General features: G+C 37.7%; 4 protein-coding genes across 4 annotated transcripts; all 4 read left to right on the forward strand.

The window, feature by feature from the left end:
* Positions 1 to 297: 297 nt before the first annotated feature.
* On the forward strand, positions 298 to 145,364 carry LOC121326731 (TRAF2 and NCK-interacting protein kinase-like). Its single transcript, XM_041270163.1, has 33 exons — positions 298 to 436; positions 20,003 to 20,068; positions 63,214 to 63,270; positions 72,546 to 72,671; positions 83,301 to 83,411; positions 84,275 to 84,365; positions 88,573 to 88,703; positions 96,473 to 96,527; positions 97,928 to 98,006; positions 98,261 to 98,436; positions 98,995 to 99,061; positions 99,672 to 99,870; positions 107,952 to 108,065; positions 110,639 to 110,725; positions 112,130 to 112,315; positions 120,600 to 120,764; positions 121,412 to 121,712; positions 122,849 to 122,957; positions 123,274 to 123,413; positions 125,676 to 125,773; positions 127,369 to 127,392; positions 130,683 to 130,867; positions 131,370 to 131,487; positions 134,247 to 134,408; positions 135,251 to 135,353; positions 135,685 to 135,855; positions 136,840 to 136,983; positions 137,214 to 137,348; positions 137,843 to 137,943; positions 138,412 to 138,561; positions 139,045 to 139,204; positions 141,463 to 141,602; positions 142,545 to 145,364. Exons 1-33 carry the CDS (start codon positions 380 to 382, stop codon positions 142,626 to 142,628), a joined length of 4,092 nt encoding a protein of 1,363 aa, XP_041126097.1. The 5' UTR covers positions 298 to 379; the 3' UTR covers positions 142,629 to 145,364.
* A 6,919-nt stretch (positions 145,365 to 152,283) lies between these two features.
* slc2a2 (solute carrier family 2 member 2) lies at positions 152,284 to 162,750 on the forward strand. The gene is made up of 10 exons (XM_041269649.1): positions 152,284 to 152,405; positions 155,547 to 155,734; positions 156,294 to 156,418; positions 157,246 to 157,361; positions 158,127 to 158,289; positions 158,369 to 158,556; positions 159,228 to 159,332; positions 160,439 to 160,540; positions 161,540 to 161,743; positions 162,186 to 162,750. Exons 1-10 carry the CDS (start codon positions 152,328 to 152,330, stop codon positions 162,387 to 162,389), a joined length of 1,473 nt encoding a protein of 490 aa, XP_041125583.1. The 5' UTR covers positions 152,284 to 152,327; the 3' UTR covers positions 162,390 to 162,750.
* Positions 162,751 to 185,132: 22,382 nt separating this feature from the next.
* Positions 185,133 to 189,907, forward strand: LOC121326684 (eukaryotic translation initiation factor 5A-1-like). The gene is made up of 4 exons (XM_041270047.1): positions 185,133 to 185,321; positions 185,838 to 185,942; positions 186,920 to 187,051; positions 188,899 to 189,907. Exons 1-4 carry the CDS (start codon positions 185,154 to 185,156, stop codon positions 188,959 to 188,961), a joined length of 468 nt encoding a protein of 155 aa, XP_041125981.1. The 5' UTR covers positions 185,133 to 185,153; the 3' UTR covers positions 188,962 to 189,907.
* Positions 189,908 to 201,741: 11,834 nt separating this feature from the next.
* On the forward strand, positions 201,742 to 203,612 carry LOC121326445 (60S ribosomal protein L22-like 1). The gene is made up of 4 exons (XM_041269710.1): positions 201,742 to 201,848; positions 202,399 to 202,503; positions 202,876 to 202,997; positions 203,365 to 203,612. Exons 1-4 carry the CDS (start codon positions 201,840 to 201,842, stop codon positions 203,507 to 203,509), a joined length of 381 nt encoding a protein of 126 aa, XP_041125644.1. The 5' UTR covers positions 201,742 to 201,839; the 3' UTR covers positions 203,510 to 203,612.
* The last annotated feature ends 83,867 nt before the right edge of the window (positions 203,613 to 287,479 follow it).

The raw sequence follows: 287,479 nt of genomic DNA on the forward strand, positions 1-287,479 counted from the left end.
AAACTGATTGACACTACTTTGCTGAGCTGCTGTATATGTGTGCATTTTGCTCAGTATTGTTATTGCAGTTGATGCGGGAGCTATGCATGTGGTGCTAAAGATGCTATTAAATAGATCCAGTGATGATCATCTCTAGCAACACACTCCCTGTACATATTATTGGTATATAGCAGATATCTAAAGGGATTTTGTGCAGTTCTCTTACTTTTTTTTTTTTTTTTTTTACCGTCGGTCGGGAGTGTTAAATCAAAGAAACGCTAATCAAACCAGAGAGAGAGAGAGAGAGAGAGAGAGAGAGAGAGAGAGAGAGAGAGAGAGAGAGACCGTAAAGGATTTTCTTTTTTCTTCTTTTTTCTTCGTTTTCACCAGTGAAATAAACATGGCGAGCGATTCTCCGGCTCGCAGTCTGGATGAAATAGACCTCTCTGCTCTGAGGGTAAGTTTGGATAAGTGACCGATTTATTTTAACATATGTGTGATTCTTCCTCCCCCCCCAAATTCATCAACAACAATGAAGAAAATGGGGCTGGTAATACAGTGAAATCCTGTGCACCTGACTTCACCGTTCTGAAGAACACACTCGCAGCACATTACACCGACTACAAAAGATGAATGCTGTGGATTTTGCTTTTCCATATTAATGGAATTACTGTTTTATATTTCGTTTGTCGCTGTTAAGTGCACTGTCATTGAGAAATGCTCCGACAAAGCTTGTGCTGTTAGAGTGAATTTGCATGCCTTTTAGACTTGCCTCACTTTATATATATATATATATATATATATATATATATATATATATATATATATATAATAACATTACTGCAATGCAAGATGTGTTTTTAAAACAAATTATACAGCAACAATAACCTTAATAAATGGCATTTTCCGACCTAACTAGAACGTTAAGGCAACGGTACCACTAATTTACCAAGTGCCGATCTTATTTATTTGCACCTCCTTTCAACTTCACGAATTATCATATTGATTAAATGATTGGTGTCAAGCAAATGATAGATAAAGCGCATGGCGAAGTAATGTGGTACTCGGTTATATTGTTACAGGTCTTTTATATACTGTGGTGGTTGTCCAATTGATTAGAAACGCATAGTTTGCATGCGATTTAGGAAAATAAGACTTTCCCAGTAACATAACTAAATGGATTTGTTCGTAGATACCCTTTAATTTGAAGAGATAATGTTTAGTTATAATGAAATGATGTAGTCTCATAGTGCGGTCTGGTTGGTGTCCTCAAATTTAGAATTATTGATGCGTTTTAACATATAACATATAAAGAGAGTTAGTATATATACTATATATATAATATATATATATATATATATATATATATATATATATATATATATATATAGTATAATAAATATTCATTATGATATTCGGCTATATATTATAATTTGTTTCTGTTACATAAATAGTTCATTCATGACATTCGGCTATTTTTTTTTAATCGCAGTAAATAAGTAACACAGTCCTCGCCAGCTGATACTGAATTGCTTGGTGTATGGTTCTCCATATTTGTGCTCAGTTCTATTGTCTCACCATTGTGCAAGTTTGCCCTCCCTAGTGCTTTAACAGTTTTGATGCCGCTATTGTATGTGTCGCTTGAGAAAGCTGTCTGTCTGCAAGCGAAGGAGACTGCCTCTTATTATCCAAATCCTCTGGAGATCCCATTGCTGTGAAACGGTTCAGAAGCTACCGTGCATTCAATATGTATTCAATATGATATTATTTATATTTTAGTTACATGATTGTGTTATATGCATGAAGCTAGTTTTTGTTGAGACAGATAAACTGCATATTCTTGAGCTTACTGTACGTTGCGTGTACATCATCTTATCAGGAGACAGAGTACTTGCAGGCCTAGACTTTATCTCATTAATATTAATCTCCAATTATGGATGGTAGTTTTAATTGTAATTTATGTAAATGTTTTTGGGGCTGTTATATGCCAATCTTAATTTACTGTATAGGGTATGTCGCCATACATAATATGACCAATTTATAAAAACTTTTTTTTTTTTTTTTTTTTAAATGCTATAGTGATGTTTTGTTTTTTTTTTTTTTTTTTTTTTTTTTTTTTTTTTTTTTGTGGTTTTTTTTAACCACTGAAGTGGTCGCTTTGTGACTTTGTAGACATTTCAGAAGGTTAGAATTCATTAGCAGAGTGTTATTCTGCCCCTGTTCATACACCACCTTGTTTTATTTTAACATCTCCAAACAAGAATAAAGTTAAAATAAACAGCAAGTGGGATACACGCTTTATTCTTGAGCTATTCCTGGAAATAAATTATGGACACACTGAATAAACACAACTTTCCTAACATTCTTCCATATTAAACAGAGTGTAAACATGTACATTTTAGGGAGAACTGTTACAGCAACACAGTATATTTACACAATATTGGAACGTTTTGAGTATTCTTTGTGAATTTGGCACAAACAGCAAAAAGTGTAAACAGTACAATTTAAAAACATCAATAAATCTGAAACCCTTTCACCCGTTTTTTAGTTATTTTTTGCTTGCACATTTATGTATCCGTCAGCAAGCTCAATATAGATGTACTGTACACACTAACACCCTTTGGCATATGTGGAAAAATACATGTCATATTTAAATGGTATCACTCAGACATTATTTTCTTTTCGAGCTGACACACACATGCTTCAAGCAGCCACAGCTTTTCAGTATCTTTGGTGGCTGGGTAATTAACTTTTCAGAATATATTGGGCAATGTGATTATAGATACAGATGCGTTTCCCTGTCCAAACCTGATAAATAGATAGCCGTTTTTTTTTCAGTTTCAGTTTTAAAGTTTACACCTGATGATTATAATTAGGGCTTCTGTTTTTTGGGTTTTATTAATTGTATTTTTCAGTGCTTATTTTTAGCTAGTTTTGAGCTTTATGTAAATTTTTTTTTTTTTGGGGGGGGGGGGGGGGGGGGGGGGGGGGGGGGGGGGGGGGGGCGTTTTTTTGTGTTCTGACATACTGTATGGAATTTGTGTTTTCGGTTATTTTCCAAAATGCTTGAGGTTTTTTTTGTTTTTTTGTTTTTTTGTGTCAAAATATGTGTAGTAACTCAACAGTACTTGCACACTTAAGTTGTATCTTCTTTCCTTTGTTGTCTTTCACAACGAAATCCCTATGGTCATGAGCACATTCTGGGGTTTTTGTGTGGAAGCATTTTTGTACGTTTCGCCACAATTCTGTTTGAAATCCTCCGTATTTTAACTGTAGTACAGCTTTAAATCCTGCTAACAAGTCTCCATCCTGATTTATAATCTTGTTTTAAATCTTGCAAGCAGAGTCTCCAATATAAATGTAGGAATTTGCTGCCACTCAGTAGTTGGGGTGGGTTTAAAGTATTCAGAACAAATCAATGATAGATACAGGAAGTCAGGAGGGTGGGACATTGCCCAGCAGCACAAGGACATTCATTCATTATTATTTCTGTAGTAGGTCTTTTTTTTTTTTTTTAAAGTGAAAAGGGTAAAGTCAATGTGAATAGATTAGCCATTTCCACAGTTTTTGCTGTGTTTATTGGCTATGCACCGATTTAAATTTATTTTTTGTATCAGGGGTGTTTTATCGTGTTTATTGGTTAAAACTGAAAATCAGAAGCTCTAATTATACCTTGATGGGTAAGCTATTTAAAAATGTACCACTCTACACAATGCAGTATTATATTCTGAGGCATGCTCAAATTGTAATGCTTTATGGTATGTAGTGTAAGGATTTGAGTTTTTGTTTTGCAATTTGAAAGGAATGTACATGAGTTGCTGTTTTTCCAGGACACCATCGAAATGAGGTCCTTGATCTCAATGGTGTTTTTTCCTCTGGTTAAATAAGTAGGCTACAGTGTATAAAAGTAGAACCAAGCAACTAAGTACAGTGTCCATGTAATTTTTACAATTCAATAATTCACAAATTGGTACTTTATTAAACTGTGCTGAGACCCTTCATTACCCACTGACCCTTACTTTTTTCAGAAGTCAGAAAGCGAGTTAATGAAGGATTTCTGTAATGTAGTTTAAGGTCTCCTTGCACTCTAGTTGTTGACTGTAAGACTGATAATACTCCCTGATGTGTCATCCATAATTTTGCATTTGGTTAAAAAAAAAAAAAAAAAATCTGGATTTAATGTAGCCACTTAATTATTAAAAAAAAAAAAAAAAAAAAAAACAATTCCGTGGCATCTTTCTCACATTCGTCCATAGTTTAGCCAATGAAATGATGCCTTGTTTTAATTCTCAAAAATAAGCGCGAGCTGCTTCGGACCTTGAGAAACCTGCTTGCCTCTGGTCATTCAAGGCAGTGCAGTACGAAGAAACTAATCGAGCTCTGTTACAGGAGGAAGCAAAACAGTGTCAAGAGAAATACTAATTGCTTCTGTAATTAGGCCATTTTCACACGGATCATGAGGCCAACCGCCTCAAATTTTCACACCCTGCCAAAGTTTAAAATACCCGAACCACCACCCCCCCCCCACCCACCCCCCCCCCCCCCCCCCCCCCCCCCCCCCCCCCCCCCCCCCCCCCCCCCCCCCCCCCCCCCCCCCCCCCCCCCCCCACCCCCCCACCACCAACCACAAACCCCCACCCCCCCCCCCCCCATGCTGATTGTAGTTTCCCCCCCCCCACCACCCCCCCCCCCCCCCCCCCCCCCCCCCCCCCACCAAGCCTCGTGTGACACATCATTGTTCTCTGTGTGTGTGTGTGCGTGTGTGTGCGTGTGTGTGGTGGGGTGCACTTACCTTAGTTTAATGGTACTGTGGAGAAGCTTTTTCCAAATAATCTATTAATGATGATACTAAAATGGAGCTGTGTCACTATGCCAGCACATCTGGCTGCGGCTTGGGCCTGTTATATTCTACTGTTTGCACTGGGATGGCTCTTGCAGCAGGCTAGTTCACTAGTGCCTCATACCTTTCAGACTCAGGCCCCTAGTTGACTTTTGTCTGACACGCCAAAGACAATTACACAATTTACTTGAGAAGCACAGGGCTGAATAGCGGAAAGGGGTTCAGGTCATTGAGCTGTGAAGGAAAGCTTCAGAGCCTGACTGTAGAACAATTTCCCCTCACTTTTCACTATTATACAACAGGGTTCATTGCCACCGTTTTTAAATGTAGGCTCCCAGGCATGTTTAGAGGTTGTTTTTCACAAAGTCAGCTTCTTTTATTATTTGCAATGATGGCACTATTTAGGTATGCTGCTTTTTGGCCCGTTTAAACAGATCCCGGCATCTTCTATTTATGAAGAACAAATACATATGCTATTTTTCTGCGCTGTATCATGTTCTTTACCTGCCAGTGCATGTATTTATTTAGTCAACTAACTACAAGCCTTTGAGTAAGCCTTGTCTATCAGTGTGCACTTCCACTTTTCTGTGAGATTTTTGGGGACTTTTGCACTTGTTACTGTCTAATTGTCTTTTGTCTTTATTACTTTTTTTTTTTTCTGGTTCTGGAAATCGCTGAATTAAGACTGCAACTATAGTTTATGTGCTCCTGGGAAAGGGAGAATAAGATTTGTTAGCACACCCATTGCACAAAGGCTTGTTGTCTGCTGTACTGAATCCACCAAGTCAAAACTGAACAGTCAGTTTATTGCCTTTATCCTTGGCCTGTATTTGTCTCATTTAATAGTGGTTCACATTAGACATAGCTAGGAACTCTTACAGTATCCTGGCTTATTTTTTTTTTTTTTTCAGTAAATCTACTGCTTTCCTTGTAGGATGAAGAAACAATGGCTTAACCTTTTAACTTCTCCCAGGAAGCTGTTTTTCTTAAACCAACCAAATTAAAATGACACCTCACATTTGCAAACTAAAATCTTTAATTAGGAAAGTATTTTGTGAAAATAGCATGCACTGGTACTCTCAGGTCTGGCTGATACCAATGTCCTGTCTTAGTGTTATCTGCTGTTGAGATGTATAGACCACAGTTAATTTTGTTACGGCGTGAGACTGGGGTTTTGATTTTGAATAAGAGTTTACAGTAATTGACCTTGACCTCCAGGGGTTGCAAGCATTGTAGGTAATTTCTTTGTGTTGAAAAAAGATGGCCAGCTGACTGTATTCCCAGCATCCTTCACATCACCAGCCAATCTCAGAAACTAGGTCAACCAGCATCTGAAAGTTTGCACATGCTCAGATGCTCAATCGCCTCAGTATTCCCACTTTGTGTACTGTATTGCAGTTGGTCAGACCCTGACTCATCCCTGACTCATATTAAGCACTTCAGTATTTCTGTCACTGTTATATTAGATACAAAGTCCATTATTCCACACATGACATGTTAAAAATAAATGTGTAATATAAACTTGTAGTGTTCAGCTTTAAAAGAATTGCAACATTTAAAGTGATGTTATCAGAAAGCAGCTGTTCTCCCAGCCCCTATTTGTCATTTTGTGGTTCAAGTAAAGTTCCTGTTGTTAAAATAGTAATATTGCAGTATACATTACATCTCAAAGCTCTGTTGTAGGTCACTGAAGCAAAACAAAAATGTAAAAATGGGACTCGGTTGTAAAAACCTTTAAGTTTTATAGTAAGAAAACAATTAAAAAAAAAAAACAGCTTTGGATAGTGTTGTAACAGACAAGACATGACCAAAAAAAAAAAAAAAAACCCTGTGTGTGGTAACCTGCTTGGTGCCTGCGCACAGCTTGTTTCTGATGTGGTTCTTGGAGTAGATGAGCAGACCAGAGGTTATGTACTGCTAGCCCCCTGATGCAGATGTTCTGCACTGATAGATGGAAAATTGCCAAGAAAATGAATCCTGTGTTGAAGCGTTCCATTTTCCTACAGAAATGCTGCCACTGTGCCGTCTCTGAATCGTTTTAAGGAGTGTGTAAAATACCCTTTTACACAGCATGAAATTGCACAATCTATGTAGTTAACACCGTCATAACCCTTTCACACAGCCAAAGAGATCACGCGAGTACAACTACCGACCCTAAGAAGCACATATACAAAATCATAACACGTTTATTTGAAAGAGTATTGTACGTGCTTGTATTAGACGTTTACATTCACGTATTCTATATCATATACAAAGTAGTAGTGCATCCAGAGAAATTAATTAAAGGTAAGAGGACAGATTAAAAAAAAAAAAGCCTTTATACATATGTTGCTGTTGTTTTGGATTTAAATGGTTTAAAAAAACAAAACAAACAAAAAAAAAAAAAAAAACACGGACCCAACAACATTGGTTTCACCCACGGTCTGCACTATTATCAGTGATGTTTATGCAACAGAAGCCGCTGGTAGATTACAGAAATGATTAATTAAACTTAGGCTGGACTTGTATTGTGTACAGATAAAAGCTATCCGGCTTTTAAAAAAGGCTATGAAAAGTGACAAGAGAGCAGTGTCAGATCTTACTGTGGGGCTGTAAATAAATAGATACGTTTTGCACCTATTTGCTAGTCGGCAGCAGCAATAAACTGTATAACCAAATGCCATCTGTATCAACGCCTGAAATTGGTTTAGATCATTTCCTTCTAATAGCAAAATCTTTGCTGCTTTGTCAGCGTCAAATTGAAATTGATTGGTACTGAGTGTACATCATATGATAAGCAAAACACAATACTATAACGTATCATTTCTAAGCGGCTGTGCGTTTTACTGCAAAAGAGAAGCCAAAGTACAGTCGCTGCCGTTGGGAAAACAAATACTGCTGGTAAAATACAAAAAGCTGGCCATTTCAAATCTCTCAATTTAAATGTTAGTGCCACGTAGAACCCAAGGTGGCTGTCTAATGTAGGTACCATATTCACTGGGACACCTGGTTTTGAGATGTAATTATTACCTTTAGGGAGCTGAAGTGTTTTGATTTCATGTCACAAGGGTTTTATGTAACTTGTTAACATTGTAGTGTTTCTTTAAGTGTCCCACAATCATGTACAATTTTACACTACAGTATAATTCCTGAGTGAGTTTAATACAAGGCTAGGATGTGAAAATTCTAAAACATTGTGGATTAATATGTCATATAGACTCATAAGAAGATACATTGAAAGATCAGAAGTAACAGAGACAACAGTATGCGTATGTCATATAGAATGATGAGAATAAAATAAGTTAGAAATCAGAAGCAGCAAAGACACAACTGCTAATAACAGATTTCAGGCTTAAAGAGCATGGAAAGCAAGAGAGAATAGTGGGTCTTGAGAGCGACGGTGGGAGCATCACGCAGCAAAGCCGGAGAGAGTTCCAGAGAGGTGGAGCCATGAAATTAAACGAGCATTCTCCAAGTGTGGTGCACTTTTGCTTTTGGGGGGGGGGGGCAGAGTTGAAAGACCGCAGCCTGCAGGTAAGGACATTGAGGGTCAGCAGGTTGAAGAGGTACTCAGGACTTATGTGATGAAGGGAATTGTAGGTAGGCAGGAGAATTTTGAAAATATTCCTGAACTTTACATGCAGCCAGTGCTACCTGGGCAAGGGGGGGTCACGTTTTTACATCTGGTAAGGATCCTGGTGGTGGCATTATGAACTAGATGCAGTCGGGTGATGGTGCATGCCGGAAGACCACCATAGAGAGAGTTGCAGCAGTCGAGAGGAGACGAATGCAAGACTTGCTGTAAAACCTGGGATGGATTAAACTACGTACCTATGTGTTGCATTTTTTCTTTCTTTTTTTTCTTTCTCTTCCATTTTGCAATAGAGGTGGCATTTCTACAAAACCTATTGCTGGTAGTTGTCTGCCGAACATGCTTCAGTGCTCCCCTTTATAACGGTACTGGAGAAATATTTACAGTACTGTGCGGTTTGCTTTCAGTGCTAGTGGAATGGCATTATGGCACTTGGCGCCTCAACCATTCTACCCTATAATTGAATTCCACGGTATAAAAGGCTGTCTATAAAAGGGAAACACTGTTTATTTCACAGAGTTGCAATATAGTGTTCCCCTAACCAAGGCCACAGTTTCATGAGCTGAAATAAAAGATCTCAGAAATTTTCCATACGCACAGAAAGCTTATTTCTCTCAAATTTTGTGCACATATTTGTTTACATCCCTGTTAGTGAGCATTTCTCCTTTGCCAAGATAATCCAACGATCTGACAGGTGTGGCATATCAAGAAGCTGATTAAACAGCATGATCATTACACAGGTGCACCTTGTGCTGGGGATAATAAAAGGCCACTCTTAAATGTGCAGTTTTGTCACACAACACAATGCCACAGATGTCTCAAGTTTTGAGGGAGTGTGCAATTGGCATGCTGACTGCAGGAATGTCCACCAGAGCTGTTGCCAGAGAATTAAATGTTCATTTCTCTACCATAAGCCGCCTCCAACGTCGTTTTAGAGAATTTGGCAGTATGTCCAACCGGTCTCACAACCACAGACCACGTGTAACCATGCTAGCCCAGGACCTCCACATTCGGCTTCTTCACCTGTGGGAGTGTCTGAGACTAGCCACCCGGACAGCTAATGAAACTGTGGGTTTTCACATCCGAAGCATTTCTGCGCAAACTGTCAGAAACAGTCTCAGGAAGCTCATCTGCGTGCTTGTTGTTCTCACCAGGGTCTTGCCCTGACTGCAGTTCGACGTTGTAGCCAACTTCAGTGGGCAAATGCTCACCTTCGATGGCCACTGGCACGCTGGAGAAGTGTGCTGTTTACGCATGAATCCTGGTTTCAACTGTACCGGGCAGATGGCAGACAGCGTGTATGACGTTGTGTGGGCAAGCAGTTTGCTGATGTCAACGTTGTGAACAGAGTGCCTCATGGTGGCGGTGGGGTTATGGTATGGGCAAGCGTAAGCTGTGGACAACGAACACAATTGCATTTTATCGATGGCAATTTGAATGCACAGAGATGCCTTGATGAGATCCTGAGGCCCATTGTTGTGCCATTCATCATTTTGCATGTTTTGAAAACGGTGACATTTATAAAGTAAGTCACCCGCACACAATGTATTAACTTGGAGACTGGTTTGTTTACATCATCCAGATGTAGCTGTGGGGGGAGGGGGGCTTGTCCTTCTGAGAGTCAAATGATCATTCTCATTACCACTTGTCACAGAGACGGCCGGAGTGGGTGACGACAGACCAGAAACAGGAACTGACTCTGAACACAGGCTTTGAAATGGTGAAGGCACTGCTGCGCAGTTTAATAATGAAACGGGCAGAAAATAAAAGGTTTGTAAAAATACAACAGGACACGGCACATGAGGCCAAAATAAATAGACAAACAAAACGAATACACTGACAAAACACAGAATGGACAAACGCTACACAAACAATTGAGATTGCTAATTACGCTTCTCTCTCTCTCTCTCTCTCTCTCTCTCTCTCTCTCTCTCTCTCTCTCTCTCTCTCTCTCTCTCTCTCCCTCTCCCGTTCTCCACTCCCGAACACACGGGCACTTTGTCACACCACTACATAAGTAGGAGTTTGTAAAAGGCGTTTTCAATCATATCTCAGGAAGCATAATGGAAACTAAAAAAATGTGGATAGCTTTCTTTTTTTCCAGGTGGTGTTATATTGATAAGCTTTTATAGGAAACCCAAAGGGGAACTGATGTTTGCTATGTCTTCCTAAATACGTAAAGATTGAGAACGTGTTATGGTTGCATTTAGTGGCAGCCATGCCAAGTTGCTCACAGTGATATTGCAGGTAGAATAATCTTGTTTGTCCCACCACTAATTGCAGATTACAGTGTAAAATATAAACCTATAAAACTGGCTACAAGGACTAGCTCCTGATAAACTACCCAGAAGGTTAAATGATGGAATTAAATTAAACATAATAAAGATTCCAATACTATATTTTTTGTGCTCAAATTGAAAATGATTATGGGACACTGCAAGTTTTTTAACGTTTCCGAAGTTTGTGTGTGTCTAGGAATGACATGACACTGTGAGCTGGCACTGTATTGTCTCTGTCCCTTACTCCACCGCAACATGTGGTGAGCAGAGCAGGGGTCACTCGCCACAGACTGAGGCCTGCAGCTGTAAAGACGACTGACAGCTGTGACACTGTCAACTTGGGTTATTTTATGCAGGATGTGGAGATGTCACAGTGTATTAACAGACAAGCAAAAAGTCCAAGATTTGCGAGGAAATCCTTTGTGGCTAGAATCCAATAATATGTTAATTTTAGGAAGTTTTTTTTTTTTGACGCAAGCTTTCGTGGTTCCTGTTTGCTGTGCTTGTAAACGAACGTTTTCTGTCTGCAGTAGATTTCATAACACTTACTAAACAACAGAGTGAAATTTCAATCTCTGGGGCAAACTACAATCTTACGTAATCCAATCCCTGAGAAGATATACAAGTGGCACTATGTGAATTCAGTTCAGTGGTTATTTCTTTACTGCAGATAAACCCAATATTCTACATCTAGGGTGGCCCTTTTGTTAGGGGTAATGATAGAAACCTCTATACAGCAGCTCATGTACATTATCACTGTAGTCAGGGAATGTATGTTTCTAACAGATTCCTACAGATATTTTGGCACTTGCTCTGGATCTAAACTTTCCCAGGCGGCTCTATACTGTGGTTCTTGGTATTCACACTAATTTGTACTCTGTAATTTGCAGCTTGACACAACTGTATCATCCTAGTATTCCCAAAAGCACTAGGTATGAGGAAATGAGGTAAACATGTTCAGATTGCTAGATTTGGGTCTATGGTAATGGTTGTGTTTTATGTAATTTTATTTTATTCCCATTCATTTCTATTTTTTTCTCTTTTAAAAACTAAGCATGCATCTTTAAGATTCAATTTGTTTTTGGAAAATGTAACTAGGTACTATAATTGCTGTTGTAGCAAAAACCTGTATTTTCTGCATGGGGAACATATTTTAAAAGGCTTTGCTGTGGAAACGCTCAAAGTGTTATGTAAAAATATATCGCCCAAGGGACTGTATATTCGTGTCTGCTTGTGTAAGGTGCCTCTCATTACTGGCTGGCTTGTTTATTATACTTCCTGTATAATGGTTTTTATTAAACAAACAAGCAAAACTGTTTGCATGAAATGCACACTAACTTCTGGAATTTAACCTAAAACTATAAACTATAAAACTATAAACACAGCCTACAATAAGAGTTACATATTAAGTTTGAGAATACCAAAAGTAAATTTTATTTGCCTTTTGACATTTACCTGTTTTACAGTGTATATTTAAAGGCTTAAACCAGCATTAGAAATTCGTTTATTCAGGCTGATATTTAATCATTCCAGCAATTATTGCGCTTTTTAAGTTTTATTTATTTATTTTTTTTTGTTAAACATCAATCTTGTTTTTAAGACCATTCACTTACTGACTACTGATTCATCTTGCTCTGCTGAATGGCAGCTTGCAGGGACCACCTACTGTGGAAGAGATTTGCGGACAGTCATGCATCACTCAGCATTAACATTTCCACGATGCCGCAGTATCTCATTCCTTCGACTCTTTAAATTGGTTGGAAATCTTGTTTGATTGGTCAAGCCAAGAAACAAACACACACACAAACACAAACGCGTAGTCCATAATTTACCAACACAGAGTATTTATTTTGGTTATGCAGGTGATGCGGTACACTAGACAATCATGTGTGGTTTTCTGTTAAATGGCTGTCCAACACCAATTCAATTGTGCTACCAAACCAAGTAAAATGTTTCCTTTGCTTTTAGCAGGTTTAAAACCACTACTTTTAGAGGGACTTGACGTTTATATGTCCTGCAGTTTGCCTCCAACTTACAAAGCGCATTCAGATGCTTACTTTCCATTGGTGCAAAATTGGCCCACTTTTATTTAGGCAGTGTTTTCGAAGGTAATATAAACGGCTAAGTTTCACACACCAAACAGTTCACCATGTCTGCTTGTATTCTAAAGTGTCAATGAGGGGGCACTGGTCTGCCTACGAAAGGATTTGGGAGGTAGAGGAGAATGTGGTGAGTCGACCTGCTGAATTAGAGAGGACACATTGTTTTGGACATGGGGCTGGTTTTCTCAGAATGGCACGGTCAAATTTTGAAGGGGTCATTTCTTCAAAGCAAAATCCCCTGTTTGTTAGTCTCAGAAATTAAGGGGCATTAGGGGCATGTGATATTTAGTGACGACAAGTGAAATGTGCTGAATGCCATGCATTGTTAAAATAACTTGGCAGCTGAGGTCGAAGAGAAAAAACATCCTGGTTTTTAAATTGAAGTTGCAAATCATGCCTGCTGGAACTTCTTTGTATGGCTGATGTAGCTGTAGAGCAACAACTATAATTTTACATTTAGGTGGTTATGCTAGCGGAGTGTATCGCTGTTTTTTTTAATTTTCCATTTGTGCACCATGGTTTGTGCAGATGTGGTTTAGGGTTCTCCGTAAGCTTCGCTGAAGATTGAAGCCAGGGATCTTCTGCGTCAGGTCTTTCACGAGGTGTTTGTTTGTGACTTCTTGTGAACTCCATTTGACATCCAAGCATCATCAGGATTGAAGTGGCATTGTCGAAGGTTAAGCATGTGGGTCCAAAAGGGCTTGAGTGACTTCAAGCAGTGGTGAGAGATGTTGTTGATGCTGGTGGATTTCCTGGGCTTTCCAGAGGGTTGTGGCATTGCGGCGAATGGATGGAGGAGCGATGTGTGACCAACACAGACAGCCAGTGTGTTGGAGTCGACTTGAGGGTTCCAGTGAAGCACCATATTGCACTGTTCAGTTGGACATTAGCAAGTTGAGTGTGGCTACTTCGGGTTCATACCGGTGTGCAGTACGTACACAAGGACCATCGCTGATGTCCATAGCACTGATGCTGATGCTCCCCAGCTTGTGCTTGTCAGTTTCTGGACCAGGTTGACCTTAGTCTTTGTCTTGGTGGCTACCTTCTTCAGGTGGTTGTGGTAGGTTAGCAGGCAGTCCAGCTTCACTCAGAGACAGGTCGGAATGTGGTCATGCGTTGCCAGGGCAAGGTCAAGGAAATGGTGCAAGCTGACTTTGTCGCCCAGGTGGACACGTAGGAGTTTATTGCTCAGCATCATTCATAGCAGGCGTAGTGTTTTGAGGCCGGGAATAATCTTTCCAAGCTTCATCATCAAGCCTTTAATCCAGACCGTGTCATAGACTGATGACAGATCTACAAAGGCTGTGTTGGTCTTGGATTTCTGCTGGAACTGATAACATGGAACTGCATTCAGCACAAGTTGTATCTGTATTCCTCCCTGTTAAGACATTAGCTATAAGTAGTCATTTTTACGAAGCAATTTCACCTCAAGGGAATATTTTATATTTCTGAATAGAGCTCTACCCAGTCAGTACCGGTTACTTTCCCATTTGATATGATTTCCTGCCAAGAATGTAATCCGTCAAATTGGCAGCTGTGAGAACACTTTTTGTAGTTGCACTTAGCTTCAACCAGAAGAACCAATGTTATTACCAATGTAAAAAGTGTTTTGAGCTACAGTGCCGGTGTCTTACCTACTGTAATACATATTTATATTGAAATGTCTTAGCATACATTTGTGAGGGCATATTGGGAATCTCTTGCACAATGATGGCATTTTGCATTTTCTTACACTATAATCTGCCTTTTCACAGTACTGATGTACACCGCCCCATATCTCTTTTGTAAATATAGAGTAAAGGTCTGATTACACTGGGCAGGAAAGGGGAAAGCGGTAAACAGTGCAGGAAAAAAAAAATAGAATCTATTGTTTTTGAGTGTGGAACAGAAAAGTGGCACGTGGCAAAAAAACACGTGGGATAGAAACCAAAGCAATTTTATGATAATAATGCATGACAAATTTCCATCTAGACCAATCAACTGAAGTTTTTGTGACGTTATCTGCACTATGTACAGTGAGAGATGGTGAACGAAAGACTGGTTTTCAGGGTGCAAAAATGCTCTCAACTGTATGATACGCCTAGGATATGCTAATGAAGCAAGACACCTGGGACACTAAAGCGGACAAACTAGGTATGTCAAGTAAAAAGATTTGTATTTGAAGAGCAACAGAAAACATACACTATATATTGTACTGTATGCCATAGACCTCCAAGCAAAACACTTCAAAGTTGACGAAAAGGTCTCAGTAATGACAAGCTTCTTGTAATGTTTCATGGAGGGTTTGTGTACAGGTTTTTAAATTATGTTGTCATAAAACGCCATGCCAGGTAAACAATCCAGTCATGCAGTGCACACTGTCTTATATGGTGCGGAATACATTGTTTGTTTCAGACAGGAAAAAGAAAAAAAAGCATATTAAAAAAAAAAAAACTATATTTGTATTTATATATAAATAGCATTTATTAATATAAATATAATGTTCACTAGAGAATGCTACACAGGTGAAATGCTGTCTATTTTTTTTTTAAATAGACACATACACAAATCTATTAAACCTTTTATTTCTTGACATCCTTCATAAAAAAAAATAAATAAAATTCTCAACATTAACATGTGATAATACATTTATATATAGGCTACCACGAGGTTTCCCGCCACCAGAGGTAATCAGACCCTTAAGAGTCTTTACAAGAAGCTGTTTTTGCTCATGAAAGCGTGTACTAGATAGCTCAAAGCTGGCTGGCCTGGTTGTAATTGACCACTTACGCTCTCACTGCTGTTAGGATCTCTATGCATTGTTGAGCAGCTTCTTTCCTTTCTTGTTCACTGCCTTACCAAATGAACAGTGCTTACTGTAGTTAATTTCAGATTACACAGTTGTTGTGTGAGGCTGGTTTACAGTTAACATACCCCCAAGTTGTGATGTCAAGAATGTTGACTTTAGGGCCTTGATAGCTCGAGCCTACAGAAAGTGTTTTGTAGTGCTTCAGCAGATTTGCTTCAATTTCTTTCACTTTCCATTGTATGGGGTGCTATTTATTTATTTATTTATTTTATTATTTATTTAAGTATCCTCCCCACCAGTGATGAAATCCCCAGTGAAGGGGATATAGTGGAGGCGGTCATAGTACTGTACACGCATGTCACACTGCATGTCACACTGGAGAACCTATTGTCCATTTGTCAGGAAACTAGATATTAACACTATTTAGGTAAGTGTCTGTATGTCTGTTCATCCATCCATCTGCATATCACATTTACTTGGCATTAACTTTTTCATCGTACTGATTCTGTCGCTCTAATTTAGAATTTAGGGTGGGGGGGTGTATGCTACTGGCATATTTGTTTATTTATTTACTTATGAGTCATTCCATACCAACTCAACCAGAGCTGTTGCCCGACCGACTCAGATTTTGCTACAAAAATTCACCTGGGGGTTTTCGGGCCCCACTGAGTTCAGAAATGCAAATCATTTTTTTATTTTTTTTTCTCCTTTGAGCTTTGACCTGGCAAAGGTCAACCTAAAGTGAAAAAGTGACCCCGACCAGAAAAATCACCCTGGGCTCAACTTAGATGCTCCCATCATGTGCAGCACCTCGTTCAACTCGTAATGAATAAGGCTTTCGAGAAAATGCCAGGAGCACCTAACTCACTTTTGGCAAGTTGCTATGTCGTCGACGATGTCTTTGGTGTGTAGTTGTTTCAAAGTCATTAGGTAGTTTAATTTTAATAACGTCAAGGGAAAGAGTGGTGCCTAAGATTCTTACAGCAATACTAACATTTTAGGACCTGCACCCCCTACAGGGTAAAGGGTAGGGCTGAATTTCGAATAACTCATCACTTACGCCTTGTCTGGCCACTTGCCAGAAGTGAGTTAGATGCTCCTGGTATCTGTTTTTCGAAAGCCCTATTCATTACGAGTCAAACAAGGTGCTGCATGTGATGGGAGTGTCTAAGTTGAGCCCAGGGTGATTTTTTCTGGTCAGGGTCATATCGGAGGGAAAGAGAAATAAGAGTCCAATCTAGCTAATAGCCTCTTAGAGTAAGCTGGGTTATGAAAAATATAGTGTTACACATCCCCACGTGTTGCTACAACTGTTTAAATAACATACCAGTATTATTTGTTTTCATTGATAGTTTCAAAACTGTTTTCAAAATGGCTGCTCTAGTGATAGTGAGTGATTTTTAAGAAATAAATAAATAAATAAATAAATAAATAAATGTGCTCTGGCTTTTGTGTTCTATGCCACATCATGCTGTGTTACCTGTAGGACAATGTGGGCAATAATCCTTACACTCTCGGTGCACTAGAGCAGTGATTTTGAAAACCGCTTTGAAACAGACTAAAGTGTAAAAAGTTGTCAGAATGCTAACAATGAAAAGAAAAATTACAGGTTCATTGTTTAAACAGTTGTAGGAACACATGGGGACGTGTAACGCTATATTTTTCAGAACCCCGCTACTGATGAGCAGTCAGGTGTGATTTAGGTTTTCCACGTTCATGAAGCCTTCAATTATAATTACAGATGGCTGAAAACTATTTGAAATATTATTTTTTTTAAAGGGAAGTTCAAATATCTGTATTTGGTGAGGCCTGCTCATTTACAATAGCACTTGTGAAAGGTGGCATGCAATGGTACTGGCTATGGTGAGGCACCATGGGGGTTTCCCCCTTATACAGAACATATATATATATATATATAATATATATATATATATATATATATATATATATATATATATATATATATATATAATATATATATATAATAATATAATCGATCTACGGTATCCCATATAATATTCGAGCTAGGTGCCCTATGTATATTATAGCAGTCAAAAGTTTACGTACCCCAATGTAAACAAGAAATAGATTTTTTTGCAAAACTCCAAAAATGGTAATTCATTCCCTTTTAATGTTATATGATACTGCAGAACCTAATTCTAGAAAAGTCTAGTCTATTGGATTGTAGGTGAACATTCTTTTAGAGTATAAAAGGGTTAGGCATAGGATGATTGCTGTCATTACCAATAAGTCAATATGGAACAAAGTAAAGAGCTATCTGAAGACCTTAGACAGAATTTTTTATTGCCATTAAAGCTGGAGAAGGATACAAGCATTTGAGTATCCCAATTTCAACTATTGTTTCGGTTATCAAGAAGTACAAGACTCATGCCGCTGTCACAACACTCCCTCGGTCTGGAAGAAAGAAGGTTCTTTCACCAAGAACAAGTAGAAGAATTGTGAGGAAGGTTAATAACAATCCAAGATTGACTGCCAGAGATATTCAAAGTGAATTGTCTGCAACTGGGACTGGGGTTTCCATTTCAACCACAGGTCGAGTATTGCATCGTGAAGGTCTCAATGGTCGCAGGCCAAAGGAAAAGCCACTTTTAGGAAAATATCACAAGGATAATCGCTTAAAGTTTGCAAAACAGCATTTGAATGATGGATATGAGTTCTGGTCAAAGGTTCTGTGGAGTTATCATACCATACCAAAAGATACTGGCCAATCATCTGAAACCCTCCGCCACAAAACTTGGTTTAAAGCGCAACTAGACGTTCCAACACAACAATGATCCAAAGCACACATACAAAATGTACTTCAGAATGGTTAAAGAAGAATAAAATCAAGGGTCTGGAATGGCCCAGTCAAAGTCCCGATCTAAATCTGATTGAGAGCCTTTGGTATGAGTTGAAGAAGGCTGTGCACATGAGAAGTCCCAGGAATTTGAATGAACTGGAAGAATGGTCAAAAATCACTAAAGAATCATGCCAAAAGCTCTTTGACAGATATCCTAATTCCCAGAAATTATACATTTCCATTAAGGCATGTAAACTTTTGACTGCAACTGTGTGTGTGTGTGTGTGTATATGTATATGTGTGTGTGTATAATATATATATATATATATATATATATATATATAATATATAATATATATATATATATATATATATATATATATATATATATATATATATATATATATTATATACACACAAACACATACACATATAATATATATATATATATACACACACACATACATATATAATATATATATAAATTGTTTTACACATGTCTGACCTGGCTTCCCTTGTGTTCCAAGTACTGTTGATAGCACAGGAATCTTTCTTGCATCGATGGGTTGTGACATGCACTTTTTTTTCCTACCTCAATAACATGCTCCTGGTTGCCAGGGGCTACTGTATGTGAATGTTTACAATTGCTCACATAGAGCAAGTTTATTTTGGGGCATTCAAGTTGGTACAGTCCATATCATCTTTTGAAGTATGCAGTTTGAACTGACACACCAGTTCACTTCCATTGTGCACTACGGGTGATCTTTGCTCATCTCTGTATTCTAATTATTAAAAAACACTTCCCCAAAGGAAACTCATTCATACAGGGACGTTTCCCTGGGGAGGTGGGAAAACGACCTCAGTTTTTACACGGAAATAGAACACCCTGGTGTGCATTTACCTCGCTTCGGTAAAGTTTGTCTTCATGTCTGTTTCCATTTCCCAGTGGTGTTCAGCTGTTGGGACCAGTGTGTGAGCTTCTTCTACTAATGTACTTGCAGCTATGTCAGTGCCAGCTGAGTAAAGCTATGTTTATGCTGGAGGACTGTGCTCGCTGTAGGGGGAGGAGGGAAGGCTAGAAAAAAGGAAACGTGAACAATTTTGAGATGCTGTTCTCCTAGTTTTGACAAACCACCAGTACTGTTTAATTAAGCAGGAAATAAAAAGCAACAAAGCTTTGTCATGCCTTGCTATTTTCAAAGTAAACATATGCAATTATACATCTTATTTAGTTTTATATGCTTGGAGACATGTTTAATTGCAAGTATTTTATTATCATTATTATTTATTTTTTTGCTGTTGTATGTTGCTAGGTAACTGACAGCCTGTACTTTTTTTTTTTTATATATATATAAAAAAGCTGTGATTTCATTTATTCGGAGTGCCAGGCATTTTTATAAGCTAATAAAACTTGCTTGTTTTCCAACTGAGAGTTATGTTCTTTGGTGTAATAATAATCTTGTTTTACCTTTTCACCAAATGTATTGCACAGTGTATTTATTTATTTTATATATATTTTGCCTAATTGTTTTTTAGAATAAAGCTTGGAAATGCTTTTTAATTTGGCGTTCTTGTGTTATGTTGCATTTTATTGCCCTCCCTGCACCTCTAACACTGTCTGTTTTATTTTATTGTGTTCTCAGGACCCTGCTGGTATCTTTGAATTGGTAGAGCTTGTTGGAAATGGCACATATGGACAAGTGTATAAGGTAAGAGAATAATGTTTGCCTAGTCCTGCATGGGTCTGGGAAGGGTTCTAATGAAAGAAAGAGGCTTCATAAAAACTGTTTTGGGCCTATGGTTGGTGTTCATGTTAATTCTGTTATAAAAACGTAATTTTTTACCAAACATTGGCCATATGGCTTTGGTACCTTTTTGTTATATTTCTGTAGGCCTGTCTCGCTTCTCAAACCAGTCTGGTGTAGATAATATCTAACCGGGTTTATTACCCACTGATATTACCACTCAGCAGATTCAGAGGTGTATGTTCTAGTAATTTGATACACTCCTTGTCAACTCCATTAAACCACATGCTCCTGAAAATACTATTTTACGTCTGGCTGTATTTAATGTTAGATCTCTGTCAAATAAAGTGCCTCTGATCAGTGAATTTATCACGGATTATAACCTTGATATTTTATCTTTAATTGAAACTTGGCACGGAGTTGATGACAGTGTTTCTTTGATCAAGGCTTCTCCCCTAAATTACTCTTTGTCAGAGTTCTCGTCTTACTAGCTGTAGGTGGACTTGCCACTTTCTTCCGCACTGAACTTAGTCAAACAAGAAATCTTGAAGGGATATTCATCCTTTTGAATTACTAATGCTAATTACTGACTACAAATTAACTGTTCTTATTGTAATTGTATATCGTCCACCCAAGTCTAATTTACTTTTTTGACTGTATTTGGTGATATATTTTTTTTGTCTATACTGTCTGTTAAGTATGATAGGGTTCTTTTATTGGATGACTTCTGATTCTAATGGTTCAAATTTTTTGAAGCTATTGGATTCTCTAAATTATGTAAAGCATGTTAGCGGTCCTACTCATAATTGTTTAGTCTAGTGATTTCTCATGGTTTGGATGTTCAAAATATAGTAACTTCTGACCTTTCTGTTTCTGATCATCTTGCAATTCATTTTGAGATTAAACTACCCTTAACTGTAAAGAGCCAGGCTTGTATAATTAAAACTCGGGTAGTTAGCTCATTAACAGCTGCACAGTTTTGAGAGGCTTTTAATTTATTACCAGCTGCTCAGGCTGTATCATTAAATGAGTTAGTTGACAGCTGTAACACCTCCATGACTAACATTTTTGATACTATAGTTCTAGTTAAAACATGGAGGGTGTTTTCCAAAAGAAGCACTCCATAGTTTAATGATTCTACTCAGAAACTGAAATGTGATGGTCATAAATTGGAATGCAGATGGAAGAATTCCAAACTGCATGTTCATTATCTTGCATGGAAAAGCTACCAAGTTAAATATAAGAAGGCTTTGTAACAGGCTAGATCTTTTATACTATTCTAACATGATTTGAGTAAAATGAAAATAATCCCAGATTTACTTCTACCTCCTAATATTGGTTCAATTTTTAGTGGCACTGAGTTTTTATAATTCTTTCAAAATAAAATTCTTGACATTAGAAACTCCTTACAGACTCCTTCTATTATGGACCTTTCTGCCTACTTTGAATTAACTAGACCTGATAAAGTTATTATGGAGGCTTTTTCGTTGGTTACTTTGCAAGAGCTGTCCGCGTTAGTTAGGCATATGAGACCAACCACTTGTGCCCTTGATCCTATTTCTAATAAACTATTAAAAGATGTATTTAGTGTTGCTAATACAAGCATTTTAACAATTAAATTAATTGCTTTCATCTGGTATAGTTCCCTCTGCACTTAAGGTTGCAGTAGTTAATATACAGTTTGGATCCTACAGTTATTAACAACTATATGCCAATTTCCAATCTTCCATTTTTAGTTTTGGAGAAAGTTGTTCCCAATCAGTTACTCAAATTTTTAGCTTGTAATGCTTTGAGACATTAGTCTGGATTTTGATCTGCACATAGCACTGAGACAGCTCTTGTTAGGGTAGTAAATGATCTTTTGACAATCTGTGACTCTGGCTTTCCCTCAGTTATAATTCTTGATCTTAGCGTTGCCTTTGATACCGTGGACCATTCCATTCTCTTAAATCGGTTTGGGAGTTTAGTGAGTTTGGCAGGCAGTGTCCATTCTTTGTTTAGATCTTATCATTCCGATAGGATTCAGACTTCATCTCCCCGAGAGAAACGTACTGATTTGTCAGAAGTTGTCTGTGGTGTTCCTCAGGGTTCTATTTTAGGTCCCCTGTTTTCATTATATATGTTGCCATGAGGTGATATTATCTGCAGGCATGGACTGAATTTCCATTATTATGCTGATGATACTCAGCTGTACTTGCCTTTTCAATCCAGACAACTCCTCTACTGGGGCGCTATTAGCTGCTTGCTTTGCAGACAAAGTGTTGGATGTCACAGAATTTTCTGATGTTGAATTCTGATAAAACAGAGGTCATGCCTGTGGGTTCACAGCACCAATTAAATGTTGATTTTATTTAAAATAGATCTTAGCAGCCTTTCCTCAGAACTAAAACTTGAAGCAAGAATTTGGGAATCATTTTTTATCCTGTTCTGTCATTTGAATCCCATATTAGGAAAATTACTAATGCATCTTTTTATCATTTCAGAAATAGAGCTAAACTCTATTATTTCTGTATCTGATGCTGAGAGGCTAATGCATGCCTTTGTTTCATTGAGAATTGACTATTCTAGTGCACTTTTTTTCTGGGATTCCAAAGTATATGGTGTCTTGCTTGTAGCTTATTCAGAATGCTGCTGCAAGAATTCGGATTAAAACCAGAAAAGGTGAACATATTACTCCTGTCTTGGCCTCCTTACACTGGCTTCCTGTGCAGTTTCGAATTAATTTTATTTTTAACTTATAAAGCCCTTAACAGTCCATTTATTCCCCACTTGTCGGGGCCAATTTATTTTCACACAGGCTGTTTATTTTACACACGCTGTTTATTTTATTTTTTCACAGCAAAACAGGTTTAAAAAGCATTGAATAGCAAAAGGACTCAGTACTGTATCTCCAGCCAAGCCCCACCCCTTGTTTGCTGTATTTTTCACATCTCTTTATAGACGTACATACTGATAAATCCTCTCCTGATCACTTGTTTTATAACACTATGTAACACAATTTTTGTTCATGGGTAGTAAGTGTTATTTCCTAATTGCTTATGCCTCAAAAGTATAGAAAATGGCTATTATTCCCCACAGACTTTTGCTTTTGTGGCCAGGACAGTGATATTTCAAAATATCACTCTTTCCAATGGGAAAACGGGCAAATGTGTGCCCTTTTGTTCACATAAAGTCAGAAAAAAACAACATATGAATCCAAATTAACATATATTTATACTAAAGTAATACAAAAATGACTACAAAAGATTTAGAAGTGAGTAGTTTTTCGAGATTTACGATTATACTGTAAATACAAATTTGTTACACGGTGTAACCAAACTCCTCAATAGTGCGTTCCAAGTCATTATTATATTAGTATAACATCTCAAAAAGCTCTGCAAATGTCTTATTCTTTGAGCGCTGGACGCGGAAGCCGCTATCTCCTTTGTTTATGTCTGTGTTATCTCTGTGATGCATGGGGCTATCCAATACGCCCCCTTTTTTTTCGGCTTCATTCGGTCTCACTCAGCCATTGAAAGGTTTTCTCTGTTTCTTCTGGAGAAAAAACGACTAGAGACCTGTGCTTTACATCTTTTTGATGATGTTGGACTGGGTCCAACATCAGACTGGAAAGGGAAAATTGTAATGTCGGACCTGGTCTGACATAGGACCGCAAAGGGTTAATGGATTAGCATCCAGTTATTTACAAGAGCTGTTGGATTATACATCCAGTTATTTACAGGATGAGCTGTTGATCCAAGGGTAAATACATTCCTAAGCTCCTACATTATGGAATCTTAGATCTCAGGATGCAGGGCTCTTGGCTATTCCAAGGGTAAATATATAACAGACCTTTTTATGGGAGGAAGGGCCTTTTTTTTTTTTTAACATACAAGATTGGAAATGTATTTACTTTCATTTAAAATAGTCTTTTATTATCTTTTTTATGCTGTTTTAATGTTTTATTATGCTGTGTGTATTATGTTTTCTGTAAAGCACTTTGGGGTCTATGAAGTCTATGTAAAGATTGAAGACTTATCATGACACACTATCTCATGCTCTGGCCCAACTTAGCGGTTCCCTGTGCGGTTTCAAAGACCATGATGAGGGTGCAACTCTTTTCAAAGAGGAAGGGTCTCTTTTTTGACATCAAAAGACTGCTGAATATGCTTGAACATAACCAGGGTCAGGTTTTCGTAGAACCATACACACTGTTCCCAAATGCTGGAATGGTGAGCAAAGTACACTGTTGCAACTTGTCATAAATAAACCGCGAGAAAGGAGCTAGCTTTTTATGGATGTACTTTGATGTGATGTAATATTCATAGACATTACATTGTTCTGCACCTAAGATGTTTTACCTTCCAAGTAGGCCTAATCTGGAACTGTCAAAATTAAGTTCTAAGACTTGGGATGTACAGTAAGTAAACAGTAGGGGTAACCATTTCTTTTAATATACTAAATATACAAAGTGGCCAGATTGCCATGCAGTAGTGTATGGCACGCTAAATTAAAAACTAAATAAGAATCATTAAAACACTGCAAAATATATTCCAAGGTTCCTTTTTCAGTAGGCAACAAAACTCTATTTTCATTGTGGTGATGGATCTTCACTTGACCTTGAGCATTGCATGGCAATGTGTGTGTTGGCATGGAAACAATATGTGCTGTGATGGATGTGTATTATGCCCAGTCCTTAATGTCATACCTAAACCAGAATGTTCTGCTCATTACATGATAGTCTGTTTTGGGTTAGTATATTGAAACCCATAAATATATATGACTAATACAAGTTGATGCAACATCAATGGGTATGATTAGATGAGACATAGAACACACTTTGGCTTGAAGTATTTATGCTGTCTTTTGGGCAGTACTGTTGCAAATCTAAACTTCTTTTACAGCTGTTTGTTCATATGTCTTGGGTCATTGAGTCCAATTGCAGCATGCTTCTTTATGCATCAGCGTTAAAAGTGAGAATCTTTACCATCGCAGTCGAGGAATGTTCACAAAAAACACTAAGCTTCTTCAGGGAGAAGGATCTCGAAGGAATAATAAAACATGCATTTCAGCAACATGAATCGCTTTTCCCATGATTTTATTTTCCTGGCATTCATGTACAAACCCTAGCCTAATTCCCAATCCATTGTGTTCTGTCTTTAATGGATTTATTTTTAATGCCTCAGAGGACAAACACAATTAAAATAGATGGTCTAGCCGGAACACGTGGATGCTGTAGAAGACGGCGGGGTATTAAACGTTACTTCGCTTGCTTTCACAGAATATTAATAATTTAGTTTGGTGAATTTTACAGCAGCTTTCTACCAGAGAGACTCATTTATAGCTTCCCCTTTTAGGGAGTCTGAGCTTTGAAAAGTTGCTTTTGTTACAGTCCTGTAGGATTTATGGGCGTCACTTGTATTTTGAGTTGTCAAAGAAAAGGGGGATAAAAGGCTCCTCCCAATCACTGTCGTCAGGGGCAGAAAATTAGAACTCTTAAGCAGGGTCAGTATTAAAAATGTATGGCTGTTCAGGCATTCCTGTGCATTGTGGGTATCCACACTGAAATGTAACACTGGTAATAACTGGATATGTTAAAGCTCATTATTTATAAGCACATTGTATACCTAGCCACAAGTCAAGGGATCAACAAAATGTACCAGATTTATAGTGGAATGGCGTTAGTTGTGAAGAGCCATGCAATTTCTTGTAACAAGTTAATACAATTTATTTAATTATTTTAAAACCCTTATTTGATTAGATCATTTATTCAGCTGGTTGCCACTTTATTTAACAGCCATTTTTCTTGATGCTATTTTTGTAAGTTTTTTTTTATTCTCAGTTTTCAGTTTTAGTTTTTTATTGGTTGGTAGTTATTAGAGGTAACAGAAATTGGTGGCAATAATATTTGCTACAGCGTGGCCTTAATGTTATTTACAGTGAATTTAGGTCTGAAAAAAAGTTTCCTTAATTGAGAGGTGTGAAGGGTGGTTGCTGTCCAACAACTTTATCTAATAAAAGCCTTCTTGTTTAGAGTTGAGTTCTGTAGGCCAGATAGGGTGTCTCACTGTAATAACCTGACTTGTGGTGAATCTGCCTCAAGAGAACTTGAATAAGCCACTGCCAGCTAATTATCAGTTTGTTGTTTTTTTTCTTGAATAGCTTACTTTTACATAACAGAATACTGTATTGTCATCTTTTTTTTTTGTATCCGATACAGATTTGTCAATTTATAAGCTCCTCAGTAACCTTAACATTGACCAACTTTTGAAGTATAAACAGCCTTGTACAGCTGCGTCCCACATCCCTTTTCTATTCCTTTGTTACCCACAGATTTTTGCTTGAGTTGTTTACAACTACTTTAATCGGGTAACAGCAGAAGCAATCTGCACTTCTCGTTTCTTCAACCACTTAGCTTGCTGCTAAGCAACACGACCTCCATGTGCACTGTAACAATACAATTCCACAGTATTCTTTCCAATGGTCAAACCTTAGTTTAACTGACAGCCCATCTTCCTCATGGTATAAACTGAGCTTAATGCATACGGTATGAAGCAAGGGATTAACATACTGACCCACAGGCCCGTCAGGCTGGCAGAAGTTCTTCAGAACACAAACTCTGCTAACTCAAGGGTTGCCATCTGGCTGGATTTATAAATGGATACTGATCTGGATCCCTTTTGTTATCTCCTTCAGGGAAATATCCTGGCGACAGGGATATAGTGCACGTTTTTATATCTACCCATTTGTATCGCTTACAACTGTACCTGCATCTTGTTAACTGCTTTTAATGATACTTTAATATTCTTCACGTGATATAGTGAACCACTACATCTCCTACTTAATGTATCATATCATTAAGTGATGCATTTACTGTACTAGCATTCCTATGCTTAGGCAATCTATTATGGGTGAATGAGAGATGGAACATGACCAAGACTAGTGTAGAGGTGGGAACACTCACTCTGTAATGAAAGTACTACTTACAGTATCTAAGGAAACAGTATTAAGAACAAAGGTAGGACCTTTATCCATGGTGAGTCAGTCAATTCAATGCAGTATGTTTACACACTAAGTGCTTTTGAATCAAATAAATAGGAAAGGATTGTGTTTAGCTGGTGAACAGGTTGATTGCTGAAACCTGGAAGCAAACCGTTCCAGCAGCCCTTAAACCTAGGGGAAAGTTCTCCACAAAGGGATGTGTTGCTGAATGGTGTGTGTCGTTTTGCTTTTTCTCATTCCTAAACGGCCTACATTTATAAAGCTCCTCTTGGATCCGCTCAAATCACATCTGAGGCTGCCTGCAAACTGTACGTGTGTTCGTTACATAATCAACATCTGAAATATCATCACGTAAAATATGTTTTGACCCCAAACCCTTTCGATATGGGTAAACAAGCTAAATGCTGGCTTATTATTTTTTCTGTAAATCTATTTTGTTTTGTCACCCTTTACATGTGAAGTGTGTTCAAAGCAAGTGATTGAACAGCACTGGTTTAAGGGAAGAGGAGTTATTCGATATGTTTGAAGGGTGCTTGTGTCTGTTATCATAACTGTGAGAGGGTTTATCCTATTCTGATGCTTCTAAAATGTGTGTGTTTTTTTTTCTTTCTTTTTTTTGTTGGAATAAAACTTTGAAACTCGCTCTGGTGAGATTGAGACGTGGGTGTACACTTCTTTTGCCTCTTCTAGTGTATTTTGGCAGATTTATAAATCCTGTATTCTCGTAAACCTGCACAGAAGTGCTTCAGTTGCACAGAGGTAGAGTGGGAGAGCATATGTTCGTGGGTTGCTCTTGGCAAGCTGCAAATTGTGTTGCACAGGAAAATAATTCCCAATTTAAACAAGCCCGCGCAAAGCCGAATGAAATAAACCAGGCTTAAACAGGAAGTAGCGGGATTCTGAAAAATATAGTTTTTACAACTGTTTAAGTAGTGTACCTATAATTTTTCTTTTCATTGTTACCATTCTGTTTTACACTTATAACTTTACAGACTGTTTCAAAGCTCTTTTCAAAATGGCCGCCCTAGTGCACTGGGGTTTTAGAGCTGTCTTCTAAATCACTTTCGGAAGAGCAAGGGTTCTGGCTTTTCTTTTCCATACCACATCACAAATCATTGTTGCTGTCTTACCTGTTTGACGATGTGGGCAATAATGCTTGCACTATAGCATACATTTTGAAATTAGCTTTTAAAGTTGTTGGTGTAAAAAGTTGTCATGATGTTAACAATGAAAATAAAAATTACAGGTGTGTTATTTAAACAGTTGTAGCAACACGTGGGGACGTGTAATGCTTTTTTTTTTTTTTTTGGAACCCTGCTACTTCCTCTTTTTAAAAAAATTAAGAAACTAAACATAAATGTATGTTACAGTCTGCAGCAAGCATTCTCATCAGTGCAAAGCTGCTCATTTGAAAAATGAATATGCTTTTAAATGCATTTATTTTGTCATCTTTTCAGGAAAGGCCTGCCAAGAATTTGGTTAATTTTAATAGTGACAGCATTTTATGTAAAATACACCTTGTTGCTAGTCATGGAAAATTCATAAAACAAGCAGTTATTTTGAAGCCACTTACTGTCCACCTTTTAAGGGACAAAATAAGCATCCTCTTCTAGGGACTAAGGAAATGAAGTAATACATTTGATAAACACATTGCATGTAAACTATTGCAAAATGCAATATCAGGAAATAGACATAGTACAGTAGTGCCTGAGCACAGTTCAGATTCTGAAATGGCAACCCTGCTCCACTTCGTGTTCTTTTTAGCACAGCCACAGTAACTGGATGAAGACGCCCAGTCTCTTTTGAGGCATTAGTTTGCATGGTAGCCCCGCAGGTGTCTGTAACAAAAGCAAATGTCTCTCTCTTTAGCAAAATCAGCTATGCAGGGAGAGATTTGCTCAGCAGGCACATTCTCATTTCAGGGAAGTTTGTTCCGGACATCCAGCTAATTTGCTCCCTAAAATAACTCCCATGCAAGGATGTGTAATTTTCTTTTCTCTCTTCTTTTGTGAATGAATACACTAGCTAGCAGCAGTGATGCCTCTCTTGATTTTACTGTATGTACAGAATCATAAAGAATGTGTGGACTAGTCCAGGCGGAGCACTTAACTTATTACGTGATTAGAGAAGTGAATTGTAACAATCCTTTTCTCCTATTATTGAAATAGAATTTTTTTATAAAATAAATAACTAACTTTTGTATCTCTTCAGGAGAAAAATGACTGTTATAAATAAAACCAGAAGTTATAATTGTGCTGTTGGAATTCATAAGAACATAAAGTTTACAAACGAGAGAAGGCCATTCAGCCCATCTTGCTTGTTTGGTTGTTGGTAGCTTCCCAGGATCTCATCAAGCAGCTTCTTGAAGGATCCCAAGGTGTCAACTTCAACAACATTACTGGAGAGTTGGTTCCAGACCCTCGTAATTTAACCACATTGTCACCGCACAGCCACACTTACTTCTCTGCCATTTGCCTTCGCAATAGTAGTTTGCTCCAATCTCTGAAATAAAATATGGTCAAGAAGTGTCAACTCTCCAACTCTCATCGTTCTTCATCTCAGTTGTCCTGCACCTGTGATTTAATCCAATGACTAATGTTGCTTAACTGCCCAGTAGTAATACCATTGTGTTGCTGCAGCTCTCTTAAATTGGACATATATAATACTCCTTAAAGAAAAAACAGCTGTTTGAAATCAGTTGGGTCGACAGTATTGGGTTGTTTTAGGTTGTAATATTATCACTGCCCCTTGTCGGTTTTAATTAGAAATATGCAGATATTTTAAAGGAAACACGATTGATGAAAAGTGTCCTGTATTCTGGTAACTACTGTAACCTTAACTAGTGTTGCAAATCGAACCCTGGCGTTGACGTCGATTATTGTGCAAATTCTAATGACGATTATCTATCGTTAAGTTAAAATACTTAAACAAACATGGTATAAGAAACTCATTCAAACAAATCCCTATGTTTTAAGACACTTTTGAGAAATACACTGGCTTTTAAATATATCACTCTCCATTTTTCATATTCCTGCCGTCACTAGCCTTTGCCTTGTTTTGTGTAAAATCTGACATTTCCAGTGTAAACATAATGGTAAATTAATAGAAAACAAAAATTAACCCCACTGTCCAAAGGAGAAATAAAAACAAGGTTTGAAAACTAAATTGAACCTTATGTCCTGTTCACATGGAAGTAATTCGACCTCTCATTTCATATTAATTTCCTGTTGGTTACAGTTTATGAATTACGTGGCCCAGCTTCTGCTAGCAAAAGCAGCAGTCTCTTCCAGTGTGCCGTGGCTGCAGAGATGCATTTCACTTTTTTGCCGTCATATTTTTATCAAAACTTTGCATAGCCACTTAGATTTACATTATCTTCAGTGAATACAAATATATCGTAGAGGTAACCTACCCTTTCCTGCAATGGAACTTTCGACAGCAACTCCGGTTGATAATTTTATTTTGTGTCTCCATACTTGAACATGTATAATATCTCTTCCATACATGTATGTGGATTTATTATTAATTAACTTACTGCCCCCTTCGCAACCAAGATATGTAGAATATCACTTTCATACATGTATAGGCCTAATCAATCTGGTATAGTATCCTAGGAGATCTCAACTGATATTATTAAGTGGGTGAACATTTTGCGAGGTGTCCAAAATGAATTAAAAAAAATCTACAAGAATTACTGCAGTGAATCGTGTACAGTAATTTTGCATTCTATAGTTGACATGCTATTTTGTACAACCTGAAATGTTTCACTGGATCACATATATCGAGCTGTGATCCAGTGGCATTTAGACTCAGACAGCAATCAAAAACTAAAAAGGTTGCAGACAATGTGTTACTTAAACAAAAAGGTAAATAAAAAAAAAATAAAAAAATGGCGGCACGTGACACTGTAGTACTGTTAAATATTATTAGTTTATCTCAAGACAGGCAGCTACAGTTGGGACTGATTTTAAAGTAATATGCGTAAAGTCCGGTATTTGTTCAGATGCATACTCAGTAACATTTAGAAGTAACGACGCATATTATGTTCTTGACAGTAAATTATGTGACAGAAATACAATGATTCTTGGTTGTAAATATCCCTCCCGACTATCATTTTTACCCTGGTATGCCATATTTAATATGCTTTAACATACCTCTCACTCAGTGCTTTACAGTGCTAACTGTACCTATGCTTTCAATATTTTAGTATGGATACACTTTTAAAAGTGAGGTAAAACTCACTCCAGAGGGCTCCCCAGTTGCACATCCAGTAAAAGCGCTCCATGTGGAGTGCAGGATGTGCCCTATAGTCTGGGGATCGCAGGTTCGAGTCCAGGCTATGTCACAGCCGACCGCGACCGGGAGTTCCTAGGGGGTGGCGCACAATTGGCCGAGCGCTGCCCGGGTAGGGAGGGCTTAGGTTGTCAGGGGAATCAACGGCTCACCACGCATCGGTGACCCCTGTCTCCTATGGGACGCCTGTGGTTCTGCAGTGGAGCCATCAGATCTGTGTTGTCCTCTGGCGCTATGGGTCTGGTCGCATGCTCCAGCCTCCATTCCCCGAGTCGGCGGTGGGGTTGCGAGCGGTGAGCCGAGGATACAGATAATAATTGGGCACACTAAATTGGGGAGAAAACTGGGGTAAAAAACTGGGGACAACTAAATTTTATTAAAAAATCTTTTAAAAAAAAAACTCACTCCAGTAATTCAGGTGCTGCTGTGAAGACTGTTGTCAATGTTAATACCTCTAGCAAGAGGATACACACACCCACATATATATGATGCCTCACTAGTATGTATTGAGCTATTGTACATTAAACAGCTGACCCAGGTGTCTGCCGTCTGCACTGTACAAATATCTACTTTATGAAGACTCACTGTTTGCAATGAATTGTTTTGTGTTTTCAAAAATGCCTCTTTTTACTGAACGATTCCTAAGCAATGTGCTTACAATAGACAGTGAGGCCAGATGAGCCGCATATTGGAGACAAGAAAGTAAGTGTTCTCTGTTGCTGAATAGCACTGCAGATTATTTTTGCTGGGCCTGAAAGTCTAACTTTTCTAGAAAATGGTTTAATTAGTGCAGTTTGTCTGTGTAAAACTGTTTGTCATAATGGTTTAACAAGAACTTAGATGCTTTTTGTGTTGTCTAGGGTAGGGACCTTTCTGTAGCAGCGTGCCAGGAATACCCAAGAGGTTTTTATATCTTATATTAGAAGCTACAGAATTACCACACGCTGTTACCGTGTCTGACAAATCCAGTGGAGAGACCATGGAGACTAGCTCTGTTCTAAGTAACCAGTTCAGTATTAATGGTTCACTCTCTAGTTTGCAATGGATGGGTTCTTTTTGGTGCGGGGATAGATTCATGCCATGTTTACCAGTATTCCCAATGCAGTTCCAGGTGAGCTTTGACCAGGTCCTTTATCTTTTAAAAGTATTATAAATTGTAGCTTGATAACCTTTACAAGGGCCTGCTGTTGCATTGTGTGATACTCCATCTTTAGTTTAGGCAGTCAGTTTTGTATAAAATATCCCTACTGTAACTAGGCCTGCCCCAGAAGTCCCTTTAAGCAATGGGAGGGCATACTGTAGTACATGTTGTTCCTTCTGATATGGGGTGATTTGGACCAGGTAATCGTTTTCTTTTAAATCAATGAGTATTATATACATTAGCACAGAAATTGATAGTGGGAGAGAAATGTGTGAATTGGCTTCCCCACTCCAACACAATTGCTTGGTTACCAATTTATTTTGGTTGATCTCTGCCAGTTCAGTTACATTTTAAAGTATAACCAGATTAGACTAGCAACTGAAATGTGCCTTTTACACTAACTTGTTACATTATAAAACCCTGGGCTCCACATTATAAAACTGTGGAGTTTAATGCTAATTCAGGTCCATATATGTACTGGGATGGGGTGTGTTCTTCAAATCCCAACAGTGCTGGGTTAAGGAATTAACTTCATTCACTTTACTAGAAGTGCAGTTCCTCCTTGTGTTTTGTATCAGGCTTCTTATCACAGGGACCTTGTGATACAACCTGCATCTTTTTGTTATTCCATCCAGGAAGAGAAAATGAAGCATTTGCCTTTTTTTTTTGCATAATATTGTTCTACATTGTTGACACCCTTTGAAATTGATTGATATAATGCTAAGGAGTAGTTGATTTCAAACACAATTCTACAGGGGACTGTATCAAATTACTATGGTTTGTGACAGGCATACAGTCAGCCATAGTTTTTTCCAGAAGCTGTAGGTTGAAAGCAACCATGAAGTACCCTCCTCTTAGACTTGTTTGAATCTTGTCTTGGCACAAGGTAAAGAGTTAATCCTCTTGGTGAAATGGTTTATTGGGACACACCCTCTTTTTACTCCCATTTCCAACTTAAATGGCAAAACCGTCCACTTCTCTCTGATCATCGTATTGTGTGTATCGAAATAGCCCCCAGTCAATTCGAGATGGTGGGTTTCATGGTGCAATATGGATTTAAGAGAATTCAGGACATCCAAGCTGTAATATTAGGTTCTTTCGTGATCTTTAAAAAGCTCATTGGCTGGAAACAGGATTTGAACTTTTAACTGGATGAAGTTAAACCATGCATGTAAGCCCTAGGCTACACAGATCAACAGTTATCTTATAAAATAAGTGGAACTAGTTTATTTTTGCAATTTGGCTTATATGATTTATGGTCCACTTTACTTTAAAATTAAATGTTTACATTTGGTTGCTGTGGAATGCTGTGAAATGTTAATCAAATAGTACAGTTTCCTTTCTTAAAAATGAATGTGTCTAACAATGATGCTCTATATAAAGGAGCTGTCTCTTAAATAGCCACTTGATGGATGTTTTTGTGTGTTTTGGCCTGCTGTTCTACAGCTAAAAATAACAGCTGAATATCAGGATGTGGTATGTCTAGAAACTAGGGCTGCTGCAATTAATTGGACCGATTTAATCAACTAAAGAGTTGATAACAGATTAATTTAAAAATGTAATTGTGCAGGCTTTCTATTTTTATTTATTTATTTATCTATTTTATTCCGTTGATTTTTTTTTTTTAGTATTGCTATGCAGACAGACTATATGATACTGTTACCTTTATTAAAAACGTGCACTGATTAATCCACCAATTTTTAATCAACTAATGCCACTGGCGCACAAATATGAATACTATGAAAACTTTTTTGGTTTCCAGTGCCAAGTATAACTTTGTGCTTTTAAATAAATACCTACCCAATGATTCTCATAAAAAAAAAAACTCTGAACTTACCTTTTATTTATTTCTAATGAAATAAAAGGCGACTTTTCTTCTCCCCCCTTGGTTCCCTCTGTTCTTCCTGCATCAACAAAATGTTCCATCTGTGTCCTGTCACTGAGGGATATCAGGATCTCTTGCTCTACAGAAGACAGGAGCAGAGCCTCCAAGTCTGTTTTGCCTCACGGTGTTGCACAACTTGGTCTTCACTAAAGACAGCTTAGAAAAACCTCGCTCTACAGAGGCAGTTGTTACAGGCAATGTCAGGGCTATTTTATTTCTGGATTTTCATCAATTCTGATGGAGACTACATCTTTGCTTTTCTTCATATTCTGCTGTTGGGGTTGGAGGACTGTAGCACCTTGTTCAGTTGGTCTGTATCTCCCATCTCTTCATTGAGCTCAACCAGGTACGTGATGAATTTGAATTTAGTTATGCACTCTGTGAGCCCAGCCACTGTGCCTCTGAGTATTCCACCATTTGTAGATTCCCCAGTTTCTTCTAGTGTACTTCCAGCAGCTTCCAGCATGACATGGTCTTCAAGAACATTTAAAGAATGTGCCCAGCGGCTCCACTTGCTATTTGAGAGGCCCTTAAGTGCTGTTGGGGGTCTGGTACTATGAAGCTCTTTTTGTTTTTTCAAGAGAAGTGCATGCCTCAATGCACTTCCCTCTATTGTGCAATATAGCTGCTCCACAATGCCAAAAAATGTCAGCAGCACTTGATTTTCTTTTTTGCCTGACACAGCATTCACACTCTTTTCAGGCAGTGGGCATAGCAGTGGGTATAGATGGCGATGGCATTTTTAGAAAGTATTCTTGCTTGAACACGCTGGACCCCCTTCATGTTACTGCCACCATCGTATCCTTGCCCAACAACATCTGACAGATTAAGCCCATGTTCTTCTAAAGTACTAATGAGAGGGTCATTCAGATGCTCTCCACTGACATTATCAGTGTCAACAAGGGACAGCAATCACTCTGTGGCTGGCCATTCCTCTTCCTCCTTATGCGACACGTGTATAACATATATGGCAACCTGCTCTTTTCATGAGACATCTGTAGTCTCATCCATGAGAACAGAAAAAAAATTGGGCTTCCTTAACGTTTTAAAATGTGTGCCTTGATTGCTTTTCCTATGGTACTTCTCATCTCATTTGGGATCTGAGGGCTCAGATTTGTGTCATTCTTTGCAGCTGTATCCAGGTGTCCTTTCAGAACAACATCACCACGTGGTGTTCGGAAAGGCATTCATTCTTTAAAAACTCCTTTTTCTATGGAGGCATCACCTTCTTTGTGTCACACCACGCAAAGTGAGACGGGAACAGTTGCCAACAGCTCCAGGAACAGGAAAAAGCCGACAGCAGAAGCAGAAAGCCTTCTCCTTCTTCAAACTGTACTCCAGCTAAGTAAATTGTTTATACCTAAAATGCAAATCATTTGGGTATTGATAATGTTCCAAGCATTTTTTTCTATTTTGAGCAAATGCTGTACACATGCACAACATATCTAGACATTATTCAGAGGCGGTTGAACTGCAACCATGGAATTTTCAAAAATCAACAAGTTTACTGTGTTTGCTTTTGCCAGAAACGTCCTGTAATAAATTATTTTTTTAATAATTTAAAAATGTATTGTGGATTAACTTTTATTTATATATTTTGTATTCTATCATATCAAGACTTTATTTGCACATGTGCTTTTAGATTATTACTAATTTTATTATGTTGTTTCAGCTGTAGCCTACATATGTTAGAAAAAAAAGGAATGTAACATTACTGCAAGCATAGTTGTGCCAAAATAGTCTGGTTTTACTTTTAGTATAAATAAGGTGCTTAGAATAGAAAATTCAGGTTGGAAGCTACCAGCTGTTTTATTCTGTGGAATAATATTGGAGTTTTATATAAAGAAAATTCAAAAGTACCTGAAAAAATGATCGTCAGTCCTCTGATATTTAAAAAAAAAAAAAAAAAAAATTAATTGAATTTATGTATTCATTTATTTAGTTATTCTCGCAAATCTGTTACCCCTTCACCCACTCATCACAATGAAATGACACATGGTTGAGGTGAAACCTTTAGTTTTGTAACTTATTTCTAATTTATCATTAACTCCTGAATAATACTACGTACTTTTTTTTTTCGTTTTGAGTGATTTTTTTTGTTTTGTTTGTTTGTTTTTGTTTTTACTCATGTTATTATAACATGACTCTCTCTACTCTAGTTAGTAAGAACAGAAAATGTGATGGTGAATTAGTGGACCAATAAATACTTTTCATTTTACCAGCTGCACCAAACGCAAAGCCACTGTGTTTATTGTGCAGTTAATGTGTGCCAGTAGTTAAGGAATACAATGTGAAAAGACATTTTGAAACCAAACAGGGAACATTTGGAAATACGCATTCAGAGGGCTGAGCAGTTAGAAGCACAAAAGTAGGTGTGCTGATCTCTTCAGTTATATTATTAATATGTTGCATACATTTTAAAATCTTTGTAATGATACTCTTGTTAAATGCTCACACTTGTATTATTAAAGTACTATTCATATGGTAAAATTTGTAAATCTTGTTCAATATGTGAACATTAAGTTATTGCTTAAAATGTGCAGAGTTAAATACACTGGCCTGCCTACTCGTAACTTTTTTCCAGTCTGGCCCCCTTCAATTTAAAAAACTAGTGGAAGAGCCCTGCTCTAACTAAGGCAACTCTGTCTGTCTAGGGTATACGACAAACACATGCAAGCAGTTTTACAGCAAGTACAGCATAAACCAGTCTGCGTTGTTGCAGATGAAACTACAGATGGGAGAGATGTGTCCTGAACATTGTATTTAATTTGTAATTTTATGAAAATTGTATATTTTTGTAATACTGCCCCTCGTTTGACTAGTCTGTGTATATTGTAATGCCAGCAATAAGCTGTTTTTTCAAAACACCTTTATTTGTTGACTGACCTACAGTACCTTGTTACTAGTGGACTGCTTTAAGAAAGATTTTATCTCAGGGACTTAAATTAAAAATAAATAAATAAATAAATAAATACTGTGAAAGTGTTAATGTTCAAGTTACGTGGTTAATTCTTAATAAATTGGTAAAAATGGGAAACAAAAACGGAATTTCCAGAATGGAAAATCAGGATCCCTACATTCGTTTACAGGGCAGGCCTTAACCCTGCCACACCATAATGAGTTTTTAATATTTTTTCTTTAAATTTGCCTTTTAGGAGACTCTTGAGCTTCCTCTCTGCTTTCCTCAGATTTCAAGCCCTAGGACTGTCCTCATTGTGTTGTAGTCACTTGACCAGTATGAACTTTCATCTCGGCTAGCAAAGTAGAACAGTCATATTATCATAGTTTGAACAGAATGAGGATGGTTCAGTCTGGGCACCTAGGATTCTCCAGCCACGCTCACAGCAATCTTAAAACCATTTAAGAGGCATATTTAAACACAGAGACACTACATGATTAAAAACACCTTGAAATAGTAAGGAAAATGTGAACTTCACTCTTGTAAAATGGGGTCTAAAACCCACTGATAAGACATGGCTAATGTAAACAATGACGGTGGGGAGACAAGGAGGCGGAGGGAGACCAATAAAAACATGTTCACGATTGCGGGGAAGTACATTAGAAGATATAATTGTGGAGATTAATTCTGTTTATCACACGTCCATTGCAGAAAGCAGTTTGGGAAGACAGTGCCATTTTTTCATCTTGACAACTCTGTAATGATTCCACAATGACCTGGAGTCTTTGTGACCAGGAGGCTGATCATAGCTTTGCTGTATGTGAGCTTGACTCGCTCCACTTAGCACAGGAAATTGAACACTGCAGTGGCCCTTGTCCTCAGTAAAATCTTATGCTTTCTTTTCGTGTCATTTAGAATTCAACCTATATCAATTATTCAAGCTGTTATAGCAGGACTCTGCTGATCCATTTGTCAATTGGTTGCAATTAACTGCTAGAGGTCATAAACTGCTCCCCATCCATTCAGATGGTGCGAAAGCAATCATTGCCTCTGTGGCTGTAAAAAATCGCTGGGAACTAAACTGCCCTTTTGGTGATGTAAACAGCTGAAAATGGCAGGCTATTCTGCTATTGGAGACCATTGCTTTTAGCGCTTTCCTGCCGTGATAGATGCCTTCAGCTTTAACTTTGTTTAAATTAGGAAATGGCTCAGGCTCACATTCTATTCAATTTATAATGCGTCATTAAAACTAGTTCCTATGCATTTCTAATGCATAATTGTATCTCTTATGCCATTCCTAAAGTACTTGAATATAGCAAATGTTCCTGGAATCTTTTATGACTGTTAAAAGTGCTGTTTTATTAAAACTACACATAACCAGTTAGAGTAGACTGTCATCTACTGCATTTATGTTAAATATTGCTTTTTATAGTGTAATCAATGTTTGTATCATGTGATTCCAGCAACTAGATCACAATTGGAGTGAGGACTTGTATAACACATTTGCTAGATCAGGACTTCACTGGCATCAAGCTTGCAATCTCTTAACCAGACGGTTGGTTTCCTCTTGTTGCCTAGCAACATGCTCAGTGTTTAAAGCTGCAGCTACTGTAGCCCAATCTTCCAAGTATAGCAATTAGAAAGACTAAGCCAAAGGGGTTCAAGTCAATGTGCATGGCTGTAGGAGGGATGCCTGAAACCTGACAGTAGGACGCCAGTTCTAATAAGGCGTTACATGACGCTAGGGTTAACATATGGATTGTCCATTTTGAGATTGAGAAAGCTGATCTGTATTTACCCAGATTCCAAGAAGCCTATTGATCACATTCCAGCTCAATGTTCAAAGTATCCCATCACCTCCTTATAATGGAACAGAATGCCCACATGCTATCACATTAATAAAGTGAAGTTGTTTTGTGACATCTTGAGCGATTTCACAGCCTTTGTGGTTATCTTCGGAATCCTGGGCTAGATCATACAGCCTGAGAATAAGCATTTGACGTAACACATTTTATCCAAGTAAATGCACTGTGTCACGGCTGATTTTTCTTTATTGTCAGAGCACCATCCAGATAAATTAATGCTTAGTTCCTGATCAGCAGTTTGGGGGGACAAGGCCATGTGAAATATTGATAGGGCTACGTGTATTTGTGACCACTTGTCATTGGAAGATATGTCCCCTGGTGATTTGATTATAGATGCTACAGAGCTGTCAACCTGATCTTCTGCCCCATTTGTCAAGGAGGGGGTGAGGGTATTAAATCTGTATAAGAACTGTCACCGATTTAACTCAGCCGTATGTTACAGCTTAGAATTTGATCATTTGCTAATTAACACATCATCAAAGAACATTGGCTAGCTACAGTAATGCACAAACTAACTAATCCCCTTAGCTGCTACACAAATTAGCTAGCGACGAAAGTCTGAAATCGGTAGACTGAAGGACACAATTGCGTTTTACATCATTTTGGATAATAGAAGAAGGATCCAGTAGTTTGCACATTTGAGATGATGTTTGTCAACTGCAAATTTATTCCCGATGGGACTAATAAATTAGTTTTTCATTCTAAAAAAACAGGCAGCCCCCCCGCCCTCCTTCCCTACAGTTACTGATTTCAATTGGAATTTAGAGATATATACAGTAGCTTAACATCTCTCAGCACATTTATATTTGTTAACAAATAATTAGCTCGTTGCTGGTCTGCAGTGTGAAACTAAGTACTAGGAGCAGGAGATTTAATCTTCTAATGAGAATCCAGCAAGTTCCACTATTTATTTTTGTCCCCTGTTCTGGTCATTCCTTGGCATAAACTCCCGAGATTATGTATCTAGGTCATAGTGGTTGTGAACTACTGAAGAATATGTCTGTAGAGCTGCTTGCTCAGTTTCAGGAACCACACTGAATTAGTTCTTGACAGGCACTTGATTGAGCTTTTGAAGGCTGTAGCTTGGGATGGTGTACAGATTAATTGTGCATCAGTGAATTGTTATACCACCTTTACATGATACATCATATTGTAATAGAGATATGTATCATGTTGTGATACAAGACCAGAATCACTGCATAACTAACTAAATGATTCTTCATTGAAGAATAATGGTGTTTTATAGTTTTGGTATACATACTCACGTTATTTTTTTGTCTGTTTATAGCAAAATAAAATACCATTTGATCTTTTCATGCATCTTAGAAGGTGTCCATCAGGCTGTAGGTTACGATATCCTCCTTTTTTTTGGTTTATTTTAATTGTTCTTGCATTTGAATAGTAGTGTTCTCGATGCAACAAGTTACAGTTTATTACCTGTCCGATATTCAATTAGGAAATTGTTTTCTGATTGCATTGCTAATACTTCAAGCTGTAATGTTCATGGGATCCATACATGGCTTTAAATAGCAATATTACAATCAAGCACTCCCCAGCAACACTATGGAAATGGGGAGTTTTTACAATATCATTTCTACCCTATCAAGTTGTTCTATACTTATTAAAACAAATGACTACCCAAATGTGTTATAAACATACATTTTTAAGATTTTGTACAATAATCCAGAATACGTGAAGTTTATTAAGACCCAGATTTAAAACCCCAGGGGGATATAATGGCTTACAGATGTGGCCAAAGATTTTCCATCAAACTATAGAGTTAATATCTAAATTCATAGTTAGCACTGTATTATGCCACATTCTCATATGCACCATCATTTCACTGACAGTATAATGTATTTTGTAGTCCTCATTTTGTCCTATATCTTTTGGGTTCTGCAATCAGAAACCTGTCTCTCATGTCTTTGTATTGGATGCTCATTAGATAACATCACCCATTGGTGCGTGTTGGAGTGCTTGAGTTTGGCCAGCATGCAGTCCTAACTGGGGCTATCAAAATCCCAATTTTAAATGTACTTGATCTCGATCTGCTGCTGATGGAAATTAACAAGTGTCATTTTTCAAATCATATGAACATAAGAACATAAAGTTTACAAACGAGAGGAGGCCATTTGGCCCATCTTGCTCGTTTGGTTATTAGTAGCTTATTGATCCCAGAATCTCATCAAGCAGCTTCTTGAAGGATCCCAGGGTGTCAGCTTCAACAACATTACTGGGGAGTTGATTCCAGACCCTCACGATTCTCTGTGTAAAAAAGTGCCTCCTATTTTCTGTTCTGAATGACCCTTTGTCTAATCTCCTTTTGTGACCCCTGGTCCTTGTTTCTTTTTTCAGGTTGAAAAAGTCCCTTGGGTCGACATTGTCAATACCTTTTAAAATTTCCAATTATTGAATCAGATCGCCATGTAGTCTTCTTTGTTCAAGACTGAACAGAGTCAATTCTTTTACCCTGTCTGCCTATGACATGCCTTTTAAGCCCAGAATATTTCTGATCGCTCTTCTTTGCAGTCTTTCTAGAGCAGCAATATCTTTTTTTATAGCGAGGTGACCAGAACTGAACACAATATTCAAGATGAGGTCTTACTAATGCATTGTACAGTTTTAACATTACTTCCCTTGATTTAAATTCAACACTTTTCACAATGTATCTGAGCATCTTGTTGGCCTTTTTTATAGCTTCCCTATTGTCTAGATGAAGATATTTCTGAGTCAACAGAAACTCCTCGGTCTTTTTCATAGATTCCTTCTCCAATTTCAGTATCTCCCATATGATATTTATAATGCACATTTTTATTTACTACGTGCAGTACCTTACACTTCTCTATTAAATGTCATTTGCCATGTCTACCCAGTTCTGAATCTTGTCCAGATCATTTTGAATGACCTTTGCTGCTGCAACAGTGTTTGCCACTCCTCCTATTTTTGTGTCGTCTGCAAATTTAACAAGTTTGCTTACTATACCAGAATCTAAATCATTAATCGCTTTCATGCCAGTCCCAGTGGCGGATGGAAACTTGCCACAAGTAAAATCTTTACGAGTTAAGTGTGGGTTAATGGGTATTTTTTAATAAAGACAACAAAAACTCATCATCCCTGCAATGGTACTGGCTTTTTGTCCATTCATTCTGTATGGAATTTTGTATACATGTTTGAGATTCTTTCCCTTAGATAAATATAATGGCAGCTTCTTTCCTCCGTCTCAACAAGCTTTGACATGTTGCAGTTATACCTCTTTAGCCAACCATAACAAAGACACCGCTGACAGTGAACTGCTCTTAGATGAGCTGTTTGTGTGTTTTGTTGTACAGTACATTGGAAGCTTGTCACCAGGTTTCTGAAGAACAGCAGTACCTGACCTTGTCGATTTTCAAGGAAATTCTCAGACTGCTTTTAAAGTAGCTCTAAAGCTTGGCTATGTTTCGACATGTTATATGTACAGTAGAGTGTGTTCACAGTCAATGTAATACTGAAACCTAAAAGCTATTGCGGTGAACAGGTACCCTGGCTGCTCGCACTCCCTGTTACAAAGAGTATTGAATTGTCTTGACTGAATATCTTGTGTACGTGCACCGCTGTCACAAAACAAATAGGCTATTTCTTAAGAGCCCTGCTAAAGTCCAAGCTTATCATGACAGTCTGTTATCTTTTTACAGTATTGCACTTCATGTCTGAGGAATGGAAGGAAAACAGTTCTGCCATCCATTATGAAGCAAAAATTTCCAGGCAGCAGGAGCTGCAACAAGAACAAAATAACAAGCGTGCTAGGCGTCCACCCCTGTTACAAGCACTAAAGTAGAGAATCGTTTGATGTAAAGTTGTATTATTGATTCCCTAGTATATTTTCTACGGTGGTGTTGGTAAACTTGTAGATGACAAAATAGGCAAAACCTGCTGTCCCTGCAGTGCAATGGAAACTGCTGGTAAATTAAGCTCTGACCCTCCAAGCTCCTAGGGAGCCTGTGGTTTCATTGAGCTTATCATCAGCCGTGTTTGGCTTGAATCTCATCTGATAGGGCAGCACTTTTCTGGCCTTATCAGCTCCTCTTATGAGTTGAGTTTATTATTGTCTGCGATTTTACTGTGCAAAGCATTTGAACTGAAATCAAGTTGTGATATGCAATGGTCATTTCCTCCTTCTGTCGTTGTGCTTTGACAGAAGGGCTTGTCTCTGTTTCTGATTTTTTTTTTTTTTTCTTCTCCTCAGCAAAGACAGGTGGCGGAGGTGTGGTAATGAAAATGGGCAGTGAGATATATGATCATTGAGACCTAACAGTTTGTGACTGCTACTGTGCATCTTCATGGGAGCAAAGCATCTGGTGGCTCTTCAGTCTCAAGTGGAGTTTTAGACCATTGAAAGCGTTAGTGTTTAGCTTTTAGAAGTCTCGTTGTTACACGTTTACAGTGATTTCACGAGAGTCATTTCAAATGTGTTAAATAAAAATAGAGCATTGTAGTGTCTTCCTACTGTATACTTTTAAAATAAGAGTTGCTTTATGACGAACGCAAAACAATGAATAGTTTTCTTAAAACATATACATTGAAAAAGCCTCTACCGGATAAACACATTTGCAGCAATAAATGCATATAATAGATATGTTGATAAAAGCAAACTTGAAATCGGAAAAACGGGAGTGTGGTTAAAACCGATCTCTCCTGCATGACAGATGCTACTGTATATTTGTTTCTGTTGCCACCAATATAACAGTTAAAACCTCTGTCAAATGAATACTCTGACCGTGCTTATTTCCAGACTTCTCCCACCTGGCTCTCTCTCATCCTCCCTGCCCCCAGGGCCTCTCCCCTGGGCAATACTGGCTGCTTTCCAGATCAGTGTTGTGCATGTCTTTGTGCATTTTCTTTATTGTGCAGCATCCAGCCTGTAGCCAGGTTTAAAAGACACAATGCTAGCTAGTTTTAGGTTTTACTGTACATTTTGTATTAGAAAAATATGCTTTTACCAAGCTCACAAATGTACGTTTTCAAATAGTCGAATTACAATAAAACTAAACTTCTTGTGCCTCAGTCTGGGTGATTTTATATTACAATGCCGTTGTGTCTACACACGTCTCAGCCAAGTCTTGTATTTGCTCTCTTTTACAGCCATTGTGATTGTTTGGTGGCATTTCACGGTCTCCACATCTGTAACCAACAGTGTGCTATAGCTACACCATTTCAAATTAAAAGTGCACTAAAGGCTAGTGCAGTCTTGCAAGACTGTCTAGGCTTTTAGTATTTGTTATGATTGGTAACCAAAGAATAACTGTCTTATAATTACACAGAAACTAGAGGCAATATGTTCCACAGAATACCATGTATGCAATTTAAGCTTCTGCACAGTGACCAAAGATTATAATAAATGCGAATAAATAAATGCAACAGACTGACATTTTTTAGGTTTGTTCACTGTTGTAGTGTACAAGATGCTTAAGGTACATTACCTGTTATTAATAGTGTTTTACCTGACAGATGTCTGGAGCCTTTAATTGTTTTGATGAATGTATAGTACTGTCATTAGATTTAGGGTTTTGAGGAAGGTGTCCCTGGAATTCATTATGCCTTCCCAGGACACTAAATGCCAGTACCATAAATTGAGCACAAGTTGGATAAATAAAGATACAATATTACTACAATAGATACACGATATTAATTGGTTGTCAGTGCTATAGTAGAAATATTATTACTGCTTCCTATTGGATGAATGTACAATGTCTAAAGAGTTTAAATTTAACAACCCCCTTCCTGTTCGGAGGTCCCATCATTTTGTACGTCTAAGGTGGCAGCCTTAACTAGACTGTTAGGGTTCAATGTGAGGGCCTGCTGCTCATGAATGATACAAATCATCACAGGAACACATTGGATAAGGAGTTGAGTGGATTAGAGAATTCAAAAGCCGTTTTGTCCACATTGTATTATAGTAGCTCCACCGACGAGATGTATATGGTTGAAAGCCATTTTTCTTTGAATGTAAGGTTCTGCCTTGAAGTACAGTTAGTTGAATCACCATTAAAGATGCTGTACAATGCAATAGCCTGGTCATGTAATCATGTGCTAAAGTATGTTGGTTTAGTTAGTGTAATTCTGCAATGGCTACAGTGTAGCACTGTTCTCCTACAAAACACTGGAGCCATTTAGACACAATTTAATTATTGGAGTCTGATAGATCATTCTGTAGAATATGAGTGTAGTATGGATTCCAAGCCAAAACCAACAACTGAAGAGAACAAAAAACAAAACACACATATTTTGTATTTGTAATTATTTGTTTGTCTACTAAAATCCTTCCAGAGGTGTTTTTCCTTATTTCCTTTATGAACTGATATTTTCAGTCACTTGGAATATATTTGAGTCTTTTAATGCAAGTCTGGTGACAGGAGGGTTAAACCAATGGGTTATTGATTTTACTCGCATGAATTTCAGACTGCAATTCATCAAGCTAAATAAAATGTGTACTAGGGCCAGCAGTAAACAGTATAGCAGTATGTCAAAGCCAGTGAGGTACAGTCCTAGACATGCAGAACTAACATAGCCACCAATTAAATGTTTCCCGGTTGTAGCCAGCATATTCCCATTTCAAATCAATTGCTGCTAAGCAATGTATTAAAGATTTTTTGGACTCCCAGAAACTAATATTTATCAGCGTAATCGAAATACGTGTGTGTGTTTTTCTAACTCGCATTAAGTAAAACTACACCAATTCCTGTGTCTGTGAAATTTGAACAAGTTGTTAGTGTTGTGATATCCTATTATTGGGGGTGGGGGGGGGGGGGGGGGTGCTGCAGGTTTAGAAACAGAGCTCTCTGAAGTACAGTACCATTTCCAAGAGTCCAATCAATTATTTGTCTTTCAAAGCATTCAAGATATTGCCTTACTTCTTACTATACACAGATACTCTTCTGGTCTAATAATGTTTCAACATATGACCCGTTGGTGACAATGGATGGTTATGCAATAGGGGTAGAAAAAAGTGCAGTGACATCATTAAAAATACCTTGGTGTTCTTGGGGGAACTCTTGTACCACTGTAGTTATCGTGGACGTCTGGTCAGAAATGGCATCCCTTCAGCACTCTAAAACTCAAAATGGATACCTACTTGTGCTTTTAATATGTCATTTAATCTGTTTTTGTTTTCTTAAGTATTGTGGGGGGAAAAAAAAGGGGATTGAATTGTGTCCTTCTGCCAAAATATGGTACACTTTATGCTTTAAAAATTACACTCTTTTTCTATACTCACTAATGGTATTTTGTTAGAATAAATACATTTAGCAAGGTTTACATGCATCTCGACAGCTAATTATTGATGGAACAGCAAAGTGTTTTCCTTGTAAAATATTGTCAGCTATACAGTAACCAATGGCACTGGAACATGTTTTTATTGTGGGGGTGCTGAAAGCCGTTGAACAAAACTGTAACCCCTGTATGTGATGGAAGCAGGTGCACAGCACTTCAATCCAGGGGGTGCTGCTGCACCGCTAGTTCCAGCAGCCCTGACAGTATTTACAGTATTGTATACTGTATTGTATACAGTTTGGCAACATTGTATTTGTGTCCATCTCCTTCAGGAGACTGGTCCCTATGACAATACTGAAAGGTCATTCTGGGACGGATGATTCATCCATTTTTGGTTTTTTTGAAATGTCATAAAAAACGAATGTGCCAGCAATGTGAGCAATCAGGACCCTACTAAATCTTACTGATCAGAAATCAATCTCACTTTTGAAAGAGATCTGGGCAATCTTAACCAGTTCATAGCAGGGGCCTGTGATGAAGAACAGCAATGGCACAGCATGGGCTTCCTTGATGCCCACAGTGCTGGCACATGATTATTTTATGATATTTAAAAAAACTAGAATGGCTAACTTAGTGCCCTAGAAAAACCTTTCAGTATTGCCTAGGGTCCAGAGATGGATACAAATATAACTTTGCCAAACTGTATACAATACTGTAGGCATTGTACATAATTTAGCTTATAATAACATACATAGAAACCACATTTTGTTTTGCTGTCTGTTCTATCAATTATATTCTACCTTTAGTCAGTGCTAAATTTAGTTAATTGCTATTTTAAGGAGTGTGCCATATTAAAGTAGGACATTTGCTAATTTTGTTCTAGAAAAAGAGGTTTGTGACTATTATTATTATTATTATTATTATTATTATTATTATTATTTATTATTATTATTATATTATTCATTATTTAGCAGACGCCTTTATCCAAGGCAACTTACAGTGACTAAGGTGTGTGAACTATGCATCCGCTGCAGAGACACTTAAAACAAAATCTCACCTAAAAAACAGAGCACAAGGAGGTTAAGTGACTTGTTCAGGGTCGCACAGTGAGTCAGTGAATGAACTGGGATTTGAACCTCCTGGTTTTAAGCCCTTGTCTTTAACCACTGGGCCACACAGCCTCCTATTTGAACCACAAGTGTATACTATGCCTTTTGAGTTCAGGGGTGTTGAAGGGATATAATTTCTTGCCTGGCAGTCACTTTGAGGGGCTCATAACTCAGTAACCATTTATCTGAGTGCTAATGTTTTGGAATTCTGCCTAAAACTAGGTACTTCCATATGTGAAAATCTGATAGTGAGCTGGACATGGAATGACCCAATCGCTGAAACTGACTACATTTAGCAAGGTTCCGGCAGCCACACCTCAAAACTGACCTGCCATACAGTCCTAGCCCCAAGACAATATTGCTGAAACGTATTGTGGTTTTGTGATGTGGATTAAATGTCCACTGGTTACCAAGGCCAAAATTTTAAATTTTACTCGTGACCTGAACTGGAACAAAACGTGAGTTACCAGAGATGGCAGGTTTGTTTCCTGTAGAAGCCAGATAACTAATCAATAGCATGCCTGGAACATCACTGCTACAGAAGACATATTATCCTACCATATGCAGGTTATCAGTTATCAATATTGACTTGAACAGGCATGAATTTATGTTGTTAAATAGTTGTCTTTCTGTCCTGCAGATGATTTGATTCATAAAGTTTTGTGACATAAGCAATCAGTCACACACCATGTCTGGTTTCCGGTAGCACAGTCAGTCTATTACTTTAGACGGAGGTCTTCTTTCTGTAAAAATAGGTAAAACGATGGCTGTATCTGTTTTGTTTCTATAGGTGAGGTCATGAGAGTTGTGGTGCAATGAGAACATCCTTTCTGCTGTTAGTCACTCCTGCTGGTTATGCCATCTGACATGGGGAAGTGACATTCTCTGTTGGACAAAAACAAGTGTAGGACCTGCCACTATGTGTACTTGCTCATTGAAATGGATGGAAATAATTAATAAGCATGAACTATCTGATAAGTAGATTCATACATAGAAATGCAAATGTACCCCCCCCCCCCCCCCCCCACACACACACATATACACACACACACACACGTTTTGTTTATTTGTCTTGAGAGAATCCTTTCCTTTTTTGCTTGAAAAGGTGCGAATGGTTTGTTGTTGGAACGCGTTGAAGTACAGTCCTGTAAATCGACAGTTACAGTAGCAGCCACACTTTGACAAAAAGTCAAGGGTTGTAAGGATTGAAACTGACAAATGGGTGTTGTTTCACAACCCCTTGGAAATCATGCTGAAGTAATTGCAGTTAAAAGCTCCAATCTGGATTTGACTGTTACAATACTTCACAGTGTGAAACATGTGCACGATTTAGAATAGCAGTGCACTGTGAACACTGTTATTCAAAAGCAAGAAGCAAAGACGTCACAAAAGCCTTCAAATACAACATTAATGTGCATCACCTGTTTTTATTTTTCTTTAGATTCTGTTATTTCTCATCACGAAACAAATACAAACCTAAGTCTGGCAACGCACAAGGAAAGCAGGTGTTTCGGGGGAACTAGCTATGTCATACACTCCACATAGAGCACATGGCACACGGAATGTTTAATTGAGGCAAAAAAAAAAAAAGCCATGTTGATCCATAATCGATATATCAATGAATTATTGCATGATGTGTTATATTGTTAATAATAATTCTTTACATTGTCTGTATTTTAAGTTTTCAGTCTCACCAAGAAATGAACTACTGGGTGCAGCTTACCCTTTAATTTAATCAGTGTTTAAAAAGGAAGTGTTTTTTTGTTGTCACCTCCTGTGGTGCCATTGACAGTTTAATTGCATCAGTTGGAATGTGATGTTCTCTCACCAGCACAAGGCTAAGTCTTAAATAGCTTTTTCTGTGCACTGTGATTGTCGGATGAGCTTAGATAACAGGAAGAGGTGATTTATGTGACAGCACACTCTTTCAGAACCTTGGGGGGAAAAAAACAGATACCACTGTGTGCAGTACAGCAATACATTCATATGTTAGCTGTGTGTACAATAAATCGGTACATATAAAAAAAAAAGCGTGCGTAGTACTATATATATATATATATATATATATATATATATATATATATATATATATATATATATATATATATATGTGTGTGTGTGTGTGTATATATATATATATATATATATATATATATACATAATGTGTTATATATATATATATATATATATATATATATATTATATATATACATATATCTATAGCATATATATATATATATTATCTATATATATATCATATATATATATATCATATCGATATATATATATATACATGTATTATATTATATAAATTTATATATATATCACTATATATAAATATTAAATAAAATCCAACGAAGTGTGTTCACCCACGAAGAAGTTATTTATTAATTTATTTTAGGTTGCTTCACACAACTGGGTGCTTCTTCAAAGGTGCCTTTGATATTGATTTGTAATGTATCGGGGGGGGGGGGGGGGGGGGGGGGGGACTTGTCTGTCTATGGATGAATCGTGATACTTTATATGATATATTGTAATAGAGGTATGTATCGTTTGTATTATGATACAAGACCAAAAGCACATCAGTACTCAACTGTAGCTCATCAAGTGGTTCTTGAATGAAGAATGTGTGTTTTCTAGCCGATATGAATACATACTCTCCCGATCCCATAAAATTTGTGTCTCTTAACATAATAGTCCATCATTAATTGATCTTATTGCAGTGTGCAGCATACAAGTAGCCTCAGGATCATCACATGTATCATGATACACATTGTATCACGACCTGCATATCGTGATATTATTGTGACAATAGTGTATTGTTACACCTATAGAACTGGAATATAGATTTCCTGGCCTGTTCAAATCTAGCAGGTCTATAACATCACAGCCAGAGTTTACAGCAAATAAAGTAATTAAAGAAAGTAGAGAATGACTCCAGAACTTTACAGTATGTTTTTTTTTTTTTTTTTTAAATAAAATAAATTTTTAATTTTTTCTCAACCGATGCTGGTCAATACCAGAATGTCCATTATTTTCAGTACAGATTTATTTTCTAAGCACAGACTACTGTAATTAACCTTTGCTGTTTATCGTGATCCTTTTAATATTCACAAATTAAAACAATAAACCCCGGAGAGCCTCAGTCCAGCTTGTATCTGCCCATTTCTCCATTCTGTATGTTTGGGCCAAATCTAGACAGCTTTTCAATGGTCTTTTTAAAGGTACTGTGGCAACAACCTTGTTTATTTTGACACCCTAGTCAGTCTAGGAAAGAGTAAATAAAGATTGAGCGAGATTAACATTCTTTTTAAGTGATATTTCAGGAATAAGAATTATTGGATGCTGTATCTTGGAGAAATGTTTTATGGAGCATGTTTTTTTTTTTTTTTTTTTTTTTTTGTTTGTTTGTTTTTTCTCCAAAGATCTCTACCTGATGTCTGAGGCAACCATATGAAAGAAAGCAAGTCTGGATTATGTCATGTGTACATATTTGAAAAATACAAGTAATTCATGGTGCACTGCTAGGACTTAAAAACTTCTCGTTTCATAGCATTTCAAGCTTAAAGACGATACCCGAAAAGATAACCAGGTTAGGTGTGTTAAGTTGATGCTTTCAGTAAGTGTTAATTTAAAAGACAAGGGTCTGTAAGATGGAAGTGTTGCTTACAAGTGAGAGCCAAAAATGGTATATTTACTATGTAAGTTATATTCTCTGCATTGTGTAAATACACAGAACTGGATGCCAAGGTGGTGTTGACTTTCTTAATCCTAGAAGTCTCACCAAAAATAGTGATTTTCAATCAGTGCAAATTATCTAACTTTAACATTTTTGCTCAAAGGTGTTCGTTAATTAATGTATTTCCTAAAGTTATGCTGAAAAACAATTCCTGACCAACATCCCAAATTTAAACATTTAAATCATGTTGGTCTCAAAGGGCTTTTAACAATACTTCAAAAATTGTAATTACTTTTAAAAGGTAACACAGGACACACACAATTCTCATTGACGTTTTTTGCTAATAAAGAACCATACAGTGAAAGATGATATGGTAATCGGAAGTTTAGAAATGTTAATAAGGTCACTGTAAGCTCTCCTGATGAAAACAAAATTGCTCTGCCCATTTCACAGCTGAATGACTGACTCATTTTTCCCAGAATTGAATTTGGTTGTCATTTCTTGCATAAAATCAATTGGAATAGAACTTGAAAGACAAAAAATGTATTTGTCATGTTCTGTGATGAATTGCAGCTACATGGTTCCGTGTTCCTGCTTTATCTTGATCACACTGACACGGACTTCAGGATCTGTGGATAATTCAATGTGACTCTCGAAAGAACATGGACATAGATTTGTTTTGTTTTTTTCCTCATAGGTAATTTCTGAAATTAAGTTTATGAATGTGGAAATAAACAACCATCTATCTATCTATCTATCTATCTATCTATCTATCTATCTATCTATCTATCTCTCTCTATCCATCTATCTGTAAACCTTGTTTTGTTTAATTTTAGACTTTTTAATTTATTTTGATGCCATATGGTATGTAAAAAGTCATTTTCTGGTTTGCTATCTATTTTATAATGCATATATGATTTTTTTCAACGTCTTGGCAGGGCAACTTCTCGAACTCCATAGAGTTCACACAACTTTATGAAATGTATACAAATTTAAATAAGAAACCAAGACCGACGGGGATTTAGCTATTTGAACCAGAAGTTTGAACCAGAGCATCATAAAGTATGTGTATCTGTTTATGTTATTCTCAGAATGATATCCTGTATGTGATTAGTTGATTTAATGTAGAGTACTGTATTGTAAACTAGATTCTTCTACTTCCATGGGGTGGTTCTATTTGTGTGTTTTCTTTCAAGCACAAATAGAACTGTGTGACCGGGAGCATTGTTTTCAGCTGAATAACTAATGGAGACATCGGCTGAGACTGTGTGCAGCAAGTGGGTCAGAAGGATGAACCCTGGATAGCTTAGGGTTATTGAGCTCCACAATGTTTTCAGTACAGCAAGCAGCACTACAGTTTATTAATAATAAAAATAATAATAGCTCTCTTTCAGACACATTTGTTTAATTCCTGTATCTATTGTGCTGTAACTGTAACTGGAGGTGGGTGGGGTGGGGGCCATTCTTTACAAAGAAGGAATGCTCTTGTTCCTTTAACCCCAAGTACAGTTCACACTCCTGTTGGAATATTTGAATGTGTGTGACTACATGTCTGTTTCAGGCAGAGTAAACGCATGGTCTGGGACATCATTGCAGCTAAACGGCATTTTAAACTGCAGCTATCAACTTTGTATTCTTATAAATGCTGATTGCTGGCTGATGTGGGGAGAAAAACAGCTCTAGTCAAAGGGTAATTGGGAATTGGTAGGTGTACGTATGTATTCCTCCAATTAATAAAGTTTCCAGTAACCAATTTTTTCAGCGCAGATATCCAAAGGAAAGATAATTTCCCCTAAAAAAATAATCTCTGGCAGAGCAAACAATTTCAAAATGTCATTTAAAAATAAATAAATTCTCTTACAGTTTTCTGATGAGAGAATTTCTCTAAATCAGCCGTTACTTGACCTTTTGACACTGAAGCAGTCGCTCTATCTAATAAATAATTAATTGGCATGAGGAAGGCTGTTTATTTCTGGCACTCAGGATTCTTCAGATAACCTTACAACAGCTCAAAGCCAGGTAAAGAAATGATAATGTCGTATTAGAGTAACACAACCCAGACCCACTCAGAATGATGGGGAAACCTCATACAGTAGTAAAGGGAATGGAAAACATCCATGTGAAAATGACCAGTGACACTACTTACTTATTAAATAATTAACAGTTCAGGCCTCTACAATTCAAGAAAAATATAGGAGGTGCCTAAGAGCAACTTCTTTACAAACTTTGCTGAGAAGCCTCACTCAAGCTTTGGCATCCTGCTTCTTAAAGGAGTTATAGCCAAGGTTTGAAAAAAAAAAATATTTTTTCTAATATAGTTCCTTAATAGTTATTCTGGAACAAACATCGAATCCATCTACAGAAAAAATGAATTTACTTTTGATAGAAATAAAATGAGGAACAGCTGGGTTCATAATAAAATAGAGGCAGTCTTTCACAATTCCTGAGAACACAATCAATTTATCTTGTGGTTACATGGTTTCATGCTTACATCGACCAGAGCAAAATAGCACTAATACACTCTTATGTCAGTCACGTACACTGACTGCCATATTCCAGCTCACTTGTTGGGTTTGGTCATTTATTAATGCTGATGCCCTGTTTATTCCTGCACCATTGTGTAATGTGCTCCTTGATTTAACCAGCTTCTTTTTAATGGGGTTGTGTATGTAGGCCAAATGTGGGGGTCCAGCTGACTTTCTATTACAGATTTCTTTAAAAAAGGTGCACTGAATAATCAAGAGTGAAACTGGCATTTCCCACTGGGTGCCACTGGTTGGATATGGTTTTGAATAAGCATATCTACCCGCATCCCTCTAGATATCTAGATGAAAGCTGTACTGTAGGAGAGGTACTGCGACTAATCCCCCCCCCCCCCAGTAGGACAGTAGCACACTTTTTTGAATTGCGTTTTACATTAAATGGAGGTTACTGTACAAGATTGTGACATTCTGTACAACTGGATATGTGTTTTACCTTTTTGATTAGCGGATTTAAAACGTGTTTGAAACTTTTAAAAATGATTTTTCTATATATGCTTAACGTGGCATAGAGAAGTACCATTTTCAGCCCAGTATAAGGCTGCAACTCCAGTGCCCTGTTTTTTCGTATTCTTGCCTGCTGGTGTCAGGGCTACAGTGTGAAGTAGATCTGGTCATACAACTGATTCCTTTAATCCTAAGAAAGAAAGTGGATACTGGGGTCTATTTAACTGATTGTAAGGATATTAATTCTGTAATTTTAAAAGTAAAATGACAAAATTTGTAATATTTGAATATTTAAATGCCAGGGGTGTTTAGATTAATTAAGTAGACCCTGCTGGCTGGCGTGTTTTTTGTTGGAATAACAATTATACCAGGATGATAAATGTAGTGCCACATGCAGTAGTAAACCAGTTTTTTTTTTTTTTTTTTTTTCAACAAAAAACACCCATAAAAATTTAATATTAGACAGCAGGTTCATTGAAATTTGCATGAAGGTTGGCTGTAGCCAAGGTCAGATTTACCTCGGCTTTGAAAATATTAATCTTCTCCTGACTCCAGTCTGAGAAGTCATTTGCCGAGTGCCATAAACCTTTTCTTGGATTTCGAAAATCTCCTGTAGTTTTTCAATATGTTGACACAACATTTGCTGATAAGGCTTATTTGTAATGGTTACAGAGAAAAATGCACATGTACAGTAAAAAAAATAATTAAATATATACGCCCACATATGTTTTTGCTGGTGATTTATCTCATGGGATCTCATACAGTAGGTTGTAATGCCAGGTATGCTGTGTATATACAGTATCTTACTAAATAGTTTTGTAGAAGGGTACTGCTTATTCAGTTGCGAAGAAAATTAGTTAGGACATTTATCTCAAGTGTCAAAACTTCAGTTTCTCAATTGTTGTTTTTTTCTGTTCCTTATTCAGTCTGTTTGTTTCTCTCTCTCTCTCTCTCTCTGTGCTCATACTGGACTTTACTCATGTAAGCAAATAGTTTTAATATTAGTTAACTGCTCTTAGTCAAACCTGCTTTGCATGTAATTATTTACTGTATTCTCTATCTTTTGCTACTTATTTTTATTGTACTTCACAACTGCTCTTATCTGTAATGTGATATTCTGAAATATACTTTAATGTGATATTTTGTAACAGTATAAATAGTAGAAGTTTTTTGTTGTTATATAAATACTTTTTTTTTTTCTTTAAATGGTTGATGTCATTTTTGTGGCGAATTGATTTCAATTCCAATTGAAAGTGTGATGCTGTGCCTCTAATCTTACAGGGCCTTTGTAAAACATAATGTTTTATTTAAAAAAAAAAAAAATGCTCTCTCCAGACAGATGGATGTTGGTAAAAAGAACCAGTCTGTCACTGTTTAACAAGTTCCATCAATCTTACTGTACTATTCTTTATTTTATTTTGTATTATTTTGAGATTTACAGATTACAGGGAGGTTAATGTTACAGGGTCCCCTTAATCGGTCATCTGATTTAACCTTTTCTGTGCAATTATCTCAAACTGGGGTTTTACAGGGATAAGGTGTGTAGCAATGCAAGACTGCCCTGCCACAGAGTTGCAGCCCATTTGGGGACCTAGTAGAACTATAGACCTCAACAGACAAACGCTTGCTTTAGGACCTTTGAGGTATCTCATTTTTTTTGTTTAACTAGGGGTCATTATAGGGACTTAAATGAAATACAAACTTTTGCTTGTTTTAGTTTGAGATGACCAGTATACACACACAACAGTGTCGGTGTAATGTATTGTACATTTAGTATTATCTAAACCCCCAAACTGTAAACTATGATATGTAGTGTGTGGTTTTTTTTTTTGTTCTGTATTATAGTGTAGTTTTATTCCTTGCGTCCACAAAAGCCCTGGTACCTGTTCCATTCAGCCTGTCAAGGGGACATGTGCAAATTTCAAGCACGGCTAGCCTGGGTAAGGGATTATCTATATGACAAATTTACAACAAAAAATAATGATTAAAGTAAAAATATGTTTGCTGCTGAGGGTCTTTTCATCTAATCAGAGTGCACGTTTAACTTTCTGTACCCCACGACACATCACGGGGGGGAAAAAAAACATGTTCATGACATCAGCCGTGCCTCTTTAAGGTTTTACCGTGCTGCATTCTCCAAATCAACATGGTTGACGTTAAAAAAAAAAAATCATACCTGAGCACCTCTCGGAATTCCATTTAACTATAAAGTCCATTTAAAACCGTGATGTCTTTCGGCCACTTAAGCGTTCTCTTCATCTGCCTTTACCCTCTTTGGGTGAAGTAGACAATAGAAAAGTTGGTATTGATTAGAAAACAAATATATGGTGTGTATTAATAATAAAGACATATATACCTAGAGTAATAGGATGGTGGGTTATATCGACACTTGTATCGTTTAAACGGGCGTCCACCATAAACAGATTTTCACCACCCTATAACCCTGAATATTTACAGCAATTGGACACTTACACACAAGTAATTACTATTGGAGGTATGTGTGATAATAACCAATAATTTGGTGTAATCCAATCTACGAAGACTAGAAAAGTCATCTTCGTGGTTTTCGTTGCATCTTTTGCAACATTTTGGAGATGTTTATTGTGGTTCTATATTAAGTCATGCCATAAATTAGTCACAATTCAGCCTCAGAATGGTGCAGTCTGAACCTTTTAATTGAAAAGTATGAGTAAATCGTGGTTTGTCCTTTTGAAACTATGACCTAGCCTGTCATTTGTCACATGCTTGCAAATGTTTTTTTTTTTCTTGTTTGTGTGAATTGTGTCATTGATGTCTTGAGTCTGTGAGTCAGGAGCACCTATTGTTGAAGGAATGCTGGGGTTTCTGGTTTTAAGGCTTTTAAATATTTCTGAGTGTGTTTATGTCCTAAATCGGTGATTACAGAAAGGCCTTGTGACTTTAATTAAGCAATAATGTACAAAAGATTGATCCTTTTAAAAGCCAGATAATGACTGGCTGGAGGATGTGTTTTTATATTATCAGAGGCAATGCCAAGGGCAATGTTTGTGCCAGCTGTCATTAATTTGCTTGAACAAAACTGATCCTCTGTTCAATAGCATTACTTCGAAGATCCATGAAGTATACTTGAAACTTGAGGGAAAATACCCTTTATGGTCTGAAGCTAATAACAATAGATCAAGTGATCCATGATGGTGGATTTGATAATTGCAACAACAAACAACAAATCTTTCAATTAGGAATACAGCACACAATGGTTTGATAGCCATCGTAAACTTCAATCTTCTGACCCTGTGCTCACATTGTGAACATTGTGCTCCAAAGGCAGGCACAGTTGCATTATGGTTAAATTGGTTTAACCATTATGTAGGCTATCGTGTGTCCAGTTGGGATTGTATTGGCGCTCACAAGTGTGTTGCCTTAAAGTATACCGTATGTGACCTGAACCGCCTCTTAATCGTTAAGCAGTTGGGATTCATAGTAGTATGGGCTGTGTTTTAAGCCAGATTTATTTTATTGTATTTATTTTATCTGAAAATTCAGGTGGATATTTGAATATTCTTTCAGTTTTATTTAGTTGAAAAACGATTGTCCACACATCAACCCCCTGGAGAGTACATATTATATTAGGTTTTTGATACAGACGAATCCAGGTGAAAAATGTAATTAAAGTGAATGTTGTTTGCATTAATCGAAAATGACTAAAGCAGACATTGTCATAACTTTTTAAATTGTAATTGCAGTTTTTTATTGTAAAGCCACGTTAAGCATTTGTAAGTGTATAGTACTTGTTAAAAGTGTACTTCTAGAGCTTATTTGAATCTGCCTTGGCCCTTTCATCAAGATGCCATCTTTGATCCCCTTGGACTCCCAGGAGACATGCTGTGCTGGATTATTATTTTTTTGGTCCAAGTGGAATTAATTGAAACTTTTACGGTCATAATATTTAAATAAATGAGCCATCAGCTGGGGAAATGATGTATGAAAGCAGGTTTTGAACAGCTAATATACTTTTTAATTATGCCCTTTTATAAATGTTGTCTATTTCAGGGCCCTGTGTAATTATACAAGGAAAGTAAATGCTAAAAGTTCAAGATATTTACAGTGCTTGCTTTTTGTGGTTCGTACATGTACCAGGGAGAAAAAGAATCCCTGCAGAGCAAGTGGCAACAACAGGAAAGAGGTATTGTAGGTACCTGGGGCCATGGGTGGGGCATGCTTATGATGTAAGGTACCATCCTCTTCATCTTGGTTAACTGTTGCTCCTACACCTGCCAAACATCTTGAACAAAGCATTGTTAATGAATCATCTTACTTGCTTTCCATGGTGCAGTATATCGTAATGTAATAGAATTGGCTATCATGATGCATGACCAAAAGCATTACATACTGTAGCTACTTGTAGGTATTTTAGGGGGTCCTAAAAAGGGGGGAGCGACTTATACACCGGTGTGACCTATAGGCTTTTTCCTGAAATTATTGTCTCAAAAAAAAGGAGGGGAGGGGGGGTGACTTGTACACCGTTTTTTATGGTACATGTCTCATTTGCGTTTTTGTCTTTTTACTCATTATACAAAGTAAACCATCATTAACATAGGTTATTTGCGTGTTGTGATATGTAAATGATCATAGTGTATTCTAACGCCCCGATTCTGTGAACCTGGTCAAGTACTATAACACTGTAAATCATGTTGAATCTTTTAAAATATGTCTGGCCTTCAGAAACACACTTAAATCTGATCAAAAGTAAACCTTTTGGATTTTCCTATTTGTGATTTTATAAAAAAAAAAAAAAAAAAAAAAAAAAGAAAAAAAGAAAGCCTTTTTGGTGGTGTTCTCATTCCTGGTGACCCCAATTTTGCCTGCCATCAACCACGTTTCACAGAACCCACTTATTACACTGTAGCTTATCAAAGGTTGCCATTCAACAGAACATCATTTTGGAAAAGCAATTTGGGTGCAGCCTGTGTTGTGTATGAAAATGTATTCTGGCCCTTTTACAGTAAAAAATGTTGCTCTGTGGTGTTACTGAGACATGTTCCTTCATGTAAGGTCTTTCACATCCAAACTCATTTAAAAAGAATCATAATAAGTCAAACATATGGTATGCCAGCCTTCAATAGTTTCTACAAACCCGTCATTTAAGGACATTTTGTTTTGTTTTGTTTGTGAGATGCAAACAACAAGATAAACACTGCACTTAGCTTCTAGGTACAGTAGGGTAGAATTTATAGCACTGCCGGGCCAAATAGTATGAAATAAAAAAAAAAATGTAATTTATGCAAAATATGATTTACCGTATTCTTTCTAATTTTAGACATGCTTTTTTTAACCATTTTTTTTGCTTCTCAGAAATAGCCTGCTTCTTCAGTTCAAGTACAGTATAGTGATGCATGTATTAAAATCACCAACAAAAGATGTGACTACCCGAGTACACAAACAGAAACGTGACTGACCTGCCAAGAGAAAAGTTTACAATTTCAACGTTTCTAACAAACAGTACCAGCTTGGACAGATCGGAAATGCTAATCAGACCCCCGTATGTTTCGACATGCCAATGTTCAATGCTGTTGTGGTTGCCAGGTTACATGTTGTGGACATCATGGAGTGTTGTGTCGTGCTTGCTGTTGTGTGTGATGCCGTAAGCGAGTGGTGGTATGTGTAAGACAGAGACGCCATCTTAAGTATTATACAGTGCGCAGCACAATAAACAAGCTCTGTGGTTAATAAAGAACAACACTGTTTGTCAGTTTTGTACAATACAACAGCGTAATTGAGGTAGTGTATTTGCAAATGCATATTTATTTGAAGTTTTTATTTTTTCCTCAAATTTAAGGTGGTAAATTTGGGCTGTTTCTTAAATTTGAGGGTACCTTAAATTCAAAGGAATACGGTAGTCAAGTTAAAAGTGGAATGTAACATCTCACAAAAGAAACAAAGAGAAAAAGCCAAGGCCTTTTTTAAATGATGGTTTTTAGAAAGATTCAAATCCAGTTGGGGTTTTCCATTCCAACTAATCTCCCCTCCCGTCTTGTTTTCATCAAAGCTTCTTTTATGTAGCAAGGGACTACCGTTGAGATGAATGTCTCTTATGAACAAGGACATATGAGTAATGTGTCATGCTGGTGGTGGAGGTCTGCATACAGTACTGCACGTGTTAAACATTACCAGTTGTGATGAAACTTACTCAAACATTATTTCTTTTATAATAGATAATAAATTATGGTACTGTATACTGTGGCATATATCTGTCTGTCACACATACACTTTTAACCTATACTGTATTTAGAGAACCGCTTGTCCAGTTATGGTTAAAAGAACATTCTTTTGCACAAGTATCAATCTATGGAGGCACCCTTTCTGTGTCAGTCTGTATATTACAATATGTTTTAGATATACAGTATTCTAGAGAAGCACTTATTCAGTTGTGATAAACCTTTGGGTGTGTTTTAGCACAAGCTATTGATGTCAGTCTGGGAGTACTGTATATGAATCCATCTTCATTTAGTCAAACATTTATGCTCTGATTTTACAGCAGTGGCAGGAAATGAATGTCACTGACATGACAAACAGATGCATACATTTGTGCGGATTGCTGCTCCCCACAGAGAAGAAGCAGTGCTTCATGGAGAGCAGCCATTGGCAAAATTCAAGCAGATGTTTCAATGGGAATGGTGAATTGTCCAATCAGCGCTACCAACCCTCACGTGGGTGTCTACACCTGCTTGAAGAGCTCAGTCCAAATGATTGGTTCATGTAGCTTAACAAACAGCAAAGGTATTGGGTACAATGTATTAAACACTACTGTAACACTGCCAGGGTTTCATAGTTGAGTCGCACTAATGGTATCTCCTGATTCCCACTGTTTTTTGATAACATGTGCTGCTTTTATACTAATGCAATAGCCCTGAACTAATGTCAGAACAATTACACACAATATGAGTTATGCAAGCTGTCCCTCAGTGAAAGATGGCTACTCAGGCCTCATGGATAATAGCCTCACATTCACTCAGCTAGCAATTTTTCACAACAGCACACTGTGTGTTTGACTAATCAAATTAGGTTTCTCAATGGAATTTGAGCTGGTATGAATTATTGTTTCATCACTTTCCACAAGGAATTGTTTGTTATGCTGTAACGTATGCTCCTTTCTCATGGTGAATGTAGGATACATGAGCACATAACTGTCATTCTTGTTTCATTTCATACAAATCGTTTGGACGCGTTCTCCGTCATTTGTCAACCTGTGAGATCAATTATGTTTACTCTTTAAAATATGGAGGGTCAGAATGTAGCACCTTTGTGCTGGGTGGACCCTCTGGGCAGGTAGAAGTTGGGCATTTTATTACATCTCCCCTTTGGAAGCATCATTTTATTGCAGCCTCAGGAATTGTGCCGTCATATAACCCCACTTCATTACCTATAGAAAACTGGTTGTCTAATAAAACTGAAGCCCAGTAGTTTAGAGATAACAAAGCTACTGGATGGGGATACCACACTGAAGAGTTTACTGTATGTATCATTTTAATACCGTCCTAACAACAAATTGGATGTAGAAGATCCATGGGTCATATTTGTGGTGATACAGTGCCTTGTATCTTCAGTAAGCATTGAGGTCTGAAACGCTTTAAAAAGGTTCTCTTAGTATACAGATCAGGATTAGTGGTATCAGCAGACTTTCCACTTGATAATCACACTATGAACTGGGGAGGGTTGTGACCTATTTTGAGATATGAGTTTAATACAGACTGATCAGCGTATGTATTTTTTTTTTTTCCCCCACTGCAAAGACTAAAGTGTGGCGTTGATTTAATGTATAATACTGAGCTGTGTGAAATTTAATGAAAATTATTCACTTACTGCATATTTGTTTCTCCAGTGTAAATGTTCAATATTGCTTCTGAAATGCCTGTTCCTTATAAATTGCAGCAATTCCAAGACCCGTTACTCTACTAGTGCTTTGATAGCTGTGTGACTCCAGAAAGTAATTCTTCCATGAGTGTCTGTTCTCCAGAACAAAGTGAACAATGGTGGTCATTTAAATAAAGCTCCATACATGGTCTCGTCGGCTCCCATTTACTTGTTTGTTGTGAATCTGCCGAGGAGGGGGAGAGGGGGGGGAGCAGGAAGCTTTGTCCATCAATTTCAAGAAACTCTTGGGTTTTGTGTTTTTTTTTCACCTGCACTTGCTTCAAGATACTTTTAATTATCCCCTGAAAGGCCTAACACAAGGTCATGTAATTGTACACTGAGATGGGAGTACTGCTGAACTACAGTGTTTTTTTTTTGTTTTTTTTTTCTCACATTTGTAAAAACAAGTTCTGAATTAAAGGTGAAAAATACCTTTTTTTTCTTTTGGTACGTTATATGTAAGCAGGCTGCTACCAGAATTGTGTTGCGGCTAGATACTTCAGAGATGTGTATATTAAACAGCAACCCATCGAGACACTCCTTTCTATTATCCATGACTGAAGTCAGACCTGTATTGGTGTCCATGGTTCTCACACACCTTATGGATACTGTATGTGGAGGCATTATTTCAATGTAGGATTTGGGGGTTTATTTTATAAAGCTTTGATGTACTGTACACATCTCTGAATATCCCTAAACTCTTTAAATTTATAAAGCTTTGATGTAGTTGTACAACATACAACATGTTAAACTCAATGTTACTACCCAAGACAACTATGATTAAATAACTGAATAATAATAATAATAATAATAATAATAATAATAATAATAATAATAATACTCCCTTCCGTTTTCACCTTTTAAAACCAATCAACAATCCTGTAATCAGATACAGAAGTTGCGTATGAAGAGTTACTTGACATCTTTGATTCAAAGTTGTCTTGATATTCTGATGAGCAGCAGGATAGCTTGAGCTGAAGCAGATTGCTTGGGGATATTCTCTACCTGATTTTTTTTTTTTTATAGCAAGAGATTTCCCATGCTAATGCAAATGAACACTAAGCTTCACGTTTTTGCTCATTTTGCAGCCTACTTTTAATAACTCCTCCTGTACCTCTCATTGTCCCAACAGGGTCGCCATGTCAAGACCGGCCAGCTTGCTGCTATTAAGGTCATGGACGTCACCGGGGTACTGTATTTCTCTTGCTTTTCTTTTTCTAAATCGTATCCACCTTTTCATTTCTATGGTGGTGTAAAGACTAAGGATGAATTCAGTAATCCACAATGTGTTTTGAAAGAGTTAGTCAGGTCTGCAGGGTCAAATTCAAGTTTGTTGAACCTACATGCATAGTAACTGTATCCTGGTTGAACTGACATGCTTTCTTGCCTTTTTTTATAATAAATGCAATCATTCTTATTTAGGTGTGTGTGTGTGTGCCTGTGATAGGGCGCAAGCCCTTGTATAAAATGTATTATTTATTGTTCCAGTTTGGCAGGGATGGGCTTAATATTATCCATGTCAAATATGCAATTTAGGGATTTAATTGATTAATTAACAATCAAGCCCAGCCACAGATGTATAAAAGGAGCAATCTCTCCTCTTTGTTGGACAAACCCAGGGCAAGGAGCAGAGCAGAGCAGAGCAAAGCAAAGCAAAGTAGCCAAACAAAGAGGAAGGAGAAATCTCCTTTTATAATTTCCTGGGCTGAAAACAGGTAACTACCTTCTGAAATACCCTGCTGAGACTATTACTTGCCAGCCCAGCATCCACAGCTGTGCATGTTAACAAGTATACCAATTGTTTATGAACTTGCTCAGCCTGGGCTCTATTGTAAATTTTGCATAAATAAGTATGCACAAGAGTGAGTAAACTGCCTCCTCCTGCATCTGCCTGCTATTTTTACAGCCGTTAAAGGCTGGACCAGCACGCTGCCCATTCACAGTGTCATTGTTTTGTTTGGTTTTTAAATTTTTTATTTTATTTTTTTATTGAAAAGCCCAGCTCCTTCTCATAGTGTCCATAACTTCCAATAAACCTGCAGTAGAAAATACAGAGGCTCCATTTTGGAACAACACAGCAGCATCAATGATGGGTCAAACTAAAGGGACGCGACTAGTAGACATGGAGAGATTTATCTGCGTCCCTAACCGAAATGAGCAATTTAGAAGTTCTGTCAACATAAAAAAAAAAAATACACAAGAGCAGTGACAAGTTAATTAGTGGTGGACCGCCAAAAGTTGTTTCTTGTTTTTATAACCCAATAAAACGAAAGCATTGGAAACAAACTTGTCCTACACGCAGTCCCTGGGTTTCAGAACTCAATTGAGTATATTTGTGAAGTAATGAGGGTTATGGCAGTTAGGCCCTGGTTTTAAATAAACTGTTCTTCCCTTGTGCCTGTATGTTCAGCTGCTTATATAAAGCCCACAGCCTCAGCTGAGACTTATTCACACTGTGATAAGCGCAGTCAGTTCAAAGCAGACTTAGCAGGGGCCGGATTGCTCAGATTTATTAAACCCCTTTCACACTGGAATGCCTACCGGTATGTGGGTTGACACGCTTTGACCCGTGTTGAGCGAGACAAAATGCTTGACGGCATTTCAGAGAATCTTGGATGGAAGCGTCAGTAACAAGCTGCTTCCGGGGCATTGAAACGCGCATTGTGCACTTGCGTCAGTCACCCAGATCAACCCTGCTTTATCAAAAGCAGTGTTAAATCACATACCTGACCCGGGTAGAGCATGCCAGTGTGAAAGGGGCTTTAGTCATTCACCTGGTCATTTCAATACCTAAACTAGGACTGATGTGAGTTTCTAAACCTGCAACAGTAATAAAAAGTAAGTATTGTTTTTTTAATCAGTCCTTTTTTAAGAGTTACTTTTTAAATGCAGATAATCAGTTGGTGTTGCACATAGATTTTAAATTAAATTAATTTAAATTAGTTATGCAGCTGGAATTGATTCTAATGACCAGTCTGTCTGGAAACCCAGGAGGTTCTATCTCTTGACAGTGTCTGGAGGCGTATAGTCCTTCCACGTGCGGCTATCATGCTGAGATCAGACACATCATTACCTGGCTACTGTATGGGAGAGTTGCCCAGTCCTTCATTTAGTTCAACAAATTCATCGACTGGGCTACATTGCTTTAAATTGCCTTCCACCTAATGCACAAATAAAACTCCTAGATGATTTATTATATTCCAAATAAAGGGCTTATCCAAGGAAGCATAGTGTGTAGTGCTTCAAAGTTGCCAAGGAAAATATTATTTCTGGCTTTGAATGTCATGGTTTAAGTGAAATCATCAACAGAAGATGCAACTGCATTGTTAAGGTAATGAAAGCAGGACAGGTTTGCCCAGAGGCTGAAATATTGTCATTTAGTTACACATTTCAAATGATAAGAAAGCTATCATTTCAAGTAAAGAAATGCACTCATCATTTGCATGTGATTGTTGTAATTGACAAGTGGCAAAACTAGAACGTCTTAAAAAGCCTGCGTTACACTAATACTGCTGTAATCTAACCTTTTTTGAAAATGTATCACTCTTCTTTTTTTTTTCTTAAGTTTCTTTTGTATAACCGCCTTTTTACTTCACTTTATAATCCCTTGCAATGTCTCTTGTATCTACTGCCTGAGAATTGCAAAGGGAACTTGGATTGTCTGTAACAAAGTTACATTAGACTAGTTGGAATTACCTAATTAGACAACTTACGTGTGTCACATTTTATAATTCATAAATAGTACAGCTAGTTATAAAATAACTGTACTTGTTTAAATACTGAATTGTTTATATACAGCACTTATGAAGAAAGAAAGTTATATTAGGTATTGAAGTGGTTCACTTTAATTGCCAGTTCTCGCTGCAGTATCCTTTTAAAAAGCTGACAGTCAAAAACATTAGTCCGACACTTCCATCAGGCAAGATTGCTAAAACCACCCTTCCAACGCCCCTTGAGCAATGAGAAGAGCCTCCTATATATTTAGCTACAGTACACAATCATTCAGATTTTCTCTGACATTATCTGAAGTGCTCTTTAAACACATTGCCAGTGCCATTTGAAATTACATGTTCAAATGTTTCTCCAAGCATATGTTTATCTGACCTGTAATAAACCGTATGAAGATGTTTACTTCTTGAAGAAAGTTACCTTAGCTACTTTTATGTCCTTTGTAACAAGTGTCAAGTACAGTGGTTCCCAAACGGGGGGAGAACAAATATTTTCCAATAGACCATTAAACCAATAGGGTTATTTTACATGTACACGTTGACTTCTGTTGTACATTTTATTGTCTTCACTTCTAATGCAGTATGTCCCAATATACAACAAAGGATGTTTGACTGTAGAGAGAACAAAAAATGTAGATAGCTAGATTCTTAGTCAGGATATTTAATGTCATGGGAGGCTTTTGAGGCTAGAAAACAAAAAACAAAGGGAAAAGTCTATTTAAATATGTAATTGTAAAGAATTAAATGTTTAAAACAATAAAGGCCTTGTTTACTGGTTTGAAATCCCAATACAACTGATTAGAGGGCATTACATTTGTAGTTGACCTTGCCAATGACTCAAGCTGTTGCATTCCCAGCTACCAGACAGTAATGCCATCTAATTAAATACTGTAAGACCTCCTTTTGCTTTACTAAGCCTGGGTAACTTTTGTAATGGAGACACCCGCTCTGCCTAAATGGATGCACTTGTTATTCCAGCACATTCAGCGTTTTCAGCAATAGAAGTTTTGCAGGTCAGAATTAAAACTACCAAACCTTTTCATCAGTGATATCTTGTACAGATTAAACAATTTATCAAACAGAGTATAAATCAATAGGGCTTTACTTCCTCTGGGCCCAACAGCCTCAAAGATATTTTTCGGTAATATGTTAAATGCTGATGATGAGAAAAACAATATTTCTTTCCCTTTGGCGCTGTGTCTAACTTTGTGCAGCGCTTCATTGGGATGACTGGATTTGACATGTTCTTAGGTATTTATTTATTCATGCATTTTTTCTATTAATGTTGCTACTGGGATCCAATTATCTGACAAACACTATGATTTAATGTGTTTGATTTTCTTCTCTAAAATATTAGTTCCCTTAACCTTATGAATGTTTGTCTCATTGTGCAGTTATCTGTCAGCACACTCATTTGAAAATGAGTTTAAAATCTAATTTTGAGATATGCCTTCTCTGTTAACACTCGCTTCTAAAAGCTGAGGAATTGAAATAGGTAACCTACTTTCAACTGACCACCATAGTCACAGGTAGAGGGCAGTTAGGCATTTATTCATATTGAATCCTTTGCCTCCCTTTTAGACCAGCAATAAAGGTCCCAATTTGAGCTGATGTCTGTGTATTGAGGACAGTAGACACGTGTCAGTTAAAGCCGCCTTCATTGTTATGGGTACGCATTACATTATTAAGCCAAAGTCCATCCTCTGAGACTATGCCCTTTTTCTTCATGGAACCCTAGTAAAACAATTCGGCTATTGAAAATAAATTGGCCGATTTTAGTAAGTTTTCCACGTTTTAAAAATGTAAAATGCTATAAACTTAGCAGTATCAATAACACTTAGACTCTTACTGTATTTGTCACATTGACAAAAGTGCAGTGGAAAACAGTGACACCCCCCCCCCCCCCCCCCCACACCCCCATTAAGAAAGCAAAACAGAAATTATTACATTAAACTGTTCAATTTAACAAGCATATGAATAACATGTAAAAAATAATTTAGTGTCTATCTCTGAGTTTAGTGGACATGTTTAGTGAATGGCTAAAGTATTACAAGAAGTAATCCTGACACCTCTAATTGCAAATGTATGTGAATGCACTAGTTTCAGGATGCAGTGGGATATGAAATTCCATAGTTGACATGGATGACCTTATGGGGCACCACAAACACATTGTTTGGTTAGGATTTTATAAAAGAAGCTGTGGATCCTTCTGATGCAAGTCACCAAGCTGACACTTGAATCTGTTGCACAACTGGTGATGCCCAGAATGCACCATCTGATTTAAATTCCCACATTGTCCGATATCCTGCCTGTTGTAGGGGTACATGCATATGATCATTGCATTTGCGGATCTGCCATAGTGAAGCTGTGTTCTCTACTTAGACTTCAGAGTCAACCCTAGTTTTCCCAACACATTGATAGTCAGTCTTCCAAAATTGCATCAAAAGTAGATCCAAATATTGCTTAAATTGAAGTTATTGGCGGTTAATTGCGTCGTCTACGATTTAATCATGCAGTTTGATTGCAGGGGTAGGATTTTCATGAATAGTGAAAATTAGACTATAGCATATTACACTGACGAGATTTGCTGATGGCCATACACCTTGAAATGTGTGTAATGCAGTCTAGTTTACAGTGATTAGGTCTGCATTGTAAGTTCATTACACAGATTTTCTATGGTAACTTAACCCTCGGCTTTTAATAAATTATTCTTTGCAATGTGATATTGAACCATTAGTAATCCAATTTCGACAATAAATGTAAAATGAGCATTGATAGGGACACCTATCAATGGATATACAGCAGTGGAGTCACCTACATTAGCTGATGTAAGTTGATGTTACTTACTTTTGCACATACCTAGAGACTCGATTATCAGGTTTTGATATTTGATGAAGATGTTCTTTAGCACATGTTACTGAGATTACAGTATGTGAAAGAGTAAGCAGGTAGTGCTGGCCTTTACTTCTGTAAAGATGCTTTGGCTGAACTGGGTTATAGTGTGTTCTGTGGGAAACGTCCCCTGTGCCTGGGACTACTAAAGCAAAACAAAGACATGTTCCTGGTGAAATGCTATTATAACTGAAGTGTTATTCAGGGTTTTATCCTTTTTGTATTTATTGCAGGCAGCTAGATATGTACAACCAAAGAGCAGCTCTGCATCCACAGACAGTGTATGTACATGCGGCCATCGCAGTTGTTATGAGTGCCTTCAGAACTGCTTATCTAAAGAATATCCAAATCTGGGGATATATGTAATTGATGTCTTTTAGTTATTTAAATGTAGTTATTTATTAATTTTCATTTCAATAAAAGGTGATCCTGATAATTTTCACATGCAGTTGTCAGTTGGGGTTAATTTATAATGTATCGGGATACTAAAAAAGTATATGGAAATGTGAAGAAAAAAAAAATCCCGTAATCCTGTACATTTTCGATTTAAATGTTATTAAAATCAACGCAGTTTAGGATTTCTATTCCTGTTCACAAGAAATGAAACCTTTGCGGCCTAATTGCAATGTTTCCATAGGTGAAAAATCACTCCAAACCTCTGGTAGATTTATTAGAATGTCACAGAGCTTGTCAATCCTAGATCAGAGAGAAGTTTTATTGTTGAAAAAGGGGGGCTTTGGTAATGTCCATAAACAGAAGTCTTTAACAGCTGAGTGCCTGATTTAATGCATATCATGGGAGCTCCAAATCTCCCCTGAGGGTGGCAAGAATGCACTAGAGCAAATATACAGAAGCTAATGAGAATCGTTCCCTTTGCAAGTGTAATTCAGTACGGGGCCAAACTGACGACCTTTGACCTCCCAAATGTTTTATGCAAAGCATTAAATCCAGAACGTATTTGTCAGGAATGGTGGAGGAAGCAATTTAATTGCACTCTTCGTACAATATAATTGGAGTCATTGCTTTTAAACTGGGCTTCACCCTTGCTGCTGTGTTTTATGCAGGCTGATAGTGAATACATTCTCACGAAAATGAAACTAGAATTTGGGATCAGTGAAACAGAGGTGGACTTAGATTCTGACTGCAAGTGATATTTGAAGTAAAGTGCCTATAGAAAGTCTACACCCCTTTTGAACTTTTTTCACATTTTGTTGTGTTAGTGCCTCAAAGTTTCATGCATTTAAATGGGTTTTTTTCCACTTATCTACACACCATACTCCACACTGTTAAGGGGAAAATATATATATATATTAAAAATGCAAAACTGAAAGATCATAATTGGATAAGTCTCCACCCCCCTGAGTTAATACTTGGTGGAAGCACATTTGGCAGCAATTACATCTGTGAGTCTGTTGGGATCGGTCTCTACCAACTTTGCACGCCTAGATTTGGCAATATTTGACCATTCTTCTTTACAAAACTGTTCAAGCTCTGTCAAGTTCCTTGGGGAGTGTTGATGGACAGCAATCTTCAAGTCATGCCACAAATTTTCGATTGGATTTAGGTCGGGGCTCTGACTGGGCCACTCAAGGACATTTACCTTTTTGTTCCTTAGCCACTCCAGTGTAGCTTTGGCTGTGTGCTTTGGGTTGTTGTCATGCTGAAAGGTGAACTTCCGTCCCAGTTTCAGCTTTCTTGCTGAGGGCAGCAGGTTTTCCTCAAGGACTTCTCTGTACTTTGCTCCATTCATTTTCCCTTATATCCTGGCAAGTCTCTGCCAATGAGAAACATCCCCATAACATGATGCTACCACCACCATGCTTCACGGTAGGGATGGTGTTCTTTGGGTGATGCACTGTGTTGGGTTTGCACCAAACATAACGCTTTGCATTTAGGCCAAAAAGTTGCATTTTAGTTTGGTCAGACCACAAAACATTTTGCCACATGGATACAGAAAGGTGGGCTTTCTTGAGTAATGGCTTCCTTCTTGCCACCCTACCATACAGGCCAGATTTGTGGAGGGCTTGGGATATTGTTGTCACATGCACACTTTGACAGTCTTGGCCATAAAAGCCTGTAGCTCTTGCAGAGTTGCCATTAGCCTCTTGGTAGCCTCTCTGATCAGTCTCCTTCTTGCTCGGTCATCCAGTTTGGAGGGACGGCCTGATCTAGGCAGGGTTTTGGTGGTGCCATACATCTTCCACATCTTAATCGTCTTGACCGTGCTCCCAGGGATATTCAAGGCCTTTGATATTTTTTTTTATACCCATCCCCTGATCTGTGCCTTTGTCCCGGAGTTCTTTTGAAAGCGCCTTGGTTTTCATGGTTGAGTCTTTGCTTTGAAATGAATGCATTTTAATTCCAGGCTATAAGGCAACAAAAGGTGAACATTTTGAAAGGGGGTGTGGACTTTCTATAGGCACTGTAACTAGACGAATGATTATCTATATGCACAGGACGCTTTTGATACTTGTTTTACTTTTAACAACTACTTTCTTACCTCAACTAAATTTCTTACCTCTCTCATTAGATGTATTCATTTATCACTAGTCACTTCTTTATTGTGATTCATTTAGGATATACAGGTATTTGGGAAAACTAGATAAACTCTTGAACCTAGTACTTTAGATTGAACTTGAACTACAAAACATGAAAGGATTTGGGTACTAGGTAGTTGCAGCAGCAAAAGTCAGCATATTGCAGATTTGGTATAAAATACAAAGAACCAGCTATTCCTAATATGTAATAATTCACTGAAGGTATGGGTTTTGGGTTTAGATGTAGACAATTTTAGTTCTATATTTGAGAATGTTTTTATTATAAGATTGCATGTACTGTATCATATTAAAATAAATATTTAAACAATCAAGGAGGCCAATGTTATTGATACTTGGGTTAATATAAGATAAGAAATTGATTTTAAAAGCTTGGTTAGCACTTCCTGATCAGGTTGGAAGCATAAGATCATGAAATATAATAGCTAGGAATAATAAATACACCACAAGGTGGATTACTATGTAAGTGGCTGGAACTGCAAAGTATAATTGTTCCAGTCAACCCTGATGCATTAGTCATTTTTCCACATTTCTTCTCGCCAGCAAAAAACATTCCCTAGATATGCAAGGTCCTTTGTTTATTTACCACCTATTAGCTCAGGATTACAACAGACAAGCCTTGTGATGCTAGCTATACCCTTATTGTGTATGTTATTGTAATCTTATGCTGTGTTTTAGATTTCATCTTGTGCATAGGACACACTGCTCAATTCTAAAGTTAGAAAATACCTGCTTTTTATATTTTTATAGTAGTTCCTTTCTACAGTTTGTCAATAAGTTCATCCAGTATGTGAAGGTGTCTCTTATAGATTTAAGAGAGATGTTGTTTTTCACACTTTACAAGACACCACGTATTGCTTTAGATAAAGTTCACTAAGTAATGTCATTTTTGACATACTCTTGTTTCACAGACCCTAGAAGCACTAATCTCAGACTGCCTTACTTAGGGTAACATTTGGTAGTGATAGACTAGTCCTTATTTGTGTCATGAAACCAATCTTTAATACAATTATTTAGAACATGTGCTTGGGCATTGTAGCATATTGAGGAGAAACTAAACAGATATGCTGTAAAGGCTAGTACTGTTTTAATTTGTGAACCATGTCTCCTAATGAAAATGTTTTTGTAATCATGTAAAATATAATCTTTTTCTATAATGCCATCTGATGATGCAAATGGGATAATAAACAACACAAATTTTAGTCCAGTACATTCTGTATTTATCTCAGAAGAGGAATTCTGATCTAATCTCCCCCCCCCCCCAACTCATCTTTTGGTTTCTCCTACAGGATGAAGAGGAGGAGATCAAACAAGAAATTAACATGCTTAAGAAATATTCTCACCATCGGAACATCGCCACTTACTATGGTGCTTTCGTTAAAAAGAACCCTCCAGGAATCGATGACCAGCTTTGGGTATGTGTCAATTTTCTCATCACTGTGTACTTACCATTTACTTTTCATCTATGTTATATATTATTAGGGTTCCAAGCCCATGGCTAGGAAGTCTGTTGTTGTTAAGATTATTATTATTCTTTACGCCAACAAGACCTTAAGTTGCATAAAATGAAAACTGTTACATGAAAACTCTTCATATTCTTGTAGACGCCAATGGGAACTGATGTCCATTAGTTCTTTAAGTGAATCAAAAATAAATTGTCAACTTGATATATATATATATATATATATATATATATATATATATATATATATATATATATATATAATATATATATTATATATATATGGTAGTAAATATACACCATTTGGATACATGGCTATGCCCCTTTTTTTATTAGCTCCAGGCTTGTAGCCTACAGCTGAAACTACCTTTTTAAGGGAACTGCAGAAAAACTGGGCAGCCGCAGGAGGGTGTACAATAGAACAATATAGTTCACCCAAAGATTTTATTTTAGTATAACATTGAACATTACTGTGGTACAGCACAGCTTTTAAAGTAGAAAAGTCACATTCTTCTATAGCAGCTGCAGTAACATGATATGAAATGAACCAGGTACTGCAGTGCAAATGGAAATGCAGGTGTTCTGGGGGAAGAGCATGAAAGCCAACAATTGATACCTTAGGAAGCCTCCATGCCTGTATGAGTAATGTAGGCTTTTAAAACCAAGCCGGTTACATCTTCAGGCCACAGAGGAGCATAATGAAGGATTAAAAACGCAGGAGGGCTCTACCTGCTTGTTTTGTCTGTCAAACACTGTGCCTTCAAGCTGGTAAAGCATGACAGTCATCGCTTGAGTTTCCCATTGGGCAGAGTGCGTGCGTGCGGGCCAGCAAGTGCACTTTATCCTGACATGTTTATGGTGGCATTTCAAGTCTTATACAAAATATTGGTCCACTAATCTGCTGAAGGAATATGTTTACATTTATTTTTAACACAGAGCATGAGCTACCTCTTATATTTCCAGAGATGTTTCTTGATAATAGTTTAATCCCTTTGTGGAATTTTAATGCAGGCACAGAAAACTAATGTCATTTTTTTACCATGATATTCACGCTAAGAGAAGCTATTCACAGTTAAGTTTTTGCAGTCTTCCATTTTTATGCAGATTTAAGGATTAACACCCTTCATCCTCATCTTGTCAGTGCAGCTATTCACATTGACAGTATTACCAGTTGAGAAATGTACTATATATCAAAATTCATCTCTGTGCCTGTAGTTTTACACCCATCAAGCCGTATTGTGTAATATACACACACAAAATTTACACTGCCTGGGTCCACATTTATTGTTTATTTATTTTAGTATTTATTTGTTACTGGAAGGTGCAAATTGAATACCAAAACTTAAATAGTTAAGTGGTCCTTTTGGAAGTGCGGTCATGCTCCCTTTCAGAGATAAACATTTTATTTATAAGGCTTTCAATGCCTCCCTGTACGAATGGAAAGCAGCACGGATAATCGCTAAATAATTCCTGCTCCCTATCAGCAGCCAGAGCTAGGCTAAAGGCAAGGGAAGAGAAAGGGAGCGCATTCAATTCAGATAAACATCAGATGGAAATAAATGTTATTTTGTGACATATGTCCACTCTGAAGGCCTATTTATAAACAGACCTTTTGGGTGAAGGTTTTCTAGTTCTTGGACTAGCCAGATATACAGTATCAGTATGAGTACACCTGCTTGAAACCAGGTTTTTCATGATTATCTATGCTTTTAACTGTATAAACTTGTCTATAAACATTTAATATTTCATTATATGATACGTGTACTTATATAAGCTGATCATCCTAAGTGAATTGCATTCAGAAATGTAATTTTTAAATGAAAATGTAAATCTTGTCAATTTCAATGAAGTGGTCATCCAAAGCAAGGGGATTTCAGTCTGAAGCCCAAGTCAGATAAAAGTCTGAAATGTGTATAACACAGTGTTAGAACACTGGCCTAAGTATAAAAGTGTCTTTGTTAGATGTTCTCTGAGTTAACTGGCATGTTACCTAATTAACCTTTTGTCACCAATTATTGTTAACAGGTGAGGGTTCATGATTACTATAAATATAGGTAGCATAGGCACAAGTTTGTCATTCCTGAATGTAAGGGGGCAGAAAATGGCAAAATACGCTCAGTTAAGCAAAGAAAAAAGACGAATGAAGGTTGATCTTTAAGTGTCTGTAACTTCTGTGGCCAAGACCATCAAACGATTTGAAGAAACTGGCACTCATGAGGACCAAACAAGGACAGGTAGGCCAAGGGGTGACCTCAGAATCAGAGAACAAGTTCATTTGAGTCATAAGTCTGCAAAACAGGCGATTAAATGCCCCTGAAATACAAGCTCAGCTAAATGCTACTAGAAGTACAGATGTTTCAACATCAACTGTTCAGAGGAGATTGCGTGAAGCTGGCCTAACTGGAAGAATCGCTGCAAAGAAACCATTGTTAAGAGTGCAGAATAAAAGGAAGAGAGTTGCCTGGAGAGGAATTCGGTCTTATCGACAGTTGAGTCAAAATTTTGAAATATTTGGGTCCAACCGCTGAGTATTTGTAAGATGCAGAGAGGGTGAGCTCATGAGTTCTGCATGTGTGGTTCCCACCGTCAGGCATGGAGGAGGCAGTGTCATGGTCTGGGGTTGCTTTGCTGGTGACAGAGTTGGTGATCTTTACCAAGTCCATGGCAAGCTCAACCAGCATGGCTATCATAGCATACTTCAGAGGCATGCCATTCCATCAGGATTACGACTAGTTGAGCAGTCCTTCATTCTTCAGCTAGATAATGACCCGAAACACACCTCAAAGTTGTGCAAGAACTATCTGGCGAAGAAGGAAAGTGAACTCAACTAACTAACAACTCAGTCTAATGACCTGGCTTACCCAGTCTCCAGACCTCAATCCCATAGAACTTGTATGGGACGAACTGGTCAGAAGAGTCAAAGCAAAGCTTTTGACTGGTAGTGTATGTTTAAGTCTTCTCAGTGTCACACTCTGTCTCCATCTCTCTTGGATCTTACTGTCTCTTATCTGATACATTTCCATTCCTGAAGATGACCACACTGACCCCTACAGGATGTTGCAGGTGTTGCATCCTCTTCAATTTCCACTCTTTCAGGTACAACATGCCTCTTTGGTCTTTTTATGTATTAACAGTCACCGCAGTTATTCTGGAGAAAAGCAATGGTTACTAATATAGTCCAGAACATTATAGGGAAATCTAAAGCATTGCCAGTACCAGTCATATTAATTTGTCATCTGCAAACACACTTAACTTCACATACAAAACTGGTTTGGTCTTTACTGGGCCAATCCATTTTTTGCATATTATGTGGACCCTTTTGTAGATATCACATATTTTATATGGTTACTGTTAAATGCTTTTGGACTGATTCTTCTAATGGGAGATATTGAAATTGGAGAAGGAATCTATGAAAAAGACCTAGGAGTTTTTGTTGACTCAGAAATGTCTTCATCTAGGCAATGTGGGGAAGCTATAAAAAAGGCTAACAAGATGCTCGGATACATTGTGAAAAGTGTTGAATTTAAATCAAGGGAAGTAATGTTAAAACTGTACAATGCACTTGTAAGACCTCATCTTGAATATTGTGTGCAGTTCTGGTCACCTCGCTATAAAAAAGATATTGCTGCTCTAGAAAGAGTGCAAAGAAGAGCGACCAGAATCATTCCGGGCTTAAAAGGCATGTCATATGCAGACAGGCTAAAAGAATTGAATCTGTTCAGTCTTGAACAAAGAAGACTACGTGGCGACCTAATTCAAGCATTCAAAATTCTAAAAGGTATTGACAGTGTCGACCCAAGGGACTTTTTCAGCCTGAAAAAAGAAACAAGGACCAGGGGTCACCAATGGAGTTTAGAAAAAGGGGCATTCAGAACAGAAAATAGGAGACACTTTTTTACACAGAGAATTGTGAGGGTCTGGAATCAACTCCCCAGTAATGTTGTTGAAGCTGACACCCTGGGATCCTTCAAGAAGCTGCTTGATGAGATTTTGGGATCAATAAGCTACTAACAACCAAACGAGCAAGATGGGCCGAATGGCCTCCTCTCGTTTGTAAACTTTCTTATGTTCTTATGTTCTAATAGTTCCTAATTCCTTGGCATTTAACCAAATAGCACACGTTGTATTGCTTTTGAAAATGAATGTTTATACAGAAAGTTAATTCATTAATTCATTGTATTAAACAAAATGCATTTCTATAGTACATTTTGTGTTTGTTTTTGTGTATATAATATAGCTGCCGCCTTATAGTAATTTGGCCTGTTCTGGCAAGATAAAACAATATGCATCTACACCTGGGGGTAATGTTTTGGTATTGTACGCCATTGCTTTTTAGCACCATTTTGTAAAAAGATTTGTTTTGTCAATGCTACCATATCCTATTTTCTTCTAATCGTATTCCTCCTAACAGGTGACCCCACCATTTTGCAGGAGATAAGGGCCTTCTGGAAACAAATTGATATCCAGATCTAATATGGTACATTTTACAAAGACTCTATTACTATTGACACCCAAGTTAAATTTTAAATGAATCTTTGGATGTCCACTGATATGCAAGTAATGAAAGACCCACTTGTTTTTCTGTGTGTGTGTGTGTGTGTGTACAGTATCCGTGTTTAACATTAAGAACATTATACAAGATGCTGGAAGAGGTTTTGAGGCTTGTTAATCCGTGCAGACGATAATATTTTGCTCAGTTGGTCACTGAAGTAGGCGGTGGGACGTGATGATGCATCATTCAAGTTCATCCCAATCATGTTCAATTGGATTGCGATCCTGACATCTGTCGTCCTCTTCAAAGCTGTATCACATGTTGATTAGGTGTGCTTGATCTGCAACAGTACAGCATGCATTCAGCCTTCCAGGGTAATAAAGGGACCAAGGGTATACCAGGAGAACATACCCCACACCAGGGCGATCTCAAGTCCAATTGGGTGGAGGCTCTCAATTTAAGTGACCTTTCTTTGCACAGTTTCTCTCAACGAGTGTTCCATTGAGGAAATGTTTCAGAATGCCTTGTTCTGATCAATGTACTGTATCTCTGTTTTTACAACTGGAGGCCTTTGATTTTACAGTAGCTGATTCCATGATAAGTAGTGGCACACCCAAACCCCTGGTTTCAGACTACTTCTGTACCAGACAGCAGAGAGACCGGTGGTAGGTGGATGAAAGCACTTGGGCTTTCCCGTCTCTGTTCTACTGCTTCAATGAAAAGGCCTTCACTTCACCTGGAATAATTACATTTTGTACGACAGCAAGGCAGTATGTGTTTTGAGGTTCAAAGACTGACAGCAGCAGACAATTTTTGAATATAAGCTCATGAGAATACTCTATCTTTTAGTTTTTTTTTCCCTGCGTTTTTAAATTATAAAAGAATACTCCTGATGCTTTTTATGTAGGCTTTGTTGAAACATTGCATTACCCCAGAGTGATTTAAAAATAAATTGACTGCTCATTGATACCGCCTGCTTTGATAGTTAGATTAGGGAAGTATTTTTTTTTTGTGTTTTGCCTTCCTGTTTTTTTTTTTTTTTGTTTGTTTTGTTTGTTTGTTTTTTTCACCACTGCATACAGTAATTGCATAGACCTTAAAGAACAACTTTTGGTATGGTTATGAAATATTACAGTTAACTAATGTATTCTCCTTCCTGGTACATATAATTGCCTATTGGAGAACGCTTAGAAACAATCCTCATGAGTGAAATAACCACAGGACTCTATGAACGTTCATGGTGTCTTCTGCTTATATAAGAAGTACAATGTGTGGAAAGAAAGTATACATATTTAACAGCGAATATCAGAATCAACTTTCCTCAGCTTTCAAAATCTGCTTCTGCTTTGCAACGTGGTGTAATTTGGAACACTGTGATTCGCTCAGTCATGCGGTCGTTGGATTTAATTGGATTCAAAATCGATTTAAAAATAAAATAGGGCTATAAAAAAGTTTACACAGCACCAGATATTAAAAAGTTGTTTGATAGATATCTCAACTCTTATTTTTTAAGTACAGTACTAAGAGACTCCTCAAATTCAATGACAAATGAGTCATTTCAATTTAAATTAAACATTTGTCATAAGATTTAGATTTCCTATGTAGTATCACCTCATTAGTCTGTTCCCCTACAATACTCGGGCGACTGTAAAATATATCTGTAAGAAATACCACATAGAACAAGAGTGTTGTAGGGGGACAGATTAATGGTTACACTCTGGTGTACCAGATGTTATCCTCCCATCTGAGAGCTGTTATCTTCAGCCATATCTATTGTTGGTGAAAGAACTTACCCATTCATACGCCTCTGTAAACTTTAAGGGAAATGTTCACTTCTGATCTGTGTGTGTGTTTTCATTGAGTGCAGTGCAGTAATTTGGATTGCAAGGTCAACCAACGTTATTATGACACATTATTCAAAAATTTTAAAGTATCATTTTTCACAGACATTTTCTAAAATGGATCTTCTGTTTCCAAAAATAGACAATAAATGACTCTCAATTTCGTCTTTTGTCCTCATTGTACTGTGAGTAATACAGAGCTGCGTGGACAGATAATAGATTACCCATGCCATGCTTTTTTTCTTGTGGGAGCACATGGGAATTTAGAACAGGGCAGTGCTTTTTAGAAGACTGCTTGTATTTTGTGTGGGATTTTTTAGTTTTTTGTACCACTGACCTAGAGATCCATTTTCCCTGTTATCTGACACACATGCCCAGACTGCACTAATCAGCTTCTGAATCATCTGAATGCCAGCTGTCCTTGGGAGCTCAATGATCCTTTTGATTTGACATGGCTGCTCCGGGTCATCATACTTGCATTTCAGTGAGCTGCAGCTGCTCATTCTTCCTGCTTTACTTTTCTATAATAATTTTGGTCCTGGTGAATTTGGTACTCCTGTAAGTCAAAGGGCAATGGCATAGGCTACAGCCAGGCAGTGTCTGGTGTTTTCATGAGCTTCCACCTCACAGCTATGGGCCTTTCTCAAGCGGTAGTCCCAAACCATGTGATTCGAATGCTGGAGAAAGATCAGTGAGTTAATAATCCACTGTACCCACTAGCCCCCATCTTCTGTTTTTTTTTTTTTTTCAGCTGGATAGAGTTGGAAATATAGAAGATCAAAATGAATACCGTGCATTTTACTTTGTTGCAAACATGGTATTGAATATAGCACACCAGAGCTACCACTCCACACCTACCAATGTACATAGATATTGACTCACCTGGGATGTACTTTGTGTAATGCACAGCTAAATTAATTGCCTTTATAAAAACTAAGATGAACAAAATAATGTATCACAGTGATTTATTAAATCCATTGAAACTTTTAAGGAAATTTCCCATTGTAACATCCAAAGTGTGTATTTTGCTTTCTTACATTTTATTTTGAATGGTGCACAGACTTCTTTTTGAAGTAAGGAAACTCAGCTGTGTGGATTACATTTTGTATTTAAGAGCTAACCACAAGCCCCCGGATTACTGCTCTGTCCAGCAAACCTTTGACCTGTCTAGTTCTTTTGATTTGGATTATATTTAGAAAACATATAGGTGTTGGTACACACTTTTTTTTTTTTATGCTGCTCTGTATTGTACTAAATATCAAGTCAAATGAAACCCTGCACTTTACCAAATGACCTCACGATACAAAGGAGATCATTTATGTTCCAGATGTCAAGAATACCTGGGTAAGGACTGCCAAGGACAACATTGAATATTGTACCAGATTCAGAAGTCACCATTAGGAAATTGTTAGTCAATTAATAATAATTTGGGTACCACTGAACTTGAGACGGAGTGTTCATTAAAATCCTTGGCATATTTTTTTAAAAAGGAGACAATTATCTATTCAGGCATACCAAGATATTTAATGAGAAAGTAGTCTGAGCGAAGTTATCCGGCAGCAAACGCCCCATCCCCAGTAGCACAGCTTTCCTAGAAGAAGGAGAACATTTCAGGATACCATTCTACTTGTGAGATGGCTTACTCAATAAAATATGTAAACACATTTAAGAGGAGATGATTATCTGTTCAGGGATACCAAGATATTTAATGAGTAAGGGGTCTGAGTGAGGAAACCCGAGCAATACAATCCCCACCACTAGTCTTGCTGTAAATCATTATTGGTTTCACCACATTTATTTCGGGTCATTTTTACAGATTATTCACCAGAAATCTAGCCCAGAAAATAAAGGGCCTTTTGTATTGGACATGTGGAATTTACTGTCAAAATGACCAAGTAGACTTGTCCTTCTAGACTGCTGTAGTGGTCTGCAGTGTTTAATATTTTAGCACAGTGTGTTAGGCCCATTTTTTTGCAATATATAGCAGCAGGAAAATGATCCTGTATAATACCATTAAGAGATGGCTTTTTCTTCAGGCAGGCCCCGGAGTTAATATTTTCGAAATGTGCATATGTAACTTCATCAGGAATCTGACGTTTTAAGGAATTGGAATAGAACAAGTGTTTACTTAGAGGACCATATAAAAGTAGTGAAATAAAGCAATTTTATTCCTCATGAAACACTGATAATTAAGTACTAAGTAATTGTAATGAAGTATCTAACTTTATAGCAAAGACATTTGATTCCAGCACTTTGTGCCCCTGTTGCCGTGCTTGAATTAATGTCAACTAGGCTTTAATGAGCTGCCTCCAGTCTTGCTCTTAGTCTAGCAGTTTTACTTTGTCACAGCACATGCATTCCTCTTCGGGCGTCAAAGGTTTTTAAAATTATCCAGAATATAATACGACTCTTATTTGTTAGACATTTACAGGCATTTTTGAATTTATAAAACGCCCCAAAATTGAATATTGTTTAACAAAAGCATACATTTACCTTTTAAATTTGGGTGGTCATGTTTGACCAAGGTCCTTGCAGCTTGTGGCGCTGTGTGCTAAAAGACAATCCCATTAGAACCCAATTTGATTAAAAGCCAAATTAATATCTGCTCCATTCAGTTATCAATGTTAATGTATAATTCAGTTTCAGTAGCTGTGTGGACTGTATTCTCTTGGCGAAGTTGTTTAATGAAGATACTGCATTATAGGATCATTCCTTGTCTCCTTATTAAAATAGTGTAGCACCATATATTATATAAATTGTATATATTATTATATTATATAAATTATTATATTATTTATATTATTATATAAATTATCAAAACATTAAAAGGAGCATGAAAATTCCAGGAATTTATTTTTCTTTCCTAGAGCTCCGACTGCCACAGTGGCAGCTTATACATTTTCAGTGGCAGCATTGTAAGTACATCCTGTGACTTTGAAGCAAATGGATTTTAATTATGAAATACCCGGGAGTTATTTATCAGGAACCATTTTCCAGTTGCTTCTTTCCAGTGAAAAATTGTACTATTGTCTGCTAACCACAAAGGAAATTGCATCAAATTCCCTCTGATATTTGTAAGTATCTAATCTAGTTTCAAGCTCCCTTCCATTCTTTGTCACCATTACTCTAATACATTTACAGCTTTCTGGAACTTGCCATTGGTCTGTTTCTAATGCAGTTTTGTGTTATGGGTTGTGCTATCTTGTGATGTATAACAATTCCACAGATACTGTAGAGGGTCATATTTTATTTTATTCATTTTATTTATTTATTTATTTATTTTAATAGTGACCATAGACTTGTGACAAGGGTTGCCTTCAAGTACAATATTGGGGACAATAGTTACGCCAAAAGACGTAACTATTATTTAACAATTGAATAATTCTGAATTGTATTAATTCAAGGTTAGTCTATGTTGTCAAAAACTGTTGTGTGTGTGCATGTATTGTCAATAGAGGTTAGGTCAAGTTAAAGATAATCAGAATCTGAGGGTCTATGGAGGCGTCTGTATGTATGTCAGTAGTTGTAATTGTTGTGGTATGTCAAACTGTGATGTGTATACCATGGATGTACTTTCGTTACATATAACCAGAGAAGAGTTTATTCAGTTGTGATGGAAATTGGTCTGGACTTCCAGCACAATCTATTGAGTGTCTCTGAATCTGGTGGTATAAGACAATATCTCTCTGCCAAAGTCAAACTTACATACAATGGATATACATAATTTACTAACTGTTACTGATAGCCTTACGGCCATGGAGTAAATATCGTTTTCCCCTCGTTTTTATTTGGAGTCAAATTTCAGTTTCCTTCAGGCGACGGCCATCATCACTCATGGATGAAGAAACTTCTCTTTTTATGGCTCGACCAAGATGTGCGGCCTGTCAGTCGTTATTATGATAAATACTGCTCTATCATGGGGGGGCTTGTAGTATTGGAAAGTTTTTTAATTGCATGTGACTTTTGTCATGAAGTACATTTGTCTTTAGTGTACTTTACTGTGCTGTACCAGTGAATTGAGGTTCAATAAGTTGATAAAGTTGATAAATTGAGGGACAGAGTTGTATCTTTCAATCCAATAGAACCGTCCTCAATTTACAGGTCCGGTACAGGATTACTATTCATGTTTTTGTTCAGTTTGTAACCATATAACTGAAAGCCCACCGGAGGGCAAGATTTCTGTTCACTGTGCTCCAGTTCAAATAATGTGCTGCTCATGTGAAATGAAGGATTTCTGTTTGTCTTGCAGTTGGTGATGGAGTTCTGTGGCGCTGGTTCTGTCACAGACCTGATTAAAAACACCAAGGGGAACTCGCTAAAGGAGGATTGGACTGCCTACATCTGCAGGGAGATTTTGAGGGTAAGTGCAGCCCATTTATAGTGCTTCAGAAGGAACTGTCTGCATCTGAAGTAGGTGCTCGCAATCCTTTTATCCACCCAATGGGACTCAAACAGTAGCAAGTTTACAGAAAGACTGAGAGAACTAATTTAATACTTTTCAGTTAGATTAGTCTACTGGTCTGCTATTCTGAGTAGTTACCTATGTTACTACAGCAATTATAAGTAATTTTTACTAGACCTGTGTGTAGGTCTGCAGTGTTGAAACCACCTTTTAAAATGTAATTTTATCTAGGACTTCACAACTTTTATTTGGCCATGGGGACATATGTGCATTTCTCATAAGGTTGAGGACATTATAAAATGACTTAGACATTTCACTAACTACTTCCAAAATGTATATACAAAATTGCATTAAAATAAAGGTGTATTAAATGGCATGAATGCAGACATGTTGCATAGATTGTAATTACTTTAACACTGCTGCAACTACACATGTATTGCAGTGTTACTGATTATATCAGCTGGCATCATGGGTGGAATGCTGGTCTTGCTGGTACAGTTTTGCCCTGGGAACAGTGTTGAGGTCCACAGAACTGGAATATCATTTAGCAAGCAGATGGAACATTTGGCATGCTTCATTTTGAGGCAGTTCTTCATGAAAGTGTCTCATGTGATGTCTTGCCCATCATGTCTTGCCACACAGAAATACAGATTTTACCTGTTATATGGGATTTCATAATCAGTCGCATGATGGACAGACAATGTAGTTTGCGCTACAGTTGAGTGAACTTTGTGCTCGTCCCTTAAGTACTGCCAACTCTAGTTTGTGTCTGATCTGAAACATTCATCCCTTTTAATATTCTTTCTGTTTCCACCCGGCAGGGTCTGACTCATCTTCACCAACACAAAGTGATCCACAGAGATATTAAAGGGCAGAATGTCCTGCTGACAGAAAATGCAGAGGTGAAGTTAGGTGAGAAAGCTTTTGTGTTCCTGGAAACCAGCCCGATGGGATGGATTTGTAGTACCATTGCAGGATTGAACAGGTGATCGTGTTAGATTTGTATCACTTGCAATGCTTCCGGATGCATGCACTTTGATGTGTTGCACCACAGTAGAACAACAATTATCTAAACATGCTATAAATTACCAATTGGTTACTGGCATTTTTTTGTAGTTTTTCCTCAGATATTTTTTTCCGGTCAATTAAAGTTGTCAGGTATCCTTAATGGGGAACAGGGATGGGTGGTTTAAACAGTCTTCGCTAACTTACCTCCACTTGATTGACAGTAAATATTTACAGATTTGGACCTAATACTTTTTAGACTAAATAATACACTTTCTATGTTTCTAACACTATTAGTCCTAATTTATTCTTCGTGTTTAGAGTCTGTCCCCAGTTGAGGTTAGAAACAGGGTTGGGGTCAATTTCTGTTTCTCAATTCCTATTCCATTTTCAAGTCCTTCGAAGGACTTGGAGTTGATATTTTACTTAGTGAATTGTTTGTTCAGCTGCTTTCATTTCAAGCTAATTTAATTGACTCTGTGACTTAAATTGAAATAATGTGTTGCCACTGTGAGTAGCTAATTAACGGAATACTGCTAATTGCAATTTTGATCAATGATGTGTTGGAATTGATTACAAGGAAACTGGAATAGGAATTGATGGAATTGATTTTAAAAAGGAATTGGAAATGAAATTTGAATTGAAAAGCAGGAATTGACCACAACACTGGTTTAGAAATGCATCTAAGAAATACTACATAGAACAGGCATGGTATTTCTTGCATCCGCTGGAGTGAATGTTTTACCAGCTATAGGGCATGTCTCCAAGAGCTCTGTAGAGGCCAAAGGAGTGCTTTTAAAAAGTCATCAGCCTGTGCTGACTAAAACAGAAAATGATGCACAAAGTGATTTTTAAAATCCATAAAGAATACATTAGTTGAACTCTATTTCATATGCATTTTGAAGCCTTTAAATAAGGGATCAGATATTGGTTGTAGCTTAAATTGACTGATAAGCATTCAGGGAATTAAGTTTAATACAATGCAGTTTATAGTCAGTCCACAAGGTGATATGTTAGTATTCTCATTAGATCTGCTGCTTACAACATGTGTTTTTTGTTTAACTGGATGTGCAGTTGAGCATTAATTTCCTACGTTATATACCCCCGCAGCTCATGCATTATCTCCCTGACCCAGTGTAGCAAGCACCCAGTGTGATGCTTTACTCTATAGTTATTTTCTGAAGCTCTATGAACCATGTTGTTACAATGGTTGTGTATGTATGTGTATATATATATACATGTGTGTGTGTATGTGTGTATATATATATATGTGTGTGTGTGTTTGTGTGGTCATTTTAGGTTAAGTACTGCTAAAATTGAACATTTATGTCACTCAGAATAAAGTATATCACAGGTAATGTATAAATTGTCATGATGCTTCTAACCATTATATTTGTACCCAAGTTACCATGAATGTAATAGGCCAATGTTTTTTTTTTTTTTTTTTTACAAACTGAGACATTCATATTTAGGCCAATTGTTTTATTTCTGTAACTGCCACTGCCTGACATACTTGTGTTGCCACGGAAACTGTAGGCTTCAGCGACAAAATGCTGGGTACAGTACTTTGAAGTGGAAGTTAAGTATAGCAGTGTCACCTTGATCAATTACTGTACCTCCTGCATAATAGATCAGGGGTTCTGAACCGGGGGATCCGTGGCCTACTAGGGGGTCTTGAGGAGGTTTCAAGGGCTCCTCCAAAAATAAGCTAGAGAATGTGTTATTTCCCCTGCATGATTATGACACGCTGAAACCTGTTAGCTTCAGCGTGTCACAAGCATGCGCAGAAATTAACGCTAACACGTATGGTTACGTAACACGTATGGTGTAACAGAGCTATTTCAGCGGGAGCACACCAGATTACAAAGCAGAGAGATCGTTGGAAACACACATAATATAAATACCAGATATGGATTTAATTATAATTTGTCCATGAGCTTCAAAACAACAAAACCCACAGAATCATGATACAGAACTTCCTTCAACAAGTCCAACTGTAAGGACTGAAGAACAGCGAGGAGGTTGGTGGTGTCAGTAAAAAAGCCATTATTAACCCTGCAAAATTAAGTAAATACGAAGACAACTACTGGAAATTCGGTTTGATTTGTACTGCAAGTGAAGATATGACTGTCCAATGAATGTTTGAAACCCTTCAAATTACAGAGATATTTAATTACCAAGGATGAAATATATAAAAATAAGCAACATTCTGTTTTTTGAGCGAAAGGCTAAGGAACTGCTTGATACTAAAGCAGTAATGAACTCTACATCTGCTGCTGATACAAAGCTTGTAGTGTCATCGTACATACTGGCGCAGAAATCACATCCATCGCTGAGGAATTGATAATGCTGTGCGTCATTGAAATTTTAAAGGAAATGTTTGGAGAGCAGAAGGCCAAGGAACTGGCAAAAATACCAATGTGAAATGACACTGTCAAGTAGATGGATCGGTTTTATGTCAGAAGACAGTTTTCAGAATTCAGAACAGTGACTTTGACTTAATCAAACCGCAGCTGGCAGCGCACCTGTCTGGTCTACTTAACAGATGTAATACTTACTTTCCTGAACTCACGACGGAACAAGCCTCTGTACGCCTGTCGGCTACAAACCCCTTTAGTGAGAATATTGAAGCTAAACTGCCACCCTCTGTCTCATGAACATTGACCATGACATGCGTGTGTGCTTGACAAAGATATCTCCGTGTCTTGACAGAATTGTTGCTCAGCACCAGCAACAAGTTTCACAGTAAAGCAAAAATAATTGTGTGTGTGTGTGTATATATCTGGCTAACACTTCACACCACACACCCTCATTGCATACAGTATAAATGACTACAGTGTAATTAAAGGTAATTACTTTTGCAATACTTGGTAATTGGTTTAACAGAGGTAACATTCAGTTATTGGGAACATAATACACTATATAGTAAAAGATGATCATTTACTTGGTAGTTATTTAATAATTCTGCTTTAAAATAATTACCTGTTAATCACATTGTAACAACTCTTGAGTTGCATTATAGTCCCCAAACAATCACTCATTTCTGACTATAGCCCTGTTCACACATCACGGTATGTTCACACTTCGGTGCTGGCATGATAGCGGTATAACTGTATTGATATGAAACCCAGACGAGAGCAAGTTTCATACTGGTACAGTTGTGATAGGACTCGGAACAGTGAAGTGTGGACAGGTGGGTCAGCTCGGCAACGGAATATGAGTCTGAGGCACACAAACCAAGGATGTTCTATTACAGATGTCCTCAACCCCACCCTTTACGTTGGTCATACTTGTTTAGTACATGTATTGTTTTTTTATATTTACAGACGTGTTACAGTAGTAAAAACATACAAGAACTGGCGGCCAATACCAATAAATCCAAGATTTAGAATTGCACCCGTCTACTCTAGTACTGTGTGAAACACTCGTCTCTATTTTTTGCGCATGCGATATCTCTGATACGGTGTTCAGAAAAGCGCGTTATTCGTTTAGATTACTGTTTGTTCCACAGGTTATGTTGTTCGTCAAGACACTCTGGGACTTTAATAGACTTTACAAGTTTTTTTTTTGTTTTTTTTAAATATTTTTAAACATTTATAAAATAAGCTCAAAGCAGCAACACCACTCTACTGCCTGTCAATAAGAGAATTTTCTCCCAAGATCTCTGTATCCCACAACCCTTTGCATGCAGTGGGATGGCGGTCCACTTAGAGAATCAGTATCTTTGTGTAATGCAGAATGTCTTTCATGTAAATGTATTGATATAAACCAGTGTCAGTCTTGTACTGGTGTTGAAAAAGTGAGTTAGGGCAGAAATTGTCGATTTCAAGTGTGAGGAGGCTGCGTGGTCCAGTGGTTAAAGAAACTGGCTTGTAACCAGGAAGGCACCGGTTCAAATCCCAGCTCTGCCAGCGACTCATTGTGTGACCCCGAGCGAGTCACTTAACCTCCTTGTGCTCTGTGTTTCGGATGAGACGTTCTTGTAAGTGACTCTGCAGCAGATGCATAGTTCACACACCCTAGTATTGTATCTTGTAAAGCACTTTGTGATGGTAGGCGCTGTATAAAAATAAAGATTATTATTTCCAAAAACTGTTTGCTTGTTGTGTTCCAGTTGACTTTGGCGTAAGTGCCCAGCTGGACAGGACAGTCGGTCGGAGAAACACGTTTATCGGTACGCCATATTGGATGGCCCCAGAAGTTATTGCCTGTGATGAAAATCCTGATGCTACTTATGATTTTAAGGTAAGTAGTATATATACTGTTTATGTTATTGCGGTTTGACTTATTTATTGCAAAGGGGGTCCAAATGAGAATTACAAGTTGTAGCTGTGTTTTTCAGCTTATACATTTTACTCATCTCCGACAACTGGTTTTCAATGCTACAGGTCATCAAGGACCCAGACTGTTGGAAAACATGGATTGAGAATTGATTAGGGGTTTGCTACGCATGTGGACTAGCAGAGCTATACTGGTGTTCTTTTCTGAAAAGAGACTAATATTGCAGATAGCAGACTGTTTGGTTCAAATTGCATGTACTGCTAACCACTGATAGAGACGATGCGTCTACAAACTGCCCAACAATGACTGCAAGCTAATGAGATAACAATGCTGTGGACTAGAAGGGAACAGGCTCTAGACTTCAGAGAGATCAAAAGAGATAATCCCACTGGCATCAATGGGGGTCGCAAGGAGATAACAAAAGGCAGATGTATGGACCTTTTGTCTCCAGGAGTGTGAAGAATGCACTGAGTTCAGAGGTTGTCACACTAGAACACACACACAGACACACACACATTAACACTCACACAATAAATTAAATTACCTTGACCATTGGTTAATGTCAGAGAAAGGGGAGGTGGACCATCTATACAGAAGGGTATTTAATGTCACGCAAGCATTGTAATTTTGAGTTCTGTATGTCCTGTACCTGGGACCAGACTCCCTGCATATTTCAATAAACCTGGCAACTGATTGAAGAAACGGACTCTGTGCATTTTCTTGAATCTACTTACTCACCATCTATTTTTTAAGTACTTCACAGACAAATAGGAACAGTTCAGAATCTGGTTTGGGCTTACTGGTGACAATTGAGAAGTCTGGTTTGAAATAACATTACATAAAGACCTGTATAACTTGATGTTGGACTGCAGTTCTCAAGCAAACATGGCCACTGTACAGTAGAACATATCCCTTATCTCAACCTTAATAATTGTGCAAAAGATTGTCTATAAAACCCCCACAGCCAAATAACTAATGCCCTCAGATGTCCCTTTTGCTTTCCAGTTAAATAGTTTTCAGCAATAATCTTCAATATTGGTATAAAATGGGAAGAGTAGAGGAATAGTGTTCACCAGACCAGCACAGCTTGGAATTCAGGCTCATTCCCTTGACACCCAGGTCCCTTTGGAAGGGGTGGCAAAGGGTAGAGCTGTCATTTTATAAGTGCACATTGTATAGCTCTCTAGTGGTGGTCCAATATCCGCAGAACTAGGCTTTTTAACAGCACTTTCTAGGCGTGCAGGTATTGGACTATATTTGAACACCCTGGCAAGTGTTACTGCTTTTATTTAAAGGGATCAGCATTAACAAGTGTGTCATTAAAAATCCTAAACTTTGGTGTTCTTATCCTGAGGGGTTCCTGAGATGTAACTCCCTTCAAAAGTTAGTGGGTTCAGTGTATCAAAAACAGTTTGGAGCAGAGAAGCTTGTCCTTCAATAAGAAGATTCAGATTCCCCACCAATTAGAAAAGTGTGTCTAAGTATGAAACACTTACCATTTAAATGAAGTGCATTGACCCCATCTGCTTTTAAGTGCATTTTCAAAATCTGGTCTTCATGAGCACTTGAACAGTACTTTGAGTGCCTGGTAAAGTGACACTTCAAGCTATCCTTTGGCCGATTTGCCCTGTGTGTGTTTGTAACAAGTTGATTCAACCAATGTTGTGCTACAGAGATGAAAACCTGTTTCCATACCTCATTTTCATTAGCTGTTTGTTAGTGACCCCTGAGAAAGCACAGCCAATCTTGAGAATGAAGGTCACAATTTTAAGCTATGAGAGTCAAGAGGGTTCAAGTAAAACACTGATAAAGCTTCTGTCAATTCTAAGAGAGAAATATGACATCAAATCACAGGACTCAGATGCTGCCTGAATAACCAATTTGACTGCCAAACTACAAAATGCTGTTCCAATTGTAATAGGAAACAGGAAAATCAGTTTATACAATATGATCGCTCATTTAGACTGCATGCATACATTTCATTGAATGTTCCCAAAGAAATAACACTTGCGCTATGTTGTGTTTTTTTTTTTTTTTTTTTTTATTGATTGGCGGATGGGTAGTGACCCACCATTTCCTTACTTAGATTTATCCTGTTTTGGCTCTTCTGCCAAATTATTTTTCAGTTGTGTACAAAGTGTACAGTCTCGTGTATTTGTTACAGATGCTAGTTTGATTTTCCTGGGAAAATGACTGATCCTTAATGGGTTAATTGTGTATTTCCTCCAACTAATCTCTCAACGACACAAATTGATATATAATTATAATTGGGTTATCTGTGTTGCATTATAAAATGTTCTGTAAAAATGTTGTGACTTGAAACTTCAGAGTTTTTTACTTCTATTGTAGGTTAGTGATTTAATTGAGTGGTTGCACAAACTGACAGTTTAATTAGATATATAAAAACTTGTAGAAATGCTATATAATAGGGTGTGGCAGCTGAAAGAATAAAAAGAAATGCAAAAAAAACCACAGGAAAAAATTAAATGCTAGATTTAAGATCTAAGAGTTGTAAGAAACAATGTAGGATTTTAAATACATTTTTTCTTTCTTTCTTTTAGAAGTATCATTATCAAAAATAATTTGTTTAATCTCAAACTTTTACACTGTTAATACAACAAAACACGTTAAAATACACCAAGAGGTTTGTATCTGGCCTACTTTCAGCACGCTTAAAATTATCAAAACTTAATAAATGCAATAAATAAATATGCATTACATGTAGGCCTACCTTAAATTACATTTGTTATTTTTATTCTTTATTAATCTTGAGTCACTTTCATCTCTTTCACTTATTTAGAGTTAATTATGCTCAAGCGCCTATTCATCTTCCTCTGCTTCAATTACAATGACAGACACTCTGCGTTTAATAGAGACCCAGTGTTTATTTACAATAATTGCCAGTAGACCTGGCGCATATTGGAGATAATAATCTGAAGTTTTACGGTATAAGAAAGAACGTGCTGAAAAATGCATCAGTGATGAATGGAATAGTCTCTGCTGTAGTAGCTTGGCTGGCAGCCCCGATGCTAATAGTGGGCAGGGATGTATATGCAAGATTCCAGTTTTGCATAATACAAAGACCGCTTTGCATGCAGCATTGTTGCCAGAACTACCTAGGGCTCTAACACAAAAAGTCCCCTCTCCCAAATTCACTGCGTGTTTATTCAAGTTTTCATTTCAGACTGTTCAAATATTAATACCACATATGAGTCTGATCCAAAGCCTCAATATTTAATGCTACCTCACATTTCGCAATCGCAAGCTGCTATTATGATCTAAATGTCAAAGAAGTGTGCTGTTTACTTGCAGGATGTGCTTGATTTTTAATCTCAAGATTTCACGAGGCTTTTATAAGCTTTTTAAGGCTTTTTATAGTAACAGGTATTGTAACAAAATGTTACACTTGAAAGTTGTTCTGAAAAGAATGTATCCAGTTGTCCTGAAACTTGACCGTGGAAGGGGTGTGGGTAATTCACTGACTAGGAGACAGACGGGTGTAATTGAAAACACCACCCAGGTGCCCTGTTTTATTTGAGAACAGTTCTTGCTTTTTCCGGCAGAGGGCACTGTTGACCGTGGGCTGCCTATCAACGATGATAGACAGCACCATGGAAATACCACAGCTGGTACGCGAACAGCAAGTGCACTCACAGGTGCTCAAAGAAATAATAATGAAAACAGAAGACGAAAAGAACAAGGGAAAATAAAACTACAAATAAAAGGTGCTGCACTCGGCAGCGTTATCCTGGTCGCCGCTACCCGCACGACCCGGATCACCGTCCTACTCTGTAGGCTAACTAGCCTGCTCTTTTACAGTACGCCGGGGTCTGCCCAAGGGTTCCCCGCTCTCTCTGTCTCGCTGTGAAACTCTCTTTGTTTTGGCTGATTCCCGGTCCTGGATCAGAGCTTCCACACTCTCGGCGCGTCTAAGTGGGCAGAGCTGAGGAAACAGCAGAGCATTTTTTTATAGGGCTAGCAGTCTGCCAAGACTCGCCTCTCAGCCATTCAGAGAGGAGGAAAGTCCACACACCTACCTTCCCACCTCCCTGTGTCACTGCCATGACTCGCAGGCGGTTGTTGGAAGACTGCCTCCCTCTTCCTGCAGTACTGTGAACACGCCAGCAGAGTCAGCACAGATCTCTCCCTGCTACATTGACATTAATACTATTCAGCATGTCTTAAATATACCCCCTCTGATACAGGAGAGTGTCTACATGTCAGGTCATCTACTGTATGCCACACTTAAAATTTAGCATTATTCTGAAAAAATCCTCATCAAATTATAATTAAACATTTGATTGCTAACTCTTGTTGTGTACAATTCTCTAATACTGTTTACATATAACATGGTCACTAACTGTTTCACAGCCGGGGTGGGGGGGTGGGGGGGGTGTATGTTACTCCATATTTGTTGGTTTTAGTTTTTTTGAAGGTTTCACATTTACCCTGGCAATAGGAATACATGCAGTAATCCGTGCTGGAGTTTTCTTATGTTCTCTCCATGATATTCTGCCTAATGCTAAATGGATGTCCCATACTCCACCACTAAACGTTCGTGTACTGCCATGGTAATAAATTCTCCCACAGTTATTCAAGGCCTCACTGAGCTATAGCTGAGGAAATCACACGCAATTACTCTTTGAATCACAGGGCTCACTCAACCTGAAACCTGCAATAGAACAGAATGAAACCCATCTCCTTTTATTGGCACACATTCTGAATTAAGTATTAAGACCACATTCTCAAACTCTGCTAATTTACTTCACTAATAAGACCAACGTGCTGTGAACTACCAACTATCTTTTTTTTAATCTCTCTAAAAACTTGGACGCATCATCATGCAACTCATTTCCACATTTAATTTGGGGGGGGGGGGGACATTAGAAATGTAAAATGTTTGGCGCAAACCCAACACAGCGCATTTAAAACCATGTGTATGATTTAGGGGTCAATGTGCCAAAGGGAAAAACTCTACCTAATACATTAAATATTAAGTAAGAAAAATAACCACACCATGTACGGTGCAGTGAATAAATACAGTAATTGAATGTAGTGTAAAACTGCCGGGAAAGAGGGACCTGGTCAAATAAAAAGCCGTGAAGGTTGGGCTTAAACGTCAGACTGCTCAATTTCTGTCTAATTGATTTGCAGGTACTGAGTGCATGTTTCATTAAACCTGTTCCCCTCGAGATGTTGGATCAAAACCTACAATATCTTCCGGGCAGAGTGAGAATTGAAAAATGAGGAATCTGTTAATCACTAAGTGGTCCTGGAAAATAACAAAGAACACTGCAGCAGGATTAGAAGTAGAGTAAAATGGGTTTAACATTCTAGGCTGTTCCATTCTCTAGCTGGATGACTTTAGGGTGTCTAGTTGGAATCTATTGAGAATCAAATTAGCATGGTTATGTTTTCTTTTTTGTCTGATCTGCTGATAGTAAACTCTAACCATATGCAATGGTTTTCTATTGTTGTTTAATTTGAGCAAGGACAGGGCGTAGTGTAGAATGAGTTATGCTTGTTTTGCTGGAATTAAACACACGTGCCCTGTTATACTAAGTGCAATCCAAGAGGTATATACAGTGCCTATAGAAAGTCTACACCCCCTTTCAAAATGTTCACCTTTTGTTACCTTATAGCCTGGAATTAAAATGTATTAAAATTGTGGGGGTTTTTTTGTTTTTTTTCATTTATCTACACATCCTACCCCACAGCTTCCAAGTGAAAAAAATATTCTAGAAATGTGTAGAAAATTAATTAAAAATAAAAACTGAAATAGCTTGGTTGGATAAGTGTCCACCCCCTTTGTAATAGCAATCCTAAATTAGCTCAGGTCTAACCAGTCGCCTTCAAAATCACACACCAAGTTAAGTGGCCTCCACCTGTGTTAAATTCTAGTGATTTTCACATGATTTCAGGATAAATGCAGCAGTTCCTGTAAGTTCCCTCTACTGGGTAGTGCATTTCAAAGCGAAGACTCAACTGTGAGCACCAGTGCGCTTTCAAAAGAATTCCGGGAAAGGCACAGATCAGGGCATAGGTATCAAAAAATATCAAAGGCCTTGAATATCCCTTGGACCGAGGTTAAGATGATTATTAAGAAGTGGCAGGTGTATGGCACCAACAAGAACCTGCCTAGATCAGACCATCCCTCCAAACTGGATGACCGAGAAAGAAGGAGACTGATCAGAGAGGCTACCAAGAGGACAATGGCAACTTTGCAAGAGCTACAGGCTTTTATGGCCAAGACTGGTCAAAGTGTGCATGCGACAACAATATCCCAAATACTCCACAAATCTGGCCTGTATGGTAGGGTGGCAAGAAGGAAGCCATTACTCAAGAAGGCCCACCTTGAATCCTGTTTTGAAGTATGCAAAAAAACACTTGGGAGATTCTGTAACCATGTGGCAAAATGTTTTGTGGTCTGACGAAGCTAAAATTGAACTTTTTGGCCTAAATACAGAGAGTTATGTTTGGCGCAAACCCAACACAGCGCATCACCCAAAGAATACCATCCGTACTGTGAGGCATGATGGTGGCAGCATCATGTTATGGGGATGGTTCTCATCGTAGGGACTGGGGCCAATGTCAGGATAGAAGGGAAAATGAATGGAGCAAAGTACAGAGAAGTCCTTGAGGGAAATCTGCTGCCCTCAGCAAGAAAGCTGAAACTGGGACGGAAGTTCACCTTACAGCATGACAACAACCCAAAGCACACAGCCAAAGCTACACTGGAGTGGCTAAGGAACAAAAAGGTAAATGTCCTTGAGTGACCCAGTCAGAGCCCCGACCTAAATCCAATCGAAAATTTGTGGCATGACTTGAAGATCGATGTCCATCAACACTCCCCAAGGAACTTGACAGAGCTTGAACAGTTTTGTAAAGAAAAATGGTCAAATATTGCCAAATCTAGGTATGCAAAGTTGGTAGAGACCTATCCCAACAGACTCACAGCTGTAATTGCTGCCAAAGGTGCTTCCACCAAGTATTAACTCAGGGAGGTGGAGACTTATCCAATTATGATCTTTTCAGTTTTGTATTTTTAATATTTAAATTTTTTTTTGTTATAAAAACTTTTTTTCCCCTTAACCGTGTGGACTATGGTGTGTAGAGAAGTGGGGGAAAAAATCCTCATTTAAATGCATGAAACTCTGAGGTACTGACACAACAAAATGTGAAAAAAGTTCAAGGGGGTGTAGACTTTCTATAGGCACTTTAGGTAGGTTGTTTTTAGTTGTGCTTTTTTTTTTTTTTTAAATCAGACCAGCTAAAATAAGTATATAAAATACAACAGCTTTAGAGACCACATAGATCTCATTTTCAGGTGGGGAAGTAGAAACCAAGAAAAGTTCCTTCCTCTTCCGTGTCAATTCAGCCTCTAATTAAAAAAAACTTATGACATTAAGAGAAGATTTGTGAATGTGAAAGGTAGTTATTGTTATTGCTATATAAAATGTCACTGGCAGGCGTGTTCAGTTCACGAAGTTCCACAATTTTAACGAGGACTCTCGAAAAAGCCTCCCCAGTGCCGAAACTAGAACACCTCTCAATCAAACACTCAGGCGTATTGAAATGATGTGAATCCCCTGTAGCATTTTGAAGAGCAAGTCCAAATGCCAGGTAGTACTTGTGATTATAAAAACATGTTTATTTTACTGTGGTTGATTTATTTATTTTTTATTTATTTATTTATTTATTTATTTATTTATTTTTATCTCTCTCAATTTCAGAGTGACCTGTGGTCTTTAGGAATTACAGCTATAGAGATGGCAGAAGGTGCTCCACGTAAGTAATTATAGTCTTGCGGCTCTTTGCATCATAAAAACGTAAGGCAGATGCAATGAAGGAAAACTTGATCAAAGCACAACTCTGCAGGAAAGAGAAAAAAAAACTCATCTATTTATTTATTTATGTATTTATTTATTTATTTTTATGTGCAGGAGGTAAAGTTAACTATCAATTCATAAACTTCTCCAGACCCAAAAATGGGCTTACGTTCCCTTATTAATTAACTTGTATACCTTACTTAATTGTTTCCAGAGTAAGTTTGTTGCAGAATTAAGTTTCACTCCCTCCTCAGACTGTAAGGGGTTTTGACTCCTAGCTCTTGCTGCTCTATTCTGGGCTAATTGAGTGTTTTGCTAACACAAGGATATATATATATATATATATATATATATATATATAGATAGATAGATAGATATGTATGTATTATTTTATTTTAAATTTTCAGATGAGATTATTATTTTACATGTGTAGTATTGCAGACAGTATTAAAAATAAATTGTAAGTAATAGCAAATACGATATTTGGAGTTCTACAGCAAAAGTAAAACAAATAGCCCACCATCTTCTGCATTGGTATTGGTATGGGGATGTCACTTATGGGATGTCCTGCTTATTAAAACCTTTGCCTTTTTTTTGGTCATTGAAATAATGACTAATATTTAGAGCAGATTATCTACTCACAGATAGTGTACTATGATATTTAATAACCAACTGTTCAAGGGGATACTTATTGAGTCACTGTTTAGTGTTTCTGATAAACTTTATTATCAGGATGCCAAGGATGGTTTAAGTGATTATTAACTTCTGCTGCAGAGTTGTAGGCTCTAAAGTTGAGTATTAAACACTATCTAAAGGACTTGAGGCATCGTTACATACTTTTATGTCAAAAATCTGTTGCGATATCCTCTGGAGTTCTCAAAACAGAAATTTAAGGCATTTGGTGCCGTCCGGTTAACTAAAATATGGAGGGCATTTATTTCACATTGTATTGAGAAAATGTTACTCTTTGCTGGGTTTGAGTGCAAAATAGTTAAAAAAAAAAAAAAAAAAAAACCAGACCACCCCAACTACCAACAATATTTTAAAGATTTTAAATTCCTGGATTCATTTTAGAATTAATATTTTACAAGAAGCATAGACTTGGAAAGTAATGTAGTACAGAAACATATATTTGTTTTGGTTTCTTATTCTCATTCCTCATGTTAAAGATGTAGAACTTGTATTTATAAAGTACACACACAGGTACATTTAAGTTCTTAATTTATATAAGTTTCTGAGTTATAGACATTTCAGTCTTATGAACACACTCCATTGAAAATAAATTGAATTGAGTGCTTTGAGTCAATATAATATATATTGACTTTTTGTGTAATTTTTTTTTTTTTTCTGTTCCCTCAGCACTCTGTGACATGCATCCCATGCGAGCCTTATTTCTTATTCCAAGGAATCCGGCACCGAGATTGAAGTCAAAGAAGTGGTAAGGGCAGCAACGCTTTGCACCTTCATATCAAATCCATTGTACTCACTTTAGACCATTCAAAACCTCAGAACTTCCATCAACCAACCAGGCAGCTCCATTGCAGGGCTTTAACACGTGGCAGAACTTTTATATAGAAAACCTTCCCAATATAGTCAACTTTCAGACTGATGCCTTCCAATCAGGACTGTATTACTAAAGTAGTATATTTCAGTGATCATTCAATGCTGTTTTACCTCTCCTTCTCTTTCCAGGTCTAAGAAATTCCAGATGTTCATTGATAGCTGCCTGGTGAAGAACCATGGCCAGAGGCCCAGCACTGAGCAACTGCTGAAACACCCATTCATCCGGGACCAAACCAACGAGAGGCAGGTCCGCATCCAGCTGAAGGATCACATCGACAGGACAAAGAAGAAACGGGGAGAGAAAGGTATGTCTTAAATGAATGGCCTCTTAGCTGGTAGCTAAAAATGTATCATTGATTGATTAGTTGATGATTTATTGTACAGTGTGCCAAAGACAAAGCCAAACTTGCAGTGGTCTACGACTGATCTGGCAGTATGTGTCAAACCGCACATTTAGCAGGAGTTGCTATTCTTGTACCAGATGGGCAGTGATTTTAGGTAAAAGGTGGAGTAAAGCAAGGTTATAAGGTGAATTTGACGATGAATTGATGAATTAACCCTTTCATGCACAGAGCTGTTTAAGTGTTTACAGCCTCATATGAGGACATGTGCATGAAATGTCTAAACAACAAGACAATATCTTTTCATTGTTATACGTACATTCGTAAGTAAATCAGCCTTCATGTCATTATTCTAAAATATATGTATTTTATTTGTTCAAATAAAGTTAACTTAAAATAATAATGAAACAACCGTAAGTAGATGATCTCTTTGACACATTGCCTTTACAAAGATCTGAAGTTGATTATTGTTGTGGAAGTGCTGAATTTCAACTTGAATCTGTACTGGTGCTACTGTTCTAGATGAGACAGAGTATGAGTACAGTGGGAGTGAAGAGGAGGAAGAGGAGAATGACATGGGTGAGCCCAGGTAAGAAACCAGCCTGTAGCAGCTTCTCACATCTTCTCTTTTTAGACCTGGGGGTCTGTTTCAAAGTCTATTATTGTACTTTGCTCTGCACCAAATGTATATTATGTTATGTATAAATGTATATTATAATCTTAATAATGGCTCTTTAAAACACATACACCTTCTCTAGCGCTTGGCTTTTTAGGTACTAGTTATTCCTCAGCCGGTGATGCATATATCCTCCAGAAATCGCCATTCATTGTATTTTTGCACATTATACATGTTGGTAACCATTGAGTATGATGAAACTTCTTTAGCCCAAGTTATTGAGTGTATCATAACCACTGGTATGTGTGTCTCCCTCTTATCAACAAGCAGATCCCAGTTAATTAGTGAGTAGCCTATGGCTATAGATCATCAGTCTGTCTGTGAATATCTAGGTTACACTTACATTTTGAACAGGACTGCTTTTCCAGTTGTGTAAGCATGTGCGAGGTATATTCTTTAGAACACATTATTGAGTGTAGAATCATAGGGTAGGAGGCATCTGTCTGTATTTATTAAATTTTTTCATGATATTGATAGCTGTAATCTTGCCATTATGGTACCAACACATCTGCTTCCTCTGTAGCTCCCTGATCAACATCCCTGGTGAGTCAACCCTGAGACGGGACTTCCTTCGCCTTCAGCTGGCCAATAAGGAGCGCTCGGAGGCTCTGCGCAGACAGCAGCTGGAGCAGCAGCAGAACGAGGAGCACAAGCGCCAGCTGCTGGCCGAGAGGCAGAAGCGCATTGAGGAGCAGAAGGAGCAGAGACGGAGATTAGAGGAGGTAGGGCAGGGTTCTGCAGCTCTTTAATAAACAGGAATCCATCTATTGCTTTTCAATGAACTTTACAATGAGCCATCAATTTTAAACATGTTTCTAACTAAATCCCATTGAGTGGCTTTATTTTTAATCCCTCCCAGTATATTATTCAGTTTGTGTCTGTCTGTACAACTAATTAATGGGTTTTCGGCATTGTGTGCATTTAACTTTGGCATTGGATGCCCAAAGTTAAATACAAAACTCTATAATTTGAAACTGTAAGGCAAAGTAAAAATAATAATTTATTCTGGACTCATGTGCCTTACTAACTGATTGGCTGTGTAGGCCTGGTAAGGCTTTAGTGCAACATTTCCCTGCGTAGTAATGAAGTATTTTCTAGTTTTCTAGAGGCAAGTTATTTGATGTAGGAGGAGTCAAAGCCGCATGGTAACAGTGGGAGTGAGATGTTTTGTTGCACAGTGCAGGAAGACTGCAGGAAGTTGTGGAGCAGAAGAAAATATGAGGTGCTTAGTGGTGTTAGCCAGTCTGTTTCTAACAGTACCATTGTCACTCTCTGTGTTTCGAGTTGCACACTAATTCTGTTCTAAGAAGCATCGAACAGTAATAAGTCCTCTTGGTAAGAATTGCAACTTTTACATTGTTTTGTTCACAAATGCCAATTAAATAACATTAAAATAGTAATAATAGTATTGTCCTATTTGGTTAGACGAAACGTTGTGAAGCATCACATTTGTGACAACTGTATTCTGTGATTCTCTAGGTAAACTTTGACATTTAGTATGGTACAATAAAAATTAATCCTTTTGTAGAAGTGATTTTACATTGCAAGTCGGCACTGCTGTATTGTCAAGTGTCATGTCCCAGGAACCATTTGAGGTATACCCCCTGTGTAGAGTATGTAAAGCTACAATTAAAGTAATTGTTAAAAAATACAAAATATGGCTAAAACGGTTGGTGACCTTGACCCAGTATGGCTGCCATATTAGTCCTGTGAGCACATATTGAGATACTGTCTTCATAGTTGGCACAAAGATTTATTCTAGGATTCTCGCTTCAATTTTGTACCTCATTCAGTTATATTGAATTTAAAGAATAAACATGGGTTCACTTTCAACAAAAAATGACTTTTGCACAAAGTACCAGTAGTCTAATTTGAGAGTCAGTTTTATATAGGGCTTCTGATTTTCGGTTTTAACCGATAAAAATCTATAAAACACACCCAATGGGGTAGATTTAAGTTGTTGTATAGCCAAAAAACACTGGAAAAATAATGGAAATGGTTACTCAATTCACGCTGACCACCCCTTTTCCATTAAAAATAAATAAATAAATACAAAACTACTACAAAAAAAAAACTGTTTCCCAGGGCAGCTGGGGATTTCCCTCCTTTCTGAATATCTATCATTGATTCATTCTGAATACTTTGAACCCGCCCCAGATACTCAGTGACTGCACATTCCTATTCCTATTTCTATTGTAGACTCCGCTTGCGAGATTTAAAACAAGATTACAGTTAGTAGTGGAGGCTTGTTCGCGGGATTTAAAGCTGTATTAGTTAAGAGGATTTAAAACTGAATGTGCTTGTGACCATAAGGAAGACAGTAAGGGAAAAGTGTTAAATTTACAAGTATTTTCGAGTTACTACTGTACATATTTTGCAGGAAAAGGTCCAGGCTTTTTGGAACACTAATTTCATACAGTAAAAAACAAAAGCCCCCCCCCAAAAAAAGCATTACATGAAACTTGAAAATAACTCAAAATTAGAACTGGAAAATGAAATTAATAAAAAAATGAAAATTAGAAGCCCTAGGTGTACACAGGTAATAACTGCAGTAATTTGATATCCAGGCTAAATGTGTCATATGAATGACAGAGAATATATTTTTCCTTTTTTTTTTTGTATCCATATTTTTGGAAATGGCTTATGTTTCTCATGTGGAAGCAAACGCCTACCTTCCAGCTGCAGTGTTCTCCTCGTTAATATTGGCATTGTATTTTTGCAGCTCGCAGAGTTCCGTGTTTGGAACTGTCTGTATTGAAATCTAAGCACTGAAACACCCACGCAGTGACTCAAATTCTACAGAACCTTGATTAGAGGGCATTGCTGTCTGATAGATAACCACGCTGGGGAAGATAACAGGGTGCTTATCTAACAAACAAGGACCAGCTATTCAGCCAAGGCTTTTAAACCATTTTCTTACCTGGGATTAATACAAAAAGTAGTCCCTATTCGCCCCCTGTGTTACAGGTACTAGGACCTTTACCATTTTGAGGGTCAGACGAGGTTCAATAACCAATTATGTTTTACTGAGGTAAGAAAATATTTCTTTACTCGCTGTGTTGAAAAAAATTAAAAGCTTAGTTACAGTTGAGGTCAAAGTAGAGGAGGGGCGGAGTAGTTGTGACACACATCAGAGCTGTGATAGAACACTCCAGGCTCTCTTTCTTTTCAAATACACTTGTCTGTTATTTTAAACCGTGAGCTGCTTTCCCCACAGTAAAATACATTCACATGTTTTCTAACTATATCAGTCCAAGATTTAGTACCCAGTATAGTTGTTTTGGAAAACTGTTTACATCTCTTGTGTATACAAATGGACCTTTCCTATCTGTCGGTTAGTTTGCAAGATCTGAACAAATCATGCAAAAAACAAAAGAAAAAACAATACACATTTATTATTGTTGTGCTTTAGATTTTAAGCATTACACAAATGTTTCTGGGCATTTAGATCTTATTATATACTAATAAGAATATTCTATAGTGAACAATAATGATCCATTAGTATATTTGGGCTACGTGTAACGTCTAGATCAAGCCCCACCTCCCGAGGTGGTAGTTCATTGTGTTATGTACAAGACAGCATGGAGTTGGAGTTTGAAACACTCACCAGTTACTGTCAGTGATTATGATTATTGATATTTGAGACTTTACTGAGTAAGATATTAAGTATTCTGTGTTGATTCTGTCGTGTTATTGTATTACACAGTGAGATGCTCCATTGAAATATAACCACATACTATATAATATGTAATGTAACTCAAAGTACAAGTTTGGACTCTTAATGTACAAAGTTATATTACTGTGCACACTTTCTTTCACACCAGAGGCACGAACATATCACAGTGCTGTTATCACTTTTAGCTTTACTTTTAGCCGGTGAGATATTGTGTGTTGGCATTCCTAATTAAAATAAAATGGTGTTTATGATTGAAATTGAATAAGAATTGCTTCATTATTTTTTTATTTATTTTAAATAGCGGTATTTATTTATTGTTTACAAGATTTTATTTCTGCGATCAAAACTGTATTCTTGAGTAACATTTAGAGCCCTGCATTTCTTTGCCACCACTCAATCGAGTTTAGACGCCATATTTTTAAAACATGTATATTTTGCTAACAGTTACCTGAAGCTCGAGCTGTAACCTGCTCTATTCCGACTCGATCAGTCGTTTACAGGTAAGATTGTCGCTAGAATGAAACCAAGCATGAGCTACATTTTCAACCCCTAGCAAAATAGCGTGACATTTTGGCAAGCTGTAAACAGTTAAAACAACAACACATTTAGCTAACGTTACACAATTCTGCATTCAGTAGCTGCTAGCTATCAGTGTAATAGCTAGCAGCGAGGTAACACACACTACAGCAATTAGCTAGTTAGTAGTGGTGCTTTAACACTTTTTCATAGGTTTCCTGTCCTGGATGTCACTATTTCTCAACATTTAATTAATTAATTTGCTGACTGTAGCTGTAGTTAGTTAGCTAGCTAGCTAGCTAGGTAATTAACAATAACAACTGAACAACAGCTTTTTGGAGATTTCTCCGTGACAACCGGTTTTAGCATTCAATCAATTGTAACTACAGTTAGCTAAAACATTACAAACTGTGTTTTTATTATGTGACAAAACTATATTCACACAATGCCAAAAGAAACAGACACTTGAGTTAGTTGGCTAGCTCTGTACTTACATCATTCTCCCAACTTTATATTTGTATTTCCTGTCAGACTGAGCAGCATCCAGTAGAGCCTTCTCCTTCAGTACATAGGAGTAAAACTGCATAGTTCACTTTGACCTGAATCTCACTCTTAATGCCCACACTGCACAGGTCCCACTGGTCAGTCCATGCAATTAGTGAAAACAGTCTCTCGAAGGCATTGGCGACAGGAATGCTCAAAACAAATGAGACCAGGACAGTCATGTTTGGCGTTTTCATGCTCCTCAATAAAGTGCACCATTTCTTTCCCACGGGATCTGTTGAGGTTGGATTTCTTTCAGACATGGCAGAGCAACACAAAACTCGTCATACAGAGCATCCATGTCGATTTTGGTAGCCATCCGAAGGGCTTCCACTACTTCTTTCTTCAGTGCTAGGCAAGCTAATTGCTTCAAGTGATTCTCATCAGAGAAATCAAACCATTTTGCCAGGTACATGAAAGCATATTGGTAAAGTACTAAAAAGCAGCGTGTGAAGCAGGGAATTTCTTCAGGAGAGAGTTGGTCTTAAATCCAAAAAAAGAATCAGTTTTTCTTTGTTGGATTTTCAGTCTGTTGGACATCAGTTCATATAGTTCACAGGCTGTCATCTCATTTCCCTCAACAAGGAGAACACATTCATGGATCATCTTCAGTGTATGCTGTAGGAATGTCAGGTAGTTTGAAGTTCCCACAGTATTCCCTCACCATCCTTGTCATTTTCGAGGTATTTCCAGTGATCTCGGGATCTCTACAAAAAGTAACTCTTAACAGCTGGCCAGCAATCATGTAATCTCTTAACAGCAGGAAACAAACTCAGCCACCTTGTTGGTACATGGTTGTACAGTGTCTTTAACTCTTCTGTCACAAAATTTAAAATGTTTTTTAGTTGGTGGACATGTTTGGCAGATGATGAGAAGCTGCTGTAAATTTTTGTTACTGTGCTCTCAGTATCCAGTCTAAGCTTGTCAGCTGCATGGCGCGCACAGTTTTGTATTGTGTGTGCCACACAGTTTGCTTTTATGATGCCACTATTTTGATCTCTGAGCTTTTGGAAAACAGAGTTATGTTTCCCATAATTTATACTAGCATTGTCGACTGTGTAGGCAGAAACCTTGTCTCAACTGAGGCCGTGTTCATGCAGCCTTGCAGTAATCTGAATGAATATAGCATCAGCTGTCTCTTCGTGATTGTCACTTTATTCTGTACACCAACTTAAGGTGTCCAAACTCAGAGTGCGAGGGGAAACAGTTTTGTATTGCCATGGTTTGAGGCATCTAAAGCAACAGAAAAGAACGGCCTCATATCAACTTTTAAGTCACTCTCGATCTCGATCATTTTAGAATTTAAATCTCCTAAACACCTTTCGACAGAGGCAGGAGCAAGCACGTCTGTAATAATTGCAGCACATTTTGTAACCCACATGACATTTTCCTTGAAATGTCAGAAACTAGAAATACAGTGCAGAAATACAGTTTCATTCCACAGTCGGCTGATCTATAGGAATGCCCATGGCGTACCGTGTGGTAGACACTAGTCACATCTACAGCAGTTACTTTGTCTACATTATGGTCCTTTGGTCTTACGAAGAAACAGTACAGATTTGTTTTTCTCTCTTTGTAGTGTATTTTTTCTGTGAGACTCACCCGTGCCATGCCGTTTACATCAGCCTCACACCCATGTGTGATAGTAGAAGTTCTGTGGCAGACGGTGCATCCTGCTTTCTGTGAATCTCCTGACACTGCCTTGATCCACGGATATGCTGTTTCCCATTCTTTGTTGTAGCAACATAATCTCTTTTTCGTTTTTGGAGGATCCATTTTCTTTAACTGCAATTCCAAATTGACTGTAGCAAGCTATTGTACTTCTGTTTAATAAATGCCCGTGTGAGTCACATATGAGGCATCAGGTCAGTAAACCCGCCTTGCTTTCTCGAGCGAGTGCCAATATTCATGGAGGCTCATTACCATAGAAATGGAGTTAAACAAACCATTTTAACAAGAGGAAGGCATACTGGAACTTGTATTGTTTTTACAAAAACTGTGTTTACTTTAATAATGTCGATAACCATAATGTTAGATAATAATATATTTGCTTGTTTTCAAATGGGTATTTTGCAGGACATTCTGTAGATGTTGCAGGACAAAGGGTCCAAATGCAGGACTGTCCCGCGATTTGCGGGATGGTTGGTCACTCTAATAGGATGAGACGCTGCTGACATAGGAAATGCCTCTGTAATACCAATCTTAAAATCCTCTCTTAGCCATGAAAGATAAGATAGGAAAGCAAGTTGGGAAATTGTTCTGTATATACGGCCCAAGGACAGTAACACTAACTTTTTTATCATTTTTTTTGGTAACACTAGTGTTATTGAATGGGCATGACCAAAATTTTATTATTTAAAATAAAAAAAACTTGGGTTTACTACTTATTGAAAGGGAAACTCAAAATTCTTAAACCAGTATAACAATTATAATATTACACCCCCCCCCCCCCCCCAATGATGATATACTAACATGAGATTGTCTTGGAGTTGTTAAAGTTCCTTTGTGTGATTTCCATGTCTCTCTGAAGGCCTGTATCCTGCTATTTCTCTCAGCAAACCTGCAGTTTGAATGAATTGATTAACCAGCCCTTGTCAGCAAATAAAACCTTGGCCTTGTGCTCCAGACATATGTGCAGCGACAGCTTTCATTGTCACCCACTCACAGCCGAGGAATCAAAAAAGAGCTTCCCTGAACGCAGCTAAAAATAAATCAAATAATTGTATCCCACAGTGCGATAATGACCGTTCTGGACAGGCGTTCCTTTTTATGTACATAAATGCAAAGCTTAAAAGACTTTAGCAGTTGGTTTCTCTAATCACTGTAAGCCCCATGTGGAAAGTAACTGTACACAATGAAATAGACTGCACACCTTGAGGCGAACATAAATAAATACGTAAAAGGTAAACCTATCACTTTTCACAAAACAATGCTCCTGGCTTATTTGAGTACTCTGTTTTTAAAATGATGTTTTGCTTAGCTCAGTGTTTTGTGTGGACATTATGCCTGCAACATTATTTTCATTGCTTGGTAACTTGTGTTCAGTAAATCTCTGTATTTCAAAGTCAACGCTGTTGATGAGAAAGTCTTGCTGCTTCCTGATAACTTATGAATTAGGGGGTCTGTCACTCCAAAGGTGATTCTGCATTCAGACCAAGCACCAAATTACCCCAGACAAGAAGATTTTTAAAAAGATGATAGGACTACTGACAAGATTCGTAGAGGGTGATGGTTAAGAAAACCAGATGTTATTGTACTAAACAGTAATTATTACACATTGGTTCTCCTGAAATCTACAGGACAAGTGCAAAATAAAATTGCCAAGGCTTTTACAAATGGTGGCTTCTTTTTTTTACATGAACTTGCTGATAGATTAAAATGTCAGTATTCTAAACATGGCTATTCCGAAGATTACTAGGTTCATTCATGATATGATAATGACGAGAGCAGTAATAGAGGTATGAGACAATGTACATGCATTCTTCTTTATGGGCGTCATTTCCTTTTTAGTGATAACCTTTCATTTCTAGAAGCCTTCTCTGTTTTAAGGATGTGTTAATGCCATCAGACAGTCTCTCAGCTGTCTGTGTCTGCATCATCTCTGAGCTGTCCCCACTGCTGCAAACGACACAGCTGGATTGAATAGCTTCAGCTCAGAGGAGCCTGTAGCAGGACTCAGGGAGTGGGAACATTCAAACAGTAAAATACTGAACAGTGCTGGGTGATGGCTTTAGGTGGTGATAGAGTTGCAGTCCCCCGGAGCATGTAAAGAATTGAGCAACAGCACATCTTGCACAGGTAACTGCTAAAGTAAGTATTGAGAATGCTGCTCACAAACACATTAAGCTCCAATTGGCTTGAAAATAAGAATGTAGATCGACACCGTTAGTAGACCATGGGACATACTGACACTGTGGCAACTTGTTTTCACAACAGTCTAGCCAGTAAAACCTACAGTGTACAGGCATTAAATGATCAATCTCGTGGAGGTCCAGGGTACAACAGGGTATTAAAAAAAGACTGGATACAGAATGAGTATTTTCTCAACTCTTCTGTCTGTTTTGGCAGCAACAACGCCGAGAGCGCGAGATGCGGAAACAGCAGGAGAGGGAGCGCCGGCGCTATGAGGAGATAGAGCAGATGCGCAGAGAAGAGGAGAGGAGGCAGGCGGAGAGGGAGCAGGTACTGAACACCAATCCACTTGAACTGGCTTTAATTTCCTACTGTTTAGCACTAACCATAAAAACCTGCTAATGAAAAACTTGTAAGGGACTGAAAAAAAATCGTTTAGCTGGAGGTGGTTTTTTATGTCCAGGTAATACAGCCATGAAGACCAAAAAATGGACTTTAGGCCTAGCATTTTGGTGGCTTCTGTGTAGTGGCCATACAATTATATTTGTTTTATTTTTTGTTTGTTTAGTTTTTTTTTTTTTATCCTGCAATTGGCATTGGGACCAATAAATAGAGGCTGACTGGAGGTACGGCATTCATTTAATTAAGCTATTCATTTTTTGGGGTAAAATGAACAACAAATCACTCTGTACGCTGTCTTACTTCATGACAATATAATTTAGGGCGCTATGGTTCAGCGAGAAGTAAAAATGGGCTATTTATCACCCACTGCTCTGCATTCCTAGGAAACAGATCAAACATTGGGGTACAGCTCAAACAAATGCAAACGTTTTTTTGGGGTTGTTTTTTGTTTTTTTTTAATGAGCAATGATGATTCTTTTTAGGGATACTACAGATATTGAGAAAGCAGGAACAACAAATGCCTCACCCCCATTCATTCAAGTACTTGTTGAGGACTGTGTACATGGGGATTCATTATGAATAGGTGGGGTTTTATAACTGGTTTCACTGTATTGTTTTAAATAAATCTCTACACTGGAGTGTGGTTTACTTGATACACAGCAACAGGGGGAATTTCTGGAAGCATTGGAAGCACGGGTCCACGCTGTGTTGGTGTCAAGTGTGATAATATTCTTGGTGTCTAAATCTCTTCAGGATTGCTAATCCAGTCAAAGGAAACAGTGAATCAACATGCATCTAATCCCCTGTTCAGGAAAGTGACTTCACTCCACCCACAGAATCCTCACCTCCAGCTACTCATATTACCATAATACTTGATAATCTGCTTGCTGCTGGCTCTTGGGAGTTCATAGCAACTCGATATAAATATTCACCAGCATCAGCAGCAGTCCTTCTACTGACAAACTCAGAGGGGTGTATTTCATTACCCTAAAATTATAAATGTAATAAAAGGGTTGTTCATTTTAACGTCCTTTATGAAAAGGCAGAATGGATAAGAAGTCAATTTTAGCTAGACAGCTTTTTCTGAAGTGTTACCTGCAGCTGGGTTGTCTTAAGTTGTAGGAAAACAACACATTTAGATTTTTAAACATTGTAAAAAAAATTGTGTTATGCTGCAGGGGGGTTGTCTAAGACCTTGCTATGACTCTCCCCCCTGCCCCCATAGTTAACCAAAAAAAACAGCATTGGTCAGAGAAAAGGTTAATACTGACAAAAAATTGAAAATCATAAAAGAAAAATGCTTGCTGTTAAATTGAGGGAGAGGAAGCCTTGAAACTGAAAATGTAATCTTTCAGTCTGCGTTTGATATAAACCTCCGAAGAGTATCTCCATTACCACATACAGTGTATAATGCAGTTGGCCTGTAGTCCTGCTCTGAATAAAAGAAAAATAGATTCCTGCACTGTATTAAACTCTCCTATGACTACAAATCTCCTGTCAGGACAGCTTTGCTGGCCAAGTTGTGGAGATCAGTCAGCATCATAAATGCCTGGAAGGAGATTGTGCTTGCAGCTCTGTTTATGAGATTCTAGAGGAGAACAGGTTGAGAAAAGAGTCCGCCACTGTCACCAGGCAGAGCTACTTCTGTGCTGCAGAGTACAGGGAGATGGTTCAAAGCTCAGGGAGGTAGTGAAAGAACAGTAGAAGTACACTTAATAACTTTCCAAGCTTGCATTTTATCTGTTATTCCACCAATCTTGTGTGTGTAAAAATTGGTCTTCCTCCTTAATTGCCAAAATCATCTCCAATTGAATGAATTCAATTACCATCCCAAAATAAAGTACTTTTAATGCCTTTTATATTGTGTGCTGATATGACTTTTTTTGTTGGACATTCAGAATAGCAGGACTCTGCAGAATGACCTCCTATATTACTTTATTCCTCATTATATTAACCTACATGCTGTATATGGAGACCTTCACACATTACATGCACAGATTTCTGGGCAGGTTGTTTTGTCTATTCCATTTGATATGTGCCTTCTAAGATGGGCCTTAACAGCTTATTTCCACTCTAATTTGTCTCTGACCTGTGTCCTGTGACTACTATAACATTTTAAAAGTGTAAAAACTAAGACTTTAAACATTTATGTAACTCGGTTGAAGCCTACTGATCTTGATAGAAGTGCTGCGTTACAGGCAATAGGACAACAGTCATAAATAGGCTGCAAAGAACAGGAGTACACATTTAACACAGGAAGTGAACTTACAGTGCTGGGGTAGAAAAAAAAAGTGTTTTATTTTAAAGCAGTGTTTGTTTTAAATAAAGGTGTATTCCCAGTTTTGCGATACTAAAGGTCCCACCAATACGCTGTCATGGACAAACTTACTTGCCGTGGTTTTTGCAGTGTGCCCTTTCTGTTTCCACCCGAATGGGTCCTGTCTGTCTGAATCACCGGTTCTGTTTCTCTTCTCTCTGCTTCCCGCTGACCGTACAACCAGGAGTACATTAGGCGTCAGTTAGAGGAGGAGCAGAGGCAGTTAGAGATCCTGCAGCAGCAGCTTCTGCAGGAGCAGGCTCTACTTCTGGTAATGGAACGGGCTCATCTGTCATGTGCTGTGTGTGACGTACCTTTTATGACATGTATGCATTTCTGTATCGGTGTATGAAAAAGATCTATATATTATAATAAATATACAGGCTGATTTATAAAGCCACTTTGCAATGCTTCAGTGGGGTGGTGGGCACCAATTTGCAGCAAAATTCTGAGAGTATTTATTATTACCAAGTAGCATAAATGAACATTAGCGTATACTGTAGCACACTATTATTTAGTGCTGCAATGTTTGTTTGTTTTATTCTTTCTAAATTCTGTTATATTTAATGTGGTCATTTTTTCACCAAATACAATTCAAGCAATGTTTGTTCCCAGCACTCCTACTGTTGAGTTATCTCCTTAATCTGACACTCTTTTGACTGGAATTCTGTCATTGACAATTTTGCATCCCTCAAACCAGTTTAGAAGTATGTTTTTGTCCACCACAGCATTGCAAAACCGGCAGTTGTCTTTTTATAATCATCCTGCATTTAGAAAAATGTTTGTATAATTTGTAGAAGGCTCAAATTCTGTATTTTATGATTTCAAAATGGTTATTCCACTAACGTGAATGTCACCTTCAGGAACGATTAGCTCCCAGCATGCATTGCATGTCAGTGTTGCCAACTTCTACCTTCAATTTTCAAAAATGTTTTGAGTCAGCATGTCAAGCAATTACAATGCTACTCAGAAATTGAGGTGGGTTGTCTGCTTTCTGCTTTCTCCTATACATTCATGCAATATTTGTCTTGGCAGATGAAAAATGTCTTGCTACTATCAAATAGGGCACTGGGTAACTGGACAATGGTGGTGGTTTGTCAGCTGATCATTTAAACTTGTTAGCTAGTGCTTCCTGGCAAGCATAGGACTGTGCAATGCAATTCTTGTTCGCTATTCTTTTTTTGTATAAGAAAATATAATATATAATATATATATATATATATATATATATATATATATATATATATATATATATATATGACTGAGATATATATATATATATATATACTATATCTGTTGCGGTATGACTGTAGTAGCCAAGCTGGTCTTCAACATTACAGTTTACTTGATTTACAAAACAAAAATAACAATTGTGTTTTCTCCATTCATGGACTCTCGGTTGAATAATTCATTCATTATAATCTCAAAGTGATCCTCTGAATTTGTACAACTGAGAACAATACCCTAACCACACTACCTAAATAATTTGCCATCATGCCACGTGATTGTTATTCACTTCATTCTTAATCACGTTTTCAAAACGTAATAATCACGCAGTACCTTTAACAGGTGCATTTATATATATTCATAAAGACACATATTTATGCTGCTTGTAAAGCTGTTTTTGATCAATGGTGAAGCACTTGTGCTAATAATATAGACCTTATTCCTGCAGGAGTACAAGCGAAAGCAGATGGAGGAGCAAAGGCAGGCGGAGCGCTTGCAGAGACAGCTGCAGCAGGAGAGGGCCTACTTGGTATCCCTTCAGCAGCAGCAGCAACAGCAGCAAGACCCAAAGAAGCCGCTATACCACTACAAGGACACAGTGAACCCCACTGACAAACCGGCTTGGGCCAAAGAGGTAGGAGGAGCAGACTAAACCGATTTTGCTGGTCTTGACAGTGTTGTCTCTGAGGGTTCAGGGCTGCCCACTTGTGGGGAAGCCAAGTCATTATACCTTCTTTGACCTCTCTTGATTTTTGGCAGGAAGGCTCATGAAATGACAATTGACGACTTGGCAGACTAATCCCAACATTGCATTACAATACAGTATTACAGAGTTGGAGACTGTCCTCGTCTTTCAGAACTACCTTCAATTAAGTATATAATTTCAATAAGTAGGTGCCAGGAGTCCTCTTAAATAAATTGTACCCCCCCCCCCCCCCCATACATGGGGTCCCCCTTTGGGCTTTTCAGTAAAGTCAAATATTCTTAAAAAAATTGAGTTATCAGAATGTGTGCAGTACTTTATCAAAAAAAAACATGGCCTGTTATAGACAGCATTGTCAGGAAAAGCATGGCCAGGGCCAGACAGAATACGCGCATGTGGGTTTGACGAAAATGCTCGGAATTCACTCAAGAAAAAGTAAAAACAATAATAAATAAATAAATAAGTAGAATTTCCGCAAAATTCAATATATTCAAATGATGCGTTAAATAAAGTGTTGCCTACAGTGTCACACTATTACAGGAACAGAAGTACTGGCATAATTGTGCACTACACAGACCTAAAAACAGTAAAGAGTCATGTAAATTAAATACATTCGGATTCATGTTGGTGTATATTACACTGTCCATGACACTGGCACAGTTTGTTGCTATGACAGTTGCATTTCTGGTCACATGATCAGAGCACAGTAATTTGATTTGAAATACAGTATTGAAAGCTACCAGTACTGTAGTTATTAAAAACGAGACAAATGCTAAAATCACACAAAACAGGAAGCAAAACACTGATGATGCCAAGAAGAAATACGCTTCAACAAAAATGAGTGCTCGGGATAGTGCTCAACAATTTCCGTTCGATTTCTGTGAAGACGGGGTATGCATTTTTGTACATTCTGTCAGCACTCGATCGATTTTACCTTCGGAAGCAGACAGTGTTTGAACATGTGAAACCTCAGAGGCACATCAAAAGCAAAAAACAAGCAGGTAAGTATACACAATATATTACATTTGTTTCCATTTTGCACTGTGGACATGGATAGCAAATCTTGTCTTCAAGTTTTGGGAACTAGCCAACAGCAGCATTAATATCAGTATTGTTAAGAGAACACGAAATCATGGATCAGCTAATGTCCAGTTTCATGTGTTTTAGAGATTCTTCCAAGTAGCTGCATTTCAAATAGCATGCATTCATTATGTCAGGCATACATTGTGTGAATCACATTAGTATAGTTACTGTATGAAAAGAGTGAATTTTATTTGTTTAGGGGTTAAATTGAGTTCTCCATTATAATAAATTAAATATTCAATACAAGGTGGGTTTTAAATTAGTTAAACAATCGAATCAAAACATTTTGATGAATATATATCATATATATATATATATATATTATATATATATATATATATATATATATATATATATATATATATTTTTAAAAAAAAAACCCAAAGCTGACTACCAAAGAGCCAAATGCTTTTTTTTTTTTTTTTTTTTTAAATACACATTATAAAATGCTGTCTTAATGAATTTTGTACTAGCAGAAAGTGTGGTGAAATTATTATTATTATTATTATTATTATTATTATTATTATTACCCTAAAATGTGACATGCTGGTAATATTAAAAATGCACTATCTTGTTTAATTTAAGATTTCAACATTTATGGTTATTTAACAGCAAATATGTTCTTGCAGTATGTTTCATATTATTTGTATTCATAACACAAAAGAACCTTTTACATAAAATCAAACATATTAATTTCCGCAGAATTTAGATAAAATGATCCGCAAAATTGGAAAAAATGCCCTGCAGTTTCCGTCTGGGCCTGAAGATGGCTTTAAAGTTGTCAGTTTAGTAACACAAGTGTTAAAATGATGAACCAATGTAATACATTATTTAATCAGATTTTATTTTATGATTATTCCAAATTGCTTTCTAATTTCTCTGTATTGGAGAGCTCACCATTTTAGAACGATTTCACAGGGGAGTCTCCTCTGAACCAATGCATCATTCAAGAAACATCAAAAAATGGCCTATTGCTGTGTCTACATGTTAACAGCTATTCTGACACTTACTTGGTCTTTGAAATTCACAGTAAAAGTCCCCTACAGTGATTTTTGTTGTTGTTGTTGTTCGTTATTCGTTGTTTCAGACGGTGGAATAAATGCATGAAAAAACGTTCTAATTTGAACTGTTAGTTGGGGCAAACTTAGCCAAGCGAGAGAAAAGGGTACATACATTTACTGTATTAAAGGGGTCCTGAAGCTAACGAGGGTTAGATAAATTGATTTTAGCCCATAACACTTCTCACTCCTCTACATGCTCCTGCAATATATTGTCAGCTTTTTTTTATACTTTGTTTAATATGTTTTGGGGAATACAGCCGCTAGCTCTAATAAACTGGTTACAGTAGTTGGAAGAGTGAGTTCTTACCAGTGTACAAAGACAGAAAAGTGACATTCAGATAACAACTTTTACCTGTAACTCAAAGCTCAGTTATAGTAATGACACACATCTCTGGGTTTAGAAGATTAAACGATTAAAAATATATTGCAGTAATACATACCTCACAAGAGATAGCAGTGTTTGTCTTTTAATTGGAACAGAAAACCCTGTGTGTAAAACAAGTTGTATTGTCCTAGGTGTAACAAAAATAAATATGCCTTGGTTTTAGCTGTAATAAAATGTGTGTTATTTCCATTTAAAAATATATAATTTAATTTTTTTTTTTTTTTTTTTTTTTTTACCTTTCATAAATCCTTTTGTGATCCCAACTCTAGGTTCAGCAGCAGTCCTTAAGTTACTCTCCCCGCCTCCCATCTAAGCAACAGCACTCATCCAATCAGCAGTGGACGCAGGCATTTATGTCTCCATCAGCTTCCCATAACCCTCCACACCATCCATCTAAGCAAACTCCCTCCAGCAGATCAGAGCCACAGAAACAGAACCTTCCCAAAATTCAAATCACAGACCTGGGAGATCACCCAGACAAAGTGTCCGTAGCTGGACTGGATCTAGCGCAACAGATTCAAAACCATGTCCAGGAACTGAAAGCGCAGAGAGCTGCTGGCAAGTATGATCTCTCTTCCAGAGGATGCCGCACAACCAAGCTGGAGCTGGTGGATGATGTCCAACCTTTCGCTGGTTTTAAAAGAGTAAGGCATTCTTCACACTCTACGGTGCAAAGAGCAGAGGTTGACATTGATGAAGACGTTTCCTGGAAACAAACATTTAATGTGCCACACACTTCTGCAAGTCTCCAGGATGATGCGTGGGATCTGGGAATCTTTGGGTCGTGGAAGGTTGATCTCTCAACCTCTGCCCCCAAGCACTCTTTCAGAGAGATGAGGGGCTCAAGAGAAGGGCACTTCTATTCAGGAGCTTCTGGAAGTTGTCAAAATATCACCCAGATAGTGGTACCTGGTAGTAGGCACTTTCTTTCCCCAAGAGATGAAATTGCCCTGTCCAACCGCAAGAAAAATCTGTCGGCCTCCACCCCTGAGTACTCTTTTAGACAGATGATGGCACCTAGAGAAAGGCATTCATATTCTGGCAGTACTGCAAGTTACCTAAATATCCCCAAGTTAATGCCTCTCCGACCATTAACTCGGAAATTAATTGACAGAATTCCGGCCTCCTTAAAATGGATGGGTCTCTCACCCAGGGTGTCTCCCAGGGTTTCCCCAGAAAATTCCCCCATTGACTCCCCTTTTGGCTCTTGGTCACAGCTGTCCATGTGCAGTTCTGAAAGGTCTCCAAGAGCCAGCCTTGGGGAGGTTCCCATGCCCTCCTTTGGCAGTTCTTCTAGTAGTTCCAATGTATTCCCCTCTCCGACTGATAACTTTATCTCTGTGTTCTCCCCTCCGTCTAATAGTTCTTCCCATAGCCCCATCCCCCAGTTTTTCCAACCCCTCCAGAGACCAAGACCAAATCCCTTTGAAAAGCACAAAAGCTGCACCAGTGCCACCAAATGGAAGTTTCATACCGGGAAGTCACTAAAAGGAATATCTCCAAAAGTTAGCTTGAATCAGGTTTCATTCTTTTTTTTAAAAAACAAAACAAGCACAAAGCTGGTGGATGAGCACTTTTTAAAGAACTTGTGGAAATGCGTGGCAGCAAGCAGAAAACTCAAGTTAAAATAGATCAGGCCATCATATAGCAACATATTTGTATTCTCCCACGTCTTGTTGACTAATGTAGCACTAACCTTGGTTCTATTCACTGGCCTTTTCGAATTGAAAGTAGTCGGTGAACTGAGGAACATTGGCCGATTTTTTTAAAAATATTTTTAGGTATTGAAACATCCATTTTAGCGGTGATGGGAAGTAGATTAGAAAGTATTTAACTCATCCTTGGGTCGTTAGGTCACACTTTGTTAGTACAGTGAATGACTGGAAATCTTTCAAATGATGTGCTAAAAAGTAGTAAGCTTTGATGGGCATACAAGCCTGTATTTATTTTCAATATTTAGTTATATCGCTCGCTCCATAGTACTCTTCCTCAGTTCACTGGCTTCATTGAATACATTTATTGGGCCTCATTTGAATAGAATTTGAGACTTGCAATAGAAACATGATTTGATATTTGTAAACATTTGAAGAGAGGATTCACGAAAGCTTTTTCTGGACTTGCAAATGAAACAACATTTTTAGCATTTGCTTAGGTGAATAATTGGAGAACCTAAAAAAGGACTCTACATGTAGGTTGCTGTGATTTTCCCTGAATTCTGTGATCGGATAACGTGAATGAAGACTGTCATGTCTATACAATTTGATCTAAATAATCTGTTTTACACATCGTTACATACAGAAATACATTTAAGTGACTCGCATGCACTGATAGATTAAGAACCTTGTTACTCAAAGTGCCCTTTAACCGTGGAGTTGTTCAGCTCCTGTATAAACCAACTGGATAAATTAATAGGATTATACAATAAGTTGACATTTGTTATAAGATGATATTTAACTTGCTGTTGATATAAGGATTAGTGACCATTTCTTTCTAATTTACCGTCCACATGCCAGTATAACTTGCTTCTAGTCAAAAGAAACACTTCTTAGTCAATGGGTGTACCTGGACTTTATAGAAGTGTCCTCGTCAATTGTAAAGCTTTGACATCAGTAGATGTTTGCTAAGCTAAATATAGATTAGTCCTCTTATAAAAGACAAGTTCCATGGGTATTGTTTATTGGGTTGATAATCTACAGTAGTTCCTCCATTTTGTCTTTTTTTGGTGACAACAGATCAAGATGGAGTAGAATGTGTCTCACCAGACCTCATACAGTTGCATAACCAAATTCAGTCACATAATTTTTAAGAGGCCAAGCAATCTTATTGGTTTAATTTTCATTTCCAAATCCAGAAAACGCAAGTGCTTGTTCATCTTTACTGAATGCATGGTTACATTTCACACCCCTCAAAGTAACCTCCTTGCTGCCATGTTCAATGCTAACTAGATGCTAGCAGAAGCTCAGTGGAAAACGGGAACTGGGGTGGAAAGAGCAATGATTCACGAGGAATGACTAATGGTTTTACCTGGAGGACAATGATCAACTAACTAGCTTGGTTTTGAAGAAAAGTGTTGCTTCCATCCTTTTTGTTTTCTGATTCACTAACATATTTATATCTTCCATACTTTTGCAGTAGTATTTTCTGACTGTTGACTTTTATGCAGGGTCATGAGTGAATATCTCCCATAAGCCAGTATTGTAGCTCGGTGTTATATCATATTGATTACAGCAGTTTTTTGGGTTGATTTATGGTTGGAGTTAGGGATATCGGACAGGATGGGTGGGTGTGGTAGAGTTGTAGATGTTGAGAATAATATAAATGGGGACAGCAGCAGAATAGGGGGGGTGGAATAGAGGAAGAATGTGGAGTTATCTCAAATTAATTGTCCTGTTCTAAAAGGGACAGTAGTGCATAAGTATGGGTCAGTGCATCTATACAGAATTATGAATGCTTATATGCAAGACTGTTGGAGAGTAGGAATGTTAAAATATGTCAAAAATCCCACTGTAAGGTTTTAAAAAGATTTTTTATCGCTTTCAATATTGCAACCACAATTGCTGATGTATAGCAATGCATTCACTTAAACATCCTTCTGATGTCTTCTATGATATGCTTAACATATGCATGAAATTCAGATACTAGTCTCAATTTAGAAAATGGTCTAAATGCCAACGCACCTTTCCAAAAGGCTACATGACAACACTAAGGTCCCCTTACAAGCTTTAATATTTTGTAATATAATACTTAGAAGTGTTTCCCCTGCCGTGCCAATTGTTATGTGCAGAATTGTCCATATCGGATGAGGACCAAGTCCATTTAGATGCTGAATCACGCACTTACCACCGCACCAAAATAAATCCATCGCAAAGCTGTACAATACAAATGGGAGAAATCCATTCATGGTATTTAACATCAAGACTTTATCTCCTACTAGGTGCTGAGCTCTTCCTTCTAGACTGCCAGTGTCTTTCACTGGTTACTTGCTTCTTGTATTGGCTGGTGAATGGCGCTCATTGACACTAGTAGTTGTGTGTATGGACAGATCATCATGCAACTACTTAACTCTCTGAGTGGCTTGTTTGTTCTTTTAAAATGCAGTTTTGAAAAATGTTTTTTTTTTTTTTTTTTTTTTTCCCCCCTGCTCTTGATTTTAACACAGTTATTCCTCTGTATGTACTTGCTTAACCATTGGGTCCCTTGAATTGGAGGCTGTCATGGCAGGTTGACTTTTTAATTTGGGACATGGTGAAGGCTGATCTATGTAACTGATTTCATTGACAGTTCTGGTTGTGCGTACATGCATTTCTTTGACCACATCGGTGTTGGTATTTTAAGGGAAATTTACGTACTATGTTTGAAAAACGCAATATTAAGGCTATTTATCAACCTTTGGTAAAGTAATATTAGTAGTAGAGGCTACTGTAGTTAGTTAGTTAGTTAGTAATTAGTTTAGCTTCATTTTGCACATTGGTAGCATCTCCTCACAAAATCATGTACTGTAGATTTTATAATCTTGGTGACATAATACACTGTCACATGTATATGGTGCACTTTGAAAGTATACCCACTTAAATACTACCAAAACATAACTGGAGAGAAAATAAATACCTAACTGAATGTTAATAACAGCTGACAACCATTTATAAAGTAGAAGGTGTGATAAGCAAGGCTTTACAAAATGTAACTAATTTGTATAGGAGCATTCTTTCAATATTTTCCAAACATTTTACTTTTCCCTCTTGTAAAGCCCATTTTTCCAGCCAGCCCACTAACAGTTTGATGGAAATATTTGATGTCCTGTCCCTTTTCAAGTCCTGTGCCCTAAACATACGTCCAACAAGGTGCACTATTTCCTGTGACACAGGAAGTGAACTTGTTTTGGCAGGGGAAAATAAGTTGCTTTATCTGAATCAGTGTGAATTGAAAAAGATTAACAGCAAAACAAGGGACTAGTGAGAAGTCTGTTATATGAAAGAGAGTTTAAAAAAATGTCAATATACATTTAACCTGGTTATTTGTAGTGTTTAAATATATAGTACAAAATCAAAGAAGTGCAAGTCTCTCTAACAATAACTCATACGCTTAAAAGAAATGATTCAGCAGATCATTTCTTTATCTTCTAACTTCTCTCCAGTGAGGGTCCTGTTGTTCTTTTGTGGGGCTTGCTGTGCTGCTTATTCAAAAAGGGAATGGCAAATGACGATTTACTGTCTTACAGACATTTACCTCAGCACAAAATGGGGACACAGGCAATGGATTTGAAGCAAAAACAATTAGACTGGAATAAAAAAAAAAAAGCTGTAATTTGGAAACTAAATCATTGCAAGGGAAACCAGTGTGTAAAGAGCAGTGGTAGAGACTGTTTATCAGTTGTACCAGCTATAGGATTGTTCATTGTCCATTTTTGTACTGGGTAGCAAAACGTAGAGTACCGTATTAATTATTGGAAACAAGAAGCCCAAAATCATTGTGATTGGAACGGAGAGAGAAAATATTTGACAATGAACTACTATACCTATAGTCTATTTCATTAAACTTCTATATAGAAGTTAAATATTTAAAATGTCCCCCACTTAAAATCACTGTGGATTTACCCTGGCATAATCTGCTGTGCTGAAGTAGTTGCCTGGAGCTGGAGATTTTTGCAGCTCCATTGGTGTTCTGAATATTATCCTCCATACTGTAGGTTGAAGAACGTTCCAAGTTGAACCGGCAGAGCTCTCCGGCAATGCAGCACAAGGTGGCCAATAGAATTTCCGACCCCAGCCTGCCACCGCGGTCGGAGTCCTTCAGCAGCAGTGCCGTCCAGCCGGCCAGGACGCCGCCAATGCACCGACAGGTTGAGCCACAGGTAGTCTCAAGTTTCAACTCTTCATTATACTTTTTAAGGCAAACTACAGTTGCACAATCCCAGTCCTCCAGGTACCCTAAATTGCATGAAGCAATGTTAACCTACTTCCAGGTATTAGATGCTGAAAAAGCGTATTGCCATAATCAGAAAAATATAGATCTGTATGCACAGGGACCTCCTCTGTGCATCCTGCTGATTCAGTGAAAGAAAAAGGCACAGTGCTGTGAAGTCCCAAGCTATTAATGTAGTTATTATAATGCAGCTGGGCATTATACGCTGTCGGCATGAAGAGCCAGGTTGGGCTTTCTCAGTAAAATTTGCTAGAATCAAATGCTGACTTACCACTGAAATCCTAAGGAATTCCAAAGATTACAGTATGTATTTTAAAGGGAGAGAAAAATAACCTGGCTTGTGCCACACTTAGTGGTCATCTCTGCAAGGTGGCAACATTGACCAAGCAATCTTTAAGTCACTTACCCCGTTTGCATCACAACAGTTTAAGCTCAGTTTTCATTGTAATACTCTACAGTATTTAATTTAAGTGTAGTCATGCTCATAGTAAATAAGGCAGTACAAGACTGGAAAGTATCCTTCTAGTGCAGAGGAATAATATTGACAGATTGTCTTGTGCTGTCCGCTTGGTCTAGATGGCTCACTTGGTCCCTCTGAAATCTCACGGTTCCTCCATGTCTGGCTCCCAGTCTCTACATGACCAGTCTAGCAAGGGGGTCTCTGCCTTCCAGGAGGGCATCATCTCACACCGCCCAGAGATGCCTCGGCAGAACTCCGACCCCACCTCCGAGACCCCGCCCCTGCCCCCCCGCATCAGCAGCGGCCGGGATGAGATGTTTGACCGCAGCGCCTGGCTGCCCCCCCGCATCAGCAGCGGCCGGGATGAGATGTTTGACCGCAGCGCCTGGCTGAGGCAGGAGGAGGACCTCCCACCCAATAGTATATAATATATATATATATATATATATATATATATATATATATATATATATATATATATACACACACACACACACACTCGAACCCTTTTCATATCGCTTCAAATGGACTTGGGCATAAATGGTGGAGTTGACTTTATCATGCATTCACAACAAGCTGGCCAAATAAGGATTAAAACACAGAATAAGTTTTGATCATGTGTTTCTATGTAATTAGGGCTTCTGTTTTTCAGGTTTTATTAATTTTATGTAAATCTTTTTTTTCAGGGCTTTCGTTTTTAATATACTGTATGAAATTAGTGTTTTTGGTTACTTTCCAAAATGCTGGAGTGTTTTTTTTTTTTTTTTTTTTCTGTCAAAAAATATGTATAGTAGTAACTTGACAGCACTTGCACACTTAAGTTGTATCATCTTTCCTTTGCTGTCTTCCACAACAAAATCCCTTTGGTCACAGGCACATTCTTCTGGGGTTTTTGTGTGGAGGCATTTTTGTACATTTTGCCACAATTCTGTTTTAAATCCTCTGTATTTTAACTGTAATAGTTTTAAATCCCGCCCTCAAGTTTCCATCCTGATTGGAATCTCGTTTTAAATCTTGCAAGCAGAGTTTCAGAACGAGTCAACGATGGATGCAGGAAGGCGGGACATTGCCCAGAAGAACTGGGCAATGTATATGTATTATTATTTTTGTAGTAGGTTTTATTTTTTATTGGAAAAGTGTAAAGTCAACCTGAATTGATTAACCATTTCCACAGTTTTTCTGGTGTTTTCCAGTGTTTATTGGCTATCCACCATTTTCATTATTTTTTTGTGTGTTTTACCATGTTTTATCGGTTAAAACTGAAAATCAGAAGCCCTAAATATAATATTAGGAATTGCAACATTACAACAGTGTTCATTAATAAAATGAATAACTGTATTTTGAACAATAGTTGCTAGTGGGTGCATGATGCTGTTACTCAGCTAATGGTAGAATTAACTGGACACAGTAATCCTGGAATTAAAGCACTTCTTCTAACCCTAAAGTTGGTTTGATGCCATCTACTGTCGGGAGGCTGAATCACAGACCGAAATCCCTTTGACTCATCACACCCTGACACACACTTTATTTGAAGGGAATTTCTTTTTACCTGTAGGTTCCCCAGAGAACAACTTCCATATCTCCTGCCCTGGTCAGGAAAAACTCCCCTGGAAATGGGAGTGGTCCTGGCAGCCGAGCAGCAGGACAACTCATCAGAGCCAGGTAATAGTAGAGTAATAGAGAACTATTAAGTATTTATTCTTAAATAAGGGTGAATCTGGGGCAAGCAATCCAACAGCAATGTAGTCCTAGCCACTTGAATTGATTTCTTTGTGTTTGTAGATTACACATTTACACAGTTGTGATTTTTTTTTTTATTTATTTTGTTTAAAATTGTTTACGTGCACACCAGGAAACCCGAATTAAATCGGCACATCCAGCTTGTTTTTGTTAATGTAAGACATGTGCTGTTTGTTATTGTGGGATGCTTGAGCCCTTTAAAAGGGGAGGAGTCTCATGTCTGGTGTTTGTTCCTCAGTAACCCTGACCTGCGGAAGATGGAGTTGCCCCTGGAGACGGTGTTACAGAGAACTAGCAGTGGCAGCTCCTCCAGCTCCAGCAACCCCAGCTCACAGGGGGGCTCCCAGCCCGGCTCCAGTGAGAGGAACAGAGTCGGAGGTGAGGCCTACCGCATACATCCAAACCTGAAGCCCATGCTTGGAATTTCTGATTCAGAGAATTTGTTTATTAACTATAAATTTAACCATTTGAGAAAAGGTCCTGGCAGGACAGCAGTTAATAGCAGTAAAGCACAATGCAGACACTGGTAGATTAATAACAGTAATGTTAAATAACAACACCTCGTTCCAGATTCAGTGGATGTCAGTGGCTGTGTTGTGTTTTTGGTCATGGAGCACAATGCAAAAAGAGGGCTGTTCAATTCATCTAAACTGTGAAATATCACCACTGTTGTACCAAACCTGGCACTCCAATTACTTTTCAATGACAAAACTACAATGGAGACTCACACACACGGTTAGCGATGTTGGGTGTCCCAAAGGCCTTTTCTTTTACTATTTAAACAGATGGCAGTATTTAAAGCTGCCACCACTTGCACAGAAAGACCTGGATACATATTGTAGCATTCAGCAGTTCAGTGTACAGAATTAATAAATTATAAAAGAGTGCTAACTGATTCCCTTCAGTGCAACTAGAAAACAAAACCTCACTAGTACTGGCATTTGTGATCCTACCGCTCTGTAACAACCTAAAGCAGTTTTGCTAGAAGCATTGTTTCATCACTATCTCCCTGTAGTATGTTGCCTTCTATAGTGACTGATCTCAACAGTATGCCAAACCCTGACAGAAAATAACTACTTCATATTCCCTTGATATTGTATTGCTCTGCTCTGGCTTGCCCAATGGCACAATGTTCATCTTTACCGGGTGAGGCAGTGCCTTGTTTACGGGTCTTGATTGATTGATTGATTGATTGCTGCTCTCTTGAGTTGCTTTGTGACTTTTTTCAAACATCAGCATTTTAACACACAGCAACAGCACTTGCAGCCTGTGTGAAGTAATCAGAGTGATGAACTGACTCGCAGGCTGGCAGGCAGACAGGCACGCACAGTGACAGCTAGGTGGATTCACGCTGGATGGTGGATTGAACAGCAATACTACCAAGGGAATAAACTGAAGCGATCCTAGTGTAATCTACAGGGGGGCTGTGTTTTGTTTATTTGGTTCAGTTTCAGTGGGAGGTCAAGGCTGACGTGGATATCTTCTTCAGATCTGCTGAACCCCCTGCAGTGTTTACAAGAAACACATTAATTTACCACTGCTGTATCCCTTGTTGTCCAAATCGCAGCTATTATTTTTTATTTTATTTATTTATTTATTTTAAGTATTGCCATTTTTATTTTCATATTTTTATTCATACGACATCATTCATACGACTTCATACGAGGTAATTCAGCTAGGGAATTACTATTTTTTTTTCAGCTTTTACTCTGGAGCATTCCCCAGGATAGGTCATTTTTCTTCTAATCGTCACACAGTGTCAGGTTCTCTCCTGAAACAATGCTGGTGCTCTGTTCAAGATGAGTGATAGTGTATTATGGGTACAGAAAACCAGCATTGTTGTAGGAAGGAACATGCTCTGGATACATTGCGATCATTGGAATCACCCCCAATGTTGACAAATATATTGCCTGGTTCACTTTTGACCCCATGATGTGCAACAATATGTTTAAAACCATATACACTACAATATGGACAACACAGGGACAGAGCCAAGGTAACGTAATGCGCTTGTAAAATTTGCAGTGTGTTCTGTGACTTTCTAAGGGACAAATGCTGTACAGGAGTTTTACTATATGAGTCGACAGTTCAACAGATGGCAGTTATAAGGATGGACTTGGTCAGAACATGGGGTGGAGGCCAGAACCTTTTCAGTGCTATGTAATATAAGGCTGTTGCATTGTATCGTTATATTAAACGTTGACCTCGTAACATTTCAGTTACTTCAAACTACTCTGTAACAGAACACGTTGAAACTGTCAGAAGGTGTGTGCATAAGGAGATACAGTCCCATCTTGATTTGTGTATTTCACAGTATATTTAGATAGGGGCTTGCCCAATTGTGATGGAATTTCGTTAGGGCATTATTTAGCTTAGGTTATTGAGAGTATAGGAAGAAAACAGAAATATAAAGAAAACTTTGTATAGCACCCACTGTGCAGGCTTTACAGAACACATTACATACAATATTGGCACCATAGGTATTCCTCTACCTTGGACAAATACTTAAACCGACATACTGCGTATGACCCAACTTTAAAAGCACGGAAGCTATGAACCACTAAACTCCAATGAAACAGTGGAAGGGCTGCACAGAACAATGCAAGCTGTGTATAACCCATTCTTTAATTCCTTCAACAGGAACAACTAACCCTGAAGGCTCTCCCGTAATGAGTCAGGACCCCTCAAAGATGAAGCAGGAGGAAGGACGAGAGATGACCAGACCCAGCCGGCCTGCTGTGAGTTCCTAGTTCTCACTTCCCTTAAAAATCCCGAGTATGCAATGTTATCTGCAGCAACACAAAACTTGACAATTATTTAATCAATGCATTTAAAATCCATTTACTAGATTATTAATTAGACTGATGCATCCTAATACTTTGTTATAGACTACGAATCTGATTGAAACTAAGAAACTCTAGATTGAACTACAACCCATGCATTCATTAGGTACCAGGAAGCATCAGTAACATTGCATCTATAGCGTGGTCTTCTGCATATTCCAGAGTGATGTGTAAAATACAATCCAATAAGAAATGGACTGGTGATGATAATACAAGTGCAAATAAGTGATAATAATGAATTCTTGTCCTTTTAGAAGACGTAAAAGGACAGAGTTTCGGTAAGATAAGTTTATGAAAGGCTAAAGTATTGAGATTCAATGGTACTAGACGTCTACAAAGTGTTTCAGTGCTTGAAGCCAATGTTCATTTAGTGAGACAGTTAAGGTTTCCATTGTCCTGTGAGGCAAATCAAGGCGTGCCTTTTCAGTCAGAACAATTTAAGTGCTCAAAAAAGTCATTTAGTTGTTTTCACAATGGGTGTTTTCCGTGGCTCACAACAAACAACGAAAAAACAGGACCTGGCAGTCAAATGTGTTAGTGCGCACTGGATGCTCCTTTCAGTGTGTAAATAACAGTGCCTATGTTCATTATTATACCCCCAAAGTATGTAAGAACTATTCTGTTCTTTTATATTTGGATTTTAGGTAAGGCATTCTCAATTTGGATATCTCTATGAAACCGATGTGGTGCAGTGTTCAGATTTTGATATGGTCATTGAATCTCTCTTGCTTCTAAATTGGGTCTTTGGAAGAGATCCCTAAAACGCTTTAATCCGCGGCTAGATATTTACACCATGAACATGTTTACTTTCGTTGTACTGACTGATCCCTATGGGTTTATTGTTTAAAAATCCCATTGCACAAGAGTTTGCAGAAAAACAAGTCCTCTGGATTAAACACTGTGGGGGGGGGGGTTATTTCTTTTTGTTAATTTAAATGTTGGAGCTGAATATGATTGCCCGTGTATATAATTCCAGTTGTTGAATTGTGTGAAGTGTTTTTTAAAAAGTTGGCAAATTCACCTCTGGAAGCCTGAGTCCTAGTCAGGCTCATGTCACTAGTGGAATGCGTTTGGTAAACTTGAACCCAGTGAACACTGGGCCTAGTACTAGGACTATAATTAGCAGTCTCTGTTTAAGAGAGGCTCAGAGCTGAATGGCAGAAGATTTTCAGATGAAGATTTAGATGTGCTTACTTGCAGAGTGCCGGCAGTAGTCAGTGCCATTGTACCTCAACTTTCTACTTTCACATGCACCCAGTTGACTAATGTCAAGGAGAATTGTGATGTCAGCGCATATTAGAAACTAGGAAAATGTTTGAATATGTACATTGGTATGGATACTGCACCTTTTTAATTTCAATCTCATTATTTTCTGTAATACTGAACTAACAAACTTTACATTTTCTCTCTAACCTGCGTCTCTTTCCTCTGGCTTTCTCCTCCTCTTCCTCCATTTCCTCTGCTGTCGTCTCTCTCCTCCCTCCCCTCAGAGCTATAAGAAAGCCATAGACGAGGTTAGTGCCACTTTCCTCAATCAGCTATCATTGTCATTGTCATTGCACAGGCTGATCAAAGATCTGATGTGTTTGTTCAGTATTGTACTATAGTGGAACCTGAGATTCTCAGCATGCATCAAGCTCCCCAGGTCTGGAGTCCTCTAACAAAACCTGTGGGAAATCTTATAGAAACGCATATTCCTATATCTTGTGTAACTAAAATACATAAAATACGAACAGTTAATGGCCTAAAAAATCAAACAGAACACCCAAGTGAATATTATAAAAGCTGTGCAATGCAAAGAAGCTATCCTCATGTGACCTTGTGTGCATTATACTGTGCATTATTTTCCTTTGGTTATATTTGTAGTTGATTTGAGAATTCTTAATAGTTTAGATGTGTGTGAAATCCAATGAACAGAAATCTTTCGGGTCGCAAGAGGCTATTCAAACTACTAGTTTATGAAGAGAAACTTTCAAAACAGTAGCTCAATTCAAAAAAGGCTGTCTTGGACTATACAGGTATCAATATAATAAACACATTTTAAAAAACTGTAAAGTAAGTAGGTGCTACTGACCCCATCAAAAGCCATGTGCCACTTGGTTGTACAATTGGCTTTGGCTGTACACCACGGTTCATTAATATTGGAAATAACCTAGAAGACATATTAATGTTACTTTAAATAGAAGTATAAAGGTATGAAAGCATAGTGTAGATAATAGCCAGGGGGAGTTGAAAGCTAGGAGTGAATTTGTAGTCTGTAAGTCTATTTCAGAGCCAGTGCCTGAGCCCTTAAGGTTTTCTTTTTAATAAGAAGCTCATGTGTTTTGCTGTAAATTCCATCAGTGATAAAACTGAAGCAAGCCAGGGTTGCCACCTGGGGAATTGTGTGTGGACGATCCTGCACACCAGTGACTGTTTCTTTCTTTTTAATCTTTTAGTGGGAGTGTGATAACTTTGTTCCATGCCACAAAGTGCCTTCTCAGCTAGATTAAACAAGGACTAAAAAGCTAATAAATTAATTTAGTAAACTGTAGCTTGAATGCAAGTTACTGGTTACAATGTTTCAGTCTTGGTTTTGAATACATTATACTTCATGAAAGTAATATTTTAAAGTATCTGAAAATCAATAGCTTCTCATTAGGTTAAGCAACTGGAAGGGAGTTACAAAGCCTGTTAGGAGTTCCCTTAGTAAGAGATTTGAGGGAATTGTAATGCACAAGTGAGCATACGTAGGGTTTGAAACACATGCAGGGAATAAACAAGAATGTGGCAGTAGTTAATTTCTGCAAATATACCCTCCCATTAAAGCTAAAACAGCATCTATAGTGAATGTTCACTACGATAGATACAATTCCTGTCTTTTTAATATTCAGATTGCAAAATTGTTCATGAACCCGTGCGTAGCAGAAAGAGAAGGCATTTAGTGGCATATCTGACACAAATATATGATTAAATATTGAGGGCCATGAAGCAAGAATTGTAGATTGTAGATTGTTGCCGTGATGCCCATGCTTTTATGCCACTTGTTGTAAATTAATTTGGCATATGTTCAAAACTGACTGGATACCAAGTTAAGTCTCTTAAATCGTCAATGTAAATGATACCACGTCATGTGTGACATAAATCTACTGTTGCTTTACTCTTTTGTACACTTTATTTGGCTTTTGATTGTTGTTTTCTGTCATTTTAAAGACCTTCCATTGCAGACGGTGATATCTTTCATTATCATGTCAAAGCACAACTAAAGAAGTACACAGCTATAAGCCGTAGTTAGGATTTTAAATTGCCCAAAACAGGGAATCTCACTATTTTGTATTATAATAGTATTTCTTTCTTTTTTTTTAAATGTAGTCATTGCCAATTATTTTTTTTATTTTCTCCCAATTTGAAATTGCCAATTATTATTTATTTATGCTCGACTCACCGCTACCACCCCTGTGCTGACTCGGGAGCAGCAAAGACGAGCACACGCTGTCCTCCGAAATGTGTGCCGTCAGCCGACCGCTTCTTTACACACTGCGGATTCACCATGCAGCTGCCCAGGAGCTACAGCGTAGGAGGACAGCGCAGCTCCCGGGCAGCTAACAGGCAAGCCCACAGGCACCCGGCCAGACTACAGGGGTCGCTGGTGCGCGGTGAGCCGAGGACACCCTGGCAGACCTAGACCTCCCCCCCAGGCGACACGGTCGGCTGTGGAATATCCCAGAATCGAACCGGTGACGTCCAGGCTATAGGGCACATCCTGCCCTCACGCAGATTATAAAAGTATTTTTAAATTGTACGAGTTTCACAATAAGATTGTAGTGTTGAGTCAATGTTTTATATTAAGTGCTGATAAGGACTGTTTAAGAGAAAGACGGTACATCTTACCTTGAAAGCGGTGAAATTCTCTACATTTGCCACAGATGTGGCAATTAGAAACACGTACTTCATTTGTGTGTCCTTCTATGATTTTGGGGACAGGTAACTGACACACGATCGTTCAAGTTTTAAAAAATCAAATACACGCTTCCTGTTGGATCTACCATAAGAGACCTTAAGACAAGCTTAAATATTATCACTAAATTATAGTTCTGCATGGACTACTCTTGGAGTGCAGGATGTGCCCTATAGCCTGGAGATCGCTGGTTCGTATCCAGGCTGTCATTTGCCGACCGTGACTAGGAGTTCCTAGAGGACGGCGCCCAATTGGCCGGGTGCCGCCCTCGTAGGGAGGGTTTAGGTCGGCAGGGTAATCCTTGATTCACTGCACAGCAGTGACTCCCGTAGCCGGTAGTGCGCCTGCAGGTCTGCTGTGGAGCTATTCGGATACGTGTTGTCCTATGCCTCTATATGTCTGATGGCATCGCTGTGGACCTGCAGTGTGAAAAAAAAAGGCTTGGCAGGGCACATTTCATTGAACTGGTGTGTCTGCCACCGTTTCACGAAGTCAACGTGGGTTTGCCACGGTGGACCGAGATCAATACATGCAATTGGCGACTGGGGGGGTGGAATGGGGTTTAAAAAAAAAAGTAAAATACCACCACCAATAACCTTGATCTGTGAAGTGCTTGAGCCGAATAAGTGGTTCGTACAGCACTAATTTACAGTACTTTAAGAGCCTGGACCATGTTGTATCTGTGTAGCTTCCTTTAGCTTCACTATATTTGTGTTTTCTTCACTCCAGCCAGTTCAGTATCTGTAAGATTAATGTGAACTGCTATTTAAAATACATTTTCGTATTATGTGTCTGACCAGTTTTGCTTGTTTTGTTGTGTGAAGAAATGCATACCTTTTCTTAAATGGACTTGGTTTTCTCATATAGGATCTGAGCTCTCTGGCTAAGGAGTTGCGGGAGCTGCGCATTGACGAGACGAACCGCCCACCCATCAAAGTGACGGATTACTCTTCCTCCAGCGAGGAGTCCGAGAGCAGCGACGAAGAGGAGGAAGACCCAGACAATGAGATGCACGATGGCACAGTGCCAGTCAGCGACATCCCCCGGATAATGTAAGAGATTCATTTAATTGACCCAAGTAGTTGAATTGAAGTAACTAATGTTGATTACTTGTGTTTCTGCACAATACATTGCTGATACCTCTAACACCAATTAAAAATAAAAAATAAAAAAATTACTTGATGATTTGTGAAAAGGTATTTGAAACTATATACCTGCAAAGGTCTAATTGGATGCATAGCAATTTTTAGTTTTTTATTCATCCTGTACATTTATGTAAAAGTCTACAGAAATTAGTGTGAAATTGCATATGCTAAATATTGTTATATTTTGACATACTTACCGCACGTCCCATGGTTTGGTTGGAAAATGGTAATCATTATACCACTACCATGATAACCTATTATCCAATTAAAAACATTTCATGAAGCTTTCCATGGATATTTAGTTACAAAACATTGTCTGTCTACTTTTTTTGGAAACCAGATTGGAATTTCCCCCCTCCATTTGGTGAATCTTGTCTTGATTATGGTCTGTGTCTGTCCCAATAAACAGGCCGAGTGCAGTGCCTGGCAATGATCCTTACAGTCTGGGTGTGATGGGAAGCCACGAAGGGTCTCATGCAGATTCCTTTGGCAGCTCTTCCGGGGACGGCACCTTGGTGATGAGAGAGGTGAGTGGGGTCTCTGAATTATGGAATGGACAACGTTAAATTAAACAGATGTTGTCCATGGTGAGACATTTGCTTTGGCTTTTAAACCATTTTTTAAATTAATATACTATGCATGTTAAGATCGCAAGTCAAATCCAGAACGCCAAAATCTGGTTTTGTCTCACTAATGACCCCGTAGAGAAAGTGTAAATGTTCCAGAATTCATTGTGGTTTCAATGCTACGGTGTATGCATGATCAGGATATTCAGTTGTGCTCCCCTTACTTTTCAACTGTGCTCCCTTTATTTAAAGTAAGTAGAATAGCTTAACACTAGAACCGCCGGGTTTATGCTACTACCTTGAACCGCCAGCAGTAGTCATTTTGACGGCTACATTTTAAACAGCTTTGATATGAAAATGAAACGCAAACTATCATATTCAACTCAAAAGATTTATTTCTGAACATCATATCTAACATTTGCATAGCAGAAACACCGTATTTAAATGAAAAAAATAAATATAAAAGGCTTTATTTTTGAAATTGGCGAATGAAAAATGAAAAACTATAATAAAATAAACATTTCAAAAGAAGATATTGTGTAAACAGGTGTAAACTGCTATACGCACATGCAAAATTGTAAAAACGAAGTAATTATTTACAAAAATAACATAAAAGGCTTTTTTTCACATTAGACTACTGCATAGCACAACTTCAAAAAATGAAAACTATAATAAAATAAACATTTCAAAAGAAATTATTGTGTAACCAGCTGTAAACTGGTTATATGTAGGCCTACATACAGAACTGTAAAATTGAAATCATTATTTATAAAAAAGAAAATAACTCCATTCAAATTGTGTAACAGGAGTGTGCATTCAGGGAAACATACTTCACTGTAGCCTCCATATTAGCACAATCCACACAGATGTAACGCTTATCAACTTGTCGTGTGCATTTACCACATGCTGCTCTTTCACACTGGGCACAGATAGCAGACATTTTATTTTTATTGCGTTTAGTTACTTGTCATTGTTTTCTGTTGAGTGCGTCACTTGATGCGCACTGTGTCCAGGTTGAGCTGCATTTCCCTGCCGCTTTGCAGCTTTCTTTCTTTCTGTAAAACTACAGTACACATATGGAGTTCCCCTTTCCTATGTTCTGCTTAACAGAATTTAAAGCATTTTTTTTCGCAAAGACATTTAGCTGGAAGCTTCTGTAGGGTTAAGTGAGAAAATAGTTATGCTCCATGCAAGCATGGTTGCTTGTGGGTGAAGGGCTAATCTGACCAGCCAAATTGTTCCCTTTTTCAGTCGTGTGTGTGTGTGTGTGTGTGTGTGTGTGTGTGTGTGTTTTTTTTTTTTTTTTTATTATTATTAAAACATTTCATTTTCGTAATGTCTCTGACCGTGTGTTGAATTAACCCTCTTTGTGAGCACGCTCAGCCTCTGTTTAAACAGTCTTTGTTGTTGTGTCGTCAGAACCCACTTGAGCAAAAGAAATTCAAGAAATACAGCAGCCTTAAAGTACACACAGTTATTTATTATTTGTTTATTTAGAAGACGTCTTTAAGACAGCAAGTATTCCGTACACATTCAGTAGACAAACAAGGACACAGAATACATATTATTACAGAAGTAGTTTAGATGCATTTCCAATGGGATTTTTTAACAATACTCCAAGGCTTACAATTTTAATATTTGTCTCGTTCGTACAGTATAAAGATATGTGGATACACAGAGCAATTTCAAAAAAAGATACTTAAACACAGCTACATTAATAGCATGTAGTTGCACTGTAGTTACCATTTACTAATATACACTGCATACACATACCACAGCATTATGTGACTATGAGGATGGTATTTCATACATTAACACATTTGTTTTGCATTTACCGCTCATCTAATTTTGTTTTACGTAACAAATATTGTTACAAGTGTACAGTACCGTATAGGTACAATGTAGTGAATGTACCTGTATTTTGAAGAGTATGTAGAAAAAGATATATTCTGCTATATAAACTAACTTCAGAATACCTATGTAGAATACACTTTATCTGGTACACTTCTGTATTGTGTACCTTTGCATATGAATTAGTAACACTTTCAAATAAATTCATAATTAATTGACTGAATACCACAGGAAGGACACCTGAATATACTTCCACTGAGTTCTGAAGGAGTTCATTTTGAGTTCAGCCCTAGACTTAATGTGTATTTAATTAGTCGTATTAACATATATCCTCTCCTTTGTAATACATTTTGTTGTTCTCATACATGTATAAGGCATGCATTCATACATGAAATAAAACTTCTCCCAATCCCCTGGTGGGTGACTAAAACAGTATGAATGCGTGCCTTATACATGTGATCAACATCATTTTTTGCAAAGAAATATGGAACGAATATGGCTAATTAAATCCACATGAAATAACAGGGCTGAATTCAAAACGAATGACTTCAGAAGGAAGTGCAGAAGATATCCAGGTGTTATTAAATATGATTTTAAAGTGTTACCTATGAAGGTATAAAAGGTGTAGTGCCTTGTACCATTCCTTCTACACAGTTTAGCAGGTTCCTGGCTTACAAGTCAAAGAATTGCTCAATTTCATTAATGCTGAGCCTGCTTACTGGGATTGGTTCAAAGCCTTGTTTTTGTATAGCAATCTTATTATTTTGTGTTAAGTTTGCTTTAATATGATAGCGGTGGCTGCTGGCTGGGCTTGGTGTGGTGTGCTGGTTCTCGCAGTAGAATAGTCCTTTCCATCATTCTTTCTGCAGACATTGGGAGATAGAAAGCATTCTGGCCATGCCGATAGCAATGGCTTTGCGGGCCACATCAATCTGCCTGATCTGGTTCAGCAAAGCCACTCGCCTGCAGGTACACCCACCGAGGCATTGGGACAGCTTTCGAGTCTGCATGTGCAAGACCTGGATTCGGAAGTAGGTGACGGTGTGGCCCTCCTGAAAGATCCCCTTTTCTGTTTCTTTTCCTTTTTGTGCTCTATGTGTATCTATATATCAGAATCCAAGGCTGTGTGTCAGAGATATGGATGTGTTTAATTTATGTATTTATTTTATTTGTAAGGCAACTGTCAGCATATGATTTGCAGTCAAGCACTGCGAGATTTAAGTACAACTCGGTAAACTTTGACCTCATACAACTCCCTCATTTATAACCAGTATCATGTGACACCCTCCCATTAAGATCACTTTCAGAATAATTAAGACATACGTTAGTTTATTTTTAAACAGAGAGTTTAGTTCAGAGATCGTAGATCCCACCAAAGTTTTGTACACTGTGTTGTATGTGCTCCGTGTTCTGCCATTGCTGGTAGTGTCCCGTGAGCTGTTCAGTGTGTTGAGATGTAAATAAATCCTGTTCACCTGCGGGTGTATCAACTTCAACTTTCACTTGGCAGCGAATGCAGGCACCGACACAGCAGACGGCTACTCTTTCTCAAGCATTAATACCCTGTATCTGTCTGAACAAGGGATTTAGGGGAGCTCTCTTTATAAAAGCTGAATCTCAAAACAATAATTGTGTGAAATATAGCAGTTGTATTGTTTGGTTGCTGTATTTGGTAAATGGTATTTAAAACAGGATTCATGTATCCGACTTTTTACATATCCACCCTTACTCTGGTCCCATAGCAGTCAGATACGCAACGGACTACTCTAGTGCATATAACACTATAAAATAAGTCTTACAGTTTATTTGGAAAATTGGCATTTCTCTTAGGCCTTTTTCAATGAATCTGTGACAGCTGTCTTGTGTTTGACAGTATGGATTTGGCAGTGGCTCCAAAGCCTCCTTCACTCCGTTTGTGGACCCTCGAGTATATCAGACATCGCCTACTGATGACGATGACGACACATCAACAGCAGGTAAGAAAGTATCGAAGTCCGTTGCGGTTTGGAACTACCTGTAGCCACTCGGCGCAGAATCTCTCTTCGATCTCTGTGGGCTCAGTTTGGTAGAACGCTCGCTCATGGTCGGTCTTTAATGTTGTGAGGCGTGGTTGTTTCTCATCTGGTAATATTGATCGCTTGCTGTATTTTAAGCCATATAACCTTGTGTTGAAGGAGATATAGTTTGTGTAGATTGCCAAGTCTGGGAATAACATTAAAGATATGTAAATGAGGTACCTGCTTATTTATTCATGAGAAGTAGGATTCTCCTTGAAGCCACTCTCTCTAATTACTGTGAACTCTTCAGCCATGTTTGCCAACGAGCTGCTACGACAGGAGCAAGCCAAGCTGAGCGAAGCCAGGAAGATCTCAGTGGTGAATGTGAACCCGACGAACATACGGCCGCACAGTGACACACCGGAGATCCGCAAATACAAGAAGCGCTTCAATTCAGAGATACTGTGCGCAGCTCTCTGGGGTGAGCATGAAAAACTAGTAACAGGATGGAGCGCACTCACTGCTTGCTTCCACTAAGGAAAGTCTTCATTGACCTGCATAAATAAACATTACAGTTTAGCCAGAAGCAAAAATGCGTTGCTGTGGTGCACAGACTGGCCCATTTTCTAACCTTTCATAATGCATGAAATACGAATTGTTGAACTTCACCCTCCTTTTTCTTTTTTTCTTTTTTTTTTTTCAATATATACATTTACGGGACTTTAAAATTGTCAAGAACCCTGACATAACAGAGTTGCTGAACTTAAACTAGAGGTGTGTTCCAATACAGTTTGATTTGGTTTCTGCTTTCGTGGGTTGAATCTACGCAGCACAGCAACACAGTGATGATGTTTGTTGTAACCTTGGTTGCAGAGGTGCAATCCAATTTCCTAACTGAATATCTGACAGCTAATAATCTGCAGTAATTGATGGATTGAGAGAGCGTTATTGTTCAAAAGCAAGAAGCAAATAAATGTGCACAAAAGCCTTCATATATAACTGAATATACTAGTTGTATAATAAATACCTGAGGCTTCAAACAGGGCACTGGGGTGGTTAATGAATTAATAATTGACGCTTGCAAAATAAAATGGCGATCAATAATCAATGAATCACTAGTTGTTGCATTGCTAGCTGGCCTGTTCTGTTTGTAAATGGTAACAGAGGCTGGTTGCAAACTGGCACTTTTAAGGTCTTTGTATCACCTGCAGGGGTCAGCATTCAGAAAAGCATAAGCTGAAATGTGAGGATGGGAGAGGAGGACTTGACTGTACTGTATATTACAGAGCCACTCTGTATTGGGGATCTATAGTAAACTCTACAGCCAGTCAGCCTAAAGGAACAAGACCTTTTACAGTGGTTAAGAAGCTTGTCTGGGGCCTGGGAGAAGACTTATAGCCTTGTGGTGTTGTATGTACAATCGTCAGCTGGAGCCCAGCTTTAGCAGTTTGTTTGTATGTTTCAGGGGTGAACCTGCTGATCGGCACTGAGAACGGACTGATGCTGTTGGACAGGAGTGGTCAAGGAAAGGTCTACAACCTGATCAACAGGAGGCGCTTTCAGCAGATGGAGGTCCTGGAGGGGCTCAACGTCCTTGTGACAATATCTGGTAAAGGCCCTGTTTAGTTTGAAGAAAGGCAGTGCATTCTACGACCCATGGTATTCTGTGTATTTCAGTGAATGTTGTACAGCCCTCAGAGCTGGACTTTTTTATACATATGTCATCCCAAGTGTATGAGTTAATTACAGGAGTCAATAAATCCTTGAGGGAGTTATGTTAACGATTCTTCTAGGGCCACAGCACTGATTTGTGTTTTTTTGTTGACTTTTTCTTGTTAGGGAAGAAAAATAAGCTGCGAGTGTACTACCTGTCATGGCTGAGGAACAGGGTGTTGCACAATGACCCAGAAGTGGAAAAGAAACAGGGCTGGATCACGGTTGGGGAGCTGGAGGGCTGTGTGCATTACAAAGTTGGTAAGTACATCAGTCTGCTCCGTTTTTGACATCTGCAGTAAATTACACAGCTCCAAAACAGTATGTGATATTCATAGCTATGTGCTGGCCTAAAACTCCATCCTGCATACATTGATTATGCCTACTGGAAATCAGTGTGTCAGTGAGGTCCAGTGTGCACATGCTTAACACACACAGCTCTGGAGTTTGAAGAAAGCGCAAAGGCAAATTCTGAAAGAAGAGAAATTTTTATTATTATTGAATAGTATGTTGCTAGTGTGTTGTATATATTGTTAAAATAATGTTATCCCAGAGAAATGCCTTTTTGTTCTTGCTTCGAAATAGGGACCTACAATAAGAAACCAAGTAGATGTATGTTTTGGCTAATGCCTTGTCTAACTGATTGTGTTCCTTATACAGCAGTTTTAAGAATTCTGTTTGGGTGTTTCAGTTATAATGGTCAAGTCAAACCACTGGTTTATTGTACTGCAAATGTGATGTCCTTTCTATTCTAGTAAAATATGAAAGAATCAAGTTTCTGGTTATCGCTTTGAAGAACTCTGTGGAGATATATGCATGGGCTCCGAAACCCTACCACAAGTTCATGGCCTTCAAGGTAAAGGAACTTTGCATTGTGTATTATACACAAGAATGCTTGTTTTAATGTGTATTGCTTCTGCTAGTGTTATCGCTTCCCTGTGACTATGAGAAGGGACTCTGTTGTAACTGAATATAGGTGGATGCTGCTTTTTAACTGCTTTTTAGTTTTTAGGAGCACAGAAAAATAAACTACATGTTTATGCAGTTGAGATATGTGGGTTTATAGTACATTAAATGTTTTTGAAGTCATGAATTCAGTCAATAATTAATATACAATTTAATAAATGGTATATAATGTACACTGTGTGTAGTAGGAAATGCTGGGAACAACTTTCTAAGAATTTTTTCCTTTAAATATTTTGAAAAACTACTGGTTTTAATAAAGCTGCTTGAGATGCTATTATGTTAGTTGTCCTGGAGACCTGCTTTTGATTATACCTGAAATGTGTCCTTTTTACTGTTAAAAATGTCAGTTTTTCTCAAGTCTTTTACAGACCTACAGCACAGGCCCCAACTTGTTGACTTAACAGTCGAAGAAGGTCAGAGGTTAAAGGTTATCTATGGGTCCAGCGTGGGTTTTCACGTGATTGATGTGGATTCAGGAAATCCCTATGATATCTACATCCCGTCCCATGTAAGTTAAGAAGACGGAACCAATCCAGTTAGTATGACTTAGCATTTTGAAGTAAAATCGGCACGGTAACGTTAGCTATCACGATTCTTATTTATAAACCAACGTGTTGTCGGAAAAAGCCTAACTTTGTTGTACACTCTTACACTCAACAATTTCAATAAAGCAAAGACAGATAAATGATCAAATCAAAGAAGATGGTAATATCTAACTGTTACTCCCCGATCTACGACCTTTGACAAATCCTTAAGGACTTTGACAGCCGAACAAAGCAACTGGAAAATACTTTTTCTGGCCTCCTATTTGTTGCTAAACAGCTGTAAACGGTTGTTGGATTATTATTTTTTTTTTGGTTCTGTTTTTGAGTGGGAGCCCATATTGCAGCAGTTTCTCAGGGAAAAAGCATTGAGGCTTTGAAATTGGTTTGCCATTAAGACCTGGTTTCTGATTTTTACAGAGGCTTATTTACAATGTTCCCTCCCCCAGATTCAGAGCAATATCACCCCACATGCCATTGTGATCCTCCCCAAGACCGACGGAATGGAGATGCTTCTGTGTTATGAAGATGAGGGGGTCTATGTGAACACATACGGCAGAATCACAAAAGACGTGGTGCTTCAATGGGGAGAGATGCCCACCTCTGTTGGTAGGTGTAATAAGCTCATTCTGTTATCGGCTGATTGAGGTTCAGAATCAGCTGGTGGGTGCAGTTCCTTATATACGAATACTTAAATAGACAAGGGCTGAGCACGAACCTGAACCCTCCACCTCCTCCAAGACTTGTAATGAATATTGCCTTAGATGGATATTCAGTTAACATCGGTTTCATATTTGGGAGCACTCTATATAAACAATGCATCATAAAACACCCCAGCCTTTTTAAACGTTTTCACCACTACGTGACTGGGAGACCGTCACTGGACTGGGCCGCTAAATGATACATTGAAACAGAAGCAACAGTACTAAAAGACACTTTTCAGTCAGTGTCTTCTGTAAATGGCTTAATTCACATTTGTTCTGCTTTTAGTACGACGTTACACAGTCGCAGTGTAAACAAGTGCAAGAGACGCATTTTGAACACGCTTTTTTGGGTTGGTCACTTCCTGTTACCTGAACCGAATCGGAACCTATTAAAGAATCCCAAAATGGAAGTGTATTCATGCAAAGAGGATCCAGTTTCTTGTAGAAGATCCTTCTGTTACACGTGGTGCCAAAACTCAGTGTCCACCAAGGATGACTCATCAAGTTAGAATGTGGAGATCTTTTGCCAACAGTTTTTACACAAACTGTTCATTTACAGCACAAATATGTGCTAAGCCAAGTTTCAAAACTGCTAGCAACTGAATGAACATGAAAGCATTCGAAAAAAAACGACCTTCAGAATAATCTCAGTGGAAGATACAATAAAGAACAACACTGGAAAGATATCTATCACAATGACTTTTTTTCTTCTTTTCGTCCAAATGTGGGGGCTGCAAAATGTAAAAAAGAAAAAAATACTTTAAAGACTAAAAAAGCATAGACATTTCACGCTACACATGTTTTCTCCTGCCTCTTCAAACATTTAAATGTGGGCTGGCTTTCCTCAAGTGTTTGAGTTATTAGCTTTTCTCTGAATTCATTAATCATATTTCCAGTAACAGCGATTTGATTTCGTACAGTACTGTGCAAGTATTTGACTGAAACGGACAACATCATGAATACTTTGCAGCTGTTTATTAAAATATGTATTAAAAAAAGCCTAATTTAAAAAAAATTATCATTTTATTATTCTCATTTAACACTTTTAAAAGCATTATCTTTTCCAGCACTGTTTTATTTGGGCATTATAGCTGGAAGCACTCTTCATTTTTATATATGTCTTTGATGTCTGGTAGATGCCAAAGAAGCAGTCTTGTGTGAAAGACCACTATTGAAATGCACATCCTTACTTCATTATGCAGCTCACTTCAATTTAAAAGAAATTGGCTTGTGGTACTATAGATTGTCCAGTAGATCTCACAGCACATAACGGGCAGTAGTTTTATTTTTTTGTCTGATACACATCAGATATTCGTGGCAGCATTTATTTTGCAATTAATGGCGCAACAAGATTTATTTTTGCATATCCAATGTCATTATGTTTTATTAAACGTAAGATGCAAACTGATGGTCTCTGTGAAGCCATCATTGGTGGTAATGGCAATATAATAAACAAACAACAGGTAAAAGAAAAGGTTGTGGTGCACCTTTTTGTTAGAGTTGTGCTGGAATATCCAAGTTTGATTTGGATAGTCGGATCTGCCATACAGGTAATGCAGATCGTTTTCTATGCGGAACGGGTTTCGTCTGATTCAGACTGGTTATTAGGTTTTAAAGGATTTAGTTTCGTAGATATGTTAAATCATCAACAGGTGCTGTGGGGGTATTTTATTTGGCTTTAAAAGTATGTACACGTATAGCTAGCAATTGTATACACTAACCCAAGATCTCATGACTTGACTATCAAAACAATTGACCTGGTTATATCCATATACTTTATATATGCACCAACTCTACATGCTCATTACTTAGTTTAGAACAAGTCTGAGATCCCCATGGCTTTGTTCTAACAACTGAAAATACTTCAATACAAATACAGGTAGCTTGTTTTGCCAGGTATTTTACCAATTACACACTTGCTCACGTGGGTTACAAAAAAACAAAAAAACAAACAAACAACAAAAAAAGCCCATGTTGCTCCCAAACAAATTCTACAAAAAAACCTTGACTTTAGCGTTTCTGAAACTGCTGCAATAGTCACCTCCTCGCGCGGTTGCTTTGCTGAGCCAGTATCGGGTTGCTGTTTGACGTCAGAAGTCGTTGACGAGGAGTAGAACCAGGGCCAGTCAGGCTGTTCTTCAGCCTTCTCCTTTGTCTTTACAGCCTACATCCATTCCAATCAGATCATGGGCTGGGGAGAGAAGGCCATTGAGATCCGATCAGTGGAGACGGGACACCTCGATGGAGTTTTCATGCACAAGCGAGCTCAGCGATTAAAATTCCTCAGCGAGAGAAACGATAAGGTAACGGAATCAATTTTTTACAGAAATGAGTGATTCCAGACATGCAATTTTCCACAGGTTTCACTAGAACTTTGTGGGTCATTTCTGGCTGAGGTTCCCTTTGTGTCGACAGATGTGAATTAAAAACCTGTTAAAACTTTAATTGCAAAACAAATTGTTTTTCCCATCATTGAAATCTACACATTAACTACCAATTGGTGATAATAAGGCAACACAGTGTGAACCAATATACAATTATATAATAACCTAATTTATTAAATTCTTTCTTTCCTCTGTTTCATCCATTTGATGTTCAGCAGTGACTTTTATTCAACACTCGTGTCCAATGTATTTCCACATTCTGTGATTCAAGAGCCAATTACTCAAAAACAAATGCTTCTGTGTTCATTGGAAACAAGTTAAATTTGAGTCACAGAAGTGGTGAATTTTTGGACGGTCCAGTCTAAGTTAGAAAATCAAATGAAAATGGATGTCATATCAGACTAATGAAATAGAGGCTCGACCATTGCTTAAATCGCCACACCCAAGTGTGTGGCCTATTCGGTTGCCTTTACTGGCCAGGCTATGTTCCCATACCTATTTAATGCCTATTTTATCAATATCAACTATACTGGACACTGGGCAGCAAAGGGTTATGCTTGGGTGTGATTTTTTAAAATTGTAATTAAATTACAATGGTAGTATGTTAATATATTCAGTTTCATTCAATGCCTGACATCCGGCAGATGTTAATGTTGTGCCATGCGCAAGGGAAGCATCGATAGAAATGTTTGTCTGGTAGGTTTCTTATGCCTCGTTATTTCAATAATTAGAATTACTAGGAAACATAAACTTGTCCAGACCTTTTCATTTTTACACCAACTATGAGCCAAAAAACAGTCCCAGCGTACCTTTCTCCTTTTGTACAAAAGGGTATAACTTTCCTAAATTATTTCCCTGCAGGTTTTCTTTGCCTCTGTTCGATCAGGTGGCAGCAGCCAGGTCTTCTTCATGACCCTCAATAGAAACTCTATGATGAACTGGTAACACACACATATGAATCAACTGGTGGATTGATCTTCAAGGAATTACATTTGTAGACTTGCAGTACACTTTTTTTTTTTTTTAAAGAAAAAAAAAAAAAAATGACTTTCTTAAATGTGAATTTACAAGTCTAAAGGGTGTTTGGACACCCAGATATGACGCTTCCCTATTGTTGTTGCACGACCTTCAAGTCAGTATCGCCTGGACCGTTTGACAAGATGAGACAACTGATGTACAAATGGGTTCGATCTGTAGAGGCCGAAAGAGCTGTGCTTCCTGTACTGTGGATCTGGACACTGGAAGGCCTTCCTTGGGAGGCCTCTCGCAATTATTTGGGATTTTTTTTTTTGCTTTGTTTTTTCTTTTTGTTAAAAACGGGAAAGAGTTTTGGTGGAGCCGGGGGGGCCTATATTCTGGAATTGGGGTACATGAAATCGATCTGCCTGCTGTAAGTCTTGAGTATATAGGAGATGTGCAAATGGGGGGAAGTGGGATTTACAAAAACAATAAAAATAAATATCAGGGGAGCACAATTATACATCAAAAGCTGATGTTTAAAACTGGGTCTAGTTTAAATTCTTTAACACCCATTCTCTTACTGGCAGTTGGGTAAGACTAGTTCGTTTTAGGGGGGTAATTTTCTATGGCTAAACAACCAACTGTCTTTATACTACCAATCTAGGTGATGTCCTAATTTTGATATGGGTGGTGCAACTTACTGGCTTGTTGAGGTCAAGTGGTGTCATTTGCACATAACTAGCAGGATGAGGCATGGGCACAGGTATATTAAATGTTGGCCCACAATAAAATTGACAAACTCTAAAAGCCAGTGAAATCTAGAAACTAAAAAAGATGGCACCCACAAGACTGATGACTCCCTGTTGGCAAAGCGTTCAGAGAATCAGAATTTCTTTTCTTTTAAATGTCAAGTCTTACCAGAAAAGAGATGGCCATATGTAATTTGGTAATAACATCTTCTCATCTTAGGGTGTTTCAATGCACAATTTCAAATGCTTGAGGGATTGTTCGTATCAGGAAACAGTCTACAACTAACTGGCACCATTTTATATGGGGAGGGGTGGTTTGGTGCTATTTACTTCTGTTTAGCTATTGAAATCCCCAAGATTAGCTTATATACAATTAACCCATATTGTTACATTTCTATGGATCTGTAAATGTATGTTCTTAGTTCAGGTAGACATTTTCCATTACAAATTGTTACTAATGGTAAATAACAAGTGAGTGTCTCAGAAAAATGCTATTTTTTATTTTTTAAATACTTTTAAAAGTAGCTGCAAGCATGGCTGCCTGTGGTTTTTAGGGTGTTGTCGCAGAAAATTAAAGTTCTGTGTTGCGCTTCCTCCTCTTTCTAACCTACCTCGTTTGTTTTCTATTTCTTATTACAGGTTTTTTTTTTTGTTTTTTTTTGTTTATTTTTTTTTAATTATTCCTGCAGTGTTTGTGTTTTGTTTTTGACATTAAAAGAGCCCAAGAGTAGCAGTGGTATCTTATGCCAAACTGGTCACTGGTTAGGGTAAAATCAGAAATGTAGGCGATTATTTGGCTTGGGAATATGCTTTTGTAAATGAATTAATTTAGTATTCTATCTGCTTTGAATGCAGTTCTTACTATGTATTTTAGAAGTCATAGGAGGTTTGTGAAGGTCTTGCCAGACCCAGAACCAGGTTCAGAGTTTGTTGCCTTAGGGTTGCTTCCATGGAATAGGCCAGATCATTTCTTCTCTTGCCCTTTTACTTTTGGCTTATCTGTTTGTAAGCTTAACATTTTGTTAACTTAAGTTGCTAACTGATGTGTATTTTTTGTGTTATTATTTTTAACTCAACAGTGGAAACCAGTTATTTATTTTTAATGAGTCTTATTGTAGGTATTTGATACAGTAAATCAATAAAATGGGGGTATGTTGGAACTAGGGTGGCTGTAATTGTACGTTGCCTTTATTAATTGGGGACAGTATCTTTTTTCATTTTAGTGTTTTTTTTTTTTTTAAAAAAAGGTCTTGGACACATTTTATTTGACTGTTAAAGTACACTGTACAGTAGAAATGTAGTTTATAAGTACTGCTACCAGCCATCCATGTTTACATGGATTTCATCAATATACACTCCATGTGATAAGTTTTACTTGGTACTAGTCCTGTTTTAAAATCTTGAAAATGAATGGGGGGTGGGGGGCATGAAGCTTATTCATGATTTGTAAAAATCCTTTTTCAGGTGTTATAAAGAGTTCTTCCTTTTCAAAGCTTGAAGTGATACCTTCCATAACAGCTGTTTATCAACATCAGAAGAATCCCAGTGGCCCTGACCATGAATATATTGTCAGTCCTGTGGACTTCTTTCCAAGCAATGCCTTTGTAACTGACTATAGTTACCTCCTGGGGAAGGTGAAACAGGCTGCCCCATAAATACAAAATTATTCACACCTAGATTGAGAAATGATAGACCTCTATGAAAGTATGGAATATCTTTTAATAAAATGCATTTTGGCATCATATAATCCCAAAACCATAATGAGATTCGGTCCAGTAATCCAGTAGGGAAGATGTATGGAGTCCTATTATTTTTTGACCGAGACGGTCTGGTTTGGCACTAATAATGGTTGCATTGTGACTTGCTGCAGTGATTCAGACCATGTCTAGGGGTTCCGGACCTCGGGTACCCTGTATTTCCTTTCAAACAATCCTTCCGTTCACAACTAGCACTGTCTGTATGTTTTGAAGACTTCTTTTGCAGACTTCTTTTTTTTTTTTTTTTTAATTCTTCTAATGTTTCCATTATGGTGATATTCTGTGGGAGGGACACTAATTACAACAGTTTTGCCACTGGTTTTAATGTGTCAACAAGTAATGTTTGCACATTTAAAAAATGTCTATTAAAATAAAATAAATGAATAATACAAATAAATAAAAAAAGATTCCTAAGGGTATTATCTGTGAAACAGGGTTTTAGCAATAAACTGTACTACTCAATTAATAATTAATTTTTTGTTGTCTTTAGATTTGTTGAAGTCAAAGAGTGACTTTAACAAATATATGTATTTTAATAGTAGACTGGAATTTTTTTTTTTTTTTTTTTTTTTTTTTTTTTTTATTGCTTTAGTTAGTCTTAGTCTGCCTCGTTAGCATTTGAGATTCTGCCTTAGCTATGTCTGCCTAATATAGGAAGTACTAGTCATGTCCTGTTTTTTTTTTTTTGTTAGTTTTTTTTTTTTTTTTTAAATAAAAATGTTAAAATGATTAAAATGAGCAACTTATTTTTGCTGCTTCCCCGTTGCTTACGTGTTGGTAATGTTGAACAACTGGTCTTCTGCTCAAACACAAACAGTGCCCATTCTCTGAAAGCTCTTGAGTGTTATTTCCTATTAATTATATTTGTTGGAACACAATCAGCAAAAAGCTGAAAAAAAATATATATCTTTGCCATAATTTAGTTATAAGGGTTCAAACCATTTGTCAAGTGTGCTTTCTATTTTTAACAAAAGGCTGCAATAGATTTCTTTTTTCCTAATCAGTGTGATTTTGAACTTGCCTTGCCATAGCCAGAACATAAACATTAATGTCTTGTGTGCAGGGTCTCAGCATCCCTATACGAGAACACTTTTTTTTGGAAACTTGCTGTCACCACAAATGCTGCTTTGTCTGCTTATCTCATTAACCATTTCAGATACTGACTTTTCGAGGTTATGGAGACTCCTTGGACAAAATATAAAGTGCCCTTTACTGATCTAAGATGGCTGTCATGTTGGGGTCATCTGACTTTAGCATTTCATGATCTGTAAACCAAAGGTTCCGTGCTCTACACACGTGTATTCTCTCAGTTAATTTCATGCCACCACAAAATTGAATCTGACACCTTTTGTTGTTCTGCTTTCTCATTTGAAATGTTACATGCTGGTGACCTTAAAAATGACCTCTGACGTCATGTGGTTGCCAATATGCCTATTTTTAAAATTTCAAGGGTATTATCTAAATTGGCTACATTACTTGATTTTCTCAGGTAAGTTCTATTTTAATAATAAATTAACCTTTCACTGCCACAGCGTTTTAGCAATTGGCCATGTCAATGACTTAGACAACACACTTTTAGCAAGTGTCTTTACCGATTTTGTACCCTTTTGTTGTCAGATTCTCTCAATAGAGTGAAGAACATGCAATTTGTGAACAAAAATGAACCGTCTCGGTACCACATTGTTTTCACCTCCAGCAATATCAAGAAACAGTCATTTGCATTTATCAAAGCAGTCGCTTCTTTAAAGAGTTCATAAGGATTTAATATTATTACTTTTCTTTAATGTGTCACAATTACCTTCATTTTACTATTTATTTGGATTAAGATTCATCACGGTAACTGGTCCTGAATTGTTCAACCTGGGAATTTCCTGTGTTACTGTACGTTTGGGGGTCGACAAGGGTCTCCCCGAAAGCTTGTATCTACATATACATGTGTAGGAAATTCATTTGAATAGATACGTTGATTACTATGTGTAGGAATTAGGAATGCATGCATTTGAATATAAGACACATTCAACTCTTTATGTGCCGTTACTGGTCATAGTTCCATAGTAAACTCAGTAAGGCACACAACACATACTTATTTCTAAGTTTGCTGTGTGTATTGATCCTCCCCTAGTTCTAAAAATTCAATATGTTCTGTTCTAGCAGTAAAATAATACTAATTTAGTCATGCTTATGAAGGCATACCATTCAGGTTGCTTTAAACTCTCCTAACTGTCTTACATTCTTGAAATAAATGAGAGACTCCAGTTCTGTGGTTTGAAATAGGCTTGGCGATCTTTTGGGGCTGAGACAGTATCCAAACAGTAGCCAATTACTCACTCTTGGCTACAATGAACAGGATAATAGATGTATGTTGCTCAGGAAGGAAGGTCTGTATCCTTAATGGTTTAAAACTGTTGCATTTTTTTTTTATTATTTGCTAACTTATTCAGTCTATCAATTTAAAAAAATAATAATAATAAAAAATCTTGGTGTAGTGATGATGACATGTTTTTTTCATCAGTTTCTGTAGAATATATATATATATTTTTTTTATTATTGTTAGTAACACATTAAAAACATTAATTACAGAAGTGTGTGGTTGTTGTTACTTCAAATGAATCTCCTGAGAGTGAATACATTTCCACAGTGCAGTGTTGTCTGCTTATTGTGCAAAAATAAAGTATACCAGTGTTTCATTAAAGGATACTGGTCTGTGGGAAAGAGAATGTTGCCAAAAATAAAATATTTACTATTTACAGTATCTATTTGCAGAAATGAACTTGTCTTTTGCCACTTTTTTTTTGTATCCAAACTGCTTGTATTGTTTTGCGATTTTAAAATCATTCTCCCTGCTTTTCATATTTATTACTGTGAGTGGCATCTTAAAACAATATACTCTTAATATTTATTAAAAAATGCAAGAAGTGTTGCCCCCTCTATTATACTGTGTTCTTGAGGCTCAAGGTGACTTTTACAAGGGTTTTGGCATTATCACTGCGCCTTGCTTCTTTTGCTGAAGTTATCTTTGTTTGCTTTGCTGTATAGTCCCTTCCTGTGCTGTAGGTCAGGTACACTGTTGTCAGACCTTGTAGCATTAAACTGATTAAGTATAGCACTGCAGCAAAATACCTGAAGTACAGCAGAGAAATATTTTTGTAATGTTTTTTATAACTAATTGCTAGGATTGTAAAAATTAATGCCTTCCATTTAATCAGCAGATGGTTGCTCCACTTGAACATATCTGCAGATTCCTGCAGTGTACTGACATTATGGGAATATATTTTGACATACCTGTGATATGACGCAATATACATAGTACATTATACAGTAATTGTTAATAAGCCATTGTGTTGCCATATCTGCTAATGATATGACACACATTGTTCCTCATATTTTTGTTTATGTCCATTCTTTAGGGCATATTTTTAATAAATTATTTGTTAAATATCTTGTCATTTTCACACCTTGGGTTCTGGATCCCAAGAAAACGTGCTTCTCTAGGAGATTCTCTAGTTTGTACAAACTAAATTCCCTTAATAAGCACAGCTGTGACAACCCTGAGGTTTTGAACTTGTTTTTCACAGTCATTGTCAGTGTCCTTGTTAAATATACTTCAAAGGCCCATTGGTAGAATGGTTTTACAGAGGGAATGTGCTTTGACGTACTCTGCATAAGGTATGAAGCAATGCAAGTGGAGTACCCTGTGCAGTATTTATGTTGCCATTGCTGGTAATGTGGTCTACCATGGCAACACAGTTCTATTATAATAGCATGCAGTAGTACTTTGCTGTATGGGCGATGGTAGATTACAATCGTAAGGCAGTACAATCTTACACTATCTGGTCTGGTTCACTCTAGATTTATTTTACAGCACGTTGAATATTGCAATACAGTCAGCACCAATTTATCTGTCATGTAGCACTGACCTAATGACACATGTTTTTTTTAATAGTAACTGTAACTGTTACTTTGAGAACCTCAGACTTTGATCCTCAGAAAGGTTAACCTGCATCAAAAGAACATACACGTAGCAGAAATATCACATGATTCTTATCAAGAAAAGCAAGTTTGCCCTTTAATTATGTATTGCAGATTACCATTTCACACCATTCCTTTTAGTTGGGCAAAACTGTTGTGTACATTGAAATGTGTGCCACAATGACTGCAGTAAAACTAAAAGGAATGATGTGAAATGGTACAATGTAATACATCATGTAAAGGCTGTCCATGTCTCGTTATGGGTGTGAAAAAACAGGACTCTCCAGTGGATGTTGGTCAGCTACCAGCCCTTGCAGGACAAAGGCCATTCCTGCAGTTGTCTGCTTTGAGATCATGAGCACCTGATCAGTGGGGTTCTGCTGTAACGAGATGTGAAGAAAGTCCATGCTGATTTTGGTGCCTTTACCAGGTGATCCTTTTGAGGACCCTGTACATTTCTAGCCTTTGAGTGGTTTTTAGGGAATTAACTAGTAGTGCCCTATGAGCAGCAAAGATGCCATTGATTTAATTGTTCTGAAGGGACAATTCTCTAGAATGACCCATAAAGACATGGTTTTTGAGACTTATCAGTACTTTGTGCAGTCTTGGATACAGAGGGCAATATTGACAGAAAAACAATGTCACAGTACTAGCCAGAAACAACCATGGTCCATACGGGTGCTCTAATGAGTCTCCTGTCATTTACTTGAAAGTTTCTGTCACCACTGATTTTGTATTCTTTTTTTAAATAAATGTTTTGTGATTTTAGCCTCAAGGTTCCTGCCATGTAAGCATCTGCTAATTCTCCCACTATCCATGTCAAATCCAAGACTTGCAACTGGGAGATGCAGTGTTTATGTAGTATATACTGAAACATTTTATACCTAGCCCCAGTGGGTAGAGATCAATGGCAACAGAAGCATGTTTTCTTGGGATTCAGCACCGAAGGTGTTCTGGGAATGCTCAGAAACTGGAAATACATGGTGAAAGGTATTTGAATGTGCTTCTGCTGGGTAAGCAATTCTACTGAGCATGTTGTTTAGGCGTGAGCACCTGGATTGATCATTACCCAGGGTCCAATGTGTGGGGAGACTAACTGAGATTATTCACTTATTACTGTGATCCTAGACCACGGGCAGGCTCCCGAAAGACAGTCACCCTTCTCTGGTCCCTTAATGACCGGGCGACCCTTGCATGACTTTGTCCCTTGTTGTAGTAGTTGCATCATTTATCTATTCATTCCATTATTAAATCAGATCTGATATCTTTATTTATATATAACTTGTATCGATTATATTATTATATATATATATATTTGTATATATATATTAATATATATATATATTATATATATTATATATTTATATATATATTTATATAAAATATAAAATGAATTTAAATATTTTATTAACTACTCTAAATCCATTTGTTTTATTGTAGCACAACAATTACCAATAACACGGTTGAGTTTAAAAGGTATTCTAGTGTAAAGACAAGCAATACTTACTTACCACCTACAATGTATTTTTGGTGCATAAAAATGACACCATATCCAAACAGTATAATTACTTAATAAGTCCTGCTTTTTGCAAGCAAGATAAGCATGTTTCAAGTTTTCTCATGGTCTGTGATTTGGTAACAGGGTTTATTTTCTCAAACTAGCTCAGAGAGATTTGGCACTTTATTTTGAAGTTTACAATACGTTAATGGAATTATAAATAGTGTTGGCTTTGAATGAAAGCATTTGTGGCTGAGCGATAATGGAGAGGCCTTTGTTTCTTTTTTGGCTATTGAGATGAATTAGAATGTCAGCTTCTGGAGACAAATGTTGACACTACTTGATAAATATGCTTCAGGAAATGAAAATTAAGAACTATTTACCTTGTAAGAACTATTCCAAAGGCATTTTAGTTTTAATCTGGTCTTGCAAGCTATATACCCTTATTCAAATTCATTTCCTAACTATTAGAGAAAGTATAAAACACCAGAAACATATCCACTATAGTTACTTCATTTTGCTAAAATGCTGAAAAGTACTATATGTTTGTAGGTTTTAGAAATGCATGTTTCAAGCATGGTATGATTGACATTTTTCTGTGGGTTAAAATGCATCAAATTTAAGGGACAAATTGAAGAATCGTTATCTTACTGAGACAGAAATAAACTTTCTTATCTTCTGCAATCCTCTTGCAAGTCTTGTGTGAAGTCATGCTTATTGCACAACTTCAGAACAAATTTCAGAGATCCAATGAAAAGTATAAAGAAAAAAAAGTCAGCAAAAGAGCACAAAGCTTACATCGGTGCTCCTCCAGGACTGTCAAAAGTACATTATTAGGAATTCCGCACAGTTACAAATACAAAAAATAAAGTTGAGATCTACACATCTCCAGACTTGTGTTAATAAAACCACTGAAATGTCAGCAGCAAGATGAGCTCTGCATGCAGCTCATTCAATAAAGCCTTCATTTTATTCCTTAAGAGTATAGCATTGAATCCTGCACTTGAAAAGATTTTTAAAACAAACGTACTTAGTTTTTTTTATATAATTACAGTACAAAGCTCATTAGAGTTAAGAATCGTACTTTTTTTTTTTTTTTTTTTTTTTTTACCATACACATTTGGTAAAACTTCAAAATTATATTAGTTGACTGCACGAAACACATTTAATATATAGTTTAATAAATAAACCTTAATGGATTCAGTAGCGATAGCCTAGTGGCACAACTTTTGTACAGCAGATACACAAATCTCATTTGTGCTACGAGGGAATCTTAATGGAAACATTTAACAAGTAATTACATTTAACCATCCTCAGAGATGACAAGTAAAACATTCCAATTGCACCTGCTGTAAACCTGGATGGTATATAAAAATGGAAAGTTTCTATAAAAAGTCATAAAAACCCTTGTTAATGCATTGCAGTTTTAATTAATAGCATGGTTCTCACAATGAGTGAGAGACAAAATAATCCCGCCTTAATTATCATAATTAAGATTTTGTGTAAACCCATGCCCTGGTGAAAAGGGACAGGGTCAAAATGTTTGTTTTTTTTGTTTTTTTCCCCCCATGAATAATAGTGCCACAACCATACTGTGCTACCTTTTTTGTTGTAAACATAGCCATGTTATGCATAAATTAAGCCAAAAAATGCTAACTGTTGTGTTCTCACTCCTTTCTCCTTGGATTTATAGCAGTTATCCGGGACTTTGATGCTGGCTGTCTTTACGGCTGTTTTGGGTTCATTTCAGTATGGCTATAGCCTTGGAGTTATCAATGCACCTCAAAAGGTACTGTAAGTAAAGACAAACACCTTTAAATGGGAGAATCTCATAGACTGTGTACGTTTGTTCATTATTCATGATTGTTTTAAAGGCCTACACTCACTTGTGGTTAATGCATTGTATGTAAATAGGAATCTCTCTGCCATTCACTTTCATTGGGATTCCAAATCATCTTATCCTGCAATAAAACAATACAGTATGGTTTGGATAAATAAACATCATAAAGAATCCATTGATGGCATAGTGATAGTGGCATGTCTGATTCTGCTAAAGTAAAAAATAGTGGCAGAGGTGTTTAACTGGCTCTTTTTATTAGAAAATAAAACCTTACAACAAGGAAAGACCAAAGAACTTATACTTGTATGTAATAACAATAATTAAAAAGTGCATATGTGTAGAGATAGCTAGATATATATATACACACACTGAGTGTACAAAACATTAGGAACACCTGCTGTTTCCATGAAATAGACTGACAAGGTGAATCCAAGTGAAAGCTATGATCCCTTATTGATGTAACCTGTTAAATCCACTTCAATCAGTGTAGTTGAAGGGGAGACAGGATAAAGAAGGATTTTTAAGCCTTGACACAATTGAGACATGGATTGTGTGTGTGTGCCATTCAGAGGGAAAGTGGGCAAGACAAAAGATTGAAGTGCCTTTGAACGGGGTAAGGTAGTAGGTGCCAGGCGCACCGGTTTGAATGTGTCAAGAACTGCAACGCTGCTGGGTTTTTCACGCTCAACAGTTTCCCATGTGTATCAAGGATGGTCCCACCACCCAAAGGACATCCAGCCAACGGCAGGCCAGTGGTCGTAAACGGCTCATTGATGAAAGAGGCCAAAGGAGGCTGACACAAATTGTGCAGAGCAACAGACGGGTTACAGTTAGTCCAGTACAACATTGGTGCCGAAAGACCCATAAAAGAATGCACAACTGGTCGTACCTAACAGAGTTCCACTTTTTTCAGCAAAACACAAGAAACTGCGGTTGCAGTGGGCTAAGGAACGAAAACACTGGACACTGGAGGACTGGAAAAACATTGCCTGGTGTGATGAATCCCAGTTCCTGCTGTTTCATGCTGATGGGAGGACTAGGGTATGGAGAAAACCACATGAGTACATGCATCCATCATGCCGTGTGTCAACATTGCATGGTGGTGGTGGTGTGATGCTGTGGGGTGTGTTTTCATGGCACACATTGGGCCCCTTGATAAAAACGGAGCAACGTTTGAATGCCACAGGATATCTGAACATCATTGCCAATCAGGTGCATCCCTTCATGGCAGCAGTGTATTCATCTGCTAATGGATTTTTTCAGCAGGATAATGCCCATGCCACAAGGCTGGAATTGTCCAGAAATGGTTCCATGAACATGACAGTGAATTCAGCTTACTGCAGGGGCCTGCCCAGTCACCAGATCTCAATCCAATTGAGCATCTGTGGGATGAGATGGAACGAGCAATTTGGAATAGAGATCAACTACCAGACAACTTGACACAACTGTGGGAAGCATTGGAGTCAACATGGGCCAGCATCCCTGTGCTTTCGACACCTTGTAGAGTCCATGCCCCGACGAATTGAGGCTGTTCTGAGGGCAAAAGGGGGTGTAGCTCAATATTAGGAAGGTGTTCCTAATGTGTTGTACACTCAGTGTGTGTGTGTGTGTGTGTGTGTATATATATGTGTATATATATATATATATATATATATATATATATATATATATATATATATATATATATATATATATATATATATATATATATATATGTGTGTGTGTGTATATATATATATATATATATATATATATATATATATATATATATATATTATATATATATATATGTGTATACATTTTACACAGTTTATACAGTTTATTTTAATTGTTCTATTGAAATAAATTGAAGTAGAGATTCAGCTTTATAATAAAATAATAAATTATTACATAACATGCATACAAGGAAAAATTAAATGTATAAAATTTAGTTTTTGCATGCACATTATGTAATAATAATAGAACAATTAAAAATTATAGAAATCACTTTCATTGTGGTTTTTTCTTCTTTTAAACTGTCCAAATACTTTTGTTGGAAATTTGTGTGTGTGTCACTGTTGACCAGTATTGATAAAACTAGGGGAAAACAATTAAACACATACAACTATTTGTGTTAGGTAACACTCTTGTGCTACTTCACTATTCATACCTTACAGCTCTGGAGGACTGGCTTTAAAGGAGTTTATAAAACTCTGCTCAGATGGTAATGAATTACTATAGCACTTATAGGAAGTGATTGCACAGCTCCAAGACGACGTGTTAAGTTTGCACAGACAGTTCTCTCAGTTAAGGGTACCATGTTTTGGAATTTACTATCTGTTGATATAAAAGTTTTTTTTATAACCTACAACAGTTTTACAAATAAATTACAGATTTCATTAAAACAAACACAAGTCTGTGATCGTGAACTGTAGTTATGTATTTGTATTGTTAATATAATGGTAATGTTTATAGTTTTGTAATATATTATGCATTCTAACGAAAATTATTAATTTAATATCTCTGATAATGATTTTAATATATCGTAAGGGTTGGTTGGGTATTTTGTTAAGGAAATTAATTTTGTGGTCCAGTGGTTAAAGAAACGGGCTTGTAACCAGGAGGTCTCTGGTTCAAATCCCTGCTCAGCCACTGACTCATTATGTGACCCTGAGCAAGTCACTTAACTTGTACTCTGTCTTTCGGGTGAGACGTTGTTGTAAGTGACTCTGCAACTGATGTTTAGTTCAGACACCCTAGTCTCATGTCTTGTAAAGCGCTTTGTGATGGTGGTCCACTATGAAAGGTGCTATATAAAAATAAATATTATTATTATGCTGACAACAGTATTGGTATTTGGTAGCTGCTATATTTATAATTATAATACAGTGTATGGGATTTTGGTTTACATGAACTAATTAATTAATCTTGTTGTAGTTGTTGCAATGCCAAGTTTGTATGTATTGTGACTTGTCATGAATGTTAAAAATTGTACATTGTCCCGGTTAAATAAAACATTTGAAAAAAAAATAAAGCGACGGTTGAATACATTTAGTGGTCTCAATGGTTTCAACTGTATATTTTCTTCAAGTGTTTCCTTTGGTTTTGCAGATTATAGAAACGCACTATGGGCGGGTTCTAAATGTGCTGCCAAATGAATCCCTCCTCCTGAATGGTACAGAGGCTCAGGAGCTCCATCCATCCGTCACAATGTACTGGTCCCTGTCAGTGTCCATCTTCTCCATTGGAGGCATGGTCTCCTCCTTCCTGGTGGGATGGGTTGCAGACAGCCTGGGAAGGTACAGTGGAGTTCTTTATAAAAGGGCCTTTTATTTAAGAACAAACTGATAGATAATTGACCCGGGCAACAAGGGTATTAATGCTAAACAAATCAATTCTGCAAAAACATTTTTAAATGTTTATATTGAGATCATATTTTGGTCTGGATCAGTTAGATTGCTTGGTGTTTATTTTGCCATTTTAAAGAAAGTTTCAAGCATAATATCCATTGAATTGTGTGTTGTTTTTATTTATTTATTTATTTTTTCAAATTACGTTTAAATTCTCAATTACATATTTTAAATATCAACTTAAAAGTTTTAGTAGCAATATTTGTTTATTTCTCTTTATGGAAAAGCCCCTTAATCTCAGATTATTAATCATGCCTGTGTTTTCCTGGGTAGTTATAAAATATAGTGGAGAGAAGCAAAATAGAAGCATTATACACTTTAGATCATTAAACCTCACTGAGTGAGATAGCTTTGATCTCTGGAAGTGTACATTGTATGTATTGCTTGTAGCTGTCTTGTTGGTGCAGGGCAGCATGTTTGAACATGATTATCTCTGGATGTGTTCCAGGATAAAGGGCATGTTCGCTGTGAATGTTCTGGCAGTGGTGGGAGGCCTATTGATGGGTTTGGCCAAAATGGGGCCTGCACACATCCTGGTCATTGCAGGAAGAGCTGTAATGGGGTTTTACTGTGGTAAGCATTTTACACGACTGGCCAAAATGTGCAGGTCGGACATATTCACCAGCTACAAAATTATGGTCGAGATTTTGACAGCTTTTTACTTCGTCATGATTTTTTCAGAAAGGAAAAAGCCACTCAATTAAGTAAAAACACATAAAAAATGAATATTAAAATTAATTAAAATAAGTTTAAATCTTTCAGAATACTTTCCATCTTTGTTGTTGTTGTTGTTGGGGGGGGGGGGGGGGGGGGGGGGGGGGTTGGGTGTTATATGCATCATACACATGGGAGGGGTCATACGCAAAAAACACTATCATATAATCCCCCCAACTCAACACCACACAACCAGCATGACAGTAAACACAGTGATCAACAGATGTGTCAGCCGCACGAAGAGCACAGCGTGCGGTTTTCACTAACTCTACTGTGCAGAATGAATGATTTTTGTAAATATCGGGATTTTCTACCTATGCATCGGGATTTGCTCGGAAATCGGGACTGTCCCGACCATATAGGGGCTGTTGGCATGTATGATTCTGTCCAGGAGATGCTCAAATTGACTGTTCTAATAGCAGATGTAGATGTGCTCATATCTATAAGTGTATCAAGCAATGGTGAAAGTGCAAGATATTTTTATATGATGTTAGTATGTGAAGTCCATAACTTCTAACATTCAAAGCCAATTTTGATATCGAACCAAACAAAAAAGCGCATTGGCTATTGCCTTCAACAGTGTTGTGAGTTCAGATTATAATCTTGTTTTATTTCCTAACCCAGACCTGGTATGTTTTAAATGTCATTCAACCAATACCCTGCTACTCTTTGTACGTGTGCTTCAGGGTTGTCTTCTGGACTTGTGCCAATGTACATTGGAGAGATCGCTCCCACAGCCTATCGTGGTGCCTTGGGAACTTTACACCAGCTGGCAATTGTCACGGGTATTTTAATCAGCCAGGTATGTTTCTATTGCATGTTGTGCAGGTGTTGATTTTGATATAGTGCTGACATACTTAATAATTTCTGTTTATGCCTTTATAGAAACAACTGTGAGATTGAATTCACCTTTATGGCACAACAATGCACAGAAAGAAAGCATTTCTGATATGTAAAAATAAGTAAAAACAGCACTGTGACAGTTAAACACAGTATAATAGCTGTATTTACACAAGTTATAAAAATAGAATCTTTCCGCTAGTCGCTTTATTTATTTGGGATTCAAAATCATAGGAAATAGCATTGCAAATGGTCCCATTAACAGCATAATGACAGCAGCCCATTGTTAAGATGGAGGATTGTTAAGTTCAAAGTCAGATAAGTGACTTTTTATTACTAAAATACAGGACCAGAAAAAAGAAAAATCTTATAATAGTTATAACCACAGGGTACACATTGTATTGCAGACAGCCGTCTCCTTTTCTAGTTTAAGAATCTAATATAAATATGTAGTTAGATGGATTCTTGCGTTTTTTACAAAAACTTACTCGAGGGCCTATTTCTGCAAATTATATATATATTTCATTATTGACAGTAACTTGTTGGCAAAATTCCCGTTTTATATAGCGTGGGGTTCATACATTCACTGTGGGTTCTTTTGAGCCCCACAACCCCATGTAATATATAACAAAATGGCAACTTTTCTACCTACAATGGGGGTCTGCTTTTATTTGTATTTGGGGTTTGTCTCGCTCTTCTTGACTTTTTTTTTTTTTTTTTCGTTTAGGTTATTGGTCTGGATTTTATACTGGGCAATGACATCATGTGGCCAGTGCTTCTGGGCTTGTCAGGGGCGCCGTCCATTCTCCAGAGTGTACTGCTCCTGATCTGTCCAGAGAGCCCCCGCTACCTTTACATCAAACTTGGAAAGGAGGAAGAAGCGAAGAAAAGTAAGATGAAGGATTCTGCAAATTTTAATTAAATTAATACAATATGAAATTTAGCTTTGGGTTTATTTTTTTACCCTAGCTTTGAAACGGTTCAAGGGAGAATATGACACCACTAAGGACATAGCAGAGATGCAGAAAGAGAAGGAAGAAGCTATGAAAGAAAGCAAAGTGTCCCTCCTGCAGCTCATCCGCTCTCCCTCATACCGGCAGCCCCTGTTCGTCGCCTTGATGCTGCACCTGTCACAGCAGTTTTCAGGAATCAATGCAGTGAGTTCACTAAACAGTACACTGAAATGAGGGGGCAAATAGGAGCTGTCACTCTTAAAGTATTTACTTATTCATACCCATGGAGGTGGGCTATGTAATTTATCGACTACTAACATACAGATTTGTAATAAACCATTAGCTAGAATATATTTTCTCATGTTCTCAGATGTGTTTTATTACTGTTTGATAAGACTATGTTAAGGTGCTTTGACTAAGCTCCAGCTACCTAACTACATTTTGGCGCGACCAATCAGTGTCTTAGTATTAGTGATCGCCAGCACCATTTATTGCACAGCAGTGTATTATCAGCAAAACAAAAGGAAGTTTGATACAGAGTAGCAGATCACTTGATGGCACTGGCTTTTACTTCTAATGAGACACATTGGCTATAAAGACATGTTACCTATGCCAGACCACCAGAATTTTACTCCTGAACTTAGTTGTAAGCACATTTAACACAGACTGACACACACACACACAGACACGCACACACACACACAGTATAATGGAAAATGTTATAAAAAATGTAAGGGGACATTAAAACTAAATTGAAATTTGAAGCTACTTGCTCTTTTAAGCCGCAACAGCTTTCTTAAATTTAAATTTCCCTGATGTTTTGTGTTTAGTATTGATATAAAAGTGGACACATGTTGTTTTCCTCCTTTTCCTAGATTTTTTACTACTCAACAGCTATTTTCACAAGAGCTGGTGTTGGCCAACCAGTGTATGCTACAATTGGAGTCGGTGTCATTAACACCATTTTTACCATGGTCTCAGTAAGTAAAAAAAAAAAAAAAAAAAACTCTATTCAGAAAGAACTGCCATGGAAATATTAGACTGTATAGAAAAATAAACATCACGATGAATTGTAATACTGAAAGATTTAAGCTCTTTGAAGTCTACTTGAAGACCAAAGTTTACTTGGAGACATGTCCTAGATTAAACTGAGACTTTTTTCAAAATGTTTGTCTTAGTATTACTATGCACCTTCCCAGTGTTGTTGTGTGTTGTTGTTGTTGTTGTTGTTGTTGTTGTTATTATTCCATTGACTGGAATGTGTACATTTTATGTGATTTTTATATATATATATATATATATATATATATATATATATATATATATATATATATATATATATATATATCCGTGAAGCAGGACTGCACTGCATTGCAGCATATTGTACATCACATGTGAAATAAAGCCAACCTTTATCATGAGTGATGGGCATTATTTACTTGCCATGTCAAGGACAGGCTAGGCAAACAGCGCACAACAAACAGCTCTGCAGACAAGCTGAGGCCCTCACAGGGATAGTTGAGGTCATCACCACTGTACCACCCTGGCAACAGGTTATCTTCTAGACTGGGACATTCATGGGCAATCACCCGGCCCAGAATCTTTGTTTTAAACAGATGGTGGTCATTTAAAACTTTCTTTGTAAACATATATAATTTTCACAGTAAGGAGCACAGAAAACTGTTAAAGGTCCGACTGCTGTTTCCACTTACAATCAAAAGCTTAGTGAGTACCACTGACCTAGTCCAAACAGTCCTATAGGGATTTCTAGTTGTCTCATGAGGTTTCCTATGGAGTGGCTTCTTTCTGGATTTCATATTTAGGAAGGCTATCAAATCGTGTTAGTATTCCTAATAATCCAATATTTTAAAGTCTTTTTTTTTTTTTTGTATTCTTGACATGAACCAGCAGGAATAATACAGAGGTAAATGGCGATGCATTTAGATCAAATAGATTGAAATTGACCTCCAAAGTAGTAACAGTAAGCATTAAAATACAATACACACTGTACCTGTGTCACTATGTGATAGTGTTAGGTCAGTTTTCAATCTAACTTGCAGACAGACTAACTTTTTTTTTTTCTTAGGTCCTCATTGTTGATAAAGCTGGGAGGCGCAATCTTTTTCTCATTGGATTGGCAGGGATGTGCCTTTGTGCTATAATGATGACAGTGGGCCTGGTCTTATTGGTAAGTCCTATTGAGTGAATACTAACACTGTGTCATTAAAATAGACATTCTACAGAGAACATTATTGTCATACTGTCTGTTTACAGATTATAACGAGAATGAAAGTGCTAGTGGATCAGCAATATGGAGCTAATGAGACCCACGAACATGCCGCCTTACAACTTGTTCAGTAATATAAAGGGCCACCTTATAAATGGGGGGCACGGTATAAATCTCCTTTAAATGGCAATAGGTGGTTGTGATGAAAAGGAGTTATAATGAGCCTAGTTAAAAACGATTCACCTGATTTTAAAGTATGTGGTCAACCTCATGAAGAACCATCCCTCCTAGTGGTGGATCCTGATAAACCGTAAGCAAACTTCTAATGCTGCATGTTGACTATATATCTGACTTTACAGTACAGGTATCCACTACTTACACTATCCAGGGTTATTGCGGGCAGCTATATTACTATATTGGGCAAATAACATTTACCATTTGCCATTTTTGTTGATTTCAGTAATAAAGGCATAGTTTATACCATGTTAAGCATGCCGTATATTCCGGGCAAACTGAGCTGTTTGTATCCCGTTATGTGCCATTTATATAGATTTAAATAACAAATACACTGCTTATACTACATTACTCGCACTGCCTTTTATTACATTCATAGGTTTTAATACATATTTTTTTATTAGTATAATGCCTATCTTATCAAAGATTTTTAACCGCATAGACGCCTGTTGTTTTGATTTCTGTACTGGTGACTGGGGAACGTTTTGAATGTCAGGTTATTATGTGGGAGTCCATCATTTACTGTGGGTGAATCACATTAACACAAACATGCCTGTTCTAAGTGGTGGTGACTGTACTTCAGATCACATACATAACTTAAAACTTCCTCACTCATTGTTTATTTTTGCATTACCTGTGTAGAACTACTGTGTAATCCCTGTGGGGAAAAAAAACCTTCCTGTTTTGTTAATAATGAAATATGTTGTGTGTGTATCCCCCCTCCAGAGCACCTATTCCTGGATGAGCTATGTTAGCATGACGGCCATCTTCCTGTTTGTGTCCTTCTTTGAGATCGGGCCTGGTCCCATCCCATGGTTCATTGTGGCTGAGCTCTTCAGCCAGGGCCCCCGTCCTGCTGCTTTAGCCTTGGCAGGCTGCTGTAACTGGACCACAAACTTCATTATTGGCATGTGTTTTCCATACATAGAGGTATGTCTGAGGCATCTGTTTAATGATTGTGTTAAACGTCATTCATTACCCCAATTACTCAATCACAAATTGTGACGTAGAACTGACAGCAATCAAGTGAAGTGAATCAGCATTTCAGTTTATGCCTTGCATTTAGCTGTTGCTATGCTGTCAATAGTCTTGTGAGGTTATTTTATCCAAACTGTACTGTGTTCTCGCAGGATAACAAGGTTTGGAATCCCAATTAAAGTGAATGCCAGAGAGATGATACTTACCTGACAATCTTAGGGAAATCATTTAAATTATTTGAACAAAATATTCAGATTTAATTAAATTTGACAAAAAAATCTCATGGCTGTAAAATGAATGTATTATGAATGTCAAACTGTATTCAAATAATACTTTTTAAAAGTATTTAGGGCTACAGATAACCCCAACACATTTTTTTTTTTTTTTTTCACAGGCCCTATGTGGAAGCTATGTCTTTATAATCTTCGCCATCATGCTTTTTGGCTTTGCAATGTTTACATACTTGAGGGTGCCTGAAACAAAGGGGAAGACTTTTGAGGAAATTTCTTCCGAATTCCGACGCAGGAGACACGCTCCACCCTCTGGCCCCAAAACAGCCACAGAGATGAAGTTCTTGGGGGGATCAACAGACGCTTGAGAAGCTTAATTTCTTGTTACTTAATCATGTATCTGACTTGTTGTGAGATGCGGGGTGAGGTGTATCTCAACTTTCCCTGCATAGCTCAATTAAGAACATCAGTAAAGTCCAAACCAAATAGTTTCTGCAAGGTTTAAATATTCCGTATTCAAAACAGGTACGTGTTCAAATACAGGCTACAATAAAGTGAAGAGCCCTTTTGTAAAGGATCATTATTATTACTGATCCAGTTAGATATGTATAGATCCAGGTCCAACAGCAAAAGACCCAGTACTTTGCCATGGCACAATCATAAACACACCCCCCTCACATGGGTTGGAGGTGGGGCTCAGCGTCAACACCAAACACTCATTGGTGGATATTTCCTATTAACAAAACAGTAACACATTGCACACAGTTTAGGTAAAATGATGTCTGTTAAACTGGATAGTAAAACTCACTATTTCATTGTCAGTTATGGAGATTTGTATATTCTGTATAAATGAACTGGTTGAGTTGAGCAACTGTCTGTTACAATATTATTTAAAGACTAAGTAGCTCCTTATCATATTTTTTTTGTTGTTTTTATTTTAATTGTCCACTTAGGCTCTTCCAGTAAGTCTATTGTGTACTAGTTATTAAATACAATTTACACTTATATTCAAACAGCCCCTCTGTTTTATTTGCAGTAAAACCTAAAACTAAACTAAACATTTATATTATTTGTTTTAATTGATATTATAATGTCTAAAATACTTTTTGTTTAGTTGGAAACAGAAATAAATTCTTAATTAAATGAAATGTGTTTTAGCAATTTGTCTACAACATTGTCAAGGTCAAGCATCTGTTACAATACACTTTTAATATGTTCTTTCAACAGTTTAACTTTAAATAACTCTAACATATTTCTAATTCCAATATTTCAATAATTAAATTTTACTCCATTGATCTGTTATAAAGTCATTTAAACTTTCAGTGGAACGTCCAGTTATTTTCATTTAAATTCAAGCCACAATTAACGTATTAGAATGTAATATTCTTATAGTGACTGAACTAAGTCTGACCTTTTTCTCTGTTCATACAAAACTAGTTGAAGCAGGTTTTAAGACAACCTCATTATTTTAAACCAATCTTTAGCTTAGTTAAGTAACATTATCCTACACTCTTTGTTCCCATTTCTTCTTGACAGGTTCGAGTTAATTTCTGTGATATATAGAACATTTTTATTTGAATGTAAACTCCTACTTTCTGTTATCCAAAAGGTGTTTTGTTTGTTAATATTAACAAGATTGCTAATTATAGAGAGAATCTTGGCTTTTAAATTGCTGACCATCGGAAAAAAAAACCTGCTTCATCGGTCAAAACCCAATGAGTATTCTTCAACACTGCTTTTACTACAGGCAGGTAAGGATGAGATCACAAAATTAGTTGTTTTCCTTCAATCGATTCAGTTAAAGTTACAGTTATTATGTTAGGTTTCTTATTTATTGAAATACTTTTTTCTTACTATAATCAAACCTAGTTTGATTGCTTCTGGCATATTAACTGTGCTCCATAGATTCTGCCATTCTGCTCTTGCTGGATTAGAATATTTTGAGACTCTGAGTCCAATTAAAAAAGATGCTTCTGGCCGATAAGGGAGGTTTGAAACTTTTGATACCAGGAGCTCTGTCTTTTAGACCTTACACAGACTTATTCAAAAGGATACAAAATACAGGATCCTACAACATTACTATTAGCAATTTATTTCATCCTATAGCGTCCAGTCCATATCTAATAAGTTAGCTTGTTCCCAGCAAGATCCGAATTCTCCACCTGGCTCAGCTCGAAATGACTCTGCGAACACCACAACAGGCGTGGCATCCAGCGTTTTATATCAGAGGTGCAGGCGACCAGGGTCTTTACTTGATATCTGCAAAAACTTTAATCTTGTTAGCTGGGCTCCCATCTCTACATTCTCATTCCCATTGTCAGTGGGCAAACCTGAACTAAATTAAGCTGTTTCTATCAAAGAGCCATCCGTCTCTGCCACATACACCTTTCACTTAAAAAAGGTGCTCGCACCTTGTACAAAGGGAAGACAGGTTTTAGGGTCACTCCATGACAAATATCTTCATTGATTTTTAAATAATGGTTAAGTCATCTTAATTAAACGGTAAAGTAATAAAAATGTTTTGCTATAGGTATTATTGTTTTAGCATTAATGACTGCAGCTGCCATTTGTATTGAGAAAGAATTGTACGCTTTGGGTAATTCTGTGCTTTTATATTAATGATGACGTGTGTTATAAAATGTTCAATATAAATACAAAGCTTTTGTTCTGAACCATTTCTTGTCTTATTATTAATTAAATGATACTTCACCATTCCTGTGGAGGAAAACTACAACTGAAATGTGATTGAAAAAGTAAAAATGACTAACTTATTCTATTACCAAACTATACAGTCACTTCCTGTATAGCATGTGTTAGAGCCCTACTTGGTCCTATAAAGACTGGTGACTAACATCTACTACATAGGAAGTTCATGTATCACTGGCTACATTTGCTTCTGCCAGAGGGGAAAGTAAGTCTTTAGCAAAAAAAAAAAAAAATGCTGGTATTTTCACTCACAACCGGGTCGTTTTTATAAACAGGACATTGTTGGTTGTATATTCAAATTCTTGTCTTTAATCGTATGCACGCTCAATTAAAAAGGCATTACCAATGGACACAACTAATATGTTTACTGGCACCATATGGGAAGAAAAGCAGGTGCGCACACAACCCAGATTCAAGGCCGGTGGGCAGAGATCAGTGTTTCCCAATGGTGTAGAGGTGAAATAACAGCATTGGTTTTTTCAATCAGATTTTTTCTTAGACTGACAGAGCATGGACTTTGAATTGTCATTAATGGGGTAGTCAAGCTTGAAAACCTTTTATCACCAGAAGTTACAATTTAACTAAAGGCTGGCTAATAATTGTCCATTCTGTGGACATGAAGCAATGAAAAGCATGGCATTTATTCTCAGCACAGAATAATAAACCGTGGTTTTAAAGAGGTTGTCATTGTCCACTGGTACAGTCTGTACCTGCCTTCCAAAATATTCCACAAGCGTAGTGGACACTGCAGTGGATAGTGCATCTCCTTGTATTGTGCAGTAAAACTCAAGTTTTACTAATTGAAATATTGAACTATACTGAATTCTACCTAGCAGCTGGCTGAGTTACATAAATTTGTATGTATGTTCAGTCGCTATGCCTCCTGTAATATCATACCTTTCCATCAACATCTTAAAATTACTGTTTTTACTTTCTGAGACGTATGGATTAAATATGGTGGATCGCAAGACATTTCTATTGGATACCTGGGTGTCTGAACATGTAATATCTTTCATGCATTATAATATCCAGAAGCTTGCAGCTGTTCTGAGAAGAGCGGGTTTGCAATAAGAATCTGGCTTGCAGAGATTGCTAGAGTATGTGCTCTGGAATACAGTAACTGTTTGTCAGTCAGCGATATGAGCCTCTTTCAGTTCAGTAAATTGCCTACCCAGAAATCTAGCTTTTGTATGCATAAATAACGGCCATTGGCAACAACTGGCCTGAAGTCTAAAACTTGCAAAAAGCTTTCATATCGAAATTCTGAGGCAGATCTACAGGGTGTTGTAACTTCTTGACCTGAAGCATGTGAAAGTTTGAGTATTTAATAAGCGTTTGTGTGTCGGGACAGAACAGCCTTCCTCATTCCAATGAAATGGTCTAAATAAATAGATGAGGTCTGATATGTCACATTGTCACATGATTTAAAGTTATTGAGGAGGACTATTCATTTCTGGGATTTAGGATTCTCTAGCACTCCATTAATAGAACTGTTCCACTGGTAGGGAGAGTAGGGCTGTAGTATTTACACTTGATCCTCATAAACTCTGCTTACCAGGGTAACATTTGTGTTTTTGGCTGAAATAACAAGTCAATTTCACAAAGATGGCCAAAACTTGCACACTGTTAATTTTTAACTGCTTAGAAGAAATCCCAAAATAAATTTAATCACCTCATTTAGTGTTTGAAAGTGCCATGGTAACTCTAATTTCTGTTAATGGAGTGCATTAAGTCAATGTAACTTATCTTGGTGTATCTAGCTTTCCCCAGCACTAATGTACAGTATTAATAATTTATAAATTGTGATCCAGTGACCGAATGGAAACTCCAAACTTGGTAAATCATCTACTGTTTAATTAAAAAAAAAAAAAATCAACTGGACTTGGAGGTCTTGCCAATGATTGGGGAATACGGATGTGGTTGATTAAATTGTGTATTTATAAAAAATACCATAAAATTAAATGCACTTCAGGACATTTCATGCAAACAAGTATCCAGCCAAATTTAAGTTATCACACAATTAAAACAACTGATTTCAAACTGGGCACAGACATGCTAACTCATTTCATTTCTCTGACATCATTCATTAATATCTCTTTGAAGTAAAGAAGGAAGTGCTAGTCTGAGGGTGTCTCTTCTGTCACATTTGTGTTTACAAAACAGTTTGAATCTGCCAGCCTTATGTACTGTAAATGAAATTATAGAAAAATAGTGACATGAACTTCAACATCATCTTCAAAGTGGTGAAACATTATTTAAATTAACATAGTGACCAAGGCAAATTTGCCTGGTCCACCACTTTTCCATTATGCCTTTGACAGCTTCATTAAAATGTACAGTATTGATTTTCTATTAGAATGCTGTAAGTGCAGTTTTCTAACCAACCATAAAAAGGTTACCTCATGCTTAAATCTTAAGGTTGCACTGTCTCACATTTAAAATGTTATCCAAAAATGTTATTGTTTTGTATCTGTTTTCTATATTCCTCCAGAGCTTAACGTTCTGTGCACTCTACCTCAGCAACAAAATATTGACTGTCAAATGTGTTTTCACAACAAAATAAGTGTGTATCTTTACAGCACTTGGTGAGGTGTAAGTCATAGCTGTTATAGGAGGTTTTAAATAGCATATTTTAACTGTCTTATGGGGTCCCTAGTGCTTCATCCTGTTAAGACACTTCTGCGCTGCAGCTTTCAGCAGCGTCCTGGTTCAAATGCTGGCTGTGTTGAGTTGCCAATCTTGGCAGGGAGTTTTTGAATTAGGGTGGGGCTAGTTCACCACATCACACTTCAGTGACCTCATTGATTTTCAGTTCAGTTACCTAAACATTTAAAAAATGGTAAATTTAGCAAAATTAATTCAGCTATTTTATAAATGTGAAACAGAAAATAGCAGATTGTTGACATTTATTATAAATTTTTCAGGAAATAAAGGTACAAGGCAACAGCTTTTATTTGTATGCAAGCACTAATTTTGTATGCTGTTCTGAACCCTGTCATTTAAAATGACTCCGTGTGTCTGCTTGAGTCCCCTTTTAGCTCCCAGATATTCAGGTTTGTGTTTTTTTTTTTTTTAAATGCCCCTTCTGGTGTACGTTGTCCATTTTAGGACATCATCAGACATCACCCTTACTAGAGTCAAGTGTCAGACTTCCCCCATTCAAGTCTCATGCATCAATAACTTCCTCTATCACCCCTCGGGAATCATTAGTTTTTGGTATTGATAACACTGGTTTATTTATTTTAGTTATTCATTTGAAGCGTTCCACTGGATGGGGAAAAGTACATTAAAAAATGTACTTTAGTAATAAAAAAAGTGTACGTTAAAAAAAGTGTACTTTAGTAATATTGTTTATTGGTGTACACATGCTTTAATGAAACTGTGTTAGAGGGTCAATATCAATGAAAAATCTCCTCTCCGAAATGTCGATTAATAGTGATTATTTAAACACTCATTACAATTTAAAATAACTTTTTAATTTTTTTTTGTTATTTTCAGTTTATATCACCATCCCAAGAGAGAGAATAGTGCATGTTTTAAATTGATTGCATTTGTTAAACTTTCTTACAGGGCAAATCATGGCCTTACTGCATGATTTGCCCCAGCCTGCTGCAGTTAATGTATGCAAAGGTATTGCTTTCCTGTGTATAGTCTTGCACTTTAACAAGACAACGATAGCAGATATCAGTTCATATGGAATGCAACAACAGTGTTTTCTGTAGCACATTTTTGTCATTATGAAGTTTAATTAAATTACTTGAACTTGTTTTGTTATATTATTCAACTAGGTGGATGCAGAATGTTTTAATTTATATTAAATTTTTTTACTTTTTTGTAAAATAATTAAATGCATTTCTTGCGTTTATACATTATAAATTATGATAATTATTGTTGATATGGGTGTGTGACAGGATGAAGCTGAGTGGTGATGTCAGACCAGATGCAGGAACCGAAAACAAAGGCAGGACTGCAGATACAGTGCAGTGGTGTTTGCGCCATTTAATTTTTAACACAAAAAATAGATAAAAGGTTTTAACAAAAAAGACACTTGCGAAATAAAAGATTTAAAAAAAAAATAATCATGAACACAATAAGAAAACAATAAACTCCAGGTCAGGCTGGGCAAATTGCCTTCACTGTTCCTGTACATTTTGTTTTAAATATCTCCTCTCGTTCTCCCGTTCTCCACTTCTCAATACCCACCCTGAGGGGAAAGAGCTGCAGGCTTTTATGCAATACCATCTCCAGTCAAAACAATAACACGGCTCACGCCATTATTTTTTCATATAATAAATAAATCATATTAAAAACAAAAAATACAAAATAACACGATACAGGGGCGGAGGGGGAGACCCCATTCTAAAACTAAACAAATACATGTACATCGCAGTGCTTCCCTATTGCCCTGCTACATATCCCCCTCCTTGTGCGAAGCACACATGGCCCCCAACGGCCACCTCCCCCCTTAGTCTCATAGTCCCGGAAGAGGGGAAGCAAATGGTCCATGGGGGTGGCCATGGTGGGAGGTCCTCCTTCTCCCATGTCTTCCTGGCTGGAAGCTCCCTCTTCCAGAGCTCTAGCCAGACTGTAGCATGGGGAACTGGTCTCCTGACCTTTCCCCTCTTCGTGGCCGGCAGCGCCCTCTAGTGGGGGTCCAGCTGCGCTGCAATAGGGGGAGCCGGTTTCCTGACCTCTCCCCCCTTTGTGGTCGGCAGCGCCCTCTGGTGGGACTCCGGCTGTGCTGTCGTAGGGGAAGATGATCTCCTGACCTCTCTCTCCTTCTTTGTAGCCGGCAGCCCCCTTTTCTGAGGCGCCGGCCCCGGTGCTTCCTGCGGCCCTGTAGGACCAGCAGCGACCCCAGGCAAAGCAAGACAGGCAGCAGCCCCAAGCGAAGCGGAACCCTCAGCAACCCTAGGTAATATAAAACATTTACAGACAGGTCCAGGCGATGGTGGCAGCGGACCCTCGGGAGGTAACGACAGGAGGGGAGCCCCTGGCCTTGAAGACGGCCGCAGGAGCTCCACTTCTCCCATTTGTGGTCTCAGGATCCGACGGGGTGCTGGGGTTGACCCTCTTTGCGGCCGGATGGCTTTCTTCCCCACTCCCCTCCGCAGCTTATGCAGGGGCTGCTGAGGTCCCTCTCTCGACAATGAGAGAGGCAGCTCCGGTTCTTCTCCCTCGCGTGGTTGAGGCAGAGGCAGCTCCTACTCCTTTTCTTATGACCGTGGGGGTAATGAAGGAAGTGGCGGTGCAACCAGAGGTGGGACCAGCAGAACTCTCTTTCTCTGCTGGTAGGGGTGAAGCCAGCAGGCATGCACCCTCTACTGGCAGAGGTGGAGGCAGAGGCAGCTCCTCTCCTCGTGCTGGGGGTGATAATGGTGGCGGTAGTGGGAGAGAAGGGGGTGATGCCAGTAGGCATGCTCCCTCTGCTGGAGGAGGTGGGAGAGGCGAGTTGTCCTCCCCCAGGGTTGAAGGTAACACCAACAGGCAATCTCCCTGTGCTGGTAGAGGTGGGAGCGACAGGGAAGTCCTTCCAAGGTGATGAAGCTACCACCAGTAGGTATTCACCTTCTGCTGGTGGAGGTGGGAGTGGCAAGCTGTCCTCCCACTGAGCTGGAGGTGGAACCAGCAGGTATTCTCCCTCTGCTGGTGGAGGTGGGAGGAGTTAGCAGTCCTTCCAGGGCGATGGAGATGGAACCAGCAGGTATTCTCCTTCTGTTGGTGGGTACCTGGGCTGTGGACATTCGACCTTCCCCCTCTTGGGTTGTGGACGCACCCCCCCCCCCCCCCCCTTGGGCTGTGGATGACCCCCCCCCCCCCCTTCTTGGGCTGTGGACACACCGACTGCACCCTCTTGGGCTATGGACGCACCGACTGCACCCTCTTGGGCTATGGACGCACCGACTGCCCCCTCTTGGGTGGGCTGTGGATTCATCAACTGCCCCCTTTTGGGTGGTGGACATTTGGGCTCCTCCCACTCAGGCAAAGGATGTTTGGGCTCCTCCCACTCATCATTCGTTTTTGGTATCAGGTATGATTCAAATGATGCATTTTTCCTGGGACTTAGCAGCCAATCCTATTACAGAGAAGTCTTTTTCTATGATTTCTTTGGCAACCGTGAATGGCAATTAACTACAAAACACGAACTAATGCTTTTATTTATTTATTTATTTTGTGTGTGTGTGTGTCCCCTCCTGTGGATGTTGTCTGTCGTCGCTGCAACTGTAGTGGCGAACTTAATTTTGGGGGTTTATACATTAAATAAATCTGGTGATTCACAGGTATGTTGTTTTATACACTATATAAGAAATATAAATTAAGTAATCAGCTTTATTGTTTGCAGCTAGACGTTCATTTTTTTATTATTATTTTAGGAAGCATTCAGCGATTTAATTCCAAATTGAAAATTACGAATTGGATAATTTAATATATTCTTTAGAGTTTATTATTATTAATAATTCATACTAATAATAACAGTGCTGTGGGTGGTTCATTCGTAAAGTTTTAAAGGGAGGCTACATTATAAAGAGTTACTACTAGTAAATAACTTGCTATACATCAACTTTAGTAAAATGCATAATTTTTGCATAATGATAAGACATAGGGTTCAAAACTGAGAGTTCTGCGGGTGGAATGTCTTAATTATCAATTTAGCTGATTTATCATATAAAGCTTTTTTTATTGTCATGAATTGAAAATTTGAAGATACAAGCTGAAAAGGAGCAAACCTGTTTTTTAAGAAAATGTTAATATTGCTTAGTGAATGTCTTTATAAAGTAACTTTATACACGTATTAAGTGGCATTATTTTAGGAGACTAATTCAAAATGTATTTCTACGTGGACATGCAGAAATAAATGACGAGGCTTATTGCAACCATCAGTTAAAAAAAAAAAAATGATACCGTAAGTATCATTGATATTACTAGTACTACGACCACACCATACTGCAACAGACCTTTCATTCTGATCATTTATTTCTCTGTACTGTACTTGTAATTTAACAGTTCAGTGGGTTCAAGTGGATAAAAACTGTATATAAACATAGTAAATAAACAGATAAGTACTGCATGTTATTAATATTTACTGCAATAGTGCGCTTTTAAATTCAAAAGATAAATCAACGTGTTTTTTTGGTTGTTGTAGAAACAACCAAAAGCAGTGCTTTTTATAAATGCTTTTCTATGCCAAAAGGATGAGAATTTTTAAAAAATAAACATGATATATATATATATATATATATATATATATATATATATATATATATATATATATATATATATATATTGTTATTGTTATTACTGTATTGATTTAATGAGAAACAATACATTAAAACTCAATATGTATAAATTACTTTAATGAATTTTTGTTTTACTTTGGATATTGATAGTTTAACTTGTGCAAACCTAGAGCATACAAAAATAATTAGATTGTTTCCTTAATACAATTAAATAAAACCCAATACATGCTGTGAAAAAAATGATATATTTCAACTTGCTGAACACAATTGTATGCCAAAACAACACTGCAGTTTTACTTACTGTCCAGTCTTATGTTGGGGGTTCACAGTAGTGTGTATTAATTTAATCTATAACACTATGTAACACAGTTTTTGTTCCTGGGTAGTAAGTGTTATTTCCTAATTGCTTATGCCTCAAAAGTATAGAAAATGGTTATTATTCCCCACAAACTTTGCTTTTGTGACCAGGACAGTGATATTTTGAAATGTACCTATTTCCAATGAGAAAACGGGCGAATTTGTGTCTTTTCGTTCACATAAAGTCAGAAAAAAACAACATATGAATCCAAATTAACATGTATTTATACTAAAGTAAATCAAAACTGACTACAAAAGATTTAGAAGTGAGTAGTTTTTCGATTTACGATTATACTGTAAATCACTTTCACGAATCAGCCCCCAAATGTAGTCTCCCATCATGTTCTCATTATACTGTTCTTGGTAGCAGCGTTCAAAGTCCAGTATATCCTGGTGGAAGCGCTCGCCTTGCTCCTCCGAGTACGCTCCCATGTTCTCCTTGAATTTATCAAGATGAGCATCACGGATATGGACTTTGCGGGACATCCTACAGCCCATTGTGCCGTAGTTCTTCACCAGAGTCTCAACCAGCTCCACGTAGTTTTCGGCCTTGTGATTGCCCAGGAAGCCCCGAACCACTGCGACAAAGCTGTTCCAAGCCGCTTTCTCCTTACTAGTGAGCTTCTTGGGGAATTCATTGCACTCCATTTATCTGTGGTCCGACGAAGACACCGGCTTTGACCTTTGCCTCAGACAGCTTAGGGAAGAAGTCTTGAAGGTACTTGAAGGCTGCCGACTCCTTATCTAGAGCTCTGACAAATTGTTTCATAAGGCCCAATTTGATGTGCAGTGGTGGCATCAGCACCTTCCGGGGGTCCACCAGTGGCTCCCACTTGACGTTGTTCCTCCCCACAGAGAATTCGGTCCGCTGTGGCCAGTCCCGCCTGTGGTAGTGCGCCTTGGTGTCCCTGCTATCCCAAAGGCAAAGATAGCAGGGAAACTTGGTAAAACCGCCTTGGAGACCCATCAGGAATGCCACCATTTTGAAGTCTCCTATGACCTCCCAGCCGTACTCATCATACTTCAAGGCCATCTCAGAAAAATGCAGATATGTATACACTTAGGCAGCTGGAACTACACTGAACTGGTGGGCTTAAGGCCCCTGCATTTATACTACTATTTATATTACTGGAAAGTTCTAGAAAGTTCTAGAAGTTACTCCAAGTTTACTCAGCACTGAATCTATCTGGAATGTTCTGGAAAATAGGTAAATTTCAAAATATCACTGTCCTTGTCACAAAAGCAAAGTTTGTGGGGAATAATAGCCATTTTCTATACTTTTGAGGCATAAGCAATTAGGAAATAACACTTACTACCCAGGAACCAAAAAAAAAAAACAATTGTTACACGGGGTAATTGTACTTGATTTTTCAGAGTGAGATTCAGCACTGGTCCCCAAAGAAAGGCATCAGAGCCATGCACCAACAAGTGAGGGATGTAAGAGGGCTTCAGTCACGCAAAGACAAATAAGGGATGCAAGAGGCCATCAGAGCCATGCCCCAACGAATGAGAGACGTAACAGGACATCAGAGCCATGCACCAACGAGTGAGAGACGTAACAGGACATCAGACACCAATAAAGGTGGTATAATAATAATAATAATAATAATAATAATAATAATAATAATAATAATAATAATAATAATAATTAGTAGTAGTAGTAGTATTTAATAATTTAGCTGACAACTTTATTCAAGTTGCCTTAAATGGTTTTACAAACCATAATATACAACGTAGTACATGTACACACACTATAACACAGTATAGCAACAATAATACAACAAACTCAATCATATATTTGTAGGAACAATTCAATAATTGATCATTTAATGTTTATCTGGGTTGATTAGTTCTCTTATTAATAATATTTAATTGATGTGTTACCAAGATCTAGTATTTACTATGAACACACGTTCACACACAGACACAAGGAATGGTTAATCAATAGTAGTATTTTATTAAGTACATAAATAATAAACAGAAATCAGAAAAGTTATAAAATAAATCTCTTAGACTCTAAGCACAAACACAATTCAAAAACTCCCACTGCCTTAACCTGACTAGCGGGCAACTGAAATATGACACCGCCTGTCTATTCACACATTAGCAGCAGTGGCAAGCAAGCACGGGCAAGCAAGCAGGCTGTGACGTAGTAGCTTGCTCTCACACACACATACACGCCCACATCCGAGCACACAGCCTCAACTAAGATGATGCAGACAGAATATATCACACTAAGCTTATTAATGGTATGTAGATTAAGCATATGACAAGTTTACTTTTAAAGAAATTCTTCATGCAACAATATGAGGTAGATTACTAATAGTTACTTCATCAAGTTTCACTAATAGTTATTTTATAAGTGTGCAAACTAAATAATTAACAGTTCAACTCTATGTGAATGTGTTACAATTAAGTTCCATGAAAAGAAAATGCAACTGGAATTATACTCAATGGTTCCTTGAAGCTTAGACTTTTGGTCCGCTGGTTTGAAGTGTCCAGTACAAAAAGCTCACCTCTCACAACAAAGTCTTCAATCCCCAGTTACATCAAACTCGGCAACCAAGCTTTCAATTCTCGATAGAATCAACAAACAGCTGCAACAAAGTCTTCAGACCTCAGTATATGAGCCATAAAAGCGCCCGTCGGCTCTGTCCTCTTCGCTGAATCTTCAGCTGCTCCGGTAGCAGGGCGCGGTTTCTATTGGATACTGTGGTTTTAGGTGTACAATAGACCCAGACTGGTTCGTCTGATAACAGTTGCTATAAGTTTTACGGCAGTCTTTTAGCTGGGTGTCAGTCTCGTCGTTTGTGGTCGTTGATTCGCTTGCAGCTTGCTTCCTTGTCTTGGATCTGTTTTCAGGCAGAGTCTTGTCTTGATTCTGTTTTTAGGCAGAGTCCCGGAGTTGCAGCTTGTTTAGCATTCGATGTGGAGCGCAAAATGTTCAGTTTTGCTTAGATATTTTATAGTCTTTTCCACTCTGCTGAGTAGCTACTTTCATGAGGTCATTTGTGTATCTTGCCTCTTTTAATCTCCCAGTCCTTTGATGTTTTATTGTCCTTTTCCACTGGGACATCGCTCGTTTGTCTTACTTGCGTCAAAATGATTGTTGTTGCACGTGTTAATTATCTGCACATAATTCAACTGTCCACCCAGCCTAAACCAGTTCAGGCGTCGGTCCTCTAATAAGTAGGTCACATATGTCTGCCAGGAACCAAGGGGCTCTTTTTCTTAAGACACAGCAGTTTGCTTTTTTCCTAAGACACAGTAGTTTCATTAATTAGTCCAGTTATATCATTAATACATGTTCATGTATTATCATATTCAGGGATTACGTCCCACATATTATAGCGCACAAGGTAGAGGAGAAGATGTGCATGAGTTACAGGTATAATCTAAAAATATGTTTTTTAAGGAGGCACTGGAAGGTGGTGACACATGCTGCAGTCCTGCTGCTTGCAGGCAACTCATTCCACCACTGTTGGGCAAGAGAGGAGAAAGAGCACACCCAGGCAGTAGAATTGCATGCTTCCAAGATTAACACAGTATTTATTGTAGGCTTCCATGTTTAATTTACCATAGTTGAGTAGGAAAATTTGTCAAAAACATATATTTACATTCTCCAGGGTTGGACCAATTACAGAGAACAGTCTTGGTATAATGAACATGCCTAAATTGTAAATTATAAATGTATTTTTTTATATAATAGAAAAGGCATGTATTACAATAAAACAAAGTATATGTGTAATTACTCCTATTAGTTTTCAACTTAAAGCCAGGTTCACATTTTAGCATACCTGTGTCTTTTTTTTTTCAAGGTGGGCGTATCAGTTCTATACAGACATGGTCCTAATTAAGGTATCTCCTAACATGCTGTAAGGGTTTAAGGCCTTTTTGGCAGGGGTATAGGATTGAGGTTGCTGTAGGGAAATCTCAAGAACTTTGCATCCCTGTTTTTATGCACAATATACTTTGTGAAATTTTAAACTGTTACATACATACTTTGACATTTTGCAGCAAATCTGACATAAACTAATAGCATGGTGGACACGTTTTTATCAAAGAGCATGGTAAGGTACTGTGTTTTTTTTTTTATTATCAAAACTAGTCAAATGTGCTCTCTTGAAAGGAAAAAGCAGTTGTTTTTTTTTTGGACCATGCCCATTAATAAGACAAATAGTGGTATATGACAATGATTTACTGTAGTTTGTAAAACCTGAACCCTGTAGTTCACTGGGTCCTGGAGAGCTGCATTACAGCAGGTTTTCCAGCTATCTAAATCACCAACTCTCTCAGAACTGTGAAGGGTAGTTCAATTGTTTTTAAAAAGACAATTAGTTGAATTGGGGAAAATGCTCAGGTGAATGAAAACCTGAAGACATTGCAGCCCTCCAGGACCAGGATTGCAGACACCTGCTCAAATTGAATACTTTTGTCCAAGCATATTGATTTTTGCTACTTTTTTTTTTGTATTTTCCTATAAACATAGGGATGTGATCTTGACCCCTTTTTTACATGTGCCTGATTTTATATAGTTCATGCAAAATGGCAAGTTCTTATGTTGTCATACTGTAATGTGAATTTTGCAAACAAAAAATACCTACATATTCACACAAATGTGCACAATTGCATTCAAGCCAAAAAAGGCTTTAATTTTATTTGTGGGTCTTGTAATGGTTTAAATTCATTGGTGCATGACTGAAGCCCTCTTACATCCCTCACTCGTTGGTGCATGGCTCTGATGCTTTTTTCTGGAGACCAGTGCTGAATCTCACTCTGAAAATATAAATAATATAACTGATGCTTACGATATCTTTTTTTTTTTTTTTTTTTTTTTTACTGATGGTTGCAATAAGCCTTGTCATTTATTTCGGCATGTGTCCACATAGAAATCCATTTCTAATTAGTCTCCTAAAATAATGTCACTTAAGTCACTAAAGTTACTTTATAAAGACGTTCACGAAGCAATATTAACATTTTCTTAGCGACCAAGTGTGTTCCTTTTCAACTTGTTTCTTCAAATTTTCAATTTATGACAATAAAAAAAAAACTTTATACTATCAGTCAGGAAGAAGAAGAAGAAGAAGAAGAAGAAGAAGAAGAAGAAGAAGAAGAAGAAGAAGAAGAGAATATTATACCCGAGAGGTGATAGAGGAAGTTATTGATGCGTGAGACTTGACTCCAGTAAGGGGGATGTCTGAGGATGTCCTAAAATGGATACACTGCTGGTGCCCTCTAGAGGGTGGAAAAAACCTAGCTGCATCTACAGACAAAGCTGTATATAGCATTTTTAGAAATGTTTTACTTTTTCAATAACCTTTCTATTCCCCCAGGGATGCCTATAATATCCCTATAGAATTTTGGTAAATGCTTCACTGTGATTTGGTTAATTTCTGATATGTGATTTATAATATAATAAAAACTCCTTGAGGACACTACTACTGTTGTGTATTTAGGCAAATGCAACTTTTGACACATATGGCCACAACTCCTAAGATGTTATCAGTTTCTTGGAAGGCAACCCTCACTTTAGAATCTATTCTCAGTTCCAGGTTAAGATTTTATTTATATAAATTTTGTAAAGATAGGTAATAATTTAAATCTAATATATCAATACGTATATTAGGTCTATATTAGGTATATATATATAATATATATATTATATATATATATTATATATAGCTATATATATCTATATATATATATATATATATATATATATATATGCTTCCAAAGGTTCGGTCTTCACCGTGACAAGTGTGGATGGCAACATATCAAAATGCTTAAATTTCATGATAACATCTTGGAAGCCGTAAACTTGCTTGCAACTTTTAGTTATAAACCACTTTTACAATACAGAACAAACTGGGCACTTTATAAATAAATAAATATTGATATTTTTAAAAAAGTCTATCTAATGACCAAAGGCTAGATTTTAAAACATCCATAGAATACTCTTGAGCAATAGAATTCCATTCCAATGGACTTCAGTGAGGAACCAACAAGGAGACCAGCATCCTGAGATCTCAAAGTTCAAACGGGGACCTCGGGAGTGAGCAGTTCCAGCTAAATAAATTCTACAACCAACTGGAAACCAGTGGAGAGATTTCCTATATGAATCTTTGTGATTGCTGGGGGCAATTGAAAGCATGGTCACTAACAAGGTAGCCCAAGGGTCAAGACAACAAATGGTGGGGTGGAGTTATCTAACTATCTATTCAAAACTGGGGTCAGTAACCATCTGAAAACAATGTCATTTTTTCAACAAGTTTAAGACGATCTTGGCAGTCAATTCTGGAGGGCAGCAGGGAGTGAATATTTTAAGAATGTTGATGCAATCCAGTGTGATCCCCTAGTGCTGTAAAATGTTCCAATTAATTCCTGACAGAGTATAGCTCAATAAAATCAGCCTTTTAGTTTCTTGTAAATATGACTTCTTATATCAATAATGTATTTTTTCTGTGTTTAACCTCTCCAGTCCTGTTTATATTGTGTTTGTGGTGTGTAGCACATATTTCTGTTAGCGTCATGCTGATTTATTTTTTTCTCTCAATTGTCTGTCTTTATTTCAATATTTCAAATGGCACGCAGCAGACATTTAGTATGCTGTGATCAGGTAAACTCATTACTCTGCCTAGTCTACATAAAATGTTTGGAATGCTTGGGGTGCTTGAGGTATTTTTCTCAATAAACAAGTGAACCACATCTCCAGCCCCTACCTAATATGGAGATTGATTTACTTACTTCCCCACTTTAACCTTTTGGGGATCTCTATACATCCTAATGCCTTACTGTGTAGGGCCAAGCATTGCCCCTTCTATCTTTGCATAATATTACTTAAGGACCATAAATATAATTTCCATTCTATAATATTTATTTTTAAATTTCTTCATTTTTGGGATTTGTATACATTTCCACCAATGTTTTTATGTGTTATTTTGTTATTCACAATATTCTCAGTTTATTATGTAAAATGTTAATGTAGCTGATGTAATTTGTTTAAGTTTACACGTTATTTAACAGAATCTTGGTTAGGACGTAGAATATCAAACTGCATTATGAACTGCAGATGAACAACGGCGGTATTTAATTCAACTAAATAGACTTTTATATGTTATCTTTATTGTGTTCACATTTTTAACACCACAACATTCACAAATGCAACAACCATTGATTAAAAAAATTAAAAATAAATAAATTTAAAAAAAACTAAATTCTATCCATAAAGTATATATTTGAATATATTGAGAGGAACGGCGGTTCCTTGCGACAAGTTATGAGCGAGAACTGCCAGAGACACTCTATACAGCAAGGATAGTTTACGTGTTTTCAGTGTATTGACATAGCAAAAGTAAAGGAGCCAAAGGCACCGTTTCACTTTTAATTTGTAGTTCCCAACACACTTAGGATAAAATGTATAGGAAAAAATGTCAATACCTGTCATACAGTATGATAAATAAGTCGCCAAAGTAAGGTAAAAATGTCCATCTTTTTCTCCAATTTTTTTGCAGACCGCAGGCACTTTTATACATGCATATGTACATGTATATTACAGGACATCCGAGTTTAGTGACAATTAACTTGTTTTTATGGAGATATACTAGGGAACGCATTTATTTTGACGCCTGTATCATTTATATTAAACAATTTCATATTTTAAAATGGACTAGCCGCACACACGGACGAAAAAAAAAAACATTTTGAAGACCCCAAAAAGTTTTATCCACACATATGTATATTACTTTTATCAGCATGGAAATATGTTAGGGAATGCACTTATTGCGACGTTTATATTAAATGATTATAGATTTTTATACAATGTAAATATAAAAACAGGTCTAGCATGCGTGGGATTTGACACTAACCTTGCGTTTGCAAGCATGTTGTATTACTGTTAGCGCTACACGATCAGTTAAGAAAACAAGCAGCATTTTGTAAGATAGTCAGCCAGCTGAGAATTCTCTGGGGACATTTTGGAGATTTTTTGTGGGAATTTTTTTTTTCCGAGTCATCTCATCATTCTGAGATTCTGAAAAATGTTGGTTTCCTGTTCGTGTAACGCTCATTGTGGTTCCTATTAGCGCAAGGAAGTACGCTTTCCTCTCGATACTGGTTGATGACAGTAACGCTATTTCTAGTCCTCACTGGACAAAGAGCAACATTAATTTCATATATCTTTACTTATATATAGTAACAATTGACAATTGCTTTGTTGCAGGCCTTGTTGTCTGCTTAGTTTGTCTCGTCTGTCTTACATGTTTTGTAAGGGGAATGGGTCATGCCGTTACTTAGCATGGGACGGGGGGTGGGGGGGAGTGAATGAGTGGGGAGAATGTGTGTTGCTGTTTTGGGGGGTTGCAGAGCCGGACAGTGATGAGAAAAGACAGGAGGTTATATGAGGGGGTGCATGAGCCAGGGGACTCGAGACAGTCCAGTGCTGAACTTGAATGAGAAACTGTGGGTGCGACCGTGTGAGCTATGACGGGAGAAACTATGTAGTGAACATAGGGTTATTATTTTGGTGCTGTGAATTCCGGTCCCCGACAGGAATTCTCTGTAGTTTCACATAAAACAAATATTTTGAGAATTCAAACACCGTCTCCCTAAATACTACTTCCTAAACGAACGGATCAAGCTTATTATGATAGTTTGCAAAATCAGACGACAGCTTTCAATACAATTGAGATAATACATAATCATTATTTACAAAATCTTGTTCGTCTCGTTTTGTTAAAAACTGTAACTTTACCGCTATACTACTTGCAAATGTTCTTATCAAATGCAAGGGAAAACTTTGTGGCGTGAAAGCTAGGGCGCCTGCATTAAAAACATATCTTGGTTCGATCCCTACACAGGGTTTTTCAGGCACAATAAGAGCGGATCGAACTTGCATCAAAAACACAAGTCAAGTTAGTATAAATAATTGGCGTAACCTTGGACTCGGTTTTACAGTTGTGCCTATTTGTTTTGTGCTGGGCAAGGTTGCCCAATGGTGTCTTAAAACTTGGCTTGTGTTTTTGATATCTTTACTTAAAATGGCTGGGCACTTTTAATAACTTGCCGTTTTTTCACTTCCAATGTGTTTTTGTTCCAGATTGTATCAGCAAGTACACATGGTTAAATACACATATCAGTACAAATCAAATACCAGATGTGCAGTGGTGTTTATTGATATTTTGAGTACCTTCAACAGACCTGGAAAGTGTGTATATTACCATACAGCCACACAGTCTGAAGAGTGTTATTGTACAAATAAAATGAGTTATGGAGTAAACACTGAAAATAGTGTATGCCCCTTATTGTGTTGTAACATATAATATGACACTTTGCAACAATTTGTATACAGTGGCTTCGTATGTCACTTCCTCCATGAGAGTATCAGGGCCCCTGTTATCCCAGTTCAAATGGAAAGTCTGAAAAACAATAAGAAACTTTGAGTTTCGAGTTGGATACTAAGGAATGTATTACCTCAAATGTGAAACAAAACATCATTAAATGTCCTGAAAAATACAGTACCTTAACAGTGACAAGCTTTGAAATAGTTCTGAGACAAGAGGTGATGGATTTTCCACATAGTTTTCGGTATATGTCAAAATCTGTAACTTTCATATTTTTACCACAATTCTGTATTTTAGGCAAGTTATCCTAATCATAAAACTGTATTTCCAAAAAAAAACACCTGTCTGAAAGAATCAGACATTTGCATGAAGAACACACTTTATAGCAGGGGTTCTCAAACTGGCTGGGGTCCCCATGACACTTCGGGCATTCCAATTGAGGACCCATCTCCAACCCAATCAATCCATGGAAATGAGAAGTCTATCACACATCTTTAATGTATAACAGAACACACTGTTAGCACAGGCATTGGCATGGAGATAAGAAATGTATGATAAAGAACAACGTGCATGCAAACTTAATAATAATAATAATAATAATAATAATAATAATGTACAAAGACAATCAACTTCCTATCACCAGGCTGACGGTTTAACTGATTCAACATGCAATTTTCGAATCTAAAGACAGCTGCCCCACTGTATCTATCACAGTTCAGGCTTTTCAGCTCGCAACCCAATGCATTCTGGTATGTTTCAACTGTCTCCGGTTCTTGCCTTTAAGAGAAGCTGGACTACGCTTACCAGAATGCATTGGGCTGTGAGTTGCAAAGCCTGTCCCACTGAACACGGAGCCTCATGGTCACCTTTTGTGATATTTGCAGGACTCACCCACCGGCTGTGCCTATCAAATACCTCCCCCCCACTGTTTTGAAAGGGCATCATCATGACGTACAGCGCGGCATTTAAACCGGAAGCGGCAGGGTATCTGGGAAATTCTTCTAAGCCCACCCTCCAGTATAGCTGCCGCAGTGAAAACTGGCGCGCCTGCGCATTCACGCTCCCTTTTTTGTTGGAAGGTAAGGACTGGTATGGCGCGTGCTTCTCTCCGCAGCAAAAAATAAAAAATACTTAAAATGTTGTTGTGAAAGTTTTTTAGCCAGGTGCTTTTAGTTGGCCCTGGAGGTGTTTTCACTGTAGCGACGGGCGTGTGCATGGTTTTTGAACTGCGCAGTGAAAAGCGGCAGGGTGTGGGTTCGTGTTTTAATGTTTTTTTTTTTTCTCTCCTGGCTTGAAAAGATGACAACGAAAGGCATTAGGCCTGGCGCGCTGTTACTGCGAAATGTGTGCGGACACTTTCACATCAAGCTTTAGTTTTTCAGAAGTGTTTAAAAATAGGTGAAATTAGGTGCGAGGATTTTGTTGCTAAGGAACTGTAAATAACGGCTGAGAACGGGTATTAAAACAATGTGTTATATTATTTTTCTGTGACTGTTTTGGAGTAACTGAAGGGACGGGGTGGGCGCTAGAGCTACTTTTTTTTTCTTGCATATGTGGTGTGATGGTAGTGGCTAAACTTGTTTATGTCGATACATGTGATGTCAATCATGCGGTAAGATGTAATCGAATTTGTCCGATGTTATGAAAACGGTATATCAAAATTAATGTATGTAGCTTTTATAGTAAAAAATAAATAAATAAAAAATCTGATAACATTGTAATGGTAATTAGATTTCCGTTAATAGTTTAAAATGAAACACGTTTTATTTATGTATTTTTTTAATTAAGTAATTAGGATGAGCTTGGGTATTTGTGACCTGGCTTTTTAAAGTAAGGCGCAATACTTTTTATCCGGAGAACATTACATTGTCTGCCACTTGTAAATAAGGCTTTGGCCTAGCAATTTTGTTTTTCAGTGGACTTTAAAATTTCCGTTTGGAATTTATTTTCTGTTTCAGACTATTTAATATTTGAGACAGTATCACCCGCTTGTAAAGCAGCATGATTCTGCAGGTTAGCTACGGGGTTCAGTTTCCGCTTCCCGATCAAAGCTCAGGCCAGAAACCAGACACGTGGACAGGGCGTGGGACCAGCATACTGTGACTATACGTACAGTATCTCCTCTTCGTTAGATTTAAAATTGGGCGAATACAGAATTAAAAAATAATAATCCAGTAAAGTTAAACCCGCTCTTGAACTTGACGAGACTTAGGGGGGGTGGGTGTCAGGGTATTTACCATTCAACAGACAACCTGTGATGGCTTACGCATGGATTCTTATTTTAGTAGTTATATCTTCAATATAAATTGAAATAATTGTTCGGTTACTTAATGTGGCAAGATACTGCAGCGCCTAATCTGTCAAAACTACCAGCTTGGTGGTGTTTTAATGCAGGTGTGAAATCTCACGATTTATCATGACAAGTTTTTATATGCCAGGTTTAAGCCAGTTGTCAGAGTGCACAGGATGTATATGCTGCCTACAACTGTGTAACTACAGTAGAGAGTAAATTATCCTGTGACCGATAGTAGTTCGCATAGTCGAGTTTTGTGGATAATCAAACGGTTATTAACAATTACTGTACCTTTTAATAATGCATAGACTAAAGAACGAACACACAAGTACCTTCTGGTAATGATATATAAGGAGTGCCCTATTCTATCACATTTAAGCATACAAAATTACAACGCTTTACAAATAATTCAATTAATGCAATTCAAACTAACACCTACAGTTCAGGTAATGAAATACTGTAATTGAACATACTATATCAAACTTTGAAAATCAAAGGATACAATTTAGTAAGAATGTCAGTTTTACTGATCTAAGAATCGTTAACCTCAATTTCAGTAAAATGTTTGTATAATTTGATACTTCATGTTAAGGCATTGTAATAACGTGCAACCGAAAACAATAAGTTCTTAGCTGCTCAATAAGACATGATCTCCAGCCCTTACTGATGAAATAGAAGACAACGAGGTGACTGTTTTAACTTGCTTAACTGCAACAGTTTAAAGTCCGGTGTTCCAACATTGAGCTGAGTAGCTGCAGACAGTGGATGTCATCATCAAAGCGAATTTCAAATCTCGAGGTTTTAATTTTAGTGACGGGTTTGCATAGTTAGTAAGTGCAGCAGAGTAGCACACTTAATGAAACAAGGGAAAATCATGAGTAAAAACGGTCTGTTTCCACAGGTAGTTCATCACGTTATTACAGGTGCATTCGGTTGATTTAGACAGTATTGTCTGATCTTTGATCAACCATTAACTCTCTTGTAGTTCCGCTAGCCATTTGTATGTTTCCCCCTTGTTTCTTCTGAAACTACACAACTTAACACTGCATTAGGACTGCAGTTGTGATTGTTTAGTGGTTAATGTAACTTACAAATAAGATTAAAGTGTCCATGCGTTAAGTAGATTCTGTGATGTAGAGGTAATATTTCTTAACTTCAAATTGACCTCTTGTTGTGCAGTGCTCCTTGAACCTATCCATCATGGCCGATGCTGATCTTGATTTCACCACTGGAGATGCTGGGGCTTCCAGCACCTATCCCATGCAGTGCAGTGCTCTGCGCAAGAATGGATTTGTGGTGCTGAAAATGCGTCCCTGCAAGATTGTTGAAATGTCAACCTCCAAGACTGGCAAGCACGGCCATGCCAAGGTACAGGGTTTTATTTCAGAATGTACTGCAATAAACATCTGATTCACATTTGGCAATGCTACTGACCAAAAGTTGTTGTTCCCCCATGTAGTCTTGTTTTTAAGTACTGTGCACGTATCTAAGCATACTGCCATAAGACTGCTATTTTCTTGTGAAATTTAACACTGTGAAGGTGATAGCAGTCTCCTAATCTCTGTTCTCGAGACTGCTTTGTTAAAATTGCATATTTAGTCGCAGGAGTGGATTTGGCTCTTGGCAGGTGGCTTTCAAGAGAAGAAGAAACCTGCCGTGATTGCTTAAACATTTGGTGAATGCAAAAAAAATTAAATGATTTGTCAGCAAGCATTTGATTTAATGTACAGATTGCTAGTCCATGGTATAATGTAGTATAAGCAAATTGGCTATATTTGAGGTTCTCTGAATTGAAACACGGAAAAGAACACGTCTGTCATTTTTGAAAAGCAATAACAGTTTTAACCATTTTATACTGCTTTGTTTACATGTATTTTCTTTTAGGTTCACATGGTTGGCATTGACATCTTCTCTGGTAAAAAGTATGAAGATATCTGCCCATCCACCCACAACATGGATGTCCCAAACATCAAGAGAAATGACTATCAGGTGAGCTAAATGTGTTTTACTTTTAGTCTGACTGTCGGTTATCTTGGAACTTTTTTAATATAAATATTTATTTCTTGAATACAAGACAACTGCTTTTACTGTAATTGTAAATATTGACTTTAGCAAAGATCCATTAATGTCAAATGGTGGCTTCCCTCGTTGCTGTGTTTTTCCACCCAGTGGTGTAGAGGCATAATGTTCATTTGATAGAGTATGAGCCATTTTAATGTTAACATTAACTTGGATACAGTGTGCATCAAGGTGCATTGGTCGGCTTTGTGGCAATATTTGGATTTGCCATGACTCCCTGCCTCCGGCAATCCAACAGCGCCAAAGTGTGTGTGAATCCATTTCACTTTTTAGTGACAATAAAATGGACTCTTTGTACAGCTCAAAACAGAGTTGATGAATAAGGGTCATGCCAAGGGGCTAAATGTCATTTGCCAGAAATACATATTCAATTGGTATTGACTGTTTTTGGACTAACAATAAAATTCATTGTAGCGTTGAGCTGATTTTCATTTACTTTCATGAAACCAATATACTACTAGCAGAACTGCTTGGTATAGATGTTTCATCCAGTCATGACTTGGAAGCTATACCCTGTCACTCAAACCCTTCTCTGAAAGATCAGCTGATGTCACCTTTGCAGAAGTGTGTTCTGTTCTACACATTACATCTGTAGCTTTGAATTGGTTATGCATTCTCAAGTTACTTAGACTTTCTGATAATGCATGTCAGTTTGTTTATATACCAGATTTGGATATGAAGTCAAAGCTTTTGGAAGCTTTGTAGGAATAGGAAATTAAATGGGAACCCTCAGATGTTCCTTTTATTTAAAGAAGACAAGACTTTTTAGTGGCAGGGGTATGCATAGCTGCTTAACAATTGGAATAATTGTGCTAAATCTTTTGATGCCTGATTTGTCTGTATGCGAGACTGCTGGAAAAACCTGTTTTTAATGTCCCTCTTCACAGCTGATTGGCATTACAGATGGCTTCCTTTCCCTGCTGACGGATAACGGTGATGTCCGTGAAGATCTCAGACTGCCAGACAGTGATCTGGGCAAAGAAATTGAATCTAAATATGAGGCCGGTGAAGAGATACTGGTAAGCAGGAGTGTCTACTGTAACAGTGGTCCAGTGCAGAAGTAATTATTTGGCTGTTGGCCACGTTAAATAATTGTATACATGTGCAAAGAATAGGTTACTGAGTGAGGGTGCTGCCTTAAGGATGCCATATTAAGAATTGTACACCTTGATTGAGTGAGGGCAACACATTTCTGTGGCTAGTTTCAAAGACTACAGTTTACACTAATTGACTGCCCAGTCCAGTATTGGGGCTAATTGAAGTCTGGAACCAGAAGTTGGCTTTAAAGTAACTTCAGCCGCAGTTTAAGCACAGTAATTTTTCTAAAACTTGTAACCAGTTTTTATTGCTTATTAAATGGGTTGTGCTAATTATAGTCAAGGCTAATTATATATCCAAGGTCAGAGTTGACCATGTAGTGGAGAGAACAGCTTAACCCGTTAAAACTTTGGCAAACACATGTGGGCTCTCTGTTTTAAGATTTGTAGAGAACCACTTATCCAAACTGTTTTGAACAGCCCAAGTTGAATTTCAGATTTTGCAGGTATTGTATAATCTATCTGTTTCTTTGATACAGTGCCTGTAATTTTGTGTTTAAAGGTGTGGTGGGAACCTTTACTCCTGCTTTATTAATGTGGTTTGTGTTTATAGCTTTTAGTGCACAAGTTGCTCCTTTTTGTGAATCTGGCACAAGTAAACCATGCATTTGCTGACGCTAGTGTACAGGTTTAAAGAATTCTGCTTTTTTGCATGTGTTAAGCTGAATATCTTGGTAACAGTTTTATTTTGGGTTTTTTTTTTTTTTTTGGACATTGCACAGGTGTATTGAGAGCTAGCCAGTAAAGTGTTTTATAACCACATCATTATATAAGCTATTTGACAGTTTTACAATATTTGTATTGCATCCTGCAGATTATTATAAATGAGCTGTGACCAACTTTAAAAACACTTATGCAAATGGTTATTTAGTACTGTGCTCCCTTTATTTTACCATGTGCTTTATTTGCCAATTTAGTTAATTCATTGTGTAGCTGCATTGACTGAACCGTAAGATTTTTTTTTTTTTTTCCCAAAATAAGGGCTCTTTCATCAAGTGTTTAACTTGATGTTTTTTTGTGCAAGTTATACTGTGAAATAAAGTGGTATTGATGGATAAACATGCCCTCAAAAGCTGTTTGCAGGGGGGGCTCCCGGGTAGTGCATCCAGTGACCCCTGTAGTTTGGCCGGGTGCCGGCAGATATGCCTGTAAGCTGCCCAGAGCTGCATTGCCCTCTGACGCTGTAGCTCTGAGGTGGTTGCATGGTGAGTCTGCAGTGTGAAAAGAAGTGGTCGGCTGACGGCACACGCTCCTGAGTCAACACAGGGGTGGTAGCGGTGAGCTGAGCATAAAAATAATTGGATATTCTAAATTGGGAGAAAATAATTGGTGACTACTAAAAGAAAAAAAAAAGCTGATTGCAGTTGATATTTGTACTTGGTTTACAAGAAAATAACATTTGTGTATCTGCTTCAGTTTAATAATGCACCTTTAACCATTCTATAAACTTAACTGAACTTGTGAAATTTGCCATTCCGTACATTACTTAGCTGTCCCTTTGTACCAGTTATCAACAGGTTTCACTGTTCTAAGTTACTTACAAAATTTGGAGCACTTCTTTAGCAATGTAGTATTTTGTAGCTTGCTTTGTTAGTTGATCCCTAGGTTAGTCAGGAAGTACATGTTTGAAGTGTAACAATTATTTACATTTTGTGTATAGATTTAAAATGTTAATGTGGCAACCCTAATATGCAATTGCTCAAAGTATGAGATATTGTAGTAATTGTGGGCTAATGTTCATAAATCTCACTTCATTTTATTCCCTTCAGGTTTCTGTGCTGTCAGCCATGGGTGAGGAAGCTGCAGTTGCCATCAAGGCTATGACCAAGTAAATAGGAAGAGAGACTGGCTGCTCAGGCTGAGACCTACCACAAATTAATTTTGGTTCTAATTGTCACCAAAGCTATGGCCTTCACAAACAACCTCAATTGTTTCTCGATTTGTTTTTCTTTTTCCAAAACACTGCTGGACTTTTAGAACTGTCTTGTAGGCTGATTGGTGTTTTGCCAAATCACTGAGGTTTTTTAATTGTGTGATTTCTTTTTTTTTTTTTGTCTTTCAAGATGTCAGTCTTACCACTTACATTCCAAAATGTTTAAAAGAAAAACAGGATCCAATTTTGTGACCCCAGCTTCATTAATGTTATATTCTCAGGAGAATCTTGCATTTTGACTTCTACAAAAATGTAATGTAGCTTTTATTTTAAAAACTGACAGGTGCCCAGGGTCAGCAGCATTTTTTTTCAATGGAGGTTATACTGTTGTCAAGATATTGAATGTTGGTAGCCCCTGCTTATTGTGCATAACTGAATGCTACTGAAGACCAATCTATGGATCTCCAGATGGCACTTAAAGTAGGCCCGGGTATTACTAAAATTCTCACATCCCAGAAACAAACTTCAGTGATTTTTCTAAATGCCAGTCTGCCTTAATTCAAACCTGCAGCCAAGTGAAACCTGGTGGCCCTGTGCAATTACCTCTGTACTAGACACCAACTTGTTGGCTGTCATTGGCAACCATAATAAGTGTCAAAGCCTGTACATGTCTCAACTAAGTAGGCATTCAGAATGTTGTTCTGACGCCTAATGGCTTACGTAAAAGAGGGACTCAAACTGGAGGAAGGGTGTTAACATTGCAAAACCTTTACACTTGAGGCCTTTGTCACCAGACTGGAGAAAAAAATAAATAAAAAATAGAAAAAAATGCAGTTCAGTTGCTTATTTCTTTTATTGTATTTGTCATGCGGTGATATTAAAATAAGTGAAGAACTTCCCCTGCAGCTTGTCTGAAGTTGTTTTTTCTTGTCTGGCAAGAGCTTGCTGGTGTCCCTCTGCTTGTTTTGCATGCACTAACAGGACATTAACTTGAATGTTTGGCTAAAGTGGAAAACCCAGGTACCTACTGGAATTTCTGGGACTGAACCAGGTCGGCATTTCACTTTGGTAGCTAAAGAGGTGTCGGAGTAGAATCACTTTACATTATAAAGCTCTCTATTATTTCAAGTGTATTGTTGAGGCAATAGAAGAAAGTGTTCCTCTAGACTTAGCTGGCCAACTTTTTCCATTGTATTTTGAGTTTTTTAAAGTTCAGATTATCAAATGTGCCTAAACTGGATGGTCCAGTAAAACTTATTACCCTCAATGAATTTACATTGACACATTTTGTTTAGTGTAAACTATAGGGAAACTGATATGTTTAGGGTAATGACTTTACTGGTACGTTAGAGTATTTTATGCTATAACTGACAAAGGCCTCTTAAGGATAGTTTCACAGACTGACTAGCTATAATCTTGGACTATCATACCAAAGGTACCATGCCTAGGAAGTCAAAGATTAGTGCTAACCTCTGAAACCAGTTGTTAATGTCCTAAAAGTAATAAAAAGGATTCGTTTGAAATTTGACAGATTTTTTATACACTGTATTAGAACAGCATTCTCTACATTGGAACAAGGTTCACTGTTTTTCTTGCAATCTGCAAATTTGGCAGTGTTTTTCAGATTTGGTTTAGCATGTAATGAGATGATTCCTTTTCTCCACTGTAAGGGTATGCTTTGCAAATGGGCTTTGGGGATGGGCTTGTTCTGCCTGTGTTAACAAACTGATCTGACAGATTGGTTAAATTAAATATTTAACTACAATTTCTAATGGCCTACATAAAGTTGTGTGTGTGCCTCCAGCATGCCATCCACCAACTGGTGGTGCGAGTATCCAAAATTGAGTGTCTATATGGAATTAACAAATATATTTTGAAAACTCTAAACTAGATGCTGAGGCAATACAGTTCTTTACTCTCTTGTGGTATAGTTATTGTACTTAGATAACAACTGATTATTTTGAGTTACTGTATGTATTAAAAAAAAAAAAAAAAAAAAAAAACTGGGAGGGGGGCATTCATGAACCTGACACGTGTTCCATTTACTTGCATTATGTCTAGAACCACTCCATTTGTTAAAACACCCCAAGGGGTGGAATAAAGTGAAAACTTGATCAAAACAAATAAATGTTTCTATTTAGCTAGTATTTTTGTATTGGCAATCTTATTTGGTAATTCAGTTATTTGGGGTGCAGGGGCTATTTAAGTTAGGAGTCAAATGAATGTTCATGTATTTCACCAGTTTTTGCAAAAAAAAAACCCCAAAAAACAATAGTACTGTAATAAACTTACATTTCTTTTTAGGACGTTTGTCATTCTGGTGGAAAATTGTGACAAGTTTATCTTATGTATTGTAAAAAAAAAAAAACTTTTTTGTGTGACTTGGCTCCTGGAGCTCATGAATCACTAGACTGGAGTGGTTGTACTTTACTTTCTGTATAACTATCAACATCCCTGGATGATAGATAAATGCACAAGCCTGATTAGGGGTTTAATGTCAATTTTGCAGAATAGTGAAAATCACACATGAAACTTTGTTAGATTTGTGTATTCATATAGTAGACCTGGGTCATTTTTAAATATTAGTCAAAGGTAGCTGAGTATATAAGGACCCTTCATTTTACAAATAAAACTATTTGGCACTATAAATGTGAGCCAGAAATAAATTATTCTGAAAATACCCATAATGAGGCATAGTTGTAGCGTTGATTAGTGCATGTTTGTACAGTCTCGTAAATGAACAGTGGTTATGTAACATTTGGGAACACTTCAGTCACTAGCCTATTATGTAGGGTGTAATTGACACAGGATACTTTGGTGTTATATGTTGTTGCAATACAAAACTAGTATGTGAAGCACCTTAAAATAGTGCTTATCCAATAAAGCTGGAATTATTGCTAATTAAGTTGACTTACTTTAGAAATGTTTGGTATGAGTCATTTATGGACTGAGGGCTGTCTAAAACCATGTCACTCATTTTCTTGTTTCAGGTTTAGCAGTATTTTTTTTTTACACGTGTATGCATTTCACACTTTATATACATAGAGAATGTCTTATCCAATAGTTAAGACACTTTCTTTAGTATTAACCTTGGTAGGTATGTATGTTGCTGATCGTGAATATTCCCTAATGTTTTTTACAGTTGATTACAGTAGTCTACTTTTTTGGTATGATGGTTCTTCGGCCATGGCAGGGGTGTATCCTACTAATAATTTGCGTGTGTGTTCTAAAACAGTTCTGGTAAAAAATTCTAAATGCATCTATTCCAAGTAACACATCTAAGATACTGATCCAGTATTCTGCATAAGAGTGCTTATATAACTTGTCCGTACACTAATATTTTTTCTGAACACATTATTGATGTATTTAAGTGGTTTCCAGTTCACTGGAATCTCAAAGATTTGTTAACCTTTTAGTCTTATGTGGTTGCAAGTAAATGTGCTGGAGCAATAAAGGTTTAGTGTATAAAGCAACAATGCAGGTATGCACATTTTTTTGCTACAATAATACAACACCGTGGAGTTAAAATAAACTTGGTGTTTTGCTGTGGTATACATCCATGTTTAATAATTTTACATATAGTGCACGTTAAATACATTATAAAATGAATTATCTAACTTCAATTTGTGATACAAGTGACTCCTCTTTCACATAATGCTGATGGACTCTTAAGATACTTAACATTAGAACATCTTAAATTGGAAATTATTTTATAGTTAATTATAGATAATTCCAGGAGACTAACCTTCAGGAAACAATGTGGGCAATATCTTGTGCTATGTATCCTTTACTGCAACTACAATGTGAATTTAAAGACCACATGTGGCGGCATGTCTTTAAAGGAAGTAACAATTGAAGAGGATTGGGACATCTGAATGATGTCCATCTATAAGCACAATAAACACACCTAATACAGGCATTGAGCAAGCTGTATCTACCTCAAGTTGTACAGAATGTGTATGAATAAGCCTGGAAATCTGTGTTGTAACTAGTAAAGGTCCCAGTGTGTATGACGTTTACATCTTTTCCAGTCACCCTGCTTCTCGTTTCAAGTGGTGGTCAGCTTTTAACTGTATGGATTATAGTCTGAAAAAACAACTTGGTGGAAAGAAGTGCAGTTAAATACTTTTATCTGCATCTCACATATTCAAACTATTAAAACGTGTTAATTAATGGCAACTAGAATGATTCAGTAAAATATGAAAAAATATTACCAGCAGTGTTTTTGTTCCTAACAATGAGGCAGTCAATAAAATACCTTGAATACCTACATGCTTAAAACAAACCTTTCTTGTGGAAATACATTGAATGTGTGTTTGTATACAGTACTGTAATCATTTTCATAATTTCTGTTAGAGGCTTCTTGTGCTAACCAAAGTCTACTTACGGGAATTGTGTTATAAAAAGTACTAAATGGTTCTGCTGGCAAATTTCTTCTTAGTAAGCTTGTTTCTACTAAACTAGCACTCCAGGCTAAATGCAGCCTCAAGGTTTTGTTGCTGTTTGAGACACTATTCTTGCCAGCTTTTGCTTTATGTGCTGACATCCAAGCCTAGGTTTTTTAGATGATAAATGTGCAGTCAGATTTGTTCACAGTCAGCTTTGCCCTGTTTTTTTCTTTCCCTCGCTGGGGATGTATGTTCCTCATGATGCGGAGGTAGTATATCCAATATTAGAGCTTTATATATCCAGGGAGCCTCTTGTCCAATTGAGGCTGTGTGTCCATCAGTCTGTAACAGTCTCACACTTGTGTTACGGATATCTAGAGAACTACTTATCCAATTATGATGAAACTTACTAAGGCTATCCAAGGTCACTCTACCTTGCATCATACATTTTTACATGTATAGATAGTGGATATAGATTTACTACTACTATGCTCTCAGTCTCTGCTTTTAGTATGAAAGTTCTACTGTTATGGTATTATGAGGCAAATGGGATCCATTACAATACCACCTTATAACAAAGTGTCGCCTTAGAGATGTGGAGCACTGTACCAAGTTTATTAAGTAGCATGTTACTGTACTTTAAAATAATACTGCTTTTATTAATAGAGGTTGTTGGAAGTTAATTTATTTGTTTGTGAGCAGAATATAGGAGTTAGAAACAGTTTCCCTCCATTTTATCTGAATTTATAAAACAAACACCAATTTATCTGCAAGTACTATGATTTAGATGGTGGTTCTTCGCTTTATATATATATATATATATATATATATATATATATATATATATATATATATATATACATATATATATATATATATATATATATATATATATATATATATATATATATATATATATATATATATATATATATATATAGGACTCAAATGGCTGGTTTCACAGACTCCAATTAGCACTAATCTTGGACTACCTTAGCTAAGGTAACATTAGGTAGGATTAACGCTAATCGGGGTCTGTGAAACTAGCCCATAGAGAGATGGTTTTAAATCCTGCATATAAAAGCATTTTGCACATCCATTGTGTTACTTCATATGGTCACATAAATGCAGTGTATTTTAGTGCCTCATACAGATTTAAAAATACTTCAGTGTTTCCTATAAATGCTAACTTGATGCTTTTTATTGCAACACTGCACGATTCTCTTTCTAGTTAAGAGTTAAGAAAATGAATTAGAATGTTTTCTTAACCATGAAAAGGGAGTAGTGAAAAGGACAGCTAATTAAGGCTAAGAAATTTTATTTTAAAGCCATGATTCAAACCTTTAAACCCTTGCTTGAGATCTGATTTATTAGAGCAAACATGGAACAATAGCCTGGCCCTCCCACATATCTGTCAAGGGAAGTGTTTATTCTGAACATTACAAAGCAAACAACCTATTGAGGGGAAACACTCAATTAGCTTTCATAATGAATGTTAACAATAAGAGCATGTGTCAAAAAGAAGACCCAGTGGCTTTTACTTATGTGGGTTGTAATGTCACATTGCCCTGAGGATGTTATGTGTAATAAGTAGGGATGCTAACAATAATAAAACCTGCAATTAAAATTAAAAGCTGATAACCACAGTATATCTAACCAGGTGATCTTAATTATCTATGAATACAAAGTGTATTTATTGAGAAACTTGCACATTTTTTTTCAACAGGAAAGCCTGGTATCTTAACTTCTGTCCAGTGGAAGCAGTAAATTGGACACGTATGCTTATGTAAATGTAAAGCTACTTCACTAGTGCTAATTTATGTTACCAAACAAACTGCTTTTTTTTGGTTATTTGTAAAGAAATTAATTATCCAACAAGTTAGAAAATCTGACTCCAATCTCCAATATTCTGCATCAATCAGATTAGCATCCCTGCTAATAAGTAAGACTTGTCATAAAACAGGATCAGTACTGTAGTAGTTAAATGTAGTTTTTGTTGCCAGTATGCATACTATGTTGTTTGTTTATGTATGAGAAGGTAGGAAATGGTAATTTAAAAATAGAGTAATAAATACATACAATAGCTTGCCAGGTGAAGCAGTAGCGTGCAAAACACTAGAAACATTAGAAAAAAACAAAACCATGGCATTTCCTTAGCAGGGGTATGAAGGGACGAGCCTCTATAGTTCTCAAACTTTTTCTTAATGTCGTGTTACTGAAAGACGTCCTCATGGAGTGCTACCCTGTGATTTCCCAGGTTAGCAATCTGTGAAAACACCCGATGAAATCTGTTGCCCATCCTTAGGCTCCTGTTCAGAAAGCAAACGCATATTAAGAGCTTCGCTGGGAACAATCTGCTGCCATTTCTGTCACACCCTAAAAGGAAGGCAAACTGAACTGAACTGGGGGAGTTTCTGTGTACCGGTCAACATTGACTCCTCATTCCGCTCATTAGATTCTAACCAAAACTGGCAAAAGGCCCAGAATGTGCAATGACTGAGAAGGGATTTATGTGCAGCAATAAGTTGGCAGGCAATTTAACTGGTCATTGTACCCTTAAAAAAAAAAAAAACATGTTCACTCCATCTTTTTAGTGCCTACTGCAATTTTTTTCCCTGCAGGGTTACACTATAAATGACTTAATTAAAGGGCGGCTTAACACGAGCAGAACATGTCAGAGTTCTCGTAACTAATGTGTTTTTCTTGTTGGTTAGATTCACTTTGTATTATTTCCTGATTTAGATCTTCCTGGTGACTTTTTTGGTTTAAAACAAATGATTACAGCACCCCAGAGCCTTATTAAAGCTCTCAGAAGCATGTCTAAAGAACATCAATATATCAAAAATAACAGTGTGTATCTGTGATCTTTTTCCCAGGTATTTGTATGTAGTATTTCTAACATCCACTAGGAGCACAGTGTTGCAGGGGGGGGCAGTTTAATGGGTTACACTCAAGTTGTGCCTGATGTACTTGCATCCAGTTTCAAAGACCCTGATTATCATGAATGTTAGATCACCTACCATAAGTTCAAGGAGAGGTAATTCAGGATTAGTGCCAATCAGGGTCTGTGAAACCAGCCGTTAAAGTTTAGACATGTTTCTTCTGAGGGCTATAGTGGTGCCATAAACTTCAAAGTTTTAAAAAGTCACCAGGATATGCTGACTCAATCAGAAAATGATACATAGTGAATATTTTAGTTGAGGTCTAATATTCCATTCCATAACCATACCAAGTTGACCTATAATTCTGTTATTATGATTCAGCCAATTCCTTCATCAGTGAGATGTCTAAGTTAAGGCTAATAAGGCTGTGTGAGGAAGGATTCTTTTGGGTTGATGTAAATGCACTGGGGGATGAAGATGTTCAATGTGTGTTGCATGATCATCAGAGCTCAATGGAAGTTTTTCAGAACGGGCTTGAATTCTTACTTCATAAATGAGCTACTTTATTTCATTTTTTTGTTACTACCTTAATGTACTAGAGCCTTACTAATTGTTTCTTGGTCCTTCCACTTCAGTGATAACCCAGTTCATCATGGCCACAGACGCATATCTAAATAGTTCTTCCCACATTATTATATCATGAGAAATATCACAGCAAAGCTAAACTTGGCATGGGAAATTTTCAACCTGTTTCATCATACAACATTACAGTAGCAATTCTTACTACTACGATATAACTGCAATAATCAGGAGCTGGCTGATTGTGCTAGTGTAGTACTATATTCACAAATGTATTTCATTCAGCTTTTATGATCAGCAATATTCACGATCTTTATCTGCTCTCCCACATGATTGTTTCCTGTTTCAGCTTTTTGGATGTGTTAGCTTCTTTTTTATTTGGTTGTGGTTTTTTTGTTTGTTTGTTTGTTTGTTTTTTAGACCTGTGGTGTGCACGATTGTTTTATTTAACATTAAGGGGTAGAGCATAGGAAGAAGATGCAGTGTATCCTGAAAAAGTTACATACCCTGTCAAGCCAAGCAGGGTTTGGAAATCTGGGATATATAATACAATACAGTCAGTGGTTGTTGGGAGTAATGCCGCAATTAAAATATCGTTGTAAACGAGGAACTGTAATAATGGAAGAGAGGCAGTAGTCTTCATTTTTTAATCTATAGTGCTGTCGAGGTGTTTGAAAAATCTGCATAATACTAGAAGATCCTATGCAATAATTAGGGGAACACTGAGAATGTTGCTAATCCTAACAAGAAGCAAGAAAATCTCATTGGTTACACTCCTTTAACCACCAATATATAAAAACATTGTTCAGAATACACAGTAGTTCCTTTTGGAGACGTTTTAGTGCAACTTATGCAATGTGTTTGTATGATACTATACTTATGTGTGCTTATCTTTTACTATCATAATAATGTTAAAATTATACTAGCAACCCCAAAGCATGACCAGAGGAGTATAGTACTTTCAAATTACCCCAATAACATAGCGTAACAATAGCAATATATAAGAACACTGATAAGTAAAGCTATTCATTGAATGCAGAATAGCTAAATTGATACAACAGTGGTTAAGTGATGCAGTTCACAAGGTTACAGAATGTAACCAGTCCATGGTGCAAGAGTGTTGTCTTGTTTCACATTTTGGAGGACAGGACTGCTCTGCTTCTCTTTGCAATCCTCTTGACCGTTGTAAATAATCAAATTTCAACATCATCACAAATTTTAAAAATTGTGTATTTATTTATATAAATAACAAATATGTTTTAAAATGTGTCACTCGCACGTCTCACTTTGAAGGTTTATAAACCTAGAGAACTGCTTACCTTATTGTGAAGGTACAGACATTCTTTAGCACCATTTATTAAGTGAGAGTCTGATAAATATTTGGTTAGGACATTCTATACTGAGCATTGAGTGTAACAGGATCTGGGGGTATATGTATGTATGTATGTATGTATGTGTTTGTCTGTACAGTATGCTTCTGTCACTTGTTATTTGCTCCAGCTAAACCTTCCTGAGTTTCCTCTCTGGCAAGCTCCAATCAGTTTCCAGGCGTACGTAATGTGGTCTGATGCATTGTTGGGCTTCCATTCAGAGCACGCATGCAACATAACTGTGAGCCCCCAAGGCACCTGATATCTTTTGATACAGTCCAGCATTAGACAACACAGCAGCGACCTGATAGCTGCTGTCAGGGATTATTTACACTGCTTGGATATTCACAATAGGGAGTTCCTACCCCATACTCTGCCTGTGTGTGTGATGTCATCTCCAGAGAAGATGGCAAGGTTACAGTACACTAGTGTGCACTCTAGTAGGTTAGGAGACCTCTACCAAAGTGGGAAGTAGTGCTTGAAATGCTAAAACTATTTTTAAATCTTGAAGCCACTCTCAACCAATCAAAATGCCAGATTTCAGAATATTCCATGCACTTTATTTTGCCCTAAGCGTTGTCTCGTGCATTGTTGAAAATTGTATTCGTGGAGAACGGCATTAATGTAATTATTATTTTGTTTTATTTAAAGCATGATTTCTAATAAGGAAATCTATACAGTTGAACATGTCTCTTAGGATATAAGAGTCTAATTATTTTTTCTCCATACAAGAGTGTTTAAGATAGGTGGCTGCTTATGCCTCAGATGTTATTTTCATTTTATAAAAGTAGGTTAGAGAAAGTTCTCAGGTTGTGTTCCTTACTTTTAGGTACAGTTGTCTGCTTCCCCTAACTGACACATTTTTATAATATTGGTTTCTTTAAAAACTGCATGCAAGAATTAACTAGTGACCGTAAGTATACGACAGGTACAGTTTATGGAAGTGTTTATTTTAGCTTGTTAATTCAGATTTATAGTGCTGAAACCAAAGCCCTTTTGTCCCAACAAGACTCCCCGTTGTCCTTGCCGTCTTTTCAAACTCTCAAGTCCCTTAAACGGTATACTTTACTGCTATATCGAAAGAGCCAACATTATTTTCATTAAAAATGCAAGCTTGTTGTGCATTAGAATATTTCTTTGTTTAAAAAAAAAAAAAAAAAAAAAAAAACATTAAAATATGATTTTGTGTAATGGGTGAATGCTCTCCTAATTTTCTGGAAAATGTTGAAAAGTAAAACAATATACAGTATAATCAATTGACTCCATCCATTTGGAGCAACCGCAGTTTTCAGTTCAGCCTAGATGGAAATGGACAGGCAAGTGGGTTGCAGTTAGTGGTCCTACACAGCAGCCAAGCAGACAGGAGCATCAAGGGTAATGTGTTTTTCCAATAAGCAAACCAAGCTGCTTGACTTGACTTGGAGGGTGGTGTTAGTGTACAGTGTTTTCTTTAAGATTGTTTAAGGTTTCAGTATTCAGTGGCACTCGCCAAAATGTTTGTGAAGGTAGGCAGATAGACAGACAGTCAGTTGCCCAAACCTGGCATGGAGCTATAGAGTATGTCAAAATGATTTTATTCAGAAATATTTTGTTGGTGTTTTATTACTGAAATCACAAAATGTCCATTGTGTGTTAATAGTGCAGTTTTTCCTGTTAGTGCCTCTCTAACACTAATGTATAACTGTAAGTTCATTACGTGTTCATAAAGCATACAGTACCAGTTTTACTTTCCCAAAGCACAGTGCAAATTGACCCTTTCTGTTTAATTGCCTCACGATGTACATATGAAATGTTTTGGTAAGATTTTAATATTACAAATCTATATAAACAATTTTGGCCTTGGTGTTTTTTTATTTCACAAACAAATTGCAAATACTGTACAGCGGTAACGCTGACGAATATGGACCGCTTTGTTCTGATTTAGCATAGAGGCACAGTTGTTGTGGTACTTGTCCTGAAAATGCTACATGCAGTGAGACGTTAGATAACTGTTAGATTTAGCTTGTTTTTCTGTGGGAGCTATTATGAAACCACCCTATACGGGTTGTCTTTATAATGTTGGCTAGCACATCACAGCCACATAAGTAAATATTGTCATCCCACATACCTTGAAGCTGGATTATTCCATGGATTATGGCTAGTACACATGGTATACCACACAGGTAATAGTAGCGATATCAAAGGTTACAAAACTATTGCAGCATGGTGCGCAGGCAGGCGTATCACACATGGCGAGGCAATCTACATGGAGACAGACGGCTGGCGCGAACCCGGGACCTCTCGCACTAAAGTATAGAGCCGATACCGCTGTACAAAAGAGTTGGATCCTTTGCAAAGAACGTATGTCGGGCTTATGTCACCTACCAGCCCTATTGCTGCCTCCCCCTGTGCACGTGCACGCTACACTATATATATATATATATATATATATATATATATATATATATATATATATATATATATATATATATATATATATACATATATATACACACACACACACACATACACACACACACACATATACATATGTAATGTGTGTGTAAACTGTTTTAATCCACATAATTGGTCGATTAATTCTACATTATTTTAAAATCATGTTTTTAGATTTTGCAGAGTTGAGCCTGGTTATTTTATTAATTAATGGTGAGGGTAGGTGAGAGGGGTAAACTGTATTCACAGTGGTTATATTGAGACCACTTGATGAATTTTTACTGTGTAGACTATCACCTTTTTTTTTTTTTTTTTTTTTTTTTTTTTTTTTTTTTTACAGTGGATTCGAAGTTTAAGTGTACTGTACTTCAATGTGATCTAAAGCTTTCAACAGCTTGTACTTTTGAGGCACTGCAGTAATAACAGAACATTCCGGTCTCCTCCCAAGCATTTGTATACTTGCACTTCAAATTTAAAATGTAACACATGCATGCCGCCGAGAGCTCTTTATTCACACTACATAATAGTATTATCTCAAATGATACTGGTTTTGAAAAGTGTCATTTTGAAACGAAACAGAAGAAAGTTTAAGAATAACAAGTCTTCCGTACTTCGTTTCTCTCTAGTTTACATTGAATTTGTTTACTCTTAACACATGTTCTTCTTCCGCTTAGATAATGGCCACCAAGTTTCTGTCAAAACGTATTGTCGCCACCTACTGTTCAGATTTCGCTATTAAACTTAAATATTTGTATATCTTCCGGCTCTTCTAACATATTTTCCAGTACATCCAATAATATTTGTTTCCTTTTTACTTGCATCACCTATACCATTTAGAAAAAAAAAAAAAGAAATATTAAAAGCCCTAATTTCTTTTCACATATCTTCTCTCAACTCCCTATATCTAACACATTCAACCATCAGATGTTAGTTTCCTTTGCACTACATCCCAAACATAACCATTCTCATGCGCTCCAATTCAATTTATGTGTTCTTTCAATGTTGAATGCCATACAAAAACCCTTACTAATGCTACCTGCTGCTTTCTGTTCCACCCATAGCATGCAACAAGTTTTGCAATCTACTCTTTTGTAAGACATCCCTGCTCCACCCTCATGACGTCACGCCAACCACAAAGCCCCGGCACATGTGACCTCACTTCCTTTTTAGGCTCTCTAACTCAATATGGCGCCGGTGAGTATCGGTTTGTTTAAACAATTTAAAATTCTTACAGTTTTAATATTAAGTAAACGTGTTGTCACACCAACCTTCCAACATATAACAGTGTATTAACGTATATAGAGTATAAAGAAAGTTATTTAAGAATGCAAAATTTGGTTAAAGATAAACTGAGCTGGTAAAATTATACTTTACACGTGTACTAGGACAGATACTAGGGACTCTCGGTCAGAGCAGCTGACATTTTTGATTGCCTTTCTGTTGAAACCGATGTGTGTCTATGTGTTGGGTATTTCTTTATCGAGTCACAGTCGCATTGTAGGCAGGTAGTCACAATTAATGTTTCACACGAAAAACATATCCTTTAGAGTAAATATTATATACAATACACAAGTCATTTGATATATTTAACACATTGTTTCATGTCCATAGTTGTGGACCCATTGCAAAGGCGTTCTCATAATTTATTTGATTTATTTTTTACTGAAAATAAAATTGGCGTGGGAAGTTGCCTATTAAAAGTAAATTTGCTTTCTAACTGGTAGTGTGGTTTGCATTTCAACAGAAACGACCAACCGTTGTCAGGAAAGACAAAAAAAAGAGTACATGGAAGTTTTCTCTTGACCTCACTCACCCTGTGGAAGATGGCATCCTTGACTCTGGAAACTTTGTAAGTTAAATTGTGTGACAGAAATTGACCATACACGTGTACCATAGGGGAATCAGCCCTTGTGCTGTATTTCAGTAGTTGTCTTAGTTTATGCCGTCTATTGTCAGAAAACATTTGAAGCTTTGTGACAAAACGAATTGTGACGTGAGGGTTGGTTCACACTGTTGTGTGCGTACCTAAATATAAGCAGTATTTTTAAAGCTATGGAATACAGAATAGTTTAAAAGATTGCTAAGGTCAGGAATGGTTTGTTTGCTTTCCAGTTGCAGAAGTGCATCTCTAACTGTCCTTCGTGACTAGGGTTCTCTTCCCTAGTTCAATAGCCTAGGGCCCCAATTCCCTAGTGTTCTGTGATCTGTTCTATTTAAATAGGAGACGTTTCTTAAGGAGAAGGTCAAGGTAAATGGCAAGACTGGAAACCTGGGCAGTGTAGTTCAGATTGCCCGTCTGAAGAACAAGATCAACGTCACATCGGAAAAGCAGTTCTCCAAGAGGTAAGATTAGGAATGGAAGTAATATAACAGTGCCAACCCTATTAAACGTGACTGATGTAAAATCTGGCTGATTCCTTTTAATTTGTCAGTTTCAACCTTACCTTCCACATTATGGACATCTTGTACAGTGACTGTTTTGTCCTCAGATGTTGAGTGCGTAGCTTTTTATGAGGAAAAAATCTTGATGATGGGCACATCTATTGCAGTTGTGGTGGTACAACACTGGTTGTGTGCATTTTAATAGCAAGAAGTCTTGAAAGTTAAACCTTTGTGTTAAATTTGCCAAAGAGCACAAAAACAATACGTCACTAGTTATGGCTTTAAATTATATATAATTGGTGAATAAGCTGTATCTAATATGTTTCAGGTACCTAAAGTACCTCACCAAAAAGTACCTTAAGAAGAACAACCTGCGAGACTGGCTGCGAGTGGTGTCTTCAGACAAGGAGAGTTACGAGCTGCGCTACTTCCAGATCAGCCAGGATGACGAGGAATCTGAGACTGAAGAGTGAAGTGCTAACAGCCGCTAAGCCTATATAAATGTGTAATAAGTGACTGCACCATTTATATTTGTACAGTTCAATTAATTTATTGAATAAAGGTTTGTGCACTATATACAACTTCTCTATCTTTTATTATCCCCTCCAGACCTCAGAGTGCATAGTTCAAACCCAAATAAGCAGACAAACCAATCGAACCGCTTGCAGATAATAGCCTGTTAAGGTGGAAGTGGGTATGGACATGTTAGCACAAGCATGCAGTGGTAACCAATTCATGAGTTATGGCTTGTGATTGGTAAGGTGAAGCTGTACCTTGGCAACAGTCACCTGAATTTCATGAAATTTTGCCCATGTATTCGTTACAAATATAGAGGTGTAACCCTAAGACACTGGCCAGTATTGTAAATTTACAAAATACATGCTGAATAGGGTGTGTTAAACGCTTGCATTCTCGTACACCATCCTGTGAAAAGAACTATAATTCACAAAATCCTTCATTAGCCCTTAAGGTTTTAAAATTATGCCATTTATGTACTGGTGTTTACATTTATGTGACTAGCATGGTACTTGGTTTGTACCCAATATAATTCCATCTAAATTATGTAAACTTTCCACATCAAAGGGTGAACATCTCCGCTGAAAAGTCCTGTCTTTTGATTGAAGGTCTAGTGCACGGTTTTATAAACTTAAAACAAGCTTGCAAAAACAGATGTATCATAGGTGTAATTATGTAATTATATAATATTTTTGAGTCAAAATCGATGTTAAGTTTAGCTAACATTTGGGACTTTCATTGTTACTATATTGAATTATTGAAATATATATATATAATATATATATATATATATATATATATATATATATATATATATATATATATATATATACACATACACACACAGCAAGTGTGTACACATATATATATATATATATATATATATATATATATATAATATATATATATATATATCTATATATAGACTTGATATGATGACTTGAATCATAGTATAATCGATCTATTTACCTGAGATGCTATTTTTGAGTAAGTGGCAAACTGGTTTTAAGAAAAAGAAAACATTTATTACTCCATATTTCGATGCTGCCTACTTAGAACACCAGCTAATAAGGGTTTCAAACGTAACCCACCATGGTTCTGTTTAAAAGCTAGATAGATTTAGAATCTATACATTTCTATAAACGCCCAGTGGCCCTTTTATATTCTATAGTTAACGCATGTTTTAGAATTAAACATCTTAAAACATATTTTAAACACATGTATAGTTAAGCTATCATGTTTATTTAGATAACTTGCATTCTTCTATATATTCGCAAACAGTCAAAATAAGCACTTTAGGCGAGTTTAAAAGAAACAAATGCAATGCTTGGTAATATATATGGTTTGGTAAAGCGACCACGATTATATATACTGTTACGTTACATTTTTAACCGACAAAATTACATGCATGTAATGTTACACCAGAAGACAAAAAAAGTTTTAAAAAAATTAAAATGCACACATACACAAAACAAGTTAATGGTTTAGTATGTTGCAAATGTACAAATTAACCAAATTACAGTCCACTGGATTCCTGCATCGTAATTACTATGGTGATTGTCTGAAGATGTGTATCCAGTTGTTTGCATCCAGTATCCTGAAGTTTCACCCTTAAACGATACTCTCATGTGCAATTCAAATGAATATAATTTATTTTGCGCTTTCATCGGATCTGTTGTTACAATGCTGTGTTACTGCAGTGGCAATTAGTTTCTCATTTGTCCCAATCAACATCCAAGATGGCGATAAATCGATGAGAGACGTAAAAACTAAATAAAAAATGGGAACCTCATTAATTGACTATTTAGCTAGTAACTAACTAAACGGGTCAAACTTGTTGGTTTTGTAAAGGGTGCTACCTGTTGTAGCAACAGTAACTAGGCTGCAGGTTTCTGATAAAATAAACAGGATTACAGTTATACTGGTTCTCACTTAACCCCGTTATTCTGTATGCAGGAGGCGCTGAATTACTCAATTGAATTAGTCATTGCAGAACGAGGGAAACAGCCATTGAATTATCTATATTCTATAATAAATAGAAAACATGTTTTAGTTAAGTACAGTCTCATATTAAAAATGAATACTATATAATATTATCCATTCACTGATTCTGACTTCTCCATTTGAATGTAATTAATTACTTATTAGTTGCAATTATTATGCAGTATAGAATTAGTCAAAAGGAGCATTGTAACTTTTACATCAGTTATAGCTAAATACGTTTTACAGTTTATTTATTTTGAATTGATTAATATTATTTTTACAACACTTACCGGTAATGTTTTTTGTTTGTCCATAGTATATTCTAAAACAATTACAATAAACTAGGATTAATAACATTTATCGATAGGATTTATACGTTACGATTTACGTTCATCTAAACAGAATTACAGGTGGACACATTAAAGTTAGATTTGTCCACACACTTCCTTATTTGGATAACTTACACAATTCGCAATGTACGCCGATCATTTCAATTTTAACAGTATCTACAACACGTATTTTTAAAATCGAAGACATTTCGCAATACAGGTAATGAGTAGGCTACACTTATTTATTTTCAAACATATTCCAGTTGAATAATAATGATATTTTCGTTACATTTTACAGAACATGTTATTCAAACTGGATTAAGAATCAACGCTCACTTAACATTCGTGACACGTGTACAATTAGATACAGTCAACGTTCACATGCTTTAAAATATATTTCTTAAAATATTCCCTTTGGTAATATTTCGTTCTCTCAAATGCACTGGGGGTCAATTCCAATGTTTTGGTGCTGAAAATACAGTCTCTCCTACTACACTATGTCATAGCACATACAGCTAGGAAGGTTGTGTACTGTATGTGTGTGATTGTGCAAAATTAGATTTTGATAGCAGCGATGCTGGCTTCTTCGTTTAGTTAAATACAATGTAGGTTGTAGTATATGTACATTGGGCTACGTATTATAGAATAGGCTACAATCAGCAAAACGCTTTTATCTTGAGGAACCATTTAACAGTTACGGTACTGTATAGCTAGTTACCTGTATTGCAGGATTGCAATTAGTTTGTACCGAATCCACTTCAATTAATTTGATAGCATCAAAGAGAAAATCAAAGGGTGAAATGTAGGGTTGAACTTTAAAGTGAGCCTAAAAACTTACTCCAGCCAATGAGCACTCAGATTGTGTCTTCCCTCCACCCACAACTTCCCAAATGAAGAGAACAACCGATTTGATATCTCAAAATACCAGAGAGGTCTATCACTACCCCAGCCCGCTACATGCTGTTGCACTACAGAGTCCACTGTACAGCACTGCTGGTGGCAGTCAGTCACCATTGCAGAGTTCCTCCAGAGAAGACCTTAGTGAAGACAGCACCACTTTCAAAACTGCTGCTCCTGTAGAGCAATCTATGGAACAAACACCTACCAGACCAAGTTTGATGTCCGATTCTGTACCTGCAAAAAGTTTTGTTTCAAGCTGCCTTCGCAAGGAGCCGACCCATTTCTCAAAGAAGTGCAAAGTGGACAAGTACATCTCTAAGCTGGTTCGAAGGTATCGATGCCAATCTGCAGCAGCTTGCTTGAGTGCTGATGTCCGAAAGCAACAGAAAGAACAATTGTCTGCTCACCACAAGAGTATCTCATTGTCTTCAATCAAAGCAGTTGGAGACACTTCTGTCAAATCTGGTTCTAATTCTATCCATGACTGGAAGATGCGCAAACAACTTTCCTCTTTCTCTCTGGTCAAGACCCAGGCAAACAGAAGTAGCCAAGGGTCCAGCAATTCCCAAAAGTGCTTGGATGGATGGCACAATTCTAGCAGGACCATTTATTCTTCCAGCTGAAGCAGTGGATCTTTATCAGCAGAAAGCAAAAGCCAGGCTGAGTTTAACAATGGACACAGAAAAGGCATTCAGAATTTTTTTCCCAACTTTCAGAAGAGACAGAAAGCAAGGCTATCTGGGGACAGTCACTGGTCAAGCTCTGAGAGAAACCTTGATTCTGTAGGGGTTTGCGGAGGCAAACCACTTTCTCAGAGTGAATCCCAAAACATCCTGGAGCATGAGATGCCCAGGATACATGAGAAGCAGAAATGGATGTCCGTTTTAGAGGTTTCCTCCTCCAGTCACAGCAAGGGGAGCCCAGGGAATCCATGGCACCAACTTCTGCACAGCCAAGGCAGGTCCAAACAAGCACTGAGCCGGTTTGGCTTGGCCTTCCCGAACCAACAGCTGACATTTTCCACAGACTGTCTTTCTGGACTTGGGTCAAGTCTAGCGGATCTCGCAGCTGACTACCTGCATTATGACAGTCAGTCTGGACTCTCAAGTGGGGTAGAGGTGGATAACTACTGTAGCAGTCTAGGTGGAGGTGGGGCTGCTGCTCATTACATTCTGGAAGACTGGGGAGCCAAGGATGCAGATGCAATGGTTCACAGGGCCAAAACATTTGGGGGCCTGGGAAAGAGAATGCTGAAGTCTGGAGTGTGTTTTCATTCAAGAGCAACAGTCTCAAAAAGTAAGGCAGACCAACATTCAGGGCACAAACCAACAGAGACTTGCTTGTACCTGCTTGTATAATATAGATAATCTGTACTACACTGTGTTCAGTATCTCAGCAATTGACCCACTATCTGATTGCTTCTAAAACACTGTGGACTCTAATTAACGTTTTATTTCTTGTATTTATCTTTACAATAAAAACATACAACTTTATATAGTTGATATAGAAATTTTTTTTTTTTGTGTTTTTTTTTTTTTTAGATGCATATGCTTCAGGTCGTAAACTTGAAGCCGTACTAGTTCAGTATCTTTTGATCTGATGCAGTTAACGTTTCCTCGCCAATTGCTTAATGTTTAATGAATGAATTTTGATTAATTAACTTACAATAACATTATGACAATAATGTTAGCATATGTTGTACTCACTGAAGGGTTTTAATATTGTACATATATTCCCATTGCCTGTAATAAAAAATAAATAAAAAAATTAAAATGAAAAAGTAGCATTTTTTATATTTTAAGTAAACAGACATCAGGGAAAATAATATGTGGGGTCATCAGTAATGGTGTTAAAGAATAAGTACTCTTTTCCCATATAATTTTAGGGTGCTTGAAATCAGTGGCTATGTGTTCTGTTGCTCAGATATTTTTTTCTCGACCTGCCTTTATCTGGTTCTGTTTCTAAAGGCCAAGGCTGAACAGATCTACTAATTTCATTTAAATCATGTGACAATCTCACAGTAGGTTCTAAGCCAGGTAAAGAGACAGATTGTATCTATTACACAGGTGTTTGGGTCTTTCTTATTGTAAAACCTGAAAAGTCTGTTTCGGCTCTGAGTCAGAGTTAATACAAATTAGAAACGGCTTGGAGTCAGGCTGCTGTTGCTTTGTTAACCATACTGTCCTGTTTGGAATCACAATTAAAGTGAATGGTAGAGAGATTCCACTACATCGTCATACATCGTTTTCAAGAAGCTGGCAGCATGTTTAAAGGACAACAATGTAATATTTATTATGGAAGTTGTTTCACTTTTGTTGGAAATGCCATTACTTTGCAGAGCTGAACTTGTCTGTTGCCCCATTCGTATTTATTTAATGTTCATCTAACCCATCTGTATTTAGGTCATGTTGAGGTTTTCTACTCTGCATTCACTTTTTTAAATGTGAGCGCCATTTTTAAACAATATCATATTTGAATATGTCTCACATCACATTAACCTAAACAACATACTGAAGACTGGGGTTGTTAAAAGATGGCGCTCACATAAACAAGTGATGTAAAGTAGATACCTTAAAATTACACATGTGTACCTGCCTAGTATCTGATACACATGCGGAAGTAGAATGTGGCATTAGACAAGTTTATTTCTGCAAACATACCCTATGGTAGTAGACCCTTGTCCTTTTGCAAATGTTTTTATTTCTAGGCTTATTCACCATTTTTTCTGAGTTCATATTTCATATTTTTAACAGACTGAAATGAATGGAAAAGACAGCATTCCTTGCTGGATGTTTGGTTTCATAACCTTTTTCCTTTATTAATTATTGAAACAGTGGCGCTATTTAGATCAGTTAAATATGCTCCAGGAACTATACTGTGGTCTGTTTGTTTTACTTTACAGCATAATACCACCAGAGTTTAAATTATTAAAATAAGACCATCCTTGGCATTTTATATATTATTGCTATACTAACAAAAATACACTAATGAGACTTGCTGGCACTGATTGAGACGTTGGTTTTCATAACCTGGATATGATGGGTTTTTTTTTTGGGTTTTTTTCTGCATGTTTCCCAGCCCTCTCAGCTCCTCAGCCAAAGCCAGAGAGGTATTTACTATTTACACCCAAATGCAATCCCAAAGTGCACTTCCATTAACACCCAATTATACTGTGTTAACATTTACTGGATTGTCAATTAAGAATGCACATTTAATTCAAAGCCATCAATATGCTGTACAATCCACAAAGCTATAGTGTGTAAATATAAGTTGTAGAAAAAAGAAACATTTCATCTCTATCTGTGAATACAGCAGGTAAAGACATACTACAGGGTTTCTGGATGTGTATCTGTACAGACAATATATATGTTTTTAATTATACAACAAACATAAAAAATAAATCAAACTCAATCACTCGATACCTGCAAATAAGTACTTGCAAATCTAATGTACAAATACTTTATATCTGGATTGCAAATACACTGGAAGGTAAAACAAACTGTTTCAAATCACAAAAGCAGTAACATAACTATTTTTTTGACCTCAAGTTAACCCTTTGAGTTGCCTGTTTATGCTAATTTTGTTTTCTTTTCACATAAAACAGTGCCAATTTGGAGTAAATGCCTTAACAAACTGACCCATTGTCCCCCCTGTTAGTAAAGTAGTACAATCCGCAAAAGTGAGAAACAAATCAGAAGCAGCTTCAAAGATCCTGGTATGTTGTCCTTTCATAAAATTATTTAGACTGAATTTGGATCTGCCAGTGGCTAGAATACTTTAAAATAAGGTCCATTGTCAGTGTGTGAATGACAGGGTAATTGAATTACTGGATCTGTTAAAAGGCACAGCACACAAATCAATTTAGTTATCAATCATAGTATTCACTAACTCAGCTTGTCAAGCAGTTAGAAAGCATAAATCTCACTTTCTCTGTCCAAACTCTTTAGGTCTAAAGGGCTTCAAAGGCTTTGTTTTAAAGGCGGTTGAAAGAAAACTGCCGGATGGATTTCAGCATCCTCTTCCACACCTCTCTAAAAGACTTGGTCCTGTACAACCTCAGCTCTGAATCCTTGGGTCCCCTGCACCCCAGAGGGTGAGCTTTCCAAATCCACACTGAAACGGCTAACGGTCTCTATCTCACTGGAGAGACACGACTGCCATAATAGAGGTTATCAGACGCAAGATCTCCTTGACTGGAACAAAATCCAGACGGACAGTCTGAGGAAAAAGTACTGTGGAATCAGGCTGTTCCATGTTTGGGCTTTCCTTGCCTGTAATGAAGTTGGTGTCGGTGGTTGCATGGACTCACTGCTGTCCCCTTGCTGTGACCTGAGGAAGACACCTCCAAAACTGACATCCATTTCTGCTTCTCATGGCTCCAGGTTGGGTGGTCATCTAAGATGTTTTGGGATTCACTTTGAAAAAGTGCTTTTATATATCAGGTTTTGTCACTTCTCTCTCTCTCTCTCTCTCTCTCTCTCTCTCTCTCTCTCTCTCTCTCTCTCTCTCTCTGTGCTTGTTATCCAAGGGGACGACGACATTTTAATTCCCAGTGTTCACTGGCTGAAGAAATGTTTATAAAAGGCTTACCTCACTCAGCGCTAAACTTTTAACTCTTTGATCAACAAAGTGATATGAGGAAATTAAATTCTTCCAGAAATCTAGATTGGAAACATGCATATAGTAGCTACTAATCAGCTAGATCTGATAACACTGTAGATGCTGTTATATAGCTGACTGTTTTCTGTTTTTTTCCCCATCACTAAGGTTTTGTTATTTTTAACCAGATAAGGTCAATATATGACTAGTATGTCGTTCACTTAACTAATACGATTTAGACATTTAGAAGATTTACCTAATTAAGAAGAAAGATGTTACCACAATGTGTATTGTGTGTGTGTCAAGACCTTATTTCCCTGCAGCTGAAATATTTGGGATACACAAACAAACTTAACTGCCAGCAAAGCCTGGGTTTTGATCAAATAAAGTCCATGGAAGCAAGTAGGAAACAGTGTACAATTGAAAACGACTATGAGCAATTTCACAGATTTTATTAAATTCAGTTTTCACAGTCTGAACTAAGATTACATTATTAGTGTAATTATTACAACTACCACGACTAGGACCGTTTTAAGTTTAACGGTGGCCTGGAACCGTAATCCTTTTGGGGCCCCTCTTTGCATAATCATTTCCTTCCATTTACTGTTTTACTACCACACTCGATTATCATTAATATCAAAGTAGCTGATCCATACTTTACCCGATTCGATGTTTGCATTTGCACCAGTTTTGAAAACGACTTGATAAAACAGACATGTTGTTCCGACCCATATAGTCACACGCTACTTATTCATTCTTTAGACATTGTATTATAAATTACACATATTTTGAGGCCCCTCAAAATCCGAGACCCTCGGCTGCAGCCCCTAAAGCCCATGCGTTAATCTGGCCCTGACTAAGCCTGTTACTACTATTAAAACTAAATTTAAAATCGAAGTTTAAAAAGAACGTGTACATGTTGAATAATGTCGTTAACATGTATGATGTCTGGATATCGACTCAGCTTGTCTCACTCCTTTTGAGATTTGGTGCACTAAGAAAGCTCCCGCGTGCAACCCATGCTAGACAAATTAGCCCACGCATTTGTTATTTCGTGATACTAAGCGTCCTTTTATCAATTTCATGTCGGCAATGGACTGTTCTTTAATTGGGTTATTTACTTTGAAGTACGATATTGATTTAATCAAATTAGAAAGTAATGGCTACAGTACAACGGACAGCCCGAATGAGCAAAACACAAACGTGCAGCTCAATAGAAAGGTACGTTTAAATGATTACCACTGTGACGGGCTATGTAAGCGTATATGTAAGTATTTATTTAACAATAATATACACGAACAAGTTGATCAGCTGAACCATTAACGCGACCCTTTTTTTTTTTCAGTTTCATGAAATGCCGATAAACTTTTTGTCTCTTAACCCTTTCAGACGTTGAAACCACAGATTTGTAATTGTTTTCCGTTAATGTATTGTGACGTGAGAGGATGAGAATTGGAGACTAGTTGATCAGAAGCGATCATTTTGCTGTGTATGTTTTGAAGTACTGAAAATTGGTTTAACGTTAGTTTTCTCCGTGTTTTGTGCTTGTTTCTTGTGTTAAGTAACACCTAGAGCAGAAATGTGTATACAGTTTGTGAAATTGTATCGTTTTAGTAGTTTTAAACGGTGTTATATTACGTGGTTTTATTTCCATACCATTATGATGCAGTATTATTATCGTGTCTTGTGAATAACAGAAAGCGTATTTAAGGTTAATTTTGTCAGCGTTTTTTGCCTGTTTCATATGTACAGTACGTATGTTTCATATGTAGAGTAGAAATATGTATAAGATTTGTGCATTTTTTGTGTTTTGATAGTTCAAAGACATTTTACATTACTTGGTTTCATATACCGCAATCGGTTGTAATGTTATGTGCTTTGATGGCTTTTTTGAAAACATGCTCATAGTGTTTTTTTTTTTGTTTTTTTTTAAATAGAATTACAGTATCTCAGAAATGTATGTGTGTCTCAAAGGGTTAAACGTGGAATAGGCGATAAGCATTGTAGCACACGATAAGTAACTAGCCTAGCTATAGATAAATAATACAGATAGAATACATTTCACTGGATTTATAAGTTATATTTTAATGAACATTCTGAAAATAAGCAGACACCATTACTCAATGATTCAGATAAACTCAGCATTTCACACCGTTTTATATGAATGTAGCAGAACTTTAAATCAATAAAACCGATAGTTTCGCCTTCCATAAAACAGCCGTTGATTTTAGAATGTGTGAATCTGTCTTGATTTTTTTTTTTTTTAAAGCCCCCAGCAGATGTCAGTATAACCTAATCAACTGCAATACTGTATACAATACACAATACAGCTTTGGTTTGTTTTAAAGGGGAAGGTACTGTCCCATTTCACTTTGAAGTACTGTAAATCGTAATTAAAGGGAAGGTACTGTTCATTTCAAATTGTATAATATATAATAATATATATATTCGCTATTATATATATATATATATATATATAGAATATATATAGATATATATATTTTGGTTACGTATATCCAATATAAACATATAAAAATAAAGTCAAATGCATAGGTCGTACATTTTTCTTTCACGTTTTTGTAGCATGTAGGAAAACACTGCAGAACATTAAACCTCCGGTCATTTGGTAAAAAATCCATTTTTTATTGGTTTAAATATTAACATTTATATATATATATATATATATATATATATATATATATATATATATATATATATATATATATATATATATATATATATATATATATGATCTAGAGGGGTCTTTTAACAAAAATAAATGTATTTGTCTAAATATCAGCTCTAGAGTCAATTTGGCTGCAAGTGTGGCACCTACCTCACATGCCATGGTTTTTACCTTCAGCGCTGACTTGAGAACAGGCAACCAGAGGTATGTTAGAGCAAGGTATTTGCAGTACTGCTATTCAGCTGGTAATGCAAGGACGTTATTTTTAACAGTACCATTACTGTTTCTTACTTAAGGAAAACTGTATCATAGACTGGTATGTGTTGCATTTTTGTATAAGGCACCATAAAGTTGTGCGTAGCTTTGTTTTACCCTACCTTCTTTCAATAAACTTGCAACACTCTTTGTATCAGAGCTGCCGATAGGCCCCATCCTGTCATCCCAGGAAACCCATCATCCCACGGAAGTCATTTCTCTTTTTGCCTCTCAAGACGGTAAGGTAAGACCTCTGTGTTGTACTGAGCATGTTTTGAAAAAGAGCTTTTCTGAGTTGACTGCAGTTGCCCAGCATTCGTGCTGAAAGCTGGCTTGCCGCTTTCGTGGAATCAGTCGCTCCAAATCAAAGCCTCTTTTTTTCTTTTCACCTTTCTTCAGCAGCCTGCTTTGCTTGCATTGCAGGCTGCCTTTTCTTACTGTCTGTCGTATTTGAGCAACTGCCTGTGCAATATTAATTTAAAGGAGTATGTGTGTTGTCTTTTGTAGCCCACACGCTTGGGGAGAACACAGTTGCTCCACCGGGGCTAGGCTTTGTTATACCCCCGCTTTCGAGCGATTCCACTGGCAGCCGCGTGTGCAGTTGGACGAAATAAAAAGTGTTTGTTTTGTTGCTGTTACATGTCCACCTGTCTATTGACCCGATTGCACAACCTCGCTTTGCCTGTGTTTTGCTGTGGATTAGTGCAGTTTAAAAAAAAAAAAAAACACAACAGCCAGTCAGGGCATCCCCTACACGCAGGTTTCGGGTGTCGACCCCTCTTAGACACTCCCCATCTCTGCAAGCGGGATGGGTTAAGCGCTCAAAACAGGCGAGGGGCTTAATGGGCCTCAAGGCCCAGATGGCCCAGATCCTGGAGCTCCTAATAAGGCAGCAGGCACTTGTGGCTTCGGTCGCAGCCCTGGCTCTGCCATTGCCTACATTACTGTACCCTCCCTCCCCCTGGGGAGATCAGGGTGAATGGGAAGCTTCATCCCAGATAGCAGAGGAAATCTCCTTCCCCACTCAGATGGAGGAAGGAGAGGAGCCTGAGCTCTCTGCTGAGGCGGAGCCTAGTTCTGAGGTGGCCTCGGAAGCTAGTGTGCCCCCGTTCTCGAGGTCTATATCTGAATTGACCTTTTTGCAGGTCCCCTGGACAACAGTGGGCGAACCACGCCGATCCGTGTTTTGGACACAGGCTGTGGCTTCCTGCCCACAGTCCTTCCCAACGTTCCCTGATTTCATGGAGGAGGTGCGCTGCTCTTGGGATCGTCTGGCCTATGGAGACACACCTGAAGAATTGTGGCCTTGGTCAAGGCTCTGCTGGGGGGGGGGGGGGGGCGGGGGGCGGGGGGCGTATGCAGCGGAGGCACAGGTGACCCGCCTTGCAAACACGGCTGGCATACTGACTGCCTATGTGGATGGCATAGTAAGAGAAGTCCCTCTCCCAGAGCCGGTGGCCACCGAGTTACACCTCCTTTCAGGCACACTGCTCCAGATCTCCTTAGGCCGGAGCCTGGCAAGCCTGGTAGTAGCTTGTAGACAGCTGTGGCTGTCGCAGGCAAGGGTCCCCAATGCGGATAAGGTGGTGCTGTTAGACGTGTTGATATCCCGAGGGCATACCTTTGGAGGAGATCCTGCAGCACTACCATCGAGAACGTGAGGCGTCTCGGCAAGTGGCCGCGCTACTTCCTCCCTGTGCTCTGGCGCCGGGCAGGTTGAGCCGTTAACCAGGACGGTTCTGGTTCCCGTGGCTCTGCTGGTGACCTGAGGCATTACTTACAAGCCACAGCGGCAGCAGGTAACCGGGCCCTCCCGCAAGGTAGGGAGAATGCAGGGCATGGTGTGTTCACGCCTGGATCTCCTCAGTCGGATGAGAGGCATTCTCTGGCATCCGGAACTGGGCCTGTTCCAATTATGGGTCTGGACTCTGAACGGGACCACTGGTCAGCCCTAGGGCTATCAGACGCGGTTGTGAGCATGCTAGGCCAGACTCCACTTGGTCGTTATATGCCTACAAGTGGAGATCTTTTCAGAAGTGGTGTCTGACTAAGGGTCATGACCCAGTCTCTTGCCCTATGCTGATTAACTTGCAGTTTCTGCAAGAACTGCTCGATGCTGGTAGGTCACCTTCTACATGGAAGGTGTATTTAGCAGCTATGTCTGCGTGCCATGCCATAGTAATAAGATTCAATAATTGTACGGAATTGACCTTCATCTCCAAATACAGCACAGTGTGTGATACATCTGCAGTTGGTATTGCTGTTGAGAACCTAATGTTAACTTGTCATTTGTTTGCCAGGTTTTTTTTTTTTTTTTACAAGACAGATTGGGTCAATTGCAAACAATTGAAAGCACTGTACTACAAGAGAGGATGGTAGGGTGGCTGGTACAGAGGCCGAGCTGGAGGATAATAACAGGACCCATCTAGATAACATGTCATAGAGCACTCTAGAAATTCCAGTGATACTCATCTTTTTATTCACTGTATTGGAAGCATTATCATTACTGTAGAGACATATATGCTTGTGAAACTGAATGGTTAAGAGGCTTCTGTTTTCCTTGGTTTGTATTTATAAGGATGTTTACCCAGACCTGTGAAACAAGGCAGGGTAAACACAAGGGTGAGAGAGCGAGAACGAGAGAGATAGAGAGACATACAGTAAGGGCATGAATGCGAATGCACTACAGCTTTAAAGAATTTTCAGGGATAAATATCAGGACTTTCTAACTACGCATCTGATTGCGGGACATTTGCTAAGAAATCAGGATTGTCCAGACCATATCAGGACAGTTGGCATGTATCTGAATAGGGACTGACCCAGCTTCTTATATAGAGTATGTTTAAGTGTGTGGTTTCATGTAGTTGTTGTAGTGTCCTCCTGTGAATTGCCTATAAAGCTCAAAGGCGTGTAAGACATTCCGCTTTGCAGACTCACTGTTTGGGTGAAGTCATCACCTAGTAAAACCACTGTAGCATTGCAGACTGAGGCTCATCTTGGCTGAAGACCTGTTTGGGTTTTTGTGCTCTAGCTGGTTTAAGGAACTAAATGGTACAAATTAATAACAAATGATCCAGGGCCTGTATATAATAAATATGGGTAGGGTTTAATAAATCACTGTGGAGCTCATTAGACACACTAACTTATTAGCCAGCCTTCTTCCTACAGCAATTTGACAGCATACACATACTCAAGTGTTGGAAGAAAGAAAGAAAGAAAGAAAGAAAGAAAGAAAGAAAGAAAGAAAGAAAGAAAGAAAGAAAGAAAGAAAGAAAGAATGAAAAGAAAGAAAAGAAAGAAAATCTTTAAACTCAAGGTTCCTGAGACGCTTTCCTGTAATACATTGTGTTCTGTTCCCATGTCACAGTGCTATAGTTTCATGTTGCACTGCTATCTGTGAAACATGCTGAAGTGAGATTTATTTAATTCACATCTTGTTCAGTATTGTTTATGTATATACTATTCTTAACATAAGTGTTGTCTTGTGTACAAAAAAATAACCCAATTACAAATTCTAGTACAAGCGATAGAAATAGACTCCTGTAGCACGTTTCTCCCATTCCAGGTTTTATTATGAGCTTGCTTACCGTAGCTGCAGTGTATAGGGCACAAGATCTGGTATGTCTTATTAAACTCATACTAAAACCAGGAATGGATCAAATTGCTATGCATGCGTCTTATTTCCTAAATGAATTTCCTGCAGTAAGGGGATCTTTTATCTTTGTAAATCATGTGCTCCAAGCATATTCAACAGCTCATATCTCATAAGCCATTTGAGATTGCAACTTTATATTTTAAGTGCTACAATAAAAATACTATTTTGCATCCATCATTAGCTATAGATACTTCATATGGACTTCTCCCACATTACAACCCTACTCACACAGCCAACTCGCAAGAATATCTGGGGTGCTTTGTTGTAGGCATGTGACCTAATGTGGCTGTCATATTGTAATCATGGGACATTTGTTGTTACCTGAAGATGAAAACCTAAAGTTTGAGATTGTATTTAGTGATCATGGAGCTTAGGGGATGGTGTTACATGTTGAATTCGCTGTTGCTTCACTGTCAGGTGACTCAGTCCATACCTAGTTTGTCTCCCCCACCTGCAGGAATGCCCTTTGGAATCCCCAGCAGAGACTGGCAACTTTATAAAGCTAGGAGGAACCTGCTCTCCCTTGTCTGGATGACTCAGTCAGCACACCACACTGTTATGCCTTTACCAGGTGAGCCACTTGGGGACTCCAGGGTCTCACTTTTAACTGCAGTCACTCCATAGATGTAAGACTGGCAATTATGTGAAGTTCTTCTGAAGCTACTTGTTTTTTAAACTAATTCATACAATTCATACCATGTTTTTTTTCTGTTCTGTCAATAATTCAGCAGTAACGCAGTTCTACAGAATATGTATCAAACCATACACACATACACGTACTGATAGTTCATTGACATTGGGAGGTTTTGTTCCATTAAACCAGTTAGCTCTTTCTCTTCTGACAACCTGTAAATTAACCTGCAGTAAACACTGGGCACCTGAACAGAACAGTGGCTGTTTCACCAGCTGGTATTTATCCTGTTTCAAATTCCAAATGGAAAGAAAGCTAGAATGATCAGGCAGGACTCGCTAAATCGAAAGAGTGCTACCCAAGGTTTTAAAATCCATTTTCAATGTTTTATTTGATCATCCATAACTTGAACACTCAGTCGTGCTAATATAAGAAATATACCAAAATTGCAAACATTGATGAGAAGACAGTGAGAAACACTTGTAGTCAAAACATTTGCCGCTTCATTTATAAACTTATTTTGGAAGATAAAAACTTCATGTGTTATAGATCAAATCAAAAAATGTTCTAACTGCAACCAGACCATGTGACCTACAGCAAAGGTACCAGGATGCAGCAGTTTGTCTGTAACATAGATATCTGACACATTTGCATGCCATAAACTAACACAGAATCAATAAAAGTGCTATAAAAGAGGGAACAGTATTAAAAACCTGGTAAACATCCCTCGACCATGTCTATTGCAGAAATCAAAAATTGCAGGGCCAGCTCTGTTTTACTGATGTTAGACTTAATAGGAGCCCTATTAACATTGAAAAGTAACTTACTATATTTATGTATGAATTATTGAAGCTATGTTAACTGTATCAGTTGTTAACAGTTTTTTTTTTAAATGGCAAAATAAATGCAATCATTTCTTGTCTGTGGGGTCCAGTTATCCACATTGATGGATTTATTTTCACCCAGTTGTCTTGCATTTGCTGCACTGATGATCATTATGTTAATAGTATTGTGTGTTTTGTGATAACGATAATATTGAAGAATGTTCAGTGTGCAATTCTGGTGAAAATGAGAGCCATACCCATATCGTCTTAATACTGCTTATGTGTTGTAAAGACATAGGACTGTACAGTCCAGCAGATTGGATATTAGTGCTTGTTTTCAGGAAGCAAGAGAAAGAGAGAGATTGGGGCTTATTTAATTTACTGAAGAAAAAGATCATTAAAATTTGAGAACACAAATATGCAAAACCAAGGGAGGTTCCCATGTTTAACAGCAAAAGCAATACTGAGTTTAGACCAATTGAATGGTTTTGCCAATATAACAGCTTTTGATAACCTGACAGTAATAGTATTTTCTTTCCATGTCAATGTAACCCGGAGTCAGTCGATTTGTAATGTTGTAATGCTCTCCACTACAGGATCATGCTTTTAAAATACTACTGTACATCTGTAACACTGATAAGCCATCTGTGAGGCGAGAGTGTATTAAATGGAATGTCCAGACAGTAATTTATGTGTACAGAAATAAAATAATTTATTTTTATTCTCTATACACAACAAAATGATTAAATAACAAAAGAAAACAAAATGGTGTGAGGGAAGGAGTGCAGGGGTGAAATCCAAAACAAACCGTGATGACTCGTCTTTAATTGTCTTCGTGGCGACCCATACATAAACAAAAAAAAGACAAAAGAAATGTTAGTGTTTTTTGTTTTAAAAATCCCGCTGCACCAAACCAGTCTCTCCCTCCACCCGTTACTCCTCCTATTTTACTTTCGGACCAACCCCGAACACAGTAGTACGTTCCCTTTAGTATGTAATGTCCCGCCTCTGTAGTCAGTGGAACACCAATCCCCAACTGACAAGTGTCCTTATCCTTCACTTGACTCCAGTGGCTGGAATTTACATACTCGTACTTCCGCCCCTCACCAAGGTGCCGCCCCTCAAAAGATGACTTTTGCCATGGTCACGAGATCTTGGTAAGGGAAGTCCCGAGTTGGTTTGATGCCATCTACTGTCGGGAGGCTGAATCACAGACCGAAAACCCTTTGACTCATCACACCATCAATATCAGGTGGTTTTCTTTTTAATCCATAACCCCACGCCCCAGGCACAATACAGAAAAGCCTTCTAATATCTTTTGTTGGAAATATCACCCTGCAGAAAGCATTTCCCATAATATCCTGAATCAGAAGAGGTGAAGAGTGGTGATTATTTTGTGGAAAAAAATGAAATTGTACTCCCTCATTTCGGATTACTTTTCTTCCACTCCAAAGTAATGTAAACGATTGCACAGCTGTGTTTGTGGAGGTCACTGGCGTGGCAGTGCAGCTGCAAATCTGCCCACTTGTAGTCTGGACCCCTGGCCTACAGGGTTACTGAGGGAGTTCAACAGTGCATCCCTGCCTCCAGCCATCACCGAGTGTACTTGAACCCTTGAGTGTACATTCCTATAGAAATGAAAAAAACAAACAACTCGATATCAAAGCTTTGAACAGGAAAATAAGGGTTGTACATTAGGATATTAGATTTGGTATAATGTCTTAAACTCTTAAACTGTAGGATTGAAAATAGTTCAACTTGGACATGTTGCTAACCAGAAAGGCATCGTGAGAAGCACATTGAGTGATGTAGTATTTTTTTTTTTATGAATTACAATAAAAGCTCTCTTTAAGGCAACATCTCAAAGGCCAATTTGCAGTACGAATTTTTACCATGTATTCAGGATTTGCAAATATTTCAAATACAGCATTCTAGATAAACCACTACATCCTGGTACCTGTGCAGTAGGTCACATGGCCTAATTAAGCTAGCCCACTGGAGCGATAGCAAAAAGAATCACTTGGACTGATGGAAAACAACCATAAGGCAACCAAATGCACATGTTACTAATTATGATCCATGTTGGTGAGATGGGATTAAAATATGTATAACCACTTCTGCTGATGAGCATGGCTATTTTCCATAGTGGTTAAGAGGGCAGTCTGCATGGTTGCTAGGTTGAACTCTGCTCTGTTGCAACAGTAAAAAGAGTACTGCAGTCAATTAACGTGACGGAAATTGATTTAAAAACCATTTAAAATACATTTTAAGAGCAGTAATGGGCTGTGCAATACATTTGACCTTAAATAGAGAAGGTATAAGAAGCCTCCTGAAAGTTAATCTTGCAGCTTTGAGGGTGGAATGCAACAGAGATTCTGTGTAGTAAATCCTGTTTTTAATAAAAATGACTTTAATCTTGCCTTAGTCTTATATCCCAGACATCCCCTTGCATGCACGCATGCTGTACATCTGGGTTGTGCATACACTTAAGCTGAATTTCTGACATTGTCTGAGTTTGTAAAGACAAGAAAACAGATGAAACGGTGGTCGCTGAGGGACTCACCTGGTACAAGTGCAGCTGCGTGGTGCACAGGGTGAGTCTGGGCGAGTCCTGGCTGTGAGAAGTAGGCCGGCCTTCGCTGGGGACTCCAAAGGGAATGTCGCATTGGCTGCGGCACTGCCGTGAGTTAGGGAAGTAAAACTGGCAGGGACTGTTTCTCCTTGTTGCTCTACAGCGAACCCTGCTGGCCAGGCACCGAGTGAGCTCAAAGCGGATACCTGCAGGGTTGGCCTTTGTCCTCCAGAGGTCAGTAGTTTGCTGACATCTGCTCTTGAGTTCCTGGGTGAAAAAGGAAGCTGGCTTGGTCGTGGGATCAGAGGACGCCCACTGAATCTTCGGGTCTCCTGAGTCATGTGGGGAATTGCTCGCTGAAGAGAAAAGCGATTGGGCATTCCAAATTGGGAGAAAATCAAGGGGAAAATTTTAATTGGACACACTAAAAAATTAAGAAAACAAAAACAACAACTTGAAGAATCTTGAAAGTAGCTTGCTACTTATTTTTCAGGATTAAGTTCTGTTCTAACTTATTCGACACTGTTGTTCTTCAACTTTAGGTATTAGAGGAGCCAGCCTCTCTGTTCTGGTGCTCATTTTTGCAGAAAAGGGCTGAGAGCAGCAGCTTGTTCTCTCTGACCAACATCAAGATAGTTTTGCTTGGGTGATGCTTTTGTGCATTTTGTCTGTTTAAGTTTGCTTTTGTTAATAAGTGCACCAGAAGCACTGAACTGCAGCCCTCCGCCTCTGTCTGGTATTCTTGCCCATAGCCAGGCTTGACCACAACCCTGCCCTCCCACAAACACACAATACATTCAAATACATTCTGTTTTGATAGTAGAGGATGTAACCCCTTGATTCGCATCTCTGGGTATTGACTCAAGTTTGCTGAAAGTGATTATAAATATGGAAAAGTAGCTAGTTATTCCTAGAAAGAAATGTGTGCAAAGGGCTTGAGTGATTTTAAGAGAAGCGAAACATAATGTCACAAGACCAATTGGCTGTCCCAGCTCAGGTAGTTCTTTCATATATTTTATTTGTCACTGTGGATCTATAGTGGCATTTAGTTATGATTAATGGTCTTTAATAACAAACCAATTTTAAAGTTTCATATTAAACAATGAGCAGTCATTTTTTATATGAGCAAAATTTGTCTTTTCTATTCTTGGTACAGTAAATATAAAAAAAGTGATGAATTTCCTACGTCCTGATTTTTAACCTTGCAAATGGCTGTCTTGGTGCAATTCAGAGTGGTGGTGTAAATGATTTAATGGAGTAGGGGAATAGGTATATACAATTCTGGTTTCAAAGGCAGTGTTTGGGCTGTTGGCTATGTAGGTGTAACAGATGGCAACTATAAGAATGTCAGCTATTTCCCTGGCCCAGTGTCAATGGTCTAAACCAGAACCCATAATTGAACAGGTCTATGTGGTGCCCTAGAGACACTGTTGCCATGGAAACAAAAATTCCTTTGCATCCTTTGGACAGGACTAATAGATTTCTGTTGTTGTGTGTGGAAGGCAAACTGTTCACTGTATAGGGTTGTAATGAGTGCCTTTATGGGCATTGTGGACCTAAAACCTGCCATAAAATAAAATCAGAGTGACCTTGGGAATATAATTACTAGTTATGAGTTGTGTTAATTTATTTTATACTTAAAATTGTCAGACTTTTGAAGCAGATGCTATAGATTTTAAAAAGGTGCATTTTCTGTTTCCCATGCTGCAGGTCTTGGAACTCCTGTGCTTTCATTTATCAGTTATTGCTTTCAATTGAGACTTGCTCTGGTTATTTAAGGGACGTAAGGCTGGCAGAAAGACCTAAGACAGCTTTCAAAATAGCACCAATATGACTAATTGTCATTCCCTGTTTGGGAGAGGCTTGGGGCTTAATGTTAAGGATTCAGGTCAGCAGCACTGAGGATGGGAATCACCTGTCTGCCAGCACCTTGCTTGACTATGGATGATGCCTTTGCCCGTAATGTTTCTTTAAAACAGTAGGAATGGCATATATTGGATTTTGCTGCTCCACAACCCCCTAGTGGCCAAGGTGGTAAGAATGTTTTTTTCTCCCCGCTTTTTTTACATACAGAATCGTAGGTTGTTGAGATATCTTTTTATCTTGAAGTCCAGCCCTGCATATGGAGTCTAACATGAAGCAAACACGTAACCAGCCTGCTGTAATTTAAGATTAAGGTTAATATATTTTTATATATTTTCTTTCTTTCTTAAAGGATATCTAACTGAAAATAGTTGACAAACTAGATTTGAATAATTCCATGTGTTTCACATTTATTTTAACTGAGGTAGGAACCACTAACATTTTTCTGATTGACATCAGTTAGTAAAGCTAATATTGAGACCCAGCATGTGTATTCAGAAGGTCATTAGTAATCCCAACGTTTCAAAATGTATCGGATTATATTATTGTAACTATCTACAGAGCCCCATTGTTGAGCAGTTTAAATTTTAGTTCACTTGTTTCTATGTCCTGGTTTGTTATTTTATCTGAACATTCTGTCCTCAGAGGGTACTTACCATGTTCTGATCTGTATTACTTAAGCAGAAGGATTTATCAAAGAGCAGGCCCTCTTTGATGTGTTTTACAAGGACCTGCCTTGAGGTTATGGCCCAGGTGGGATCAAACTGTTTTTTGCTAATTGAGATAGGTGTTTCTGAAAGTTTATAGGTGTTTATGAAAGTTTTCCTAAGCAATGTGTTATTAAATCCAGATTTCTAAGAAAGCATTTTAGATTTAAATTTGTTTACAACATTTTTCATAGATAATGGCTTTATATCACACTGCAGATAAAACTTTTTTATTATTATTATTATTATTATTTTAAATGTTCTGGATTTGAAAAATCTCTGAGAATGTATTTCCAAGAACAGTATACAAATAGAGAGTAGGAGAGTAATGTAGGGGTGAAAGATATTATTCAAAGAGAGTGCTATTGCAAATATTAATTGATGACTGACAGTTTGAGCTTGGTTATTTGGACAAAATATACAGAAGATTAATTTTGTGTGCCTTTAACTTAGTCATTTATTTTCCTTGGTAAAATATGGTGATATAAATGTTGTTACATTAAAGCTGAATTTTGAATCCTCCCACTGCAAAGTCCATTATTTGGTCCATGTCATCACAACTGTATGTATTTTCTATTTTATGTTTTGTCCAATCATGTATATACATGTATATCGGTTTCTGACACTTAATTTAAATGTCACCTGCTTGCTAGTGAAATCAATCTCCAGGAAGTTTGTATAGGCTACAATGAATGAGATTAATAATAATACTTTATGTTCTCATAGAATTAGCTGAGACACATATTTGCAAATGTCTGATTGCAATATGTGGTTGATTCATTCAGTTACCCAGTAATTATATTACACAGTTTTCACTTTATATATAATATATACATATTAAAATAACAAACCACTGAACTGGGCAGATTATAAAATGTAATTTGTAATGATATTCTGAGTGTAACCTTATCCAGTATTATTGCTCAAGAACAAATTGGGACTTGAAGTTTTGAGTTCCTGTCAGAGGTCCACCATGTTTAATTAAAGCATATTCTTTGTTTTAATATTGCAATGCAGCATACCGATATTAAAGAAGCACATGTCACTTCAAAGGGCTGAGTTTGAAATTGGTAGTATAGTACATCCTCTTATTTTCAGCCATCAGTATTGGAAGATTTCCTTGCAATATAATGTAATATCCACTCTGGCGAGGTAGCGTCCTGGTCAGGGCTGGTCAGTTGCAGGAATAGCAACCCAGACGGCAACTGCAATTTACGCACTTATTCTATACAAACAAAAGGTTTAAACAAACACAGATTCAAAACAAAACACTTCAGCACACCACCCAAGCTACAGCTATCTCAGTGCCTTACCCAGAGAGCACAACCTTCTGCTTTGCTCTCTCCTCTTCTTTGCTGCTGCTGCTTTCTGCAAACATATTTATTTTGCCCCCTTTTTAAAGCATGTGATCAGGGGTTTAATGACAATAAATCAAATACACCTGGCCATATTCCACACTTTTACAATTTGTGGCTGCAGAATTTGTGGCAGCCATCTTGGCTCCACGCTGTTCATCTGCTCCTGATCCAAGATGGCTGCCAGCCACAAAAACCCATATTTAACTTGTGCAAGGCCAGCCACACCGTTATTATATTGTTATTATTCTCTATTATAACGTTCCAGGAATTCCAATGTACTACACCTAGTATTTTCGCTATATCGAGCATCAAAAGAAATGTATCACTATCGAACACATTTATTTTTGAAAAAAAAATAAGGTATAAAAATATATATATATATATCTCATGTCTGTCAAGAGAGCAGCGCCTTCGTGCAATCAGCATTTTGGAGGCTGGACTAGGGCAGCGTACTGTGGCTCGCCTACTTGGGTGCTCACAGCCAGCAATTTCAAATCTGGCGAGATAGTATAACCAGACACACTCTGTCAATGACAGGCCACAAACTCGGAGACCAAGAGTTACACCTGCCCAAGATCCAACAGATCATTTTCCAGCATCTTCGTGATGTCAATTGTTAACCAGCACAATAAAAAGTTACGGCACTGATCTAAAGCAGAGTTTGTCATTTTTAGATCGCATCTGGTGAATTTTATCCAAATAAGCGATACGTTTCTTTTGATGCGCAAATAGAACTGATACATTTCTTTTGATGCTCAAATATATTTACAAATGTTCCGTAAAATGGTACAGCTATTGCTTGATTTGTTTGCATTGTGATGAATGCATGATCCTGATTACAGCATACTAAACCAGGCTCTTACTGTTAGTTAGTATGATTTTGCAGGGGTGACATCAGACCAGAAACACAAAACCAAAACAAGGAAATGGCAGGGCAGACTGAGATGCTACGGTATTCGTTTTATTAAACAAGAAAATAAACAGTTGGCCAAACAAGCAAACGTAACAGCAACCAAGCAAGTATCATGCTGGTATAGACCCAGCACACTTTAACAATTGTTTTATATTTTCTTTAATATTACTTTCCTTTACCATCAACTCGTTCTGCCTCTTGAATACTCAACCTGTTGCAGCCAAAGCTGCAGGTTTTTATAGTGGTGACCGAGGGATTAACTAGCTATCAATTATTATATTATTCCTCGGTCACATTTGGCACTGCAGAGCGTCTACGCCAGTTCACTGCGATAAGGCACAGAACAAATTATAAGATACCTCCAGGTTCTTTTATTCAGAAAACAGCAGGAACAAGGTCGCCAAGAAAATCCCTCAAATACATTTTGTATCCCCCAAATACACTTAAACAATGTTCACACATTGTTTAAAAAGTAGTTCTGCAATGAGATAATCATTCTATTCATGTGCAAGTAATTAGACTTCAAATGGGTAAACAAGGTTCACATCAATGGAGGTCATGTATTAAACAAATTGCCAGTGCAACAATGTCGCTACCTAATGAATAAAAGGGAGAACACAGTGTCATGAAATAGTGAAACAAAGTAGTACCAATAAAAAAAAAAATGTAAAAAGTACTACAGTCTATATACACACACACAATGTCCGTGCAGGGGAGCAAACACAGAGAAGGAGACAGGGAGAGAGAAACCAGCATCACAGTATAGCCTATACCACCACTGCTCAGTTAAAGTGAGCCACCGCTGCAGTGTCAATCACTCTCCTCGCAGAATGCCTCCCAGCGTACTTCTGTTGCAAAATAAATACAGCAAGACCCAATTCTATCCCATTATATTATCACATAAATCCAACTATTAACCACTCTGACTTTAAGGAATTGCTTTTGTTACCAAATACCACTGTTTCGTTAAGTGAGCCCCCACTGCAAAGTTAGACGCTCTCCCCTGCAAAATGGCTCCCAGCGACAGAAGCACGTCTTTGCAGCTATACTCCCCTATTCTTTGGTGTTGCCTTGGAGGGGAAATATCAAAAACCTGCCCTTGCTCTCTTCTGGGTGTGGTTCTCCAGTCGCTTTACACAGGTGCTGAAGGAGTATGTTCTGCAAGAGCTCTGCCACTCCAATCAGCATCCTCAGCTTCACATAAAACCCTTACCCATTTAAACCGACAGCCAGGCTCTTCAGGTAGACTTGAATAACCGGGGAAGTGGCTTATCGGCTCAGGCACTCTTCTCTGGCCTCAACCACCCCTCATTTCACTTAAGGACCGGTCCCTGTACTCAGCCTAGCCTTTTCCCTTAGGGACCACCTCTCCATGGGCTCTCCCTGCCCGGCCAACTACAAGTACAGGAATGGGGGTATTTTCTTTTGCCTCTGCCACCGCATACACAACCCATCGGAAGAACAAGCAAAACAAAACAGCAAGGAAACAAAAACAGCAACAGAGCTGTTAGATAACATTTTAAATGCAGGATATTATTTTGTTGTTATCTTGGGGACTCTATTCCACATAGCTCTGCTTTAAAAAAATCTGAATCCTGCCAACTACATCAAAATGTAACACCTCAGGCTCACAATATCCGTGCAGGGGAGGGAACACAGATATAGAGACAGGGAGAGAGAAACCAGCATCACAGTATAGCCTATTCTGTTTCACTTACTAAATTACTGTCAGCTACCGCCAGGCTGAAAACACTCAAGCTGCTCGCATTCATTATTCAACACTGGCATATCAGCTCAATACATAGTTGGGATGCACCATTTTCTAGTCCATTTCACTTACTCGTCGTTCCACACTCAAAACACTGCATTCTCAATTCTGCATAAACAAACACAAACCCCAGGATGGCCATCCTGTCTGTAAAAACATGTGATATTTATATTCGGGTGCATAAATTGATCAATAATTCAATTAGTCAGTGCCTAATAAGGCAGTGTGGCAGAGCAGTGCACTGCCCTTGATAAATTGGCAGTTATGGGGTTAAATTCCCCTACCTGCCTGGGTTTATTGTGTTCAGGTGGCTGGGGTTGATTAGAGTAATTAACGATCAATCAGCACCCAGCCACCTGACATAAAAGGAGGCCTCAGCTTCCCATTAGGGAGAGAAAGCAAGCTGGTGTTTGTGCTTGCTGGTTTTAATGTTATTTTTGGATCCAGTGAAGGCATCGCCCAGCCTGGAAACCTTTATTTTTGTAAGTTTTGCTTTGTATTTCGTTATTTGTGTTTAAATCCCTTTGTTTTGACCCTTGTGCCCTTTTATTTTGTGTTAAATTGTTAATAAAAGTATTATTTTTTTGAACTGCGGTCTGTCTCTGGGTCTCTATCCACTTGCCAGCCTGTCACAGGCAGATAAAGGGAAATAAGTGAAGAAGCCAACATAACGTGGTACAAATCAAATAGCGAGCACTAATAAAATCAATAAAATTAAATTATAAAAACAATAACACACAAGTTGTAAAATAAATGTGAATAGGGAATTCTTGACCCTGCTACACATAGTTTACCCCCTTTTCTCTGTAAGTTGCTTATGAAAAAATGAACAAAAAGAAGAAAAAAAAAACAATGTCAACTGTGTAGCAACTTTTGATCAGCTTGTGCAGGCTTCAAGAGCAAAGGTAATCAACACTGCCTTGTTTACATTTGCAATTGGGACCAAGTTGAAAGTGATTTAGAACCAGTCCTGTTTGTTTCCATAGATAGCAGACCAAGTCTGAATTGGAAACCAAGTTAGAATTACAAACTGAGAACAATCAACCTCTCCCGCTCATATAAGCAGAATAAATTGAGTTTTTTGGTGAGATTGACGCCTCTCCTCCCCATTTAAAAGGCTGTAAAGCAAGTGAATGAGGTCTTGTACTTGTACCATACAATGCAGCATGGAAGGTCTTTAATATATTGATAAAAAAAACAACAACATACTAGTTCTATGCATACTGTTTAAGACTTACTGTACTTGCATATATACATTGAGGGCCTGTACCTGCTTTCATGAATTCAATTGGGAGATGATGCATAGGTTCTCAAGGCTTTATTGTGGGTCAGGTCTGCTAGCATTGAGTTTCTGATCAAAGGTGAAATGTTAGAAATTGGAAAATGCAGACAGTACAGCAGGGGTGCTGTGAGTGACTACTCCCCTACTGCCTTTATTACAATATGCCTTATCAGTATGCTATTTAGGTGCCATTGTGTTTCTATCTACAAGCTGGAAAGCTGAAGCTGGACTGTGTATCTAATTTGAGAGAGCTGTACTTGCAGATACATTTAAACTAACGATGCTGAACTGTTTGAAATGACCAAATTCAACAACAGTCCCAAACAAGAGGAAACCTGGAATAAATAAGCAGTGAACCAGACACAGCTTAAAAAAAGAAAACAAAGGTAAAGGCGATCGTGACAGGCTGGCGAGTGGATAGAGGCCCAGTGACAGACTGCAGTTCAAAAAAATAATACTTTTATTATAAATAAACACAAAATAAAAGAGCACAATGGCAAAAACAAAGATATTTAAACACAAATGCAAAACTACAAAAATAAAGGTTTCCAAGCTGGGCGATGCCTTCACTGGATTAGAAAATTCAAAAAACCACAAAACCAAAAACAGCAAGCACACCCATCTGGTTGCTTCCTCAGCTCCCTTCTCTCACTAATAGGAAACTGAGGCCTCCTTTTGTCAGGTGGCTGGGTGCTGATTGATCGTTAATTACTCCAATCAACCCCAGCCACCTGAACACAATAAACCCAGGCATGTAGGGGAATTTAACCCCATCCCTGCCAATCTATATAGGGCAGAGCACTGCTCTACCACAGCGATCCTAGGAACTTACAAAAAAAAAGAAAAAAAACATTCTAAAGGATTTCATAACACCTGCATTCTTAGTGCAAATATTTGTAAACTACTTGTTTTTTGGAGGACTGGCAGTGGGCCTGGAGTGAGAAATACCTTTCCTTCACTAATAGCTTAAAATAAATACCATAAAAATGTCAAATACAGTTTTAATATGTGTTTATTATATAACAAAATATGAAACCTAAAACATGATGGCAGTACATACTTGGTAATATTTACTGGAAATGTAATTTAAGAATATGCAATAATCACTGAGACATGGTCACATATATCTCTAACACATCAATATAAATTCCCAGCAAGCTCAAGGCTGCCTTTGGAGGCATTATCTCCTGTTGATAGTGTTATAGCACTTTATTTGTTATTTAATGAACAGGCTGTGTGGTGGATAAGAGGATACATGCATTATAACCCGGACATTTTGGCACTATACTGTTGATGCACTGTTTGTATACTACATAGTATACAACATGTAACATGCTTCTAACAGTTTTGGTCAATCTGCCTTTTTTAAACAAATCCTACTCCTCGTTCTCAGATTTCATCTCCAATATTAAAGGGGCTTTCAAAAATCCACTCTTTCAAAATAATACATTCCTCTTCGAATCCCCAGTTATATTTCCTAAAGAAGGTTTAAATGTTCAATTTTAGGTTGTTTTTAACATTGTTTTTCCATTTGAGTGTGTTTTTACAGCCTTCTTAACCCCCACGCAGACTCTTTTTTTTTTCTCTAGCTTTATTAGAGTCACATAATAGGCAATTTCCTTGTTCAAATTTATTCAGAGGAACGGTTACTTATTATTAAAACCATAACAAAACTTTGTATAATTATTGCTGGAGCTAGTGTTCTTATTCATGAATGCTGACATGGCTCACATAATTCAGTTTCCTGAACTTTCAGCAGATTCTTTCAGCCCCAAGGGAATTGCCTCTTCCTTTGCGATGGTGTTGGATTTAGCCAGGCAGCAGCCCATGGTCATGACTTCTGAACATGTAATTTCCTGCAGATTGGACCTCTGCCACTCAAAAGTGAAGCCCTTAGATGTGTTTTCCCATAGCGCTTTCCTGTTATGCAACTGCAATATGCTGTTAGCCTAGCATTTAGGTTTCTATATTGAGAAATATTGTTACAATAGAAAAATGATAACGTTTCTGAGAAGAACCCCAAATGTAATGTTATTTCTACCTAATTTTCTCACCATAACATGCACTTGACCTTATAGTGTGCTATGTACTCTGGTAATGCTATTCTATACAGCAGGGGATTTCAGTTATTTTAGTGAAGGTCCAAAATTCTTGGTCCGGAGCACATTTTCACTCCCATCCCCATACTGGCAAACAAACAGAACTACACAAATATAGTTTTTACACATGTTGGTTTTGAGAGTTCTTTATTAGGTTTAAAGGAGTTTTTGGGGTAATCAAAAATCTGTCTCATTTTTACTAGTCTGCCTTTTTTACTGACTTGTTACTGCGTGAGTTCTTTCCCTGCCATAACCATAGAATTGTATAACTACTGTATTCTTATGCGTCTGTGTTAGCAGAGCCAAACATTGTGCTTCACCATGGCCAAAGTGGGAGAAGTGGCAGGTGCCTTGAGTTACAGGTGAGGTCAGCAAGAGCAATACAGAGACGCAAAGATTTGCATCAGTCAAAACAGAACAATGATAGTGATATTAATAAATCTTGGAGAACGAATGTCCGCACACATAATGTGATCTGCAGATACTTAAGACAGGAAACATTTTAACTGCATGTGTTGTAAGCCTGACTTGGATCGCAGAATTTGACAGAATTTCACCAATACAATAAATCGTCTCTGTGAAGTGCGATTTTCTGAACTCAGGTATGAACATTGTAGCTTAATTGTGTATTTTCAAAAAAATTACTAATGACGGTTGTTTTATTAGCTATAGAGACGGGATATGTTGACACTTACAAAACAGGCCACAGCAGCCAACGCACTTCACTTCATCTGATACTGTTGTCTTGTTGTACATTTTGTTTCATCTGTAAGTATCTGCTATTTATTATCATAGTGACACCTACTGTACCCTCATGCACCACACTCTCATAAGAACAATGTTGTCTGAAAAATGCACAGCATTTCCAATGTGAATACAAGTAAAAACAGACTGGCATATGACTTGGCGGTCCAGATTTGAACCGGAGTCCACCAATTGAGTACCCCTGCTATATCGTTTACTATGAACTTTATGATAGGGTAATATACAACTGGTGCATGTTATACAAAGGATTTACCTCAAGGCAGCTTAGTCACGTGCTATGGATGCAGTGCATGTTATACTACAGTGTAATTACAGCACATAGCTCAACAGTGAGAATAAGTTGTAGTGTAGGTTTTACCATTACCACTATATTGATAGTATTCTATACTCCTTCACCAGCATTGCTCATGGTGATACTGTGAACAGGACTAGGATAAAGTAGGTAAGGTGGGGATTTCTGGAAAAATCTACACAGGAGAAGAACTCAGCTGTGTAATACTGAAAGAAAAACCATCCAGTTGGCAAACTGTGTAAGGAATCCCACATGATAGCTGGTACTCTAAGACACACAGGCAGATCTATGAAAGCCAGACAGATGCTGGTCGTATCTTTTCAATGACACATGGAGGGGCTTCCATTGAGTTTAACACCCATTGTAGGTATGTGTAACTTTACAATCCTCTAGGCGTTCTTTAAAACTTTGAACCTTTCCTTTAATGCTCTCTGGTGTGCGTTTCGAGAAGCCAAGGACAACATCTGGGGCTGCGCTTTTCTCATAAATCACCAGCCATAGGGATATAGGAGCCCACAGTGAGGACCTGGGTCTCAGTGATGAGTCTGTCAAGGTGAACAAACAATCCCATTAAAACCAGATGAGAAGGCGTCTTTGATGTAGTGGAGAGAGGGTCAGAAGCACTTTCCACATTGGCTCTGCCACAGAACTCAGAGCACTCTCAAAAGTACGTGGCCTCACTGTGTTTATACAGTCTTAGGTTTCTACTCCACTCGCCCATTTAGAAGAGGTTCTACTTCCATCCTTGTCCTGATTGCCAAGTGGAACTCCTTACCCAAACTAAATATTTTTTCACTTAAGGATTACTGCCTATGCATCTTATTTTTATTTTATTTTTTTTGTACTGTATTGGTATCTGTCCAAAATATGCTGGCCACTCATTATAAATACTGCAAGAAGAAAAAGGTAAATAACTTGGCTAAACAGAAAACATTTGGATTCCATTGGTTTTGTGTCATTGCAAGGGTATTCTATTTTATGCCAAAACATTCTCAGTAACAGCCCTCTCCTCCAAAACATCAGTGGATTTTGTTAAGCCATTGTGCAAGCTGACATGGAACTGCCTGACCCTTTCCAAATGGTCTTCAGTGTCAGGAGGTACAGATATATACATATCACTATAGTAATACCAATACATACTGGTTAACCATTCCTGTGTGTGTGTGTGCGTATATGATGATTCAGAATGGTAAGTGATAAGCTAATAATGATTTATTATTATTTTTTTAAATTTCACTTGCATATTAACAAGTTTAGTAGGCGTTTGTTCATTATTTGCTGCTGAAGAATGTAAATTTGACACTACAATTTTCCCTTTCCGGTCCGATGTCTAACATCATCAAAAAGACGTCAAGCATGGGTCTCTAGTCATTTGTGCGCGGAAAAAAAGCTGAGAAAACCTTTCAATGGCTTAGTGAAACCGACAGGAGCCAAAAAAAAAAAGGGGGGGGGGGGGGGGGGGGGGATCTGAGCAATACACCTACCACCTGCAGATAACACGGACACAAACAAAGAAGATAGCTGCTTCAGCATCCAGTGCTCAAAAAATATTACAGACATTTGCAGAGCTTTTTGAGATGTTATAGTAATAAAATAATGACTTGGATCGCATAATTGAGGAGTTTGGTGATAAAACTAGTGATCAGGAGATGATTTATCAGTATGCACGACTATGAAGAGGTGTGTGATTAATACAGTGAAGAAGGGGTGGGGCAGGTCTGGAGATGCAGTGCTAAGTGTCCTGTTGATATGCAGTGCCTATTAAACTAGTTTTACTGTGAAAAAAAAAACTTCTAAACAGTGCATGACCTAGATTTTGCTTGGACAGCTGCTGTCTATCATTGGGGAGTGTGGCAAGGTGGGGGAATGTAAGAGGCAAAAGTGTGTGTGTGGATGCACAGGTGTGAATTTTGATATGCAGGAAAAGAGCCTTGCCTGGAATGTGGCTGAGGAATAAGTGGATAATTGCCTGTCAATTAAACCTCAGCCACATGGCATATAAGCTGGCCTGTGGTCTCAGTATGAGAGGAGTGTTGGAGTGGACAGCCTGCCTGTGTGAAACCTCCACCAATATACAATATCCTCTCATACTGAAACCACAGTGCAGCTTATATTACCCACATATGCCTCAGCCACATTCCAGACATGCACACACACACACACACAGGAATGGTTAACCAGTATGTATTGGTATTACTATAGTGATATGTATATATCTGTAAACTCTTGACACTGAAAGCCATTTGGAAAGGGTCAGGCAGTTCTATGTCAGCTTGCACACAATGGCTTAACAAAATTCATTGCTATTTTGGAGGGGACTGTTACTGAGAAAGTTTTGGCATAAAATAGAATACCCTTGCAATGGTACAAAACCAGTGGAATCCAAATGTTTTCTGTTCAGCCAAGTTTTTTACCTTTTTATTTATAATGAGTGGCCAGCATATTTTGGACAGATACCAATACAGTACAAAAAAAATTTGAAAAACTAGATGCATAGGCAGTAATCCTTAAGTGAAAAATATTTAATCAGGGGAAGGAATTACACTTGGCAATCTGGACAAGGATGGAAGTAGAACCTCTTCTAAAATGGCGAGTGGAGTAGAAACCTAAGACTGTATAAACACAGTGAGGCCACGTACTTTTGAGAGTGCTCTGAGTTCTGTGGCAGAGCCAATGTGGAAAGTGCTTCTGACTCTCTCTCTTCAAAGACTCCTTCTCATCTGGTTTTAATGGGATTGTTTGTTCACCTTGACAGACTCATCACTGAGACCCAGGTCCTCACTGTGGGCTCCTATATCCCTATGGCTGGTGATTTATGAGAAAAGCGCAGCCCCAGATGTTGTCCTTGGCTTCTCAAAACGCACACCAGAGAGCATTAAGGGAACGGTTCAAAGTTTTAAAGAATGCCTAGAGGATTGTAAAGTTACACATACCTACAATGGGTGTTAAACTCAATGGAAGCCCCTCCATGTGTCATTGAAAAGATACGAGCAGCATCTGTCTGGCTTTCATAGATCTGCCTGTGTGTCTTAGAGTACCAGGTATCATGTCGGATTCCTTACACATTTTGCCAACTGGCTGTTTTTTCTTTCAGTATTACACAGCTGAGTTCTTCTCCTGTGTAGATTTTTCCAGAAATCCCCACCTTACCTACTTTATCCTTGTCCTGTTCACAGTATCACCATGAGCAATGCTGGTGAAGGACATTTTGACATTCCCCCACCTTGCCACAGGTGATAAGGCTCACCTGTTGAGAATTATCATGTAGCTCTGAAGCCTGCCACTGCCAGCAGTGAGTGAGTTAAGAAGCAACTTGTGTGAGTACAGGTTACAGCAGATTAAAAAGCAAAACTACAAATCCAATCCATCAATATTTATTTTACATAGCACCTTTCATAGTGGGCCACCATCACAAAGCGCTTTACAGGATAGTGAGGTACAATGCATAATACATTAAATACAGTGAAATACAGGGCATAGTGCATTAAATACAACAGTAAAAAAACAATGCAGATACATTACATATAGGCATAATACATTAAATAAAAGGCTAAGGTGTGAATTCTAAACATTGTTTGTCTTCTCTTTTTGTTGCACTGCTCCCTTTTATAAAAACATTGGATTCCATTTACCATTTATGCAATCTTCATTCAGCTAAACATAACTTATTCTGTCTTAATGAACAATAGTAGCACAATGGCAGCTACAATTGCATGAGCTTTTTCAGTGTTGTACCACACCAGTAACATTTTCATATTGAAACCTGCAATCTACTGCAGTGTATGTCAGGACTGCTGTGCAATGTTGTTTTCCAAATTCATTCTGTTGCCATGGCTGATGCTCTTTTGGTCTGCCAATGGTTCTGTTGGGATGTCTTCAAAGTATTCTAGTGGATAATCAGACTGTATGTTTTTTGAAAGGGAAGCTACCTATTTAACATGTTGAATAGTATGTATGGTACTACAACATAATACAAAGGCATTATCAGCCAAGGTAAAAAATACAACAAAGATCTGTCTGCTTGATATTCACTGAACAATTGAAGTGTTTTAGTTTTCTTTAACAAAAGCCTAACCACTTTTACTAAAGGCCAGGTTTCATATTACAAATGTGAAACTAACAAGAAAGTATTATTTAACATTATGCAAGATTATGGTTATCAGGATCTGTTTTCAGTTACATAATAGCTACCATGTGTGGTGGTAGTATTCATTATTTGCAATTTAACCTGCTGCCTTCTATGTGATTTGACATAACTTCACAAAAACATTTACAGTCGAGTCCTGTACATTGAAAAACCAGTGTAGAGCATCGAAACACGTGCCAATCAATGAGGGTAAACTAATCCTTCTGTCGACTTGAGGAAGGCAAATTGATTAATTGTTTCAAAATTGTAATTTCTTTACTAAAAGCATTGTCTTCAGTATTTTCAATGTTTGACATTGTTTAAGTGTCTTTTTTAGTTTTATCAGAGTCATTAAAAAAATAAGATGTAAATCAATACCCCTATGGAAAGTCAAGGGCCTATAACCACCCAAAAGTGTGTATATTTCATGGGAACTGCACGAATCCGAAGTGGTTTATACCGCTAACATGGCTACTTCACAGTAAATGGTCAATTGGGGGAAGAAAAATAATTAAAATAACAACAATAAACTTTTATTATGTGTACATCTGTAGTGTTATATCATCTCAAAGGATAGCTATACGCATGGCCGTGTGATGCTGTTTAACCAATCAGAGGCTGTTATTTTATATATATATATATATATATATATATATATATATATATATATATATATATATATATATATATATATATATATATATATATAAATGGCCAAAAAGCTCTATCTTGGTCTCATCTGACCACAAAACCTTTTCCTACATCGCAGCTGGGTCACTCTCATGCTTTCTGGCAAACTCCAGAAGTGCTTTCAGATGGTACTTTTTGAGTAACAGCTTCTTTCTTGCCACCCTCCCGTACAGGCCAGTGTTATGCAGAGCTCTTGATATGGTTGACTGGTGCACCATTACTCCACTCCCAGCCACTGAACTCTGTAGCTCCTTCAAAGTGATTGCTGGCCTCTCTGTGGCTTCTCTCACAAGTCTCCTTGTTTGAGCGTTGAGTTTTGAGGGATGGCCTTTTCTTGGCAGTGCCTGGGTGGTGTGATGTAGCTTCCACTTCCTTATTAGTTCCTGTGTTTTCGTGCATAGTTGAGTTGCTTGGCCTTGTTTCCACATCGGAGGTATGGCTTTTTGGCCGCAAGTCTTCCATGAAGGCCACTTCTGACCAGACTTCTCCGGACAGTAGATGGGTGTCCCACTGTTTTCTGCCAATTCTGAGCTGATGGCACTGCCGTACATTTTCTGATTGTGAAGGGAAGTAAGCATGATGTGTCTTTCATCTGCTGCAGTAAGTTTTCTTGGCCGACCACTGCGTCTATGCTCCTCAATGTTGCTCGTTTCTTTGTGCTTCTTCAAAAGAGCTTGGACAGCACATCTGGAAACCCCTGTCTGCCTTGAAATTTCTGCCTGGGAGAGACCTTGCTGATGCAGTATAACTACCTTGTGTCTTGTTGCTGTGCTCAGTCTTGCCATGGTGTGTGACTTTTGACCGTAAACTGTCTTCAGCAACCTCACCTTGTTAGCTGAGTTTGGCTGTTTCTCACCCAGTTTTATTCCTCCTACACAGCTGTTTCTGTTTCAGTTAATGATTATGTTTCAACCTACATATTGAATTGATGATCATTAGCACCTGTCTGATATAACTGTTTAATCATACACCTGACTATATGCCTACAAAATCCCTGACTTTGTGCAAGTGTACCTAGAAGAATTGATGCTGTTTTGAAGGCAAAGGGTGGTCACACCAAATATGGATTTGATTTAGATTTTTCTTCTGTACACTCACTTTGCATTTAGTTAATTGATAAATATAATCTATTAACATGTCTATTTTTGAAAGCATTCTTACTTTACAGCACTTTTTCACACCTGCCTAAAACTTTTGCACAGTACTGTACATTATACAGAATTAACTCAGTTTCACACAGAAATCAAACATTGTCAGTTTATTTCCATGCAAAAACAGATGCTTTGAAAGAGACAGAATGCATATATTTTATATGGAGAAAATTCAGGACCAAAACTGTCTTTCGACAAAAGAAACATAACATTCAGGTCTAATGGATTTAATCAAATATTTTAAACATAGACATCACTGAAAATGTGAACAAAAATACAGATCAGAGAAGCATGATAAGTTATCAGTATGAAACGTGACACACTGTCAAAATGGAAACATTACACAGTATGAGCTCCCTGAGTATTAACGCAGACCTGGCAGTGTTGTTGCATAGACCTGATCAGCCTCTGGATAAACTGCTGTGGGATGTTCCGCCACTCTTCCTGTGCAGATGCAGCCAGCTGGCAGAGGTTGGCTGGTCGCGGTTGTCTCTTGTGGATGGCACTGGCGATTTGGTCCCACAGATGTTCTATTGGGCTCAGATCAGGAGAAAAAGCTTGCCATGGCAAGTCCTTGACATTGTTTTCTTGAAATCATGCAATTTTAAACCTAGCACTGTGTGGTCTTGCATTTTCCTGCTGGAAAATCGACACTTCCCGTTTGGCTTGCAGGAATGGAAAAACTGTTGCCTCAAGGACTTCGTCAATGTATCGCTGAGCAGTACGGTTGCCCTCAATCTGCACCAAAGGCATTATTTTCTTAAAGAAGATTCCTCCCCACATCATCACACTTCCACTGGCCCACTGGTTGGCTTGAACAATGCAACAGTCAGCAGAACGCTCACCATGACGTCTCCACACATGCTGTCTTCCGTCAGGTTTGTCAAGTGCAAAATGGCATTCATTGGTGAATAAAACACTCTCTGCTACCACCTCAGATGTTCTTTGGCCCACATAAGATGGCGGTTTCATCTCTCGGCTGTCAACGTGTTACCCCCTGAACAGCCTCAGAGCAACCCTGATGCATGGGTTATTTCTTCCTGGAATTTCTCGTGCTGTAGCCACTGCAGTCTGAAAACGATTACCCAGATGGATTATTCGGAGGTGATGGTCCTGGGGTTTGGTGACCCTCTGCCTTCCAGAACATGGCCTGCCCCTCACAGAGCTGGTTTTCTGGTTTCTCTGGACTAGTCTGCTGATCGCTGAAGCAGAACATCTCATTCTCCAGGCAACTTCTCTCACAGACAGGCTGCCTTCAAATAATGCTGATAGCAACCAGGTGACCTTCATTACTCAAGCAGGGCATGGTTGTATCTTTCGCTGTTCTTGCGTTAATTAAAATGAACTAAAATAAATTTTAAAAAGTATTTTCAAATGGCTATTTATACAGATTCTTCATCAATTTAGGAGTAAATTAGTTTTGTATTGTATTGTATTGTATCTGGTATATTGTAATTCTAAACCCAACCATCTTCTATTCCAACACACTTTGCACTCTGGTAAGGTGTAATGCAGAAGTCATGCGTCATAAACATGACACTGGCTTTATCTCTATGTGCGAGGGTCAAAATTAAGTTTAATAGGAACATCCACTGGAAACGATTGGCTTGAGAGGAAAAGCTGCCAAAAAATGTATTTGTAGCCGGGCCCTGTTTGGCAGGCACTGTGCTTTTACACTACTGGTAGCTCTTGTCTATACTGTGAAATCAATTGATCGGACCTAATCACCACCCAGGTGTGCGTATATTTCATGGGAACCGTACAGCACATCGTGGTTTATACCTTATGTGTGTGCGTGTGTGTGTGTGTGTGTGTATACACACACATACATATAATTTTAATAGGAAAACAAGAGTGCCTCCATTGGAGTCAAAACCCACTGGCACCCACAGGCTTCCTACTGAACAGATCTCTAAAGAATTAAGTAGAGACCTAATGCCATTTTACTTCAAAAGGAAATTGCGATCCCTCCTAATGCACACGTAACGAATACACCACCGACCAGCTTTAATTATGTTCGCAACCCTTTTCTTGTGTCAACCAAAGCAAATAAAAAAAAAAAAACTTTTTCAGCTAAGTACCGTACTCTTTCTTAATAAGCCACAAAGTCCCTGTGTTGCGGTCTTAAATGACTTCCTGGTATTGTAGTAATTTGAGCTTTAAAACCATTTCCCCATATGGACCATTAATGAACCCTTTAGTTTTGTTATAGTAAATCCATTCCAAATACAATGGTGTGAACGGCACATTCTGCATCCATGTTTAGCCATCCTCAAACTAGATGGAAATGTCTTAACTAATTGATTTGGACTAGGTGCAGGAAAAGTAAATTTGTCTACCCCTGATCAAACCTTAATCTAGTACTTCTGCTTAGACTGAAATGTTCTTTTTAAATCCTATGGAGGATTGCTTCCAAAGTAATTTCTAATGCTCTCAGATCATAGTTTTTGAAAATACAATTTTGAAAAATACATTTATTATACAAAAGAGCCCTCAACATAGCAGAGACAGACAAAGCAATTCCCAGATGACAAAAGGAAGGGAAATTGTTTTGGGAGCAAAAACCAAGTTAATAAATGACCCATGGCAGATGCGTCCAAGATCAGTGTAGTATTTTGTTAAAACTTCAATTAGTTTTGTTCCTGGGGGAAAATTTCCTGTATAACATTGTAACATCCCACTCTTCCTAGCACTGTCTACATAAATCAGTAACATAACAAATACAGAGATTACTAGGAGATGCATACACTTGAAGATATATTACATTCTCTTGTATTATAGTAGAAAAAAAAGCAATTGGATGTTGGTTATTTCTACAGGGGATAACTATCAAGACTATTAGCTTCCAGGTCTTATCAGAGAGGTTGTAGAGGCACAGACCGTGAATTAAGGGCTCTTTTTTTAATCACATAGACCACCTGCGACAGGCTGAAGAGGCATTCTAGACAGACAAACAGATGTATCCAAGGAAAACATGTATTCTTTTATCATGTTTGTAATTGAGATATGTTGGACATGAGCTACATGTACTACATGCTGAAAGTAGTAAAGGGTTTGGACAGATGTTACTAAGATGTAAGTGAGAGTCCAGTTTATCTGGCCAAATCTGGTGCCCGACCTGTAGGGGCCCCTGCTGTGTAGTAAGAAGAATCAACTCCAAATTTCTCACCTCAGTCACCTGCTGTAGCAAAAAATACCAATTCAGTGCTCCCTATGGGTTCAGATAAATAACTGGGCATGACTGATATTTAGGCACCCATGAGGAGAGTTTCTATGAGTCTATAAGAGCGCTGTCGCCGCACCTGTTACTGCTAAGACTAGCTGGAAATGTGTATTTTCAGTGTTATTGAAACTCCTCTGGGGGGGTGACCTAACGCCATTGACCTCTGACCTAATATGGCCACCATATTGAGGTCATATGACTCTACCGACAATATAATCTCCCCTGCCAATGCATAGACAGACGTAGAAACGTGGTTCCTTCAACCCACATTTGAATCGCTGTACAAAAGCTACTTTGTGCTTTGAAATGCTTTTCACATTTAAGACACTGTGTGGAGTTCTAATACCCACTGCACTGGAAGTCAACTCGGAAAGTCTTTATGCTAAAACGATACAGTGTTGTGGCAGGATCAATTTAATCCATGTCAAAGTAAAAGTAAAATCTTTAAAACTAAACGATCTCCAGCAGAATAATGTGACGTACAAAATGTTTTTAAAGTCTTCGTTTATAATATGCATTTAAGGAAGTTCAAATAAACTGTCAAATTCTAGTTTTTAGAAGGCTTCTACCAACATAAAAGGTGTTACTAGGTTTGGAAAAATTGTATTCTACCTGAGCAAACTTGCCACTGGCTAGTTTCTCTTTGTGATCATTTCTTATTTCAGATTATTACATGTAAAATGTCTGTAATTAATCATTAATTTAGATTTAATCTTAAATGTCCTAGCTTTGGCAATTATTATGTAGTGGTCACATGCCAACTGTTAACAAATAACATGTTTTGACATATAATGTATTCATACTCTTTGATTGATGCAAGATAGAGGCATGGTATTTCTTGTGTGACTGTCCAACTAGTCTTGACTATTTTGTCATTTGTTGTGCTTTTTTTTTGTATTACTGGCATCTGACAGTTCTTGATAGACGTATTTGTTGTTAGCAAAATGACACCTATTACATGGAGATTTTAGTTGATAATGCAATAAAGAGGATAGAATCAATGTATATGGTAGTAATCCTAATAAAAACTACCAGTAAAGCTACCAATAATAATAATACAAGCCAAAGCCTTGTTTCCTCCTAAAATTAATATCCATGTTTTTTGTAACTTACCCCCCTGCCCGCTACATTCTGTCCCAGCACATGTGGCCTCCACCTGGAGCTGCCTGTGATTTTAAGCCTTGAAACTTGTGAGTGACAGAGGGATTCTGTTATAGACATAACGTCACGGTCCAGGCCAGCTCCTGTAGTTAATCATATTTTACTGCCGCAGCAGGGCATTTCAGTTCTCTGTGTGTACTGGATCCAGTGGGGTTCTCATGGGACCCATGTAACGCTGATACCTGTGGATCACACTGGGCTGGGGCAGCTAATGAGAAGAACAGAGCTGGAGGGAATGATAGAGAAACGGAGGGGTTTAGTTTCACACTCCCATCTTGCAAAGGTGTATGTGTTCCTGTCCTCCATGACTTTTCACTTGTTTACTTTTTTATTTTATGGTAGCCCTCATTTATGTTACTAACATTATTTTATAAGCTCACAGAATTCTCAGTAGAATAAACAAATAATAATAATAACAGTTGTGGAAAGCCAAAATCACACTGGTAGTGTGCGAAACCTTGGTGTTTACAGAAACACCTTAAACTATTTTCCAAATCTTTTTCTCTCAGTCTTGCAACACAAGGGCATTTTACTAACAACAAAAAGCTATAAATCAGCACTTCAAAGCCTTTTCAGCTCTAGTCTGTTTATGACTTCCTTACACTTGGAGTTTATTCACATACTTTCCATCTAAACAAAAGTCTCCTGCCATCAGAACTGTAAAAAGGTGCTTGGCACAGTGCCAATTGTCTGTATAGCTTTGGTTCAAGGTGTTGGCATTTGCCACACTAACCACTGCCCAGGAACATGTGAAGGAAATTTAGACTGTGATCAACAAACCAGTGGAACACATGGGCTGCACTTGTAATATGTTGATCCTGCTAAACAGCCTTGTATTAGATTTATTGTAATTCCCTATTTGCTTTGCTTCTGTTCTTCTCTTATACATCATCTTTTGGCTCTTCTTACTGCTGCCAGCTCTGCTTTTAGTTCCTAGGCAAGTCTTTGTTTGGATGGTGATGTGACTCACCAGGACTCCGGTGATGGGTGTACAAAATTATGTGCCACATAACTACATGTCAAAAACAACTTGCTTGGGTGCCCATAATTTAAACCACTTGTGCAAGAGGTGTTCTTTTGGTCTGTCTGTCAAAGCTTACCTACTATGTCTTCTTAATCCTCGATTGTCTGGTTTGAATTGGCTTTAAACAAAGTGACAAGCAAGGCTTTTGAATCTCATTAGCGCACTCAACATTATCACTGATCCACCTTTACAAGCGCTAGTATGACCACTTGAAACCAAACCAAGTACTGTAAACAATGCCTTGGCCAGCACCCCCTTAGTACGTTGAGAAGTGGGGATATAGATGACATTTTTTTTTTTTTCTAATAAGGGTTTTACTGCAAATGTTAACTTATAGGTGGGGTTCAAGGGGCGGAGCTAGGCACCAACAACCTATCGTCTCCTGTCATCAATTAAATCTACCTTATTTAAACATTAGTCACCTCTACCTAACTGTCTTGTGTTTTTTCATTTCTTCCTCCTCCCTCCTCCTCCTCTAGCATCTCAACCGCCTTTGCATTGGTCTCCTCTGGGGGGTTAGTGACTCCACTTTCTCCAACCCTTTGTTAAGCTCCGCTTCATTTACCTCATAGAGGAGAGTTCTCCATGAGTCAGAGGGGGCCAAACCCTTCCATCTGCATGTATGTTTCTTTTGGAATTCTTCTTTCAGGTCTGATGCCTCTATGTGAGGGTCCCCAAGCGGTGGCATCCCTCGTGTTTGTCGGGTCTCCTCAAAGACGGTGGCCCCTCTCCTGTTTGTCGGGTCTCCTCAGCGACGGAACCCCCCTTCTATTATGTTGGGCTTTGAAGAGGCGGAACACCACGCATTATATGTTTTAACAAATACTAACTTTATGTTTTCTTTCCGGTTCGCGAGCCTCTTCGTATGTCGGGTAACCTCAGAGACGGTGCCCCTCTTGGTATGTCGGGTCACCTCAAAGACGGTGGCCCCCCTCCTGTTTGTCGGGTCTCCTCAGCGATGGAACCCCCCTACTGTATATGTTGGGTCAGGAAGAGCCGGAACCTCTTTTGTGTTAACAACACCAATTCATGTTTTTCTTTCCGGTTCGCGAGCCTCTTCGTATGTCGGGTAACCTCAGAGACGGTGCCCCTCTTGTATGTCGGGTCACCTCAAAGACGGTGGCCCCCCTTCTGTTTATCTTGTCTATCGATCAAGTAAATGTTGGGCCTTGAAGAGGCGGAACCCCTCTCTCTGTGTATATGTTTACTAACTCTGTCAATAAACACTATCAGGGGCCATAGCTCCGCCCTGTGAATGATAAATAAGAGGAGAGAGACAGTAGCTTTGATATGTACCTCTTTTGAAGTTAAAATGATCTGAAAGACTTTCGAATTTGACTATATATATATATATATATATATATATATATATATATATATATATAATATATATATATATATAATATATATATATGTTTTTAAATTTAGCAATTTAGGAAATGGTTACCAAACCACAAATATTCCATAGTTTTAATCAAAACTGTCCATTCAGTTGTGTGTGTTGAATACTGCAAAACTCTTCTAACTCTACTTAGACCTGCTGCAATATTTACCTGTACTGTATTTGACATTCCTTTAACAGAATTTAAAGTATTGTTGTCAATAACTGAATTTAGAAAATCTTACACTGAATTTAGTGCTAATTGATATTCTTGACCCAAAGTATTGGTTATAAAAGAACCACCAAATGGTTTGTAGTTCAGTGCTTGCATGTGCTTCATTAATGTTATTTCAATGTAACCAGAAAAAGGCATATAAGGGGTAACGTTTCATGCTTGATAAAGCAGTCTAGAGTATTGCCCTGCCTGTGGACCCTTTGGCCTCTGCCTTTCATGGTTAACAGCTAATCAATACATTTAGTCTGGGTCACTTGTCATTAGAGCTAGGTTACAAAAATACCTCATCATTTCTATACATTTATACATAGCTTTCTAATCATATCTATATACAAAATGAGATTCTAACAAAAAGCATGCAAATTGATTCATTATGCGTATTTCATGGGTCAGGAGAGGTCACTGAGAGTGCACTGATGGTAACATGTAGATATTAGAATCAAGTATTAGGTTCATACTCCCATGTAAAATGAATCAGAAAGAAATTTGGTCTAGTAGTGCCCTGCTTTTTCATATTTGTTTTAGGTTATATTCCTCATACATGTCAGATCACAATATTAAAGTTATAATGGAGGCTGTTATTTGGCTGCTGCGTTCAGTCTATTTGACTATTGTGTCATTCTATCACATTTTATTGAAATATTTGCCTGACATTCCAGTGGCATTAGGAAGAATCATGAGATGTCTTTGTCTTTGCAGTTGATTTATTATTTTGCGGTTTCTGTTATTACAAGCAGTTTTGAGAAATGCAATCTGGCATTTGAACAGATTCTCTAATTTCAGAAATGCCCTGTCAACTCAAGGTTAGAATGTTTATTTTTCTTCTGTATGGTTTAGCAAACTGAATGCTATCCTTTTCTGGAATATTTGATGATGACAGGATCTGCATTTGTTCATTCAGATCTTATACCACCATCTGTTGTGAGATCAGGAATTATTCACTGTTCAGTTGCTGATGGAGAAGTCAAGGAAACCATTACTTCCAAAGTTGTGCAATGTAGGGTTGTAGACCCCCTTGTAAATTCGGTCTAATGTGAATTATTTAAAGACCAAATATTATTTATCAACTTCTCACCTGTGTCAGTAACTGAGCCCAAATGCAGAAAGAGAAATATTTAGGCTGGATAATAATTAGGTGCCCAGTCTTTCAGTGTACATACTGTTTCTGTATGTTTTTGTCATTGGATGAAAGCTTACTACTAAGTTGACACCTTTTTGAATATAATGAAAACAAACACAATAGCCAATTGCTAAAACAAAGCGTTTCCCCAAAACACAGATGACGCTCTCCCACTGGCTATAATACATCTATGGGCATAGATGTAATTTACACAGCTAATTTATTGATATAATCACTAGTCAGTATAGTCAATGGGAATAAAAATGGGATTGGATCCAGGATCACTGGAGCCAGATCATGAGGTGGTGTTTTACTCCGAGGATCTGGATCAGGCTCCACTGATCCATAATGTTGATCCAATCCTGGAGCTGCACACACCTAGGGAAACTGACCAATGAGAAGTGAACATATGCGGCGCACAGTATAAAGACCCCGGCTGACATGTTTGTATACAGCCTAAGATCATGGTAATGTTGGGGAAAATGGCAAACGGATGGACAAAGATAGAGGAGGATGCTGTATGCAAAACACAGGAAAATGGTTTAAGTTTGTAATTCACCATAGCTCTGTGTTATTTACTAATGTTATCACACTGAGGTTTCTGTCTACTTACAGTTTAACTTTTCATTTTAAATTGAAACAGTAAACTTAAAATAGCAAAATGACCTCTGTGCAAATAAATATACCAAATTAACCACAATACATTACTGATTCTAAATTATTTTGCGTGTTTAAATACATAGCACAGACTCTCACATCTCTATTTATAAGTGTTCCAAAAACTCACCATTGGGCTCATTTTACTAAACATTTTTAAACTAATAATTAAACAGTTACCATAATGAACATTACCATATTCGTCATAGAAAAGTTGAGTTCTTACCTGTAAACAGGAAATTTAAAAAACAATTTAAAGTTTGAAACTCATTGCCTAGAGCTTGGTGTTATTTACAATATCATCGATACACTGTGCTTTGAGTTTCAAGCTACATTTGCATATTTTAAGTGGATGGAAGCTGAAAATACTTTTTAAAAAACATCCTTTTCTTATACAGTTTTATAACACAACTGTATTTATCGTAAGTATTTCAATTGTGGGGAAACCTCAACGTTTCTAGAAATATATTTCAAGGGCAATTCTCATCCCTCTCATTAAATCTACATTATGCCACACTCACTCTAACGCTTGCAGTATTGAGCAGGGGCCGTTGTACTAAAGGGTTCTGATCCTGGATCCAGGCTCCGATCTGAGCGGAGCTTTAGTGCTTTTCAAAGACTAAAGCTATGTCTTCGTGATTCCATGACTCAGAAGCGACTGAATAATACAACTATCTGCCACACTCATCACTCATGACAACATTGTGTCAAGAATGTATTGTTTTGAATGATTGCCACAGAAATGTCTTTGAATCTTTTAAGTAGACATAGAAGGGATGCAATGTTTTGTTATACTTGTTTGTAACATGTTTTATTATTTCAGATAGAATCATTTTCATGCATGCACCAGCTACATAAACTGGCCCCCTACTTTTGAAACCAAAGTTATGCCACTGTCTATGAGCATCATCACTTGTGTGTGCACTTTAGTGTAAACTGCTGTGCTAGGCAAACCCCTTTCCAATTTACTGTGAGCTGTGATAATACTGGCATTTACAATTCGGAATTATTAATATAGTTCCATATGCTAGGAAAACGAAAAGGAGAAATATCCAAAGATCTTCCTATTGTCACTGAATTTTCTTCACGGTATAAAGCCTGCAATCATTTATTTCCTCGTTACTGTAATCAATGTGTTTTTAGCTGGGTTTTTTTTTTAACTTTGCTTTTGAACTTCAAGTAGGCCCCAATGTGACAATATCTCCAAAATAATAATAAATAATGAATATGCAACAATGAAAAGGAAAAAAAAAAGTTATGTGGAAAAAAATGCACATCCTGGAAGGCCCTGCTTTTTTATGGAATATTTTACACAGCAGAAAGCAGCTTTAGTAAACAGACACTAATTATTCAGGGGAGCAAACACTTTTGGTCAGAACTGTCATTTCTCTTATTGGTGGAAGGGCAACTCCTGGGGTTTTTGCATTGCTTCTGAAGTGCTGCTTTTAGCCTTTAGTTATTTTGCAAGAAAGTGTTGCAGAAAACACCACTGTGGGAGGAGAGTGGTATCACAATAATGATTTGGAGTTACGAGAAACCCAGGCGTCTTAGATAAGGGAACACTATACGGTAGGTACTGTGCAGTCATGCAAAAAAAAAAAAAAACAGCAGTTGTTTTGTATGTACGGAATTGAATCATTGTCTGTCTAGTCTATTGTCATAAGCACACAGACATTTTTGTTCAGTTTGCTGTTAAACTAAATAGGACGGTGCAAATTGTCAAAAAAAAAAGAAAGTTGTAATAAAACAAAGTGAGTTGTATGAGTAATAGCTAAAATACTGTGTTTGGCTTGTGGATTTTATAACCCTTGGGCAATAATTCAAATATATTAGAAGAATAAAGTTAAATTTATATAGAGCATCTCTCAAAAGCGGACACCATTTGTATAATATAGTTTCTAAAAAGAGGCCATTTTAATAACATCCAAATGGTAAAACCATTGAGATATAACTGCCTTCCAATATAAAATGGGGGTGCCAGTGTTCCCTGAATAATTAGTTTGTGTTGTTGGTACGGGGCTGATTCAGAAGCAGTAGATCACATTTATATATGAATTTACCGACTGTGAGATGGTATGGTTTCCATCTGCTGGGGCTCGTAAGTTAGATATATTGTTCAGGGGAGACCTCTGGCAGCAATTGAGCTGAGGAAAAATAGAACTTGTTGGACAAGTGCACATTTTTAATGGAAAGATTTACAGGATACTGTTTTAAAGTGATTTGACGGGTTTGTTTTCAGCATTCTGTCCAGTCTGTGTATCAGTCTATTTTTCCAGGTTATATTTATTGCCATAGAAAGAGGGGCTCCTTTTTGTTTAAAATGTAATGTATACTGTATTTTGGAGTGAGGGTGTATGGCAATTTGACCGGTGATTATGAACAGGTGTAGAGGTGATGCGGTGCAAAAGGAATCGCCAACAATTGTAATCCGGTAGGAAAGTGGTTTTTAATTGTAATCCAGGTCTGGCGACCAAATAATAAACTCCGGCAATACACAACGATGTGTATTGCATGGAGAACACAACAGGGTTACAGTCCCAAACAATAATACGGCACACGGTCACCAGTCCTGGGTGCGTGTGGTCGTGCTCGTGGTGGGTGATAAACAATGTTATTTCGTGAATGTATTGGTGCAGTGATGATCCGGCTTATGCTGGCCCAAGGCGACAGCTCCGGATACATGTTAGCTGTCTGGTGGTTCAATAAACACAGACAGTTACTAACAGACAATACAAACAAACACAACACTCACGAATATTTCTTTATTCTTTTTCTGGCAGTCACTAATGCAGCTTTCTCGGTCCTTCCAGTTTCACAACGTAAAACCCCAAGCGAAGGAAAATTATTTCTCTGGCCCCTTTTATGTTACCCCGCATGATCCCTTGGTAAACGATTTCAGCTGCATCTGTAGCTTGCAGCTGCTACCTCATTTACTTTCCGGGTCAATACGTTCCTGCAACAGGTTTTCTCTTCCATCCAGGCTGACCGACTTCCCAACCTTGGAAACAAACTGTCAGGCCAGCCCGTCCAGATACTTTTCCTTTCGCTATTTAGCACCCTCACAGGTCGAGAGGGAGATTTACCAGAACTCATTGTATTCCTGTCACAGGGTGGCTAAGACGAAATGTCCTTGATAAGAATACTAGCCTTCAAAGCTTATAGTCATAGGAAAGAGAAAATGTGGACTGTTTGTTTCGAAATAGCAAAAATGAATGGTATAAAAAAGGGTTCAGTGTTTTTCATATAAATATAATCACATGCCTGGAGCACTTCAGAAATATATAGGGACAAACATTTAATAATGGATAAATACAGAAACAGAAGTTACAGCTAGTGTTAAAACTTGTTCACCTGTCCAGTGGCCACACATTAAGTGATTAGATCCAGTACCAGGGGAAAAAACTGTTTGTTTTCAATCTACAGTGAGAGTTCTAGCGTATGAATGAATAACATTCTTAATAAATGTTACAGAGTATTTACTGGATCTCATTTTGGAATGTACCGGGCGTTCATTCAAATCCAGCCGCAGAATGACTGGCTGTATAGCACTGTTTCAAATATGTTGCTCTGCTACATCACTGTATAGGTCTCAAATGTACAGTCTTTAGCAAAGATGTCTTTTTTAAATCATGATATCAGTAGTACACTAGGTTGTAGAAATCTCTGTTTGCAAGCCATGTTTTTAGGTCTTCTTGTACCTGTAGAGTGAAATTGTCTCCACGCCTTAAGGTCCTTCTTTCCTGTCAGGAACCAACCAGCTGCTTCCCCGAATGATTGACATGCTTTGCAGCTGAGGTAAAATGACCAAAGAAGTAAAGCACTAACAGACTTCCTGGAAGGCAAAGCAAACAAATTGTGAACTTCCTTCTACCTACGTAGTACCAGATGTTATGTTTGTAAATTAAAATGCATGTTTGCTATAGCATGTGTTCCTTTCAAAACTGCACATTTAAGACGTATATAGTGAAAGGAAGCATATTTCAGATTTTTTGTTTTGTTTTGTTTTGTTAGCTACACTTGTTTTAAAAAAGACTTTCCTTTCTATGTATTGTATTATTTCACTATTTGTCCATCCCTGTGTGGTAACTACAGTTTTTCATGATCGTTCATTAAGTATGATCTCTTTTTTATGCTGATTCTACAATTGTCCACTACAGTTATTGATCTGCTTTAGGTATTGCTGAGACCAGATATTAGGAGCTTTTAAAAAAGTTTAAAAAATAAAATAAAATTGCAATAACATTTAAGGGAACCAAGTATTTGCTAGAAATGTAATAAAGCTTAATCAGATTGTTTTGTGGGAGGCATTAAAACGTTAAACCGGACTTCTTGTTAATTGGGATAGCAATAAAGATATAATACAGGAAAAATAAAACCTATTGTGGAAAATAGAAGCCCCCCCCCCCCCCCATCCCACACTCACTTAAAGCTTGTGTACAGCTGTGATCAGTATGAATCTGCAGCTGTCTGTATTTTATATTGGCCTCCTTCCTAGTTTGTTAGTTTTGCCCTGAGTTGGCGCCTCTTATTAAGTTTCTAAGTTCCTTTCCAGATAGCAACTGTCCTTGGCTCTGTGTGAAATCAAAACACCACTCCTTTCAACTAAGGAGGAATGCCCTATCCAGCACTATGATTTATGCTGTAGAAGTAATAACTTAAAAAAAAAAAATCTTATTATTATTAATATAAAATTAAATATGATTGTGGGACACTGCTAGTATAAAACTAATAAATCATTTGAAACTGATCTGGACCACTGTCGGTGTTCTGATGAATATCAAATTTTATTTAGCTCATCAAGACAATCCTTCAAAAGCTCAGTAGCTTAAGAAGTCCTTCCACAAATCTTATCTGTCGTGTACTAACATTCGATATAGAAACAAATTTACATCTGGCTTCATAATTAGGGTTTCGCTTCTCAAAGTGTCTTTTGGGTCAGCATACATTTTGATGAGATGCATGAAATTATACTGTTGGCTTCCACTGTAAAGGGTGTTTCCCAGTTAATTGGCTATATTTAAGGCATGCACACACACTGTATAATCATACATAAGCGCATAGTTGCTCACTGTTTTTGATTGAAATAATATGCACTTGTATGTGAGTGAAGGCATCCGAACAGCTGAATCTGCATTACTGTACATCCACATGACAAGTTGTGTTCCTAACACTGATAAAAGACTATATTAAAAACTAGTAATTCCAAAATAGTCTGGCATGCTAGCACATCCATTTATCTAGTTTATAAGCATACTCCCATTACAAAAGCATCCATGTGCATGATTATACAGTCTTGGGTCCACAGTGAAGCTTGGAGATGATTTCGTTTCTTTGCACTGTTTTTTCACAGATTTCCATATTTTGCAAGCTCTGTGGTCGAGTTGGAATGTGAGGTCATGGCTATTTGGCGCAGAGAAGCCGCAGACGGGTCTATATGTGTTGGACCCCACTTATCCAGTTATGGATTCCACACATAATTAATCAGCTGCTAAATTTAGCTTGAACAACACTTTCCTTTCATTACGACATCTGTGGGAGCTGTATAAAGAGTCCTAATGAATGTAAATTTTCATGTTAGGGGAATACAGTGTATAGTTGTCTTCAGATAACAATACAGATCCTAAAAAGGTTTGAGATAAGAGCAACAAGTAATACACATCTAAATCATTATAAATACTTTCTAAATTAATACATATGAACAATAATTTATGAGGTAAAACCACAGCAAACATAGACAAGTATTAAAGCATTTTGTCTTATGCCTTTAGTTGAAATGTTTGAAATACTTCATTTGGTGGAATATAGCACTGACCAACCACTAAAGATGCTAGCTTCATTGTTTTTCTTATTTTCTTTTTGTTTTGTTGAGATTTCTTATGTTGCTGATAAAGGAGTCCATTAAAAGGTGAAAGCACTTGTGTTGCTGACCGATCAAAAAACATAAAATATTGTTTGTTATTGCAAGATATTATATTCTTTTGGTTTGAGAAGTAGCATGAAATGTTCAACACATTGCATGCTGGCAAAGTTGAAAGTTTATGGGTTTTGTATTTCAGCCAGACTATTGCTTAAGATCTTGAATTTATGAGAAATGTTTCTGGCAAAATAATCTCATTTTTAAAAAGTTCCTGCCCCCATGACCAAAAGTCAAGCAGACAATGAATTAAGTAGGTAACTCCCACATTCATGACAGCCTCCATTCAGTGGCATTTACATGTGACTTTATCCAATCAATACAATAGAGTAATGTAGAATAAAAATCTATTTAAAATGTATTTCATTTATTTAGCAAATAATTGCACGTGGTTGGAATGTCATAGAAACATTTTCAATTCCATGCATGAATATAAACAGTTCTACAGTACATTTCTGAAATTGCTAAAAATGAAGAGAGGATTTCCATCAAAGCTTGAACTTATGAGTTATTTAAAGAATGTTTTTGGAAGTGTTTTTTCTTTTATTAAAGAAGCCAGTTCAGTCAGTTCTAAAAACACAAGTTTTGAGAATAGTTTGCTACATGCGTTTTGCACTATTTTGTGTTTTGTGCTCATTTTATCTTTGTTTTTATGCCAACAGTCTAATGACAATTTAAACAATCGACCTGATCTTTTAAACATATAAAGTTTAGTTAAAAGAAAAGGAATTCTAAAGTGTATGGATACAACCCATGCCTCGGATGCCTTGTGAATACAATTTCCTTCAGCCACTTGACAAGTGATTTGCATCAGTTCAGCCCATGCCTTCAAGTGTGTTATTCCTCTTACAAAATGGCTTAAAATTTATGTTTTTCAAAAATATAAAATAACAAGAGATTTTGAACTTTAAATTACATTTTATTGAATGTATCCTTCCACCAATGAGAAATAGTCCCAATACACTGTAGAGGGATACTATTTGGCTAGATAAACTTATTCCTTTTGTGAAAAGGAAAACTACAAAAATCTAAAACTGCCTACTTGTATGCTTTATACACATTGGTAGGTAAATACTATATTTGAAATGACTGTTCTACAAATATCAACATCTGCACAATTAGATTTTAAATGTCAAGCCTTTGTTTATTCGCATCACTAGACCTTCAGCTGAACTCGAAGTGGCAGGCAGGCTGGTTTGTGTGCTTTCTGGGGGGCCACTCATAGTGAACACAAACAAAACGCCTTACTGCGTTTTAATACACACTGATGTGTAAAATTACTGAATGCTTGTTGAATGGAAAAATCTGAATATCATTTTTTTGGCCATGGAAGATGAGCCGGAAGTGTCTGTTATGCTCTTCAAACCATCCACTTGCCAAGGGTATACCAGGAGGAACAACCCTCTCTTCAGAGCCATGCCAAATTCAACTGGGTCGATAGCTCCTAATAGGCATTGTGTATTCAGGCTGGACATATTAGCTATTCTTTTTTTTTTTTTTTTTTTTTTTTTTTTTTAATTTTCCACTGGAGTTCAAAGTTGACAGTCGTGATGTACTGCTGCTGTAGGTAGCACAGTGATTAACATGACCATTGCCTGCTGAGTTCAGAAGAGAAGCAGGGTGGCAGGAAGGCTTCAGGCAGCTACATTTAACATTACCTTTAGGAAATGTAAACAAACGACCAGCAAAATCTTGCTTTTTGGTTTGTCTGAAAATCAACTAGAATAGGAAACTCTGCTTCAAATCTGTATTTGTGAGAGGATTAACTGCAATATACAAGTAAAATAACAGCACAATTACGTGTCTTTTCCCATATAGTAGCCCTGGGGAAGGTTGTGTACTTTATTAATATTACAAAACTAGAAAGGAACACACTGTTTTTACTTTTGATCCTGTGAATAAATTGTGTTTTTTTAGGGGGGATTCTCATTGAACAACAGGTGTTGTTTTTGTTTGTTTTTCTTTTTAAATAACAAGCATTACAAATAGTAAAAACCAGGCCCTCTCACTGCTTTGTTCCTGGTGGGTTCTCTGCTGCTTAATAAAGAATGTTTCCAGAGTGGAATTTTCTTGCATGTTTTTGGGTGGGGTCTCCAGGTGGTGGGGAAATATAGCAATAGGAAACAGGTGCTAGTTGATGATGGTCATTCTGTATTGCACTGCACAGAAATATCAACAAAATGAGTGCAATTGTGATGACGTTATCTGACCTAAATAATACCTTTTATTTTTAATACCAAACTGTTTTGTATTAGACACCAACAAAACACTGATGTACCGAGAGTAGGAAAGTTACCATTTTATTTAGTTAACCCCTGGTTGAATATTCTTTAGATAACCTAGGCTTGTGTGAAACCAAATCCACATTTCAGAAAACTGAAATGTTTTATTTTCATGTTTTTCTACCACATCTTTTATAAAATCCAGAAAATAGCTTTTGTCTGTAATTTTAAGCAAAATTAGTCTGAAGGGTGGGATGTCAAGTTTTTCCAAGACACTCCTCAATTACACTGTGGTATTGTACAGTGGTTTCCATAGACTTGCTTCCTCTAATTTCCTCTATTCATTTCAACTTCATTCTACTGTGTAGTGTGTAATAAATATTAATTTGGAGTCAATGGTTTTACACTGGTTATTTATTTTATCAACAGATTAGTTTTAAATTACTATATACTTCAAATCGTCCTCTTTTCACTGCTCGCTTCAACTTGCTCCAGCTATGCATGATTTGGATTGAGAACTCCATCGCTTAACATTTAGCACTGTGTGTATTTAATATATAAACATCAACATGATCAACAATATTTAGAAAGTATGCCTTTTTATGCAAAAAAGAATGCCAACTGCAGTACTCGATTTTATATAGCGCCTTTCATAGTGGACCACCATCACAGCTGCAGAGTCACTTACAAGAACGTCTCACCCAAAAGACAGAGCACAACGAGGTTAAGTGACTTGCTCGGGGTCACACAATGAGTCAGTGGCTGAGCTTGGATTTGAACTGGGTACCTCCTGGTACCAGGTACCTCCTTTTTTTCCTGCCATTGAACTAATGTCCTGGAAATAATAGATTGAATAATTCCCTTTGTCACATTGTAAGTGCTCTGAGGTGGAAGAAATCACAGCAACAAACGTGGATAATAACCATGGAGATATATTAAAAATAACACATCCCTAACATTTAAAGCTATGGGGATTAGTTAGCATACGTAAAATAATTGAATTGGTGGAGTTAATAATTGAGAGCTGGTGTGCCTTTCAGAGACATTTTAAATTACAAGGACAGGAAAGAGTGGTTTGCTTATTCAACAATATAGTAGAAAGTAGCAACGTAGGCTGTACAAAATTTGACAAAACAAAAAATGTGATTACATTACATTTTACTTTAGGGTGGCTCTGTGTTAGTTTGCACAACCTTATGTCAACAAAAATAAAAGTCAGTTTGGGCCAAGGCCTAATATCACAGAGGTTGCATGCATTAAACCCAACAATGGCCCAGAACTAGCAGGTTTCCTGCTGAAGTCCTGTCAGTGATGTTCCCTTTAAGAACTTCCTCTGCTGTTTCCAAAGAAAACAGGGCTGCCACCTCGCACAATTAGAGATCAGCAGAGCTGTCAGTTCTAGAGCCAACAAGGTTACCTTAACAGGGCCTATGTACAAACTGTCTCTTTGCCAGAACCCACTGTAATACAGAACACACAGATTGCAATACAGTACCGTCTCACATTTCTTTCAGCAGACATCTCTGCCCATGTCACTCAGTAATAGGAGCTCTAGAGTTTTTTGCATGTTGGGTTTCAGCGGTGATGATTGCTGTTCATGGCACCAGCTTTGGCAGTGAGCTGGCAGTTTGTGTTTGTTGCTAATTACAATATAGATAATTAGCTTCTTAGCTAAAAAGGCTTGTTTTGAAATGGCTTTGTTTTATAATTTCATATAATCTACAGGCATATAACATGGATTTAAGCACCAGTGTAGGCCATCTTTCCATTGTAGTAAACTGCAACTTCAGGTTTTAAGCCCAGTGTACAGCCAATGTAACAAAAAAAGGATGCCCTTGTAATTATTGCATGGTTCTGAGTAGTTGCCAGCAATCAAAGAAACCAACAGAACAGCACAATATAATGTCACTATGTCTCAGTCAAAATACTGCAAGATATAATTACCACAGTATCCCATTACCACAGTATGATGTTAATCATAATATTATCTGCAGTAGCCTTAGCTTTTATAACACATTTTTATCTGATTTGAATATAACAGTTGACTGATACAAGTATGTGTACCATGTGTTAAGATGTTGTCATGGTTGCCAGGGCAATGTACAAAAAAAGAACAGTCATGCACTCCATTAAATCTATCAACAGGTGGCTGACGTTTGCATTAAAAAAAAGGCAAATAGTGAAATTCAACTCCTTCTAGAGCTCTATATTTTTCGTGCTTGAAATGCTGGGATATTTTAAGTAGACTGAGAAGGACTTACCAACAAAGCTACTGCAGCAGCTATACAGAATAATGCCTACATCTAATTTATCTAAATTGCAATTTTTATTGCCTGTGGTGACACAGGTAATAGTTTAGTTGCTAAATTAGCTTTATATATATATATATATATATATATATATATATATATATATATATATATATATATATATATATATATATATATATATAAACGTATAAATTGGGCAGCTGGCTCTTTGAGCTAATATATATATATATATTGTAAGGTACCAGGGAGGGGGTTAAAATCCTTCCCTGCTAAAAACCTTGTGAGAATGCACATTTGGGTATTATGGGGTTTAATTGTGTAATGGTTTAATTGTTTAGTAATCCCCTGCACCTGATGGTAGTTGTAAATTAGAGCCAGGTGCAGGGTATTTAAGAGAGGCAGCCAGTCTGTTCAGGGCTGCTGTGCGTAGGGAGGCAGAAGGTGTGGTCTGCTTCCAAGCAGTCAAGGTAAAGTGCTGTGTTAAACCTTGTGAGTTGTGTTTGGGTTACAGGTAAACAGCTTAGCTGTCCTGGTTGAGTTAGGTTCCAGACTGTATAGTTAGTGCTCCAAGAAGGAGCTAGGTGTTTGTTTGTTTTGTTTAATTTATTTGATTGGTGTTTATTAAAAGTGCGCGTCAGCACTTAAATCAATTCCATTTCTGTGTCCTGGGTCTACTTTGAAAGGGGCAACGAACGTGAAAAGTGAAAGGATCGTTTACAATATATATATATATATATATATATATATATATATATATATATATATATTAGCTCAAAGAGCCAGCTGCCCAATGTTTCGATATGTTGTACATATCTTTCTCAAGGGAGTTGTTTGTTATTTATGGAGAAATTATGATGGTGCTTCTTTGCCAGCAGTTGAGGTAAACAACCGATGGAAAGTTGACTGCAGTGGAGAATAATTGCTGTCTTCAGGCACCTGTGCTAATAAATACAATGTGAAAGGCGAAAGAAAAAGGGAAAATAAAACACAGTAATAAAAACTACAAATGAAAGGTGCTGCACTCAGCAGCATTAACCCCCAGTGATCGCTACCCGCACGACCCAGGTCACCGACCTACACTCTCGGCTCCCTCAGCCTGTTAAACACAATACGTTGGGGATCTGCCCAAGGTTTCCCCGCTACCCCTATGTTTCTCTTTTCGTTCGGGTTTTTTTCTCCCGGCCTGGACCAGCTCTTGCGCACGCTCAGCACATCTAAAAGGGAAGCCCTGAGGAAACAGCACAGTTTTATTTTATAGGGCTGACAATTCCCCCAAGACCTGTCTCTCAGCCACTCAGAGAGAAGGAAAGCCACACACCCTATCTCCCACCTTTCCGTGTCACTGCCATAACCATCAGGCAGGTATTGGACAACTGTTGCCCTCCTCCTGCGGCCCCATGAACATGCCAGCAGAGTCAGTACAGATCTCCCCCTGTTACATATCCTCACCCTCAGAATGACACCACCGGTTCATTTGAAAATCCTACACTCCCATGCCTTCCCCAGATAAAAAAATTGTGTTTTGATGCAGTTTCCCTGCTCAGTGGACTACCCAGAAAACATAGGGCTTCAGGGCCAAGTACCACCGTATGATTCTGGCATTGCTATCTTTCATTCGGTGAAGCCATGCTAAGGGGGCATGATCTTTAACCAGGGTGAAGTGTCACCCCAGGAGGAAGTACCAGAGTGCCTCGACTGCCCACTTTACCGCGAGACACTCCTTCTCCTTCTGTAATTTTTCTCGCGGGGAAGGAGCTTCCTGCTGATGTACAGGACCTGGTGCTCACTTCCCCGAACCTCCTGAGACAACACTGCCCTGAGCCCTGTCTCTGACGCACCTGTCTGCAGGGTGAACCTCTTACTGAAATCCAGACTGCATAGCACTGGCTTGCTACACAGCCTCCGCTTCAAGGCGAGAAACCCGTCCACTGAACCATATTTGGGGCAGCCTTCTGGGTGAGGTCTGTCAAGGGAGCAGCGAGCGTGGCGAAGCTCGGAATGAACTTCCTATAATAGCCCGCTAGTCCCAAGAAAAAGTGCACCTGGGTTTTGGTCGTAGGAACCGGCCAGTCAGCCAAGGCTTTCTCCTTAGCAATCAACGGTCTGATCTGGCCCCCCTATTTGATACCCCAAATACTCTGACTCACTCTTCCAATGGTACATTTCTTTGGGTTAGCAGTGAGCCCCGCCTCCCACAAGGATTGCAGCACCGCCGCCACCTTACACAGATGACTTGGCCAATCCTCACTGTGGATAATCACGTCATCTATGTAAGTAGCAGTGTAATGCTGATGGGACCGTAAGATCATCCGTTGGAAAGTAGCTAGTGCTACGTGCAACCCAAAGGGCATGGTCCTGAATTGGTATAACCCGAAGGGAGTTGAAAACGCTGTCCTCTCTCTAGATTCCAGGGTCAGGGGTATCTGCCAGTACCCCTTCGTTAAATCCAGTGTGGTCATAAAAAGAGCCGTGCCCAGCCACTCCAGCAACTCATCTACCCGGGGCATCGGATACGCGTCAAACTTCGATTTTTCATTGATCCGCCTGAAATCAATGCAAAACCGAGTTGACCCGTCCAGCTTATCTACTAAAACCACAGAACTGTTCCAGTCACTTTGGGACTCTTCTATTACCCCCAGTCAAAGCATTTCATCAATCTCTGCCTTCATTACCTCTCTTTTAAGTTACGGTTACAGGTATACGGTATGGCCTCTGGCGAACTAGCACCCCCGGCTCAATATTAATGTGATGATGTGCTACTCGAGTTTGCCCTGGAACGGGAGAGAACACGTTAGGAAATTCCACCACCAGATCGTGGGCCTGACATTTCTGCACTGGTGTTAGATTCTACGCAATTTGTACCGACCCCTTTTCTCACCAACACAGAAAGATCAGGTCCCAGGTCTGGGACTTCATCTGCGTGCACCACTAGCAACGCCTCTGGTTGCAACCACGGCTTCAAGAGGTTTATATGATAAATGTGTTTCTCTCTCCATCACTCAGGTTGGCAGATCTCATAGTCCACCCTCCCAACCTGGCGTGTAACCTCAAAGGATCCTTGCCACTTAGCCAGAAGTTTCGACTCCAAACTGAGTAATAGAAGTACCTTATCCCCCGGCTGAAATGTGCGCAACCGGGCTCCTCGGTTATACTGTGCCTCTAGCAACCAGTTGTTTCATCTGTGTTGACCGTTGATGCCATGTTTATGAATGAATTTCAGTATTATAAAAAAAACATGTTCATGATCGATGATGTGTTAATTGAGTGTATTGAAACTACAATGCTATAAATTCTTTCATTACACAAACTTATATTTTCTTAAAATTTAAAATGTAAGTGTTTGGTGCCTACTTCTAATTAAGTTGAGAGTGTATACATAATTAACAGACTAAAAGTTGACATTAATTTATTTAATCTGTGATGTCTACACAGCGAAATTATAAGTGTAGTTGCTGCTATTAGGTTTCAACAGGGACATGATGTAAAATACTTTTTACCTGGCTAAAACTAAAGGCAATTGAATTAAGACCTTAATTCAATCAGTTTATTTTTGTGTTAAGATTTAGTAAACAGAATTTTATAATTACTGGAACTAAGAATAGGATTTTAATGCAGCCCCATCAAATGAATAACTAAAAATCTAGCCCCACTAGAGTGTAACATTTGTGTGGGGGTGTTTCTACAAACTATTTCAAAACCAATAATCTCAAAACCATAATCTCCCTAGGGATTTCATATAAAACACAGCTGTTACTGACCATCACGAGAGAGCAGGAATGGGTGGGTGTTTACTGCTAACAGCTAGGACATCTTGTACTTTTATTATACATTTCACACAATACAATAAAACAAATAATAATAAACACACAGTGTTAGCAAGTGTTGATGTTTTGAATCACTTTTTCTGAAAGTATGTTCTTAAAAACACACACACATATCTATAGCTATTGCCAAATATTTCACATCATCTAGAATTAAAATAATTAAAAAAAATACATTAACACAATTTTGATCTTTTATTTAACATCATGTAATCAAAGAATACAAAGTGAGTCTACCGGAAGTGATAATAGCGCTATATAGAAACAAAGGGGCAGCGTGGCTCTGGAATGTGGATTTCTGTTACTAGTTGCAATTGTTTTTTTGTTTTGTTTTTTTTCCTTGTGTGGACTGGTCTGTGTTGATACTTGATTTGTATAAATGTATTACTTTGTTGATCTTGTGTTTAAATGGTCAACCATTTCACTTGAGCCAGATTCTGATACAGTGCCAAACTATAATAAGAGTTTCTTTCATCTACCAGCCCCATACACAGAGAGAGCCTCTGAGACCCAGACAATGCTGCCATTTTGAAGCAGCACTGCCAGCAAAATAGACTTCATTGGGAGGAAACATCAAGGACATAGATGTTTTCAGAGTTTTTTTTTTTCCCCATTATAAATCTTACCAAGCTTAGTAGTGTGCCAGTTTGTCTTCTTCCTTCAGTAATTCTGTAGTTTTCCAAGGACCTTCCCATAATCTTTGCATTCTGTTGACAATGAAGGCCTTTGTGTATTATCCCAGTAGCTATGTGTTTTGCCATTTCTAACAAATAACAGAAGAAGGTGCTTTATTATTCCCGGCTTGAACAGACTGCTGGTGTAAATATGTATATCATCCCATGACACAATGGAACATTTTCGATAGAGGGCAGCTGGCAACAACTGTCCAATGGGTTGATGTCATGTTGTTTTTTTAAATGTATTTGTAGTCACTGATGATGAATTTTGTATGTATATTTTTAATCTTTATGCACAAAAAAATAGCTTTTTTTTTTTTTAAAACATCATCCTCCTTTTGAATTTTTTGCAGGCCACCTAATTAAATGCATGTGGGCTTGTGAGGGAGGGAGGTTGGGGGGGGCACATGTTTCTGAGAGGATCACAATAAGGGACATTTTACACGTTTGTAGAGTAGTCTTTTTATGATACATGTATGTTACATTATCTTGTTAAATATTGATGTAGTTAATAGTAAATGCATTCATATGTACAATTAAAGTCCGAGAAGATGCAATATAATTGTATGTTAATTTAACATGTTTTGGAATAATGGCTGAAGCATGTTTTACAACACCATTAAGCAAACAGCTTACCGAACTTGAGAAGTATGCTGAGTCATGAGATTTTTGTGTCCCAGTGTTATGTCGTCCCTTGTGTTTGATGCAGTGCCCTCATGTGTGTCCTGCACTCTGTTTAATTTCAATTTGACTCGTGCTTAAGGGGAAGGTGATGTGCTCCAGGGTGATGACAGCTCTGACATTCTTCACAAGCTGCTACGCCACTAAAACTACTAAGAAAACAATGAGAGAAAATAGATGTTGGCAAGCTGCATCCTGCCAACATAGACAACCAATCTTCTATTGCAATGCAGGGGGACTACACCACCAATGGTGGCACAACAGCAGCTACAATGGTAACATTTTGATATTTTCACTTACTAAATGTATAGTATCTATTGCTATACCACAGATTGCTACTGTAGTGGGACCGCTGTGCAATAATTGTTCCAAATCCATTCAGAGTATCTATAATGTGTTTCTGTGCTAAAACACTTATGCCCTCATAAGCTCATACTTATGGAATTCATTTTCAAGCCTAGACGATGATACTAACTCCAGGCAAGATCAAAGCAAACTCAAAGCTAGGCAGACTTAGAGAAAGATAATAATAACTCAACATGGAAGGGACAGAAGACACTCAAAGGGATTGCAAATACATTAAATGAATAAAAGAAAATGTAACAAAGCAGTCATGCCACTGGAAGCTAACATTGCATTTCCTTAAGATTGTAATGCCTGGGAGTAACAAGTGCTTAAATAAAGCATTAAAACAAGAAGTATGCAAATCAGGAAAGGATAGAGACCTACACTTGCCATTCATTTTTTTTATCAAATCATTGGCATATTTTTACATGAATTTTTGAAGATCTCACAGAGACAAAAGCAGGGTGACTGGAGGTGGCTTTTCCAATAATCTACATGTGTAGTCCCTTTAAAAACAGAATCGATGTCTTCTTAATTGCTGTAAAATTCCAAGGCTCCCCAAATAATGAACGCAATCATGACAATGAGGGTTGCAATCAGCGCAGGTGAGTTAGGAGGACAGAGAGCAGTAGGCACTGTATGAGATTTGTGGAGAATGAAAATCAAGCCAAACAAATATATCAGAGGAAGGTCAGCAAAGTCCATCCACATCACAGCTGACACCACTGGAGAGGCAAGCGGAGAGGACAATCCTTCCCAAACAGGGTCTTCTCCGTCTTGCCCTTCTCCTCCTAAGGTCTCTGAAGCTGTGGGGTTTTATACAGCTCTTAATTACTCTCTTCTACAATGGTTTGCACCTTGTCAGAGGAGGTGCGAAGCTCTTGAAAGGTCAGTAATTGCCCAAGTGCAATGCAAAATCCTTACATTATAATGTTTGCGCCCTCTTAGTACTCCAGATCCCTGCTCAATTCTATGCTCTTTTCTTCATTTGAATACATTTCAATATCATTAAATGGATTTATGATGGCAAAGTGCTAATTTTATAGCAGGTGCAGAACGGCAGGTGAAAAATATTCTTTACATACACAATACTTTTAGTGACCGCTAAAGTTCAACTTTACGCCAGCTAACAGTTTTTGGCAGCAATATGGGTGTTTTGCAGCCGCAGATCACTTTGCACATATCCTTGCATCGGTCCCTAAATGTATTGAGATCGCCCCACACTGGCAGGTAGATACACTGTAATAAGGCTGCAGAAAGCTCAGTTAAGGCAGTAGGTTATATCATATTGTGTTCTACGAGACAAGTTGATAAAAAGTGCTTTTAATTCTGTGAACAATAAAAATGCACCAAAGCTTAATTCTCTTGTTCTGTTTATAGTGGTGTACTAATTGAGATGTTTACTGGTACTGCAAAGGTTGAATTAAACTGTATAAATGAGCATAATACAGACATGCCAGTCTTGGCTCAGTTCAGTAAGTCAAATCCTAATTTTGAGAAACACGGAGGAGTTGCAGTACATTGATTTGCTGCTGTAACTGCTGCTGTGACATTTCTATTCAAGCTGAATAGAGCAAGCTAATCATTGATAATTGTCCGTTGTTCCCGAAGTTTGAAAAGAACATTGATCAAAGTGGTGGATAGTGGGTAGGTGGTGGCATTTTATAAATTGGGCATCTCTGTGTTTCTCGAGATGAACTACCCATTATTGCAGGTCTGATATTTATCTATACTAATCATTTCAATCTTGTTGATCAGACTAGTGTGTGGGATGGCATTTTGATTTTGCAAATTACCATGAACAGTGATGAACTGCTGACCCACTTTATTCAAATTTACAAGAATTTTAAGACCTGATTTTGTTGGAATAAAACATTCAGAAACTCCTAAGACAGCACACACTGTTCTTAATATGACTGTAAAGAGCAAAAAACTGTTTTTCTGCAGGATATAGATCAAATCAAAGGAATTCACCAATATCTCAGTATCCAGGTTTTTGGGCAGCAACATTCTGTAACAGATTTCCAAATTGTACTTATAAACAAAAAATAACAAAAAAAAAAAAAAAAAAAAAAAAAAAAAAAGTATGCTTCTCTTATTAAAATTTCACACCAAATCACATGTACATCATAAATATTATTAAAGCGCTGTTACACCAGTAGTTCCCACCACTGCTAAAAATACATAATACATTAATTTGGAAATAATTTCTACTGATTTAACTTTAACTTTGCATATTCCTGCAAAGAATTCAAGCTGTGCTCCATCTGCACTAGATTCTTCATAAACACAGTCAATGAGGTGAAACTTAGAAAGGATGCACTATGAAGACTATTAACCTCCCAGGGTTCAGACGTTGGTACAAGGGGCAAAGGCTGAAAACATCAAATACTTAAACGGTGCCTTCTCATCCACACAGTTTTGGGTCTGTTGATAGTAAATCGCACAACAGGGGAATTTGCTGGACTGACTAGAAAGACTGTCATTTTGTAAACACTTTTGATTCCCCGGCCAAACTGGGTAGAAAACTGAATTGCCACATTTGGATTTTGAAAGAGGATTTCATCCCAAATGGACTCCTTCATTATGAATATACAGATGCTGCCCTTGCCAGTAGTGATAGAAAACAAAACTGTATCTTGCTGTATTTCTTTTACTCTAGACTAAGTTGTAAAGTTCAGTGTTCAACACATATCTGTTGTAGGATATTAGATTACATGACACTATTAAAACTGCTTTTCTGATTTAGATAAGACTCAGCAAAAGGGGGTGAAAGAGGTTATAGTAGTAATTGAAAATCTTAATTTGGCCTCTATATTGGTATTTACGGAAAGGGCATTTATGACATACGTTTGCAAGCTGTTGTTCGTGATTATATTGTTAAGTCAAGCTCAGGTTGGTGACAGTTTCCCCTGCAGTTAAGTCATAGTCTAAGATCTTATCTGTTTAATATTTTTTTCTCTGTTGTATTTGTATGATTTTACTGAAAATCTGCTGTAAAGCTGAAATCTGTCAAGGTGTATTACTTGTCTAGACCACTTTAATCTTTGTCTATGTAACCACATACTATACATTACATTCTGGTACGCGCCCTCTGAACTCTGTAGTTATCCCCCACCATGTGTGTCACGCCTAAAAATGTTACATACACCTTGTAAACTGGTTTCCCTATTGTGTGAAAACTGCCTAGGGAACTGCTTTAGCACAAGTTATTTAGTATATCATAATCTGAAGCTACAGTATATGGAGGCTGTCTGGGTGTCTGTCACACTTATATTTTTACATATATCTTCACTTGATACCAACGCCAATTGTGATGAAACTTGCTAAGAGCCTTCATCAAGATAATGAGTCTCGTATTCTGAGTGTGTATGTAGCATGTATTTCTGTCTGTCTGACTGCCTGTCTGTATGTCAAACTTACAAACAAGTGGCCCAAGCAATCAAACTTCCTCTTTTATATGATTTTAAGATTAAATGTTTTAAAGTAAAATTAGAATGGTAGCATTAACTATGTGATTCTATATGTTTGCACTAGGGTTATTATTGTGTTAAATACCAGGAACCAGCATTGCATTTGAACAGATATCCTAGTAGCAGTTGTAGCATTGCTATTAAATAATAAAGAATAATGTTAGTAATACCGGCTTACTAAACTATTCAGCCTGTCCTGAGGCAGCAGCTTATTTATTTGATGGGCTGGAATGAATAATGGAAATGCATTGAGTCTGAATATAATTGGTTAGTTGAAAGCCTGGCCCCTTTACAAAATATATTTTAAAAATGCATTTTGAATTTTGAGACCACTCAGGAATACACAGGCCCTGTTTAAAGAGTTGATCTGCTTAATTATTCAGATAAAAACAGTGTTAATTAATGTTCTGGGTGTTTTTCTGTGACACAGGGATGGTGAGGCTGTAAGCTATCAAACTAAAATTGAGAGTGGTTAATGTATTGTCTATGAAGTGTGTTAATGTAGAGATTGTGCCAAATGCCCTGCAGCAGCTCTGGTTATGAATGACTGGACAGGTTTGTATTAAATTGTCATTTAACCATGAACTACCATTGAGAAGTTTAATAGACAGGGGTGTATGATTAGAATTACAAACAGTTGGAGTGTAAGAAGTATCAGACCACTCAGCCTATATTTAGCTACTGCACTGCTGTCAATTAACTGGTACTGTGTTTCACTGCTCAGTTCAAAGCTTTCACAGTAACATATATAACGAGGCTTCTTTGTTTTCAAAACCATGATAATTTATTCAGTTTTAAAGGAGAATGAAACATCATGAAACCTTTTAATTGTGCAGCAGGTGTTGACACTTCATGCAATACTGGGTACAGATATCCCTGTAAACAACAGGAAAGTGCATGAGCAGGATGGTAAATATCCTTTCAGTTTAAGCCTTACCTATTCTTTCTGTGTAATTATTTAATTAACATTTAAATTATGTTTAAACAAAGGACTGAGTCAGCTCAGAATACATGTTGCTGTAAAAGAAGAGTGATGTATTAGAATTATTTTGTGCAGAGACCCTTAAAATATATTGTTTTCAATGCACAGTGTCTAGAATCTAGCAAGGTTCATGAAGTATCTTCATTTAATCATAACACAAGTTTACCGGCCGTATCATTGTATCAAAAATACCCGCGGTTAGAATACTGTTTTATTTTTATCCTCATTACTCAAACGATGTGCACTCGTGGGAAGGATTCCTCATTACTCTTTTACATGTATTTGAAGATTGGATGATTTATCTACTCAGTCCTCGAAAGATCTTTATGGGAAACAATTGACAATCTTGTGGTGCCATATGAAATATTGATGGATAACTTTTATCTTCATTCTGCATACAACTTGCGCAAACTGGGGAAAGCTTCTGAAACAAAACAGACAACAAAAAGAGCTAAACAATGTATACAGTACTCATATGACTACATGCAAATGTGAAAATGCAATCCCATATTTCAGTTTATTTTTCAATGCAGTTATGATTTAATGATTTGTAAAATCAGCACTCTGATATCTGTGACCCAGATACATGTCAGTCGCGTTTTACCGCCCTTGTATTCAGAATAAAATCAATAACCATACACATGTACTGCACTTGCCAGTCACACATGATTTCTGACATCACCAATTTTCCGATATAAAGCCCATCTCTTGTTAAAATGTACTTGTTTAACTGTTTTTTCTCGTATGTCAAATCAGTCAAAGCCAACGAGACAAGCTACGATAATGTAAAACAGATAGTTTTAAGATACTGTGATGCATTTATTTATTTATTTATTTTAAATCTGTGATCTTTAGTTGTTTTTGTGCATTTTCATTTGCACGTGAACTGTGACATTTGGGCCTTATCGAGCACTATATTCTACAATTTGAATACTCTCTGTTTTAATTCTGGAAACTGTTGTGTTTTTTGTTGTTGTTTTTTTTTAATCTTTTGCTAAATTGCATTGCCTTTTACGTATTACGGAGAAATGTGCATGGATAACATTTTGATTTCATTTTGCTGTAGGGTCGTTAATGGGGAATTGTACATACTGCTACAATACGTACCAGATTTAGACGTACAGTATTACAGTCCACAATCGTCTCTTTTGTCAAGTGATATTTTCAGAATCGTAATGTTCTGAATTAAAATACTTATTCTGTTAAAATTATAGTGCTGTATCAACAAAACCAACTACAGTACATCTAAATAGAAACCTACTTATTTTAAAACAGCTATGTATTATGACAGTATATTTGTTGTGTTCCCTAAAAAAACGGACAAGGGTTGGAATGGGCAAAAATAACTTGTTTAACTGTTGTTGAATACATGAGTCATGACTGTAATTGATTTAGAGTTATGGATTCAACACCATAGTGAATTGTGTGTATATGACAGTTTCCAACTGTTACATCTCCTCTCCAATGAATGCAATAACAGTGCCCAGTGTTGCTTCGATGTGTTACACACTGACTGGAATTACAGAATGGAATTAAAGGGGAAGTCTCATTGGGGCTCTTTAGGATAGTAACATATCCAGTTGCAAATGCAAATACAGTTGCAAGTTGCAAATCCAGTATGTACAACATATCCAGTTGCAAATGCATACGTGCCTTTACTTGTTACAGCTATTCACATGTTCTGCTTGTTTCATCTAATAAAGTTCTCATCTCATGAATCCAGCATGTGTCGCAGCTGCCATTTTCAATGGGCCATTATACACTATACAAAAAAAGAATTTTATGTCAGTAACATTAGAAACTAATCCACTGTGACCTACATATAGAATATTATCAATGGTATCCATCAAGCTGCTACAAAAAAATATATTTTGGCAGGACAACTCAACAGTACATTGAGGTTATTTTTGTGTGTGTGACAAATTATTCTACATGACTGTAGACTGCAGTCAAAGTGGACACCTGAAGGGCTGGCCCTTGTCCTCCAGGAGCCAGCAGCCAAACATTTGTTGTAAAGAAGGGATTGGCTTGGTCATGGTATTCCCACTGACCTTCAGTTCTCCTGAGCTGTTGTGGGGATAAGACATTCTCCTCCAGAAACTAAGCTTCAGCACTTCATATTATATACAGGTGTCTTGTATCACTGTATGTATGTGCACAGTTCCTATAGAGATCTGAGAAACCCTACATCTGTTTTTAACTCTCTTACCTTTTGGTGACCTTTGCAATACTTTGGTTTTCAAATTAACTACTTTTTTTTCTCTCTGGATTCACTTCACTTGAAATACATGCTGTCCTTTTAACATAAAAGCTGGTTTGCTTTGCTTCAATAGTTTTATCTCTCAGTGGCTGTCATGAGGCACAATGTTTGTGATTTCATTTCATGCGCATACAGGGAGAGGACAAATTTCCTGTCACCATGCTGTAATACAATAAACAGTGCTGCTCATAAACAGAATACAGAAGAATAGGAGAGTTTAGCTGTTCTGTTTGCTATGGATACTGACGACAGCTAATTTCATAGTTTATAACGTAACGGGCTGGTACTTGCAGAAGCTATACATCTATATAAATCAGATCAGGTGCTGGTTGTTTTTGTCATTTAGTATTGGCAGTGCGAAACACTCCACTTTTTAATAACAGTTTCTAAATACATTGGTAACATTTTAAAATAATGGCCTCAAATTCCTAATAAATTCCAAATGATATTGATCACATGTATAAGGCATGCATTCATGCATGTACAGAGGTTGTGAGAGGTGTTAATTTATGCATGAATGCATGCCTTATACACATGAGTAACATCATTTGTTACAAAGAAAAATGAATACAGGTAATTAAATTCACATGAACTAACAGGGTTGAATTCAAAATGAATCACTTCAGAACTCAAAGGAAGTGCATATGATATTCAACTGCTATTCCTGTGTTATTCGGCCATTATTTTAAAGTGTTATTAATACATTGTCCATAAATGTTGAGTTCAGTTACACATTCTGATCATCCGAAAAAGTTTATTTGTGCAAAAAGGGTATTTATTTCTGTAATCTGTATTACAAGGTAAAATGTGTCATTAACTCTGTCGAGTTACTGCTTTCCTTTGATGAACTAGGAGTGTGTATCTGGCAATCAGAGTTTGGCTTCAAGGTTATACTAACGTTAGATCTCAGTGAGTGGCCAGTTAAGGAGTGTTCCTCATTGTGAATATTCTTTCAATTTCTACATTAGGGTATTTCTTTTTTTTTCTTTTGCTCCTATTGGAAATCATGCCCTTAGTTCCCAAATGAATAATCACACATTTTGACATAATTGGATTTAAGTGCATTTTAGCACCCTGTTTTCTGTACCCATTGTACAGTACATGCATACTGTTTGGTTAATGGACAGTTTTTGGTGAAAAAAACTTGTTCAGAAAGACAACCCTTTTTTATACAGAAACTGACACGAGGCTTATACAAATGAAAGCGTGTCCATTCACTAGATAACAATAATCTAACTGTCATTATATTCCTATTCCTCTGGTAGTAATTGTAATGATTGGGACTGAAAGCTTTACACCAAAGAGCAGCACTATGAAGAAGTTCACTGTAGTGTTAATGTTAACAAATCTTAAGAGGAACTCTAAGCCTCCTTATCTCTTCCACCGCCTTGAAGAAAAAAGTGCTTGAAAGAGTCCTGTTAAGTCAAATACTGTCTGAGGTAACCAGTTATTGCTCAGCCTATTATCCCCTATAATTCCGCTAAGCAGGCTTCATCCAGTCCTGCACAAGGGCTCAGATAGGATGTTTGTGCTCTGTGGCAGTGCCAGCTTGCGCCTTGGTTAAAAGCAGAAGCTCAGTGATTCAGTGTGAAATTGAATTGATCTATGTACATTTGATTCTGTGGCAGGCATTACAGTAAAGAATGATTCATCACTGTCTGTTAAGTTTCACTCAACTACCCTTAATAAATAATTTTCAGTGGCAGTCCAGTGGCAATGACAATGGTTTTGTACAAAGAGCCAATGGCAGGTGCATCGTAATTGGAAGAATACCAATGGTAAAAATGGCATAAACCATTTCTTGCCTTAGCATTTTGGTGCCAAGCACATGAGAAATAGAGAAATTAGATTGAATGAATGTGGAGCATAGCTTGCACTTTCACCTTTGCTCCCAGTCTTTTTATAACTGCCCTCAATACTGTTTAAACAATCAGGAGTTTGGTGTTAAATAAATTGCTCCACCCTTGCAGCTGCATGAACTCCTATTAGGAAACGGAGAGACTCAGCTTATTCATGCTCTGATAATTGCAGTCAGTTCAAGTCAGATTTACCAAGGGCCTGGTTGTTCAAACTTGGTGAGGGCTAGAGCAAGTTACAAGCCCATGTTCAGTGAATGTATATACAAGAATCGTCTTTCTGAATTTAAATACTACATTATCACCTGAATTGAAATGCTACTATAATCTATTTTGGCACTGGTTTTACAAAATAAATGCATTTTGCAAAATAGAAATGGAAACAGAATAATAATCTAGAGAGCTGCTTGTTCAATTGTAATGATACTTGCCAATGACCTTCTTCAGCACAAAATATTAAGGGCATCATAATGGAGTGGTATACTATGACTGTCAACTGCATGTATGTCACACTTACATTTTTAAATATACCTAGAGAATGGTTAACAGATTATGATGAGGCTTGAAAAGTGTATCAATGTCTAGGGTATATGGAGGCACCCTGTTTACTTACTTACTTTTTGCAACATACACACATAGGCGATATACTGTAGATCATCCTTTTCATGTCACTACCGATGGCTCTAATTCTGAATTTACAGCCATGGCAGGGGAATCAGTCTTAAGGACATGCTTTTAGATCTGGTTTTATGTTTTCCTTTAAAAAAAAAATTCAATTCTAACTCCACCAACAAAACCGGACACAGCTCTTATAACTTAGACCTTGTTGATTTGTTCTTTGTTAAAGCACAGGAGATCAAACTGCTTAGCAGTGCTAAAAATATCTTTGAAGGAAAATCCCATGGATGTTTTGTCCACCTACAGTCTAACCTTCATCTTGGCATCTATCAAAATCTCATAGAATGCTGAATTGCTGGTATTAGTCAGGTGCTGAGCAATAGATAACATTAGATATTGCACATATTCATGTTTATAGTGTTGTTAAAGAATCAGAATTTATTTTTTAATATTTGTTAAATATTGTGAGGATTACTTATAATACTAATGTTCTATTATTACTTCATCACATTACCCAAACCAGTTACCCATCCTCCCATCCACACTTTCACTTCCATCTTTTCTAAAATGGGAAAAATACCTTTCACAGATTTTTTTTAAATTAACATCAGACTTGGTCTCCAAGGTAAAATGGCTTTCAATTGCAAATTACAGCATTTGTTTTCATTTTAGCAGTGTCTGATTAAGTCTAGCATGAATCTTGTAAATATCCAGAATGGATACTAATAAGAGGCATTAGTTTGTTGAGGTGCTGTGTTGTCTGTATTGCAGTGTTTCTGTTTAAAGAATGCATACAATTTGCCTGGAGTTTCCGGTTGCTGCTTAAATGATTGACAGCATCTGTCATATAAGTGAAAACCTGTTTTCCTGTTTTAGGAGGGGGATAAGTGACAGGTTTCAGACCATTTTCTATTGTATTTATTTAATGTATTTATTTCAATCAGTAAACCAGGTAGAAGAGATGAGGTGATTAAGTGTTTAAGGGAATTTGGATGCCTTCCCATTATGGCCAAGGCTCCAAAACTCACACCTGTCATTAGTAGCCCCTCAGCTCCATTAACACTGTTAAATATTGTAATCACTGGCAAATACCATATTGTTAACTTTCATGCAAAGGTCCTGAGCTGTTTCAATGCTGAAAAAAAAACCTCTTCAAGCATCAAGCTTATTTTCTTTTAAAGCTATTATTAATCGGTCTGTTAACTTTATTTCCCCATAGTTTTAGCCTACTACAGAGTTGCATTTATTGTAGTATAGTACCAGTAATATGGATGACAAGTGGGAGACTAAGGATGAGAATATGTAACAGGTTTATCCTTTTGTAATCACAGTGAAGATAATGCTTCACTGTCAAAGGGGAGGATATTTCAAGCAACTATATTGGTACAGGTGCCTGCACAGCGAGATTCAAGACAGGAATGGAAAATGACAGATGTTTCCACAATTCTGTCAGCTGCTAAGACTTGTCAGGTGTGTTCTGGTCACTGTGGTGGGGCCAGCATGCCCCTTGTTAGGTCTGTAAATCGAATCATGCCATTGCCAACCGACCCACATCTGCTTTACAGACTGCCACAGGACAACCATCTAAAAATAGTTTGTATCGACATGTGGTCTTCATTAACATGCGAGATGTTATACAGGTGATTCATCCAAGTGGTCACTGCAGACAGGAGTCAGTTTTTGAAGGTGGTCTTTCAATGGCAGTTTGACTGCACATTGAAACTATCAGTGTAAATTATAGACAGATTCATCCATATTTGAGTAATTGCTTAGTAAGTGGAACAGCCTGCAGCATGCAGCTGACACTTTCATGTGAAAGGGCTGGCATGTTTTCTGTAATATATCTCCCTGTTTTGTTTCATTCCTGAAGGACAAGAAAGCAGAATCTGATGGACTTTGATATAGAGATAATAGGAGACCGGATGGTAGTTCCTGTATACAAGATTGCACAAATGACTGAAGTTTCACAAGGAAGAGCTACCAAATGGATTGTTTTATGAGCCATTCTAGGGGCAGTGATCTTTGAGGAATGGTGACATATTAGACCCTCAGGTAATTAAGGTACCTTGCCTTTCACATGACTGCATGTGGTAGCTCAGCCTTATTGACAGTGGTATGGAAGGTGTTTCTAATTATTTAGGAAACCCCTATACCTGCACAAATGTGCATAAAGATTATCGGTATCTTATGTGGTGCTGAGGGTTAGCTGGGCACAATTAAAATTTAAATCAATCATTTTCTAACATTTTGCTATTCTATTTTTGAAGAATTTAAAAACAAGAAGATAATCTATTTTAGTTCTATGTTATTTAGAGATAAATTTAGTTGCAATCGTGTTCTTGATACTGCTTGACTTTTTACATATAACAACCAAACCACAGTGCTTTTTTTCAGAGGCATGTCTCTATTTGTAAATATTGTACTTGACATTCCAAACATCTGCATACACTTGTATAAGCCATCTGTTTGAGTGCTGTTTTCATATCAAACAAATTGAGGCTTGATCTAGAAACTGAAGCTTGTCAGTCAACAGTGTGCGCTAGTCTGAGAGGATGCCTTCTCTCTTTCACAGTGACACATTCTGTGCTCTAGTAATTATTGGGCAGGTCAGTCACTGTCAGCTTGTGTGCCAATACTCAGAGAATCCCATTCACAGATTCAGCCATGCGGCAAGGCTAGCAGAACTCTGAGTCAATGAGTTTCTCAACCTACCTTGTCAAATCCGCCAGTATCAATCAAGCGTAGGAGGGTTTCCCTTACAGAATATAAAGAGCTATGTCATGAGGAACACAGGCTAGAAAACAGAACTGCGTGGTTCCATTACCACCCTGTAATATACCGGTATGCTGAAACTTATCTGAAAAAGCTTTCTGTAACACGTTTTTTGATTAATGATCCTGTGCATTTGTTACACTAGTGGTTCGTATGCCGGAGAATTGTCTCTTAAAGTGGAAGTCTCATTGAGGATTTTTAAAATTAATTATAAATAAACAACATATGCGCTTGGAAACACAAATAAAACATCTGATATGAATAAATTTCTTCGTTTCATGCAAAATGATGTTGTGATAGAAACCTGGAAGGCTCTGTTGAAAAGTCAGCTGCAAGACTTTTCTTATCGTTCCTAAAACCTGTGTCGACACTTTAACTGTGACCAAACCAACTCTTTCAAATTTCACAAATGTGGGGGCTCTGAAATTCCTCCAGTGGTTGGTCTTGTTTTGGGTTAGAAATTGTTTTATGCACATATTTCGAGCTGAACTCTAAATTGCACTACTCAGTTTTCCAGGAGGATTCCAGGAGGAGGAGAATGTGTCTCTTACACATGGCCATGGGCACAGACTCAATAGGGGCAGCACATATGTTTACACAGCCTGAAAATGTGAAGAGGTGTGCCAAGATGGAAACAAACTGCATAGTAAACCAGGGGAGCTGAATTCAAGTAAAATAAATACAATCAACATGAGACTTCCTCTTTAAGAAAAGGGATCAACAAGGGGGTTAAATAACCTAACTGAAAACTGTCAATTTTCCAGAGACAAAACAAAGCCAAGCCACACCTGCCGCAGAGTTAGTTGGCAGATGAAACATTGCCGTCAGTCCCATTGGCCCCGCCCAAAATGTGTAGTGGTCTGATTCAAGTCACCAAAGCAGAGCACAACAGCTTTCATGAGGACTACTCATTTTGAGATATACTGACTGGCTGTCAATATTCTGTTTTTAGATGATTTGTTCTAGGCAAGCTAAGAAGAGTTACTTGAAGCAAAATACTGTCTTCACTATGGGAGCTCGTGGGGCTTGAAATCCAAAGGAAACATGTACAAAAATGTGTTTTTGGATTACAGTAAATTATTTGCCATAAGATAGTCCGTCACTTTACCTGTCTCTTACGATTTTTTGGTGTGTTGATGTAAATCTCATGCAAACACATCACATTGTAAAGTTTAGTAGACAGGCCATTTTGTTTGTTGTCTACAGACTAGAACAGGCACACATGATGCTCCTCAGAAGATGTCAAAACAGGAAGGAGTGACTGGACAGAAATAAAATTGTCATGAAGTAGAGTATATTAACAAAGTAATACACTGTATGTGCACACACACCCGATTCCCACTGGTGCCAGTATCCTCGTTATGTATCTGTTCCCCGACACAACAGTTCAATTATACCTAGTGTTCTAAAAGCTGCAGGCACAAAACACACTGACAAAAGCTGGTTAGATTTAGGGTGAATGTGTAACCCTATAAACAGCAGCTGCATACCAATAGGCTTAAATCTACAACACCTGTTATTTACAGACCCTCAGTCAATTGTGCTCGACTGATACTGTATAACTTGTGTTAGAGACGGGTAAGTCTACCCCTGGTTTAATTTCAATGAATAATTAACTGCTTTAGGATCTACCGGTAGATGGATGTTTTAATTCATTCAAATTAATAATTAAGGATGCAATCAGAATAAAAACATAGAGCTCTAGAGTCTAAATCCTATACTATACTTTGGCAAAACCCATATGACAATGACAAAACAAAACCGCTATCTATAAACCTGGTTGGTGCTGGCCATTGATTTGTGGAAGCCTGCTTTGGAATATTGACACATTACCAATTCTATCACACTGAAGATCATCTTGATTCAGGTCTGAAATATTGTAAGTACAGTATCCTTTTTGTTAATTAGAATCGCTTATCTTATTTTCTCTTTCATCACATCCTAGTGACATTTTATAACTCAGATGTTTAAAGCACCTCTTCAGAAAGGATTCTCTTACTTCTCCCTAAGTAAACCATAAGTGTAATCATGACCCCCCCCTCCCCCTGCCCCCCCTGCAGTGTTGCAGCAAGACAGGTTATGGTTACACTCATGTCTGTCTTGTTTGAGATCCCTATCGAGGCTACAGGATGCTTTGATCTTCTGAGTTTTAAAAAGTCACCAGGATCTGATGGCTTAACCAGAAAATTATGTACTAATTGATTCTACACAAGAAGAATGTGTTAGTTAAGATGCTCTTTAAAACTCTGAGCCACTTTTGACAGGCTAGGATGTATGGGAGATATTATGTATGAACCCTGAACAAAATGTAACTGAGAAGCAAAGACAATCCTGTTTGCCATTAATGGATTATGCCCAGAGAACATTTTATCCTGTGTCTGTGGTTCATGTTCAGCACTGGACCTGCTCCATACAGAACTTCTGTATTCCTAGCAGGGTTTGGTAATGAATTTCTAATGAAATAAAACCAGCTCATCACATTACATCTCACAGGGCTGACCAGCAGCCTTTATTTCTTCTGCTGTGTTAACCTTCTTGCTGTACATTTCAATTCAATAACATGCTTGTGAAAACATTGAACTTATCTCTTTGTATGTGCATCTGTAATGGAGGTCACAAGATAGTAAATTTATGTATGTGTGTATCTGTCTAGGCCTGTACCAGTTCCTTTCAGTTATTATTCCAAAGATATGTTTTCATAGGTGTTTACTGTGGTTTTGTAAACTCTAAACCTACTTCTGTTGTGGTGGAGCAGCAGCTGCGTTAAGTGTTCCTGTTACAGGAGTAAGTCCATAATATTTCGTCTTGTAAAAACCTCTTAAAATAAAACCATCTCTAACTTTGCCAAGTAGATGTGTGCTAAATGTTTTATTTCACATTTTATTTATTTTTAGTTTGGCTCTAAAATATGCAGACACCTTATTTGGAACACTACTGTTCCCATGGTTATATTAAAAATACTCATTGTGCCATACATCCTCTAGTCAACTTTAGATGTAGCCTAAGAGAAGAGAACAATATTCATTTTGCCACGGTGAAGCAAGATGTCATTTAAAGCATAAAAAAGGTATTACTATGACTTCTCAGATCACTCGTTGGTGAAGACAAATCCAGCATCTTGTACATGGTCTTCAAAAGGTCACATGAAGTAGCGCAGATAAATTGAAGACAGAAGAAAAGATGCGTTACTGAGAAGGAGAGTATTCGATTAGAAATCTGAAAAATAATGTAGAAGTAATTTGAAGTAATCGCATAGTAATTGCAGACTGTATAACAAAGCGATCAGCCAGATCGTTAAAACTTACTCACTGGTTATAAAAAGCACAGGATTGAGCATCCTAAGCACACCTAAGAGAGGAAGCTGGATTCTTCCTAGTAAGACCTGTTTCATGTTTAAGTATCTCGGTGTAGTTGTTCTGTGCTGATTTGTCCACTTTTAATCTAAAACACAGATTGCACAACCTTTGCTTCCTTGCATTACTTATTAAATCATCCCTGTGAAGTAGAAGTAGAACAATGAACATGATAGTCATTAGCGAGTGTGCATTAGAGTGATTTGCCATGTATGGCACGCGATTCTTTTTTAGAATAGTTTTACTAAGCTGGGCAATGACTGGATTAATGGGGAGCATAGAGAGGATGAGGTAAGAAATGCATTGGCCTATGGGTCCCCCCGTTGTCTTTACATAGCCACCTTCGTGCAGGGTTGACTTGAGCTTCCTATACAGAGAGAATGGGACAACACCCCCAGAAGAGGACCACCTGTTACAAAGGTAGGGTAGGGGAGGCAGAGGTGTTAAAAAACAGACTAAAAAAGGGACAAGGAATACAGAACATGATTTGAATAAGGAGACGGATTAGTGATGATGTGCTCACTTTCTGAACCACACCAACTCAACAGCTATTTTACAGCTTCTCAGCACTCGCCACAGATCCAACAGTAAATGATTATCCTGGCTTTAACTTTCTAAATAATCAAATTGTGGTAAAAATTGAGCATTAGTAGGTCAAGATGGCTCTGGCTTTCACCAAGGAATAAGTGCTTGGGTATATATCCTGTGAAACAGAGATGGATTCCTTTCATTAGGCTGAGGATAAGGTTGAGTGGTAGAACAGGAGAATCGTCAGTGTCTGCCATTAAAACAGCACGCAGTGTATTTTGAAGAAACATAATTTTAGTTCCCTGGGATTAATGATTTTCTCAGTCAAAATGGGTTTGGCATAATTAAAAATGTGCTCTGACATACATATTTTACCTTCTGGGCAATTTTAATTAGATTTTTTTTGGTTTTTAATCTGGGTAATTTCAAGTTCCAGCCATTAAAAAAGATTAGGAATTGATCTTTTTAATTATCCTTGTTTCTATCATAACCTGGCCTGGTGTCCCTTATGCACAACAATTTATTTTGTGATTTCTTGAGAGTCAGTAGAGGGTCAGCTTGGGTGCTTGCTCGCTGCTTGCTCTTTGCTGGCTTGTTTCCATAGCAACACATGTTTTTCATCAACAACCTAAGATTCATGCCATTTCTGGTGCTAAGGCTGATTCAAATTGAATTTGATTTTAGTGTACTGTTTGTATTTACATTTGCCATGAAATTTAAGACCTATAATGAACACCAATAGCTAACAGCTTTAACAACTGGCTTTGGAATGAAAATGCAGTGTAAACAGCTTTTATATTAGCACAGTATTTAGACTGTGTACCTGATGTAAAATCTGTTAATCATTCACCTTAACCAGTATACAGGTTATGGACACTTAAATTAGAAACTATTAGGAAATTAAGATACACTTTTGCTGTAAGCATAGTGACTTGGTATAATTGTCTGAGTGAGAATCAGCTGTTGGAAAATTCCTTAGTGCTCTCCAAAATGACTGGGAACCTCTAAACAGTCTTTGAACTGCCTTTCATTATTTAGAGCACACTAAAGAGTCTGGGAATGTCATGTTTCAGTGCCATTTACTAAGAAGTGAAGCTTTTATCCACCTTAAAAACCCATGCCTGAGTCAGCACCTTTACAAATAGGAGATGATCACTTCCAACCACCCCCTTGCTTCAAAAAGACAAGGGTGACAATAATTGAACTTCATTCATCATTTGCTGTGCTCCAACGATCGAATATTCATATGTATTCTGTATTGGAATCACACAGGAATCATATTACTAAAGCCTGATACCAGTATATGAAAATAATCACTTGATACCTGTCTGTAGCATCTGCGCTCTGCAACATTAACATTGGTTAAAACATTAAAACAGCTTTACCGGAGCATTGATGACTTTGGATTACAGTGGATTGTGGATTGCTCCTATTTATAAACCGCTGCACATACCAAGAATGATATTTTTAATGAGTTTTTTTGTGCATTTAATAACTACAGCAGGGTCAGATCAGTGATGAATAATCGTTACAGGGGCAATTCAAACTGAAGCAGTTGTCAGCACTGGCTTGTCTACACTGGGGAGTTTTTTTTAAGGATCTACGCTTAGCTTCCACCGAGATCTCTGCCTCTTTATTCCAGTTCAGCTGACAGATGCCACTTTCAACCCACATTCACCTACATTTGAAAATAAGCATATATTATAATTGTCCAGTTAGCTGCTTTATCAAAGAAAACCACTCAATAGACTGCTAAATGAATAATTAAAAGGTATAGCAATAAAGGGTATACTGTCAATAAACAAGATGCTCTCCTTATCAATTGAATGAGTAGATACTCTGTATCTAGAACACTGGGTTAGGATAATTACAATGGTATCACATTGTGTTAAGCCTGTTTTAACCAGGCTAACGCCTTTAATCCTAAGGCGGAGGATTCCAATTACTATACATTGCAAATTACTAGAATGCTCGCTTCTTTTACTTGGTCCTGTAGTAATTATCATAGCACAAAAAGGCAAAGCATTGCTATCCAAAGAAATTAAATATGTTGATATTGGAGCTTTTGAGGCTTTTGAGGCTTTTGATGTTACAGAAAAATACAAAACAAAGAGGGCTAAAGGGAGTGATTGAAATTGATTCTTACATAAAATATGCCTTTCTAACACTGATGAAATGCATTACCCATCAGTTGTTATCTTATTCAAATTACAATCCTTTATTCGAATCTGACAATATTTATCACTTCATAACTATGTGCATAATCCTTTCAGAATTTATTTGAAAGCCAACATAACATACTTGTCAGTATTCTTTTTTTTGTTGTTGTTGTTATCAAATCTCTTGTCTTAGCATTTTATTTCCTAGCTCAAGCATACCCTTTAAAATGGGCTATATCTAACGATGTCACTAAAGGATATATTTTGAACTGAAAATAATATCTTTCCCTTGCTATTTGAAGTGTCTCATGGTTTTATTAAACATGTAATAATATTTAAAATGATAATGTTTAACATATTTCTACTGCTCTTTTTTCTAGAGCAAAGGATCAGCTAATGGTTCCTAAATGTGTAAAAATTGCACAAAAGCATTGAAAAGGTGAACAGCGACTCTTCACTACCGCATTTGTTTTGGTTTTTTCTTTATTTTTTTTATAGCTCATTAAAATAAAAGCTTTGAAAACTACAATAAATGTCAACAGGAATAAAAAACAGCAGCATTACACCTTCTGGGCATAGACAAAAAGCACTCCTCTGATAATGAAATGAAAAACTGTGTTGACATTCAGTACGCCTGTAGCTGAAAACACATAAGTACCACACCTGGGACATGTGATTACATTGTGATTACATTGTGGAAAAAAATTGGAGCCCAGCAGTGAAAAAGATAATTGACTTTACCCTACATGTCAAATTGCATTAAGAGAGAATAATTAAAATTGATAACAAAATATATTAGACTGGTAAAGGGTGATATCTTTGTAAAATGTCTTAAAATAGGATCCAAATGCTATTTGCAGTGACAACTATCTACAATTATATTTCTGTGGTTAATGATCTATTGTATTATTTTTTATTGTTATGTATTATATCTGTGACAATGCAATTGAAGCTTCTCTCCCCTGAAAACTGCAGCAAACAAAAATACCATCTGTACATATCTGCATTTTATAAAGTTTGTGAGGTTTTCAGGCAGGAAATCTATGATACAAGTACCTGGTACATTCATTGGTTAATCTACAAGCCTATTACCAGCAAGTTCCAATTGGCCTATAAGGTATATTTCCTTAAACCTATTTCGCAGACTCAGTCTTGCCATGCTTTTGAATTATCACCTCCTCCCCAACCACCACCACCACCTCACTCCCAGCCTCATCCTGAGTGGGGGTATACGATACTCCTCTGCCTAATATTTTTAGTTCACTGGGACGAACACATCAGATAGATTTATTAATTTATTGTTTGTTTTTTAGCAGGTGTCACTGGGATGCTCCAAGGAATGAGGCTGTGCTCCAGCTGTTTTATTTTTCTTCACCCATTGTTTGGTTTCAGTGTTTTTGGAAATCTGTAAGATTTTGCATTATAATAAAGGTGGTTATTTAACTCAAGATTGTCCTGACTGGAAACACAAAGCGATGACAAGAATCATCTTGCACCAAAACTCAACAAATAACCTCATACTTACTAATAGTTTTTAAAAAGGCAAAAGGCTTCCTGTTTCTTTGTGGATTACTTGATAACATACGTATTTTATTATAAAGCCTCAGAGCCCACTGTCTTAGTCTCTCAAGCTCCCTCTCCATTTTATTTTGTCTTGTAAATGAAAAAGCCTGTCACAACTCCAAACAATTTTGTAAAATGCTTTAAAATCAAGTCATGGTTTATTCAGGAAGGGTTGTGGCTGATAAATTCAACCCCACAGTTTACAGGAGTGAAATACTTGCCAAAATGCCATCAGTGAGAAAATGAATTTGACCTGACACTGAAAGGTTTTTAAATTATTCTGGAGGAATTCCATTCCTTAATACTTGGGAGTGTTAGTTGATCTGAGGTTAGTGATTTATGCAGTCTTGGGTAGGGAAGTCAACCAAGTGCTTGCCAAGTATCAGTCATATCAGTAGATATCCCTACATGTGAAACTTGACTTTGAAAAGGGATGTGCAGCTTTCATTTAATACAGAATGCATTTCAGGTTTGACAATCATGTAAAGAATGAAGCAGTCATGTGACTGACAATCCATTTGTGTGCAACATCTTGTAGGTGGCTGTTTTTATTAGTCCCGGTAGAGTAGACATATCAGTGTGATTGTAGTATTTATGTGTTTCCAATGTAAGATTAAGCAAACACATTTCTTACGTCAGCAGTAAATTCAAACATACATACTGCGTAGATGTTTACATACACGGTCTGATAAAGATCAAAACCATGATGCAATTTAAATTGGAGAATTTTATGATCCCCATAAATGAGCTCATATTGGCTGTAGTGAAAGACAAGATAACACCACTTTAGACTCAAACCTAATGACAAGAGTAATTTCATTCATTCTTGTGAATATATCCTAATCAATTGAGACCTTCTCTTAAATAGTTAGTGCTCCAGATATGTGTAACCATGGTTACCGGTAATTAATATGATGGTTGTAAAAATCTGGTACAATTAAATTTTGTGTTCATTTTTTTTTTTTTTTATTACAACCCTAGCCTCAAGTCGAAGCTTGACGTCCTCAATAGATAAGAAGATAAGTATCTTATTTATACTCTTGCTAGTTTTATGCAGTTGAAATGGTTTTTATTCCTTACAAAAAAAATTGCCCTTGCTCAGGTGGAGCAAGCAGTTTGAAGGAGGGGGGAAACTGTTTTGTAAATATAAATAAACGTTCTCATAGAATGCAAAAAAAACTAAGGTATGGAAGAATACATACGTTAAATGCTTGGGAAATAAAAACTGATAACGATTGTGACAAACCTCACTGCACCCAACAACTAGAAAACACATTCATAATCCCCTGAACAAGTCTACATATTAGATTCCAAATTTAAAAGTCAAGCACATGTTATGATTTCTTTCTTCTGAAGATATGCCAATACTGTAATGTTTATAGTTGTTTGGTGGCTATTTCTAATCAAGTTTTGAGTGTATTTCTTATGCAGTCATTTGCTGTGTCGAGTCTGTCATATAAACATTGCAAGAGAAAATACACTCTCAATGTGATCAGAGATAGCAACCAAACACTTATAAACATATTATATGTTATTAAATATAAATTACAAAAACAGACATAAAGTTGATATTAATGTATTTAATCTGTTTAAGTAGATTATGTTGTAGTTTAAACGTTCAGAATTCTTTATACTAACATCCTGAGTGCGAGATCTAGACCTTCAGTGAAACTATAAGCGTAGCTACTGCAATAGGTTCCAGTGGTGATGTGGCTTACAATTAATACCACTTTCAAACCTTTTCAAACTACTATAAAACATTTTTATGACCAGAAGACTGAACATCAGTTTGAAGGATAGTGCTATCTTTTTTCATATTTCCTTTGTAATGATCAGCAGATTCACAGACAGCGATTAAAAAGGTACAATATTTTTGCTCTGACAGTAAATCAGTAATGCTTATAATAAAGCATTGAAGACATTGGAGACAAATGACCCCCGACTTCTAAACCCTGAAGACTGGTCCATCTGGATTCTGGTAAAGATCCAAGCAAAAGGTTGGCTTTGAAGAATTACCACAGGAGCTTACTGATAATAATCAGGTTAACAATCACGATACTTACAGTCTTGCAGTCACTTCCAATGGATTTACAGTATAAGTGAAAACATGTACTGTATTAAATACCTCTGCATCTATGTAATGTTGGATTGTCTAGTGGACAAGTGAAGAGTAAGTAGCGGGGGTCCATAAAATTTAACGTTATACGTCCCCATGTGTTGTACTAACATGCCTGTCATTTGTTTCTGTTGTTAACATCCTGACAACTTTTTACACTTATAACTTTAAAGTCTGTTTCAAAGCTCTTTTCAGAATGTCTGTTCTAGTGCACTGGGTTTTGAGATCTGTCCTCTAAATCACAGTAAGAAGAGTGATTAAAAAACAAACAAACAAACAAAGCATAACATGTGTGTTGGCTTTTCTGTTCCATACCACATCCTGGATCGTTATTGCAGTGTTACCTGTTTGACAATGTGGGCTATAATCTTCCACTATTAGTGCACTAGAGTGGAGCTTTGAAACAGACCATAAAGTTATAAGTGTAAAAAGTTGTCAGGATGTTAACAACAAAAAGAAAAACTACAGGTACGTTATTTAAACAATTTTTTGGAACCCTGCTACTTAATTTTTACAATGGAAAGCTTGCCTGCCTATATTCCTGGCTGAGTAAGTGTAGCTGAGGGTAAAATTGGCTTGGGTATCAGGGCCAATAAGCTTTTTTAGGAGGTAGATTTCTGAGACCTTTTCCTAAACAGTGCATCTTATCTCAAGAACAGTTCCTTAGGGTACAGGTAGATCCCAGTTCACCCTAATGGAGGAAAAATGCTTTATTAACCTGTCCTGAGGAACAGTAGAGGGCAACTAGAGATATAAAATACTGTAGGGGTATGGCTGGCACTTGCTTTAACACCCCTTTCCTTCTTTAGAAGAATACCTGGAGGTCTTTCATGTCCACATAGTAAACAGAACCTTGTTTTAAATGTGAGTGAGTCATGTGATTTCTTTAGAATCATGAAGTAATCAAATTGAGACATCATCCTACAGGCACAGGTAGTGCTCAGTGGATTCTGAAACAGTGTAACCGTTTTGCTTTGTTAGAATTGGTTTTAATGTGCCAGGGTGAATTATAAACAAAGCAGTGGTCATCCATGGTTAGCAGTTTTCTGCACTGCTTAGTAATGAGACTTTAATGTACCAGCTGAACATTTTTAATCATGAACATTAGAATAGAGGAGCCAGATCAATTCTAAGCCAAACTATGTTCACTCTTTTCTTTTGCCTCAATGAGTAAGACAAGAATTTCCAGCCCAGGGCAAACATGCAGCGATGGGCATCGATGGCTCTTGATGGCCTTTCAACTCCAGCTTTAATTATTGTATTAACTACTTTAGGAATGGCGTTGCCACAGAGACCATGTTACTCACCCCAATTTTTTTTTTTTTTTTAGGTTCATCATTTTTACCCTGTTTTTTGAAGTGCACAATTTAAGTCTTGCCTGGGAGGTGTCTGTGTGGACTCATCGTGAGCCATACTAGTAAGGGTTGCTCAATCGCAAAGTGAAAATGCAGTGTTCCTTGTGGGTCACCAGTCAGGATTGTGTGGGATTCAAACTACCTTCTCATGGTTCATGTGGACTTGCCCCTAACTGTTTAGACTTTCCACATCATCAAGTAGTATCACACCAAGGATAGAATTCAGCTACAAACAGAGAGTGTCATTTTGACACTGTACTTTTACTTGTGACTTTTATACAAAACTAGGCCCCAGAAATAACCTGCTGTTGGATACATTGATGCTGGTAAGCTGCAGTTACAACCAACAGCCCTCCCAAGCTTCTGTATTTGGGGTTAACTTGCGTTATCTGCTTGCTAATGATTGACTCGCGCAGACAGCTGATTACCCACAGGAGCACATCACAGGCCAGTTGCATCACCATGCAGCCTGCTTTTATCTAAAGGTCAGTAATTTGTCTGTTCTATCACATCCCTGTAAACAGGGCAGATTTAATTTGCAGCAACAGAATATAAGCAGCTTGCCAAAAACAGAACGTATGTTATGCTTTTCGATGGAGGAGCCATGCGGCGCTGCTAATATGGTAAAGAAGTGAGTGACGTCTTATAACAGTGAAGACCTCAAACAGCTTTTAAACTCCAGGTCTTTATCAACCAACCTAGTAGAGCATTGT

Source organism: Polyodon spathula, chromosome 14 (assembly GCF_017654505.1).
Source record: "Polyodon spathula isolate WHYD16114869_AA chromosome 14, ASM1765450v1, whole genome shotgun sequence".
Classification (NCBI taxonomy): domain Eukaryota; kingdom Metazoa; phylum Chordata; class Actinopteri; order Acipenseriformes; family Polyodontidae; genus Polyodon; species Polyodon spathula.

Coding starts and splice junctions, on each gene's coding strand:
- slc2a2 (XM_041269649.1), top strand. CDS start 152,328: ATGCTGGCTGTCTTTACGGCTGTTTTGGGTTCATTTCAGTATGGCTAT. Junction 158,557..159,227: donor AGTTTTCAGGAATCAATGCA/GTGAGTTCACTA, acceptor TCCTTTTCCTAG/ATTTTTTACTACTCAACAGC. Junction 159,333..160,438: donor CCATTTTTACCATGGTCTCA/GTAAGTAAAAAA, acceptor TTTTTTTCTTAG/GTCCTCATTGTTGATAAAGC.
- LOC121326731 (XM_041270163.1), top strand. CDS start 380: ATGGCGAGCGATTCTCCGGCTCGCAGTCTGGATGAAATAGACCTCTCT. Junction 83,412..84,274: donor TCTGCAGGGAGATTTTGAGG/GTAAGTGCAGCC, acceptor TCCACCCGGCAG/GGTCTGACTCATCTTCACCA. Junction 98,007..98,260: donor AGATTGAAGTCAAAGAAGTG/GTAAGGGCAGCA, acceptor TTCTCTTTCCAG/GTCTAAGAAATTCCAGATGT.
- LOC121326445 (XM_041269710.1), top strand. Junction 202,504..202,875: donor TCCTTGACTCTGGAAACTTT/GTAAGTTAAATT, acceptor CTATTTAAATAG/GAGACGTTTCTTAAGGAGAA. Junction 202,998..203,364: donor GAAAAGCAGTTCTCCAAGAG/GTAAGATTAGGA, acceptor AATATGTTTCAG/GTACCTAAAGTACCTCACCA.
- LOC121326684 (XM_041270047.1), top strand. CDS start 185,154: ATGGCCGATGCTGATCTTGATTTCACCACTGGAGATGCTGGGGCTTCC. Junction 185,943..186,919: donor TCAAGAGAAATGACTATCAG/GTGAGCTAAATG, acceptor CCCTCTTCACAG/CTGATTGGCATTACAGATGG. Junction 187,052..188,898: donor AGGCCGGTGAAGAGATACTG/GTAAGCAGGAGT, acceptor TATTCCCTTCAG/GTTTCTGTGCTGTCAGCCAT.